At 38.0% G+C, this 234,354-nt stretch overlaps 19 protein-coding genes and 1 long non-coding RNA gene across 37 annotated transcripts in view; 10 read left to right on the forward strand and 10 right to left on the reverse strand.

Moving 5' to 3' along the window:
- Positions 1 to 726, forward strand: part of syt12 (synaptotagmin XII) — a 10,513-nt gene extending 9,787 nt beyond the window's left edge. The window contains exon 8 of the mRNA XM_079603513.1: positions 1 to 726. This exon is cut by the window's left edge and continues 1,168 nt beyond it. The gene's annotated coding sequence lies outside the window, so the exon portion shown is untranslated.
- Positions 727 to 1,364: 638 nt separating this feature from the next.
- On the forward strand, positions 1,365 to 8,295 carry cat (catalase). Its single transcript, XM_079603512.1, has 13 exons — positions 1,365 to 1,872; positions 3,098 to 3,269; positions 3,604 to 3,714; positions 3,992 to 4,122; positions 4,204 to 4,308; positions 4,394 to 4,519; positions 5,725 to 5,916; positions 6,080 to 6,232; positions 6,471 to 6,609; positions 6,836 to 6,966; positions 7,052 to 7,159; positions 7,283 to 7,366; positions 7,699 to 8,295. The coding sequence occupies exons 1-13, from the start codon at positions 1,810 to 1,812 to the stop codon at positions 7,759 to 7,761; spliced, it is 1,578 nt and encodes a 525-aa protein (XP_079459638.1). The 5' UTR covers positions 1,365 to 1,809; the 3' UTR covers positions 7,762 to 8,295.
- A 355-nt stretch (positions 8,296 to 8,650) lies between these two features.
- Positions 8,651 to 12,699, forward strand: ifitm5 (interferon induced transmembrane protein 5). Its single transcript, XM_079604287.1, has 2 exons — positions 8,651 to 9,523; positions 10,042 to 12,699. The coding sequence occupies exons 1-2, from the start codon at positions 9,317 to 9,319 to the stop codon at positions 10,261 to 10,263; spliced, it is 429 nt and encodes a 142-aa protein (XP_079460413.1). The 5' UTR covers positions 8,651 to 9,316; the 3' UTR covers positions 10,264 to 12,699.
- A 5,620-nt stretch (positions 12,700 to 18,319) lies between these two features.
- cdkn1cb (cyclin dependent kinase inhibitor 1Cb) lies at positions 18,320 to 19,545 on the reverse strand. The gene is made up of 2 exons (XM_079603469.1): positions 18,912 to 19,545; positions 18,320 to 18,805 (listed from the first exon to the last, which is right to left on the reverse strand). The coding sequence occupies exons 1-2, from the start codon at positions 19,399 to 19,401 to the stop codon at positions 18,744 to 18,746; spliced, it is 552 nt and encodes a 183-aa protein (XP_079459595.1). The 5' UTR covers positions 19,402 to 19,545; the 3' UTR covers positions 18,320 to 18,743.
- A 2,285-nt stretch (positions 19,546 to 21,830) lies between these two features.
- ptdss2 (phosphatidylserine synthase 2) lies at positions 21,831 to 33,061 on the forward strand. Its single transcript, XM_079603770.1, has 12 exons — positions 21,831 to 22,753; positions 24,273 to 24,374; positions 25,746 to 25,828; positions 27,650 to 27,717; positions 27,817 to 27,951; positions 28,672 to 28,722; positions 28,855 to 28,968; positions 29,056 to 29,174; positions 29,259 to 29,373; positions 29,454 to 29,599; positions 30,130 to 30,315; positions 31,708 to 33,061. The coding sequence occupies exons 1-12, from the start codon at positions 22,653 to 22,655 to the stop codon at positions 31,868 to 31,870; spliced, it is 1,383 nt and encodes a 460-aa protein (XP_079459896.1). The 5' UTR covers positions 21,831 to 22,652; the 3' UTR covers positions 31,871 to 33,061.
- A 1,493-nt stretch (positions 33,062 to 34,554) lies between these two features.
- fcsk (fucose kinase) lies at positions 34,555 to 47,377 on the forward strand. 2 transcript variants are annotated; one of them, XM_079604189.1, is made up of 23 exons: positions 34,555 to 34,800; positions 37,390 to 37,541; positions 38,776 to 38,826; positions 38,901 to 39,023; positions 39,153 to 39,225; positions 39,422 to 39,519; positions 39,615 to 39,695; positions 40,501 to 40,620; positions 40,693 to 40,864; positions 41,247 to 41,353; positions 41,438 to 41,539; positions 41,733 to 41,906; positions 42,073 to 42,146; positions 42,441 to 42,799; positions 42,875 to 43,091; positions 43,371 to 43,537; positions 44,314 to 44,541; positions 44,624 to 44,767; positions 45,431 to 45,550; positions 45,704 to 45,891; positions 46,010 to 46,109; positions 46,211 to 46,434; positions 46,675 to 47,377. In XM_079604189.1, the coding sequence occupies exons 1-23, from the start codon at positions 34,716 to 34,718 to the stop codon at positions 46,774 to 46,776; spliced, it is 3,261 nt and encodes a 1,086-aa protein (XP_079460315.1). In that variant the 5' UTR covers positions 34,555 to 34,715; the 3' UTR covers positions 46,777 to 47,377. The 2 variants fall into 2 exon arrangements, with proteins under 2 accessions (XP_079460315.1, XP_079460316.1); XM_079604190.1 differs by having other exon boundaries at positions 34,588 to 34,800; positions 40,527 to 40,620.
- A 1,298-nt stretch (positions 47,378 to 48,675) lies between these two features.
- Positions 48,676 to 55,072, forward strand: LOC306993615 (GTPase IMAP family member 9-like). Its single transcript, XM_079603514.1, has 4 exons — positions 48,676 to 49,007; positions 49,707 to 50,408; positions 50,958 to 51,116; positions 53,588 to 55,072. Exons 1-4 carry the CDS (start codon positions 48,986 to 48,988, stop codon positions 53,671 to 53,673), a joined length of 969 nt encoding a protein of 322 aa, XP_079459640.1. The 5' UTR covers positions 48,676 to 48,985; the 3' UTR covers positions 53,674 to 55,072.
- Positions 55,073 to 55,904: 832 nt separating this feature from the next.
- On the reverse strand, positions 55,905 to 60,165 carry LOC306993617 (uncharacterized protein). The gene is made up of 5 exons (XM_079603516.1): positions 60,122 to 60,165; positions 57,156 to 57,387; positions 56,911 to 57,069; positions 56,721 to 56,813; positions 55,905 to 56,212 (listed from the first exon to the last, which is right to left on the reverse strand). The coding sequence occupies exons 1-5, from the start codon at positions 60,157 to 60,159 to the stop codon at positions 56,150 to 56,152; spliced, it is 585 nt and encodes a 194-aa protein (XP_079459642.1). The 5' UTR covers positions 60,160 to 60,165; the 3' UTR covers positions 55,905 to 56,149.
- A 7,558-nt stretch (positions 60,166 to 67,723) lies between these two features.
- LOC306993618 lies at positions 67,724 to 68,826 on the forward strand. Its single transcript, XR_013796487.1, has 3 exons — positions 67,724 to 67,954; positions 68,537 to 68,633; positions 68,716 to 68,826. It is a non-coding gene; the product is annotated as an uncharacterized lncRNA (long non-coding RNA).
- A 1,590-nt stretch (positions 68,827 to 70,416) lies between these two features.
- On the reverse strand, positions 70,417 to 72,837 carry LOC306993616 (uncharacterized protein). The gene is made up of 5 exons (XM_079603515.1): positions 72,810 to 72,837; positions 71,858 to 72,011; positions 70,964 to 71,746; positions 70,672 to 70,865; positions 70,417 to 70,599 (listed from the first exon to the last, which is right to left on the reverse strand). The coding sequence occupies exons 3-5, from the start codon at positions 71,450 to 71,452 to the stop codon at positions 70,464 to 70,466; spliced, it is 819 nt and encodes a 272-aa protein (XP_079459641.1). The 5' UTR covers positions 71,453 to 71,746; positions 71,858 to 72,011; positions 72,810 to 72,837; the 3' UTR covers positions 70,417 to 70,463.
- Positions 72,838 to 79,297: 6,460 nt separating this feature from the next.
- On the forward strand, positions 79,298 to 110,111 carry LOC306993612 (GTPase IMAP family member 8-like). Of its 2 annotated transcripts, none has more exons than XM_079603510.1 (6): positions 79,298 to 79,495; positions 89,889 to 90,593; positions 102,075 to 102,779; positions 105,068 to 105,724; positions 106,110 to 106,265; positions 107,969 to 110,111. In XM_079603510.1, exons 1-6 carry the CDS (start codon positions 79,486 to 79,488, stop codon positions 108,211 to 108,213), a joined length of 2,478 nt encoding a protein of 825 aa, XP_079459636.1. In that variant the 5' UTR covers positions 79,298 to 79,485; the 3' UTR covers positions 108,214 to 110,111. The 2 variants fall into 2 exon arrangements, with proteins under 2 accessions (XP_079459636.1, XP_079459637.1); XM_079603511.1 differs by having other exon boundaries at positions 106,162 to 106,265.
- Positions 110,112 to 110,788: 677 nt separating this feature from the next.
- myo5ab (myosin VAb) lies at positions 110,789 to 130,043 on the reverse strand. Its single transcript, XM_079604314.1, has 40 exons — positions 129,858 to 130,043; positions 129,237 to 129,347; positions 127,359 to 127,530; positions 126,741 to 126,885; positions 126,488 to 126,644; positions 126,231 to 126,374; positions 124,725 to 124,806; positions 124,422 to 124,529; positions 123,499 to 123,605; positions 123,086 to 123,351; positions 122,931 to 123,012; positions 122,691 to 122,831; positions 122,476 to 122,601; positions 122,310 to 122,393; positions 121,820 to 121,954; positions 120,753 to 120,850; positions 120,589 to 120,675; positions 119,900 to 120,008; positions 119,456 to 119,667; positions 119,149 to 119,305; positions 118,379 to 118,618; positions 118,089 to 118,283; positions 117,238 to 117,331; positions 116,834 to 116,982; positions 116,602 to 116,712; positions 116,384 to 116,521; positions 116,225 to 116,281; positions 115,913 to 116,137; positions 115,712 to 115,749; positions 115,526 to 115,606; positions 115,032 to 115,230; positions 114,839 to 114,932; positions 114,462 to 114,608; positions 114,110 to 114,264; positions 113,875 to 113,961; positions 112,783 to 112,933; positions 112,416 to 112,698; positions 111,682 to 111,856; positions 111,503 to 111,583; positions 110,789 to 111,406 (listed from the first exon to the last, which is right to left on the reverse strand). Exons 1-40 carry the CDS (start codon positions 129,882 to 129,884, stop codon positions 111,254 to 111,256), a joined length of 5,403 nt encoding a protein of 1,800 aa, XP_079460440.1. The 5' UTR covers positions 129,885 to 130,043; the 3' UTR covers positions 110,789 to 111,253.
- A 1,253-nt stretch (positions 130,044 to 131,296) lies between these two features.
- Positions 131,297 to 133,332, reverse strand: arpp19b (cAMP-regulated phosphoprotein 19b). 3 transcript variants are annotated; one of them, XM_079604443.1, is made up of 3 exons: positions 133,229 to 133,332; positions 132,608 to 132,730; positions 131,297 to 132,105 (listed from the first exon to the last, which is right to left on the reverse strand). In XM_079604443.1, exons 2-3 carry the CDS (start codon positions 132,725 to 132,727, stop codon positions 131,935 to 131,937), a joined length of 291 nt encoding a protein of 96 aa, XP_079460569.1. In that variant the 5' UTR covers positions 132,728 to 132,730; positions 133,229 to 133,332; the 3' UTR covers positions 131,297 to 131,934. The 3 variants fall into 3 exon arrangements, with proteins under 3 accessions (XP_079460569.1, XP_079460567.1, XP_079460568.1); XM_079604441.1 differs by having other exon boundaries at positions 133,081 to 133,332; XM_079604442.1 differs by having other exon boundaries at positions 133,013 to 133,270.
- A 1,358-nt stretch (positions 133,333 to 134,690) lies between these two features.
- bet1l (Bet1 golgi vesicular membrane trafficking protein-like) lies at positions 134,691 to 136,051 on the reverse strand. Its single transcript, XM_079604541.1, has 4 exons — positions 135,821 to 136,051; positions 135,498 to 135,583; positions 135,352 to 135,408; positions 134,691 to 135,261 (listed from the first exon to the last, which is right to left on the reverse strand). The coding sequence occupies exons 1-4, from the start codon at positions 135,840 to 135,842 to the stop codon at positions 135,094 to 135,096; spliced, it is 333 nt and encodes a 110-aa protein (XP_079460667.1). The 5' UTR covers positions 135,843 to 136,051; the 3' UTR covers positions 134,691 to 135,093.
- A 57-nt stretch (positions 136,052 to 136,108) lies between these two features.
- On the forward strand, positions 136,109 to 141,217 carry kcnj11l (potassium inwardly rectifying channel subfamily J member 11, like). Its single transcript, XM_079604540.1, has 6 exons — positions 136,109 to 136,243; positions 137,589 to 137,779; positions 137,875 to 138,111; positions 138,216 to 138,485; positions 138,735 to 138,942; positions 139,917 to 141,217. The coding sequence occupies exons 2-6, from the start codon at positions 137,621 to 137,623 to the stop codon at positions 140,342 to 140,344; spliced, it is 1,302 nt and encodes a 433-aa protein (XP_079460666.1). The 5' UTR covers positions 136,109 to 136,243; positions 137,589 to 137,620; the 3' UTR covers positions 140,345 to 141,217.
- A 651-nt stretch (positions 141,218 to 141,868) lies between these two features.
- cd59b (CD59 molecule (CD59 blood group) b) lies at positions 141,869 to 145,626 on the reverse strand. 2 transcript variants are annotated; one of them, XM_079602822.1, is made up of 4 exons: positions 145,514 to 145,626; positions 145,297 to 145,371; positions 145,070 to 145,174; positions 141,869 to 142,358 (listed from the first exon to the last, which is right to left on the reverse strand). In XM_079602822.1, exons 2-4 carry the CDS (start codon positions 145,352 to 145,354, stop codon positions 142,159 to 142,161), a joined length of 363 nt encoding a protein of 120 aa, XP_079458948.1. In that variant the 5' UTR covers positions 145,355 to 145,371; positions 145,514 to 145,626; the 3' UTR covers positions 141,869 to 142,158. The 2 variants fall into 2 exon arrangements, with proteins under 2 accessions (XP_079458948.1, XP_079458949.1); XM_079602823.1 differs by having other exon boundaries at positions 145,297 to 145,387; positions 145,514 to 145,571.
- Positions 145,627 to 147,367: 1,741 nt separating this feature from the next.
- prdm11 (PR domain containing 11) lies at positions 147,368 to 157,157 on the reverse strand. Of its 5 annotated transcripts, none has more exons than XM_079602817.1 (8): positions 156,915 to 157,138; positions 156,046 to 156,168; positions 155,867 to 155,943; positions 155,084 to 155,343; positions 154,910 to 154,977; positions 154,569 to 154,756; positions 153,326 to 153,859; positions 147,368 to 152,821 (listed from the first exon to the last, which is right to left on the reverse strand). In XM_079602817.1, exons 2-8 carry the CDS (start codon positions 156,108 to 156,110, stop codon positions 150,666 to 150,668), a joined length of 3,348 nt encoding a protein of 1,115 aa, XP_079458943.1. In that variant the 5' UTR covers positions 156,111 to 156,168; positions 156,915 to 157,138; the 3' UTR covers positions 147,368 to 150,665. The 5 variants fall into 5 exon arrangements, with proteins under 5 accessions (XP_079458943.1, XP_079458944.1, XP_079458942.1 ...); XM_079602818.1 differs by having other exon boundaries at positions 156,046 to 156,163; positions 156,915 to 157,133; XM_079602816.1 differs by lacking the exon at positions 156,915 to 157,138 and adding an exon at positions 156,430 to 156,559.
- A 5,930-nt stretch (positions 157,158 to 163,087) lies between these two features.
- Positions 163,088 to 187,205, reverse strand: phf21ab (PHD finger protein 21Ab). Of its 5 annotated transcripts, none has more exons than XM_079603182.1 (18): positions 186,935 to 187,205; positions 181,579 to 181,621; positions 180,874 to 180,976; positions 179,137 to 179,169; positions 178,839 to 178,904; positions 173,667 to 173,834; positions 171,477 to 171,731; positions 171,050 to 171,142; positions 168,119 to 168,406; positions 167,884 to 167,994; positions 167,756 to 167,807; positions 167,569 to 167,648; positions 167,403 to 167,463; positions 166,016 to 166,203; positions 165,268 to 165,423; positions 164,764 to 164,839; positions 164,515 to 164,618; positions 163,088 to 163,947 (listed from the first exon to the last, which is right to left on the reverse strand). In XM_079603182.1, the coding sequence occupies exons 3-18, from the start codon at positions 180,928 to 180,930 to the stop codon at positions 163,252 to 163,254; spliced, it is 2,484 nt and encodes an 827-aa protein (XP_079459308.1). In that variant the 5' UTR covers positions 180,931 to 180,976; positions 181,579 to 181,621; positions 186,935 to 187,205; the 3' UTR covers positions 163,088 to 163,251. The 5 variants fall into 5 exon arrangements, with proteins under 5 accessions (XP_079459308.1, XP_079459307.1, XP_079459306.1 ...); XM_079603181.1 differs by having other exon boundaries at positions 171,477 to 171,728; positions 186,935 to 187,187; XM_079603180.1 differs by lacking the exon at positions 186,935 to 187,205 and adding an exon at positions 186,449 to 186,478.
- Positions 187,206 to 195,787: 8,582 nt separating this feature from the next.
- Positions 195,788 to 198,786, reverse strand: LOC306994014 (uncharacterized protein). The gene is made up of 9 exons (XM_079604288.1): positions 198,549 to 198,786; positions 198,203 to 198,321; positions 197,669 to 197,791; positions 197,216 to 197,281; positions 197,031 to 197,119; positions 196,767 to 196,872; positions 196,322 to 196,427; positions 196,094 to 196,158; positions 195,788 to 195,935 (listed from the first exon to the last, which is right to left on the reverse strand). Exons 3-9 carry the CDS (start codon positions 197,786 to 197,788, stop codon positions 195,840 to 195,842), a joined length of 648 nt encoding a protein of 215 aa, XP_079460414.1. The 5' UTR covers positions 197,789 to 197,791; positions 198,203 to 198,321; positions 198,549 to 198,786; the 3' UTR covers positions 195,788 to 195,839.
- A 10,885-nt stretch (positions 198,787 to 209,671) lies between these two features.
- Positions 209,672 to 232,753, forward strand: dgkzb (diacylglycerol kinase, zeta b). 5 transcript variants are annotated; one of them, XM_079604043.1, is made up of 27 exons: positions 218,243 to 218,286; positions 218,414 to 218,462; positions 220,142 to 221,124; positions 223,384 to 223,489; positions 223,660 to 223,755; positions 223,939 to 224,016; positions 224,104 to 224,160; positions 224,236 to 224,304; positions 224,385 to 224,456; positions 224,812 to 224,928; positions 225,567 to 225,626; positions 225,711 to 225,809; positions 225,890 to 225,972; positions 226,052 to 226,112; positions 226,606 to 226,719; positions 228,044 to 228,184; positions 228,299 to 228,377; positions 228,490 to 228,545; positions 228,649 to 228,711; positions 228,921 to 228,994; positions 229,338 to 229,449; positions 229,518 to 229,717; positions 230,878 to 230,978; positions 231,127 to 231,206; positions 231,894 to 231,963; positions 232,158 to 232,198; positions 232,288 to 232,753. In XM_079604043.1, the coding sequence occupies exons 3-27, from the start codon at positions 220,187 to 220,189 to the stop codon at positions 232,480 to 232,482; spliced, it is 3,162 nt and encodes a 1,053-aa protein (XP_079460169.1). In that variant the 5' UTR covers positions 218,243 to 218,286; positions 218,414 to 218,462; positions 220,142 to 220,186; the 3' UTR covers positions 232,483 to 232,753. The 5 variants fall into 5 exon arrangements, with proteins under 5 accessions (XP_079460171.1, XP_079460172.1, XP_079460168.1 ...); XM_079604042.1 differs by having other exon boundaries at positions 218,198 to 218,462; XM_079604044.1 differs by having other exon boundaries at positions 218,198 to 218,462; positions 225,714 to 225,809.
- Positions 232,754 to 234,354: the final 1,601 nt, after the last annotated feature.

Consider the following 234,354-nt stretch of genomic DNA (forward strand, 5'->3'; position numbering starts at 1 on the left):
TAGCCTTAGTACATTCAAATAGCCTAATATATGTAGCGCAAGTAACTACGAAACAGTAACTGTTACGGGGTCACTGAAAAATAAATAGTATTCTTTACGTTATTTCATCACAGGAACATGTACTTTGTAGTTTTGTACTTTGTATTGCATCACCCCAACACTGCATAAAGTACATACATTCATATCAAACTGGAATATGTATAAACTAATATCCTTTCACGTTCTCATGAGTTTTCTTCGGCACGAAAGAAAATCTAAAGGTGTTTTAACTGCCGCAATAATTAAAACTTTTGATGACAGAATGTAAAAACTTCATACCAAAATCTGTAAATCACTTCCTACATCGTAAACACCTCAAATGTTTTGTAGAATGAATAACAGATTTGAGCTTCTTGCAGTGAAGTCTTTTGATTTGATGAAGTTCTGCAAATGCTGTGATTCATTTTTACTACTAACAATATTTTAAGCTTATTAAACTTCATTCTGTGCCAAATTCACCCTAATATAAGCAATATTCTCATTTGCAGTGTAGGCTACATCTGATGTTGGTGAACTTCAAAAGATTTAAAGAATGATAAAACATAACTTTACAATGCATGCACATGTAATGTAGAACATACTGCAATCAACTGAATTGTTTAAATAAAAATGCTGTATGTGGTTTGTTTCATATGAAGTCAGTTGTTTTGTATGAGATGTGAGAGAAGTAGGCCAATTTGTTTAACTTCTAACCCCCCCCCCCCCCCCCCCCCCAGCCATTTTTGGCTATTTAGCTTTAATATTTTGTTTTCATTCAGACTAGTGGAAAGAAAAATACTAAATACACATTTAAGTGTTAATTACACTATCTATTTGCATTTGTAGATTTCAATTGCAATCATATAGATCGGTGATCATATCTTTAAAGAAGAATTTTGATCCTGTCCAATGTTCAGATTTATGTTCTGGAAATGTATGTAAATGAGTGCATATTTTCTTAAAAGTTTGCAGTGGCTTCATAAAAAAAAAAACATTAAAAAAAAAAGCACACTTATGCAAATCTTTGTTCTTCATTTTCTAGAACTAGAGTTTAAGAGCCTCGCTGTATTTTTGTGTGGCCTAATTAATTAAGAGAAAGTACTCCGCCATCTTACTCCGACGAAAGTGACACGCACCGACCGTCGTAAACACGACTTCCCATATTGTGCGTACGAACTTCCCAGGAGAACTTGAACGTCGCGCTAGGTGGGCGTGGTTTCAGATAGCCAGGCTCCTCAGCTCCGCCTCTTTGCCCATATTCTGTTATCCGGGAGCGACTAGTGGTGACGCGAGGCCAAGATGGCCGGCTCCGCCCACTTTAAGCTTCAAAAATGTATGTCAAAAATGCTCTTCATCAGAAACCTACGGGTGACTTTACGGACACTACGTCCATGGTATTTCCATAGACAGTATATAAAGGGTATTTCCCATGACCACTTTGTTTGCTTGCTTCAGCTTCGGTCTAGGGAATATTTTTCATCTGAATATTAACACCGATAATATTTAATAAACATTGACCTCAAATAAACACTGGAGAGTTAATTAATATGTGTTAGAAAAGTAAAATGTAGACCCATCCTGCAACTTTCGGACAACATAGCCCCGCCCATTTAGGTGCTACGTTTCAATGGGTGGAGACTAATACGGTCACATAAGGGTCCAATTTCAAGTACAAAGAGCAGATTATTACCAGCCTTAATAAATACCAACCGTTTAGACAGATCCCGAAGTCGGTGTTTGGATCCACAAAAATTTTGTATCGCGTTTTGTGTGCCATTCAAGACCTGAACAATGGGAGACAGAGAAAAGGCAACGGATCAGATGAAACTGTGGAAGGAGGGCCGCGGGTCTCAGGTCTGCTGCAGAATTTATTTATTGAATATTGTGTTATGTTAAAAAATAAGTTCAGATTTGTGCGTTTAATTGGGTTTTTAGCGTTTCTTTTAATGTGTTATTGTGCATTGCGAAATTGTGCCAAAGGTCGCAAGGCTGTAATGAATAAACACGAAAGGGATTTGATTATATCTTCGTGTTTTGATGTGCAAAACGTCTCTATAAAACACTGAAGTGTTGCGTTGCTTTAAAATCGACTTTACTCTAAAACTATTTTGTACTTAAATCTGAAAGACTTGTCATGACTGCAGTGACACAATAATGCATAGTGTCACTGCAAGCTAACATGTGACTATCAGGGCGTTTTTAATCATGAATTTAAGATATGTCACTTGTCACGCATGAATGCAGTAAGTTAGATAGCCTAGGCTACTGTCTTATATTTTATATATATAATTGCATAAAACACTCGTCAGATGCCGAAAATAACATCCCCTGCGGTCTTATTGCATGGTATGTTGTTTGCACAAAATTACCCACTAAAAGATAAGGTTTATTACATAATTTCAGGTTAAATGTTTTCGTAGTTGAAGTGGGTCAACAACATACATTAACGGAAGAGGTTCAAGCCCCCGCCCCATCCCACTCCACTCTAACGCGATTGGTCAATAACATGAATGACACCTTGCTCAACGAATCGCATTTGAGAACGCCTGTTGTATATTTGAAGGCCAACAACTTTAATGTTATGTAGTTTTAATTATTTATATTTTATTTAATTGTTATTTATTATATGCATGTACATACGTATACTTTATGTAAAGCCTTAAAGGGACTTTGATATATGCCCCTAGGCCCTTTCCTTTTTATTTATTTAACGAGGACATACTCTACTTCTGCGACAGTTGAACTTTAACCAGATAAGTAGATAAATATCTGTTATGGTTATTTAATCACCATTTTAGTAGGCCAAATGCCTATAAAATACTATTTTATTTATTTTGCCAGTGTAGTTTTATAAAACTCGTTTACTTCAGTGACATCTCAAATGTATGCATAGTATAAAAATAGATTAATATCTAAATATGACGAATATTGATTTGAACGCATTGACTGTTAAATAATCAGAAAATTCATGTTATTTGAGTTTTTTTTATATAAATACAATTATTTGGTTTGTTTAGATGTTATTTTAATTAGATCCAGTTTTGCTATTCTGTCTCATTTTGTTTTGTTATTTTCTCAGCGGCCAGATGTCCTGACCACTGGAGCCGGAGTCCCGGTTGGGGACAAGTTAAACTCCATGACGGCGGGTCCGCGTGGGCCACTGCTGGTCCAGGACGTGGTGTTTGCTGATGAAATGGCCCACTTTGACCGAGAGAGGATACCAGAGAGAGTTGTGCACGCTAAAGGAGCAGGTGAGTGTGAAGTGAACAGAAACATAAAGAGATTTTACGTTTCTGTGCAGTAAATGTACAGTAAAATGTCATTTATTCCTGTGATGAAAAGCTGCATTTTCAGGATAATTACTCCAGTCTTCAGTGTAAGTATTAATTTAAGAAATAAATCTTGCTGACCCCAAACTTTTGAACCGTAGTATAAGAGGCTGAAATGACATGACTGTCCTGAAATTTGATTGGCTCATAAGAGCTGTGCTCTGGTTGGATGGGCAATACCAGGACGCTTTAGCGCTTGTATGTTATCGCAAACAATATGAACTTAAAACTAAATAGTTTCTCTGTCTCTTTGCAGGAGCGTTTGGCTACTTCGAAGTGACCCATGACATCACACGCTATTGTAAAGCCAAAGTGTTCGAGCATGTGGGAAAGACGACACCCATCGCTGTTCGCTTTTCCACTGTGGGTACGTTTCTGCGTGGATATTTTAATGGATCTAGTGTCGCCTGGACTCTGTATGTATCGATTGTTATGTTGGGATTAGGAATGCTAGGAAACGGTGTCGTAACAGAAGTCGTGACACTCGGGTCTCTGAAATGGAGCCAAATGGTTTTGTAAGAGGGTAAAGAGCACATGCAGAAACGATGTGATAAAAACATAAGGCACACTCTCGCTCTCTTGCCTACTCAAAGTAAAAAGCACTACCTTTGTCCTTTGATAAATGTGTATTTGTATCTTTGTAGCTGGTGAGTCTGGGTCGGCAGATACCGTCCGAGATCCTCGAGGATTTGCAGTGAAGTTCTACACCGATGAGGGCAACTGGGATCTTACTGGAAACAACACCCCGATCTTCTTTATCAGGGATGCGCTTCTGGTGAGAGACCCGATCCACACACAGTCCATTAAGTGCCTTTTCCCAATATTAACCGAATACGTGTGTTCACTGTGCTTGTAGTTTCCGTCCTTCATCCACTCTCAGAAACGAAATCCGCAGACTCACGTGAAGGATCCGGATATGGTCTGGGATTTCTGGGGTTTGCGTCCTGAATCGTTGCACCAGGTACGGCAGCAGAAGCAGGTCACTTTGTGTTCTCTTCTCAGTAATGCAGAAAGTCTCACTCATCCTGATTTACGTGTATGTGCAGGTGTCTTTCCTCTTCAGCGATCGGGGAATTCCGGATGGCAACCGTCACATGAACGGATACGGATCGCACACTTTCAAACTGGTCAACGCTCAGGGGCAGCCGGTCTACTGCAAGTTCCACTATAAGGTACTTAATGTTTGTTTGTGTAAAATATGCAGCTTGAAGTGACAAAATCACAGCCAATAAGTGCAAATTTTATGTTTAATTAGGGCTAGGTGATAATGGTCAAAAATAATATCACAATATTTTCTCCATATCATTTGATATTGATATTTATCACTATTTATTTCATACCATTAATGGGGAGGAAATGCATTCAATATGTTTGTTAGACCTTGGGAATGAATTTAACATGTTGGGCCACATTAGTCTCAGTTGGTTGAACGTCACACAAAATGGGAAACACTTCGGCAGTTTCGAAGTCGTCATCTGATTGGTTGAAATCCACAGGATTTCTGGAAGATGTGTATGTCGCGTCCTCTAACAGTCCCCCTGTAAACAAAGCCAAACCCCCCCCATGGAAAAAGAAAGCTGTCGTGTTTACAACTGTGCCTTTTCAACTAAACGCTAGATTTTCAAACGTATGTGAAGTTCGCGCCGCCATTGCTGCAATAACTTGCATGCTTTTGAATGAATAATTTAGTAGATGCATGCGTGTCTGTTAACGTGGGGACATCAACATTTTCACGCCCCTAAAATGAACTGTGATGTCTGAATGTCTGGTTACATGAGAATATGAATTCTGTTTTACGATTTAATACAAATTTACCCTAAAAAATGGTGCCTAATCAAAATTATTAATTAAACAGTGTAATCCATTATTTAAAATGAAATCAAATTAAATGATAACAATTAATTCCCCAAAAAAATGCACATAAAAGCGCTGCACAACAGAATTTGTTTACTGTATGAATTAAAACACGGATGAAAATTTTTTGAGTTGTTTCATATTGCTAAATATTAGCCAATGTCATGTTCTAATGTATATATCTGGGTTGTTTGATATATTTGATATATCCCTTATTAATAATATTATTCAATGTCCTGTTTGAATACATTTTATTATGATAAACAATTTTATTATTATTATCATTAGTTGTAATGAATACAGCCCATGTGCATGTACAACAGCCAGGGTGAGTTAGATGCACAGCAGAAAAAAACGTCATGTGTCATACTGGGTTTGGTTTTGGGTAAGAGAGGGTATTAGTCTCTTAAAAGTGACTCAAACTCAGAAAAACCACACAGCAGATTTTGTATACTGTATGAATTAAAACACGGATGAAAAATATTTGAGTTAAGAAACCCTGTCTCTTGTTCTTGTCTTTCAGACTGATCAGGGCATTAAGAATTTGACTGTCGAAGAGGCGGATCGTCTTGCATCCACCGACCCAGATTACTCCATTAGAGATCTGTACAACGCCATCTCCAACGGCAACTTCCCATCCTGGACCTTCTACATCCAGGTCATGAGCTTTGAGCAGGCGGAGAACTGGAAGTGGAATCCCTTTGATTTGACTAAGGTACTCTCATCCCAGAATGCACCAGTGGGTCTCAACCTTTCTGACTCCAAGGCCCCCCTTTGCCCAAGACAATATTCAAAGGCCGTCCTATTTAGAGTGCATTATTTTAGCCTCATTTTGATACTAATGCGTCCATCCTGATGTCTGGATCTTTCTCTCTCAGGTCTGGTCCCATAAGGAATTCCCTCTGATTCCTGTGGGACGCCTTGTGTTGAACCGAAACCCTTTGAACTATTTTGCTGAGGTTGAGCAGTTGGCGTTCGATCCCAGTAACATGCCGCCCGGCATCGAGGCCAGCCCAGACAAGATGCTACAGGTACATTTTTACTATTATGTCACAAGCAACATACCTAGACGCATTTCACAGGTTTGTTTGCACAGGCTTATGATGCACAAAAATATGCTTATTCATTGTTTTGTTCTTGAGCAAGGCACTTAAGCTCAGGATCCTCGTAATAAGCATCCTGTAGATTACTTTGGATTAATGCGTCACTGACTAATCACTAATTACAAGAATCACTAAATGCTGTAATTACTCAATTTTTTCGCCACAGGGGCGTCTTTTCTCCTACCCAGACACACATCGGCATCGGCTCGGAGCGAATTACCTCCAATTGCCCGTCAACTGCCCCTACCGCACCCGTGTGGCAAACTACCAGAGAGACGGCCCCATGTGCATGTACGACAACCAGGGTGAGTTACATTCACAGCAGAAAAAAAACGTCACGTCATACTGGGTTTGGTTTTTGGGTAAGAGATGGTATTAGTCTCTTAAAAGTGACTCGGATTAACAACGCAACATCTGTCTGGAATGATGGATCAGGGCATGTGACCCAAATGCTGTGAAGCTTTTATGAACTTGTTGTGGCTCAATGAAATCTGTAATGAAATGTTAAGCAGTTCCTGTCCGGTCCTGTAGGGGGCGCTCCGAACTACTTCCCCAACAGCTTCAGTGCTCCTGATACCCAGCCGTGCTTCATTGAGTCGAAGTGTCAAGTGTCTCCCGACGTGGGCCGATACAACAGCGCAGACGATGACAATGTGACCCAGGTGTGTCAGCAACCGTGTCTATCCATGTAAGGATAATCCAGCCATCCGCGAGCTCTAATATTTCCCGCTCTGATCCGTTCCGCAGGTGCGCACGTTCTTCACCGAGGTGCTGAACGAAGCCGAGCGAGAGCGTCTGTGTCAGAATATGGCCGGCCATATGAAAGGAGCTCAACTGTTTATTCAGAAACGCGTGGTATGATTTTAATCTCATGCAAATTATATAAACGTCTCATTAGCATCTATTGGGTAACATGGTGAGAGAAAAAAACATGATTCCAGATAATTCTGATGTTTTTTTTGTTTGTGATTTTTGCAGGTGCAAAACCTGATGTCCGTTCACCCCGATTATGGGACTCGTGTTCAGGCTCTCCTGGATAAACACAACGCTGAAGGGAAGAAGGTAGAAAACATTTGATCAGTCTCACACACATTCATCTGTGTTCTTTTAGAATGTATCCGGGTGTATACCTAAAACCATTAAAAAAAAATATTTGGAATAAAATAAATGCTAACTACAATGAAATGTAAAAAAACTAGCTTGATGTACTAAAATAACTGAAACGAAAACTGAAATAAAAATTAATAAACTATATAGACATCTAAAAAAATTACTAAAAATTTAACTATTACATTGAAAACAAACAGATTTCAAATAAAAACTATAATAGTATCTCAACAATATTTAAATAACGCTGGTGTTTATATCATTATTTTCTGTCTTTGTCTCTCCAGAACACTATTCATGTCTATAGTCGCGGTGGAGCGTCTGCTGTGGCTGCTGCCTCTAAGATGTGATTTAAAAGTGCCGCCCCTCTATACACACACACACACACACACACACACACACACATTCATTCATATTCATTCTCTTATAGAGTGTGATATACAGTCATGATGCTTAACTCATTCCTTGTGTGCTATAAAAATACAGACATCATATCTAACATGGCCAAGTTACAACACAAGTGGTATTTGCAAATACAACACTGATTTCATAATCATGATTTATGCCATTAAACCAAATGTGGGCCTTTGATGCATACGCAAGAGCATTGAGCTAATCCAAACTTAATCAGCCTCTTTCAGTGTATTTCTGCATTTTGATTGTCTGTGAAGTGTAGAATAGCCAAAAATAATCTGAGAATTAACACAAATGTTTTAATAAAGACTGATGCTTTAGATTTTTTTTTTCTGTCTGTATCTTGGCTACTGATGCAGTTTAAAGCTGAATAGGATTTTCCGTCCCTTTTGCCTTAACTGAATATAATTCAGTTGTGTTAACACGAATGTAACTTTTTGTAATTAATAAATAAGAATATTTGATCTCTATGAATGAGTCGTGGATTTATTTGAAATCTTGGTTGTGCGTTTTCTTTTCACTACATACTAATTGTCCAAACCCTGATTCTTTGTCATTCCTTTAAAATTGTATTCTCGCAAGCGTGAGATTTGGAGGGCAAAATGTAATTCATGTATAAGTGTATACAATTCAGCTTGTTTATCCCACAAAAATATTGTCTGTATGGCTTTGGAAGACTCAAATATTGCATGATTCATATTCTGATTCCTTACATTTTTATTTGGAATTTTGGAACTTCACAATATTTCATGAACATTTTTTTTTTTTTAAGGTTTCAGACTTTCTGTATTTACTGAATTACTGCATTTTTGAGTGAACTTCACATTTTAAATGCCTTGCTCTTTCCAGTAGGAGGCGTCACTTCCTTACACAGGATCCCCAGATCCTGGAAGTTTGTAACAGTGTGGTGAACAAAATAAACATCACTTGAATGATGCTAAAAAATTTTTTAGCTTGCAGCACACATGCTTCCTAAATATAAGCGCTTTGGTGTTCCAATGACAATGCTTGCGTCCTATCCCCCAAAAACCCGACTCTGTAGGCTTCTTTTTTTTTTTTATTAAATGAATGAAAGGCTCTTAAATACCCCTGAAAAACGGGAATGATTCAGAAATCTGGTAAGTTAACATTTTTAAAATACTTAAAATAACAGTCTATTTATTTTAAAAAGTCTATTTTTATGCATTTTAAATTAATTTAATTTATTTAAATGCATATTTAGATTCAGTTTGTAAATGTATAATTATAGTTTTAATTGTGCGTTTTTTGACAAACCTAGAGATTTTTCTCGAAATGGATACATGTATAGAAGCAGCACCCTGCCCTGTTCTCTCTAGCAACAACCACATAATGAATGACCACTCTCTCACTCTCTCTCTCTCTCTCTCTGACTCCTCCCATATGCAGTGCTGTATAAGTAGTGTCCTGATCTTTCTCCTCAGTAATTCCTCTTCAGATTCTTCCAGGATTTTTGACCCCTGACCTCCGAGGATGGATAACGCCACATACAGCTACGTGAACGACTGCACTCCGCTCACTAACTGTAAGTCCGGCCGTAAGGCTGGCGGCTCCACGGTGGTCAACATGAGCCAAGCGGGCAAGAAGCCACCAAACGACTACCTGGTCTGGTCACTCTGTAACACTCTTTACGTCAACTTCTGCTGCCTGGGATTCATGGCTCTGATCTACTCCATCAAGGTGAGCTCCAACACCAAATGTCTTTGTGTGGCTTTAACTTCTTCAGAAATATTCCTGGATGTCACATGATGGACCATCAAAGTTAATAATTGGATTCAAAAATGATTTTACAGCCTAATGCTATATAATAACCTCTAGTTTAGAAAAAGATTATCTACTGGTGCTTTAAACCAAAGCGCCAATCTGAAGAACCGATAATGCAAAATCCAGAACTTCTTAATCTCCAAAGAACCATAAAGTGATGCCATAGAAAACTATTTTGGGTTCCTCAAAGAACCTTTCAGTGAACAGTTTTTAAAGGTAAACATTTTTCTTAGTGTGAAGAACATATTAATTTAATTTTACCTTTTCCAAAAATACATTTTTGTGAACTGTAAAGTTCCCAACAACCATTGATGCCAATATTTTTAAGAGTGCTGAGAATGACTTAATGCAAGGAACCATTTAAGAACCTTGATTTGAGTTCATGTGCTAAAACACGACTGTCCGAGACTCATTTCCGTTCTTTGTGTTTTCAGGCTCGAGATCAGAAGACCTTGGGCGACTTGCGTGCAGCACAGGAATGCTCAGACAAGGCGAAGTGGTACAACATTCTGGCGTCGGGCTGGAATCTCTTGATTCCGCTGCTGTTGGTGGGTCTGCTGGTCCTGCTCCTGGTTCATCTGGGAAGCTCAGAGGGAGCGTTTGATTTCTTCGGTGAAGATGGATTTCAGAGTTTCATGAAGCTCTTCAGCAGGTAGACCGAGCGACTCAAGCAATCCCTCCACCAAAAGCTCCTGCAAACCTTCTGGACAGTTCAAGCTCTCTTCACTTTATCAGCATGATATTTTCTTTGGCTGTGTGATAAATTTATTAGAATTTTGATTTGTTTTTCATAAATAATGTCAATGTACTGTATATCTATCCAACGATTCTATTTTATGAAGTTAATTTGGATCAACTGTATTTAATAAAATATTTAATGTCCTCAGTAGCCTATTTTTCCACATGCGTCTCCTTGAACAGATTTCTATCAACAGTGGGATTAAATAAGTAGGCCTACATGTTTCGACGACAAAAAGGTCCATTGCAATCGTGTAGGGATAGTACGCACCGCTCATTCAGAAGTCGCTTTCAAACCAAGCAGCGCGTCATATTCGCGTTACTGGATTTTGCCCGCGAAATTTCGCCAAACGACGCGATATTTCAGCGAAGTTTCGACGGCAAAAAAGATCGAATTTCAGTAGTGTAGCGAATAAGTAATAAACACCTCGCACAAAAGACCAAGCAACGCGACGAATTCGCGTCACCATTGAAATTTCGTCTAGCGCTGTTAATGTGGCTGCTGCACCTTCAGTGATTTTTGATTCACAAACAAATAATTATTTTGATCCGGTTCTATTTAATAATTCACATGTAGGCCTATATTGTGCTAAATATCATGTTAAGTAATAAAACTACGATGAGGTCGGTGACAGCCAAATAGTGCAAAATCTGTGTAGGCCTAGTTTAAGTAAAAAGATAATCATAAACAACAAAATAATACCAAAAAAGACTCCCACTAAGCTGATTTGCTGGTCTGGTCAGGCTTGTCTTTTTCTGGTTTTAGAGGGGTTTTGGTCACTTTTCAGTTGAGACGCCATCTTAAACCAACTGAGACCAGCTTATGAAGATCATGTTAGGCTGGTTTTAAGCGTTTTTCTTTTCATCAGGGAAGTTAATTGGTTATGAAGAGCATGTTAACATGCATTCTTTGGAGTTTGTGTTTCAGGGAGACTGAAGGGGTGCTGTGGTTTAGTTCTCATGCGTCTCTGTAATGTTGGACCGTGCCGCCTGTGCTCAGCGGTGACCCCTCCCAGCTCTACTGGTATTTTTATCATTTAAATGACAGAGCTGTTTGCCAAACTTCACTCCCCTTCTATTTCAGTCGGTATACAGAGTGGACACAGATGTGCAGGGACTCGATTAAAGAGCAGTTAACACACACCCTCATGTCTGCCTATTTCTCATCTGTGGATTCTTGCTGATATCTCGGTTTAAATATTATAGTATAGGCCACACAGCCCATATGGGAAACTTTAATGTTTGCATATATGCTATTCTGTTTATCTTATCTCAGCAACACACTGAAAAACACGGTAAAGAAAACATTCAATCACTGAATGGTGCAACTAATCAAACTGCTCAATTTTGTTTACATGTAGACTATTGTACACTTTCTTGATAAATGAGATCAATTGTTGTTGTTGTTTTTAAATAGACTGGCAACATGCCACAATTAAGATGTCATTAGGATTGATAATTAATTGTGGCAAACAAACAGGATTGGTTAAACCCTGGGAAAGAACCCAGATTACACACTTATTGGATAATGGATAATAACAGAAATGGAAGAAAAAAATAAGAGATTTTGATTTTGTCTCAGCTTTGTTGTTTTATCCAATAAAGTCTAATCTTTTTGGCACCTGGAACGTCTTTCGAGAGATTGTTTCCAAAAGACACAATTAAATCTCAGAGGTCTTTGGTGTTCAGATGCAAATTTAAGATAACATCTGTAAAATATAGCATCATCATCATGCTGTAATTGTTTTAATAAACAGAGATGTTAGGGTGAATCTCACAAAACATGTCAAGAACATATTGTTTTATAAAAGGTACATCATTGTTTGATTAAACATTGTTTAAGCCAGGAAAACTGAGGCCACAGGCCAACATAACCATGGTTATGAAGGGAGAGGAAAAAAAAGAAAAAAGTAAACCAGACGTGAGAACTTCTAATTGTGGCGAAATAGTGGGGAGGAGCACTAATTGGACACCGAGAGATAAGAAAAATGTATAAGACCTGAAAACTGACCAGTGTAGAATTCAGATGCCTTGCTAACATCTCCCTTTATTGAACTGCTCAATAAAGTTGACTCTTCTGAGACCTGAAACTTCGACTCTGCAAGAATGTCTTTGAAACCTGAATCAGACTTTGAAGACTTAGAATTTTCCACAACACATGCTGGTGTGATGATAAAAGAATTGGTATAAGAATGAGATTTTGCATTGAGGAAGTCAGATGATCAACTGAACTGACATCTCAGCTTTGTTTAATAAAGTCTAATCTTTTGGGATTTTGGATCTCTGACTCTGAGAGATTTCTTGTTGAGAAGTGAAAAAGATGTTTCCCACAACAGGCATTGCATGCCAAATGCAAAAGAAATAAAGAAAACATTAAATATGACAATTGTCCTCTCAATTTTGTTTACCATAATGCAGTAAATGTCTGTCAGTGTAAAACACGCACATGCACAAAATTGAACAAATAAATAAAAAATACGCACAATTGTAGTGTATATGAAGCTGAACTGTCTTAAAAAAACAATATTTAAGTAAAAGAAAGATTTATACGGAATGTGTATACTAACATTTTATAATATTATCAATTATTATTATTTTTTTTGGGGGGTGGGGGGTGGGTGTTGTCATTACAGTAAAAAGCTAAATATATTTAATTAATTATATTTTAATAAAAAACTGTATGCCTACTGTATTTTTTTGCGTGTATAATTGACAATTTGTTTCAGCATTTCAACGTTTTGTGAAACAACGTGCATGCTAATATGTCCAAATCCAGAAAGGAATGATTTGATACTTGCGAGTAGTCATTTAGCAGCACATAAGCAGTCATTTAGACACATTCATCCGAGGCTATTTACAGTGCGCTTATTACAGGGACACGAACCTCGAGAGCACAGCAGTGATAGCCTCGGTCTGTGGGATGATGAAGCCCCGCCGCGTGTGTTCTTCTGAAACTGAGTTTCTCAGATTGAGTTGTAGCTTCTGTTTTCTTGCTGTCTGTTTTGTCTTCATTAGAGTTGCAGTGGGATTCATCTGCTTTCAGCAGGAGGGTTTTTAGCTTTTAGCTTTTAGCTGCCGTGGTTTGAGCTCAACCACATTAGGGAGGATCACACACATAAACACCCACAAACTGAAATTACCCTCTGGAGAGAGCAGACGTCTATATGCAGCTGATCTGAGAGGACTGAGGGATAATCTTGCCCTTCCGCCTGGTTTCAGGCTCTATAATGAAGCTCGGTAGTTTCTGGGTGGCTTTCAGCTCCCACCCAGTTTTAATAACAGGTAAGACAGCGGACTTGGTATATTTGTTATCAGTTTTTGGACAGACCCAGGTCTAAAAAGTTTATGTTACTAGGCACGTAGCCTATCTCTTAAAAAAAAAAAAAGTTATGGGGTACCGTCGCACTAAATTATTTAATATTGTACACACACATATATAGTCCTGCTAATAAAATATACACCTTTAATCAAATTTCCGAATAACGATAAATAAAGAGTCAATAAATGCACGTGAGCCTACATCTGTTTGTGTGTCGCCCTCTAGCGGCTAACCAAGCCTGCGAATAAATCTCCATTTACAAAAAGTACGTCCCCCCACCCTATGTAGGCTACCTGCGGATTACCTTATGGTATTCTAAATTACAATATAAATACCATGGTACATTTCAAAGGACCATGCATCTATGTGGTAGAGCCTTAGTATTCTGTAAGTACCAGCAGATGGCGCTGTATGGTAGTGATTTTTTCACTTTAGAGAGCATAAGAAGCAAATGTGATGTCATTTTTGACAAAAGATAATTTATTCATATGCTATGTCCACTGTGGACACCAGGACTCAGTTGTTTAAAAGTTAAAAATACATAAAATGACATGAATAGGCAAAAACAATGGGATTTTTTTTTTCATTCACCAATCAATTTTTAGGTTTCAGGATATATTTTTTTTTACCAAACTTTGTAAAAAATATGTTATGAAAGATATAACGGAATGAACTGATATAGCTACCCTTTTACTTTATACAATCATGTATGTCATGTATGAAATGCCCTGTTTTGTAACAGAAAATCATATTTTGATTAGAAACCCCATAACAGTTTCCTGAGATGTTGATTTGTGACAAACAATTAGAAAATTGGTCCGATTTAAAAGATAATTACAAAATATTCTCATATTTCCTTAAGAGTGCTAAATTTGACCACTACGTTTATGTCAGTCATTTTTAAAGACCAAAGAGAAGTTACTATCATGGTGAAACCAACAAACATTTGGTATCTCTGAAAAGCCCTGAATGTGCTCTTTACAGGACATCCAGACTTAAAACTGTGAGAAATTCACTAAAATATAATGTCTAAAGTCTGTTCCTGGGTCCCAGGAGGATATAGCTAACAGATAATCTATTTTTTTGTGAGTGTGTGTTTTTTAACAGTTACACTAAGAAAAGCATTAATGTTGTTCGAACAACATTATGTAGGCTAATCATCTCTTCATCTTTATTTTCCCACACAGGTCACCCGAGAGCAAATTGTTAATTACACGGACACAAGAGATTCATTCGGTCAGCTGGTGAGTTACTAATTCATAAATGCTGTTTCATGACGTGTGTCAACATGCTGACATCACAGACGTGCTTGAGCGAGTGTGTCAGCTGGTGGTCCACACACTCGCTGGCCCCTCCCCCTGCTGGATGTGGTTGGCCAGCTGGTGTCCATGGAGACGCAGCTGTGGAGTGGCTGAGAAACACTGGAGACCCTGACACTCATGAGGGACGACATCTGCCCTGTCATTTCACAACGTCCACAGATCCAGATATGCTCATATAGCACTTACACAAGCACTTTTCACCAATATCATACATTTTAGTGTCCTATGATTTTGTTTTGTTTTTAATATTTTAATGCTCAATTCATGTCAGACTATTATGTAACATAAAATTAACCTAGAGTGAAAAGTTGTTACTGTTAAACACATTAAGTCTGTATGCCAATTTAACTTTAACTTTCTCAACTTTCTCATAAGATGTCAACATTTTGAAATAATCTGTAAAATGAATTTTCGGTACATTGTCGTTACAATCTGGGTTACACTTTATTTTAAGGTTTCTGTGCTACAGTGTAATTATTTATTTAAGTACTGGGTTATTATAATAAACTACATGTACTTACTATAGAGTTATGGCCCATAGCAACGCGTTATAGCAACAACACCTCAGGCTGACAGAAACGTAAAAATAAACGTGAATTTATGCTACTTTAGTTTTGTACACATTGTCATGTTAATTATAAGCAAATGCATTTTGTTTTATTGACCACAATATTATCATTGATATATGTTTGAGAAGGGCACTTTTGATTAATTTTGAAATAGGGCAGGGGCTCGAGCACCCAAGGTTATGGGTTAGGTTTCGGGTTTAGTTTCATGTAATTATGCACAATTTATAACTACTATAGTAATTAATACTATACTATTAATAAATAATGTAAGGACACTGTAAAATAAAGTGTTACCAAATTCTGTTTTCAATTATTACCTTCTTGTAACTATGCTTTCTTTTGACATTATCCGTGTTGACTATTCAATTCATTCTATTTTAATCAATAAATATGTTTAATTACTCCCAGAAATAAAAGAAAAGTATTAGTTAATATGCAACCCTGTTACTGCACAATTTTGTTACATAAAATGTAACAATTCTTAATAGTGTGACACCCAAGAAATACTATTATTTGGACTCTTTCTACTGCAAGGCGGGGATCTGGGAAACAAATAATTCCATTAAATTTTCTCAATTTTTATAAATATTTGTAATTTTTCATGCACAAGCATTCATGTTATTCAAATAAAACTATTTTTTTTTATGGCCAAATAGGTTTATTATCAATATCAATTTCTAAAAAGCAACATTTTAACCCCTACTACTGAATAATAGTTTTATTTAGGCTAAATGTGCAAATCTGTAACTTGCAATATTGTCATCCATTCTCTATATTTTTATTTCATTTTAGTTTGTAAATTGCATTTAATCTAGTTAAAATACTCTGACGTTTACATGATGTTTGATTGATGTGCATTTCCCCCACCCCCATATTCTTAACAGTGCATGATTGATGTGGACTTTTCAACGGTTTCGTCTCAATCTGTTACATTTGGCCCCCCCTCATTACATGTGCCTATAGAAAACCACATCAGTTAAAAGTAATTGGACTCAGATGGTCATTCCTGGTCATTAAACATTAAAGTCATAGTTGGTTCTTTTATGTTGTGGTTCTTTTATCTTGTTTATACAGGTAAGTCTTTTGTAGTTTAAGTACTTTGTCAATTTGAAGAGAGCTTTGAAATTTGAAGTTAAGCAAATACAATCGGAAACTTTGGTCTCGGATTAGGAACTTTGAAAAACAACTGAGATTTGAAGACAACAAATAATAATGTTTGCTGTCTGACAGTGAAGGATGGGCTCTCTGTCATACAGATGTTAAACACGCATGAATATTAAGCAGATCACCGGCGAGTGTCTTGTGTTTGCATGCAGACACGCGCCATTCCTACGCGCGCGCTCCAGCAGGTGTTTTCGCGGGGAGTTGTGGGAGGAGCGCGCGGTCACAGAGATTTAATTCGGCCTAATTTGCAGGTCAAAGCGAGGCGGCACGCTCTTCATCTTTTCTTTTCATCTCTCCCGCTCTCCTTCATCTCTCCCGCTCGTTTTCGCCCCGCTTTTCTTCTGCCTATGTGGTCTTGAAAACATCCAACCCCCTCCCCTCCCCCACTGCGCTTTCTTTCTTTCTTTCTTTTAGGTGTGCTTGCAAAGGCAAATTGAACAAACCCTTAATCCGAGTATTAGGCTAAATATTGACTGGCTGCAGACATTAATGATACCTTTAATCGTGAGGCTTGTGCTATATGTTAGAGAGGATGTTTTTAGAATTTTAACATGAAAAATAGGCAAACTATTATTAATTATTCCAATTAATATTACAGTTTCAATTGTTTTTAAATAATTGTATTTTTTATTAATAGAAATGTTTCGATATATATTTTTTTATAAATGTTTGATAATTTTTTTAATCGAAACATGTTCCCTCATAAACATTGTTTAAATTGATAATAGTCACCTCAATTTCACTCTCCATCATTTTAGACTTATAAAAAAGAAAAAAAGCCAGTTCATCAATGACATCATCTTTGAGGAAGTGACATCATTTTGGTGGGGGAAACCCCACACAATCATAAGAAAATATGTGTTTCCGTATGCTTATGTAAACCTTTCCACACACGTCACTTAAACATATTCGATCATATTATGTAAAAATGACAGAAATCAACATATCACCATTTAAAAGACCTTCAAATTGGGGGCTGTTATTTAAGGTATGAACTTAGCAATGACTGACTTTAGGGTAACAATTTACAATAAGGTTTCATCTGTTAAACTAACAATGAGCAATACATTTTTTACTGTTGTTAATGTTAGTTAATAAAAAGTAATTCATTGTTTGTTCACAGTGCATCAACTAATGTTATCAAGTAAAACTTTTGGTTTTAATTATGTACTAGTAAATGTTTACATTAAAATGAACTAAGATTAATACATTTTAGAAGAATAGTTAATTCTTATTTCATGTTAACCAATCTAGTTAGCTTAATGTTAACTAATGGAGCCTTATTGTAAAGTGTTACTGACTTTAGCTTTATTTCCGTTTAATTTTCTGTTCCTATAAGCTTTAACCTGATAAAATCATTAATTTATTAATTACAAAGCTGTAATGGTACATCATTAAAATGACCCAAATAATAATGTTATCCTCAATATGTGTTCCTTAAGTTACTAGATGTTTTGTAAGACTAATTGTGATCATCTAGACCCCATTCAACAGTGTATTGAGTGTATTTGCTTCTGTAAAGGTTTAGATCACAGTAGCCTGTTATTTGACTTATTACAACTTTAACATACACATTTAAGAAATAATTCACAAACTGGATGGGACGCAACATACATTTATATATACACATTTATCAAAAGCAACATCTTTACAATAGTGACATATGGCTCAGGATCAAGAAGAAAAGATACATTTTTCAACCACATAAGTATAATCTTCTTGAAATGTAAAATAAAATAAATAAATAACTTAAGCAGTTACAAAAAATATATATACACTGATATATATTAGTCAACAATAAATAGGCTTACTTGTCCTGACTTTAATTTAAAGTTACTTATCAGTTGTGTAAAGAGCAACCAGCACTGCTCCTATTATTTAACCGAACATAAATCCGTACATAAATAAGATTCCAAAATCACATTATCACGTAATAACGTGGGTCAGACTCTGATACGTCATTACTTCCGGCCTTTTCCCGCCACCACGGACTGCTGCGTTTTTTTCCTTCAGAGGATGCGTTTTCACTTCATGTTCCTGCTTTCCTTGTGGACGCTGTCCGTTTTCTTTCGCTTTCCATAAAAATCTACAAGAAAACAAATTCACAAGATTAAAACCGTGAACAACTTTACATGACTGTTATTAATGTTGTTACAGTAATATAGTAGTAATAACAGTCCCGTATTGTTTACCTGTAATGCGCAGGTCTGTGAGTCTCTTCGTCTGGACGCGAGCGACTGTTTTGCGAGATACTTTTCTTCGGTTACACATGGCTGTCTTTTTCAAAACTTTCATTGAACGACTTCCACATTTTGAGGTATGGGCGATTCTTTCTGTCGTGGGGAAGTCCACACATGGTCTCTTTGACACGGCCGTCTTTTCTCTGTAAAATTCCGGACAGTCCTCAGCTGGACTTTCCTCCCACTTCAACCCCCCGTTCAGCGGCTGTCCTTCACTGAAATTGAAGTTCCATCTCAGCTGATCTCGTCGAGATATTTCACGAAGTTTGGATGTCAGCTCTCGCTTCAGCTCGTCGTGATCCACGGGTCCGAACAGATTTCGGCATGTTCCCGTGTGCTTCCGTTGAGGGAGAGTCTCTGTATTCCTCTGAGGGACAGTTTCCCTTGAAGAGGCCAGTCTTTCCCCGGCGATGGAGGAGAGGCTGAGCAGGGTGGTAGACATCGTTGATAGTGCCCAGATCCAGAATAAAACGGGCCAAATGGCTGTGAAAATCCCTGAGAGCAAGAAAAATCAGTGTGAATTACACCACACGTCGTTATGACCGTGAAACTCTAGATCTGGCCGTGATTTAATCTCGTCAGATTTAAAGTACTGCGCCTTAGCAGTGTAAAACCACATGCTCCGCTCCCATTGGTCAGAATCCGCTACCCCCTTGTTGTTAGACCCGCCTCTATCCGGCTGTGATTGGTTAGACCCGCCTCTACTTGGCTGTGATTGGTTAGACCTGCATACATTCACATGTAATTGGTTGTACCCTGGTTGTACCCACCCCGTTGCCTTCCCCCCGCTCACATTGCACCACCAGTAAAATGAGTCGAATGAATGACAACAGTCTAATTAAAAAGTAATTATAATGCATGTTGGATGCATCCCGTTAATACAGCTATTAAAAGGTAAGTTCACTCAAACAAAATAAAAAATTATATCAATGGGTAAATCCCATTGTTTTTGCCTATACTGTACATGTAATTTAATTTTGTTTTTTTAAACAACTGAGTCCTGGCGTCCACTACTGAGGATATAGTACATGATTAAAATATAAATTGTCAAAAAATTTATTGTTTTTTTTAACCATTTGTTTATTGTGCTCTAAACAATTAGATAACATGAAAAATTTCAAAAAACGTTTCTTTCCTGGGTCTCAGGGGATATTCAAAATGATCCTGGCTCTTCCAAGCTTTATAATGGGAGTCAATAGTGACTGAGATTTTGAAGCCCAAAACAAGGACATTCATGCATCATAAAAGTAATCCATACGACCCCAGTGGGTTAAAGACCTTCTGATGTGAAGCGATGGGTTTTTGTATGGAAAATATCCATATTTATAACTTTATAAACTATCATCACTGGCTTACGGCAACGGCCGAATGCGAGTCTAGTTCACCTTATTTTTAAGTAATAGCTTATTTTTTAAAGAATATGGTATTTATTGCAGCCTATCCATTTTATTCATAATTTAAGCATTTGATTGGAAATTACATAGAATAAAACTATTATGTTCAAATTATATTTTCCTCGATTTTTAAGATTTTTCTTATAAAATTTGCCTTAAATTTAATTTACTGACACTGATCTTATTCTTATAATGTATTTGTCCAAAAATGTTTATGGAGATATGTGTGTTAATGTGATGTGTGTCACCTGTGCAAAACAAATTTCCTAAGGGATGAATAAAACTGAACTGATGGCAAACAAGTATTTAAATTATTATTATATTCATATAAATCATTTTTAAATGATTTTTAAGACATAACAATTCGTATTTTTAAGATTAGTTTTTAAATTGTAATACAAAAAAAAAAAACAGGCTACAAAGAATTCAAAAGTAGCAACAATAAATCAGTATTTTATATACATTATTATATATTATTATATAATTATAAACTTTTTATAATGATGGTATTGTATAAAAGTATAAACATTTCAACTCCGTGTTAATGTGACCTTCACATAACAAAAAGAAAAGGATCTGTTAAAAATCAACCGAGAAATTGTTTCTGTTCTGTAGTTTACTTTGTGAATAGTACAACAGCGCCCCCTTCCGATCACAATATAGTATTACGTCAAATAAACTTCGAGGTGAATCTTAATAAGATCAGATATGTTTATGACCTTGTTAATCGCTGGCTTCAGTCATCATATTTATATTCTGTAAACTGTAACCTATGTCTTATTGGACATATGCCTCCGAATTGGCGTTTAACAAATGCACACAAGTATCCTGAATTCTCAATCCAATCTTAGCTACTCTACAACAAGCACGTTTGACCCGCTATATGAGCTGGAGCCAGTTGCAGCAAGCCCTTAATAATAATACAATTAATCTCATACAACTCTAAATGAGAGAACCGAGCTTTTCTGAGAACCACTGACATGTTTAGACTGGCTCAGTTCTGTATTTGTGCTGACTCTGCTTTCTGTGAAGGCTTTCAGAGTTGTATGCTAAAGCAGGGCATAATGTGTTGGACATAAACAGACTGCTTACATAATGTATGACAATTATCCCAGTGAGTGTTGTCTATTGCTTTTAAAGTTACTGGTTTAATGTACTACTTATACTGTGGATGATGCAGGTGTGACAGTGTTTCCTCAATCATGTGACAGACTTTCCGTATGCTTATGTAAACCTTTCCACCTGTCATCATCCTACGTGTAAACCTGGAACAGTTTGTTTATTTGAAAGATTGTTTATGCTCTCATGTTTATATAAAGCCTAAATAAACAGATAGTATTTAATATTATAACTATCACATTGCAGCTTAACAATGCATTAAATGCATTATACATAAACAATAAATAATAAACACACACAATAGTGTGTTTATAACGGATTGTGGCTGCATCACAGAGTGCCCTTCATATTTGTGCACATGGTTTGATGACCAAAAACACAAAATTGTGACGCCGCCTATGGCATGAGCGGAAATGACGCCATGCCGCGCGACCTTATGATGATGGTTATATTTTTCTGAAGTGCATGTCACTAGAGGTGCGCGTGCGTCTGCTGCAGTCTGTAATATCGTTGGCTGATGCGCCTCCGTAGCGTTCATATTTATAAAGCTTGAAGACGTTATTTTCCTTCTGGTTCTTAAAGCTTCGCATCTACGAACGACTGTTGATCCGGTTAATGCGCTCGCGCTCCGTTACCGGCCAGTGGCGGGACGCGCGCGAGCTCCTGTGACTAACTGTGATTTTAGTTATTTTATTTCTTATTTCAGCCCGGTTTAAATCTCCGCACAAATGTGCTGGTTTAGGTAACGTTAGGTCAGGTGAATATTTGTTTGTTTGGGTTAGTTGTTGAGTTGTTGTGATTTATATAGGTTGAGTTAGTTCAGGAATAAATCTCAGCGGTAGTGTAACTTAACTTATAGGTTTTGGGTTAGTAAGGACTGAGTTGTTCTTGTTTTTAATATCAGGTGTGCTATTCAAGGTTATTTTGGTTGTAAATCACAGCATGGGTAGGTTGGGTTAGGGATCAGTCCAGTTTTAATTGACAGGTCTGTTGGGTTACAGTTAGTTCAGGTGTCAACTAGGTTAGCCTATTGCTTTAAGTTCAGGTTGTAATTATTGATGTGTTGTGTTGGGGTAAGTTTGGTTCATGTGTGTTGGGTTTAGTTGCAATTGAAATCAAAGTTGGGTTTGGTTTGGTTTAGTCCAGGTTTAGTTGAAACTACAGGTGTATCTGTGCCGTTATGGCTAAAGGTGAGTGGAAGAGGTCAGGCACAGATGATCTCCAGTTAACCGGCCGCTCTGAGTGTGAAGTCTTCGATGATGGAACCAACACATTCTTCTGGTGAGTTAACATCTCTTAACATGTTATGATAGTTGATGATTGTTTATTTGCTGATTATGCTCTTTGATTTCAGTGTCTTTCTGTGGTTTCCCCCTGTGTGAGTGTTATATATTGTATGTTGTGTGTCCAGAGGCTGTTCAGTAGTATTACAGCTTTGCTCGGCTTTTCTTTATTCTGCAATCTCAGCAGAATGACATCTCCATCCATTAAAGGCTTTGAGATGGACAGATGCTGTGGAAGACACTATTTCTCACTTATAGTTTTGCATTTATTTTTTTGTTTCATAGGTAACATATTTTCAGTACTAGGAATGCACCGAAATTATAATTCTGGGCCGAAACCTAAAATTCAGGATGCACTTGGATGAAAATAGGTCTACAGAAAACCAAAAAGAGTAACCAAATCCAGTTTGTTGGTGAAATATAAACATTTAAACAACAACTGTAATAACTTGTTTTCATGACAGATTTATTCAAACATGCATCAAATAATGAAGACAACACTAACAGGTTAAGTTCAAATGTAATGAATATGTAACACAGTGCATATTTTTAGCCAAATTCTCTTCTCTAGAGTTATTTTTTCTAGCTAGTCAAAATGTGCTACCGGAGAAACGCTAATTTAACGTCTTTTTCAGTCGCTGATTTCGGCCCTCAAAACCATTTCGGCTGTTTCAGCTGAACATTTTCAGTAGCCGAAATTTCGGTGCATCCCTATTCAGAACCGATTCTTGTTTTATTCCTGATTTTTAACGCAACAACTAAATCAGACTACAACTATAAAAACATTATTATTATTGTTGTTGTTAATATAAATAATTATATTAATAACAGCAATAATACAAATCCAATGTTTTCATTAATTGTTTGTCTTTCTTTTGGGATGTTATAACCAATATTCAGAAACTTTAAAAAAAAAAATTCTGCAACAACTATATTGCTACAACTATAAAAGAAAATAGTAATACAGTAATATTAATTCTAATAAAGTTGCTTGCGTTCATTGTTTTCTTTGTTTTAGGTTGTCTATTTTTAAAGCTCAACAGCATAGTTCACCCAAAAATAAATTATTTGACCATTAATAAATGACTAGATAAATAAATAATTTACAGTGTTGGTTTGGACCCCATTGACTTCATTTTTTTGGATGAACTGTCTTTTGAAATGCTAAATTTTTCTCATTTCAAAGGCTTTTTCTCATTTACCGATAAAAATGATATCGGTAATTATTTTCTGATAATTTTTTTATATGATTTTGTAGGTTCACAGCCATAATTGTTCTGATGAAAAACTTATTTTGACCTCATAAAGGTCAAAATGCTCCTTGAAAATCAGTTTCGAGAACTAAAGTTGCTGTAATAAACTGTTACTGATCTCTCCTTTCTACCCCTTGCGTATGTATGTTGAGGCGTGGTTGTGTTTTTGATCAACCGGTTTACCAGCCCAGCAGGTTTTGGCTGAGAAAAAAACTAAACTAACTTTTGAATACAAGCTCTCTTGTTTCGTCTTTCTATCTGCAGGAGGGCACATACCCTGACTGTGCTGTTCATCCTGACATGTGCTCTGGTTTATGTGACGCTATTGGAGGAGACGCCACATGACACTGCGTACAACACTAAAAGGTATGGCTGACATGCAGTCGGTGTGTACTTTAGCTTCAGCACTGGAACCAGAACACCGTTCAGAGCACCAGAGAATGAGACACCACCAGGAGATAAAGTTAAAGTGGTCTGATGTGGCCAGAATGTCACATGGCTGTAGCTGGGAGGGGCTTGGCAAGTCTCTGGCATTCTATTGGCTAACAGGATTATGTGTGACATCTGCTGCTGATCACAAAGTCCAGGTCACAGACTGACCCGCTGTGCTTAAGAGCACATGACCTTTATCAGAAGAAAGAGAAGCTATTATTTCTGTATGAATGTCATGTGTGCTATTATTATTAGATGTGCTAGCAAGATTTAAATGGGCCTCTAAATATTGAACTTTGTATGAAAACCATTTTAAAAAACACTATAAATTAAATAGCAACCTACAAATCAAACACTTAGTAAAGAGTGCAACAGTCGGGTTCCGGTTTTCCATAGAGGAAATTTTAAACATTAACTCGGGTGAGCTACAAGATTGTTAATGGATGGAATATACTTTTGTGGACGCCATCAACACACATAATTATCTCATTTTATTTTTTAACAGCAGAATTCCTGTGGAAAAACTCGTGATTCTGCAAAGAATCTCCACCAATCAGAAACAAATCGGCCCAAAAGTACTCATGAAGCACTTTGAATGAAGTAGAACCAGTTTCCCCAAGCTCTCAAACTACTTAAATATTTGCATGCATGATATGCATATTTTTGCAATACACATAAAATATATTGTTTTGTTTTATTGTGTATATTTATTTACAGTACCTTTCTGAAGTTGGACATTTTTAATGTTTTCTTTAATGTTTTTGAAAGAAGTCTCTTCAAGCCTGCATTTATTTGACCAAAAATAAAATTTATTTTTTTAATTTAGTGAAATATTAATACAATATAAATGGTTTTCAGTTTTAATATATTTTTTAATTAAATGTATTTATGTAATGCAAAGCTGAATTTTCATCAGCCATTACTCCAGTCTTCAGTGTCACATGTCAGGATTCATTGATAAATAAGAAGTAAAAAAAAAAAAAAAACAGCATTTATTCAACTTTGCATCATATAAATACATTTTATTTTAAGACATATTAAAATATAAAAACATTATTTTAAATTTGAATAATATTTCACAAAATTAATTAAAAAAAAAAAAATTCTCTGTATGTTTCCAAACTTTTAACCGGTACTGAATATATTTAGTATTTACCTAGCAATGCCCCAGAACACCTTAATATCATGGCAGAGAATTTTGCACAGAAAAATCCTCACATTTTATTTAAGAAATTAAGTTGTGTAGTTACAGTTCCCTTAATCAGTGTTTGTTTTTAATGTGTATTTTTTGTGTGTGTTTTTCAGAGGAATTGTCGCCAGTATTCTGGTGTTCCTTTGTTTTGGAGTAACACAAGCTAAAGATGGACCCTTCACGCGCCCTCACCCAGGTCAGACCAGCAACCTTCATTTAAACATAATCTAACCCTAACTGAAGCTAGAGCGGTAAACCGCTATATTCAAAGATGATTTAACATTAACAGAGGTTTCACATCACCTTCATGTCAACTTCGACTTCTGTTTGTGGTTAACAGTGAGGATGAGATGCTATAATTGTGAGATCCCAGGTCCCATTGGGCTGGAGAAACTAAAAGTAGTGATTTAACCACATGTTCCAGTTACAGTTGAGAATAGGTTACCTTTTCCAGTAACATGCTTTCCAACAACCAGCAATGTAGCGTGACTAAACAAATACATCATTGTTTTTCACATTGCATTACAAGCGACTGAGCTGATGCAATAACCAGACAGGCAACCTTGCAAGTAGTGTTGGAAAGACTTTATCTCAATGAACTAGTTCATAAAAAAAAAATCAGTCATTTGAGTCATCACTCAATAGTGTTCCCAGAAGTACATGACAGCGATGTAAAAACTTAATCGTTTTTCTTTGTGTTTTTGAGAATTGTTTGTGTCAAAACGATCCTCGTTCTCACGGATCAGCGAAAAAGACTAAAAACGCTGCGTTCTGCTGCCTGGCAAGTAGTTGGCGATGTCACAGGCACACAAACAATGCAGATTTGGAGTACAACTATCAAAACTGAACACAAATTTATAGTAGGGATTCACAATTTTGGAAAAACATTTAATTGTCATTTTTCTGAATGATCACAATGATTAAGCTTAAAATGTCATTAAAAAAAAAAACTCTAGGTTTGCTGTGCTTGTTTGTAGGGCTACGCAATTTGTCCAAAAAGTGTGTCAATATGACTATAAAATAATAATAATAATTATAATTCATATTTTTATGATTATTATTTCTAAAAATTCTTGCACAATAAGAACTAACTAATCAAAGGGGTAGCTTCAGCACGACTGTAGTTTAACTTTTTTTAAATTATAAGTAGATAGGATATGGTTAGAGACCCAGAGACTTTCACAGACCCAGCTTAAAACAGTGTTTCAACACAATGAAAATGTGAGAATACTGTTGTAGCAACTGTAACTCGCTTCCTCGTTCAACACATACTTTCTGTGGTGCTATGAGGGCCGACTTGCTTTGCTGGATGAGCTGGTCCTGGGGTTTTCAACACAGCACTCCTCCGGTCAGCAGAGAAGGAAGCATTCAGGCCTCTCAAGATAACTGACAAATTATAAGTTTGGTTTCCTGTCATAGTGAAAACGGTGTTGAATTTCAATCCCAGTGAAGTATGCTAGGCTGTTTTAGAGGAGAAGAGCGTCTGGCGTCTCCAACATAGAGACAGACTCTAGAGACATGGATGCAAACAAATGGTTGTAGCGATGAAGTCAAAAATGACTTAACTAACTTCCATTTCTATCCATAATTTAAGCATTTTAAAGTGCCCCTATTATGCTTTTTCGAATATAAGCGTTCATGCTGTGTGTAATATAGCGGCTTGTGAATGAAAAAAAATCAAAGTGTACAACAAATAAAGTTAATGTCTCCTAAAAGAAAGAAAGAAACCAATTCTGAACTGCTTGAAACAAGTCGTCACCAATTTCAGTCTCACGTGTGTAATTGCAAATATTTTTTTCATTCTTGAGACAGAAACAAACCTCAATAACCAGAAGGCAGATAAACTATATCGCCTAGTAGTTTAAGCTCAGAAAGTTCAGATGTGATACAGACAACAAACAACACAAACCCCCAATATTCTCCTGTACAAGATTTTTAATTGTAGTTATGAGTCTTTTACTGCATTAGTATTTTTTGTGTTTATGTAATAGTTTATGGTATGCATTTGTCTCTGCAGCTTACTGGCGTTTCTGGCTGTGTGTTTCTGTTGTGTATGAACTCTTCCTCATCTTCATCCTGTTCCAGGTTCGTGATCAGCCTCAACAGCACAACCTTACATACAGTATTTTATTGATTTTGTATCATATTTAAATGCGACATTTCTGATTTTTTTTTCTTTTTCAGACAGTGCATGATGGCAGGCAGTTTATGAAGTACATTGACCCAAAGCTGGGCGTCCCTCTTCCTGAAAGAGATTATGGAGGAAACTGTCTCATTTATGACCCTGGACACCCTACCGACCCCTTCCACAATATCTGGGTATGCATTACAACCAACATAATAAAAACAATATCGACACAGATAATAAAGATCTCTTGCAGAGGGTCAGGCTTGAGCCTGGTCACTTATAGGGTATTAAATATACATCTAATCCTAGAGATAATGTACAATCATTTGTACATTACAGAATAAACTCTAATGACTGGTTGGCTGTACATTATCCTGCTCTTACAAGGTTAAATGGACATGAAATATTGATGTATTTTAATATGAGTAGAGGCTGTAGTGTGATATGAGTGACATAAAACTAGTACATATGTGTAGGAACATCATGAAACGGCATTAATCTTCTGTAATGTGATGCATCACCAACCAACTGAATATTATATACTTTTTTATATTATTTTTTATTTTAAATCACAGTTCCCACAGGTCCTTAGTTCAGTTGTAACAACTGTAAGACAATAAATAGTCTTAAGTATCTTAAATGGCACAAGCAAAGTCTTAATTATCATTTCAAGAGGTCCTAAATTTGGAGACAGCTAAACAGGAATCACAATATAAGTCTCGGTTTTTTAGTGAATATAAATATAGTAAAAATAATTTTGACATGCCTTTGCTTAATTTTTTTTTAAGTCTGAAATGTGAGGTGTATCATTTTAGATTCATATTTGTCAAAACCTGAATAATTTGAACTTGTTAAGTTGATTTTGCATCCGAAAACAATTATTTAATTTTTTATGATTATTTTCTCAACAGGACAAAATGGATGGATTTGTTCCTGCCCATTTTCTCGGCTGGTACATTAAGGTTGGTGTCGTATCTATCTCAAGAGCATGTTGGCAAATGAACACGTTAACACATGTTTGAAATCTGCAGGCAGTATCAAATTTTTTTTATTAGAAACCTTTATTCATGTGTTTGTTTTTGTGTGTGTGTCAGACACTGATGATCAGGGACTGGTGGATGTGTATGATCATCAGCGTGATGTTTGAGTTCCTGGAGTACAGCCTCGAACACCAGCTGCCCAACTTCTCAGAGTGCTGGTGGGACCATGTGAGTAAAACACACCAGATACACCCTGTGAATCATACATCGCTCTGTTTTAAAGAGGTCAGATGAAATGAATCTCTCCTGCTGCAGTGGATCATGGATGTGTTGCTGTGTAACGGGTTGGGCATTTACTGCGGCATGAAGACGCTCGGTTGGCTCTCCATGAAGCCGTATCAGTGGCAGGGATTGTGGCACATCCCAACATACAAGTAAAAACGCATTAAACCTCTAAAAGGATCGGTCAGCTGGTAAAACACTGAACTGTAATGACATCCTGCAATTTTGTGTTAAAGGGGGAAAATTAAGAGAATCGCCTTCCAGTTTACCCCGTACAGTTGGGTGAATTTCGAATGGCGTCCGGCGTCTAACCTGCGAAGATGGCTGGCGGTGTTGGGTATTATTTTCATGGTGAGTCACATGACTAGTGCATACAATCACCGCACAGTGATTTTGAGATAAAAATGACCCTTTTTCCTCCTTATTTGTAGTTCTTGTTGGCAGAGTTGAATACGTTTTATTTGAAGTTCGTGCTGTGGATGCCTCCGGAGCATTATCTGGTGCTTTTGAGGCTCGTCTTCTTTGTGAACGTGGGCGGAGTGGCCATGCGGGAGATCTACGACTTCATGGATGATCCGTAAGTACAATCTAGAGCTGTTCCAAATGAGTTCCCTCACTAACGGTTGTCTATGTAGGCTGCTACCTTCGAAGGTGACATCCTGGCGTCACCTGACACAAGCAGCAATTTCTTTGAAGTCGGCATGAAACGGAAGTTGCGATAGTCTTTTATGTATAACATACCCTAACAATAAAAAAAGCATAGATTTGATTTTATCCATCTGGAATTGATCAGATGGTTGTGGTTTGCTATTGGTTGATCTCGTGTGAGTGGCAGGTTGTCCTCTCGCCAGTAAACATGTAAGCAGAGAAAGAAAATTCTCAGTTTCTCAGTTCTCCCTTCCATTTTTGAAGTGTGTTGCCATGTATTCAGTGATTGTCTTATTTGCAAATAATACATGCTGTGCTATGAAGATTTTGTTGTTTGGAGTGGCGTTTCTGGGACATGGTTATAAGGCATAAAGATATGACCTAGTTAGGCAGCTCACTAGGAACAGGGTGTTTTTCTTTTGTGCTTGCAGTAAGTCTAATGTATCATTTGCATTTTAGGAAATTCCATAAAAAGTTGGGCCAGCAAGCGTGGATTGTGGCGACCATCACTGTTACAGAGTTTCTGATCGTGGTCAAATACGATCCCAATACCATCATGCTGCCAATCCCCTTCTTCGTCACTCAATGCTGGATACTCGGAATCGTTCTCATCCTAATTTGGACCTTGTGGCGGTTTTTCATCCGGTAATGACCATACATATCAGTTCTTTAATTACAGTTACTGATAGCAGTATAAATGCAGATATAGATTTAATCAATTATTACCGTAATAATAACATTTGTTAATTTCTTACATAATATAATTTTTTACCTTTTACCAGAAGACAAATAAACCAAATATTTCAAAAGAATCTAACCATATTTGCAATCAAGGTTCTGTTCAGAATCAAACCCTAGCATACCATTTACTTTATCTATCTATCTATCTATCTATCTATCTATCTATCTATCTATCTATCTATCTATCTATCTATCTATCTATCTATCTATCTATCTATCTATCTATCTATCTATCTATCTATCTATCTATCTATCTATCTATCTATCTATCTATCTATCTGTCTGTCTGTCTGTCTGTCTATTAGGGCTGTCAAGTGATTACACTTTTAATCTAATTAATCACATCCCAGAAATCAACCAATCACAGAAATTACCTCCAAAAGATAATTTGAAGTCATTATTGTGTTAAATGACAAAAGCATCTAATAAGAAATTGCAAAAAGTAGCTTTATAAATAAATATTTGATTTGATTCAACATAATTGATTACACAAACTTTTAGGCTACAACAGTTTATTTCAGATCAGAGGTGGCATGAATGCATTTACACACTGCTATTACAATTTCATAAGTAATGCAATGAGTTTAAAGGGATAGTTCACTTTAAAATGAAAATTCTGTCATCATATACTCACCCTCAAGTTGTTTCAAACCTGTATGAATGTCTTTCCTCTGCTGAACACAAAGGAAGATATTTTGAAAAATGTCAGTAACAAAACAGTTACCAGGTCCCATTGACTTTTTTTTCCCTACTATGGAAGTCAATGGGACCTTGTAACTGTTTTGTTACTGACATTTTTCAAAATATCTTCCTTTGTGTTCAGCAGAGGAAAGAAATTAATACAGGTTTGAAACAACTTGAGGGTGAGTATATGATGACAGAATTTTCATTTTAAAGTGAACTATCCCTTTAATGGGGTTTAAATGAGTATTAAAGTGATAGTTCACCCCAAAATAAAAATTCTGTCATCATTTACTATCCCTGTTGTTTCAAATCTTTTTTTCTTTTTTTTTTTGGAACAAATAATTTGAGAAATATCTCAGTATGTTTTTTGTTCATACAATGGAAATTCACTGGTAGCCAAAACGGTGCCCCAAAATAATTAAGATTCATACAGGTCTGAACCGACATGAGGGTGAGTAAATGGTGACAGAATTTAAAACATTTTAAGAGAAAAATGTAAATCTGATAATACTGCAGGTAGGATGTTATTATGCTATTCATTTAGTAAAGCATTAGAAACTGACCCAGAGATCTGACTAAGATGTCAACTGACCAAGTGTTCTGCATCGACAGTGACATCACACTCCGATACAAAGAAACACGGCGGCGTAGACAGGAAGGGTCTTCGGAGCGGGACAGAGTCCCCGGACATGCCGACGGCGGCAGCAACATGGCATTGTCTGGCCGTAGCAAGCTGAACGGCAGTATGGACTCAGTCCGACAAAGGAAGTCATGAATCCATCCTTCCACACACAAACAGCCATGCGCTGCACATCACAACTGGACACACGTTTGTGTTTGTAATCCTGTTCAGATCATACCAACGCTCAATGTGTCTGTCGAGCTGCTTCCAGACAAGTGATGCCATCATTTTCTCTCCTCACGGAGAGGGTTGTTGTATATTTAGGAAAACATGTCTTTGTAGCTGTTACATAGGTGAGGCGTTTAGGGTTCGGGGTCCACTGTCCCTCTGGTTTGGGGTTTATTGATCGGTGCTATGCAGGAAGACACATTTCGATGCAGAACACTATGCAGTGAGCTGAGGGCAGAGGAAGTGCACATATAGCCATTTATGAATAAAACAATCCTTTTAAACTTGCGTTCAGTGGGTAGCTACACGGGAAACTGCTACTAAACATCTCGCATAAGCTACAAAACTATATTTAAAAAGCTTTGAGAATGTAATTATTTAATCGGCTGTATACTTCTATGTTTAGGATACTAAAGGAGGTTAGCGTGCCTGTTACACAAGCAACTCACACATGGACAATCCTTCTGACCATTTTAACATGGGTCAGTGCCATGATTGGACCAAAATTGAAGAACTTTGTTGTTCAAACCTTTCGTTTGCATGTGTGAATGTGTGCGCAAGACCATAACAGCCAAAACACTCATCTTGCTGATGCCGTTTTCATTTCTGCAGGGAAACCATAGACAGAACCTTTGGGCGTTTTGGAAATAAAAATAAATTTAAAAAAGTCATCCCAAAGCTCATGCTGTCTATGTTTAGGATCTGGTCACAGTGAGTAAGTTGCGTGCTGTTGTGTTGTGATGGTGCGTCTGTATTCTGATAATGTGCAAGTCCAAAACGGCCTGATCAATCGCCATTATAATCTTACTGTGAATGTAAACGTCTAGCACTAGTTTGACTTAAGCGCCAATGCCTGAGCTGTTACTGTGTAGTATCATGTTACTGAAGGTGTTTAGGGTTCATTTTGATTTCACTGAGGGGAAAGTTAAAATCACAGTGTATGTTCTCGTCCAAATGATCAGAATTATCTCTCTCTGAAATCTGTGTGGGACCATTTGATGATCTGTCTGCCTCTGCTTCTAGTGGTTCATGTAGACATGTTACAGCTGGGAGTTCATATTTTATAATGTTTTCAATAAATAAAAAGGGAGTTCTTACTCTTTAACTTTTTTTTAATCTATGCAGTGCATGTTTCATTCATACCGGCTCAGGGTTTCTGCGGGTCTTACATTTTTAATTTTCCCTTACACATAGAGCAGAATGTCTTTTAATGTAATTTAATGTCTCATGACATTTAATATTGCATCCATACAAAAATTATATATAAAAATATCTCCCTCAGTGTTTTTGACCTGTTTTAAATCAAGATACATTTACTTGAGATGCAATGTAAAATGAAGTAAAAAAAAAAAAAAGTAAGTTTATGCTTAAAATAAGAACAAATATCTGTCAATGAGTTATGAAAACTTGATTTTTCTGAGCCTATTGGCAGATATTTGTTCTTGTTTTAATCAAGTCACTTCATTTTGATGATCAATTTCTTTGACATCATGTTTTATCATTTTTGCATCTCAAGAAAATGCATCTTGATTTAAGAATCTTTAGACAATAGAAAAAAAGGCAAAAATACTGAGGAAGAACAGTACTTTTTTGCAGTGATCAGAAGGTACAGTAAACGTTTTATTCTAGTGGTTGGGAGCAGAGGCATTCAAGCTACTTTTTTTTGTAAAATAAATGAAAAAGTAATTAATATCTGTTCAAACTCTGAAGTGTTGCGTTTATAACTCGTGTTTCTTTCAATATATAAATATTACTTGCATTTTCTTTACTTGTTGGTCATAAAAAAGGTCTTAAATTGACCGTTATAAAACCTGCAGAAACCGTACTGGCTGTTTCTGAGAGAATTAATGTGGTAAGCTGAAGTATATGGAAAGTAATTGAACTTGTTTGATTCAAAGCACTTGCAGATTTAATTTCAGGTCAGCATTATTATCATCATCATTATTTTAGTTTTTGTTAGTTTCAAACCACATCTCCTAGTAAAATATTATTCAGTTAAGAAATTGAATATACCCGATTTAATCCATTTCCATGTCTCTTCCTTACATCATGGCTATCAGCAAGTGAGTGTTATAATATTTAGTTCTATTTTTAAAAAAGACTAGTCAATTTATATTGTTTTCAAACTACAGTTCTCAAGAAAAAGTTTCAGTTACAAAATTGAATCTACTCTTTTCTGAAGTTCCTGGTTTCAAACTATATTTCCTAGCAAAAAGCTGGGTTTATATAGAAACTGCTAGTTCATGGTTTCTTCCTAAAATAGCTTTATCCAATGGATATTGTATGTACTTAAATACTTGAAATTTATTTAGTTTTAGGTTCCCAAAAAGCATAAAATAAGTCATTATTATTATTATACTTTTTTGATCGTTTCAAACTACATTTCCCAGCAAAATGCTGGATTTATTATTTATTATAACTATTCAAGTTCCACTTCCAAGCTAAAATCTTTAATTGCATTTCCCTGTGCAATGAAAGATATTTAATTTATATAATTATTCATAGATTTTATTCGTTACTACCCCATAATCATCCATATTATTAACCTAGCACTTTTATTTAGTGTAAAACTTTTACTAGTGTAAAAACGATCAGATTGTAGTTCAGAAGTTGGTTTGTAGTCCGGAAGTGCTGCATTCGCTGTTTTGTTGTGGTAGAACGACTTTTGGCATACTAATCCAATGACAGTTGGTGAATGAATCGGACCCGATCGCTTCTGGTCTTTGCACGAGCTTAATTGTTATTCACATGAGGAGAAATAATTCACGTCATGATGGCAGATGAAGGATTGCTGAAGTGGACCGTTATTGTGCTCACATGTCAACATAAAGACAGTGTTTATGCCTTCCAGAGAGGTGAGTTCACACATCGTATGCCTCTGCATATTCATTTTAAAAAGCCTTAATCTACGTTTAAGTAATAATGCGAAAAAACATGTAGACGATAACAAAAGGTACTATGGTATTACTCTGGGTTGTTTTGGGGGATCCTTTTCACATTTCCGGGGTTCCCAGAATGCGGAAGTCGTCATAGTTGAGACGACAGCATACATTTGCAAACGAAAAACAAAACAAAAAACAATAGAGTTTCAAACGAAAAAAACAAACAATAGAGTTTCAAAGACTTTCCAAAAGAGCGAAAAATATTTCGAGACTTTATATTACGGAAGTCAGAAGAGAGACCTTAGCCGTTGTAATAGAAATTAGTGTAGTTTCGTTTTTACTTAATTTACTCCCAATGTAATAAAACGCAAAAGTATACCGTTATAAGTATCAAAATAATAATAATAAAATAAAATATGAAACCTTACTAGATTTGCGATGTTGATAACTGGAAACGTGTCATTATGGTATGCAGTTTTAGTCTAAAAAACTTTTTCCAAAACTTGTTTGTACTGTCTTTATATACCAATACATAATTAAAATGTAAGTACTCTGAAAAGGAGAGTATAAAAATCGAGTGTCTGTAGTCCTCTCAGGGCTGCAATAAACACTTTGAACTCAATTACTAGAAATAAGAAATGCATAAAAACATCTCTTTTGTTGAAAAAAATAATTTGTAAAATGTAATGCTTTACTCTGTAGTGTATAAGGTAAGATCTGTCATACGTTTTCCCCAATCTCTGTTTGTTTTATGTTTGATGTTAAATGTCATTGTAAACTTTCAAAGTAAAAAAAAAAAAACACAGCTACTTATTTATTACCATTAGTGACGAATGAAATGATTGGCTGGGCAACTGTCACTCTCCCTCGCTACCATGGCTACCACCCCTGCCGCTACAGGATCTGCCCATATGCGCGCACCCGTTTGAGGAGGGGTAGAGGCACGGAAGCTAGGAATAATCACAATGATGGCAGAGAAAGAGCAGTCATAATTCCCAGTACCTGCATATACAGTCAGCGAAGGCAAACAAGGCAAAAAAAGGAAGACAGTATTCGAAAAGGCTATGACCAAAAAGTCTTTGGATAAATCAAGAAGTCAGACGAGAGTCAATATCACGAGAGTGTAGTCCTCATCAGAGCCAACAGTTCATCGTGGAAGCTCTTACATGCAAAAAAAACGTATACGTTATGAATCTTACAACGAAATTCAACTTCATCACAGTGTAACTGATGGTAATGTGAAAACCTGTAACAATGCAACCTGTTTTTAGCTTTGCCTTATGTTACTAGCTCGTTACCGAATCAAACTCAATATATTTTAAACTTTACCAGTATCGATATGCTAGCTTGATAGTGAGTACTAACAGCCATGTTAGTTGTTTATATTCATAATGATAAAGTTAGGTATTTTATTATTACATGTGATTCTGACATGATGTCACTACATGCACTGCGCTCCTCTCTCCACTCGGCGCTGGTAAGCGCGTCCTCCAGCTGAGCGGTCGCGCGTTCATGTGTTTTGGGGGCGTGGCTTTGGAAGGAGCCCAGAAGGGAGGGGGTGGAAATAAGTAGCTGTGTTTATAGAGCTGGTAAGTCCCGCCCCCTCCGTAAAACCCCGCTGGACCTCAAAGTGGAAAAACCGTCAATGCAAGTGAATGGGAGAAAATAATTATTTTCTGGTCCCGTTTGAATTGTGCCATGAATGTGAACATATGTTGTCTGTGAATTTTTTATATAATCTTTCATGTTACAAGTTTGACAGTATATGGTATGATTCGTCGGCTAGCAGTTGTGGAAAAGACATAACGAGAAAGACTACATGTCGCCTATGTGACGTCACCGCATAAAGTTGACTTACCCGTGATTTTCGCCAACCTCAACGATTTTGTCCTCTCCCTGAAAGAAGGCGGTGAAGTGCACCAAAGACACAGCCATGTCTAGCGGGATCCGTGAGCTAGAGCCGTGAGCTAGTGGTGTTGACGTTTCAAACGCGCCGAAAGCAGCGAAGAGTTGTAGTCCACAAAGTGCTCTCACACAAAGTCTACCCGTATCAAACTTCTACCCGCTAAATTGTAGCATTCTTCACACGAAAGATTATATAAAAAATTCACAGACAACATATGTTCACATTCATGACACAATTCAAACGGGACCAGAAAATAATTATTTTCTCCCATTCACTTGCATTGACGGTTTTTCCACTTTGAGGTCCAGCGGGGTTTTACAGAGGGGCGGGACTTACCAGCTCTATTGCAGCCCTGAGAGGACTACAGACACTCGATCAGATTGTAGTCCAGAAGGCTCTTTTTAATAATTTACTCTCCTTTTCAGAGTACTTACATTTGAATTATGTATTGGTATATAAAGACATTTTAAACAAATTTTGGAAAAAGTTTTTTAGACTACCCTACCTTTAATGCCTGTGAAAATGGCCCATGTAAGATATATTTGCAATGATAATGTACTTTGTTGTATGTGGGTCTACCACACATTAACAGATCTCCACCACACCAGGTTCAGGTGGATCTCATGGAGAGGTGTGTGTGTGTGTGTGTGTTTCAGAGCTGGAGGTGCGTCAGAAGCGTGGTGTTCTTCCAGCCGATGCCCTGCTGCTGACGGTTCCTGACCCAAACGCCCGGCTGGGCAGTGGCGGGGCCACACTGAACGCCCTGCTGGTGGCTGCAGAACACCTGAGCGCTAGAGCTGGATACAGCGTGAGCTTCACATGACTCTAGACAGGGCTCTCTCTTTCTGTGTGTGTGTGTGTGTGTGTGTGTGTGTGTGTGTGTGTGTGTGTGTGTGTGTGTGTGTGTGTGTGTGTGTGTGTGTGTTCAGATGGCTGGAGGTTTGGGGAGAAATCCTGCAGGATTGCCAAAGGAATTTCTAGAACCTAAAGGATACAAGTGGGATGAAATAGATCCTTAAAGATTTAAATATGACCCTATTACATCGTATACGATAGATTTATCATTATTAGTTTGTTTAATTTTTAAAACAAGATCCTCAAAAAAATTATTAGCAATACTGTAGACACCACTGGCCACAAGTTTGGAGATTTTTTTTTAATGTCTCGTCTGCAAACCAAGACTGCATTTACTTGTTCAAAAGTACAGTGAAATGGTAATATTATTAAATATTACAATTCAATTTTTTTTTCTAATTTAATATATATTATAAAATGTAAAAAAATCCTGATACAAAGCTGAATTTTCAGCACCATTACTCCAGTCTTCAGTGTCACATGATCCTTCCGTAATCATTCTAATATGATTTAGTGCTCAATTATTATTGGTTCTCATTTGTTAATGAGTATTATTATTATTTTGTTTCTGCTGTGGAAACCATGATAATTTTTTTACAGGATTCTTTGATAAATAGAAAGTTCATTGAACTGCATTTATTTTGAAATATAAATCTTTTTTTCAACATATAATAATGTTTTACTGTCACTTTTGATCAATTTAATGCATCCTTACTAAATAAAAAATAATTTATTTATTGTTTTATTATTATTATTGTAACATATATATGTAGTTACCCTACATTTCTGATGAGAGTGTCTCATTGTCTTCACAAAAATATGAAGCAGCACAACTGTTTTCAACATTGATATTAATAAGACATGTTTCTTGAGCAGTAAATCATCATATTAGAATGATTTCTGAAGAATCGTGTGACAATGAAAACGTTTAAAATATATTAAAATGAAAACAAATAGTTATTTTAAATGGTAGGTTACACCAGCCTTGGTGAGCATAATAGTCTTTTTTTTCAAAAGCATTACAAAAAATAGAATTATTGGTTGTATGCATTCTTTAGTATTTTATAGTGAATTAATTTAGAATTTCTTTTGCTTATCCAGCACTATAATATTTCGATGTTCTGATAAATTATTAGAATACAGTTTTAAACATACTTCAACACCCTTAAATGTGTGCTTGTGTTTAGGTGGTGAACGCAGATGTTCTGGATGAAGCTCGTATTCTCATCCTTCACACGGTCTGTAATAAAAACAAAGCATTTTAGGTGAAGATGACTCTCAGACGTGTGCTATAATGGGTCTCTGTTTTTAGGGCAGAGATTTCCCGTGGGACGGCTGCAGCAGGGCTTTCTGCTGGATGCCCGTACAGAGGTCAGATGCTGTAGAAGGAGCCGTTTGCTGTTTAGACCTGCTTTTAGATTGTCTGTCCACAAAGGTGAGTGTAAAAAAAACAGTTATGCACACACAGATGTACATGAATGCATACACCACTCTCTCTATGTAATGCAATGAGGTGAGTGCATTATGATGCAAATGCACATTTAGTGAAACCCTGTTGTTCCAGATTTGCGCGGGATCTCCGCCAGGCGTTTGGGTGTGCGGCACTGATATGATCCTGAATATTCCAACACGACAGCGTGAGCTAACATTTATACAATCACACATCTAATGCACAAACAAAGCATTAGATTTTTTCTGATTGTGATATATAGTCACAATTACCTTTTTATTTTTTACACACAGACACATCAGCAGTGTACACCTTCAGAAAAACTTCAGCATGGAGTTTTTACTGTTGAATTCGATCAATATCTTCACCCCTTTTCTTTACAGTGTTTTCATGGGACGGGTTCTCTGGGGTTCAGGTTGTGGCGTTGCCAGGTGACGCTGGTTTTGCTCTTAATCATGGCGTATATCTCACAGATGCAGAGGTGCGTTATTCAAAATTAGGGTTCATTTGTTTTTTCAGTTGTGTATTTGTTTAATTTTCTGAGAATTTAAAAAAAACAAATGATTGCTTTTACAGAACAGAGTATGTAACATTATCTATAAGGGCTCAAAGGAGAAGATCAGCCTCGCCGCTCTCCCTGATGGGAAAGTACCCCTGGTATGAATTTGAATTTGATTGGTGCCTATATTTGTCACTTAAAACATGATTTTGACTCACAGCTTATAGTCATACTTTTGTTTTACATGACTGTTTTCCAGCATTTCTTTTTTAATGAGAATTAAACAGATTAGTTTTGGTACTGTACCTTTAAGACATTTATATAAAAATTAATTTGGTTATGATCAGCCAACTGGTAAAAATAGTTTTATATGTATTAAAAAAAGTATCTTATGCTTACCAAGGCTGCATTTATTTGATCAAAATACTGTAAAAAAAAAAAAAAAAAAAGTACCATTGTGAAATAATAGTAATACAATTCAAAATAACTGTTTTCTATTTGAATATGTTTTAAAATGTAATTTTTTCCTGTGATCAAAGCTGAATTTTACTCCAGTCTTCAGTGTCACATGATCCTTCAGAAATCATTCTAATATGCTGATTTTCTGTTTAACAAACATTTATGATTATTATCAATGCTGAAAACAGTTGTGCTTAATATTTTGTGGAAACTGTGATACATTTTTTAAGATTCTTTAATGAAAAGAGAGTTCAACGAACAGAATTTATTTGAAATAGAAATCATTTGTAACATTATAAATGTCTTCACTGTTACTTTTGGTCAATTTGATCTGTCCTTGGTGAATAAAAAAATATGGTATGCCCTTTAAATGCACATATTTGTCTACAATATATATATATATATATATATATATTTGCCTACCATTTGTCACTGTCTAAATGAAAAACAAATTCTACAAATAATTTTAAAAAGTCTTCCTAAAAGTATCCGTGTGGTGTTCAGGTGTCTGGGCCGGTGTTTTTCTCCAGGGCTGTTGCAGAGAAACTCCTGCAGACTCATGTCACGTCACCGCTGGACGGCTGTACGTATCTTGGCATGGATTCAGGAGCTCCACCGCTTGAGGTAATCGCACACAACATAGTTTACATTCTCAGATTCTCAGATCCCACTCTCACTTTTCTTGCTCTCTTGCAGATATCTCTCTTTCTGGATATTCTGGTGTGCCTTTGCTCTGACCTGACAGAGCATGAATTCATCAACGGAGAGAGAGCGGGCTGCAGCTCGTCCTCCGGGCCTCAGGGGGCAGCAGTGAGGAGCGGCCGCGCTGTGCTGTGGAGGATGCTTAGAGGAGCCAACATCTCGATGTGTACTTTTGCTCTTTTCTACTCTAATGTCACTAAATTAGAATTTAACATCAGTTTGCATGGATGTGTTAAGAATGGAATACTTGCATATTGCATAGTGTATACTGTGCAGAGTGCGTATGCATTATGCAATGACAAATGTTTCAAACATGTTTTTATACATTCAAATGACCTCATTACATAAATTCAACTCGCCATGCACCCTCATTGTGCTTTTGTCTCAAATGTAAATATAAATGTAAATAAAAATTGTATTTCGCATTTTAATCCAATTTTCTAAAATGTGTTTTGACATACAGTCAAATAATGTGTCAAGAAAATATGTTTACAGTAACTGCTATTTACATTTAAATTGTTTATTTAGTAACATTTGTTCGTTGCCAGTGTACATTCCAGAGGGCCGCTATGATTATTTGACTCAGTCGGGCCGAGAACATGTCGTTCGTCTGACAGAATCTGGATCAGAGACGATGATTCAGTCTCATATTCAGGTGGGAAATGTTGAGAACATAATCTCTGAGATGTTTATTAATAAAGTCAGTTATCATAAATGTTGTGCTCTTTCTGTTTTAAAGGATGTGAAGTCTGTGTCAGAAGGCTGCAGGGTGATTAATAGCGTGTTGGAAGGAGATGTTCGTGTATCAGCAGGAGCTGTAGTGCAGCACTGCCACCTACAGGTCTGGAGGATTTTGACAAATATTTAGGAAATGAAAACCAACTTGACCCTTCTGTTTTTCTTACAGATTATCCTGTTTCACTTTAAAATATGCCACATTATGGAAGTGAAATTGCTTATGAATGTTTCATGTTGAATAAGCAAATCTTGCGAGTAATAATACAATTATCAAAATGTGTCAATATCAATTATAGGGTCCAGTCCAGGTGCATTCTGGGTGCCTGTTGTCAGGGCTTGATTTGACCTCATCATCCTGCGTCCAGCGTCTACCTCTATCCAGCGACATCATCGTTCAGGGTCATCGAGTGATGCTTGGAGAGTTAAAGTTAACCGTGTACACAGCTTTTGGAGCTCATGATCATTTAGAGGTGAGTTTAGAGTTTAGAGCCTGTTTTTACCCATTTATTTAACAGCTGCTTTTATCCAAAGACACTTACAAATTAGTACATTCTGTATATTTGTTCTGAAGAACAAAAAATTAAATAATGTATGCTAGTTTTGTGCTTTATTATATGGTATTGTAATTACACACAGGCTCATGCTGATGATGTTACGGCTTCATTCCTTAATCAAAAATGGAGTGAGTTTTACAGTCGGACTGGAATACAGTAAGAAACTTCTACATTCATACCTCACTCAGACTTTAGACTAAAGGTTTGGTCTATTTTTCTATTCTTGGCCAGGGCCTGTGATTATTATTTTTGGAAAAAATTTGATCAGAAAAATTACACTAACATTGTTTCCCATAATCTGTAATGCAGTTTTATGGCTAGTAAAAAAAAAATCTGGTTCGTTAATTTTTTCGTCACCTGCCATTGGCAGTTTTGCCCAAAAAGTGTTTGGCCCTAGTCACAGCATCATATAGTGTCTATAATGTGTGTGTCTGTGTGTGTGTGTTAAAGGCCTCTGGACCTTTGGGGACCTGAGAGGACAGAGTCATGCTGTCTGCTGGACGCCCGATTGTTCCCAGTGTTCATGCCCCGTTCAGGACCGGTTGGACTGGAGGGTGTTTGTTGGCTTCTGGGTGGCGCTGGTGTGCGGGACAGCTGGAAGGAAGCCTGGAGACTCTCGCTCAGGGATATTGTGATCCTGACGGACCAGCAGACGGAGCTGCGCTGGAGAGAGGAGCTGTTCTTCAGTGTGGGTCGGCGAAGAGCCGTTGACGCTCTGCAAGGCCACACGGATCTCAATCTACTGCCGTTCTTCAGAGCAGCAGCGCTGGCCGGCCAGCAGGAGGCGCTACTACAGGCGCTAGATTCGGGTGAGGAGCAAAAGATGTGAAATGGTTCACATCTGTTGACTTTTGAGGGCACTAATATTTAGTCTCTTTGCTCAGTTGCTGCAAGCAGCAGTGGTGATCTGGGAGTCGCGGCTCGTTGTCTGGCCTGTATCGCGGATGTTCTTGGCTGTCTGGCGGGCGAAGGTAAAGGCGGTTTACGCAGCGGACCAGCGGCCAATCCATCATGGGCTCCTGCTTTTAAACTCCTAGAGGACGGAAACTTACCTGCTGGTGTCCAAGAACTGGCTAATCAAAGAAAGCACTGGTTCAGCAGGTCAGAACTAATAGATTTAATTTTTTTATTAAAGTGTAAAATTTAGCAAAAATGTGATAAAAAATGTAAGACTTAAAGCAAAAAGTGTATTTTGTTATTGAATGGAAAGCGCACAGCACATATTCATCTGAACGCCGCTCTCAGTTACTAACATTATATCACTGGTCCCATATTTCAACCTTCTTTTTACTCCTAAGCAAAGAACGAATAGAACTTTGCCATGAGTGTATCAGAGCCTTTAAAGTGCGATGCTTTCAGATTTGTCATTGCTCTCTAAAGGCCAGATTTGTTGGTGCGAGCCGCCAGGCATTATGAGGGGGCGGGACAGATCCTGCTGCGGAAGGCAGTGATGTCAGCGCGTCAGTTTGTGTTCATTGGTCGAGGAGAGATGCCGCCCATGGGCGAATGGCAGGAAGTGGAGTGTCCCGCTCGATTGGATCTGTCAGGTGAGAACAGCTTCAGTTCAACTGTACAGCAGGAAATCTGATCAGAGTTTATGTTTGACGGTGCTGTGTGTGACACCATGTGAAGTTTTGAAAAACTTCTGAATTTTGAACTATAGATAGAACTATATATAGATACACTAATGTTCAAAAGTTTGGGGCAGCAGTTTATTTGAAAAAAATTATACTTTTTAATGTCAAATAAATGCTGTTGTTTTGAACTTTCTATTCAGAATCCTTAAAAAATATAGCATGGTTTCCACAAAAATATTAAGCAGATCAACTACTTTTCAACTGATAATAATAAGAAATATTTCTTGAGAAGCAAATCAGCATATTAGAATGATTTCTGAAGGATCATGTGACACTGAAGACTGGAGTAATGATGCTGAAAATTCACCTTTGATCACAGGAATAAATTACATTTTAAAATGCATTAAAATATTTTACAGTATTACTTTTTACTGTGGTTTTAATCAAATAAATTTAGACTTGGTAATATTTATGTTTTTGAAAAAGTCTCCTTCTCTCACCAACCCCAAACTTTTGAAAAGTAGTGATGTATTTAGTTTATATATTTCATTGTATTTAATTAGAAAAATCATTGTGTGCTAGAATACTTCATTTTCCAGAATGCATTACCTGTGTTAAATTTCTTTGAAATGCAATTCAGTAAATTCTTCCTGTCATAAACGTATCAAAACAAACTCAAAGCAATTCAGATTTCATAGTGTCTTTTACACTGTGTGCTGAAAGTGTGTGTTTGAAAACATCACTAGGCGGCTGGAGTGACACTCCTCCTATTGCGTTTGAACACGGTGGACTGGTGGTCAATGTGGCCGTCAAGGTGGATGGAAAACGTCCGATTGGAGCTCGAGTTCAACGCGTTCCAAAGCCTCATCTGCTATTGGTCAGCGCCAGCGGTGACCCGTCCTGCAGCTTCTCCACAGAAACACTCTGTGAGGATCTTACAGACCTGGAGGACTATTGCCAACCTCACGCTCCAGGTCAGAGAACATGTGTTATCATATACTGTATTTATACCTCATATACTATACAATATTACTGAGAATGTTTTATGTATTTTAGGTGCCCTGCTGAAAGCCGTGTGTGTGTGCAGTGAGCTGGTGTGTGTGTCGTCTCCTGTCTCTCTGAAAGAGCAGTTGTTGCAGCGCTGGGGAGGCGGACTGGAGATCCACAGCTGGTCTTCACTGCCACATGGTTCTGGTCTCGGTGAGTGGGAATTACTTTTGATTGAACACCGTTTAAATTTGCAGTAATGGTTGTTTTGGAATAAACACATAAACCGTCCTTTGTACAAATGGGAAAAAAATGTGCGTAAGAAAGATCAGAAGTAATAATAGATAATTTATTAATAATTACATATATTTACATAGTAGCAAAAATAATATTAATATCAAATAAAAAACTATTATATATATATATATATATATATTTATTTTATAATAAGAAGAATATTAATAATTTTTCTCATGTGAATTATTTTATAATAAATGTATAATCTTCCACTTTATTATATATATATATATATATATATATATATATATTAGATAGTAATATTTTTTAATTTTTATTATTTTGTAAATATATGAATTTGTATAGCAAATGTATATAATCCATTTCACTATATTGTATTTTATTACATTTATTTTATTATAATAATAACTATTGAACAATTTATTTGTATAACAATTGTATATCCATTTTGCTTTATTATATATTCATATTTTAGTTTTAATAGATGAAGTTTTAAATGATAATTAAAGTGTGTGTTTGTGTGTGTGTGTGTGTGTGTGTGTGTGTGTGTGTGTGTGTGTGTGTGTGTGTGTGTGTGTGTGTGTGCGTGTGTGTGTGTGTGTGTGTGTGTGTGTGCAGGCACCAGCAGTATTCTGGCAGGTGCCGCTCTTGCAGCAGTTTACAGATGTACGGGACGAAGCTTCGACACAAACTCTCTCATTCATGATGTTCTTTACCTGGAGCAGATCCTCACCACCGGTACGAGAGAAACTTTAATTCTCATAACGGGATGCATCTTCTTTTCTAGAGTAAAATAGGATTTTACTGAGCTGTGAAGCTCAACCAGGCAGGAGTTTATATTTTTTAACAAACTGAATTTGAAGGCATTTAGTATATTTGCTGCTGTTTTAGGTGGTGGATGGCAGGATCAGGTTGGCGGGCTGTTCGGAGGAGTGAAGCTGGCTCGATCTGCAGCTCAGTTACCGCTGAGAGTGGAAGTAGAACAGATCTCTCTTCCTCAACACTTCCAGTCTGTCCTGCAGCAGCATCTTCTTCTGGTTTACACTGGAAAGACACGTTTAGCACGAAACCTGCTGCAGGTACGAGCGGCTGATGGTGACGGTCAGACTTCATGAACACTGTTGTGTGTCACTGGATCACTGTGTGTGTGTGTGTGTGTGTGTGTGTGTGTGTGTGTGTGTGTGTGTGTGTGTGTAGGACGTGGTGCGGAGCTGGTATGCGCGTTTACCCTCCATCGTACAGAACGCAGAGCAGCTGGTGACCAATGCAGAGGAGTGTGGTGAAGCCTGCAGAGAGGGTGAGACACACACACACACACACACACACACACACACACACACACACACGCCAGATTCAGATTGACTCTTTGATCTCTCTCTCTCTCTCTCTCTCTCTCAGGATCTCTCCTCAGGTTGGGAGTGTGTATGGACACATACTGGCAGCAGAAGAAGCTGATGGCTCCAGGCTGTGAGCCGGCGGCAGTGAGATCCATGATGAATGCTCTTCGGCCGCTGAGTTTAGGACAGAGTCTGGCAGGAGCAGGAGGAGGAGGATTCCTGTTCTTACTCACCCGTGAGCCTCGGCAGAAGGAACCAGTGACAAACATTCTCACAAACATACAGGTGAGAGTCAGAGAAACTGGTTCAACCGCTACAGAATGAGAACATGTGAAGCAGAACGGTTGTTTTAACCCTTTCTAAACTGATATATGTAGAAGCACTTCTCTCAGAATGATTCAATATACATGCAATTTAAACTGGTTGCTGAAAGACCTGTGTGTTTTAGTGTCCTAGTAACAGAAGAACATGAATGGTGAACTATGTATTTTCTGAATAGTGTTGGTCCTGCTGTTGTTTTGACAGGGCATTGGTTCCTTCAGTGTTCATTCGGTGGAGCTGGATATGGACGGGATCTCAGTCATTCAGAAGAGCTCTGAACATCATGAACAACAGCAGACGACTTAAATCTGACTGCCTTATAAATAACAGTTAAACTGATATTATATCTGTAAATATAACATTTGTATAACATTTGTTTCATATAGATTTCATCCATGTTTTAATATTTGTTAATCCTGATGGAGAAGAATGAATGATTTTTTTTAACAAATATGGAATGTATCAAAAACATTAAACTATTACATTAAGACTTATTTTCTTATTTACATTTACTAAATGTGAAAGAAAATGTTTTAACGCCATGTTGATGGTTGCATATTTTACTTGCTTTTTATTGTACTGTATATCAAAAGTAGCCTACTCACATTAAGATTTTAATGTTAATTTAAGAACCTTAAGAATAATTTTCTTATGTGTTGTGCTCAGACTGTTGCAACTCTTACAAGTTTTTTGTTGTTGTTTTTTTGACAGTTTAAAAAAAGTACTCCGATGAAGATTAAATAATTTCTGCCCACTTCCTGCTGTGAATTGTTCTTTTTCATCTTTTTCTTGATAAAATACCCCGAAACTTAAGAATGAAAGTGATGTTGTAATGAGGCGGGGCACATTGTAACATGACAGTTTAAAATGTTATCTGATCTAATAAAAAAATTATCCAAGACAAACTAAAATATTTTGTCAATAAAAAAATACAATTATTAACTTTTTCATATAAATTAATGACATTTTTTTTAAATAATTAAAAAACAAATAATTTTTGAGTTTGACAACAAACGCACCGCAAAAAGCAGCCATAGCTAGGCCTACAGCATAGTTCAAAACAAAATAATAATTTCTGAACACTGACTCTCGGTCTTTATTCACCTTTTTCTCATGATTTCTCAATAGAATTCATAAAATTGTTATTAGCAGTTAAATATTAGCAGCAGTGAAGAAGTGAGCCAGACAGCTATGCAGCAACATCAACATGCCACCAGTGATGATGAGGGACAGAAAGATGAGCTGGTTCCAGAGGTAGATCCAGAGCAAGTAAGTATGGAACATGAGAGGAGAAAGAGAGTAACTTGCTAGGGATGATGTTAGGAAGTGATATTCAGGTTGCTACGTTTTTAATGATTACAGTTAAAACAGCTAAACTTCAACATTTTAGCTGTAAAATGCCACATGCAGTAGCTAATATTAAGAAACTTGTGCTTTTACTTTTAAAAATGTTGGTAACGTTACAGTTAATGCTTACAAACTTTGAAGATTTTGAATACAGAAGTTACATTTGTAATGGTGTATTTTCATTTAGATGTGGTATTATAATTTGTGCAGTAAGATTAATTACTGCATAAATTAAGATTATTAAGTAATAAATTAATTTTAAGACAGCATGGAATAGATAGGCTATAATATGCTGTTATAACAGCATATTATATAATCTATTCCATACTATCTTGGAATAAAACCTGTTTGTTTTTTTAAATCCATTCCATCATTTGTTTATTCAAGTTGAGCTTAGACCAAGAGCAGAGAAAGACACCCACTCCAGCTCAACTTTAAATTACTTTAAGCGCCCCAAGTCAGACAGTCAAAGCCTAGAGGTTTTTTACACAGGACTGCAGTGTGTTGAGACCTCCATTTATATGTAGTATTCAAGTTAATCTAGAATAATATGCTTTTTAACACATCTAGTCAACATTAGTGCTATTGCTATAATTTGGATGGTATAGTATCATCAATGGTTAGATCAGCATTAAAGAACTATCTCAACTGTTAAATAGATAGCCTATAAGATTAAAATAATATAAGATTTGTCTCATTTTAAATAAACACAAAAAACAGAGATTAAAATGAACATATAGTAAGAAATTTACTTTTGCAATGGTTAAATAAATGTTTAGTGATATCTTCCAAAGATTTCAGAATTTTTACGCAATTTTTTCTCTATAGTGTTATGGCAACTAAATACACTTTCGTCATACTGACACTGGCATGTGGAAGCATTTAAAACAAGTGTGTAACTAGCCCCGCGTTAGGTTGTGCCCGCTCGCCCTTACCTATGTAAACAAGACATTTTTAACTAGGCTATTACTTTATTGCAGTTATGTTATCAATAAACGTTATGTTCAGTGTTTAAACCAAAACTATGCCCTTAACACGCCTCATGTTGGTCGCTGTTCTGAAGCTCCAGGAAGTCAAAAACACCGTGAAAGTATTTTGTGAGTAAAAACTACTAGACTGCTGGTGGAACTATATTTCATTTGGAGCTCCAATAAGGCAAAATTTAAATATGTCAAGTAAAATGGACATTGGTAAGTATTTCACTCGTGATCGGGGCTATTTTTATAAAAGAAAAAATATAAACTTTGTTTACTGTTCGTGTGAGACACTTTTACTGCTTTCACTTTCATATTGGTCTACACGATTTTGGATCTGTTTATGCCTCTTTAGGCTCGGCTTAGTCTTTTATAATTATAAGCAGTCACAAATGGTCTTTTTTGGCTTTCTTTCCATCTAGTAAATAAATTAATGTAAATGTAATACAGTCATTTATTTGCTGGTGCTAATATCCACCATTGCATTGATAACGCTTTCCCAGGTGTAAACACACAAGAGAGAGATTTATTCATTGGTTTAGAGGCCAGTTTAATTATTTTTAAATATACTTTCTGAAAAACATTATTCTGAAGCTATTTGGTATTTAGTCTTGCTTACTTTGTGTGTTCTTTGATCTCTTATGTTTTGTGTGCAGATCATTGAAATTAAGCTATTTTCTTTTCTCCATAATTCATAATTATTGTCCATCAATAACTTTTGTGTAACTCTGATTTAAGAGTTTAATTAATGTGAGATACACTTGTGTAGGCTAATTTTTAATCAATGATGTGTAACACTCATACAGTAAACTTTATTTCAGTAACCCGTTTTTTCACACAGATAGAGAGATTACTTAAGAAGATTTAAAATGTCATCCACCTTAAGAAGTGTGTTTTGTTCTCTATTTGTAACAGATGATGCTCAACATCTCTCAGATCTGAGGATTGTGTTGATGGGGTATACAGGAGCTGGTAAGAGTTCATCAGGAAACACCATCCTGGGCAGAGAGGAGTTTGACTTGAAGAGTTCTGCTCAGTGTGTGAGGAGACATGGAGAAGTAGCAGACAGACACATCACTGTCATTGAAGCTCCAGGATGGTGGAAGGATTACACTGTAGACGACAGTCCTGAGAGACTGAAACAGGAGATTGTGCTCAGTGTGTCTCTGTGTCCTCCAGGACCACACGCTGTACTACTGATCATAGATGTGAGCTATAGTTTTAAAGAGACTCAGAGAAAAGCAATGCAGGGTTTTCTGGATCTTCTCGGTGAGAGAGTCTGGAGTCACACTATAGTGCTGTTCACTAATGGAGACTCTCTGTCAGACACATCTATAGAGCAACACATTGAGAGTGAAGGACGGGATCTCCAGTGGCTGCTGGACAAATGTGGGAACAGGTTTCATGTTCTCAACAATCACAACACGAGTGACGACACTCAGAACAAGCTGCTGGAGAAGATTGAGGAGACAGTGGCAGAAAACAACGGCTGCCATTTTGAAATAGACAGAAAGATTTTACAGGAGGTGAAAGAGAGAAGAAGAGCACAGGAAGAGAGAGCAGAAGAACGAATGAAGGGGATGCAAACCCGGAGAGAAAACATCACATCACAGATGAGTGAGTCCACATACTTTATAGTGCAGAACAGATATTCACACTGAGTATATTAAGTAAACCATGAAAATGTAACAGTCACAGCAATAATAACTAGAATTTTTTTGTTATTAACTGCAATTTGTAGAGGCATTTACAATAGATGTGTTCAAAGCAGCTCACAGTGATGGCCAATAAAACCCTTGACTAAAGGAAATAAGCACTTTTATTTCTTAAACAATCCCGTTCTTCACAGGGTGTGATTTTGAAAATGGAAATTCCTTTACCTAATCCATAGAAAACAGTACAATATATAATGTTATTTGAACATTTTTGTTTTTGAATGTTCTAAATTCATTGTCTTAAGTAAATGAACATCATCGTGTCATCTCTCCTCTTTTATACGCTGGACTGGTGACACTGAAATTATTGAAATGTTTTTTTATCTTGTATTTGAGTGGACCAGATCAGGATGATACCCATACCCATTCTTTTATTTTTTTACTATGATGGTCAAAACCCATGAATCACCAAGCATACATTATGTTACACTGTTCTTATAAAATATTTCAGTGAGAGGAGTTGAGAAGTCAGACACGTGGTCTGTGGGAAGTTCTGCTTACAGTTCACTTGGACCAGGAGCAGAAAGCGGGTCAGATTCACCCTTCAACTATGAGGACGGCTCATATCTCCAGAAAAGATGTAATAGCATTGAATTACCATCACCATATAGTGAGTATATTTATATATATTTTTTAATGTTTCAATTTATTATTAAAATATATATTTTAAATGATTAAATTCACTTTTAGTTTAATATTTTCTAAACTAAAGTGGGAGCTTGTTTTAATTTATTCTCTCGGGCTGCTCAACACTATGGATTTGATTTGTGTAATATCCATTCTGGTACTGCAGCACACAATTTATTTAAATTTTTTGGTATTATTATGACTGTGCAAAATTATGTTATTAGTACTAGATTTGATTTAATATTAACATTGAAATGCTACCTATATTGCAATACAGTCATATTCAAGCAATGTTCTTTACATATTTTGCTCTTCTACCTGCACTCATTTCCCTTGTTGAAGTAGCAGAGGGCGGTGATAGATGAGAAATGTACAGTTCTCTTACGAGAGTTCTCTCGTACTGCGTCGAGGACGCTACGGGAAAGGTTCTTTCTCGAGATATTGAAGCCTAAAAATGAATCCTTAATTTTGTATTAATGTAAAACGCTTTTTAGCAGCATACAATTACAGCCTTAGGCGGAACAGCTTGCGCGCCTATTGGCTGCCCTGCGGAAAAAGCAGCAGCCTATGCGAGGCCTCCAGTGACGCTTGACCCAATGAGAGCGCTTCGCGCCCCCTGCGTCACGTCCCGCCAGAACGTAATTGGCCTGACTATAGATAGATAGAAAGGTTTGCTTGTTTGCTTTCCTCTACTGTACACATTTCCTTCAGCCGGAGGATTATAATTTCACTTTTGCTATGAAAGGGTCTTTACATTTAGCCTGGCACCGCCCTCCTACGTACTTCCGCTCGATTTCATTTCTCTTCAGTACTTAGTCTGGTCTCGCTGTATATTCTAAGGTTTCCAGAAGTTGTTTTTTGTTCGGGCCAATCAACGAACAGAGGGAGTGGCTGAGAACGATGACGTTGATGTAGAGCGCCAGTTTGAGTCGTAGTTCAGTAATGGCTGCGGAGATAGATGCGAGCGAAGCCATTAGGTCTGTTGTTGCAACACTGCAGAATATCCAGAAGTTAAAACCGGAGCAAGAACAGTGTTTGCTGAGTTTTGTTGGTGGCCATGATGTTGTGGCCCTCCTCCCCACGGGGTTCGGGAAAAGTTTGATTTTCCAGCTCACTCCGCTAGTGGTGAATGAGTTGGCTAATGGTGCGTTCACACCGGACGCGAATAGCGCGTCCGGCGCGAGTGATTTCAATGTTAAGTCAATGCAAAGACGCGTCACGCGCGTAAAAGAGGACCAAGTGAAAGAGGCAGAAAAGTAAGGAGTTCGTGCTGCTCAGCTCGGCGTTCACGATGACCGTGACATTTTGGACGGAAACTTTAGCCTGGTGTTCGGAAGCCCCGAGTCCTGGCTGCTAAACAACAAATGGCTTTGATTTCCTTGTGTACTTTTGTAGGAACCTGGTTGTTCTGTCAGTTTTACATGTTGTAAATGTTTAAAAATTGTGTTTTAATAAACTATAAATGTCAAATAAAACTGTGCAAACTCCTTTTTATAAATAAGAAATAAGACGTAATAAGAAAAAGTGCCGTTTATTATACACCTGCACACAGAGTAAGATTATTGATTGCTAATTATAATCGATAAAGTAACATTATATACAGGGACACTTAGTGTATAGACATTGTTTAAATATTTACTCTTTGTACATAAATAATTAAATATGTACATCAACGTTCAAAGTTACAAAATATGCAAGGAAGTAGTTAAAGTGCTACAGCTCTCCAGTCTTTCAGCCGGGCACGCATCCATTGCCATAAGTCCTTAAAGTTGACCTTGGACAGAATGTTTCTGTTGAGAACTTCGTTCTTGTTTCCGGCCAGTTCCGTCGCATGCCATACGTCACGACCACACGCTAGCGATTGGTTGTGACAGATCCAGAGTGACTCAGGGCAGATCCAATAGTTTTGAACTTCAAAAGAGTACCCGCCTACCAGGAAGTTAACGTTTCTCTCTTGAGAGAGGCCAGACTAAGTACTGAAGAGAAATGAAATCGAGCGGAAGTACGTAGGAGGGCGGTGCCAGGCTACTTTACATTTGCCCAAAAGTAGAATGTTTGTGTTATAAAAAAACAAGCTCAGCCCAGGTGGGGAAAAAAGTAACGCAAAAGTAACATAACGCATTACTTTTATAAAGAAGTAACTAAGTAATTCAATTAGTTACTTTTTAAGGGAGTAACGCAATATTGTAATGCATTACTTTTAAAAGTAACTTTCCCCAACACTGCATGCCAGTGTGTTGATTTCTGTCTAGTACCTTCAACTAACTTTTTTATTTATTATAATAGTATATTATTATTATTATTATTATTATGTTATAACTTATTCGATTTTTTTGCTATTGTCTATTAAATGTGCTATTAAATGTCAGAATTGTCACACTGTGTTGTTCTAATACAAAAAAAAGAAAATAACTTTCTGCTGGTTTTGTTTGTTTGTTTGTTTGTATTTTGCAGTGAGCGAAGATGAGCGGTCTACAATGTCTATGAGAAGCTCTGCTTGCAGTTCATGTATATCAGAAGCAGAAGAAGAAAGCAGTTAAAGACCCCATGAAGCTGCCCGACAAACCCAATTTTCTTTCCTTTGTTGACATATTGCTTATTGTAACAGCTTTGTCATTTAAAACCCTAGTTAACGTGGATGAGCCGTGTACAACATTTTTTAACTATTTTATACAAATTGTGAGTGAAAGTCACATGATCAATTTCAGATTAATAATCTGCACTGTACAAATACACAAATTATCTTTTTTATAGTAATAGTGGCATCATAATTCAAATGACTGGTAAACCTTTGCACAGAAAAATAGCAAGGGAAACGCAGTGTTTCCTTTTGAAATGTAAATATATGAATCATTACAAGACCAAATGCTTCAGCACAACATGATTCAGTTGAACACTCAATTGCATAGACAGCATACAGCATGCTATTTATAGAGTACAGTAAATTGTGGCTGAATTTTTTTTTGTTCAGTATTTTAAGAAAAAGCTCAAATGCTGGTGGTTTTAGCTTTACATTGCACATATAGAGAGTAAACTTCTATCGCCATAAAAGTGCCATAGCCATGTCAGATGCCTTAATGTTCAGAAATCAGGGAACTTGGTGTAACTGTATGAAGTAAAGTCTCAGAATATTTTTTTTAGATACATTTTATTTAATAAGTTAGATCTCTCTGTTAATATCTCCATCAAAACTTGTAAATATGTTTGACTCATATTTGTGTGGGAACATTTTTGAGGAGTTATTAATTGTTATTGTGTGAAGGATTACAAATTTATTAAATGTTTAATTTAGTTTTTCCACTGCAATAGTATATAAACTGATAAAGTTTAGTAGACTGATTTCAGATGATTATTGAGATTCCTGGAATGCCAGCAAAAGAGATTCCTGCCAGACCTGTTTTCTCCATTGTAAGTTAAATGAACAGAATCACTGAGACTTTCACCTTTTGTCTTTAATGGCTCTTGGGATGGGCCTTGGAACCGGAGTTCCTGGCCATTTTCAGCATATGAATAGTTATGCTGATTCCTAGCTCAGACGTTGAAGCATCAAGATGATTGGATTAGCTATACAATAGAGTGTTCGGTTTCTCTGGAGCAATCCAGATGCAATACAGGTTTTTCACTGGATAGAATCAACTCCTCCTTACTTTCCAGTCCCAGAAGTCCCTCCCCCTTAAAATGTATAAATTTCAATGTAAACTGCTTTACAGTTAGACTGATTTTGGACGAACCCGCAGCCGTGTTACAATAAATAACAACTTCTGAACGCGATCCCAACTGTCTCACTGGTCCTTGCTTCGATGAAAGAAAAACTTTACAACATGTGTAACAAATAAAACTAAAGAGATGTCATTTACGATTTCTCACCAAATATATCCAAAAATACAGATTACAAATGCTCTTTTTGTAATTGTGAAAGATCTATTTTGCATTTATTTTTTGAATGTCCCTGCACTGTAAATTCGAATAAGTTCAGTTTACTTAAAAAAAGTTTGGAAACCGATTGCCTTATTTTTGCAAAGCAAACTTAAAGGAAAAACTGAAATTAAGTTAATAATCAGCTAAAAGTAAAGAAAGCAAACTCTTCCCAAGTAAACTAAGTAGTAAATATCAATTTAGTTTAATATCAATTCTAGTTAACATACTCTATCATATTTACTAATCTTACTTACGGTTTAATAGTAAGATTACTTGAGTAATTCCATTTAACTAACAGTGTTATAATGCGTTCTGCAAACATCTTAAATACTATTATTCTCAACATGGTTTTAATCTGCCTTTTTAAGTTATGGAGACTCAAAAAAATATGTGCAATCGGTTTCCACATTTTCTTCAAGTAAAGTGAACGTATTTTTAGTAGTTCAACTAGCATGGAATGCACTTAACACAAGTGTGAAATTCTCAACTGTTTAATTTCTCAACAGTAAATTTAAGACCATCACAATACAAATATGCTTTAAAACATCAGTTTTCTTTTTAAACACTCTTTACCCTCTTGGCTAGCAGCATTCTGATATCATGACATTTTCAAAACATGGACTGTGTGCAAACAAAACAGCATAAAATAGGCCTTACAACCCTGAAATACAGACCTTTTCTGAATAGGCTTTTACAAAATTTAAATACAAACATTTTCTACCTTGACACAGCATGTGGCTTTGGAAAGCTTTAAAAAACACAGTAGCCACTTGAAATTAGTGCAAATGAATATGCCAATATGCTAACTTAAACACGGCAGCAGACATCCAAAGCAGTAAGGAGATACTTACAAGCTGATTTTTAAGGGTTTGGATTTTGGGTTTGAGATTCTTACCTCCCAAAGACATAAATACCCGTTGAATGAAATCAAATGTGTTCCTCATTGTCTTTGGGTAGTTTAGAGCATATATCAAAGCAAAAAGGAAAAATACAGCATGTGGCAAATTTGGGACATCATCCACAACAATTGTTCCCTCCAGAACGATTGCCCTTAGTGCGTCCACGTTGAGGGTATTTGGACGTTTGGCAGGCATACCTTCAGGTTAAAATTGTGAGCAGGCCAACATCTACTTCACTGAAATCTGCATCTACATCCACATCCTAAGTAGAGAAGAACAAATTAGAATTGTTTCACAAGAGACATAGTATCTAATGCAAAACTACAAAAACCCAGGATTCATATTTTTCCTAACATGAGCTATACTCTCATGGAATAAAACAAAATGGCAATTTAAAGGGATGGTCCGGAGTAAAATCAACCTAGATTCACCCTTTACACCATGACATAGAGCCAAACCCCCCCCCCCGAAGCCTTTTTCCCCTTGGTTGAACATTATTAAAATTATAGCTTATTTAGTGATATCAGTCGTATGGCTTAGAGCAGGCGCTAATGGCTTTATGTATCTCGTAAATTACCCCACTAATAATGCCCAGAACCACCCTTCTACAACAGTACTAATAGGTTCTGTTCTGGAATTGTAAAGTTTGTAAGTACATCAGGAGTTTATTCAAATGTGTTTGGCTTGATGTCATGGTGCAAATTACCCTAGGTTGATCTAACTCTGAACCATCCCTTTAAGAAAGCAGAAACATCAATAACATTACTTACAAAGCACGTCCTGAAAAATTCCTCTGGGTCATCCCCCAAGAGGACTGGAAGTCCCTGAAGTACTGCAGTGCGAACAAATGTTACATCAGATGGCTATGAAAAAGTAGAGACAGGTAGACACGTTATCGGCCGAGGGTAACAAACAATCATATGCAGATTATGATTCAAAGATAGCATCATAAAATAATACCTTTGAATTAAATTGTTGCAAAATTTCATCAAGTATTCTTCCCTGGTTTCCTCCTTTTTTCCGGAAAATTTCAAACAAACATGTAGAATGTGTGTCCAACGCAGCGTAGAACTGAGATCTCAGATTTTTCCCAGATATGCGATTGAATTCTGCTAAGATCTAAGCACAAACATAGAGTGGTTGTTCACATTCAAACACACAATTCATAAAAAACACAGTTTTTTGAAGAGGAAAAGAAAACAAACCTGGCTTTCCATTAAAAGTGCTGGCCACTTCTTCAAAATCTCACAGACAGGAGGTTCAGAGTGGATGATTTCTTTCCATCTCAAAGCAAATGTGCTGTCCATCTTCTTGCCAATCAGGCTCATGTTTGGGGGCCTCTTTTTCATTTCTTCTACAAATTCTATTCTTGTGCATTCTTGACTTTCTTCATCTTCCCCATTCGGAAAGTTTGGCAAGAAATTTAATTCAAATTGCCTGGGTTGGACACATGCAAAGCAGTTGGTCAATGAGTTAAATGGAAACATCACATGCATTAGTTATTATTTGAAAACTAAGACTGTTAAAGGAACACTCCGACTTTTTGGGACTTTAGCCTATTCAACTTATCCCCCAGAGTTGGATAAGTCCATACATACCTTTTTCATCTCCGTGCGTGCTATAAGTCTGTTTGACGCACCCACCGCTAGCCTAGCTTAGCACAAAGACTGGATGTAAATGGTTGCAGCTAGCATACTAATCCAAATAAGTGACAAAATAACGCAAACATTTTCCTATTTACATGTTGTGATTTGTATAGTCACAGAGTGTACAAAAAACAAAGTCACATGAGACACAGACATATTTTAACTGTATAAATACTGGGAACTATATTCCCTCATTTCCCTGAAGGCGAAGCACTGCTACTTGGGCGAAGCACTGCTACTTGGGCGGAGTGATAACCGCAGCACCTGAGACGCGCCGTGGTGAGGAGCAGAGAGTTCGTTCAGAGCGCGTCTCAGGTGCTGCGGTTATCACTCCGCCCAAGTAGCAGTGCTTCGCCTTCAGAGAATATAGTTCCCAGTATTTATACAGTTAAAATATGTCTGTGTCTCATGTGACTTTGTTTTTTGTACACTCTGTGACTATACAAATCACAACATGTAAATAGGAAAATGTTTGTGTTATTTTGTCACTTATTTGGATTAGTATGCTAGCTGCAACCATTTACATCCAGTCTTTGTGCTAAGCTAGGCTAGCGGTGGGTGCGTCAAACAGACTTATAGCACGCACGGAGATGAAAAAGGTATGTATGGACTTATCTAACTCTGGGGGATAAGTTGAATAGGCTAAAGTCCCAAAAAGTCGGAGTGTTCCTTTAAAGTTTTCATGGTGACAGTGCATCATCCCTGTCAAATTGAAAAATAAAATGCAATTGGCGCTTTCACGTTTCATTTTCACTACAATCTCGAGGCAAGACTGCCAAAATTAAAATGAAAAAGAAAAGTTTTTTTACAAAGCTTTTTATTAATGCTAACAAAATAAGTGAGTTACAAAAGTTACAAAAAGCTTTGTAAAAACGATTTGCAGTTTCTTTTTCACGTTGCCTTTTCATTTTAATATTGGCTGTCTTGCCTGAGATTGTAGAGAAAATAAAATGTGATATCACCAATTGCATTTTATTTTGCATGATGATGCATTGTCACTGTGAAAATTAAATAACTGTATTTCATTCTTAATTTTGGCAAATATTTTGCGTAAAGCTTTTTGTAATGAAATGGTTAATCTGGTTTTAGTTTTCATTTTTATTATTTAATTTTGGCAGAAAATTAATTCCATAGGTTAAGGCAGGGGTGGGCAATTAATTTTCCCAAGGGCCACATAAAAAACTTGTGCGGTTGTAGAGGGCCAGACCAATACACTTAACTCGGTTCTTCCCAATATATTTCTTTTTATAATAAAAAAATAATAAATAATAAAAAAATAAAACAGGAAATGAATTAAATGTGGAGTACGCAATTATATCTAATTCTATCTAATATATTAATGCACATTCACAAAAGCAGTTTTGAAAATGTGCATTGTTTCAAAACTAGCATCACATTAACTATTCAAAAAAGCAATAAATGCCCCCAGTGTTGGCATTTATGTAGAAAAATTAGTTGCCTTGACTTTGAAAGCAGCAGTCCATAACTTTTGGCACTCTAGCGGGTAATAAACAGAACTGCATGCATCTTGCGGAAGAACATTGCAGCCGGAACTACTTCTCTCATGTCTATGACGAGCCACTGGGCTACTCTGCAGCGGTTAACCCGACTGGCCTAAAATAGTCCGAATATAAACACTGATTATAGGTGCACTATAGTGATTCATGATAAGACAAAAACACGGTTTGGGAAATGTATTCATGATGTACTCGCTCAATATATAATTTCTGTAAAATACTCGCTAACAAACTCGATTGAAAAACACCTCACAATTTCCCTCTTATTTTGCCATAGTGATCATAATAAGCAGGCATAAGGTTTTCGAATTAACCGGCTTGACTGGAGTTCGTCATTTATCGTTAGGTTTTTAACGTGCCCAGTCAAGTTAAAAATATGTCTTTTAAAGATTTAAAATAACTGATCTAAAGATGTAACGTTAGCGGTCTTTTCCATCCATTTGTACTTTGTTTGTATTGCGCGCTCTCTAGAGTGAATGCAGCCGTGTCTCTGAGCTGCCTATTCAAAATTGGCGCGTCCAGCTAACATTATCATAGTAACTTACGTTATGCTGAGCGTCAACGAAAATCATGCCATAACAAACACAACATTCAAACCGAGGTGACCCATTTGACACGATTTGTAGAATTGTCACTAAATTTTGATTTCTGTAACGTTAACTGTTAAACATTCGCGTCTGCATCAAGGCCAATCATTAACGTTAGTTCAAATTACTCGCTAACCCTGCCCATCACTACAACAAATTAACGAATTAATAATAATTAATAGGCAACCAGGCAGCTGGATTAAAGATATAAAGCAGCAAATAACGTTAAGTTGTTTGAAGGGAAATTGCTTTAGCAGAGTGCTCAAACCGTGTTTGTGAAAGTTCTTAACATGGGCTAACGTTAATATATTCAACAAAACAAGAACGCAACTAACAAAGTAGGCTACAGACATTTGAACAATTATTAAGACTAGCAAACAAACAAAAATCTGAAAATGAGGTTTAAATTAAAAGAGTTTACCTTGAACTTGATGCTCCTCTCTGCAAAAGCTGCTGCATATGCTTCTGTGCTGAGTGGGGGAGGGGAAATTGTGGACCAGTACGCATGCGTAACAGCCCGTCTTAGACATTTTGAGTAATTTTACTTAAATTACGCTAGTTATGGGAGCTATATTTTCGAATATTTCAGCAACAATAGAAAATTTTTAGTAAACTCAACATTTTGGCTAAAATCAAGTAAACTTACTAGTATTCTTATAGTAAGGAATACTATTTGATTTTACAGTGTGTTGATCTTTCTTTTGGTATGAGATGTCACAATTTAAAGTGTTAAAATGAAATCAACATATCTTAAATATATCAACAGTTTTACTTCATTCAAATAAATATGACTTTTCCAAAAGAAAATATATAGCCTATATTGATTTGTTTTTGTTATTAAGAAAAGTTTGTTCATGGGGCTAATGGAGTCACTCGAAACCCAATTTTGCTCATTTTCTAACAGCCTTTGAAATGAATTTAGAATCTATAAAGTTTTTTTTAAATAAATGAATAAAAAGTCCAAAGAACTGTGTGTGTGTTGAATGAATGTAAAAATATGTTTGTGATGCCCTTTTATTTTATTTATCCCTTGTGTTATGTTGGATTTCTGTGTACACCCCTTATGGTTCGGGTCAAATTGACCCTAATTGGATTCAATACAATTCCTCAAAAATGACACTATGAAAAACAACAAAGATTCAGGTACAAATTGTAAACTTTTAATATAAACATTTGTCAAACATTACAACAACAAAAAATATATGAACATGATTTATGAAAATGTTTTTTAACCATTTTTTAAAACTGTTTTGTTTTGACAAAATGTTATTATTATTGATTGACAGTATACAGTTTTTTTACGTTTTCATTTTTTTTTTTTTTTTTACATTGTATGCTTAGAACATCATAACTGATCAATTAAATTTAGCTGTATAATGAAAATAATGTTTACTTTTCCTAAGTTGGCTCAACTTTTGTTTTGTAGACTCATTTCATAAAGTCAAGAAGTTACTTCTGACATGATGAGCACACAGCAAGTGTGTGTTTTCATATGAATTTCTTGCACTTCACACACGCTGCTGGTTTTGCTCTCACACTTGGATGGGCACACCTCACATCACAAGTGCCCTGCCATACATAAAAAAAATGTTTTTATTTTGTGTCTGTACAGTTTCTTTTGAATAGCTGTCTATGAGGGTCAAATTGACACTATTAGTAATAATATGAACGTATAGTAATTTTGTTTGTATATGTCAAAACACATCAGCATGTTGAAACGTTGCATGCATGTTCATGATGATAAATGAGAAAAAGTCACAAAATATCAAGAAAAAAAACAAAGGTTTAATTTTATTTCAGGTAGCTTGAAAAAATAAATGATAGCTAATTTTTACAATCTGGCTGACAAAATATTTTTCTGTATTGAAATAAATATGGACAAGCAAATTTTTTAGCTTCATAAGGTAGCAAAAAGCCACAATAACAAAATATAACCAATAAATGTTATTATTATGGGGCGGCAGTGGCTCAGTGGTTCATGTAGCTTGTCTGCACGTCCTGATTCTGCCGAGTTAGACGTGTTCCTGGGACAACAAGGGAGGTGCTTAAGGTAAAATTGATCAACCAATCAGATTCATCAAATTGATCAACCAATCATATTCATCACGTGACATCATCCAGATTGAGCGCCACATTTTGAGTTTGGCAGCCTTGAACCTTCAACGTCTCTACTTTTATCGAGGTAAGTGCAATTTCTTTAACATTTATAATTTCAAATGTGTCCATATATGCTACTCAATACTCTCCTCAGTATAATGTGCTAATTTCAATTTCACGATTAATTAATTAATTAAATTAATCTAAGCTGCTCATATAAGGTGCAAATCGACCAAACCCCCGCGCCCCCTCATATGGTGTGGTGTTTCCCCCGGGCCGTGATCGTTTAGCCGGATACTTTCTCCCGTTGATTTATTACTTTTTCCCGTGCATTCGTTTAGCCGACCCTTATACTAATCCACTTTCGCGGATGGGACCAAATACCAATAATGCGGGTTATTCAATCGCTGTAGCCTATTTAAATAATAATTATAATATAATATTTAAATATATATATATATACAAGAAACACTGTAATTTACCAATGTAATAATAATGAAATATATTGTGTTGTTGACCCAGGGACATCATTCCTTAGAACTTATATAATATAAGACAAACAGTAATATAATACTGTAGGCTATTTAAATTATAATAATAATAATATAATATTTATTATAAGACAAACTGGAATCCACTACTATGTAATAATAATTAAATATATTGTGTTGTTGACCCAGGGACATCATTCCTTATAACTTATATAATATGAGACAAACAGTAATATAATACTGTATTTAAATAATAATAATAATAATAATACAATATCTTATATAAGGAAAACTGGAATCTACCACTTTGTAATAATAATGAAATATATTGTGTTGTTGACCCAGGGACATCATTCCTTATAACTCATATAATATAAGACAAAAAGTAATATATCACTGTATTTAAATAATAATAATAATACAATATCTAAAATAAGACAAACTGTAATCTACTACTATATGTAATTATAATGAAATATATTGTGTTGTTGACCCAGGGACATCATATTTTTAATGTTGACCCAGGGACAGCATTCATTATAACTTATATAATATAAGACAAACAGTAATCTATCACTGTATTTAAATTATAATAATAATAATAATACAATATTTAATATAAGACAAACTGGAATCCACTACTATGTAATAATAATTAAATATATTGTGTTGTTGACCCAGGGACAGCATTCCTTATAACTTATATAATATAAGACAAACAGTAATCTATCACTGTATTTAAATTATAATAATAATAATAATACAATATTTAATATAAGACAAACTGGAATCCACTACTATGTAATAATAATTAAATATATTGTGTTGTTGACCCAGGGACATCATTCATTATAACTCATATAATATAAGACAAACAGTAATCTATCACTGTATTTAAATTATTATAATAATAATAATACAATATTTAATTTAAGACAAACTGGAATCTACTACTCTATGTAATAACAATTAAATATATTGTGTTGACCCAGGGACATCATATTTTTATGTTGACCCAGGGACAGCATTCATTATAACTCATATAATATAAGACAAACAGTAATCTATCACTGTATTTAAATTATAATAATAATAATAATACAATATTTAATATAAGACAAACTGGAATCCACTACTATGTAATAATAATTAAATATATTGTGTTGTTGACCCAGGGACATCATTCCTTATAACTTATATAATATAAGACAAAAAGTAATCTATCACTGTATTTAAATAATAATAATAATAATACAATATCTTATATAAGGAAAACTGGAATCTACCACTTTGTAATAATAATGAAATATATTGTGTTGTTGACCCAGGGACATCATTCCTTATAACTCATATAATATAAGACAAAAAGTATCACTGTATTTAAATAATAATAATAATAATAATAATACAATATCTAAAATAAGACAAACTGTAATCTACTACTATATGTAATTATAATGAAATATATTGTGTTGTTGACCCAGGGACATCATATTTTTATGTTGACCCAGGGACAGCATTCATTATAACTTATATAATATAAGACAAACAGTAATCTATCACTGTATTTAAATTATAATAATAATAATAATACAATATTTAATATAAGACAAACTGTAATCTACTACTATGTAATAATAATTAAATATATTGTGTTGTTGACCCAGGGACAGCATTCCTTATAACTCATATAATATAAGACAAACAGTAATCTATCACTGCATTTAAATAATAATAATAATAATAAAACAATATTTAATTTAAGACAAACTGGAATCTACTACTATATGTAATAATAATGAAATATATTGTGTTGACCCAGGGACATCATTCCTTATAACTTATATAATATAAGACAAACAGTAATATAATACTGTATTTAAATAATAATAATAATACAATATCTTATATAAGGAAAACTGGAATCTACCACTTTGTAATAATAATGAAATATATTGTGTTGTTGACCCAGGGACATCATATTTTTATGTTGACCCAGGGACAGCATTCATTATAACTTATATAATATAAGACAAACAGTAATCTATCACTGTATTTAAATTATAATAATAATAATAATACAATATTTAATATAAGACAAACTGGAATCCACTACTATGTAATAATAATTAAATATATTGTGTTGTTGACCCAGGGACATCATTCATTATAACTCATATAATATAAGACAAACAGTAATCTATCACTGTATTTAAATAATAATAATAATAATACAATATTTGATATAAGACAAACTGGAATCCACTACTATGTAATAATAATGAAATATATTGTGTTGTTGACCCAGGGACATCATTCCTTATAACTCATATAATATAAGACAAAAAGTATCACTGTATTTAAATAATAATAATAATAATACAATATCTAAAATAAGACAAACTGTAATCTACTACTATATGTAATTATAATGAAATATATTGTGTTGTTGACCCAGGGACATCATATTTTTATGTTGACCCAGGGACAGCATTCATTATAACTTATATAATATAAGACAAACAGTAATCTATCACTGTATTTAAATTATAATAATAATAATAATACAATATTTAATATAAGACAAACTGTAATCTACTACTATGTAATAATAATTAAATATATTGTGTTGTTGACCCAGGGACAGCATTCCTTATAACTCATATAATATAAGACAAACAGTAATCTATCACTGCATTTAAATAATAATAATAATAATAAAACAATATTTAATTTAAGACAAACTGGAATCTACTACTATATGTAATAATAATGAAATATATTGTGTTGACCCAGGGACATCATATTTTTATGTTGACCCAGGGACATCATATTTTTATGTTGACCCAGGGACAGCATTCATTATAACTCATATAATATAAGACAAAAAGTATCACTGTATTTAAATAATAATAATAATAATAATAATACAATATCTAAAATAAGACAAACTGTAATCTACTACTATATGTAATTATAATGAAATATATTGTGTTGTTGACCCAGGGACATCATATTTTTATGTTGACCCAGGGACAGCATTCATTATAACTTATATAATATAAGACAAACAGTAATCTATCACTGTATTTAAATAATAATAATAATAATAATACAATATTTAATATAAGACAAACTGGAATCCACTACTATGTAATAATAATTAAATATATTGTGTTGTTGACCCAGGGACATCATTCCTTATAACTTATATAATATAAGACAAACAGTAATATAATACTGTATTTAAATAATAATAATAATACAATATCTTATATAAGGAAAACTGGAATCTACCACTTTGTAATAATAATGAAATATATTGTGTTGTTGACCCAGGGACATCATATTTTTATGTTGACCCAGGGACAGCATTCATTATAACTTATATAATATAAGACAAACAGTAATCTATCACTGTATTTAAATTATAATAATAATAATAATACAATATTTAATATAAGACAAACTGGAATCCACTACTATGTAATAATAATTAAATATATTGTGTTGTTGACCCAGGGACATCATTCATTATAACTCATATAATATAAGACAAACAGTAATCTATCACTGTATTTAAATAATAATAATAATAATAATAATACAATATTTGATATAAGACAAACTGGAATCCACTACTATGTAATAATAATTAAATATATTGTGTTGTTGACCCAGGGACATCATTCCTTATAACTTATATAATATAAGACAAACAGTAATATAATACTGTATTTAAATAATAATAATAATACAATATCTTATATAAGGAAAACTGGAATCTACCACTTTGTAATAATAATGAAATATATTGTGTTGTTGACCCAGGGACATCGTATTTTTATGTTGACCCAGGGACATCATTCCTTATAACTCATATAATATAAGACAAAAAGTAATATATCACTGTATTTAAATAATAATAATAATACAATATCTAAAATAAGACAAACTGTAATCTACTACTATATGTAATAATAATTAAATATATTTTTATGTTGACCCAGGGACAGCATTCCTTATAACTCATATAATATAAGACAAACAGTAATATATCACTGCATTTAAATAATAATAATAATACAATATTTAATATAAGACAAACAGCAATCTAACACTATGTCACAATAATAATAATAGTAATAATAATTATTATAACTCATTATCTTGTGCTGACCCAGGGTGTTATGAATGAAATTCAAATATTATGTAGAGCATTTGCAGTGTTGGCCTGGGAACATCATTGAGTTATATTTACTCTAATAATAATAGAGGTTACACTATCTTAAGAATATATGGTAACACTTTACAATGAGGTTCATTTATTAAACATTAGTTTTAATTTATTAACTAACATGAACTAACAATGAGGAATACATTTGTTACAGTATTTATTAATCTTTGTTAATGTTAGTTAATATGAATAAAGCTGTTCATTGTTAGTTCATGTTAGTTCACAGTGCATTAACTCATGTTAACAAGATTTTAATAAAGTATTAGTAAATGTTGAAATTAACATTAACAAAGATGAATAAATGCTGTATAAGTGCAGTTCATTATTTGTTAATGTTAACTAATGTAGTAAACTAATGAACCTTATTGTAAAGTGTTACCGAATATATTTATTGGTGATAGTTTCTTCATCTTCTTCTTCATCTTCTTCTTATTATTATTATTATTATTATTTGTTACTAAGAGCTTCATCCTGAGACAACAACCCTAGAGTTAATAAATATTTTTCTCCCCAGATTGTAAAGAGAAATGGAGGATTTCATTATGAAAACAGTGTTGCGTGAAGAGAGACAACGAGGAAAAAACAGAAATATTACAGTTGATGTGCATGTCCTGAAAAAAGAAGAAAACCATGAGATGTTCATTCAAGAACAACTTAAAATCTTGACAAATTTTAGAAACACAAATTCTGCAAGTAAAAAGGACAAGGATAAAGGGTACTACATTTTCTACTGTATCCGGTCAGGGAACCCTGTTGATGGAAGTTACAAGAGCTCAGGATGTATAGCTTACACATCATTTAGGGTTAAAAGTGATTGGCTGAGCCACAAAATCATTGTACAACGCACCAGCAAAGAGCACAATGGGCACAACGCAACTTGTGAACAAGAAGGACACTTTCAAACAGTGTGTCAAGATTTGGTCAAACAAATTGAAGAATGGATCTCATTGGGTGTCAAGCCAGATATCATTCTACTGGAAGCTCACAAATGGTCCAGATCTCAAGGACACACAGACTTGAACAACCGTCAGTACTTTGTCACTCCAAAGGACATTGAGAATATACGTACATGCTTGGTACGCCGAAGCCACTTGCATAAAGATGATGCTGTTAGTTCAGCCAAGTTATTGACCAGTACCTTTAAGGACAATGTTGTTTTTTTTCAGCCTTTTTCCAATGAAAAGGATCTCATAATTATCCTTCAGACTCCCAACATGAGAGAGAATCTACACAGACATGGAAAGAACGTTATATTTTTGGATGCTACTCATTGCGTCAACCAGTATAAGTTTCCACTTTATACCCTGGCTATAAGAGATGACTATGGCCATGGAGTTCCAGTCGCTTTTATAGTAACAGACAATGAGAAAGAGGCAACACTAGAGATAGCTTTGCAGCAGTTAAGGAGAGTGTGTCCTGCTGCACCAAGGTATGTATATTTTAGTTTTTAGTTTGTTTAAATGTAGTAGAAGCATTGGTCTGGCCCGAGATATCACTGCCTTGCCAAAAATGTACTCGGTAACACTTTATTTTACAGTGTCCTTGTTACATATGTTACATGTACTTACCATGGTATTGTACATCTGTACATGGTTATGAACTTTTTTTATGTCTTCTTTTAGTTTCTGTCATGTCTAGTTCAGTTAATTTTCCCTCATTGTGTCTCCCTATTACTTAACCATTCGCACCTGCTTCTGTTCCCCCTTATTAGTCCCCTTATAAAGTCTCCCTGTTCTGTTCAGCACCTGGTCAGTGATTGTATATGTTACCCTTTGTGTGCGTGTACTCTTCATCTTCCTGGATTAAATAGCAATTGTTTGGATTATCTTCGTCTTTGTGAACTATTGAATTGACTACACCACATTGGTCATGCATTAATGTGACAACATCCACAAGAAAAACACTGCATAAGATTTAAAAGAATTGTTTTCAGAGAATGTATATATATATATATTAGTTAACATGGCTATTGTTTCTTCATCCTTCTTGTATGCTATTTTATTTCCTCTAGGTGCTTTATGGTGGATAAGGATATGTGTGAGATTAATGCCTTGAAGAAAGTCTTCCCAGAGTCAGATATCTTGCTTTGCTGGTATCATGTTATGCAAGTATGTATGCATACAGATTTATGTATTCTTTATATTTGGAAAATGTACCAATACCAAAGTTATTTATTGTCTCTGTTTTCAGGCTGTTGTGCGCTGGCTTTCAAAGACAGACTCTGGAGTCAGTGGGCCATCAAATACTGATGTTAGAACAGAAATAATCTCCTTCGTCAGAAAGATGAAGCTTTGTGCAACAGTGTGTAAAATCAACAATTCAATTTTGTACTATTACTATTTATATAACTATTTTAAAGTAAACATTAAATCACCTATTTTTATTTTATTTTTTGTTAAAATAGCATCAAGATTTTAAGTCAACTGCTGAGCAATTCCTCAAGAGGTTTGAAGATTTCCCAGCTCTTTGCTCATACTTCAAGCATCACTGGCTGGAAATAGGACACACATGGTCTGACTATGGACGGTGCTACAACCATGCTGACTCCGATACAAACAATCTTGTTGAAAGGTAATATTTGAAATGAAACTTGATGTTGAACTAATGCAAATTAATGTAATAGAATCACAAGCATTTGGAATGTAGTTATATCAAAAGAAAAAACGAACATAATCAAATTAAAACGTATTGTTTTTCTTTGCTTGTCCAATTAGATTTTTCCATCGCCTAAAATATCAGTTTTTGGGTGGCATTAGGAACCGTAGACTGGATGATCTTATCAGCATTCTCATCAAGAAGACAGATGGATACTTCCAGGTCATTCACGATTTGCAGGCAGTTGGAAGAATGAAAAATGCCTCTTTGAAGTCAGAAGAAATACTTAAGTCTGCCTCTAGATTGGTGGAAAAAGGTTGGCAAGATAGCATTAAACTTATATCCAATGACACATACCTTTATGAAGTTCCATCAGAACAAACCCCTGGTCTATCCTACAAAGTTTGTCCATCTGAAAGTTTTTGTAGCTGCCCAATAGGAATCAGAGGACATCGCTGTAAACACCTGGTAGTTACTGATTTACTGAGTAAATATGACTCTCAAAAATTTCCTTCTTTGGATCATCAAATAAATGCACATGCTAGTGTACTTAAGCAAAATAAGCTCTACTCCATTCTGTGCTTTGACACAAAAGAGGTAGATGTACAAAGTGTATGTCTTGAGAGAATTTACCACACTTCTGCGATGACATTTCAATGCACCTGTTGTACATTCTCATACAATGAGAAATGTGCTTGCCTTCTACTGGCATGTGAATTATTTGATGTCATCTTAACAAGAGCTGTACCTACTTTGTGGCAAGAAGACACGTCAATGCAGTTAAATGTGAACACAGCAGCAAACCACTCTAAAACTGAAGTGCAGAAGCTAAATGAAATACTGGAGAGTGTGCAGAAATGGCAGACAATTCCTCAGCACATTAGCCAGCAAATTAAAAACCTGCATGACAGTGTCACAAATGCCAGCATGACTAGAACGGCAGCAGCATTTCCAGCAGTAACTACAGACTTGACGAGAAAGATAAGACCATTGTTTCCACACAGAGCAAAAAACATGAAACGAAAGTATGGAAAGAATTTCAAGAGACGACAAACTAAATTCTAAAAATGAATGTAGATATGAAAAAACAACCCAAGGCACTGTGACAATGTAAAATATACATTTAAAATGAACTTGCTACATGCAAGTGTGCATATGAGAAATTAAGTGAAGGAGGCTGCTGTTTTTTGGTTTTGTTTATTTTACTGTATATATTTTTACATGCACTGTTGTAAAACATCTGAAATCTGAAAATTGTATTTCAAAAAAAAAAAAGCTAAATAAACCATGACTGTTTTATATTACTCAGCTGTCTGAATGTGTTCTGAATGGCTCAGTGAAACCTACTTTAACTGACTGATTAAAAATGAGATGACAATATCTAGCACTTGTGGTCCAAGTGTATGGGTCAGCAGACTAAAAGGTGATTCCTCTCCCAGTTTTTCCCTTAGCAAGCGCTGGAGGGTGCAGAGTGTATTCCTGTAAATATCAATGGACAGATATGTAAGAAGGATGCAAGTTAAAAAATTCTAGATGTGGAAAGCAACTTACTTGGCAACGTCTGCCTCAGCACTGGGAACACTTGCCATCATGTCTATGTTTACATGTCGCCCAAGCATGGCTCCCAGCTCCTGGGCCAAATCTGTGGCCTCCCCTTCACTGAGAGCAGAGAAGATGCTGATCTTTGTCTTTGCTTTAATTGGGCGTTGTTCTCTGAGCTCCTCAGGGAGATCCTCTTTACGGACCTATAGGTAAAACCAATATGTTACTGTTTTATAAATGTTTTGCTCTAAATTAAAAGTATAGCTAATAGCTATACGGTTTATATAGAGCATATACAAACCCTAATCAAGCTTCTTAACATATTATTAGACATGTTTTCTGCCGTGATTCTTCTTTTCAGTTCATCTTGGGTTACAGTGTACTTTCTTTTGGTGCCTGGCACTGACAGCCTTCCCAGAACAGTATAGTTTCCTCCCTGAGTTGTTTTGTCCTCTTCTTTTTCCTCAGGTATGTTTTCTTCCTCTGTATCTTCTATCTTTCTTTTCTTTTCTTTGTTTTGCTCTTGCCCACTTTCAGCAACTGTTAGCTCCTCTTCACTTTCTCTTTCTTCTGCTTTGTTTTCCAGAACAGTATAGTTTCCTCCCTGAGTTGTTTTGTCCTCTTCTTTTTCCTCAGGTATGTTTTCTTCCTCTGTATCTTCTATTTTTCTTTTCTTTGCTTTGTTTTGCTCTTGCCCACTCTCAGCAACTGTTAGCTCCTCTTCACTTTCTCTTTCTTCTGCTTTGTTTTCCTCTGCTTCTCTTCCCTGTGCTGTATAAGCAAAACTCATTGTCAATCACCAGTATTACACGATTATTGTAGCACAGGTAAAGTACATATCATCTGCCATATCAAAACAACAGAAAGTTATGCTTGTGCACCCTATGCTGTATTTAAAATATCTTCCTAAAATTTAAGAAAATAGTGGGGCATGATTTTAGGTTGTAATATTCATTAAATAATAAACAAATACACATTCTATACTTCGCATTTTGTCCCTGATCTGTGCACGCCTTGAAAATGCATCAGCCAGTGTAAACCAGGATGTACAGTCAAGCTCATCGATTAGTTCTTTGGGAGGATCCTAGAGGAAGGAATTGAAACAAATAATTTGTTTTCTTTTAGTGCCATACACAGTGCCATGATAGAAAAAAAAGTGCTATATAGCCAACATCTACCAAACCATTTTACTCACCTTCAGAAATTTCTCTGCATAGAGTAACACAAATATGCCGCATTCAGAGGTGTTTCCGTGCTGTCCGGGTACCCGCACTTTCAGGGCTGGCATAGAATCTGCAGAAAATGTACGGGGCTTTGTTCTTGTGTTTTTCCACATTTCTGTTAAGTAACTGAAAGACAAAAACAACATTATTAAATGTTTATCTCTATGACATGCAGACACATCTTTTGTTTTGCAACATTACTCTTACTTATATCTTAAAGCGATAGGTCACGCAAAAAAGAAAAATCTATTAATCTATCAATCATTTAATCACCCTTGTACTTCAAATGACTACCTTATGCCGAACAGAACATGAGAAGATTGTCAACTTTGAGGATTGACCTTCTCATTCAGTTTACAGTCAATGACAATTGTTATTATAAAACTTAATTATTTCAAACTTTATAAATAGAGAATGAACAGTCCTGAAATTACATCTATCTCTGTGACAGCCCTATACTGTAATGAAAGTGTCTGTGGACCACAGTCTAATTATTTGTTTTGCCAAACAGAAGACTTTAAGGCACTGTTTATCCCTTTATTAACAGGACAGCTAGAAACTAAGATTATTGTTTGATGACCATTATCCACTTTTCAAGTTTGCTGATATCAAATTTAATTTTAATTTTACTTTCTTATTGTTACAAACTTAGAGTATGGTTTAAGAAGCCTTGGAATATAATAAATGTGTAATGACTACTACTTTGCAGCTAACCCTGTGGTCCTTTTTCATGCTATATGGAGTTCAAAAGCTAAAAACTACTTATAATTGTCACTGTATGGTAATGATAAATCCTCAAAGTCCTCTTTTATGTTCCATAGAATAAAGTCATACATGTTTAAAACAAAATGAGGATGAGTAAAAAAACAAATATTTTGTGTTGTATTTACATAAAAATGTGGGCCAAAATACAACAGAACCAACCTTCGAATGTTTTGGAACACGTCCATGCTGTCGCTCACTTGCTCAGTCTGGGAGTCTAGCATTAAAATGCAAGGCCTAATTGTACAACACAACTGATTAAACACAGAGAAATCTAACAATAGAAATGTTTGGTATAGGACTAAATGTAGCATTATTATTTCATTGTAGGGGTAACAGCACCAAATTGAATTACCCAAACACAAAATACATATTTACCTCCTTTTTTGCACCAATTTTCGCCCCCTTCGCATGTGTTCCACTTCTTCGTTTCCAGGGAAGCACACAATCACGAGTCTCCAGTGATTTCTGAAAAACATTAATATACACAATAAAAAACACAATATACAGTAAATCAAATAAGTTGTGATAATTGCATGGCATAATGTGCATAATGGCATTATGTGCCATTCACGGTGCTACTATAAGGAGCACACTCACTTCCCTTAATTATACATGTTTAAATGAACATCTAATATGTAACATGAAAACATTAGACTGGTTATTGCCTAATAAACCCCAATATGTGTTGTTACTGAGAATCAACAGACTGTTGGAAAGTGCGACTGTCATATTTGAGTTTTCCACAGAGCTGTCTAATAAGTAATAACAACCAGTAAATAAATAAAGTTCTCACCTAAGAACATTCTGGACTATCAAAAGATAGTCCTTTTTGAAAATGTCCTCCTGTTTTGTCCAGTTGATGACACCAGAACATCCACTAAAATTGCATAGATGACATAATAAATCATGTGGTTACAATAATTCTTCAATATTAGGATTCAATATATAAAAAAGACACTACATGGCTTCTTAAAAGGCCATGGAAGGCTAGACACTGTAGCATAAACATCCTCAAATACAGGTGCTGGTCATATGATTAGAATATCATCAAGTAGTTGATTTATTTCACTAATTCCATTCAAAAAGTGAAACTTGTATATTATATTCATTCATTACACACAGACTGATATATTTCAAATGTTTATTTCTTTTAATTTTGATGATTATAACTAACAACTAAGGAAAATCCCAAATTCATTATCTCAGAAAATTAGAATATTACTTAATGGGATAGTTCACCCAAAAATGATAATAATGTCAGTAATTACTCACCCTCAAGTTGTTCCAACCCCGTAAGACCTTCGTTGATCTTCGGAACACAATTTAGGATATTTTTGATGAAAAGTATTGTCGTCGCTTGATAAATTTAAGATTGAGCCACTGTAGTCACTTGGACTATATTAACGATCTCTTTAATAACTTTTCTGACCCAGCAAGTTACAGTGTCTCTGAAAGCCTATGGAGGAGTGAGACAGCTCTCAGATTTCATCAAAAATATCCTAAATTGTGTTCCGAAGATCAACGAAGTTCTTACGGGGTTGTAACAACATGAGGTTGAGTAATTACTGACATTATTTAAATTTTTGGGTGAACTATACCAATACAAAGAAAGGATTTTTAGAAATATTGGCCACCTGAAAAGTGTGAGCATGTATAGCACTCAATACTTAGTTGGGGCTCCTTTTGCCTGAATTACTGCAGCAATGCGGCGTGGCATGAGTCGGTCAGTCTGTGGCACTGCTCAGGTGTTATGAGAGCCCAGGTTGCTCTGATAGTGGCCTTCAGCTCTTCTGCATTGTTGGATCTGGCATATCACATCTTCCTCTTCACAATACCCCATAGATTTTCTATAGGGTTAAGGTCAGGCGAGTTTGCTGGTCAATTAAGAACATGGGATACCATGGTCCTTAACCCAGGTACTGGTAACTTTGGCACTGTGTGCAGGTGCCAAGTCCTGTTGGAGAATGAAATCTGCATCTCCATAAAGTTGGTCAGCAGCAGGACGCATGAAGTGCTCTATAACTTCCTGGTAGACGGCTGCGTTGACCTTGGACCTCAGAAAACACAGTGGACCAACACCAGCAGATGACATGGCTCCCCAAACCATCACTGACTGTGGAAACTTTACACTGGACTTCAAGCATCGTGGATTGTGTGCCTCTCCTCTCTTCCTCCAGACTCTGGGACCCTGATTTCCAAAGGAAATGCTAAATTTACTTTCATCAGAGAACATAACTTTGGACCACTCAGCAGCAGTCCAGTCCTTCTTGTCTTTAGCCCAGGCAAACGCTTCTGACGCTCTCTGTTGTTCAAGAGTGGCTTGACACAAGAAATGCAACAACTGAAACCCATGTCTTGCATACGTCTGTGCGTAGTGGTTCTTGAAGCACTGACTCCAACTGCAGTCCACTCTTTGTGAATCTCCCCCACATTTTTGAATGGGTTTTGTTTCACAATCCTCTCCAGGGTGCGGTTATCCCTATTGCTTGTACAATTTTTCTACCACATCTTTTCCTTCCCTTCGCCTCTCTATTAATGTGCTTGGACACAGAGCTCTGTGAACAGCCAGCCTCTTTTGCAATGAACTTTTGTGTCTTGCCCTCCTTGTGCACGGTGTCAATGGTCGTCTTTTGGACAACTGTCGAGTCAGCAGTCTTCCCCATGATTGTGTAGCCTACAGAACTAGACTGAGAGACCATTTAAAGGCCTTTGCAGGTATTTTGAGTTAATTATCAGATTAGAGTGTGGCACCAGGTGTCTTCAATATTGAACCTTTTCACAATAGGCCTATACTGAGATACTGAATTTGGGATTTTCCTTAGTTGTTAGTTATAATCATCAAAATTAAAAGAAATAAACATGTGAAATTCATCAGTCTGTGTGTAATGAATGAATATAATATACAAGTTTCAATTTTTTAATGGAATTAGTGAAATAAATCAACTACTTGATGATATTCTAATCATATGAAACTGGCTGTTTAATTCAAATGAATTTATCTTTCTTAACATATCAGTAACTATACCTGGTTGTTAATTTGGTGTAAAAATGCACTGGATAGATCAAGGATTTCCGCCTTATATGGCGTCCTGATTCTTCATGAACAGACCTAAAAAGATTTAGTAGAAAATTATTACTAAGAATATTATGATTAGCAGTGTTATGATGCTTCAAAAGAATTACCTCAATACAATATCCATTACAATGTCATTCAGCCACATTCCATCATCTAGTGATGCAAGTGACTCTTTTGTCAATAAGGGCGCACGGAAGGACCTCAAATGAAAAAGTACAAAAACACATTTTTGTAAAAATATTAATATAAGTCAAACTTCTGGTTTATATACAGATAGACAATATTTTAATGAATATTTACCCTTTATCGTTCTCCATGGATGAGCGCTATCTGTACAAAGAAGAAAATTAATGTTAACATTAAGAAATTTAAATTATATATTTAAATACAGTGATAGATTACTGTTTGTCTTATATTAGATGAGTCATAAGGAATGCTGTCCCTGGGTCAACATAAAAATACGATGTCCCTGAGTCAACACAATGTATTTAATTATTATTACATATAGTAGTAGATTACAGTTTGTCTTAAATTAAATATTGTTTTATTATTATTATTATTTAAATGCAGTGATATATTACTGTTTGTCTTATATTATATGAGTTATAAGGAATGATGTCCCTGGGTCAACAACACAATATATTTAATTATTATTACATAGTAGTGGATTCCAGTTTGTCTTATATCAAATATTGTATTATTATTATTATTATTATTTAAATACAGTGATAGATTACTGTTTGTCTTATATTATATGAGTTATAAGGAATGATGTCCCTGGGTCAACATAAAAATATGATGTCCCTGGGTCAACACAATATATTTCATTATTATTACAAAGTGGTAGATTCCAGTTTTCCTTATATAAGATATTGTATTATTATTATTATTATTTAAATACAGTATTATATTACTGTTTGTCTTATATTATATAAGTTATAAGGAATGATGTCCCTGGGTCAACAACACAATATATTTCATTATTATTACATAGTAGTGGATTCCAGTTTGTCTTATATTAAATATTGTATTATTATTATTATTATAATTTAAATACAGTGATAGATTACTGTTTGTCTTATATTATATAAATTATAATGAATGCTGTCCCTGGGTCAACATAAAAATATGATGTCCCTGGGTCAACAACACAATATATTTCATTATTATTACATATAGTAGTAGATTTCAGTTTGTCTTATATTAAATATTGTATTATTATTATTATTATTATTTAAATACAGTATTATATTACTGTTTGTCTTATATTATATAAGTTATAAGGAATGATGTCCCTGGGTCAACAACACAATATATTTAATTATTATTACATAGTAGTGGATTCCAGTTTGTCTTATATCAAATATTGTATTATTATTATTATTATAATTTAAATACAGTGATAGATTACTGTTTGTCTTATATTATATAAGTTATAATGAATGCTGTCCCTGGGTCAACATAAAAATATGATGTCCCTGGGTCAACAACACAATATATTTCATTATAATTACATATAGTAGTAGATTACAGTTTGTCTTATTTTAGATATTGTATTATTATTATTATTTAAATACAGTGATATATTACTTTTTGTCTTATATTATATGAGTTATAATGAATGATGTCCCTGGGTCAACAACACAATATATTTAATTATTATTACATAGTAGTGGATTCCAGTTTGTCTTATATTAAATATTGTATTATTATTATTATTATAATTTAAATACAGTGATAGATTACTGTTTGTCTTATATTATATAAGTTATAATGAATGCTGTCCCTGGGTCAACAACACAATATATTTAATTATTATTACATAGTAGTGGATTCCAGTTTGTCTTATATTAAATATTGTATTATTATTATTATTATAATTTAAATACAGTGATAGATTACTGTTTGTCTTATATTATATGAGTTATAATGAATGATGTCCCTGGGTCAACAACACAATATATTTAATTATTATTACATAGTAGTGGATTCCAGTTTGTCTTATATTAAATATTGTATTATTATTATTATTATAATTTAAATACAGTGATAGATTACTGTTTGTCTTATATTATATAAGTTATAATGAATGCTGTCCCTGGGTCAACATAAAAATATGATGTCCCTGGGTCAACAACACAATATATTTCATTATAATTACATATAGTAGTAGATTACAGTTTGTCTTATTTTAGATATTGTATTATTATTATTATTTAAATACAGTGATATATTACTTTTTGTCTTATATTATATGAGTTATAATGAATGCTGTCCCTGGGTCAACATAAAAAACGATGTCCCTGGGTCAACAACACAATATATTTCATTATTATTACAAAGTGGTAGATTCCAGTTTTCCTTATATAAGATATTGTATTATTATTATTATTTAAATACAGTATTATATTACTGTTTGTCTCATATTATATAAGTTATAAGGAATGATGTCCCTGGGTCAACAACACAATATATTTAATTATTATTACATAGTAGTGGATTCCAGTTTGTCTTATATTAAATATTATATTATTATTATTATAATTTAAATAGCCTACAGTATTATATTACTGTTTGTCTTATATTATATAAGTTCTAAGGAATGATGTCCCTGGGTCAACAACACAATATATTTCATTATTATTACATTGGTAAATTACAGTGTTTCTTGTATATAAGAAATGAACTTTGCATGCATGTTCATGATGATAAATGAGAAAAAGTCACAAAATATCAAGAAAAAAAACATAGGTTAACCAGTATTTCCAACAACTAGAAAATCGAAACGGGTCAAATTGACCCGCAACATAACACAAGGGTTAATGCTGTTTTAATTTGTACATGTGAAATAAAAAGGAGCAGGCAGCTCAAATCATACCTAACTGTTCCCCACTGCACTACTTCAGTCAAATGTAAGAATGGACAGGTTTGACAAATGAAGGTGTGTGTGTTTTAATGTATATTGTAAGCCTTTAAAAGCTATCTCTCTCTCTCTCTCTCTCTCACACACACACACACACACCTTCATTTGTCAAACCTGTCCATTCTTACATTTGACTGAAGTAGTGCAGTGGGGAACAGTTAGGTGTGTGTGTGTGAGAGAGAGAGCTTTTAAAGGCTTACAATATACATTAAAATATTGTACCATATTCAAGTCTATAGGCTACTGTACTTCTTGGAACTGTTCAAATACGTGGCTTAAAAAAGAACCCCCCCCCCCCCCCCCCCCTCCAAAAAAAAGAAAGAAAAGAAAACCGAAACGATATTACAGAGAGAATATAGATAAAATCTCTGGTGCATCATCATCATCACAACGACGACGACTGAACAATCAAGGTCAGATATTTAAATATTCAAACGGAGGTAAGAGCCAACATCATTTTTACTCTCTTAGGCCTATAGGCCTATAGTAGGCTAATAAAAAAAAAATAAGTAGTGATATCTATTTATTGTGGGATAAAGGCTATTTATGTTTAAGTTTGCAAAGTGAAGTCCCTTTTTGAAGTGTGTCTGAATTTAAAGATATTATCACTTTTTAAACATTTGTTAACATCTTATTTTTTGTGTATAGGCCTATGTGTAAAATAACTTCGAAGATCTTTGCACACTTCCGTACACCTGTGCTGTGTAGACCCGCCCATGCGCGTGACTGTTCTGAAGCACCTGTAAAACCAGTCAAACTACATTCAAAGATAAACACTAGACTGCTGGTAAACCTACATTTACTCCGGAACTCCGAGTGAGACCGTGTGAAGTAAAATGGACTTAAGTAAGCATTTATTATTTTAAAAACTAATCTTATTTTCTTTGTTAATTCATAGTAAAAATTACTTTTAATCAAACTCGACGTGTTTGCTGTTTCTGTGAGACATTGTTTCTGCTTTCACTTTCATATTGGTCGATTCAGCTAAGAATTTTTCATAAGACACTTATTGCTTGCTTTTTGTTCTCCATAAAGTCGCGTATAGCCTACTTATAAATATGGCTCGTCATTTATTGTGTTTTAGGTTGATTTAAAGAATGCTGTCATGTTTTTTTTTTTAAGTGCGTGGTGCAACTATTCCTGTGTGCCAGTTGTGTGCGCGCGCAAGAGAAGACACTACAGGCAAAAACAGTTTTTTATGTAGGCCTATCTGTCAATTTTGTCAAAGTGTTCTTTCAGATTAGTGGAAAGAAAACATCCAAAATACACTTACAAAGTATATCTTTTGTTTTATAGCACTTTATCTATTTCTGTTTGTATATTTCTGTTACAGTACATGTCTTTAAAGGTCGTTTTCTCAAAATCAGTTTTTTATTCTTATCTATTTTCTGAAGGTTTTGACAGAGGTGTTTGCTCATATAAAATTTGCCTGAATCAAAAAAAATATATTTTTTTTTTCTTGCTACTAATTTAAAGGCACACCGTGGAACTTTTGGCCACTAGGGGCGCTAGACCTGTAACTTTCAAATCTAGTGCCCCTAGAGGCCACAAGCGCCGCAGCACTGTCGCAAAAGTAAAGAAGACATCCACTTAATAAATGAATTGCACAAAAGTGAACAGAAAATAACTGGTCAGGTAAGTCGCATAGACCAGGGGTGCCCAACCCTGCTCCTGTCTGTCCTGCAGAGTTCATCTCTAACTCTAATCAAACACACCTGAAGCTGCTTCAGGTGTGTTTGATTAGGGTTGGAGATAAACTGTGCAGGACAGTCGATCGGCAGGAGCAGGATATAGACGTTTTGTACCTAAAACTAAGTTGTTATTGTGTTGGTTTTGGAGTCATCTTATCTTTAGATCGGACTTACGTCATCTTATTTGTGTTTTTCCTGTAGTAAACTATGTATTATTAGAGGCTTATATGATTTTAGATTCAAATTCATAGACATTTGTATCTAAAATCATATAAGCCACGAATAATACACACATATATGAATTTGTAAAAGGACAAACAAACTGAAGCCTACAAATAACGGCAGTAGGTTTTGACATATCAGTTTTGTTACACGAATTCCCGACTTCGCAGTAAATATTACATTATATATCCACTTTTATTCCGATGTTTATGTTTTATTTTCAATAAATAAATGGGAATAGGAGCGGGCTTCACTCAGTGATTAAACGTAAACTTTAAGAGTGATGAATAATGAATAATTAGAATACTTAGAACAGGAGAGAGGCCGCACTAAGGCACGCGCCGAAACGCGTTTGTGCAAATAAAAAGACTATTTATGCATAGTGCGGCCTCTCTCCTGTTCTAAATGTTTTATTTTCAGTCATCATTTTCTTCGCCCCTTGAATAATCTTCAGAGTCCCCTCCCGAAACAGGAGGAGCACGATGTTTTTCCGCGAGCACGATCCCTCTCGCGTTTTCTCTTTCTTGCCTCCTCAGGAGCAGTTCTCTTACGTAGAGTTCTCTCGTACTGCGTCGAAGAACGCTACGGGAAAGATATTTCTTTGTCGAGATTGAAGCCTAAAATTAATCCTTAATTTTGTAATATTGTAAAACGCTTTTCTGAAGCATACAACCTAGGCGGAGCAATACAGCTCACCCATTGGCTGCTCTGCCAGAAAAGCACAGCCTATGCGAGGCCAGGGACGCTGACCAATGAGGACGCTTCGCGCCCTTCTGCGTCACCTCCCGCCCAAACAGGCGTGGCCTAGGCCTATAAATACGAGCATAGCTGTCTAACACGCCGATTTTCTTAAATTCAACGAAGCTGCACGCATCGCTGGATTGATTCGAGCCGCCACAGCCGTTTGGATACAAGCACCTCAGCAGGACGAGCCCTTACCTGAAGCCGCTGGTCATCGCCGCCTTCAGCCGCCGTTCCCTGCTGCGCTTCTCCGGCGTGGATATATCCTTTCAGTTTTGTGTGTGTTTTGTGTGTGTGTTCGCCTACCGCGTCACACACTTTTTCCTCACAAAAGAGCAACGAGTGTCTTTTTAAAGATGTCTCGCTTTTCCTGCGGCTCCTGCCGAGCCGCGCTCATCGACGGGGACCACCACGAATTATGTGTTTCCTGCTTGGGCGAGGAACATGCAGCTATCGCTCTCGGTGATGGCGGCTGCCATCACTGCGACATGATGCCAATCGCGACTCTGCGGACTCGCCTTGCATCTTTCGCCGAAGCTGCTCAACCGCCCCCTGTAGCGCCGCGCCGTAAAAAGCGCCGTGCTCAGCGGGCCCCGGAACCTCCCTCCACGAGGAGCTCGCCGCCGCCGCCGCTAGCTCCTCTCAACGTTTCGCTTGAGTCGCTCACCGACGGACAACAGCCGCAGCACGCCGCTTTGTCCGTTATGGAAGACGACCAGCAAGCTGTATCAGAGGGAGATGATGATTGCTGTTCGCTTCTCGCTTCGGAGAGCGAGGGTTGGGCGAGCTCCGTGGACCTCCCCTCCCCCGCTGTTCGGGAGCGCAGAGGAGGGAAGATCAGCATCGAGGCGGAACTGATGCGTCTGCTCACACAGGCCGTGTCGAGCCTCGGCCTCGATTGGTCGACGCCCGAGCAACCTGCACTCAACCGGCTGGATGGCCGCTTCCTCTCTGGAGACCGCGCTGCGCCCCCCTCCAGACACGCACCGTTTCTTCCTGAGCTTCATGAAGAGGTAGCGAAATCGTGGAAGGCGCCATTTTCAGCCAGAGTACGTACTTCTGCCTCGCCAGCATTCTCCGTAGTGGACGGTGCTCGAGACAGAGGCTACCACGCTCTCCCTCCGGTCGAGGAGGCTGTAGCGACTCACCTTTGCCCACCCTCTGCTGGACGGCGGGCTAAGGGAGTCCTACCATCCAAAGCTTGCCGCACATCGTCAGCTCTGAACGGTCGCGTGTATTCCGCCGCCGGACAAGCTGCATCGGCGCTGCACACCATGGCGGTGCTTCAAATCCACCAGGCCAACCTCCTCTGCAAGCTAGACGAGGAAGGCCCGGGCGCGATCAGTGTTCCGGACTTACGTAGCGCCACAGACCTAGCTCTTCGCGCTACAAAGTCCGCCGCACACGCCATCGGCAGGATTATGGCCACAGCTACTGTTTCCGAGAGACATTTATGGCTGACTCTCTCTGAAATGGCGGAGTCCGAGCGCTCTGCGTTCCTCGACGCCCCCATTTCACCGGCTGGCCTCTTCGGATCCTCCGTGAAGGACTTCGCGGACCGATTCGCCGAGGTACAGAAAACTTCGCAGGCCATGAGACATTTCCTGCCAAAGCGCTCCAGTTCCGCAACAGGCCGCCCTAAACAGCCGCCTGCCCGAACTCAGCAGCGCCCCGCGCCCGCCGCACCGGCCCAGCAGCAACAGGCCCGAGAGAGACCACGGTCTCGCTCCGCCGGACGCCGCCCGCCACCGCGTGGCCCTCGGCCCAAGATTTCAATCAAGCCCGAGGCCTCGGCGCCATCCTAGCCCTGCTAGGAAAAAGACGGTGTTCGGGTCCCGCTGCGGCCGGACTTCCACCAAAGATTCCCGCTTGTACAGCCCTAAGTTCCGCGTTTGTACCAGTGTACTCAGCAGCCAACAAACCAGCCGTAAAGCCCGTTTGCCTGCACACAAACGCCGTTTTCACGGCGACCCAGATAAATCTAAAAAAGAGTTTAATTTCTGGTGTTCCGGCCAAGGCCGATGGTGTAATGTGTGTAACTGCAATGCCCACCCAGTGCCCATTCATTCACACAAGCACAGCCCCGTTCAACACAGGGTTTGCACACATAAAATCGGCTCACACCGATTGTGCTTTACGTGTAGTGAGCGTGCCCACTGTCCAGTGCCCACAACCACTACACACTGCACGTTCCGCGGTTTCTGTAAAAACGAAACTAACGAACGGTCAGTCAGTACACAAAGACAGTGTCCCCGGTGTTATAAATGTGCCCGCTACCAAGCGCCCACGTTTATTCACAAACATAACGAGCCCCGTAGGGCTCGCCCCGCGTGCTCTCTCTCAACTCAGAGAGTCGAGCGCGCGCGGGACGCATACTGTGTTAAACATGTCCCCCGCCTCAGACGCCACGGCGTCCATGTCACAGCACATGGTTGCTCTCGTGTCGCCGCCATTTCGCGACCAGAGCCCAGATTACATTCAACCCCTAGTCACACGTGCAGATCCATGGGAAGGACTACCCGGGGTCTCAGAATGGGTGCTAGAGACTATAAAAAGAGGCTATTCGCTACAGTTTTATCGACGCCCTCCCCGTTTCACGGGAAAAGTCGAAACCACGGTAAAAACAGAAGTAGCACATCTACTTCGAGCCGAAATAGCGAAGCTATTGAGCAAAGGGGCCATAGAGCCTTTATCTCAAGCTCAGAGCGAAGGGGGCCTGTACAGCAGATATTTCCTGGTACCGAAGAAAGACGGGGGTCTCAGACCCATTTTAGATCTAAGGCGTCTGAACAAAACGCTAACAAAGCGGAAGTTCAGAATGCTCACGACCAGAAGTATCCTCGCGCAAATTCGCCGAGGAGACTGGTTTATGGCAATAGATCTGAAAGACGCGTATTTTCACATACAAATTGCGTCACGTCACAGGCGATTTTTGAGATTCGCCTTCGAGGGCCGGGCATATCAGTACACAGTCCTGCCATTCGGCCTGTCTCTAGCACCTCGTACATTTACAGTGTGCATGGACGCGGCGCTGGCACCCCTGAGACTCCGGGGCGTTCGAATTCTGAACTATTTGGACGATTGGCTAATTCTGGCTCAATCGCCTTCAGAACTCGCTCACCACAAGACACTAATACTCGATCACCTCGAGTGCTTAGGTCTGAGAGTCAATTGGGAGAAAAGTTCACTGTTTCCCAGTCAAAGGATCTCCTTTTTAGGACTGGATCTGAACTCACTGTCTATGACAGCACAGCTGTCATCACAGCGCAGGCGAAATACCCTGCAAATGGCGAAATCCTTCCTCAGCGGCCACATAGTGCCACTCAGGAGATTTCAGAAAATGCTGGGCCTCATGGCCTCAGCCTCAACAGTGCTGCAGTTGGGCCTGCTGCGCATGCGCCCACTACAGTTCTGGTTGAGAGCGCGCGTACCGCGCCGAGCATGGTTACACGGTCGTTATCGCCTCAAGGTCACTCAGGAATGCATTTCAGCCCTGACACCATGGAGAGCGTCAGACTGGTACCGGTCAGGTGTAAGCCTGGGGACTTCCTCGAGCCTGAAGGTGGTGTCCACGGACGCGTCCACCTCAGGCTGGGGAGCACTGCTCGACGGCAGTCCGCTCTTTGGCCAGTGGGCAGAGCGAGCCAAACTACCGCACATAAACTGCCTGGAAATGATGGCAGTGGACTTTGCGCTGAGGCGCTTCTGTCCCCGGATAAAAGGACACCACGTCCTGGTCCGCTCGGACAACATGTCGGTAGTAGCCTACATAAACCGCCAGGGTGGCGTGAGATCCCGGAACCTATTCAGGTTAGCGGAACGCGTACTGGTGTGGGCCCAGCACAACCTGCGCTCGTTAAGAGCAATGCACGTGCCAGGCCACTTGAACGTAGGCCCGGACAGACTCTCACGGAACAACGTTCCTACGGGAGAGTGGTCCCTACACACACAGACAGTGCGTCTGCTGTGGAAAACGTTCGGCAGAGCGGAAATAGACCTGTTTGCAAACCAGGAAAACGCTCATTGCCCAGAATTCTTTTCGAAGAGCGCGAACGCGCTGGCCAGAGTCTGGCCCCGCCGCCCGCTCTATGCTTTTCCTCCTGTCTCACTCCTGCCTCAAGTGCTGGAGCGTATCAAGGAGAGCGGATGCTCAGTACTGCTAGTTGCTCCATTCTGGACGAATCAGACCTGGTTCCCAGCTTTGATGCGACTGAAAAGTACTGCCCCGTGGCCGATTCCAGTGAGGAGAGACCTCCTCTCACAGGCCAAGGGCTCGATTCTGCATCCTCACCCCGAGCTTTGGTCCCTACACGTATGGGCCATAAACGGGTACCCGCTAACCTCCCAAGAGGAGTGTTAGACACGATCGAACAAGCTAGGGCTCCGTCTACTAGACGGCTCTACGCTTCCAAATGGTCGGTGTTCTCTGGATGGTGTTCAGATCAAGGTCTGTCACCACTTCAGTGTGGAGAACCGGAGATTCTCTCCTTCTTGCAAGAGCTATTGGATAAGGGAAGAACCCCATCCACGCTCAAAGTCTATGTGGCTGCCATATCAGCGTTCGTTAATCCAACGCTTGGCCGTTCACTAGGCAGGAACGACCTGGTGGTCCGCTTCCTGAGAGGCGCCAGGAGGTTAAACCCTCCAAGGCCTCCTTCAGTCCCCGTTTGGGACCTTTCTACAGTGTTGAACGCTATGAAAGGGGCCCCTTTCGAGCCTATTCACTCAGTTGACATGAAACACCTGTCTCTCAAGACCGTGTTTCTTTTGGCTCTCGCCTTAGTGAAGCGTGTGGGAGACTTGCAAGCGCTCTCAGTGAGAGCTTCTTGTATGGAGTTCGGGCCAAACGACTCTATAGTCGTATTGAAACCGAAGCATGGGTACGTGCCTAAGTCCCTCAACACACCGTTCAGGGCTCAGGTCATCTCCCTGTCGGCCCTGCCGGCCTCAGAGGACGGAAATAGCTCCCTTTGCCCGGTCAGGGCATTAAGAGCTTACGTGTCCCGCTCCGCTGTTTTTCGACAGACGGAGCAGCTCTTTGTTTCGTTCAGCGGGCGCTCCAAGGGACGAGCCGCAACGAAACAGAGTCTGTCTCGATGGGTAGTGGACGCCATTGCGCTAGCCTACGCATCTAGAGGCTTGGAATGCCCTTTGGGCATCAGAGCACATTCCACGAGAGGCATGGCCTCTTCATGGGCTTGGTATAGCGGAATCTCGTTACAAGATATCTGTATGGCGGCAGGCTGGGCCTCCCCGTCTACATTTATTAGGTTCTATAACCTAGAGGTTCCTGCGTTGCAGGCTAAACTGCTCTCGGTCTAGAAGACTATGTATAAGTGTTCCTGCCCCGCGCTGCGGCCCAGGTCACTTCAATGGTAATATGTACAAGTGCTCCTGCCCCGCGCTGCGGCCCAGGTCACTTCAATGTCTAATATGTATAAGTGTTCCTGCCCCGCGCTGCGGCCCAGGTCACTTCAATGTTTAAGCATCACTCACTGACAATGTGTCCCATGAGCATGCTATTACCCCTCATATATATCTATATTTACATATATATGCTATTATGCCTTAAGAGGCACTACTATAAGGGATGATGCTATTTTAGCCGCTCTCCCTATACTTCTTGGGGTAGGCGCTTGTATACCAGGGCGCGCGCGCCAATAGGTGTCTGTGTCGATCCAAGAACACGCACGGCGGTTTGCATAGGGTTCCCGTAGCGTCCTTCGACGCAGTACGAGAGAACTCTACGTAAGAGAACGTACTCGGTTACTAACGTAACCTCGGTTCTCTCTAGGAGAGGGAACGAGTACTGCGTCTCATGCCGTGCGTGTCCACGCTGCGTCGCTTCATTGACGAAAATCGGCGTGTTAGACAGCTATGCTCATATTTATAGGCCTAGGCCACGCCTGTTTGGGCGGGAGGTGACGCAGAAGGGCGCGAAGCGTCCTCATTGGTCAGCGTCCCTGGCCTCGCATAGGCTGTGCTTTTCTGGCAGAGCAGCCAATGGGTGAGCTGTATTGCTCCGCCTAGGTTGTATGCTTCAGAAAAGCGTTTTACAATATTACAAAATTAAGGATTAATTTTAGGCTTCAATCTCGACAAAGAAATATCTTTCCCGTAGCGTTCTTCGACGCAGTACTCGTTCCCTCTCCTAGAGAGAACCGAGGTTACGTTAGTAACCGAGTACGTTTTAAACTTTTCCTTGCCTCAGCCATGGCCAGGAGTCGAGCAGGCGGAAAAATAGTAGCAAAAGCGTTAGCTCCTTGAGCATATCAGAACTTGTGGTCACGTGACGGTCGTAAAGTGATTCGTTCTCCAGGTCACATGACCTGTCCGTCTCCTCCAAACTTACATGGGCGGTATTTCAAGAGGGCAGCCCCGCTCCGAGCATTGATAGTGTCATGTCAAACACTGTATATTGGCCTGAGGAATAATTTAAAACAACTCATATGCTTCAACTCTTTAGGTCAAAAGTTCCACGGTGTGCCTTTAAGTAGTGATAAAAAAAATAAAAAATCCTCTCTGTAAAAACCTTTGACTGTAAAAAATTAAACAAAATGTTTCAACCGAATGAAAAGAACCTACATCCAATGATCCACATTTTTTCTAGAAATGTATGCAAATTATTGCATAGGCCTATTTAAACATAACATTTCAGTGACCTTGTAATACCAATTCTTAATGTAATCAATCAATTGGGGAAGTATGGTGATATCTATTAGTTATATGTTTACTCTATTCACCTGGAGAGTCTTGCCTTCATTTAGTTCGACGGTTTTACATGTTGCATATTTTTAAAGGATATATTATCACTGAAAACATGTTATTTTTGCATCAAATTGCAATTTAGCCCTGAGTTTTGTAATCTGTGTTTTTGTTTTCTCCTGATTGAGATAATTAAACGATTCTTATTTCATCATAGTTTAGTTAACCATGGGTGATGATTAACTTACAGTCGTGCTCAGAATTAATGGCACCCCTGGTAAATATGATCAAAACTGCCTATAAAAAATAAATCTGCATTGTTTATCCTTTTGATCTTTCATTCAAAAAATTGCCAAAAATCGAACCTTTCATTGAAGTAAAAGAATTGAAAGTGGGGGGAAATCACATTATGAAATAAATGTTGTTCTCCAAAACACGTTGGCCACAATTATTGGCACCCTTTTATTAAATACTTTTAGCGCTCTCTTTTTGTCAAGATATGCAACGCTGAGTCTTCTCCTATAATGCCTGATGAGTTTGGAGAACAACTGACCAGAGATCAGAGACCATTCCTCCGTACAGAATCTCTCCAGATCCTTCAGATTCCCAGATCCATGTTGCTGCTTCTTCTCTTCAGTTCACTCCGCTCATCAGGTCAGGGAACTGGGACGGTCATGGCAGAAGCTTCATGTTGTGCTCCGTAACACATTTTTGTGTTGATTTTGATGTTTGTTTTGGATCGTTGTCCTGATGGAAGATCCAACCACGGCCCACGGTCAGGTTTGGATTTTTTATCTGTTGATATTTGATAGAATCCACGATGCCATGTATCTGAACAAGAAGTCCAGGACCTCCAGCAGAAAAATATGCCCACAACATTAAAGATCCAACGGTATATTAAATTGTACACATGGGGCACTTTCTATCCTTGTGTGCACCAAACCCATCTGGCGTGTTTGCTGCCAAAAAGCTATTTTTCATCTGACCACAGAACCCTGTCGTGTGAAGTTCCAGTAGTGTCTGACAACTGAATTTGCTGGAATTTTATTTTTTGGATGAGTGAGGAGGATTTTTCTTGAAACTCTACCTAACAACATGTGGTGATGTAGGGGTGGTTTGATTTTTTTTATAGGCTTTCTGACCCCAAGACTCCACTAATCTCTGCAATTCTCCGTCTGTGATCCTTGAAGAGTCTTTGGCCACTCACACTTTCATCCTCACCATCCATTGAGGCAATATAGACACACATCCTCTTCCTGGCAGATTCGTAACATCTTTAGTTGATTGGAACTTTTTAATTATTGCCCTGATGGTCAAAATGGGGATTTTCAATTCTTTAGCTATTTTCTTACAGCCACTTTCAATTTTGTGATGCTCAACAATGATGCACATCTGAACTATATTCTTTGGTTTTACTCATTGTGATGGATGATTAAGGGAATTTAGCCTTTGTGTTCTCTCATATTTAAACTCCTGTGAAATGTCATTGCTGGACAATTTCATGGTCACCCTGGTGTGATAAAAAAGGTAAATATTAATGGGAATAATATTTTACTCGTAAAAAATTCTAGGGGTACCAATAATTGTGGCCATCGTGATTTGGAGAAAAACATTTATTTCATAATGTGATTTCCCCCCCACTTTCAATTATTTTACTTCAATGAAAGGTTCGAATTTTGGCAATTTTTTGAAGGAATTTTTTTTATAGCCAGTTTTGATCATATTTACCAGGGGTGCCATTCATTCTGAGCACAACTGTAAGTCCATTAATGTGGCATTTGTATTGTTATGATTAGCATATTTTTAGTACAGCTTTCTTGTTAACTGTTCTGAAAGCACAAACAACAGGATAAGTGTGTTTTGTTCTCTGTATGTTGCAGGTGATGCTCAACATCTCTCAGAGCTGAGGATTGTGTTGATGGGTAATAGAGCTGCTGGTAAGAGTTCATCAGGAAACACCATCCTGGGCAGAGAGGAGTTTGACTTGAAGAGTTCTGCTCAGTGTGTGAGGAGACATGGAGAAGTAGCAGACAGACACATCACTGTCATTGAAGCTCCAGGATGGTGGATGAATTACACTGTAAAGAAGAGTCCTGAGTTACTGAAACAGGAGATTGTGCTCAGTGTGTCTCTATGTCCTCCAGGACCACATGCTGTACTACTGATCATACGTGTGGACACTAGATTTAAAGAAGAAAAGAGAAAATCATTGCAGGGTCATCTGGATCTTCTCGGTGAGAGAGTCTGGAGTCACACTATAGTGCTGTTCACTCATGGAGATTCCCTGTTAGACACATCTATAGAGCAGTACATTGAGAGTGAAGGACAGGATCTACAGCGGCTACTGGACAAATGTGGGAACAGGTATCATGTTCTCAACAATCACAACAGGAGTGACGACACTCAGATCAAGGAGCTGCTGGAGAAGATTGAGGAGACAGTGGCAGAAAACAACGGCCGCCATTTTGAAATAGACAGAAAGATTTTACAGAAGATGAAAGAGAGAAGAAGAGCAGAGGAAGTGGGAGCAGAAGAACGAATGAAGAGAATGAAAAAAAGGCGAAAAAACATCAGATCACAGATGAGTGAGTCCCCATACTTTATAGTACAGATATGCACACTGGGTATATTAAGTTTATCATGTAAATGTAACAGTCACGGCAATAATAACATGAAACTTCTTGTCATTAACCGCTTGTAGAGGCATTCACAATAGATGTGTTCAAAGCATTTCACAGTGACGACGGCCCATAAAAGTTGTTATTGAAGCAATTGCTATATAAGCAATTGTATTTCTTAAACAATCCTGTTCTTCACAAGGTGTGCTTTTGAAGACAGAAATCCCTTTACTTAGTCAATAGAAAACAATACAAAAAACAACATTAAACAACTGCAAACATTAAACAACTGTATTTAACATAACCTTAAACTTCAGCTTTACACCTATAGAAACGTCTCTGGTTACTCACGTAACCTATGTTCTCTGAATAGGGAACGAGACGCTGCGTAGCTTTAAGACGCAGTGGGACGCCCTCTGGGTGTACCGGTTGTCTGAAGCCCTTATAGAATCACGGCAATTCATTGGCTGATGGCGCGGGCGCCGCCCCGACGCTCTTATGTCGTAACATTATATACGCTTGCGCACCATCTGCTCCTCAGATTTCTCTGCCGAAAAAGAAAACTTGTCGGCAGCGCAAGGAGCTTGGCAGCGAACGCAGCATCTCGTTCCCTATTCAGAGAACATAGGTTATGTGAGTAACCAGAGACGTTCTCTTTCATAGGTTCACTCAACGCTGCGTAGCTTTAAGACGCAGTGGGAACGAAATACCAAACTCGCCAAGCTAAAGCGCTGCCATAGTCGATACAAGACCAGATAACAACCATGACCACAACAACCTCCTAGGCAACCATGGTTCAAACAGATAGAACCTGGGAACCTGGAGTCATGTCAAGATTCAAATTATAGAATCTTACAAAAGTGTGCGGAGAGGACCAGCCTGCCGCCACACAAATATCTTCCAAGAGGGCCCCTCTAAAAAGAGCTTGAGAGGAAGCCACACTTCTAGTGGAATGTGCTCTGATGCTAAGAGGTGAAGGCCGGCCACGCACCACATAAGCCAGTGAAATAGCTTCCGTAACCCAGTGGGAAATCCTCTGCTTTGATGCGGCAAGCCCACTGCGGCCAGCACCAAAACATACCAAGAGCTGGTTTGATTTCCTCCAACCACCCGAGCAATCCACATAGAACTTCAAAGCTCAGACCGGGCAGAGCAAGTTAAGTTTCCTATCCTCCTCAGAGGCAAAATGAGAAGGATGGAAAGCGTTAAGGTTAATAACCTGAGAGCGGAACGATGTGGACAGAACCTTGGGTACATACCCTGGTCTCGGTCTTAAGGTGACCTTGACCAGACCAGGAGCGAAGTCCAAGCATGACTCACTAATAGAGAGAGCCTGTAAATCCCCTATCCGCTTCAACGAAGTTAAAGCTAACAAAAGAGCAACCTTAAGAGTCAGAATCCGCTCAGGGGCTGACTCCAAGGGCTCGAAGGGAGCCTCCGTCAAGCCCTCCAGGTCGACTGACAGGTCCCACAAGGGAACTCCAGGGGAGCGTGCCGGTTTCAGGTGCTTAACCCCACGCATAAAGGCCGAAACTAACCTAAGTTTACCCAGGGGAATCTCGTCCGACTCTCTATGAGCGGCAATAGCCGCGACGTATACTCTGAGAGTGGGAGCGGCCGCTCCAGAAGCAAACTTTTCTTTCTCAGGGAGAACCAGAGCGGGCATTGGGATGACTCCCGTGATGCAAAGAGGTCCACTTCTGCTTCCCCCAACACCTCCCAGATCAGGGCCACTGTCTGGCGATTCAACATCCATTCCCCTTACCTGAGCTTCTGCCTCGACAGGAAGTCTGCTGCGAGGTTCAGAATCCCTGGAAAATGAACTGCTCTCAGAGAGAGGAACTTGTCCTGGGACCACAGGAGGAGGTGACGCGCATGCCTGTCCAGGGTGTGCGACCGTGAACCCCCTTGCCAGTTTACATGGGACACTACCGCCATATTGTCTGTTCTGACAATGACATGGTGTCCTTTGAGAAAAGGGAGAAAGTGATGCAGAGCCAGGAAGACAGCTCTCAGCTCCAAGCTGTTTATGTGCCAAGAGAGGGTCTCGCCAGTACAGATTCCACATGCTGGTCTGCCTTCGAAAACCACTCCCCAGCCGGTCAGAGAGGCATCCGTCGTAATCATCTGGCGACGGAATACCGCACCCATGCTGACCCCTTTCCGAAGGAAAAGAGAGTCCCGTCAAATTGACAGGGCGCGGAAACAACTGCGCGACACCTTCAACTGGCGAAGGGCTGGACCCGTGGGCCGAGCCCCTGAGAGCTTCATCCACCACAGAAAAGGTCTCATGTGGAGCAGACCTAGGGGTAGCACAGGGGAGGCTGCAGCCATGAGGCCCAGAAGTCTGTGGCAAGTGCCCACAGAAACATGATGACCTAGCGTGAAGCGGGCCAAACATGTCATCAAACTGGAAATCCGCGCAGGAGCCAAGCGGGCCTGCATAAGAACGGAATCCATGTGTATCCCCAAGAAAACTGTGTGTTGAGCTGGGGTAAGAACGCTCTTCTCCGTATTTAATCTCAAACCGAGAGACTGAATATGACGAAGAACAATATCCTTGTGGTTAGTCACCAACTCCCTGGAGTGAGCTAAAAGGAGCCAATCATCCAGGTGATTGAGAATACGGATGCCCTGGAGCCACAACGGGGCCAGAGCAGCATCCATACACTTCGTGAACGTCCTCGGTGCTAGAGCGAGGCCAAAGGGGAGGACCCTGTACTGGTACGCTCTTTCTCCAATGGCAAACCTGAGGAACCTCCTGTGTCGCCGTACGACCTGGATGTGAAAATATGCATCCTTGAGGTCTACTGTCACGAACCAATCTCCCAACCGAATTTGAGATATGATAGCTTTCAGCGTCAACATCTTGAACGCTGATTCCGTGGAACTCAGGAGACCAAAGCGTGGTTGGCCATGGAGGAGGGCACCTGGCGTCCTGACACGTGATGGGAGGTACCACTGCCTGGATCAGAGTGACTGGGTCTGCCTGCTCCTGAGGAAAACGAAATGCGCCTCCAAGGATGCGATCGGCAGGTATAAAATGCGTTGGGGGTGAGGGGAGAGAGCAAAATGCGTCTCCTTCCTCCCGCGTCGGACTGAGTGAAAAGGGTAAAATAGGGACTGCACATCGAAACACGCTGGGTGGCGAATGTAATGGGTATGAAAAGGAGAGCGGGTTAGAGGCGGGCAGAAACGCTTGCGCGGTCTGTCCCAACCCTGTAAATGAAGTGGAGCTCAACTTTTTCTGACCAGAGGGTCAGGAACGGCTCGAAGAAGCTGGAGTGGCCGGTTTGTTGGACCGCTTCAGCTGAAGACGTCTGTGAGGTCGCTGGCGGGGAAGCGGGCGACCGCGGGTTCCCCAAACCGTGGTTGGTGGGAGATCAGCCGGGTCACTCCTCCTAGTAGGGAACTCCGCTCTATGAGAGGGGCGTTCTCTGGGTTGAGGAGGGGAGGGGTTGGAATATTCCCTAACCCTCCTAGGCATAAAATGCTTAAATGCAGCCGACTGAGACTTAGCAGCTCGGAATTTCTCAACCACCGTGTTGACCGCCTCCCCAAACAGACCAGACTGTGAAATAGGGGCGTCTCCTTGTCGGGAATCTCCGTAAGATTAAGCCAAAGATGGCGCTCCGCAGCAACCGCACCCGCCATAGAACGGCCTACAGCACGTGCGGTATGCTTGGTGGCTCTTAGGGCCAGATCCATGGCTTTACGAAGCTCTTTGACAGCTTCAGGAGTCACTCCATTTCCCTCGTCCATTTCCATCAGGACGTCCGCCTGGTAGGCCTGAAGAACGGCCATAGTGTGTGGGGCCATGCCTGCCTGACCAGCTGCCATGTAGGATTTCCCGATAAGGGAGGAAGTAGTCCTACACGCTTTAGAAGGAAGGAGGGGACGTGACTTCCATGACGGTGCAGACGATGGAGCGTGGTGATTAGCCAACGTGTCCTCCACCGCTGGAATGGCAGAATAACCCTGCTCCACAGAACCCACGAGGTTGGTGAAGTCAGCGGCTGCCTCATTAGACAGACGAGCGGAGAAAGGCTGCTTCCAGGATCTGGAAATCTCGTGATGCAGATCACTGAAAAAGGGCAGCTTTCTTCGCTCTGGCCTAGAATTAGGGACACTAAGAAATCTCTCGTTGAGTTTAGACGACTGTGACTCGCGGGGCTTGTCAGGCCAGTCGATAGCGAGCTTCTCCGTAGCGCGCGAAAGCACGTCCATAAGCTCCGTGTAAGCTGCAGTAAAAAAAACGAAAGCTGCAGAAGACAACGAAAGCAGTTGTAAATCCGAAATTTCGGGCTCAGAATATATTCAATTCAATTCAATTCAAGTTTATTTGTATAGCGCTTTTCACAATACACATTGTTTCAAAGCAGCTTTACAGAAAATGCATTTCAAAAAATATACATACAAAAATACAATTAGTTAATCATGAAATTTAGGGCATAACATATCGCCGGCGTTGGGTCGTCTCTTCACAGGCGTCGAGTCGTCTCATCACAGGCGTTGGGGCATCTGAAGTCTCCATGAGAGGCTGGATACTAACTGGAGCTGACAAACTCTATTTGAGTTATCTCGGGACAGGCGTCCCGAGATAACAACAAAAAAGGCAGATGGGAAATAATTAGCGTAGCTGCTGTTCTTAATATGAATGCATTTGATCTGATTTAACTGTAGTATAAAAGGTATGAGATGCATCATGTGAATGCTTGGCTAAAGAGATGTGTCTTTAATCTAGTTTTAAACTGGGAGAGCGAGTCTGAGCCTCGGACAGTATCAGGAAGGCTATTCCAGAGTTTAGGAGCTAGATGTGAAAACGCCCTCCCTCCTTTAGTGGACTTAGATATCCTAGGTACGACCAGAAGCCTCGAATTTAGCGATCTTAAAGAGCGCGATGGATTATATGGCGATAGAAGATCTCTTAAATACACAGGAGCTAAACCATTTAGGGCTTTATAGGTCAGTAACAATACTTTGTAATTGATACGGAACTTAATAGGTAACCAGTGTAGAGATGATAAAATTGGTGTTATATGATCATATTTTCTTGATCTAGTAAGAACTCTAGCGGCTGCATTTTGGACTAACTGTAGCTTGTTTACGGAGGATGCAGGACAACCAGCTAATAGAGCATTACAGTAATCTAGTCTCGAGGTCATGAATGCATGAACTAACTTTTCTGCATCAGAAACTGATAGCATATTACGTAGCTTAGCAATGTTTCTAAGGTGGAAAAAGGCTGTTCTTGTGACATTTGAAATATGATTTTCAAAAGACAAGTTGCGGTCTAGTATAACACCCAGGTCTTTTACTGTAGAGGATAAAGTAACAGGACGTCCATCTAGATTAAGGTTGTATTGTAAGAGGTTTTGTGGGCAGTTTTTTGGACCAATCAGTAATACCTCCGTTTTATCTGAATTTAATAGAAGAAAATTACACGTCATCCAATATTTTATATCTTTAACACACTCTGTCATTTTAGATAATTTAGTGTTATCATCTGGTCTAGATGAAATATATAATTGAGTGTCATCAGCATAACAGTGGAAACTTATTCCATGTTTTCTTATAATATTACCAAGTGGCAGCATATAAATTGAGAATAGCAGGGGGCCTAATACAGATCCCTGCGGCACTCCATAATTTACTGACGTTATCTTTGATTTTTCCCCATTTAAATGGACAAAATGGTAACGGTCTGATAGGTACGATCTAAACCAGTTTAATGCCTGTCCCTGAACACCAGTGTAATTTTGAAGTCGATCTAAGAGTATTTTATGATCTATAGTGTCAAACGCAGCACTAAGATCGAGTAAAACTAGTATTGAGATACAGCCTTGGTCAGAAGCTAAAAGTAAATCATTTGTAATTTTAACGAGTGCAGTTTCTGTGCTATGATGTGGCCTGAATCCTGACTGAAACTTTTCATAGATATCGTTTTCTTGCAAGAAAGAGCACAATTGAGCGGACACAACTTTTTCTAGTATTTTAGACATAAATGGAAGATTTGAAATGGGTCTGTAATTTGCTAGGTTATTTGGATCTAATTGTGGTTTCTTAATAAGAGGTTTTATAACTGCCAGCTTGAATGTTTTTGGAACATGTCCTAAAGATAGAGACGAGTTAATAATATTGAGAAGAGGCTCTTCCACTACAGGTAACACTTCTTTCAGTAGTTTAGTGGGTATTGGATCTAATAAACATGTTGTTGGTTTAGATGCAGTGATAAGTTTATTTAGCTCTTCCTGTCCTATAGTTGTAAAGCGCTGTAGTTGTTCTTGAGGGGCGATAATTGAGGCTGAATCAGAAGACGCTGTCAAAGATTGTACATTTACAATTGTGTTTCTGATGCTTTCTATTTTCTCAGTGAAGAAATTCATGAAATCATTACTATTAAAATGTAACGGAATATTTTGTTCAGGTGATGTCTGTTTATTTGTTAATCTAGCCACGGTGTTAAATAAAAACCTTGGATTGTTTTGGTTATTTTCTATTAGTTTGCGTAGATGCTCAGACCTGGCTGCTTTTAGAGCCTTTTTATAACGTGACATACTGTCTTTCCACGCGATTCTAAAGACCTCTAAATTAGTTTGTTTCCATTTGCGCTCTAAGTTACGAGTTTCTCTCTTGATAACATGCGTAGCACTGTTGTACCATGGTGCTTTAGTTTTCTCTCTAACCTTTTTTAATCTAATTGGTGCAACAGTTTCTAATGTACTAGAGAAAATGGTGCTCATACTGCTAGTCATTTCCTCTAGCTCATCTGTTTGTTTGGGTTCACTGAGGAGCTGAGATAGATCAGGTAAGCTATTCAAGAATCTATCTATAGTGGTTGGAAGGATTGTTCTGCCTGGTCGATAACGTGGCGCAACATGACACATTTCAGCCGTACGTAGTATGCAAGTTACCATGTAATGATCAGTGACATCATCACTTTGCGGTATAATATCTATATCGGTTGGATCGGTTCCATATGATATAATTAAATCTAGAGTATGATTAAGACGATGAGTGGGACCACTAACGTTTTGCTTGACCCCAAAGGAGTTTAATAAATCTGTAAACGCAGCTCCTAACGCATCATTTGTGTTATCAACGTGTATGTTGAAATCTCCAACAATTATTGCCTTATCGGCATTGACCAATAGATCTGAGAGAAAATCTGCAAACTCTTTTAGGAAATCAGCGTAAGGCCCTGGCGGTCTATATACGGTAGCCAAGGCTAGAGATAATAGGGATTTCTTTCTTACATCTAGGAGCGTAACATTTAGAACAAGTACTTCAAACGAATTAAACCTGTGGCCTGTTTTCTGAGTAACATTAAGAATATCTCTATAGATTGTTGCAACACCGCCGCCACGACCAATCAGACGGGGCTCATGCTTATAACCGTATCCTGGTGGAGTGGACTCATTAAGACCGAAATAATCATTTGGTTTAAGCCAGGTTTCAGTAAGGCAGAGTACATCAAAGCTATTATCAGTGACCATTTCATTTACAATAACCGCCTTAGGTGTAAGCGATCTAATGTTTAGAAGACCTAGCTTTAGAAATTGTTTTTGTTCACTAATATTGAGATTTTCTGGTTTAATCACAATTAGATTTTTCTTAGATCCTGCAGTAGATTTATTGTTTGGCCTCACTAAACGAGGAATAGACACAGTTTCTATATAGTGTTCTACACTGGTACTTATATCAATTAATTTGGGACAGCAAAGAATGTGATTTGGACTTTGACTTACTAGTCATATGGTGTGTAACGTCTTGGAGATGTTGTCCGACAGAACAGCCGCTCCGATTCTGCTGGGGTGCAGGCCATCAGCACGGTAGAGCCTAGGTCGCTCCCAAAACAGATTCCAATTATTTACAAAGAGCAGTCTCTGTTCATTACACCATGACATCAACCATTCATTTAGTGCAAACAATCTACTGAACCTTTCTTGTCCTTGTCGGTACGTGGGAAGCGGTCCAGACACGACGATCTTTGCTTCAGGCGATGTTCTGCGTACCGTCTCGATCAGGCTCCTGTAGTCCCTCTTCAGAACCTCCGTCTGCCGCAGCCTGATGTCGTTCACCCCCGCGTGCAGCACGACAGCTCCGACGCGCTCGTCACCGTTCAGGATCTCGGGGACCTGCGCAGCGACATCGAGAACACGAGCACCAGGAAAGCAGTGAGTGCGCACCATACCTTTACCTGAGGTAGCGCGGACATGCCGGACCATGGAACTGCCGATGATCACAGCGTCGTCGCGTTCCGTCTCGCGAAGAGGGGAGAAGCGGTTCCGGGTGGAGATCTCGAAGACCGGGAGGGGCGGAGAGGTCCTTGCTCTGGTCCTGGCTCGTGTCTTCCGCTGTGGCATCATCCAGGGTCCATGGTGCTGTGTCGGTGTCGGGGTAAACGAAACCAGGGGTGCTCGGGTCCTGTGCAGAGAAATACACGGAGTAGAGGAGGCCGGAGTCGAAAAGTTACTAACCACTGACTTGTGAGCATCGGCGCGTGATGCTTCAAGCGCTGATCGTCGGTCTCGCAGCTCGGCCTGCCTCCCCAGCAGATCACGGATCTGCTTCTCCACGGACTCCAGCTCCAACCGCACCGAATGCAGCTCAAACGTGTCCTCACCTGCACTCAGAGGTAGACACACATCCGATATATTCGCCATTATGACAGATGAACAATAAATTAGCAGTGATGCTACCAATATCACTACTAATTTAGGACTGAAATCATGGATAGAACCCGTATCCTTCCAGTGATTCGAGTGTAAATAAGACGGTCGATAGGCGAGACCACGCGTGCAAATGCTAGCGGGCTAACTTAACGTTAGAGATAGTAACGGAAGTTCGGAAAGTTGGATATAACCAGCGATATCAAAGCAATCCGATTGTTTTTTATAGAGAGTAACGTTAGTATCGGAGATATGTTCACATGCTCACAAACTAACAGTTAAACGATTCGAAACACAAACTCCAAACACAACCAAAGCGGTTCGAACACAGACACAAACTTCAAACACAAACAAGCGATTCGAAGCACAAGCACAAACTTCAAACACAAACAGAGCGATTTCAGTGATTCGAGTGTAAATAATACGGTCGATAGGCGAGGCCACGCGTGCAATGCTAGCGGGCTATTGTTAGAGATAGTAACGGAAGTTCGGAAAGTTGGATATAACTAGCGATATCAAAGCAATCCGATTGTTTTTTATAGAGAGTAGTATCGGAGATATGTTCACACGCTCACAAACTAACGTTAACAGTTAAGCGATTCGAACACAAACTCCAAACACAACCAAAGCGGTTCGACCACAAACACAAACTCCAAACACAACAAGCGATTCGAAGCACAAGCACAAACACAAACTTCAAACACAACAAGCGATTCGAAGCACAAGCACAAACACAAACTTCAAACACAACAAGCGATTCGAAGCACAAGCACAAACACAAACTTCAAACACAACAAGCGATTCGAAGCACAAGCACAAACACAAACTTCAAACACAACAAGCGATTCGAAGCACAAGCACAAACACAAACTTCAAACACAACAAGCGATTCGAAGCACAAACACAAACTCCAACACAAACAGAGCGATTTCAGTGATTCGAGTGTAAATAAGACGGTCGATAGGCGAGGCCACGCGAGCAATGCTAGCGGGCTATCGTTAGAGATAGTAACGGAAGTTCGGAAAGTTGGATATAACTAGCGATATCAAAGCAATCCGATTGTTTTTTTATAGAGAGTAGTATCGGAGATATGTTCACACGCTGGAAAAATAGAAAATGCTCGTTTCTAAATTAGTGTAAAGAACAAAATCAACGATTTATGAATCAAGTCGACGGAGCTTCAAACACAAACACAGCGCTCCTTTCAGAATATACTGAAAGCGAAGGGCATGAAATGGCTTCGTGAAGGCAGAGAAATCTGAGGAGCAGATGGTGCGCGCGTATATAATGTTACGACGTAAGAGCGTCGAGGCGGCGCCCGCGCCATCAGTCAATGAATTGGCGTAATTCTATAAGGGCTTCAGACAACCGGCACAGCCAGAGGGCGTCCCACTGCGTCTTAAAGCTACGCAGCGTTGAGTGAACCTATGAAAGAGAACGCCTCATGTGTGTCGCTGTTCTGAAGCTCCAGGAAATGAGTCCCGTCAAACACGTTGAAAGTACATCACAAGTAAAAAAAACACTAGACTGCTGGGGGAACTATATTGGACATCGGTCAGATTTAAACTCGTGATAGAAGCTATTTTTATGAAAGAATAAGTGTCAGCATGTTTACAGTTTTTGCGAGACACTTTTTGTCAGGAAGCATACAATGGATCCAGTAGCGAGTCGTGATGAAGGTTTATTGTAAACAGTCAAATAGAACAATCAAAATTGCTGGAAAATAACGGGCACCAAGCAGGTCCTTGGAGACACGAGAACTGCAGAGTAGAATCCAAGCAGGGCAGACGAGAAATGCAATGCGCCGTGATAATCCTCAAACACTGGCAGACCAGCTCAGGCAGAAACGAAACCAGGAGATCTGTGCAAACCGAGAGCAGGACCAGAACTGTACAGAACAGAGATCAGAACAGGAACCAGCAAACCAAACGATCTGACACTGAACATGGCTAACACAGCCCTACATATAGGACTAATAAACAAGACACACCTGCGACTGATCTGATCACTCGTCAGCGCAGCTGGCGCTGATAGGCAATCAGATCAGCCCAGTAGCCTACACACAGAATGAGTACCAAACCCGCAAACCTTGACATTACCCCACCCCCTAGGAGCGTCACCTGACGCTCTCAGAGGGTCCTACCTGGCGATTGTAAGCATCGATAAGGGAATGATCCAATATGTCCCGGGCAGGAACCCAACTCCTCTCCTCCGGACCGTAACCCTCCCAGTCCACCAAGTACTGGAATCCACCTCCCCTCCGCCTTGAGTCCAGAATAGGCTGAATTAACCGAATAGGCTGACTCCCCATCTACGATTCGCAGCAGTGGGGGAACTGGGACAGGCGGATTAAAAATAGTGTAAGGTAAACCATATATACACATAACGTCCATATTGAGGCTCAAAGCACTGGAGTGGGTACTAAGATCCTTTCGCTTTTAAGTCTTCCAGGGTAATGTTTTCATTTTCCCCTACGAGGCGAGACTTAGGCTACAGTCCCGTTACATATAATTACTGAAGACGTGTTATTTTTGCAACAAATTGCAATTTAGCCCTGAGTTTTATGTAATCTGTGTTTTTGTTTTCTCCTGATTGAGAAAATTAAACGATTCTCATTTCATCATAATTTAGTTAACCATGGGTGACGATTAACTTAAGTCCATTAATGTGGCATTTGTATTATTATGATTAGCATATTTTTAGTACAGCTTTCTTGTTAACTGTTCTGAAAGCACAAACAACAGGATAAGTGTGTTTTGTTCTCTGTATGTTGCAGGTGATGCTCAACATCTCTCAGAGCTGAGGATTGTGTTGATGGGTAATAGAGCTGCTGGTAAGAGTTCATCAGGAAACACCATCCTGGGCAGAGAGGAGTTTGACTTGAAGAGTTCTGCTCAGTGTGTGAGGAGACATGGAGAAGTAGCAGACAGACACATCATTGTCATTGAAGCTCCAGGATGGTGGATGAATTTCACTGTAGAGAAGAGTCCTGAGTTACTGAAACAGGAGATTGTGCTCAGTGTGTCTCTGTGTCCTCCAGGACCACATGCTGTACTACTGATCATACGTGTGGACACTAGATTTAAAGACTATATGAGAAAAGTATTGCAGGATCATCTGGATCTTCTCGGTGAGAGAGTCTGGAGTCACACTATAGTGCTGTTCACTAATGGAGACTCTCTGTCAGACATATCTATAGAGCAGTACATTGAGAGTGAAGGACAGGATCTACAGCGGCTACTGGACAAATGTGGGAACAGGTTTCATGTTCTCAACAATCACAACAGGAGTGACGACACTCAGATCAAGGAGCTGCTGGAGAAGATTGAGGAGACAGTGGCACTAAACAACGGCCGCCATTTTGAAATAGACAGAAAGATTTTACAGGAGGTGGAAGAGAGAAGAAGAGCACAGGAAGAGAGAGCAGAAGAACGAATGAAGAGAATAAAAAAAAAGAGAGAAAACATCAGATCACAGATGAGTGAGTGAAAAAATACTTATGAAACTGGAATCATATTTTCTTTTTCAACACTGTTCTTACTTTCATATTGGTCTATACATGTAGGAAAGGCTTATTGATCTGATTTTTTTATTTTTTTTATTTTATAATAGTGTTAGATATTCCCTTGTGAAAAAGATGTTCACTTCATTATTGCATTGGGCCTATAGTCCACACGTACACGGGCATTTTTATAAACAGAGTTTTTCCTCCGTCGTTTAAAAGAAAAAAGAAATCCACACAAGCACGGTTTTAAAAAAATCTCTGTCCACATGAAAAAAACAAAAAAACAACAACAACAAAAAAACAAGGGGTGCACAAAAATGAATAAAAGCATATTATGAAAGAATATTAAACATGGCACCAATTCAAGATGTTTTTATAGCTTTCTTATTTTTTAAAGACATTGAAATTGTATTTAAATACATATTCAATTCTTGTTTGAAGATGTCAAAGCGGGGGTTTACTTTGTGTATATTTACACTTATGGATGTACAACTTTCCAATAAATAAAAAGAGGTCTAAATAAAAAATGCTTTGATTAGATTCTTGCCATTAATATAAAACCCCAAAAGAATGTGTCTGTAAGATAAGGAAAAATCAGCGAACACGTTTTGGACAATCAAGGCATTAACATTACTCCAGAAAGAGCAAATGGACACTCCCAAACAAATGTCCTAGTTTCAGAAGAATCGAGAAATTATGCTTTATAAGAGGCTTATTAATAGAATGATTTTCTAGTGAGTTTTCTAGTGAATTCTTCCAAAATTTAAGCAACATTACATCAGTTAACTTGCAAGTAGACTTATCCACAAATAAGGACTGAGCAGGACAATCTGGAGATCTCTTCTGCTTTAGTAAGCAGAGTTCTTCCTTTCAGAGATAAATATCGTAATAACCAAAGATTGCATTTTTTCTGTCTTCTCGACAATTGGGTTAAAATTCACCTGACATCTTATTTTAGTATCTTTTTTCATCTTAATTCCTAAATATGTGACCTTCTCTTAAACAGTAATATTACAGAAAGAGGATATCACAATTTTTTTTATCGGGAATAACTAGCATTTATTAAAATTAAGCACAAGGCCAGAAGCGTTTGAAAAAGATAGAAGGGAGGTTAAAGCAATTGGGATCTGAGAGGCATCTTTTAAAAACAACGCTGTATCATCTGCCAGTTGGCTAATAATTAATTCCGTACCATCTATAGTAAATCCCTTCACAGGGAACTTAATATAATAATCACTCTCTTTAATATGTAGATTCAAAAATTGTGTCACTATGGGGAGATGGGGCAACCTTGTATGACATGATATTTAAAACATATCATAGTTTATGACAAATTTCTAAAGGGCGAACAGGTAATTCGTCCGATCTCAGCAAATTTGTTAAAGATCATGATCATGTTTTTTCTGACAACTTAGTCGAAAGATTTTGAGGAAAAATAGCATTTCTTCAAATCTCTCGACCTGTTTGTGGCGCTGCAACCAAATCTGGCGTGTAGATCAGATCAGCCTGTCATCCAATTTTGTGTCAACATCATTGACTTTGCATTATCATCTCTTTTAAATGGAGGCAGATATACAAATACTGTTTAGTCATTACTGTGAGTTTTGGTATTAACTGGAAACTTTCTGAAGGAGCAGCATTGATAACGGTACATTTCAGAATGGCGACTACTGTAATGAGTCTAATGAAAGACAGGGACAATCCATTTGATCTGCGAGAGAAGTATAATCAGATGAACTAAGAATTTAGTTTTCTAGGACAGTGTTTAAAATGTATAATAAAAAGAAAAGTGAATTTTTGAGCTGGTGGTGGTGCTGTGGATGGAGGAGGTCCTACAGACCTCAAAGTGTGACAGAAAGCACGTCAAATGGCAGAGAGATCATTCAAAGGACTACAATGTGAATCTCAAAATGAAAAGAAACACATTAGGTTATATATATTCACACACTGACTAAACAAACACCAGCCTCCAGTGACTTGGGTTTTGTTGGATCAGTGTGTTAAAACTCTTACTGTTTGTTGGACAAGAATGCTTAAAATCTACACTTATTTCATGTACATCATTTATAAATAATACAAACCTATAGGTTTAGCATCATATTAGTGTCCAGATCACTCTGACAGGTTTATTTTATGATAATGACTGTACATTATAATTTACTTACTTTATTACGATTTTATTAAATGTATATAGAACAAATATTTACAGATTCTCAGTACAATATAATTTTGAATATGTGTGTTTTGTTCTCTGTATGTTGCAGGTGATGCTCAACATCTCTCAGAGCTGAGGATTGTGTTGATGGGTAATAGAGCTGCTGGTAAGAGTTCATCAGGAAACACCATCCTGGGCAGAGAGGAGTTTGACTTGAAGAGTTCTGCTCAGTGTGTGAGGAGACATGGAGAAGTAGCAGACAGACACATCACTGTCATTGAAGCTCCAGGATGGTGGAGTAATAACACTGTAGAGAAGAGTCCTGAGAGACTGAAACAGGAGATTGTGCTCAGTGTGTCTCTGTGTCCTCCAGGACCACACGCTGTACTACTGATCATAGATGTGAGCTATAGTTTTAAAGAGACTCAGAGAAAAGCAATGCAGGGTTTTCTGGATCTTCTCGGTGAGAGAGTCTGGAGTCACACTATAGTGCTGTTCACTAATGGAGACTCTCTGTCAGACACATCTATAGAGCAGTACATTGAGAGTGAAGGACAGGATCTACAGCGGCTACTGGACAAATGTGGGAACAGGTTTCATGTTCTCAACTATCACAACAGGAGTGACGACACTCAGATCAAGGAGCTGCTGGAGAAGATTGAGGAGACAGTGGCACTAAACAACAGCCGCCATTTTGAAATGGATGGTAGAAAGGAAGCAGAAGAACAATTGGACAAATGGAGAGGAGACATGAGATTACAGACTAGTGAGTGAAATCAAAATTGTATTAATATTATCTACATACAGACTCCTCTATGTTCTACAGCTCTTTAGATGTAGTTTTCAATTGTTTATAGTGTTCAGGACCAACGCTAACATTCAATAACATAATTCAATAACACCTCTAATGAAAAAAGTCAAATTTTCTCTCATGTCCCACCCTGATACTGACTAGGTTCAACCCTGTTTATCTTCATTAGGAAACCAGGGTCTGTCAAATGCATTAATGTAAAGATCTGGGCAGGGTTTCCCAAAAGCATCGTAAGCTTAAGTTGATCGTAGAACAATTGCCACCAATGGTCTCTACGATCAACTTAGGCTTACGATGCTTTTAGGAAACCCAGCCCTGATCTCTGCTTTCATTACTATAGTGAGTGGAGCTGAAGGGTCTGATTCATCGTCTCTTGAAAGTTCTGCTTATAGTTCATTCAGATTCAGTTCATCACGTTCCAGATATTTATCCCACACAAGTTACGAGACAGGGGCCATACAACAATATAACAGCATGGAAATTATACCACCATTAAGTGAGTGTCTTTTGTTTATTTCTTCTTGTTGTTTTTTCACTTTTGTCTTCTGTGACCTTTTTTATTTTTAATTCATTAGAGCAAGAGATCTGGGGCCGTATTCACAAAGAATTTTATCTTACCACTAGGAGTACTCCTAAATCGCACTAAAAGATTTTAGCTAGGAGTGTTCTCTTAAAAGTTATTCACAACGCCTTTCAGACCTACTCTTAGTAAGGAAAAATGACAACTCCTAAACTAAGAGTGAGTCTTCGTTGCTATGGATGACGTCAATTCTCATGCACGAGCTTCCTCGCAATGATCACGGTGATTGGTTGTTAGATGACAGGGCCATCATGCGGAACATTACGACATCTAAATATGTCTGTGTCCTACACAAAATAATAATAATAATGTCATTGAAATGCATATATAATGACATGTTTGTGCAGGCCCCAGTGAAGTGTAATTCTAAAAAGGCAGAGAGAGAGAGAAAAGTTGTGAATTAAATTAAATTAAATCGAGGTAGCCTAACACCCTAATGAAAACCGCCACTTGCCTAATAATGAAAAACGACACTTGCATTAACACTTGCTTGGTTAATTTACATCATATTAGCCTAAATAGACTACTTAAAGCAAGGAAATGTTGCTCCTATTGAAGTAATGTAATAGTTGAATGACGGTGGATAGCCCAACTGGACACAGGATCAGTTACTGCTGCTGGCCCAGTTGGTGCTGAAAAAAAAGAAACATAATAAAAGGGAAATTCGGCATTGATTGGGTTGTTGAGATTAGTTGGCGCTGTTATTGCATCCCTCACAAGATCCACAACAATCAGTATTCCATCATGGTTAAGGCGGTATCATTGTAATAACTCCGTGTCATTGAGTGTCTCCAACACACTGCGTCGCGCGGACATTTTAAGACCCGTTGTGAATAGGTCTTAGTGAGTTAGGAGTCCTCTCGACTTCTTTTAAGCTGTCCCAGACTTAGGTGCTACTTTAGGGCTAATGCTTCGTGAATTACTCTTAGTGAAAAAAAATAGGAGTCCTAAAGTTAGGAGTGACACGCCCATTATTTTTAGGAGTTGCTCCTAAATTCGCCAGTTAGGAGCTACTTTTAGCCTTAAAATTCTTTGTGAATACGGTCCCTGTTTTGTTGAAAAAATATTGATATTTAGCCTGGATTATTTTTTACCACATGTGGTCATTTTTTACCACGTTTTCCTCTTTTGAACCCTTTACCTTTTTCTGAATGTTTTGTGAATATTGTGACGGATAAATTTGCAGCAGTTTTCCCTTATCGTGTTCTTGTTGTTGCTGTTTTTAAATTTACTTGTAAAAACGTTTGGTAAAAGGTTTTAATTTATTGATATGAAATAAACAGGAAAAAAACAGTATTCAGCTTGACCTCCTGAGTTTGATGATCATCATTTTTTAAGGTTAAGACCTGTTTTTACTGCTTATTTTTTCTTCAAATATAAATCGATATGGTCACTTTAAATAAGTGCAATATATGGTGATCAGCTTTGTAATAAATATATTTCATTGATAAAACCGCAACACAACTTTGAAATCCCATCTGATTAATGAAGAATTGTTCTAATATTTTAAAGGGCACCTGATAATGATTACCAATAGGCTATATTATTTTTAGGAACATTGAAAGTGTTAAATGTCACTGAAATTTAAACCTTTTACTGATTTCATTGTATTTCCCCAGTGAGTGGAGATGATCGATCGGACACAAGGTCTGTGGGAAGTTCTGCTTACAGTTCAATGAGATCACTGTCAGAAGCAGGCAGGGATTCATCTTATAGCTCGTCACATTCTATAGTCTCATCTCACAGCTCAGGATTCGGGTCTTTGAGATCCATCCCGGAGTCTGTGGAAGATCCAGGAACCAGACAAACATGTTCCTTTGCCCAAGATCCCAACACTTTTCCCAAGAAGATTAAAGAAGCATGAAGAAGATACTAAGAATACATGAATACGATTTAATTAATGAAAGATAAATTGTGTCTTTATATTATAATGTGGACATTTATGACATTGGCATCATAATATTTACTTATAAATATTAATAAAACTATAAGGAATGTGCAGTTGTTTTAACCTTAAAGGGGTCATGAACTCAGAAAATAAAAATTTCCTTGAGGTTTTGACATATAAGAGATCATCATATTATAAGAAAATCCTGAAAGTTTCAGAACAAGTTTCCACGTCCTGGAATGTGCGTCTTTATGACGTAATAAGGAAGTGAAAGACCGTGATTTTGGTAACCCAGATAGCAGACCGATGTCGATTCAACGTTGATTTTTAGTTGTAAAGGTTAGTATCAATCATCAATCAAATTTCAACGTTGAATCAACTTCAGAACGTTATTACACCGAAAATAAAACATCGATTCAACATTGAAATGCGGTTGAATGGCGTGTCTGACGTTGATTCAACGTTAATTCGATGAGCAAAACGATGTTGTTTCAATGTCACGAGAAACGTTGTTTCCACATTGATTCGATGTCAGTTTGCTATCTGGGAAATCAGTCCGCAAACTTGGCGCAGGCTTTTATATGGACTCGACAGTAATGCCACATGTACTCTAAGTAACCCTGTTCATTCTAATGCCTGATCTGAGACCAGTTATTATTTCTGCTGTAATGATTCATGTAGCCTACTACAGTCAGATGTTCTTTGTCCTGTCAGTAGGCTATATCAAAGCAGTGACTAAATGGTCAACTTCACATTGTTTCTCTTAGTAGGGTGTTAATAATCTGTAATTTATATTATAACTGATTAAATTATATATAGTAAGGATCAAAGAACTCTCTGTTTACAACAGCTGAAGCTGTCAATCAAACAACGCGTGTTTATCAGTGACTGAGTTCTGGACTCGCGCCACAACTCCTGAAATGATCAACGAAATCGAGTTGCAACAAAATGCGCTCAACGTGATCGTCTACAATGCTCATCACTGCAACCTTTCATGCCACGATCTAAATATAATGCCATTGATCTAATTGTAATGCTATTACTTTTCCCGAGTACTAGTTAACATTGAGAGCTGTAATAGTAAAAACGTGCTAAAAGTTTTCGAGAGAGTTCCACATGTAGGCTACTAGCTATTTCTTATAAAAAGCTGTCAGCCAATCACAGCAGTGATTTAGTCTCAAACAGAGTTCAAAATCAGAGGCTAAAATTAGGCTAGGAAAAATGCCTTTCATTTCTAAATTGAATTTTTTTTTTAAAGTAAAAATCATACTAACATTATAAGTGCACCCCAGGAAACATTATGAAAAATAAACCAATGTAGTTCATGAACCCTTTAAGTGATGTCTAGCTTAATTGTATCTATACATTTAAATAGGTTATATAATCAGCATACTGGTAAGAGAAATAGTGCATCTAAATGTTTGTTGTTGTTTTTGGACAATTTTGTATAGAAAGCAGCTGCTTATGCATTGTATGTCACCTGAGCTTCTAATGCAACATCTAGAATTGCTCCTCAAGAGATCATAAGACTTGGGTAATTCTTACAATTAATTCCAATAGAGTTGGAACTATTTACTCCCTCTAATAAAGCACAAAAATACATGAACACAAATATTGAGTGATATAGTGATCAGACGAATCTATATTTAAAATCAATAGCCTATTTCATAATGCATTCTGGAATTAGACATGTGAATGATGCATGCTTCACTGTCTCAGAATTGGATAAAACTAGAAATTAGAATGCTGTCAAAAATGAGAAAACTTACATGACAGCATATTTTTGTGTTGACTGTCGGGAGAATGAATCATGTTGGTGATGCTGCGTTCACACCATGTCGTAATTACCATAAATAAAGATCTGTGTGCTTTTGAAATAGAATCGCTCTCGCGGTACTTTGATGTCATACAGCGATCGGTCTGCACAGCGCTGCTTCAAGTCGAACACACCTTAAATCTGCAGTGGTCAGGTGGTTCAAGTCATAGCTCTCAGAAAATTACGAGTTTACACATTGTAATTACAAGTTCTACAAGCATGTGAAGGCTTTTTACAGTTCAGAATCGTTACAGTAATTACTAGATCTAGATGGCATAAACAGATTATATTCTGCATGTAATTGGATTGGGCGTTGATGCCTAAACTATTAAAGATTCTTGTAATACTATGTTACATAGGTATTAACATATAATATACACAATAATTTAGACCAGTGGTGTGCACAGACCTCCTCAGGGACAGGGGCGGAGGGATCAAAAAGGGCACTACATTTTTTTTTCTCCACAAAATGCTTCCGCCAAAAACTTTTTTTATATAATATTTGTTTGTATTATTATTGTTAGTGGCAGTGGTGTGTAAATGTATTATTATTTATTATACTATTTATAATAATAACAATTATTATTTACAATTATCAGAAAGGGGCACAATACATTTTGAGACAAAAGGGGCAGGGGCTTGAGCCCCCCCCGGCTTAAAAATATTAAAACTCATCAAAACTTAATTGAAAACTTCAATCATAAAATGGCAAATCAGTACTGTACACTGTATAAATATATGAAAGCTTGTTTTTATAACATTGAATATATTTCAAATGACAATACTGATTACCAGTTTTTACATCCAACTACTGCATATAAAATATTTAAGATAGTCCTAAAGATCAAGAAAAGTGTTTGTGGAAAAATATTTTCAAACATACAAGAAGCCTTATTAATATGCTTTACAGCAATATTTCATTCAAACACCGTCAAGATAGCAGACACATTTGAGATATATAACAACTGATGTCCTAAACATTACAAACCCACTTTAGCCCCAAAACACATTGTAATAAACATGCAAATACAGTGAAATGAGTTTAAAATTCATCTCTTAAGTGAAATCCTTTACAGTGATACAAGAAGTGTAAACAATCATCCCAGAAAACGTGACCAAATAAATATAATCCAAGGCTTTATTTCGAAATTGATTCTCCAGTATCTGTCCCGGATCCGTGATGACATCACTGGTGTGTTTTTACACCTGTGTCAGGAAGCTCAGGTTGAGGCTGCTGGGGAGCTGGATGGTCTCGAGGGCCACAGATGAAGGGTTGAAGGGGAAAGTGACTGAGAAAATGATCTTAGCGTCCATCAGTAACTGAGAAGACTCCTTACGATCCTTTAATAAATTCTGTGGAGTGGAGGGAGACGTGTTTAACCATGAAAAAAGAAAATACAACAATATCTGCTTTAAAATACATTTAAAAACATTGAAAAAAGGACTCACCTGTACAGACTTTATGAACGATATAGACACTCTCTCCTCAAACTCATTCACTGGTGTGTACAAGCTGAGGATTTTCACAATCTGTCCCGGAGAGACACAGACAGCACATCAGAACTCAACTCACGGTTTCATTTGAAAGGCTCCATTCACCTCACTCACTCACTCACACACACACACACCTGTTGGGTGGTGAGAGCTGTGCACATGGTGCAGATGGCGTCTGCGTCGTCCTGGCTCTTCTTCTTGATCTGCAGAAGCTGAGCCGCCTGAATCAGAGGCTCCAGAGACTCACGGGCTCCACTGCCATGAAGATCTTTATCCAGCAACCACTCCTCCAGCTGACACACATTATACCTGATGGGAGGGGGGAAATAATACATCAAAAATGTTAAATGTTTGACATATTAAATAAATACACCAGAGAAATGCGGTTGTATTTTTCATATTTCATATATACTTTTACAATAAAATTACAATATACACAATAAAAATTATAAACAATGAGTAAAATGAAGAAATGCAAAATGAATAGGAAAACTACTAAATTACATTACAGCATTTCAGAATAACTGTAAACATTTTTAAAGTCAATGGAAAACAAACCTTCTCATTTTGTTATGCCAGCATGATCTAATAATGGTTTGTTAAATCTTAATAATTTCAAAATAAAAGTTATATACACAAACTAAATTATACAGACATATACATATTCTACACTGTGGTATAAATCTGATTTTTTAAAATTATTATGACAATTTTTCAAAACTTGACTGAACAAGTTCTAGTGGCCTCTAGTGGTCAATATAATTGACCCCATTTGATACATTTACTTTAGGTCAAAATAGGGTCGGCAAAATAAGAATACAAGATTGCTGTTATTGTTACACTCTAAATGTAGGCTATTCTCATGTACCTGATCTGCAGGCCTTTACTCCAGGAGCACATGTCCTTGCGGAGCAGCAAGTTGTTTAGTGTGACGCAGCAGATGAGGTAGAACTGCTGTTTGATGACCCGTCGGACCAGCTCGGTGTCGTTGCCATGCTGGAGCAGCGTATAATAGAAAACATCCAGCTGTTTCAAAATGGACTCCAGCGAGTGGCCCCTGTCCTCGGGGAAACTGGACGTGCGCTTCCTCATTCCTGTGGGCTTCACACCCATCACTCCCTGAATGGTCTCCTGCTCCAACATGGCTGGTGCTGGGACGAGGAAAAGAGGGAATGATCAAGTAGAGAACGTATAATAAACATTAAAATCTTTATGATCAGAGCATGTAGAGTTACCAATCATGGGGTGAATAATGTTTTCTATGACCCTGATGAGCTGCTGGTAGATCTGGATGCCTAGATCGCTCAGAACCTGGCAGTACTCAGACAGGTCAAAGTTTGACAGACAGTGTTCGTTTTGCCGAGGGGTGTTGTGCTTTGTGTAGCCCTAAAAAAAGTCAGGAAGCAATTAAATATTAGGTCAGAATTCATATAGCAGTGAATAATTAAATGTATTAAAAAGAGAGAGAACAAAAATCACATGTATGTGAACGCACGGTTCCAAACCTTTACAACTAGCTTCAACAGAGGGCTAAATGTTTTTACAAAACTTTTAGCTTTATCTATTTATATATTGTTTGCATTTGAAGCTGTATCCTAAAAGCGAAAAACTAAAGTAAAATGTACAAGAAACAACATTGTGCCACACAAAAGTTACAGCTATAGTTAATTCCAATAGAGTCTGATGTTAGCATGTTGCTACGCTAATAACTCTAATAAAGCACAAACAAACACAAATAGCTATTAGACTTCTCAGAATAGAGTTAAAGACAGAACTAGTGTCCCAGCTAACATTCTGGCAAGGTTCTCTTAAAGATGAACAAACATTATTTCAGTAACATTAACTGAACATATGTTCAAAGTTATCTGGCCTTTAATAATGTTCTCAAAATGTTAACATAATGGAAAACATTCATGGAAAAACATTTCTAAAAGTTTTTTTTATTTTTTATGTTACTACTCGTTACAGTCAAAAGTCAAATTCCCATAATGTCTGCCAAATTATAAAATGGAAAGTTCCCTTATTTTTTTTGCTGCACATTTTGAACGAAATAAAGAAATAAAGTTTTTATTTAAACTTAATGGGAACGTTGGTAAAACGTTCATAGAATACAGGATATTTTTGTTTGCTAGGGTTATACCTAAATAACAGAAAAAAACAACAAAAAAACAGACTAATTAACAGACTACATTTCTTCTGAAGGTAAAAAAAAAAAAAAAGATATTAATGCTGCTACTGACTTTTTTAAACAATCTTCAAGCCTAAAATGCTTTTTTTTAGTTAGACAGCACAGTCGGATATGAAACACAGCCAGACATCATGCCTACCTCTTCTCCGCTGTACTGCTTCAGACAATGTAAGAAGCGACAGGTGTTTGCCAACCAGAAGGAAATTGTCTCAAATTCTCCCCGTTTCTGTAAAAACAGTCAGTTATTATTAAGTTTCACAGTATCATTTTTCAGATGTTTTCTTCAATCTGGACAATGTTTTTTCATGTAAATATGTTTCACGCTCATCTCCATGGATTAATATTCCTGCATTTTCTGTCTGTGAGAGTCTCACCTTCAGTACGCTCTTGATGGCGTTGATGGAGGAGTTCAGGAGGCTGGAGACCCGCTGGTCATCGTTGGCGTAGTCGGCGTGTCGCAGACACATGAAGAGAATGTAAGCAGGCAGGCCTGGGATCAGATTCACCGCCACACCTCGGGGTTTGAGCTCTGGTAGACAAACAGCATAAATCAAAAGACTGAAAATTACTCTTTCCAATGGAATAGAAAAAAACAGTCAAAGGCAAATCAATTTGGAGTCCATTTGTTCTTCCTTCCTTTTATCTTTGCATTGATAAAGCAAAAGAAAAAAAATGTTTTTTTTTAGTGTCTGTTGATATTCTACATGTTTATGATGTTCATATCACCTGTGATGAGTATCTTGAACAGTTTGTTCTCGTCTTCTTTCCTGTACTCCAGCATGCCTTGGAAATCCCTCTCTTTCCGCACGATACTGACCTGGCGACCGCTCTCGCCGACCACATTCTCTGGAGAGGACTGCTCGATATGAACACCTAATGCCACCAGAAAGAAAAAGAAGTGAATTACGGTTGGAGCAGCATTCCAGGATGATTTTATTGTGCAAAATATATATGTAGGCACAATCTGTCAACAGTAATTCATTTGTAGGCTCAATCTGTCTACAAAACTAATAGAATTTTTTAAGATGATAAAAAAACATCCTAATCAGTCCAATCTTTACAGATAGTATTGATATTATGCATTCAAAATGAACAATCTTTACCCTCAGGGTCCCCAAACTTTTTCATATATATTTTCAGGTGTTTCTTTAGTTTGCGGATCATTTTGTCCTGTTTTCCCGTCTGCTCCAAGATTTCCTATAATTGACAGAAATCATTTTAATACAGAAGAATATTTATTATGATCATCAATTGTTGTCAGTACATGTATATGTGTCAGTGTGAGTGTGTGCGCACCATGTTTTGTTGCGTGAGGCGACTGATCTCGTGCTGCAGGTTTGCTTGTATTCGAGCGTCGTGCGGAAGCTCCAAGCTGTCTGACATCATCTGCTGCTGCTGGCCAAGCTCCGCCTTTATCCGCTGAAGCTCCGCCCTCAAACCCTCCACCTCCTTCTCGTGGGACTGTCCCTGTGTCTGCAACTGTGATGCCAGAATCCTGCAGTGAAAGATGTATTTAAATATTACTCGAAAGATATACACTAAAAAAAACCCCACTAAAACAGTTCCTTTTACACAAATTATGTGTTTCCATCAATATCTAACAAAAATAATTGTTTTTAATTGTCATGCAGAGTTTATACAACTTTCCTTAATGGAGGTATTTAGCCCCTTTGTTTCTTCAATATGAAAAGCAATATAAAAATTTAAAAAAAGACTTTCTTGATGGTGTGCAGCATGTAGTGTGTTTGAGAAAGATTAAGTGTTTGTATATTAAATCTATTTTATTTCACCTGTTAGTTTCCTTCAGGCTCTCATAAGCCATCCAGAGCTCTCCATCCTCATTGAGCTCACGAAGGTCCAAAGTCGGGGACCTGAGAGAGAAAGAGTCATGAGTGACTTCCATTATAAGGAATCCTGCATGTTACAGTGTGAACATGGGGATAAATACAAATTTATGAAATATAAAGCGGATTTACCTGCTTGAGTCACCCGAATCTCCTTCACTTCCTGTTTCCTGAAAAGAAAGTATTTACTAACCAGATTTATCTGTCTTACATTTCGATATACGAGAGATGGCAAAAAAAAAAAAAAAAATTTAATAATGTAATATGCAATTTATTATTTTAATAATCTCACATATTATCTCTTAGATTTTCACATATGGAATGTCACCCTACCTTATGTTTAAATGCCTCCTGATTGACCAGCTGAGATCGCAGAATAAGCACCTCCTCCTTTCGCACCTCCAGCTCTTCATTGGTGGAGTTGAGCTGCTCGAGGACCACGTTATACGCCTGACCTCCAGGGGACGCCACCTTTGACCCCTTCCCCTTACTGAGAGACTGACGGAGATCCTGCAGATCTTTCTTGAGCTTCTTATTGTCAGAGTCCAGCTCCTGACGCTGAGAAGACCAGAACACACACTTGTATATGAAAGAGAAACCAAGAGTTTATTTGAGGAGCCAAAGTGTGGTAAAAAGATTTTGTACCTTCAAAGCCTCATAGTCTCTCTCAGCCCCTAATACTCTCTGACAATCTTCCAGTTCCTTAAAATGCAGAGAAAGAGCATGCATAACTTACAGTACATGATGACAGAATTTAATTTTTGAGATGAATTGGGCCATTCTGAAATATATAACACTAATTACTTTAGTTCGCTCCAGTTGTAGCTGCTCTTCTTTGGTGTCCATCTCACTCTGCAGGTCCATGTTCTCCTTCTCCAGTTCAGTGACTCTCCTCTGCAGCTTCATCAGGAGAGACACATCAGATGCCGTCTGCACAGCGTCCTAGACACAAACACATCCATTATATTCTATCCTGAGTCCTGACAGAAGAAAACTAGAGGAAACAGCCGTTCGAAACTGACCTCTCTTTCCAGAGAGCTGACCTCTGACCCTGTGAGCACAGAGCTGTGGATGCTCTCTGATTGGCTGCTGCTGTAGTCAGAGTCGAATCTGTTATGAGATCTGTTATGATCCTGTTTTAAAAGATTGGGAACACAAAAATGGTTTATAATATTGAAAATGTTACCAACTATATCATTATTTAATTTCACAATTGTGATCTCATGTTTGTATAAGTAGAATGAAATATCTTACCAAAGCCGCCTCTCTTTCTGATCTCAGATCAGCGTAGCGCTCCTCCAGTTTCAGGTGTTCGGTCAGGAGGTTCTGGTAACGGAATCGCTCCTCGTTCAGATGTGCTTGCAGGTGCTCAGTGGACTCCTGTTGGGTCGACTCTGGAATTTCTGTTCAAGATAAAAGCAGAAGGAATGAAAAACTATTTGTTTATTAAACCCCCTTCCTGACTCCACCTATTGTGCTTTGTGAACCGTGACTAGTGCATCTGCTAACCTATTCTGTAGAGTAACTGCCATTGAGATGAATATGAATGCTAATGATTCATTTTCTCTTTTTCATATTACAGACAATATTATAGTCATTAAAATACAAAAATAAGAGTTGGAGCTTTCCCCCATCAAGCCAAAACAACATGACCTCACCTCTTATCTGCTGCTCCTGGTCCTGGATCAGTCTGTTCATCTCATCTTTCTCACTCTTCAGCAGTGTGTTCTTCTCATTGAGATCAGCGACCATCTGCAGATATCATATATGGCTAAGTATGCATACTTTTTATACAAAATATAACGTCCTTTTCTGACCTTTACAAGTGGTGTTCAAAATTCAGCTTTCATTATGTACCATGGTAATATTGTATTACAATATTTGTGTACATGCATCATAGTGTATTCAATAGTGTATGAACATGATAATCATTCAATAACATGGTAGATCAGAGTCTCATGGTATTACCATCTGATACAATCACTGTAATACCACAACATTACATGTTACATACTGTATATACATTAATGTTCAAAAGTTTAGGGTCAGTTAGATTTTTGAATAGTATTTGAAATATTATTACAATTCAAAATAAGTGTTTTCAATTGTAATATAATTTAAAGTGTAATGTATTGCTGTGATCATTATTCCTCCAGTCTTCAGTGTCACATGATCCTTCATGATTTGCTCAGGAAACATTTATGTTGAAAACAGTTGTGCTGCTGAATATTTTTGTGGAAACCATGACACATAAAACATTATTTATTTGAACTAGAATTAATTTGTAACATTATAAATGTGTTTATTGTTAAATGTGATCAATTAAATGTGTCCTTGCTGAATAAATTTTTTTAACTGTGACCCCAAACTTTTGAACAGTAGTGTATATTATATTATATTATATTATATGTCATGGTTGATAAATTACAATATTAAAAATCTACTATTAAAATACTATTTTGTCTAAATAAATAATAATTTTGAGAACAAATAAACATCTCCTTTTTACCTCTTTGCTCTTCTCCAGCTCCTGACGGACCAATGCCAGCTCCTCCTGTAACGATGTCACCAGGTCTCCACGGTGACGGGCCTCCTCTTCCACCTCCTGAAGAGTTTTGAGCTGCATGTGTAACTTCTCTATATCAGCAGCACTGTGGCTCTCTAGTCCACTCATTCGCTCAGAAAGCTCTCGGTTCTCCTTATGCTGAAGACACATGAGAAAACATTATTAATCAAACATGGATTCGTCCTTTGACATCAGTGCAACTGTCCTGAGAATAAAACAACGATGAAGGACACCTGCTCATCCAGTTTCCTCTGCAGCTGCATGATCTTGTTCTCCATGCCGACATTGAGCGTCTTGAAGTGCTCGACCGATCTGGCCTCAATCTTGAGTTTCTTGAGCTCTCGACGGGCCAGCATCCTGCGCACGCAACACTGCAGATACACCACGGCCCGCTTGATGCGACGGAAACGCCAGCGGGCCAGGAAGCCACGCACCCAGCGCTGGATCAGCAAAGCCTTGCGCTCAAACACCAACTGTGCAAGAAAACAAGATTACAAGGTTTCATCCCCAATCCAACATGAAACGGCATTCACAACCCGTTCTACTTCCGTAATGCAACATATTCCTGATTTAAACAGCAGAAAATGTAGGATGAACTTAATTGAGAGACTAAAATGGTGCTGGTTATAAATAAGGTCAACGGACTCCATGCCGACTTTTGTAAAGTAAAAAAGACATTAAATCAACAGAAAACAAATGATTTCTTGCCTGGAAATCGAATTCACTATTGCCATTTTCACATCAATTCAATTAGTGTTGAAGGAAATCTGGTAGATAATAAATTAAAAACTATACTATTATTTATTCTGAAATAGAATAATGGTGTATGACATCATATCCTGTTGCATATGTGTTGTGTGAAAATATTTTGAGTGTGACCGCACCTTTCAATGAATGAGAATAAGCAACTCTGTACTAAGAAATAACTGTTACTCATTCCTGAAAGCAGTTTTCTTTTTCCTCTGCTATACTACACCTCAATAAAACGTTACTGGCCTCGTACCCGTTTGTACTCCAGTCTGGCGGTATATCCGCGCAGTAACCTCTGAATGAGAACCGCTGCTGTTCTCTGTCGCAGATACTGCCGTCTCGCCGCCCACATGCGTGTGTTTTTCTGAAAGATCACTGCGGCCCGTGTCCTTCTCAGGTTATTGCACAGGCTAATCGAGGGCAGATCAAACACACACTGTTGGTTTAGTCTCCAGCCAGCAACTGATAGACATTAAGTCTTCAGTAATAAATATAAACAGTCTTCCTTTACACGACTCATTTCACAAAGTAAATCTACAAAATTTGCAAGCGTCCCCCACCATCGAGCCTGGTGTCCTCTCGTGTATCTCTGCAAGGTAATGGTCGCCTGGCGAATACGCAGGTATTTCTTGCGGGCCAGCCAGCAGCGGATGGTTTTTTGGATGTGGATGCAAGCCGTACGGAGTTTGTCCGCCCTCAGCTTTTCCAGGTAAGCCACCTGTCCGGCCCGGAAGAAAATCTTTGTTTTTCCGAACTGGTATTTATCTTTGTTCTGTAGAGAGGGAATGGAGTAACATTAGACTGTTTAAAAATAAACATCTTAAACCAACCTAAGCTGGTTTGTAGATGTCCGAGCAGGGTCAGAATGGGCTTTTCCCTGGTTTGAGATGGGTTTTGGGCACTTTTTGGGTGGGAGATCAGCTTAAACCAGCTTAGACCATGTGCTCTTTGTATAGAGAAAGAACTAAGAATGCTACTTATTTTTACAAAGACAAGTGTAATACCTGCACAAGCCGTTCTAGGACATTCTGGCAGGTCAACTTCCTGTCTGAGAGGATATCTTTCTTCCTCATTAGAACACGATAGCGACTGAAGAACTCTTGATAAGTCCACCTGACCAGAGGGAGTTAAAGCAGTATTAAAACACAAACACAGATCAGTTAAGGCATCCGAATATTTAAAGCTGGGTTAGTAGAATTACAGTTTATGTAAATCTAAAGCAGTTTTAAACTTAGACACAATAAGTTTTACTGATTTCCAAATTTGCTATTAGTTCACCATTTCAAAAACTTTCAAGATTGGTGCTTCTAAATTAGTCACATCTGATTGGTTCCCTTGAGTTAATCACAACCAATCAGATTCCAAGCAGAACGGACACTAGTAAGAAGTGTCCAATTAAAACATGCTCCTGAAATTAACACATGTTTTGTTGATCCTGGAACAACATTCCTGTCTGAAAATTAAGCACTAACCCTATCCCTAAACCTAAGCCAAACCATAACTTCTCCCTAAAATCAGAGAGAAACCTAACCCTGGTTGTAAGCCTAAACTTGACATAGACTGTAATCTGATTGGTTGATTGGAATGTTGTTCCTGGATCCACATCTTCATTGATCCTGGAACAACATTCATTCGTTGTACTCGGTGAAATCACGTTCACCCTAGTAAGACATGTCAGTCACTGGATTAGCACCTGGAAGGGAAGCCTTTGGCTGAGATCCGAATGGTCTCGAGGACTCCACACGCTCTGAGCTGCTGAACGGCTCGATGAGGGTCCATTCTAGAGACAGAAAGAGAAGAAACTCGAATGACCCGTATTACATAATGGTGGATTATCTCTGAACTCAGCTTACTGACATGAAGGGGGCTTTAAGGTCATTTGGCTTGATGCAGCGCACGTAGTGTGGGGTGGTGGCGTTCAGCGTGTCCATGAGCAGGTGCAGAGAGTTCCGGAACTGAAAACATCAAACAAATGACACTTGTTTTCTATATGGGTGGATAAGATTTGTTCCAATAGAGCATAAGTGCTTTTTCTGGAAGTAATTTTCCAATACATGTGACTTTGTCCTTTTCACCATTCATAAAGAACAAGACATCTTTTATAAGACAATGAACTACAACAATACTTTTAATACCAAACAATACTTTCAAAGGTTATGGGCCTTTACTATTTTTATGTTTTTGAAAGAAGTCACTTATGCTCCCCAAAGCTGTATTTATTTGATCAAGAATAAAGTAAAACGAGTATAATATTGTGAAATGTTTCTATTTGAATGTATTTTAAAGTGTAATTTATTCCTGTGAAACAAAGCTGAATTTTCAGCATCATTACTCCAGTCTTCAGTGTCACTTCAGAAATCATTTTAATCATTATTTTTGTGGAAACCATGATTAATTTTTTAGGACTCTTTGATGAATAAAAAGTTTAAAAGAACAGCATGTGTGAACAAAAGTTTTTACTGTCACTTTTGATTGATTTAAAGGGATAGTTCACCCAAAAATGTACATTGTCATCATTTACTCACCCTGAAATTGTTCCAAACCTGTATACATTTCTTTGTTTTTCTGAATACAAAAGAAGATATTTTAAAGAATGTTTGTAACCAAACAGTTGGTCCCCATTAACTTCCATAGTGGTTTTTTTTTTACTATGGAAGTCAATAGTGCCCATCAACTCTTTGGATACCAACATTCTTCAAAATATCTTCCTTTGTGTTCAGCAGAACAAAGAAATGTATACATATTACATACATTTTCATTTTTTGGTGAACTATCCCTTTAATGAAACCTTGCTAAATAAAAATATTAACTAAAAAAAATAATCATACTGACCCCAAACTTTTGAAGGGTAATATACTGTATATCTAAGTGAATTAATATGAATGATAACAGTGATAGATTGTGGCTTTTTTTTATCAACTAACCTGCAGTCCAACCGATTTCTTGTGCTCCCTAAAAGACTGAGTGGACCGCCCAATCTTTGCTCGACCAGATGGTGCTGTGGTGCTCTGGGCTGCAGGTGTTTCCTCATCCTGGAAGAGCTCGACCAGCAAGGCGAACTGTGAGGAAACCAGAGAGCCTTTATAACAAAGATCGATATGCAGAACACTTTACTTGTGACGATTACACTCTAGATTAGTGGTTCTCAATGGCTTATTTGCATTTAACACTCTTAAATCACCCATGTTCGGTTGCAACCCTCCAGTTGAGAACCACAGATCTAGGAATCCAAAAGCATGATGTTTATGAACCGAACAGCAGGTGGCGATACTTCTCCAAAGCCATGTTGAATCATAACTCTATTTTAAGTCACTGAGTAACATTTCGCAAGCAGAAACATGTTCCTGTGGAGCACTAGAAGCTGAATTTCTCTGCCAGAAAATTGCTTCGTGAGCTATGTGAAGGTAAACACACCTTGCTAGCCTTCAGCACATTAATTTGTTCTTCATTGACTGTGTCTTTATTTTTCTCCAGAAATCCATCACACTGGTATTCAACCTAAAAGAGATATAGAGAGATAAAAATGGGATTGGGAATTCCTATATGAACACATAATAGCTACAGATTTTTCTTCATGTACCTTGTCTGCAAAGTGCAGTATGATGAAAGCTGTGTTAGACATGCGCGGCTTCTCAAAGTGAGAGCTTTTCTTTAGGTGAGTGTTGTACAGCTTTTGCGCCCACGATTCATCTGAACCTTTTGGCATCTGGATGCATCAAATTAAGTCATTTAAGAAGTTAATCACAAAAAAAGATGATAATTCTCTAACAATTATGCTTTAATAGTGTTCTTTACAGTGCATTCTTCGTCTAGAAGATCTAGCAAGCCCATCTTGGCCTCGATCAGGTTGATGCAGGGCTGGTTGTCGTAGAAATCGATGAGCGTCCATGGTATCTGCTCCTTCATGTACTCCTCCTGCTCCAGTTTGAACACGTGCTGGAGGGGAAATGCTTTCTGTGAGTCGTGATGTGCTTGGACATGACTGATTATTTCGTGAATGCTGGAGCAGCTGACGCATGTTTAATAAACGCTGACCATGTTAAACTGCTGCTGGAGCTTCTCATTGGCGTAATTGATGCAGAACTGCTCGAAGCTGTTCACCTCGAACGTCTCAAACCTGGGCACAACACGACGTCATTTTCCTGGAACTGTATTTTTATCAATAAAGTATGAAGAAGCAGCTCACCCACCCATAGATGTCTAGGACACCGATGAACGAGTGCGGTTTGGAGGAAGTGCTCAGAGATTTGTTGACCTGGACGACGATCCAGGAGAAGAGCTTGGCATAAATGTGTTTCGAGAGAGCGTCGCGGCCGTTCACGGCCTCCAAACGGGTAACGGGCTTGTTTAGGGTTTCTGTGGCAGTCTTGAGTTTTTTATGGCACAACCAGTGAGCCATGGACTCGTACGAAACCTCAGTGAGGTCACAAAACACTGCCAGGTGGCCGTTTTCATCCTGGACACAATGCAAACAATATAATGTGGAATCGACATGGGAAAATGCATTTGCATTTAGTCATTAGGCAGATGCTTTTGTCCAGAGCAACTCTGCAAAATGTGAATTTAAGCAATCATTTATTCTTGCATTCTCACGGCGACTCACAGAGATGGCGCAGCTAGAAGATCCTCTCTCCTTCACTTCTACATTTCCCAGATGAAGAATGGCTGACAGGATTTGGAACAGACCCATTTGGTGTGCCTCAGTAATTCCTGGAATCAGCAGATACTGGCACGTTTGTGGTTGAATGACTAAACTAAGAGTATGTGAAGAACCATTAAACAGGCTCACATCATGATGAATCTAATTATCCTTGATCTTTTCAGGTAAAAGAGCTTCATGAACATACTGTAATTTAAAGGAACACTCCACTTTTTTTGGAAATAGGACTCTTTTTTAGACTCTTCTGTAGTTACATCCTGTACTAAGACCGACAGAAAATATCATTGCGCTGATGGTACGGCAGCACAGTTCCTTGATTATTACGCAGGATTGAGAGTATAGTTCTTAGTCATATTGGCCTAGAAAATCGCAACTATTCATTTTCTGTCTGTCTTAGTACACGAAGTAACTACAGAAGAGTCAAGTTTTAAATAGGAAAAATATCGAAACTCTTTGGTCATTTTTTTAAGAGAGATGCTAACGGTCTAATCAGATTCAATGATCTATGCTAAGCTATGCTAAAAGTGCTACCGCCAGACCCGGAGATCGGCTGAATGGATTCGAAAATGGTAAAACCAATGGAGCCAACTGTTTAACTCTAGGGGAGTTGGAAAATGAGCCTATTTCCAAAAAAAGTGGAGTGTTTCTTTAAAATTAAAAAAGGATAAACTCAAATAACTAAAAACAAATGTACATTAAAATGGAAAAATAACTAAATCAAATTACATAAATTATGTAAAACATTTAAATAAAAGATGTGATCCTTTTTACCAATCTAATAATAAGTCAAAACTATAAAAGTGAGACATATGGGATCCTGGTGTATAAAACACCATATGGCACATGGAAAGGTAAAACATTCATACCCAGCAGTGAAAAGGCTTTCCTTGTGGCCTGCATCTCCTTCAGGTCATTCACTCCCTCGATGACGGGACTTCTGCCTTGGTTAGTGTAGGGAAAGTCATCAGCGCTACCTTAAGAGAAAGACTGGTTACTGAAGAAAAGAAGTCCACCCTGAGGGGAAGTGATGAACAGATGAAAAGATTCACTTTCTAACTACCAAATATCAGCTGTCGGTTGACTTAAAGGCTATACAGCCCAGTCATATGAAGATACTATGCTTTACTTGACTGTTATCTATAAACAAGCCAGAATGGGTATCACATTACCTAACTTCAGAGGTTCAAACTCAGGTAAATGAGCGCAGGCACAGAGCTGATAGAAGATGTGATAGTTTCTCTCCTCACTCGCCTAAAACAGGAAACAAAGACTGATCCCTTTAGTCAAATGACATTCCCACATAAATACATTAAACATATGTTTATTGGGTATATATGATATTCATTTGATATTAAAGTGGTTCTATTATGCCATTCTAAGGGTTTCTAATTGTGATTTGGATTCTCCTGCAAAAGGTTTACATGCATCCAAGGTAAAAAAAAAAATATATATATATATACATTTTCTCATTATCTACAGTGTCTGAAAGCGTTAAATCAAGGATTCAGTCTCTCTAAACCCCTCCATTCCCAGAGTCTACTCTCTGATTGGTTAGATGGCCCAGACCGTTGTGATTGGACAACAGCTTACAATGCGTGTCAGAAACTAAACGGCCATAAGCATATCTGAACTTCAGCTCCGGATCTTCCTCAGAACTTGTAGACAGTTGAGACACTTGCTTGCTATGATACAGAATATCCGCAAAAGTGTTACTAGTATCTCATTTCACACATATTTTGTTTCTGTGTTGATATTCTATATTAAAAAGCCGACACAATGTAACATATTTTCTCTGGCTCTTATTTTAAATAATTTTGTTCCGTTATTATGCTTGTTGTTATCTGTTGCCGTTGTCCAAGCTAAATGTGATGGTTGGTCAGTGTGGTATTAGTCCCGCCCCTCCTCCACTGTGATTGGACGGCTGGGTAAAAAGTGACAGTGATGAGTGCTGCGTTTTACCCAAAGTTGAACATTCTTCAACTCTCGGTGACCTGTACAAAATGGCGAGCGCTCAGCGCTTCAGCGTGAAAAAAGAAACGCTCATGGCATTTTAAAAATGCAGCACTCCTATTGAAAACATTTGAAAAAATATGCCAGCCGCGTGAAAAAACGCTTTGACATGGCCTAATGATGCCGCCAGTTTTATCGTATCAATTCAAACTTGAGTCCTCGTCCTTTGGAAGTGCAGCAAAGTGGATTCGCAGCGCAGAAAACAGCATCTTCTCATCTTCTTGACATGTCGACAACACGAACCAAACTCTTCAAGGCCTCAGCCACAACTACAGTGTTTGAGGGCGGAGCGAAGTAGACGTTGTTCACAGGCAGCCAATGAAGACCATAGGCTAGCATTATGCAAATTTGTTATGAACCTACGTAGGTTCTTGCAGGAAGTAAGACTGGAATTACAGACATCTCATTTCAGGCAATTCAGAATAGCTTCTTTCTTTTGGGAGACAATAACTCCATTCATCTGCACTTTGATATTGAATCTTTGCAGAGCTTTTACATTCACAAACATCTTTATTACACACTACATGAAAGATGAAATTAAAAAAAACATAATAATGGCACTTTAAAGCTACCAAGTTTTATATTACTGAAATTACTGATGACTTATGGGTCATTCAAACTCTTTAAATCAGTATATTGTAGAGACGAATGAATATAAAACTAACCTGGAACACCACTCTAGACTTTTCCAGAAGGTACGTCCTCATGTTGGCTCCTATGATGTTGTGTTTCCTGTCAAATCCAATCTCAATGTACTTCCCGAAGCGACTACTGTTGTCGTTTCTCGTCGTCTTGGCATTTCCTATAGCCTACACACAGATGAAAACCTCAATATGACAGTTTCTTGGAATAGATCTGTTTGATGTCTAGGGAGTTTTTACAGACTAGCTAGTAAAAGTTAGGTATCTAACCGCAGTCATACCTCCATGATAGGACTGGACGCCAGCACTTTTTTCTCCACGCTGGACTCATCAGAGGATCCACTGACTGTAGCAAAGTAACGCATGGCATATTTGGCAGACACGGTCTTCCCCGCACCAGATTCTCCACTCACGATGATGGACTGATTCTTCTCGTCTCTTACAGGAGGACGTGGAGGAGAGATAGCATTGTCACTGCCTATCGACATATTCTTAGACATGCTATTTCTATTGCGATGAGGTGTGTGCACATACCTGGCCATCTGTTTATAGGCCTCTTCTGATACAGCGAAGATGTGAGGGTCCATATCACCCATGTTCTGCCCACTGTAGGCATTGATGATGTCGGATCCATAGATCGGAAGACTTTCATATGGATTGATGGCAACCAGGATGATCCCTGTTATAATTTTAAAAACAAATAACTTGATTTGTCAAACTTTTTTAGTTCTGGGTCAAAGATCAGACTGAATTGTAATGCTTTTTTGTGCAATTTTTTGCATTTTTATTTTTTTTACTTTGCATACTGTATGCAAAACAGTCTAATCTAAGAACAGGAGTCCATAACTCAAAGTCTAATGAGCTGTGCAGTGCATATGACAAGCTCTGCTAGGTCATGTTTTATGGTTCATATTCACTAGTAATATCTGCTGCTCATGGAAGTTCCAAAGTCTACAGGGTTTTTTATTTAATTACATAAAAATACAAAGAAAATCTAAAATATTTTTTTTTATGTGAAACTATCAGACTATATTGAACAGACCATCCTGAGACATACATATTTCAAAAAGACATTCAATTAAATGGGAAAGTCTGAGTTTATTTTATCTAGAAAGCAATGTCATGGCCAGGTGAGGTGTCATTTTTCATTACCGCAGTAGGTGTAGATAAGCTTGGAGTCTGTGAATCGGACCCGCAGGTTGAGCAACACGGCCGGTTCATGGAGGTAACTGAGAGCCGTGAGGTCGTTCTCGCCCACCAGGATGTCCGGGTTACGAAGATGAGGCAAAACGCCAGTCTTCGGGTCCAGCTTGTACTCGCACTCCTATGAAAAGACACTACAGTTCAGCTGAAGCTCATCAGGAGAACTATAAATGCTCTTAAAAGGAAATCTATTGCCTTTCAGAGGTGCAAAGAGTACCTGAAAACCATAGTTGAGTAAAAGTACAGATACATTACAGCAAAAATGACAAGTTACAAGTCACCAATTCCAATACCACTCGAGTAAAAGTCTTCGATGATCTGATTTTAACAGCACTTAAGTATTTTACTCGTACTGAATGCTCAAAGATGCACCAGTCCTCAACACATGCCAGTGAAAACATTGAGTTGTGAGGAGAGCAATCACGTGTTTATTTTCTAAAGTCAAGGTTAAACTGAACACCTCAATATTGCAGTAAATCAAGGTCGATAAACCGCCTCTTAGACGTCTACAAACACTCAAGTCTCAGTTACGCTCAAGTGCACTAAAAGGGCTTAAGTAAACCAATATCCTTCAAATGGTCTCTTCAGTACACTGGATAAGTAAAATAATGTTAAGTAAAATGAAATAGTTAAAGCCTACTTGCACTGGACTGGTTTCAACTGTAGCCATGTCCTCTTATCATAAATGAAACACTTGCAATTCAACAACTAACCTCCAAATGCACTCACATTCGCATAAAGTAATTGTTGACTAGTTTGGATGTGTAAAGGCAAAATGCCAAAAATGTAGTACCTTCAATGCCCTGTAGATGGCGATATCACTTTTGTAGCAGAAATAAACAGCTGCAGAAAAAGTTAGTTGCCATGCAAATTTTAACAAGTAATTACATTACTCATCACAAATGTATTGGGTTAAAGAGTAGAGTACATATACTTGTTCAAAAATATAGTCAAGTAGAGAGTAAAAGTTGCTCATATCTTTGATAGTCAAAAAGATATTTAGGTACTGTAACTAATTACATTTACTTCCACTGTACATCCACTGTGAATGCAATTTTTGTTTGTTTTCGTCATAATCCACGGCATGTTGTCAGTAGAGCTGAGTCTTTTATTAAACTGATGTTCATCAGGTCATCTTGTACACACATGCAGCTTAAACGGCAGGATAAAACATGCAAACGCTTTTGCTATCAGTGACACACTTGCGGACAGGAGATATATTTACCTCAGGAAAACCACAAGCTAAGCCTAACAGATCATTTTCTTTGCCCTAGTGACATTACACAAATGATAACGTTACTAGTTGCCACCAGTGAAATAAATTGTGGGAACAGCAATGGGTGTAGTTACTGAAATATGCTGGTATTGGAACTCCACACCCATTATTTTTCCACACAACGTCCTGTTCACCACCAGTCTGACTCAACTTTGCCTCACACTTGACTCAATGCTGACTCAAGCAGCCCTAAACGCTGTAAACCACCTGATCTGGTCTAATTTGTATACTTTCCCTTCATAATACCCATGTTGGATGGGTAAACTAAATCAAAACATGGTTTCTCTACCATCAGATGAAGCATGTGGAAAACTTTTTAAAGACCAAGGCCTGGTTTCACAGACAAGGCTTAGATTAAACCATAATTAAGCCTTAGTTAACAAGGACATTTAAGTTGCTTTTATAAACGCGCCTTTAAAAAAAAAACAATGGCACTCACATATTTTAGGTTATGTTAACTTTCAGTTAAAACAGCTCAAACATGCATTTTAGTCTGGGAATAGACTTAAGCCTTGTCTGTGAAAGCAGGGGTTAGTGTTTGATGCTCTCACCGTCTCATCCTCCAGCTGCAGATGCAGGACGGTGTCTCCGGGCCTGTAGTCTCTGGTCAGCGCTGCTGATCTCCACACCTCTGTGGTGTCCGGGATCCAGACTCGAGCAAACTGCAGGAGGGGAACACCCAGTTAGTTTGAATAACAGTATTTATTTAATGCAATTTAAAGCAGATGCATCTTTTCTTCTAACTTCAATCAAGCATATAATTGTTTTATCAATGCATTCATATTTAAAACAAGAAATGCAATTTTAAATGTTGTAAAATGGACTGATTTACCTACAATTAGAGTGGCAACTCAGATTCATATATTATTTTTATTTACTACTATTATTATTATTATTATTTGCTTTTCTTTCAACTGTAATTAACCAAACCATGAGATTGTTTTATGAATGCATTGCTATTTAAAACAATAAAATATAATTAATATGTTCCGTTGTTCAGAGTTTGTTTTGGATACAATCTAATTCATGTTTTACAATAAAAAATATATTTAAAAAAAACTTAAATTCCAGTAAGCCCCAAACCAGGAAAAGTGCTCTATGATTAACTGTCTGGATGATATATTTCTCAGATGTTTCCATTACTCATATGTGAAATTAGTTTGAACTCATACCTTCGAGTAAAGCTCCGGCGCTGCCATTGAGCTCCGCCTGAAGTCCCGTTACTCCAGAAACATCACAACTCACTGCGTCTGCTACGATTTAGAAAACAGACATTGAGAAACGCCAAAGTTTCTGCAATCTCTTGGCTGGCGGTGTGGAAGAAGTGTGACAGCCGCCGGGGAAATACATTGAGTGGCACAGTTTAATAACTAACAGCTGTTCTTATGTGTCATGGAGAGTTATTCCACCAGGGGGCGCTTGGCGGCTCAAAACGGGGATTCATCCATTGAGCTGCATTCAAATCTCAGGGGGTTTGTCTCATTGGAAATGTGTGTACACAAAATAATGTAATCTTTTTATTATATTAATTATGAATATACAAATATCTGGGATACAAATGGAAAATTGAATTAAATTAATAATAAAAACAAATCACCTTATAATCAATCCTGACACCGCTGAGAAAAGTAACAGATACCACTTGACAACGCCATGAGTTGCTTTATCAGAATAAAGACGCTGAAAAACTTCGATAACCAATGAAATCTAAATAGATTGTAAAAAAATTGCAACTTATTCATAGCGCAAGAACTTCCGGTGAGCCAAACCACGCCCATTTCATATTCAACATGTTCTTCGGTTCTTCCCGCTTGTTACATTTCTGTGTGACAATCAACCTTGCCCGTTTCTTTTAAGCATGCCGGATATATGAACGAGCCATTCTTTTTTCTTTGTTATTTCCAATACTTTTGTACAATATACTTCCCTTTTCTGTTTTATTTTACACGTTGTTACCATAGTTGTGTGACCCGTAGTAAAAAAAAAAAAAAAAAAAAAAGTCGCCGTGGCAATGACCGCCGTGAGAACAGTGCCGCCTTGTGGCGATTGTGAGTTACTGCACTCCCGCTCAGGAATAGGTATTAAAGCAATGCATACTCCAAACGAGAGATGATTATTAGTATATCCATGTCTTCTCTGATGCTACCAGAAGCTCTTTGTTCGTCATCTTGGTTTTGTCGATATAATCGCTCGAACAAAAAAAATATATTAAAAAAGTCTTGTAAGAACAGTGCCGCCTTGCGGCGATTATGAGTTACTGCACTCCGCCCAGGCAGGCAGAAAAAACAGCATAATTCAAATGTATTTCTTGAAAATTCTGTCAGAAACCAGATCAAGCTTAATAAAGCATTTGCTAACTATAAGTTAACTTAACATAGGGGTCAAATTAAAAAGGAAAGGCCAAAGTGAATTCGTTTTAATAATCATCAAGGTTTGTCTAGACCCTAGTACAAGCCACTTTACCAAGAGTGCACTTCATGAAAATGTTATTGCTAAATGACAGTGCTTGTGGCTAAGTATTTAAAATTATTTTATTTTTAAACATCAATTCTGCTACCTTTAAAGACAAGAAATACTCACAGAGCTCAAAAACAATACTTGGTCACAAATCACACGTCCAAAACAATTTTATTTACAAAACAAATGGCACAGTTGTGACAGTAAACTTTTGTACAGCTCAGATAAATCATTACAGTTGTTCCGGCAACACATCCTAGACGTGACAGTTAAGAGGTCAACACACTCTTCAATGTGGGCGAATGACCGTTTTAAGGCCATTTTCATCATCAACAAGTAGGATGCAAACCGCAAATCTCAACGAACGAACTTTAAGAGCGTTTCGATTTGTTTGTTTTTTCAGCTCAACTATCTAACGTCTACGAGGCCTTTTCTTTCTTCAAACAGGCACAGTTTCGGCAGAAGAGGTGGATGTGATTATTTCAAGTCAGGTCCATATCTGTTCACACAGGTCTTTTTTCAAGACATGCACAAAAATAGTGGTTGAAAAAGTGTAAAACCCTAAAACAATGCCGATCCGACTCAATCGGTCAGATTACCATGTTTAAACCGTGGCATTGAAGCGATACATTTAACTGTACGGTTAAATCCATGTGCATTGGAAGCAGCAATCTACAGATTTCCTTGTCAAAATATTAAATTGAGAGCGTTTCTACAGCCAAAGACAAAAAGAGTAAGAAAAGAGCAAAAGAAAGACAAAACAATGAACACGACCGATGGAAAGAGCAGGCGTCAGACGGCGAGTTTGCTGGCCACCAGAGACTGCTTCCGCTGGGGAAGGTCCTGAGGAGTGAGAATGTGGTCTCCGGTGACCTCGGCCTTCTCCGCCGCGGCAGTCGGGAGCTGTTTGTTCTTCATCTTGGCTTTGGCCATGTTGTAGTCACCCGAGTCAAAGTATTTTTGCTGAAAGGAAAAATCAAGTCCGTTATTGTTCTCTTGTTTACTCGCCCTCATGTCACTCTAAACACGCAAGACTCGTTCATCTTCAGAACACAAATGAAGATCTTTTTAATGAAATCTGAGAGATTTCGGTCCCTCCATTGACAGCTACACACTTTGATGCTTCAAAAAGTTCATAAAAAGATGGTAAAACTAATCCATATGAATTAAGCAGTTTAGTCCAAATTTTCTGAAGAAAATGTACAAACCGATCAAGTCACTTCAGAAATTCCACTCAATTACTGTACAGTTAAGTTATGATCTCTATGAACTTTTTGAAGCATCAAAGTGTGTAGTTGTCAATGGAGGGACAGAAATCTCTCAGATTCCATAAAAAAAAAAATCATTTGTATTCTGAAGATGGACAAAAGTCTTATGGGTTTGTAACGAGATGAAGGCTAGTCATTGATGAAAGAATTTCCGTTTTTGGGTGAACTATCCATTAAAATCCGTTTCGACACCGTACCCCCTTTTGTAGTCTTTTTCGCAACATATCCGACCCGCCAGGCCTAGTCCCAAGATGAGGGTATCGGGCCTTCAGTTTGACCTCCTCAGCTTTTTCTGGACTTACAACAGTGTCCTGCATCTCCTACATTAGATGTGAGAACAAAAACACTTCATACTAAATTTCATAAACCACAGGAAACACATTACTGATAAAAGCTGCATTGAACAGCAGCATAAACAGAAAAACAGCAATGGTTAGTTAATTTGACAACTTATTTGCTTCACTAAAAAGTCAAGTTTTACACTTATGTATATATATATAAATAAATTGACAATTCTAAATATTAAAACGGTTCTACACACACTAGTAAAAAGACTAGTAAAAAAAATACTAGTATAATTTCAACAACGAGGCTTTCATTACTGAATGAGCGCGATCACACTGTCAGATGCGCTACGGCCTCTTCCAAAAACGTGTTTGAATGAGCGAACCTGCTGCTCCTCTGTGCTCGCCTCCACTTCACCGGACATCTCGACAAATTAAATGCAAAAAAACACAAAAGAAAACAAAACACAAAAAACCGGCACACTTGGCTTTGCTTCGCCCTCGGAGAGCCGTCAGGAGATGTTGTTAACTGACCGTCCGCTGCTGCTGCTGTCTTGAAAATCCTAAATGTTCTTCTTCGCGAGAAACGGAGAGCGACTCGCACAGTCACTATGCGCTGCGGCGCCGCCTCGCGGACTGGAGGAGACCAGCGGCATTTGTGTTTTGTATAATTTCTTGAAATATTAGATTACTCACAATATAAAAGTTATTCGTAGGTTTACTTAATGAATGAATTAATTAAATATTTCACAGCACAAAGACACATGTACCGTATCCTGAAGGTGGAAAGTTTTAGAATTATGCTAAAAGGCCTTTTACTTTGCTAGAAAATTATGAACTATCAATCACTTTGCAGAAGGTATGTAGTCAGAGGTAGACAGTAACAAAGAACATTTACTTGAGTACTGTACTTAAGTACACATTTTGAGTATCTGTACTTTACTTGAGTATTATTTTTTTCTGGAAACTTTTTACTTTAACTTCACTACATTTAAAAAACAATGGTGATGGGTGGATGATTTTGGTTGCAGGGGTTGCATTTTGGTTGTAAAGGAAAGTCGGGTTGATGTCAGAACCCGACTGATGTTGGTTTCTGACGTCAACCCGATTTTCATTTTCAACCACAATACAACGTCTGTCCAACGTTGGTGATTAACGTCAATCTGAAGTTGGATTCTGATATCAACCTGATTTTCATTTTCAAGTATAGGTTTGGTCTTTTAAATGCGATTTTGTTATTGTTTTGGAGCACACTAGATTATAGATAACAGTCGGTAAGGCTAACATCTTCATAGTAAAAGCCAAAACACTTTAAATAGGGCACTATTTGTGGGAACAGCCATTTGGGTGTCCGAAACCATTGTGGACGTTATTGAGTGCACTTATTCAATCTCACGTTCAACCCCACAACTGTGTTCAGGAAATAAATTTGATATTGATATATGAGGATAGGTAAATTGTTGAAAATGTAGGGGCCTTAAAAATTCATGTATTAAATAAGATATATATCTATATATTTTTGAGTCACTTCGGTGTATTATGATGAAAAAAAAAGAAAGAAAAAAAAAACCTGTTGTGGATATTTTGGGAAAAAACATCAAGCTTTGGGGTATTGGGGAGGAGCAAGTCACAAAAGGTTTTCCTCCACCAGAATCACAGTGATCCGGCCACTGTTCTGGAAGAGGAATGAATCAAAACCCCTCTGACCTCTGTGAAGGACTTGTGTCTGCCTTTCCCAAGTAAAATTGATGATGTATTGGCCGCAAAAAAAGGCCCTACACCATACTAATTATTTATTGTGGTCTAAAACCAGGTGTTTCAGTTTCATTGTCCAACCCCTGAAGATTCTTTAAATATTTGCAGATTTCAACAAATAAATGTTATGTCATAACTGATCTTGAGGGTCAGATATACCCAGTAGTTTTAAGCAGACATCATGCAAGGACTTTATCTACCGGTAACCTGGATAAAAAAGCTCAAGAAAAAAAACACAATGTAGGCATTAAAACTCATTTTAATTTCCATAATTTTAGAAAACAACTGTTAGTTAAATGTTCTTACATATTCTACAATGATAAAAATATAAATCATGGAATTTGAAAAAATATGTTTTTAATTAATTTGAAGTGAAACAACAAATATTGGTCCGTGGCATGTTTCTTTCGATCATGAATAAAAATATACACTGAATAGACCACTTTTAAGAGTGTAAACAAAGGGTTTGCTTAGAGTTAAATGTGATAAATCACCCTCAAACTGCAGTCATTCTTTTTAATATTAATGGAAAGACATCCGCTGTACAGTTCACTGAAATCTCCTCATAATAGGATCAGACAGAGAATCCCAAAAAATTCTCATAGAACTGAGAAAACTGTCCTAAAACATTAGCAAATGACCCATTAGTTCTGGATCCGTGTCACGAGATAGTACAGCAGGAAGAAGACCACAACCAGGCCGATTGACACGTAACACAGGATTTTTCGGTTGTCTCGGCCGGATCGTACCATTGTGGAAAACCTCTTTACGCTTCCAGTCAACAGGCCAGTTGCACTGAGAAAATTGGAGTCCTGAGTAAACAAGGATGTAAAACATGATAAGTTACACCCATATGCCAACATTGCAAATACAACATTAACACTGATAACACACACACACACCATGCCATCCAAGTAGGAATTCTGTTCCTCAGCCTCTTTGTCAATGTCGTATGCCAGCTGTGGATGAAACCAAAAGACATTTAAATGCAACAACATGACAGCTTATTTTAAGATCATATACAGTGTTTATATGAAAGCTAACTTACAGACTTGAGTCTAGAGACTTTACTGGCCAGATTGTCTGCCATCAGCTTGTTTTCAGCGTCCAGCATGTCATCAACAGCACCATGTCCTGTCAGTTCAACAAAATGAGCTGTTATTAAAACTTAACATAACTTGACACCAATATGACTTTATATCTGATCACTTTCAGATTCAAGTTTACCTATACTGACAACAGCAACAATAAATGTTGGTTTTCGACCAGAGAAGCATCATAAAATTAAAATATTTTGTGTATATACTAATAAAATAGTCGAAATGAAAATATAACTATTTTCAAAGAAAACTGCTGCTACGTGTCACTTACCTCGATTCCACGGATCAGCCATTTTTAAAGAGCTAATAAGCTAACAACCCCCAAAAAACACTCTAAAACACGCCGGACACTAACAAAAACTGTTCGTTTTAACTGTAAATGACGTCTAAAACAAATACCAAGAAATATGAGTTGAGTAAAATTGTTGACAACTGTAAAACAGCGCACAGTTATCACAAAGCGAACCGCTGAGCAGCACAGCTGAGCGTTCACTGTAGCGCAGCAGCCGCGAGAGCATTGTGGGATATGTTTGTCCGCCAGTCATTCATTTTTCTATCATAAGGACTCTGTCTGATTGCATAAGCTTCCTAGCCAGCCATCTGCTTAACGTTCGCTCTTTAAACATTTTGTTTGGGTAATTTTTTTTTAAACGACATCGATATGAAATAAACAGCGCGTGTCACTGGTGTGCTGGTAAGCATCTTTATGTTATAATAACCTTGATTATCCTATCAAAACGACGAATCGCAAAATGCAAAAACAAGGATTGCATAATTAAATCCGATAATATTTGCATCTACAACGGCTCGTGTGGGTTTTGTAACGAAGATGCATTCAATTAAATAGCCTATATAATAACGTTACATATCTATTGAAGACGATGTATTTCCAGATACACAACATAAAGCGGGAAAAAAATTGACATTTCTAAATATAATTAACTGTTGGTTTTAACAGAAGTGAGATGTGTGATATTTCAGTGATTGTGTTGAATGATCACACACCACTGTCCTCTGAATCCTCTTAATGTACGATAAATATATTTCATATATCAACAGAATACAACGCACTACATACATAGCTTTAATATGCATTTAAATTAGGGAAATATGCGAAGTTTAGTTGCAATTATTCCAGAATCACAAACCTTTTTAAAAATGCAAGTAAGGTTTCTGTTAAACTCACTTAAATGCTATTATTATAAAATAACTTCTTAAAATATATATTTGAATAACATATAATATAATTTGTAGTGAAGTTACATGACAGAGATTTTTGTATTGAATTATAGTAGAATTTATACAAAAACAATGTATAGTAGAACCATTTTCACTAGTGTAATCTCTTTCATGTAATCTTTACACACACATACTCACACACACACACACACACACACACACACACACACACACACACACACACACACACACACACACACACACACACACACACACACACACACACACACACACAATAAATAAACAAATATATATTATAATAATATTAATTAGAAAATAATTATGCCATAGCGTATTAAGTATTTGTATGTATTAGATTTTAATTGATCATACTTTCTAAGTGTATTTATTTAAATTGATAATAATCAGCATAAATCTATTAAGTGTTAATCTAAGTGAAAAATAAATGTAAAAGTATGAACATGGTTTAAAAAATGGCTAGCTGTGGAACAAGCAAGATTCAGTTAGTATGAGATATGGTTTACATATAATAAATTGGATTTATTGATGATATACATAGAAACCTGATTATTGCGCATTAAAAACATATTCGCTGACATTTGTACTATTACATAACTCTCCTTGTTTCATTTATGCATGACTGACAATTATACATCATGTTAAATTTATAAGCCTAGTTCATTGAAACTGAAATTCAAATGGATGAAAATGTTTATGCAATTAAATGACATTCACCTTAAATATAGGCCTAAATATTTTTTTAATTGTGTTAAATAGTCAAACTCTTATTGCCAATGTATATTTAAATGTATATATCCGTTTGATTGTTCTTTTTGTAGTGTGGAGCACCAATCAGCCACAGATTATCATAATGTTGGCCCGTAAAGGCCTTATGCCTGATGGGTTCCTGTTGACACGACTCGCTGAAGACGCCGCACAACCCAGTCGCACCCGGCCAAAGTCACAGAGAGCGCGTTTCATCACCAAGAGCGGCTCGTGTAATGTTGCCCACAAGAATATACGAGAACAGGTGCAGATCAACTCTGGTCCAAGCAAAATGTTCAAATATTGTTGTATAACATGTTATTAGACAACAGATGAAATGATGACGTTATTGCTTCTCAGGGCCGGTTTCTCCAAGATGTGTTCACCACAATGGTGGACCTCAAATGGCAGCATTCCCTCCTCATCTTCACTTCAGCATTCCTCTGCTCTTGGATGCTCTTTGCTATGGTTTGGTGGCTCTTGGCGTTCGCTCACGGTGATCTGGAGCCTCGAGATCCCAACGAGCCCGGGCCGGTGCCGTGTGTCACTTCCATTCACTCCTTCACATCTGCTTTTCTCTTTTCCATTGAGGTTCAGGTAACTGACCAATAGTTGACCTTATCTAGAACAGTATCAGCTGAGCTTAGTGCACCTAAATTGGGTTGTAAGATAACGCAATCAATATGTGTCTGTAATATCAGGTCACTATTGGTTTTGGAGGACGAATGGTGACGGAGGAATGTCCGCTGGCCATCATAGTCCTCATCATCCAGAACATTCTAGGCCTGATCATCAACGCCATCATGCTGGGCTGCGTGTTCATGAAGACGGCCCAAGCCAACCGGCGAGCAGAAACCCTCATCTTCTCGCGAAACGCTGTCATTGCCCCGCGGAACGGCAGACCGACGCTTATGTTCCGCGTCGGGGATCTGAGGAAGAGCATGATCATCTCGGCCACCATTCAGCTGCAGGTGACAAACATCTTCTACTCTTTTAGAAATAAAGGTTCTTTATTGGTTTCCATGAAAAACTTTTAACATCTATGAAACATTTCCATTGGACAGAAGGTTCTTTATAGAGGAAAATAGTACTTTAGGTGATTAAAATGTTATTTTAAGAGCACTGAAAAGTTCTTTGGGGAACCCAAAATGGTTATTCTATGCTATGGCATCACTTCTGTCCAGAACTTCTTGAGTTGAATTTCACCTTTTGTCCCTCAGGTGATTCGGCGGACAGTGACAGCGGAGGGTGAGGTGATTCCTGTTTGTCAGCTCGATATCCAGGTGGAAAACCCTCTCAGGAGCAACGGCATATTCCTCGTCTCTCCGCTTATAATCAGTCACACTATTGACAGAGGAAGTCCGCTGTACGAGGTCTCGGCGCAGTCGCTGGCTACCGAAGACCTGGAGATCATTGTCATTTTGGAAGGTGAATGGAGTGCATTTCTCTTGATTGTAATCTTTTTGATACACAACCTATTGAGGTAACCATTTTGTGGGATGATAGAAGCTAAAGTTATTTCTAAAGGAACCCCTGTTCCAAACTCTTTGCCTTGCATTGAGTTTGATGAAAAATAAACATGCTGGATGAAGCAAAGACGCTGAAGAAAGCTTATTTTTGCATTCAATACTAGAAAGTATTGATACAAATATTTTAATATAATTACATTTGGACAGTTTTACCCCATATTTAACCCATTATTTATAAAATAGCTAAAAAAATACATTAAATATTGCCACAAATACATTTTAGTAGTAGTGTTTGATATATGGTATATTATAAAACTTGAAACCTTTACAATCAACCTGAATTAATTATGAAAAAGCAAGTATAGATATCAAAACACTAGACTGTGCTGAGACATTTTCAAATGATAGTTAGCCCATTAACTTTGGCAGCCCTAAAATACTAAAGCTAAAATAAAACCTAAATAAACTGAAACTGGAAAATGCAGAAAAAACTAAAATGAGCCATAAAAGAGAGGAAACTAACACTAATCTGAAACTACACCCAATTGAAAAGACAAACAATATTTGAATATAATAAAAAATTGGCAGTTTTACCCATATTTATTACGTTTTTTTAAAGCTTTTTAGCGTATTGCACCATTAGCTTAGCAACATGCTAATGTCAAATCAATTTCCAGGTAGTCGTTAATGAAATGAAAACTGAATGAAAACATTTTCATGATCAACATTAACTTTGGCGGCCCTAAAATGCTAAAACTAAAATAAAAAACTAGATAAACTGAAACTAGAAAACTGGAAGAAAGCAAACTAAAATGAGCAATGAAAGAGTGAAAACGAACACTAAATTTAAAAGATAAACTGAAAATCTTATAAGGTTGCTGCCTATATAGCTCTCTAGTTTTTGAAACCGAGCCAATGTGTCTGTTCTTCCAGGTGTTGTGGAGACCACCGGCATCACAATGCAGGCCCGCACATCCTACACACCGGAGGAGATCTTGTGGGGTCGGCGTTTCGTCTCCATTATGACGGAGGAGGATGGCCGCTACTCGGTCGACTACTCCAAATTTGGGAACACTGTTCCCGTCCGGATGCCGGCCCTCAGTGCCAAGGAGCTGGACCAGACCAGGGGTGTTCAGGACAGCGGACCCCATGAGGGTAAACCTCAGGGCTGGGGGCTGGTGAGGGCGGGACGGGGCGGGTACAGGAGGGGGGGCGGCAGGGCCTGCGATGAGGCGGCAGCCAAGCCGTGGTACGTGACGGCGGAGAAAGAGGACGAGAAGAAGGGTCAAAAGAAAACGGTGAAACTTGAGGAGATAGGCAGAGAGATCGAAGAAGAGACAATTGAGGACTTGAGCGATTAGAGAACAACAAAAACCTTTTTGGTTTTGTTTTTAGATATGGAAGTAGAAGTGATCTAGCGGTTAATAGTCAAACATATTATAAATAACAAATAGGTCTCAAATAGGTTTTATACTACACATGTTTTGAAAACTGTCAAAACATGGACAACTGAGAATGTCTTGTAGATTTTGTCCTGTACTGCCAGCAATATAATGCATTTTTAGGATTGTTTTGACAAAAAAATGTAATAGTCAAGGCATGGAGCCTGGTTAGGGTAGACGCCATACATAGTTTGAAGAGAATAAAAATGGCTGTGGGGCATAGAAGTACAGAAGTACACAACTGCACTCAAATGCATCCGTCTAGCGCATGTTTGCATAGAAAAACAATGGAAAAGCAGCGCAGTTTTGTGGCTCAAATGGATCGACAGACTTGTTCTACACTCCACAGCTTTCTTTTCATTCATGTCAAATTAAATATGGCATCGACCCTGACTAAAAAATATTGCTGCTGCTGTTGAAGCAAACATGAGGCAGCTGTATATGTTTGTAAGTTGGGTTTTGATACCATTAACCCTTTTTAAAAAAATATTCCAGTTCAGTCCTTTGCCTTTTTGTGTTCTCATCTTGTTTTATGAGATGTGATCGTGTTTATGTGACTTTTCTGTTTTTACCGTGACTGTAAATGTCGACATATTGTGTGTTTACATCGTGTGGCCTTGTGCAATTGTGTGTGAACTAGAGGACCTGATTGAACACATCATGTTAGTGTCCCCCTAAGCTATTTAAATGACCACTAGAGAATACATTCCGTGTTGATTTCACTGTTTACATATCAGCGGGTTCTTTTATTTGATGTATTTCATGTAATTAATAAAGCAAATGACGTTTTTTATATCTGACTGAAGGAGTTTTCTTTATTTTTTGGAGAAAACGTGTGTGTTATATCACAGGATTAGAGATCAACAGCTGGGCAGAGTTTACTTTTAGAGACTTTGCAGCGATTGGTATTCAGAGGGCAGCGGGTTCATCTGCGTTCTAATGGTGGAGATTTTAAAATCAGCTGTTTCAAATCCAGCAGTCTAGTACTGAATACATATATTCCTCTTTTTACTCAGTGTTAAGGTGCGTTCACACCATGTCGTTATTACCGTGACGATTCTGAACTGTAATTCTCTGAGAGCAAGGACTTGTACCACGTGGCCGTTGTACCACCTGACCACTGCAGATTTAAGGTGTGTTCGACTTGAAGCAGCGCTGTGCTGACCGATCAGTGTATGACGTAAAAGTACAGCGAGAGCGATTGGAAAGCATACAAAGCTTTATTTACAGTAATTACGACACGGTGTGAACGCAGCTTTAGGTGCTGAATTAGAATGGCTAGTTAGTGGAGCTGTCCGCGGTGCTGAATGGACACTTGAACTGTTGCAGGTCATTTGAAACTGAACATTTAAGTTGGTAGAGTAAGGCAACGCAAACACCCAAACATCAGTATTTCTTTAAAAATGTTTAGAACGTAGAAAATCAGAAAATCACGTTTTTTTTCTAAATTATTATTTTACTGATGTAAAGGTACCACATACAAAGGTCATACATGAAAAGATCAAACATTTTACAGCATTATTTTTTAAATATCAGCCAAAATAAAATAAAATGTGTTTAAATAAAAAATGGTATTAGAATACAAATAATTTACAACAAACAGTGCTTTGTGATTTATAAGTGGTTAGTAAAAAAACGAGCAATCGCTAAATAATGGTACATAGTAAATATATAGATATCCATAAGAGGTATGGCAACCAAAAAAACACTTCTGAAGAAGCTCTATTGTGAAATCATGCAGTGATGCTGCAGGACCAGAGGCCGCTGAGCACCGCTAATAAGAGCGACGTGCTTGCAGCGGTCACTGGCCCGCTGTTACACAGGTCAGTGTTGCAACATCTGTAAGTGTATTCTGATATCGACGGGAACTGCTGGGACAGACGAGAGTTATCGCAGTCAGTGTATCGAATGCACCGGCGAATGGTCTTCCCACCTGGAAAACGAGAAATGTCTTAATTAGTGAATAGAATAGAATAGAATAGACTCTTAAAAATAAAGGTTGTCTATGGTTCCATGAAGAACCTTAACATCCATGGAAACTTTTAGTTGCACAAAAGGTTCTTTATATTGGAAAAAGGTTCTTTAGATTTTTTAAATGTTCTTCAAAACTAGAGGAAAAAAAATATTTTAAGAAATGATCATTAAAGCTGTTCTTTAGGGAACACAAAATGATTCTTCTATGGCATCACTGTGAAAAGGTTGGAGGTTATCCTAACTTTAAGAGGTTATTTGCAATGATTTTAAAGAAGATTCTTGTCGTAAGTACGAGAAAAACACAAAGGACAAACTTTTCCATTATTAGCACATTGTTGTTGTGTAAACATAACCTTAAAGGCTGTTTTATGGACAATTCTATTTCTAAAGGGGCGTTTACACAACACCGTATTCAAGTAATAATGCGTTTTTGGGGCGTTAATGTACACGACGGCAGCGTTTTGTGGCCTGGAAACGCAAACTTTTGAAAATGGGTTTCAAACATAGACAGTATATAAACTGGACACAGCGACCCCATAGGTTTCAACGGAGAGCAGTGAAGTCAATTAGAAGCACTCACTTCCTGATCGCAAGGCGAACTGCGCAGGCTCAAACTGAGCTTGACGACGTAGATGTGACGTGAGCAACCTGTAGGTCTTCTAGTAGCTGTGCCGAGAGAAATCTGAATCATTCCCTTCCGAATCTCGCAGAGACGGAGAGCGTGAGCATTAGCTGTCCATGAGCTAGTAACGGGAGCAACTTTATCACTCTCCATGGGCTTCTCCCTTGACTTTATGCCTCCACGTCCTCCCGATTGCTTGCGAGCTTCTCTGCCTGTCCATACGGTAATTTTTCGACTTGTGCGACAGAGTCGCGCGGGTATGACGCAATCGTTAGCCTGTTTTTACAAAAACTGCTTCTACGGGGCCATAACGTAAGATACAAGGTAATGGAGCTTTTTATACATTTTCGTGTTTCTTTAGAAATAAACAATGGACAAACGGTGTCTTTAAACGCCTCAGATGTAAAGTTATTCGCTGTCAAAGTGACGCCAAAATGAATGGGAGTCAATGGAATGCTAACAGCAGGTGGGGGTCCGCTAGCCAATGGCGGCGCCCAGGTCGGCTTCAATATCTTTCGGAACACTGCCCCCCTGGTTTCAAAGTGTACATTTTTGAAAACGTTTTCCAAAAACTGGAATTTGTGGAAATGGTGAATTCATGCGCATGAGTATTACATGTTCAGTCTATAGGTGCGTAGTGTTTCTTTACTAAGTGACATCGCCATCTACTGGCCTGGCATGAATACAGCGGTTTTAGTCGTTTTCGCAGATCTGTGTGAACGGAAAATACTTTTCCATTTTTAGTACATCGTTGTCGTGTAAATGTACCCTTGAACTCTAAAACTAAACTTTTTTACTGTTTATTCAACTTAAGTGACTTAATTTAAGAGAGTTATCCGATCTTATTCAATTTACTGGAAGGAAAAAAAAATTTTTGATGGTGTTATGATTTTTTTAAATTATTCATAACTAACATTTATTTTTTTTGCAGGATTAACATTTATATGCTTTTGAAAACTAAATGTCCCCAACATTTGGGCCAAACTGTGTCTGGCTCCTGTCTGAATATAAAAAAGGGGAAACAAAAACCGTTGTCAAAATATATAAACTCATGACTTGGTGAAGCAATCAAGAAATCCAGATTTGCTTTTACCAAGTAAAAGAAGGGTTGGATGAATTATATATATGAAGAACCACTCATTTTGTTGAAAAATTATGTAATGAATCATGTCACCTTTGCAATGCTCCCATTCTATACAAATTGTTGTACTCTCTCTGGCCGTGATTAAAGCATATTCAAAGGCACTGTCTGCAATCTGTCTGGATACGGCAGGTTAGTGGAACACTAGAGACCTTATTCCCAAGTGATAGTGTTCATAAGGGGCGAGACATCGTTGGACTTATCTGATATCGATTAGGAGATGTGCTAGAGGATAAATTGGTCAGTAGACGCTTTGGACGTCGCCAGTAGACGTCCCAGATGAACTTAAGTCAGGTGTGTACGGGAATTTCTACCACAATGGCCATTTAATTGACTAATTAAGTAATATTAAGTAAGTGATTATATTTTTAGAGTAATTAATAAAGTACAGTTTTAAAAAGTAATTAATTACTTCTTTAGAGTAACTTACCCAACACTGCTCAACATCATTTGGTTAGAACTTATTGCAAGAGTAGTTCAGAAAAGTGAAGTTAGTTCTTATTACAATGGACACTTACAAAATGGAAAGGTTAATAGCATTTGTTAACAGTGAACTGGAACAATTTACATTGCAATGGGAAAAATTGGTTAATTACGTAACACCCTATTGGCCTGCTTTTATTTCCAAAATTTGGTAAATGTTAAATCAAATGTTGAAAAAGAAAAAAGAAGAAAATATCTTATGTCACTTGTTTGTAGATTGTTTGATATTTTATATGTAATGCAAAGATATTAAAGTTTTTGGATAATATAATATAATATATAATATAAACCAAAAAGAATGAAACAATAATAATTGCAAATAAAATGCATACACTACACTATAAAATAACTAAAAATATAAAATGGCAAACCTTTTTTGATCTCAGGAGGAAATGTACTACATACTAAATCTTTATCCACCAACCTTTCTCATGAAGATATAAACATGCGTCCTCGTAAGAACAAACTTGCTGCACTGAGCAATGGCCCCCAGCGTAATCCTCACACTTGTAGCATTGAAGAGACGAGCCTGCAGAGGAGAATCGCATTCCATAATGCTTAACGCCTGTTTCGAATAAAAAGCATTGAGGTCATGACCAAAGCCACGCGAAACCATCCCGACAATAAGTGTACCATATGCATTTAACTTACCGAAGCTGAGAGACACACAACAGACCAGCAGAAAAAGTCCAAGAGAGCACTTCATCATGAGAAAACCTTCCCGACCTATAGACGGATAAAACTGAAATGAAACAGAACCAAAACTGGTGGAAATGAAAAGGCAAATCAGCTTTTTGTGTGCATTTACTTGTATGCAAGCTATATGAAAAACATCAGCAGCATCAGAATTGTATTTAATATCACTTACCCTGCTCAAAAGTATTCAGATGTTACAAACGTCCAAGCTTGTGCTTTTCAGCGAACCAAAAGAATTCCTCGTGCCACCTCTTCCCTGCTCGAGCTCGAGCCCAACCTCACCCTTGCCCTACATGAATGATGTCATTGATGGAGTTTCTCCTAGATGCCAAATCAGATTAAACGGACCCTAAAAAATGTGACTTTATTTTTAACGATCATTATTGATATAATGTCAGTGGTGTTCCTTTGAAAGCACGTTTGTTCTCATTTTACACATTTTCTATGTAGTCGGTGAGTTTTTCCTGCTAAAAAAGCTCAAATTCAACATTCAATTGTTTAGAGGTCAGAAATGTGTTCATATCTTAACGCATCTCAAAAAACATTTGCATTTCGCTTATCTTATCTTGCACAGCCAGAAGAGGGTTATATCTTGACCTAAAATGGAGCACAATCAGAATTTGCCTTCACAAAGATATACAGAATCTTAAAACAAAAGATCTTTCTCGATGTTAGTTGAATCTAATGGTCTCTCGATCTGTACAGCGTAACCACTGACAACGAGAATTAAAACCCAATCCTTTCTGCTACGTTTCCCAACGCTGCAGCTGGTGGTGACAATAAGGCCTGTGTCACATTTCCCAGAGCCTTTCTGCAGTCATGGAAGCACTCAATTCAAATGTCATCTCAATGGCACCCTTATTTTAGTCTGAATCTGAAAAGGCACAAAATACAACTGTGAATCTGTATCTGGCGACAGCAGAACAATCGGTGTTCATGGATTTGTTGGTATTTAAACACAGTGAAGTGGCACCATTTGTGTGGCAGCCCACACAAAAACTCATGTTGTTGCTTTTTTTTCCTACGTTACCGAAGGGAACAGAAAAGTGTCAGAATGCTAAAATCCAGAAGGCGTGATGATTGGCTTTTTCCACAATGCCGGAATGGGACTGTGTTTAAAGGACCAAAATCTAGGCGCAGATGAACAATGAAGCTGTGGTCAGACAAGCAACAAAGAGCACTTGATCTTTGTTTGTGCTGTGGCGTTCAGTGCAGCATTTATGATGTGTGTGTCTGGCTAATCCAGCTCAAAAATGGAAAAAGAGTCAATTTCGGCAAGTGCTTTTAGGTTCAGTTTCCAGATTTTGTTATCCTGTAAAGTTAATTGCACTACATTTCAAATATCTGATTTTTTTTTAGAAGGGGTCATTTTATTTTAATATGTTCCTTGAAGTTCACTTATAATGTTAATAAAGTTTTTTTTTTTTCACAGAAAACATTTATATGCAGAAAAACTATTATTTTCAACCCTCACTCTATCCGAAATTATCCGTTTTTAAAGGGCTGCTCCTTTAAGGCTGGTCACTAAACGGCCACTGTTATGATTGGCTAACATCATTGCATAGGAAACAGTATCAAAGTGTTTTGAAAACATTAACCATCTATCGTTTACTGATTGCAACACATTATGAAATCATTTACTTGTAATGCAGCTGTTGTCAGATCCAGTACAGCTGCTTCATCTTTCAACAAAAGTTTCATTGCGAACTCTCCATTACACTGTGCCTCGTTTACAAAACAAAATGCTCCGGACACACATATAATCCTCCGGCACAATCCGGGACGCCATTAAAACAAACCATCCACTTGTTTCCGACGCTGGGATCTCTCTAAAACCTTATCGACACACTCAAGTGTCAGAAACTGAGCGCACATCTGTATACTGTATTCAGTGTAGACAGCATCTGTGATTATAATGGGTTATGTTTGCTTCTGACACGACGCGACACTCACATTTGCAAATGTATTTGATTTCTCATGTTATGACTCCCTTTAAACCTTTAAAAAATGGCCATGACAATGAAAATAACATAGAAAACTTTATTAAACCATTATTTGTTGAATATAGATTCCATATGCTGTCATTTTAAGTGGGTTTCTATAATACATGTACACATTCTCTAGGTATACATTTCACATGTAGTTCATATTCTTGAGTTTCCAGTGTTATGTTTTCAGGAAGAAGGTGTGTATGATGTATAAATCCAAGCAACTTACATATTTATCTGCAAAAAGAAACTGAATGAGAATATAGAGCTACCATTCACTTATTTCATTTAATTCCGTTACAAAACAAACTTGAAATCAGAAGTAACTTTGTTCCTTAGGCCTTAAACCTAATGTCTCCCACATAAAAACAGATCATCAATAATTGTTTGAAAAACATTTCATAATATGGACATTATTGTGATTACATGATAAGTAAATCAAGAAGTACAAAATTATGAATCTAGACGTAACATTTACATTTGGTAAGCGTAGTATTGGATGAAAGGCAAATGAAAAACTTAACTAAACAAAATGAGGCTTGACTTTGGCTCATTTGATCAGAATTCACCATTGAAGACGAGCAAACGCTAGCTTCGACACAGCTACGGCGTAAAACTCCCAACACAATAAGAGACGATTCACTCGATGGCATACCTCACTGTGAGGTAACAGTCTAACATTCAAAAGCATTCACATACATGCATAAATGAAACAAAACGTTTCGATTTTTGGCAGCACACTTATTAATCCTTTACACAATCCTATTGCTATTCAAAATAAGTTCAGATGTGGGTATGCTTTGACATCAATTGCGCACTGGGACGAGAAATGCTAACGAAAATGCTAACTACTTTGAAACATAATAGTTATAAACATAATAATCTTTTGCGTAGCAGTTTTTAAAATGTACATTCATTAAAACGGAATAAAAAAAAACGGATTTATCAAAATGTTTTCCCTAAAATACAAGCTTTCTAACGCTTTAAACATGCTAATTTTTCAAACGTGCAAAAATCTGTTTTAAAATAAAGACAAGTTGTTTTAATTTTTCTAGAAAATTTGATCAATGTAAAACATTGCAGCACATGGAAGGTAGTCAAGTCTTAACTGTGCATGTGGATAGTTAAAGGTAAACGTAAATTTAGAGAACACTGCATTTAACTGCCCTATTTCGCACTATAAAGTGAGAATCAATCATACTATTTAATATAGGTACGTTCACACACCATGTCTTAATTACCTATTACGAGATTTCAACTTCACGTCCTCGTAAAGCTCGTAATTACAACTTGTAAGCTGGGAACTCCTACTTGTACCATGTGACCAATGTACTTTAGACATGGTAATTTAGACATGGCGTGAATGCAGCATATTATACTGCATGTATTTTTTTTTAGATTGATAGATGGAGATATACCGCAGATTACAATGTTTTCTTAATGGATAATAATGACGCTTTAACAGTTATATGAATAAAACTGACATGATAACTTATGTTTAATTTTAACAACAACATTGCAAATATGACTTTAAAAGCCTTAATTTTAATAATAGATCTCAACTGGTCACTTTTTTTCTTTTACCGTGAGAAATTACATTTAAAAATAGTTATGAATGAAAAATATGGAAATTTCTAGAACAAAATAAAAAGGGCAAATCCATAGGCATTTTATAAAACATGCTTGATCACATTGAAAACCTCTAAATTCCAGAGTTTTGCTTAAATGAACATTATAAGTAAGTTTTAAACTTGCTTGTATTTAAGAACATACAATTAAATTGTCAAATATATATTGCACAGGTATAATCGATGGAATTTAGTGGCAAGGCAAGGTACGGCAAAAATAACTAATTAAAAGGCAGTGAAAAAAAATATATGCTGCTGACCATAAGACATGCACACTGGTAAATTACATGAATGCACATAATAACAATCAAAAATACAAAAGATTTGTTCTTGTATGACATTAAATCAAAAAGAGATTCTTTCAGGTACTTAATGCCTAAAAAAATTTGCCAAAGGTAAATTGGTGTACAGTGTCGCCTACTAGTGGTGACGTCATGCACAAGCATTTGAATCAGATGAAAAGTATGGCTGATGAAGACAGAGTGTGATCATATTTGGGGCAATTATTACTGAAATATTCATCATATAAAATTTTCAGTAAACATTTGACTATTTAGGTTGCCTATATGCAGCATTAAAAAGTAAACATATGATATATGTGATGCTTTGATACAGCATCAGAGTAAAATCGAGTAAAACCGAAATGAAAATTTAACTATATTATAATTTGAACTGGCTTATAATACCTGAAGTGGCTGTCTGTAACTGTACATAAAACATGTACCAGAAATCAAACACTAGCACATGACATTTTTTTTCTATTGGTAAGGAATTCAAACCTTGCATATTTAGGCTATATACTTTAAATCAGATTGGGTGTAAACTGCACATTACAGGTGCCTGATTGCATAAAGTATTATGGCACATCAACATGTTTTCAAACCATTTTTAAATGTAATCTTAAGAGCAATGGTTAACTTAAAGCAGGGCTCCTCAAAACGGTCCTGCAGACTTTAGCTCAAACACACCTACCTGTAATCTTCTAATAAATCTGAAGACTTTGATAAGCTTGTGTGTGTGTTTGATTACGGCTGGAACTAAGCTCTGCAGGGCTGGACCGGATTTGAGGAACCCTGATTTAAAGAGTAGCTTTAAAATAAAAAATAAAAAAAGATACAAAAATGTTAGGAATATACTGCATGGCAAAATAGTGGCTATTTCCATTCCAATTAGCAATAACCAGCATAAAGAACATGCTAAAAAACTAAGCACTTTTTGTTAGATAATTTCCATACACACAAGTCTACATACGAATACAGAATGATTGCTCGAATTATATTGCAGACAGAATAATAAAACAGTTTTTCCAGAAAGTTTTCAGCTAAATCAGCTTTTGCAAGAAGGTGACATTTTCAGAGATTACAAAAGACTGTAAAGGAGGCTTCACTCACCAACGCCTGATGAAATGGTGCTCAGTCGAACATTCACTTAACGGCAACAATCCTCACGACTAGAAAATAGTTTCTCTTTGGAACAAAAACACATATCAACACATCACAACCATTTACATGAACATTTTAAAGTGTTTCATGTGCCTGCGACCTGCAAAGGCATTCATACCGACTCTTAGAGAAGACGCTGATCTAGGCCATTAGCAGCAGGGCCAGTGTCAAACTACTTGGCCAATCACATTATAGTCCCGATCAGCCCTTTTCCAATGAGATGGCTTTTTTGGAATCACGTTGGCTGAGGAATTGGCTCTGATCAGTCAAATATCAGGATAATACTCTGCATTTATATCCATATTGTGCAACACAGACTTTTGTTCGGCGGTGGACATTCTGCTCAGCACCTCTGCTGAGAGCGAATAGCTGTTCCCAGATTTCTCTTCAAACCAGCTGTCCAATGCTCGCTTTCCATCAAAGCTACCGATAGGCGGTCCGTTTATGGCCAAGGTGAGCAGATCATTGATCTGATCCAGAGTCAGTCTGGAACGGCTATTTCGGCGCACTTTTTGCAACGAACCTCTTCCTTTGTCGCAGCAGGTCGTTGAGGTTGGCAAGACCCTGACAACCTGCAGGATGTGATTGAGAAGAGGAAAACGTTGCTTGTATCTGAAGATGTGGCTGACTACTTCTTTAAAACCATTCACACTACAATAATCAGCTTTCAGATCCCTCCATTCAACCACAAGACTTCCTCTGGCATCTATTCTTTCTCGAGAGAGCTCGCGTCCGGATGAAGGAAGAGTCTCCAGGTGGTCAAAAATTACAAGGATCTCCTCCTCTCCATATGCACCAAGTACATCCCTGTTAAGAGGCCACGAGGCCAGGTCAAGCACCTGACAAGCCTGGACCACTGTGCGACTACGTTGATCGAAACGTTGGGCCAGGATGCCTTGACTTCGCTGACAGATCTTCTCTCGAATGGACTGAAACTTGGACTCTGCAACCCGCAAGTTCTTGAGGTCCACACCATTGAAACTCTCTCTAAAGTTGTCTTCAAACTCCTGTAGGTACTCCCCTGGGGAATCCACCAATTGACCAATCTCATGAATGGCATCCTCAATTTTTGCATCCACCTGTGACGCCAACAAATAGTCCCCCTGAAAGATGAAAGCAAGTCGTGAAAAGACAGCAATGATGTCCAACAGAAAATAGATCAGCTTCACGGACTGATAGTCCAACAGGAACTGTAGAAGAGACAGAGCGATGGCAGCAGCATCACCTCTCTGGGTTTGGCTGCTTATGCTCTTCAAGTGAGCAACCACCTCCAGATAGTCCTTAATTAGGGCATTGAGAACATTGGGTTCCCCTATGATCCAACGAACGGCCCTTATATCCCCAAGAAACTCGGCTTCCTCGGACAGAGTTGGTGCTGTTGACCTCAGCTCAGCCATCATACGAGGAGAATATCGGTAGAAACTAAGCAGTTGCTTCAAATTATTCTCCAAATCCTCCAAGCAAGACAGTTCCTTACCACTGATGGCATCCAGAACCTCTAAATGTGGGCGATGGATCATCACAGGCAGACACAACAACCAAGGGATTGTCTTTTGTATGGCTATGTAAAGATTTGCCCTCAGACTAGAGGAGATGTTTGAGCCATCTATTCCCAAGCCAACAACTAGCATGTCCTGGAGTCTTAGCCCGAGGACACCAAAGGCACGATCCACGGCCTGAAGGTAGCCTTCCACGTTGCCTCCGCAAAGCCTTTGCAGGGAGAGGAACTCGGTGGCAGGAAGACCATCAGTGGTGGTGAACTGGACGTAAACAGCAACAGTGTCAGCCAGGAGATCGTCATGCTGTCCATCCATGATGATGCTTAAAAAGGGTGAAAGGCGAATCTTCTCAGCCAGATCCTCTTTGAATGCTCGAGCGATGTGTTGGATGAGAATCTGACAGTCATTTTCGTTCATGTACTGATCCACCACTTTGAGGTCGCACTTCTTGAGGAGCTCTGCCAAGGGTCGCAGATCGGAAAATGGCCGTCCTTCCAAAGCCAGATGGTAGGCAGCGTTGAAGAGTGTTATCATATTACGACACATCTCCTCAGTTTTCTCTGGGTGCATGCGAAGTTTGTAAAGCTGCAAACACTTCTTGTGCAGATTGCTCTGGCTGTGCAGTTTAATGGTGTGGATCTTGAATTGCTTGGAGCCGATTATAAAAGCAGAGGTACGGGAGGACTGGACGGTGTATTGTCGGCACACGTGGCACCACATCTCATTCAGTGTCGGTGAATAGCGGAGAAACCAGAACTTCTTCAGCCACTCCTGTTTGAAGCGGCGAATCCGACGACCTGAGCCCACCGAGAGTTTTGAAGACTCATCCGCAGCCACCATGAGGTCAGCAGAAATGGATTCATCAGCAGAATCAACATCCTGGTCCTCCTCTTCAAGCGCCGCTGGGATTGGCGTCATGGAGTCTACAACAGATGAGCAAACAGAGCATAACATTAAACTGAACACAAATATAACGCAAAATTAAAATCAAGAAACAATTCTTCACTGATTAGATTCGAAGTGTATGAAGGTTTCAAAGTTATAGCTCACATTTATCTTAAGTTCTACATCAACCAATACAGTAAAAAAAATAAAATAAAAATAAACATTTTTGTTTCTGAAAAACAACAAACCAAACACAAGCAGTGAATTCAACTTTAGTGGCAGGTTTCAAAAGGTAAATACAATAATTGTATTAAAACTTTTAATTAAGAGTGCACTTCCATTTGAAACATTTTAACAAATACGCAATCACACAATCAATGGCAAAAAGGCAAAAAACAGCGAAAGAACGCAAACTTTAATTGATGGATTAAGAGACAAAATGGTCTATATAGACATATATTTAAAAAAAAAACATCAATGTTAAAATTTATTGCAGAAAGGGTCTCATCCATGGTAGCGTTTCATCCCAGCTGCAAACCTACCTCTGAGGTCCTCACTAGGATTGGGCTCAGATGGTGGTACAGGCTTAATTTCAACATGCCCCTGTCCTCTGAGACGGAGCAGTTCAGCCTCCAGCTCACGGATTCGTCGTTTTAGCCTCACACAGTTCGGGCAGAAAGATGTCGATGGTCCTTCGCCAGTCAGGGTCGCATCTTCTTCCGTGTCTTCCATTTTAATACATTTCGCATCAAAGCCACTCTCGTGGTGATCCATGGCAGCCAATCCAGAGGCAAAGACTGACACTTTACACTCACCATCAGGATGGCTGAAAACCTGGCAGACATTTGTTCTTGCTCTTGAAAAAGACAAGGTGCTGTTCAGGGGGTTGTTCTGACTTTGATTAGCCTCCAGAGATGCTTCCAGAACATCTTTAAAAATGAGGTCAATCTTCTTTTTCTTGGCCTGGGGCTGGTTTTCTGCCTCATCACTTCCATGCTTACTTAGGGTCCTTCGACCGTGCATTGCAGATCTCAACACTGGACCTTTGGGCTCATCGTGCTCTTCTAATTTCACTCCTGCAATACAATACCACAATGGTTGATAAGGGAAATGAACACTATCAGCATATTTAAAAACAAAACAAAAAAACTGTGTGGTAAAATATAAAACTGGAAAAAAGTATGATGGCTAAACCAGGATGAGTAAAAAGATTTTGTATGTAAAATATAATCCCATTTCACTTACCTGTTAAACCATTGCAGGCCCGGAACATCTCGTCTGGGTACTTTTTTTGTTGATCAAAAATGTTCAATATGAAATAAGTTATATTTTGGTCTGTTCCTCATACAAATCTATCAGAAGACTTGAAATATAGAGCACATTTACGATACTTTTATGATGCCTTTGGATCCCTTTTGAAGCTTGAAACCTCCAGCCCACATTAATTGTTATTGAAAAGTAAAGCACGACCAGTAGAATTATTTCTCCTTTGTGTATTTCAGAAAAGAATGTCATAAAGGAACAACATAAGAATGTGTATGTAGAACACATTTTTGGCTGAACTACAGTTAAAATCTTTGTGAAATCTTGTGAGTTTTCAGTCTTGTCACCTAAGTGTTCAACGACACACGTTTTATATTGAAAGAACCAAGTATTTTTTATTTATTTAACCTCCATTCAGCTCTGCACTGTATTAGCAGCCTCTTAAAAAGCATTTGGAGATTCCTTAACCTCCTTACTTACAATTCTTACTTTTTTCTCAAGCACCAGCAAGAGGTGTCTCACCTGTGTCTAGATTGCGGTCAATGCTGTCCCGAGACACACTCTGCAGTCGCCTCATATACTCGCTGCTGTACCACACACAAAGTTTCTCGCCCACCGTCAGTCTCTGACACACTCGGAAGTAGATTTGATTGCCATGTTGAAATGCACTTAAGTTCTTTTCACTCTCTTCTGAAGAAATCTGAATAAACCTGAGAGGAGTAAACAAAATTAGCACTGAGAACAATCATATGAATACAAACAAAGTGATTAAAAGAACAGCATTTTGAACACTTGGTTACTACAATAAATACATCTTCTTAAAAATGAGAAAGAAAAGAGGATTTAAAGTGCCATAATATTACCTCATCCAGTTAGCTGTAGTTTCATCACTCCCATCAATGAATTTATATTTGTTGTCCTTATCAACAATCTGTAATAAATACATTTGACATTAAAATTGTTTTTACCTGCATTAAAAATGAATACAAATACATACAACTATGTTAATTGGTGATTAAACATACAACATAACCTACCATCCAAGAGTATGGCCCTGAAGGTTTATCTGAGGTCATTATTTGGCCTTGATAAGGACCAAACAGCACCCCCTTTGGTATATTTCCATCCATGCAGCACACATCCACCTTATCACGATCTCGGCGGACCTCGATGCCTGAGGGTACGGTGAGTGCTGCCCGATTGGGCACCCCTGATGCCACAGGAGTGTCCGGCACAAAGACAGGCGGCCCATGGGTAGGGCACTCCTCCAAGAAATACTTCTTGCACTCTTCACAGACTGTATAATGAGCAATATGTAAAAACAGCATAATTACATAAAATTCTCGCAAAACTTCTATATAAGTTTAATGGAATAGTTTACTTAAAAATGTAAATTATCCCATAATTTACTCCCCCCTCAAGCCATCCTAGGTGTACGGGACTTTCTTCTTTCAGCCAAACACAATCGGAGTTATATTAAATAATATCCTGGCTCTTCTCAGCTTTGTAATGCTATTGAATAGTGCCTGAGTTTTGAAGCCCAAAAAGCACATCCACTCCAGTGGGTTGATAAATGGCAATAAAAACATGGATATTTTTCTTACAAAAACCAATCGGTTCGTTTCAGAAGGCATTGATTAACCCACTGCAGTCAAAAACTCTGGCTCTATTCAATGCCATCACAAAGCTGGGAAGAACCATAATATTATTTAATACAACTCCGATTGTGTTTGGCTGAAAGAAGACAGACATATACACATAGGAAGGCTTAAGGGTGAGTAAATTATGGTTAAATATTTATTACAGTAATTTATACTTACAATAAAAACTGGTACAGTGCTCATGGTCAACTTTTAGTTTTTTGTTTGGCTCTTCAGTTGACTTCTCATTTGAGGCACTAGGGTAAATGTGTAGAAAATTATTTCTACAGATTTTCTACTTTTTTGCACAGGAATTGCTCATTAAATGTTTCCTATTGTTCACAGTTTGTAAGACTGACCTGGTGCTGCATTCGGCCTCTGCCTCCATGGGAGAATGGTCTGGAACAGCACAGGAATCTGCCATCTGGGCAGGAAGGAGAAAATCCTGTGTGCCCCGTTTCACTTCGACATGTTCTTCTGTTCTGAAATTCATCAGTTCAACTTTTAACTCACATTTGTATTCTGATAATATAATTTGTAATATATATAGGCTATATATATATATATATATATATATATATATATATACACATTTTTACTAGCCACTAATCTCAAACTTTGCCAATTGTATATAATTTGTGATCTAAAATCCTGATACTGTGGGAGTAAAAAAAAAAGAAGAAGTTTATGCCAATGTTATTACCCAAATACAGTTGGGCACCGTGACGTCATGCAGGCTTTACCTTGTCATCTCATTTGCATTTGTTGGTTATACATGTTAACTTTAAGTTGCTTTCATGAAAACATGTATAACGCGAATACGCGATAACCACAACGCACGCGGAGTAAACTCGAAAAGTGACCGCAAGAAAACCTCACTGCGTTCTGCTGACGTTTCCTTTCCAAAATATTTCAGTAAGAGAGCAGCGCTCTGATTGGCTAAACCGGCCATCACTCATAAACTACAAGAGCTGTGTGAGAGACGAGTGCAGGAAAACAAATAGGCAACAATACTCTCTTGAATGACAAAACTGCAATAAAGTTGTGTTGTTCTACACATTGTGAGGTAAACGTTGCACACACGATCAAGAGCGAGTGATGACAATGACGCTACGCAACGCTTCTGGACGCTCGGTCTCCTTTTAGCGTCTGCAAGGCAACTGGCAATTTGCCTAACGCTTTCGGAAGCCATTTTCATTGGCCACATTGGCTAGTGAGTGTAACTCACCGTCTAGAGAATATACGCAGTGCGTCGTGGGGTCTTTGGTGGTCTTCCTCAGCCGTGGCGCGTCTCGTCTGTGGCCGCTAAGAGAAACGCGGCGGTGACGCAACAGTACGGGGGGATTTCACTAGTCCCGGGCGATGCAAAGTTTATCATCTCCAAATATTTGTACCACAGTCAGCTGCTTCTCTCTGCTATGACCACCATCTTTTTATTACAGGAAATGACATGGAAAACGGAAGAAAGACCGGGCACGAAATTTCAGGAAAGGGAAAGTTAGATTGTGCGTGAAGTTGAATGAGGCAGCGGTTCACGCGCGTTCGTTTTCTGAACGCGCCTCCCAAAACAATACGCAACGGTTGCTTGCCAAGTTTTCACCTTTAAAAAAAAATTATCTTTCCCTTTTTATTTTAATTATTCACCGCACAGGTCTCTGCAATTCATTCAGTTAAAAATGGCACACACACACAAAATTAATATTGCAATAGGAGAAACTACCCATCTTCATTTTACTACTGAGTTGCAACTGTTTTGGTTGATATGAGGTCGCAGCAATGAAGTGGAAGAACTAGAGCAATTTTCATACAATATTTTTAGCGATTTAGTCTAGTATATAATTTGTCATGAATTGCTAAAGGAATATCCATCGAGGTCTAGAGCAAGACATACGTTTTTACTTTAAGAAGCAAATGGCTTCAGTTACTTCAAACTGTGAAGCTGGTGTCTTAAAACAGGTTACTTATAACAAATTGTGCATTTGGAGGACATCCTTGTGGTAGTTGTATTCCTTAAAAGGGTTCACCCAAAAATGAAGATTCTGTCAAAAAGTACTTACCCACATGTCGTTCCAAACCCGTAAGACTTTCGTTCATCTTTGGCACAAAAATGATCTTTTTGATAAAAATCTGAGAGCTTTCTGTCCCTCCATTGACATCCGCGCAACTACCACTTTGAAGCTTCAAAAAGTTCATAAAGAAATACTTAAACTAATCCATATGAATCGAGTGGCTTAGTCCAAGAGACACGATCACTTTATATGATGAACAGATTTAATTTAGGCTTTTATTCACATATTTACATGTTCGCTTGACATGCAAAAACCAATAAGGTTTATGTTTGTAACGCATATCACGTTTGAGCTTCCAAAAGAACCAATGAGGTTTGTTCTCACGTGTCAAGCAAGTTCAGTTGAGCTTCTGTTTGTGTTCACTGATCAATGTTTATATGTGCAGAAAAGCCTAAATTAAATCTGTTCATCATAAAGCGATCGAGTCTCTTCAGAAAATTGACCAAACTGCTCAATTCATATGAATTAGTTTTATGAAACTTTTGGAAGCGTCAAAGTGGTAGTTGCAAAGCTGTCAATGGAGGGACAGAAAGCTCTCAAGATTTCATTAAAAAAAAATCTTCATTTGTGTTCCAAGGGTTGGAGGCCCTTAACAGTCCATAATTCACCTGCACTTGAGCTCAACCGCCACCCTGAGTCTGACACTGAAATCTCTTCTCTGCAAAGGCCAAATTTAATTCAAGACAAACGGAAGGCAAATATTCTTTGTCAATTTATTAACAAAATGATAAAATAAATAAATACAAATTGATCAAATGCTCCTAATATCAATTTCTTCCCATGTTCCCTACAGTATTTTCAAAACACTGCATACAAAGGACTCATCACAGGCTCAATACAGGAGAGGTAAAAACCAACTGACTCACTCACAATGTCAGGCGAACAAACGAGGAGAAAAAAGACCAGAGAGAGAGAGAGAGAGAGAAAGAGAGAGCTCTGTAACAGAAAAAAGTCAAAAAATAAACACACTCCTTTTTAAAATCATCATGAAAAAATACAAACAATTTTACAAATATTCATATTGTGTAAAACCATTTACACTTAGTTCAGCACACCAGGTGAACTTTTTTTTTTAAATAACTCATGTCGCTACAATGTATCCTGTTTTGTGTTTCATCAAGTGGAAGATTTTTTTTTCGTTTTCTTTTTTTGCACGCGTAAACAAATGTTTTCCAATTTGACAGTTGACTGTAGATGAGGTATCGCTCACACACACACACACACACACACACACAGACCTGCTCAAACACGCTCGCTCACACACACACACTGCACAACATCAGGGAAGTCACGACAATAGAAATGAAATGCATCAACAGTACAAGGCCACAATCATGACGTAGTATGAAAAGTGAACAGAAACTACATTGAAACTACAATGACTTCTTTGTCACTGTGGAATTATCACGCACCATAAAAATATGGATGATCTACAAACTATTAAGATCAAGGTGACAGGATGAACAGCTGAAATGGGTCTAAAATGTAACGATTTTATGCATAAAATGTACACCGCAACTTTTCGCCTTTTAAAAGTTCTAAAACCAAAATTGCAAAGCCATACAGACAACTCAGAAAGCTGGCGGAAAGCTTGCACGCGTCGGAGCCATAAGCTAAAGCAGAAATCAACCGTGATGAAAAAAAAAAAAAAAAACTCTCAATGATATGTATCTCGAATGCATATAAAAAGGCTTCCTAATAGCAAAATGCATGTTTGCAGTCTCTTTGGGTATACAGAACTTGAATGCTTTGAATGCGTGGCTTTCTGAAGTTCCCTCCCCTTTCTTTCTAAATACCCCACCCACAACAGATTACATGCACTCTGCAATATAAGCCATGTAAGACCATAAATATCTTCTCACAACCACTGGAACCCCCCCAAACCCCACCCACCCACCCACCCAGCGCCCCAAGATAACAATAACATTCAGCATGGTGTGCTAGCAAAGGCAGACTTGAATGAAAGTACCGGTCCATGAGATTCATACACAGCTGAAATTCCACATTTCCATGTTCCAAAGAGCCCAGAATTGTGGCCAGCAAATAATCCCCATCTGTAACTGTACATGAATGAACTATTTTCTACAGATGCCATTGTGAAAGTGTATATCGTTCATAATTTAAACAACAACAACAAAAAAATGCATGTGTATTTAAGAGATGTACATATGTATACTGTTTCGTTTTGGCATCATCTTCGCCAGACATGTAAAAAGGAAAGTGACACAAAGTTCACATAAAAATCTTTACAAAATAAACTCAGAACTAAATGCATATTAAAAAAGTCTGACAAAACTTATATAAAAAAGTTGCATAAGAAGGCATGCTTTTTGTTGAACTGATTGGACAGGTGGTGTTCTGGGCGTTTGAGTCTATCCAATCAGACTGCAGGTTTTCTTTGATCCGTTCAGCCTTGCTAATAGTCAAGGCTGAAATCTAAATACCTGATTCAGGTACAAGTCCAGTATTCTAACTCAGTGACTGAAGGAGAGATGAAGAGAATAAGAAAGGGTGCACATCATGTTATGTATGACATTAAGTTGTAGTCACTGGCCTGAACAGTCCTGTTTTGTGATACAAGAAAAAAGAAATCTTAAAAAATGTTTTACACTAAAAGAGTACTTAAAATGAGCAGACAATTATGTATTTTGGAAAACAAAACATAGTAATACTTAGGAGATTCCTATAAAAAGTGCATAAAGACAGGAAACAATGACTTCCTAAACTTCTTTTCCAATGAATGTCAATCTAAAAATGCCTTTTTCGCCACAACTTTCACACACTTAATATTTCGGTGGCACAGAGCGCTCCGATAAACCAATGAATTATTTTAAAACATTATATGGAACTTTTTTTTTGACCAATTTTGTGCATCACTAAGATATACTTTTGTTCAGAGTGTTAAAAAACTCAAGGCAACTCCTTAAAATATTGCCTACACTAGAGGGGCTCTTTAACTTCACAGCAGATAAGTAGGTTTAGTAAACAGACAGACAGGACCAGACCAACACAAGCACATCACTACAACCAGTTCACTTTAACCAATGAAATTACAACAAATATGCTTCTAATAGAGGTTAAATGAGTGACATTTTGCAGAGAGAGGGAAATATGACCAGTTTCATTCGATATTTTTAGGGAAAGACATGTAGGTGAGCTAGGAGATTAAATTCTGTATGTAAAAGGTTGAAGGCACTCTGGGCACCTGTACAGGAAGGAGTTATCTTTAAATATTCTCTAGACTGACAATGGTGACTTCTGGAAGGCCTTAAATATTCATGTCGTATGCCATAATAATGGTTGCCATGATATGAATGTTTATCCATCATTACCCAATCCTGGCTTAAAGGGTAAGAGGGCATTATGGGAATGTATTAAGGATAAGTATGTGAATTTTCACAGTAGATTGTGAGAAATTGCAGCACATTGTCGATATAACCAAGACCCCATCCACTAAGAACCACAAATTGGGGTTTAAAGCCATGAAATCCTGACTACACAAGACAAATCCATCATTTAAAAACAGACAAAACCGTAAACGTCATCCCAAGCACATAATCCATATCGTGTAAGTTATCTCTCATGGTAAAACAGTCAGAATTAGCAATGCGTCGTCCTTTTGAAATCCCAAAATAAATAAGCACTGTATACATGGTATAGTGAAAATTAGCACTAACAACGAATAAGAGGAATTTGATATGCTTAAATTGTTCAATCCTAGCCTGAGTGGCTGTCATCACAAAGGTAAAAGGGATATGCTGTTTTGGAATGGCCTGACATAAACATAAAAAAAGGTGCATCACTGTTAAGACTTAACATTTCCTGGGACAGGTTAAGATACTACCGGTACACAACACAAAGAAAAGCCAGCAGAAGACTGTCCTAAACAGTGCTTCCCACTTTGAACGTCATCAACTGACCACTGTTTTCCATCTTACAGGACGTTACGTTGGCAAACATTTTAAAAATCCAACAGAAAAGTTAAGCGCTTTTGAAAATTTTGCTCGGAAAGTCTCTTAAGAGGTTATTAGTGCGTTTGCTTTAGTTATCTGCAATAAAGCTTGTGCTTTAAATAAGGGTTTTCTGTCGTTTCCTTATTACTCAATTTGGCTCATACATCAAACCCTCAAGTTTAAGACAGCAAATTGTGACTAAGTCATTATTGTTTTTCCAAGAAAAAAATAATAATATTAAAATTTGGAAAAATGGGGATGGGACTAGTCCATTAGCCTATATTCTAGACTAAACACACAGTAAGAGGATATTTCCATTATTTTGGAATAAAAAAAAAAAAACTAAAGCATTTGGCAGTTCAGAATTCAAAAACAGACACTCATTATGCAATGTGCCTCTCTGAGATTGAGAAAGCTGCTTGCATAATTCATGCCATTTTTAAACACCATTGATAACAAACTGTTTCATGAAACAGAAAAGCACTTATTTTCATTTTTATAGACTAGGAAGACCTGAATATATTTTCTTAAACAAAAAAACAACAAAAAAATTCACATACAGCATCGAGTACACACACACACACACACACTGACTTTAGAACACGACTCATTCAATACACAGAACCACCATTGCTCTTCAGACTGATCTACCACACATGATTTGTTGCAGTTTCTGAGATGTGACTTCTGGCGTAGCTTTCTCTTCCAGCCCTTTGTCAAAGATCTTCAGAGGCTTTGCAGAGCACTCTACCGCTAATTAGCCTGAGATGACTTGGAGATGGGACACTTTTTTTTACTGCTAACTGGGAAATACGGACAAGAAGTTGTCGGGTGGCGGAGAGAAATTAGAGGGGTTGCTATAGGCAGTCCTGGCCGATTCCTGATTTAGTCTAACCTACGCCAGCAACAGGATTCTATGCCTCTGCCTCGTCACTGGCGAATACTGATGCGTTGATTTTTGTCATGTTTGGAAAGAGAAGCATTTGGTTTTGCCAGTCCACTCAGGCCTGGCTGGAGGTGCACAGGGTGTGGGCATATTCATGCAGTCTTTGGACATGTCTGCCCTGCCTTTCTCCTCCCGGAGAGAAGACAACTAAGACAACCTATGAAACAAACCCCATGTTGGAGGCACACACTGGTCTGATCTGATAAATCATCATCTTTATCACCATCACCCTCATCCTACATCAACATCCTTATTCTTATTATTAAACTACTGTTTTTTTTTTATCTAATAATTGGCATGACACTCTTTCTTAAGTCACCCTTTCTCCCACAAGTTTGGGCTCTATTGGTCTACAAGAACCAAGATTAGTTCTCATTGGATGTAGAAGTACTGTTGACACAGCATATGCATTAAAAAAAGAAAAGAAAGAAAATAAAAAAACGACATTTATTTGGATATAGATAATATATATATGTATAATATATATATATATATATATACGTATAGATTGGCAACTTTGTGCACCAGTCCAAGGTGCAATAGGAAATCTGTTTAAATGTTTTGGTGATGCAAGTGTGTTTAGGGTGAGGCTGAGAACTATTTGGGGTTGTCCACGCTGCTTAGAGGGGCTGGCAAAGCCTGCTGAGAAGGTTCTGAGGTTTTGCCGTTGTTGGTGTTCACGCCATGACTTCCATCTGCCTGCAGCTCCACTTCCATCTTCCCAGCATCCTCTGCACAACTACTGTCAATGGGAGGGATGTTCTCGGAGTCGATCGAATCTGCTGCATCGACAGTACCCTCCTCTTCTTCCGGGTTCAAGCCGGTACAATCACAGTCTGTTCCTCCATTAGTCTTTACGTCCCTGACCTGAGGCAATTCCTCCACTGTTTTCGCCGTATCCATCATATCGTCACCAACTGTGGTTTTGGGCACTTCCGGAACACAAACTCCCGATTCACCTGACGCAGCTTCAGGTGTGACTGCGGCCACTGGCTCTGCCATTTCACCCACCTCTGGTTCTGCCTTCACTTCAGGGACTGCTACGGCAACTGGTACTTGCACGCTAGGCTCTGTGGGACTCTCCTGCACACACACTTGCGTAGCATCCTTTGAGTCTTTTTTAATGTTCCCTGACTCTGTGCAGTCCTGTTTTGAATCCTGTAGGATGTCTATCTCCATGGGCTGAGTCAAGTTAAAGCTCTGGATTAGGCGGACCAGATGTTTCACCTTCTCCAGAGAGGACTGCATCTCCTTCTGACGGGCAAGTATGCTGTTCTTAGTCTCCATGCATTTCTGTTAAAGAACAGGAATTCAGCATTACATATCGCACACAGCATATTATAAAATTACATTTAACGAATAGTGAAAATTCTGCCATCATTTACTCACCCTCAAGTTGTTTCAAACCTGTATGAATTTATCCCTTCTGCTGAACATAAAAGAAGACATTTCGAAGAATGTCAGTAACCAAACAGTTGATGGGCCATATTACTTTTTTTCTATACTATGGAAGTCAATGTGTCCCATCAACTGTTTGGTAACCGATATTATTCAAAATATTTTTTGTGTTCAGCAGAAGGAAGAAACTTGGTTTGGAACAACTTGAGGGTGAGTAAATGATGACAGAATTAAAAATTTTGGGTAAACTAGCCCTTTAACATCAGGAATACAACTAACAATCATTAAATAAAACGTCAAAATAACTACAGTATAGTTTGTGACAAGCCAGAAAATAAAGCTGAATGTTTGCCTTAAATTAGTTTTTCTGAGGCAAACATTCCTTCAAAGAGATTTAGTACAGCAGTATAATTAATCTTGAATCTCGAAAAGCTGAAAGAGGAAAATAATTAAATAACTCACTGTTATAGAATTGCTGAGCTGTTTCACTCTCTGTTCTAGTTGCTCTCGTTCCAGCTTTAGTTCGGCACTCCATTTCATTAACTTCTGCTTCTCTTCTTCTTTTGCTGTTGGACAGGGACAAAACCACCATAAATGTAATGGCCTCCAACATAGATTTATACATGACAATCATTTTTTCCAAAATTGTTAGAAATATATTAGATGTTACCACTTACATATTTCTACACTCGAAAACCTAAATATCAATACCTTCTTTGTAAGCAATGTAGGAATGGACAATTGCCAGGGTTCCTGGCCATGGAATGGCCTCTTCTTTCTTCAGAATCTGTAAAAGAAATTCTCTCAATAACAGACCAGTGCTATGCACACTTGACCTTTGGAAAGCCATGAGAGAAACTGAGATCAATTGTATATGGCAACAATGATGAACAACAGAACTTCAATGGGAGTGCTGGATGCTGTCTTACACTTACATGATGGGTGGAAAAAAGGCACAATCAATACCGAACCATGTGAAGAGCTTACAAAGGACGAAACAGCCTTAACGCCTGAAGAAACTCAATTTGTGTAAGGAGGGGAAATGTACACTTTATTTTGGCAGGGAAAGGGGAGTTTGACCTCTCAGTCGATCTCCCATTTCTAATTATATAAAATTGTATGTGCTTTAAAGGACCGAATTCGAGTTAAAAGAAGACATCACTGACTAGCCTGGGAGAGGAGAGACCAAGGGCTCATTGTGCTGCTATTATTTACCTGGTCTTGACATTTAGGACAGATCCACATGCCTTTGGGAATGTTTTTGAGGGGTGGGTCCAAGCAGTCGAGGTGGTAGACGCGCGAACATGTGTCACACATGAGCAACTGTCCACTGCGTCTGCACACAGTGCAGAAATCCTCATGGATGTCTCCCTGTCGGGAAGAACGGCAGGTGTCAGTACCACCGCCCCCCTTCTGGTCTGGACCAATCAGATGATAGCGGGAAGGGTGGGGAGGAGAGAAACTGACTGCTGTTTGGATTTATTTGTCTAGTGGCTTACTGGTGACTGGATTGTTCACTTAGTCAGGGCACTGGATATTTAGCTAGTATTTTATTACTATTATTATTATTGGGACCTATGTTAATCACTATTAAATGCATCATGTATTTATCAGTATTTTGGCTTTTAAAAATTGTATACTATAATAAATTACTTCAGGCCTGATATTTGTGTGGAAAGTAGAGAAAGACTGTTCACTTTGTAAGACTGCTGGCTCCATTTCAACAAATACAACAAATAAACACATGAATGACAGTGCTGGTAGGTCAGTCTTTCTCTTTCCAGGGTGGATGCTGGACTCTAACAAACAGGAGTTACCTTGCTCCGGTACACATTGAGGTGTACAGGAGGAATGCAGTGGAGGGTTTGGGGGGGTAGGGGCAGTAGATAACTCTACTAGAACAATAATAAAAGTGGGGGCTGTCAACAACATGGTCGCCCAGACTTGGCAGGTGGCTACTTACATCCCCGGAGCTGGGGCTGGGCTGGGGGACAGAATGAGGGTGGACAGAGAGGGGAAAGCCCCCCTTGTCAGGCCGCTCAGGGGCTGGGGAGGCGGGAAGGCTGCTGGTGGGGGAGAGCAGGGGGTTGCAGCCCAGCTCCGGCACCGCCGTGCTGCTGGTGATGGTGGTGCTGTATTTGGGAGGGCGACCTGAGTGAAATGAGACAGACAAGAAAAGAAAAACAAACAAAAAAAACAAAAACAAAAAGGAACAGAAAAATGGAGGAGGAAAAAGGGAAAAGAAAGGAAAAAAAAAAACACAAAGATGAAATAAAATAATGGCATTTTCTAGTTGCAACATACCTTAGAAAGGGGATCCTCATTGGCTAGCATGGAAACAGGAAAGGAGGGAGAGAGCGAAGGAGAAATGGAAGGGAGGGTCACAAAAAGCAGTTAGTGCAACAGACGACCACAGCAGCATGCAGGGAATTTGAAAAGCAAAGAGTGAAAGAAAGAGTAAAAGGAGGGATAGAGTAAAAAGAGAGAGTGTGAAAGAGTCTAAGCCTAAGCCACAAACAGATAGACATCTAATCTCAATTTATTTCTCTGCAGATGTTGCCTAGAGGAACAAGTAACACGTTTTTCACAAACTCAATAAGATGTCGTAGATCAGGATAGGATCAACAACATTGTCTATGGATTCACCACAGAAGAATATCTGCCCCCCTTTGAAAATTGTATTTAATATTAGAAGTTTTCTGGTCTATACTTATTATTGGAAACAGACATGTTTATAAAGTACTTAAGGTAGTGTCCTAGATCAAGCCTTTGAGGTGAAGTCTTGCAAGACCAAGCTGGTCCAAGGGGAAAGTCAATGTTCAAGTATTTGGTGTGAAGACCAAGTCAAGTCTTTCAAGGCCAAATCCAGCTAAATCAATCATGTTGAAACACCGCTCTGAAATTCAAGAGCAAATAACAGGGTATTTTCAAAGAAAAAAAGTGTGCAAAGAGCACACAAGAGACTCAAGTCTAAAGTAGAGCAAGACTGGGAGGACATATTTCTCCCTGTACTGACTCTCCTGACATTGTACAAATGTCTCTGATTTTGGAGTCTTAAATCAAATGTTAACAAGTCCAAGACAAACCAAAAGTCTCCATCTCTGGAAACTACACAAAACTGAGGGAGCAGTTCCTCAACCACCAACTTTATCCTATAAAACATCATACATGTCATCTTAGGTCAACTGGACAGCTGTAGGACTGCAGAGAGATCAAGCTCTAGCAAAGACAACAAAGCAGAATTGCAGAAGAAAGCAGATAGGCGTCTATTAGGTGTCTGTTAGGCGGTACATATAAGCAGCAGGGCTACAATACATCAACTTAAGCAACTAAGACAGTCAAGTACAGACCTCTCTTCCTGGTGCCTTGATGCAGTGGAGTGTTCAAGTAAGTGACAGCACTCTTTTTCCTCTGAGACATTCGAGAGAAGTCAGAATATTAGATGAGGTGGAAGTACATTCTAAGTTCTCAAAATCAGACCAGATGGAGGAGCGAACTACAGAAAAATGTTTGTACCTCGGGTTCAAACACTGCTCCACTGTACACTGGGTTGGCTGTTGTTCTCCTCTTACGTTCCTGTCTTCTGCTCTGAATCTCTGGAGAGAAAGGACATTCCATGCACATCTGGTTACAAAACATCCTGTCCTAGTCATTTTAATTTAGTGGAAACCCACAGTATATCATTGATACCAATGGGACTTACCTTCAAGATGGTCATGTGTGACCAACCCAAGAGACACCATAAAGGCAAGTTTCTGAAGGAGGAAAATATATACCTTTTATTTCGGCTTGAGACAGAATGGTTTTGTTAACGGTGAAGGTGCACAGTACCTGTGGGCTTTCCTCTCGTTTGACCTTAGCTGGAGGAGGAGGAAGAGGAGGAGAGGAAGAGGGTGGTGTTTTTGTGACCACCCGTTCAAGTCCTCCCTGTGGTTTCACAGTCTGAAGTAGAAAACAAGACACAAGGAATGCACTCCATTCAGTTGAATGTTTGATTCTTAGAGCAAGAACAATAGATAAAAAGTTATCCTTTAAACAAGCAGGCTAATTAAAAATGTGCTCTTACCTTCAAGTCTGAGTTAAGGTTGCTGATCTGAAGTGCCTGGGCAGGACTGATGACAATGCCTGTGACATGTGTGGTGCCGCCCGTGACTGCGGTCGTGGTCTTGTCAATGCTGGCGCATTGCTGTCCGTTCACAATGCGCACCTGGTGGATGGGCCCAGTGGAGGCAGGCAGAGATGACGTCAGCTTTGTAGTGAGCATCAGGGGCCGCTGGATTAGAGGAGCTGCCACCATTGGAGGAGGAGCGGGAGCGATGGGCACATTGATGGGCATGGGGGGTTTTGGTCGAACCTATGTAATGGAGAAAAGGGTGCTGGGTTATTAAGCAGATACAGTCTTGCCAAACCAATCGATTATGACAGCCACTCCATTGCCATGCCCTTAATATGCATGCTGTTTTGGGTTAAGAGACCAAGTAATGCCAACACTGAGCTCTGGTTCACTCACAGTGACTAGCTTTAAAGTGGATGAAAACGTCCCATTGTGTGCAGAGCACAATTTTGAAACACCAAAACAATCCCTTTAAGTAGAGGTGGGCAACTCTGGTCCTCGAAGTCCACTTTCCTGCAGAGTTTATCTCCAACCCTAATCAAACTCGCCTGCCTGTAACTTTCTAGTAATCCTGAAGACATTGATTAGCTTGCTCAGGTATTTTTGATTAGGGTTGGATCAGAACTCTGCAAGACAGTGGACTTTGAGGGCCCCTGAAGGGATTGTTCACTCTCCAAACTCTGCCATCAGTAGGGGCTTTCGCACCGGTAGTTATAGGAACCGGTAGTTATAGGAACCCTTTCCCTAGGGCCATTTTCCTGGTTGCATTCGTACCACCAGTAGGAACTCTGAAGCTTTGATTAAGCCTAAAAAGGCTAATTAAGCCGCACTTGTTGTTGTGACGTTTATTTCGACGGCACTGAGAACGCCAGAGCCTGAGCATGCAGCGCTCACATTCTCTGTTTTCATTAGTTTACGATCTGTTTAACAGTCCTGTCTAATAGTTTATCAGATAGAAATGTTATACAAAGAAAGTAAACAGTATATGACAAAGTATTAGCGTTTGCCGTGTGGTTGATGCCCAATGTCGCTTGCTGAGCAGAAATACATAATCATGTTTTGATTGGTCCCCTCAAAGTCACATTGGATTTTTTCCTTAGCATAATGGTTGAAAGGTCCATCTATCCCTGTTTTCCATGTTCGTGTAGTAAATTTATAGGCTATAATCTGTGTACACACTGCTTTAAAAAAAATGCTGCCTGATGTTTCGCGTGCATTCGGCCAGTCATCATACACCTACGTCACTGGTAGTTCCTATTGTGCTGGGTTAGACTGAAGTAGGAGGTAATTTAGTTCCCTCAAAAGGGACAAACTAAATTTGTTCCCAGTTCCTGCGGTGTGAACGCGGCAAAAAGCGATTACTTCCGCCATTAGTTCTAGAAACTACAAGTTTCATCTGGTGCGAAAGCCCCATTTACTCACACTCATGTCATTCTAAACCTGTACTGACTTTCTTCTATGGAACACAAAGAAAGACATTTTAAACATTTTGAAACATTGCACCACTGACATTTTTTTCCCCTTCTTCAAAATATCCTCTTTTGTGTTCCACAGAAGAAAGTATGGCATACAAGCAGGGGTCACCAAACTCGGTCCAGGAGGGCCACTGTCCTGCAGAGTTTAGCTCCAACCCCAAGTGTAGCTCACACCTGAACCAGCTAATCAAGGTCTCACTAGGCATACTAGAAACTTTCAGGCAGGTGTGTTGGACCTGGTTGGAGCTAAACTCTGCAGGACAGCGGCCCTCCAGGACCGAGTTTGGTGACCCCTGGTATACAGGTTTGGAACAACTTGTGGGTGAATAAATGATGGGTTCAAGTGGATTCATCTGTGCTCACTTCAGCATTACATAGCTTTTTGAGCTATAAGGTTATATACGGTCACTCTTTAAGGGGGTGGGCTTAGTGATAGGGTCAGCCAAAGCAATATTAAAAGAACAAAAGCAGAAAAACTGAAGCAACAACATTATTATAAAGGAACAAACAGCAAAACACTGTCTCACTCTTAAACACTGTCTACACCGGACGTGATCAGCAACTTGCATACAGCAAGTACATTTTCATACATTACCAACAGATCTCTGTTGAAAAGTTATTCAATTAAATGTTAATATAAATGTTGTTGAAGATGCTGTGTAGCCTGGACACTTTCAGTGTCGTAAGAATCAAGCTGTAGTTGCACTTCTGGGTCACGTCCAGTGTAGACACGATGCTAAGGAAGCTTACACACTTGAGAAAGCTCTGGCGGAGTGTTTGACAAACAGGAATGCATTTAGAGCGTGTGGAAAGAAGCAGGTCAGCAAAAATACAGTGGACTTAATTTAATTTTCATTGGTCAACAGATGCTTAGGTCAGAGTGCAGTGAACAGATGCTTAGGTCAAAGTGTAGTGCAGTTATATGTCGCATGACAGAGTGTCACTTTTTCGAACCTTTTTTTTCTTCTTATATTTTGCAACACAAAACTCCATTGAAATCAACAGATTTGTAGCAATCTATGACAGCATAAACCCTAGTGTGTAAGCATCCTAAAGCAAAGAAAGAAAAAAGACTTGAGCAGACAGTATCACAGCAACAGCCAGTGCTAGGAAGGAGAAGGTGAGAGTCAGTTTTATTGTGAGGAAAAAAGCTGAATTTGAGTCTCTAAGTGTGGAACAGTAATTCTTTAGAATTCATCTTTAGAAGTTTGGGTGACAGTGTTCGAGCGATTTCAGTTCCCATCTTAAAAACTCTGTTTCAAGATGAGAAGTTTACTTTAACTGAATTGTCTCCGTAAACAAAGGCTTTACAGACACAGAGCCTTTACTAGATTGTGTGTCCCTCTGGTGGCGTCAATGTGGAACTGCATGTACATTAGGGGAGGGGGCAGGTCTAACAGAGACGCACCTGTGGCTGAAAGGTGGGTCGAGGCGTCAATCTAGGAGGAGGGACAAACTGGGGAACTTTGATAGGCTGGGCAGAGGTGGTGGTGGCCTGTACCTGTGACAAAACCAGCCGTTCATTGGGCACTCAGCAATTGAAATGAGAGAAATTCATAACATTGTCTGTTTTTAGAGGAAATTAGCCTCTTTCTGGTTGCAGTCACCATACACCCCTGCCAAGCACATCAGTCAGAAAGGCAGTCATTTTCAAATATTCATACTAACTGGAGACATACACATTGTTCTAAACACATCAGAGCAAATTGGGTCTGACTAGTACTAGTCTACAGCAAACTATGCAAAAACAGATCCTTAATTAAAAAATTTTATATTTAAGTTATATGGAAACACTATGTGAAGAGGAAGAAACCTTAGCAGCGATTCACACTCACGACAATAACATTCTTGGACACAATCCGTGTGCCGGCATCTATGTCCTGATTGGGTAGCTTGCTGGCCACCTGAAGGTTGATTGGTGTGCTCTGGGAGTCGGAATTGGCGCCGGGTCTCGGGGGGTTGCTGATGGCAGTGACCATGGCGACTGTGGGGCGTTGTGTTGCCATGGAAGCAGGCATGGTGGAGGTGGCAGCTTTCAGCACGAGAGGTAGAGTCTTTGCAGTTATGACCGGCGTCATGGTGAGAGTCTTCTAGTTGAGGAGGTGGGGGGTAGGTTTTGATTGAGGGAAGCAATGAATGAGAAAGAGGAAACACAAAAGATGGCATTAAAGTCAGCATGAAATAAAAACGTATGCTATAGACATTCTTAGACTTCTCTGCAGTTATTGTGTACAAATTATCATTTTTTTGTCTTTGCCTTTAATCAAAATGTAACAACTTTTGGTAACAACAACAACAACAACAACTTCTTTTGGTTTATTTTAGTGTTACATGTAGTTAATATAATAGTAATTACTATAAATTGTGCATAATTACATGCAACTATCCATAAACCAAACCCTAATCCTAACACTATAGTAAGTACTAGGGGTTGAACGACCTCGGATTATTTTAAGTCGACTCTTATGTGATTAACGTCGAGTCAATGATGATTAATAAAAACAGAAGACATGGGAATGCTCTGCAACATGGCACAATTTGCAACTAGAGGCTAAAATTTGTGATGTTTTTTTTTTGAGAAGCCTGAACCTTGAGCCGAGACTCAAACTTGGATTGCATTTCAAAGAACGCTGCCCACAAGGCTATTGCTCCTACATAACAGCTCATTTTTATCAATTATTTTGTCTATGGGTCATTATCTATATATGATTTAGAATGAGCAGAAAACTGTAAGAAATATAAAGTAGCACAGTAAGATTACATTTATTTGAAAGCATTTGTGAAAGAGCGATTGAGTGTGTGAATTGTCTGTGCAGCGTTTCTCTACTAATAGTGAATCTGTGGGTTCTAGTTACTTTAAAAACGGAAAGAAATATATGCTAGCACTTTTCTGTTTATAAGCGGTTTTATTGATAAAACAAGCGCTGACAGCAATCTTCTGCACTACTGAATGTTCTGCACTGCGTGCATGCTATTGTCGTGTGCATGTTACAATGTAGCAGCACTTTATTTCAGAAAAGCGATTAACCTGTACAATAAACAGTTTAAAACATGAATTCACCTGATAAAGTTTGAGTATGCAGATGGTATAAACAAACATAACTTGTGGGAAAATATTTATTTATATGTATGCATTTGTAAAATTCGTAAAAGTGAACTTCAAAGATTTCTTATCCTGTGGCCTCCTCTTTAGGACAGCATTAGTATTACAGCCAATGTAAATCTATTTTTTGAGTTTTGATCACAAATAAGAAAACCTTAAGTCCTATCAATTAGAGAATATATAGCACATTAAGAACAGAACAGTTTGTAGGTCTTCTGCAAGGCAACTATATAGTTTGTGTAAAAAATTGTGACGTAATTAGCGACTAGTCGAGTAAAGTCTTTTGGTCTGTGCAACCCCAAGCAAGTACATTACTACTCAGTACTTAAATGTATAATTGCACTAACACGGAACCCAACTTTTCAATAGTGCCACTTTTTTCATGTTAAATATTAATTTAGAAACATCCTACAATACTTAAGTTAAAAAAATATGAATAAAATGTTTGTAAATGCCATTTCATGTGGATTTTAAAGATAGAAAAAGTTCAATATTTTAAAATGTTAAAAAGCAGTCACAGTACATGGTATTCTAACCTCAGTACAGGAAAAAAAACAATACAAAAGAAGTTTGAGGTCATTCATTATTTATTAACTATATAAAATCAATACCAATCCTTTAAGCTTCTAAGGTCACTCTACCCTTATTTTTTACAAACTCAAAGCTAATTTCAGGGACAATGGTTAGTGAGTCTGCAGAGTGCACCTTTAGAACAGAGCAGCACAGATGACTCAGGACAATCGTTTTTCAATAAACCTTTTGGGTAAACTAGCTAATCGGCTAATTTTGTGCTGCGCTAGAGGAACTGAATTCACGTCTCACCGGTAGTGGGTAAATATTCCACGGCAAATGACCTACGAGTGTAGAGTCGTTCTGCACATTTGTCTAGAAACTGTGTGGGGTTTTGATTGTAAAGCGGTACCTGTGGCGCCCCCTGGTTGTGTGGAGGCCCTGTGGGTGGCTGTGAAGGGGGGCAGACGGGCGTCAGCAGCACGGTTTTACCGTCTGCGATTGCTGGGAACATCTGTGGCTTCAGTTCGGGCTCCTGTTTGACAAGCAACTCCTTCCGCAACTGCTCCACCACTTTTTTCTGAGAGAGAGAGAAATTACTGGGAAATTATACAGCCATTCGCATTCACATTTTGATTGTGTGTTAGAGGAAATGGTGATTACAGAGAAACAACCAGAACATGTCAAATTGTTCTGAAACACACATACGCACTTTTTCTTGGAAATAAAAATTAAAAGACCCCCCCCACCCCCACCCCGTCTTTTCAATGTTCTGTTTATATCTAGCCGCAATGGTTTCTAATAATAGATTGTTAGTCACAAAATTCCCTGGTTTTCTTTGTTCTGGGTGTGAAGCTAAGCTGTGCCTTAAAAGACCCTTCAGGTGCGAGACCATCATAACAACACTGGAAATGCTTTTATAAAGGCCCACTGAGCCCTATACACACACACAGGGAAAAACGTGATTGAAATTCATCTCACACACTCTGCTGCCTCAGAGTCCTCTGGAGCCAAAGCGCACCTCTGAGAGTGGAAACACACACACATACACACACATTCCTCAACAAAGCCCCTGCGCTAAGCACAACATCAAATGAAAGTCTCTTCCTCAAAATGAATTTTGACAAAACTATTTTTCTTTTTAAGCGGACGATCAATCACATGGTAGCAGCCTTAGACTCACAAGCAGAAAGTTTACATACGTAACAGACCGCCGTGTCAGCTGCGCGCCTCACATATCGAGCCTAAAATCGCATAAATAAAAATTCATGATGCGGAAAGAGTTTAGAATTGATATGAATGGAACTGAGATTTAAAGGCAGAAAAATTGTATTCACAGCCGACAGAATTGAAAAAGAGTCTGAGGAAGCATCAACCTTTCGACCTGACACAATGCACACGCACCTTACGGATAAAGTAGATGAATCTTACGAGAACCTGCGCAGGTCATTTCACTCCAAATTCAAACTGAATTCTCAGTTCAAACTGAAAATACCCTATTGTAATATACCGTAAACTTTTTAATCAGCAAAATCTAAATACATTACCGTATGTATAAATATTTTTATTGAAATACAATCTGGGTCAAAGTCTGAGACTGAACTATATCTCTCTCTCTGTGTGTGTGTGTGTGTGTGTGTGTGAGAGTTAAAGGGGTGGTAAAATGCCCTTTTCACAAGATGTAAAATAAATCCAAATGTCCCCAGAGAGTGTGTGTGTGTGTGTGTGTGTGTGTGTGTGTGGTTTTAGCTCAAAATACTATACTCACAGATATTTTTATATAGCATGTTAAAGCTAGGGTAGGTAATCCTGTTCAGAAAAAAAATGTTTTATACTGGGTGAAATGGTCCTTCCATTCTGATAGTAGTCAATACATTATGTGTTCAGAAAAAAGAATGAAAAAAATCTGACCTCTGTAGCAGCTGTAGGACAGTAAAAACTCTGACCAATCACTGCCATTCGGTGCGAATGTAAAGAACCAATCAGATGCCTTCATGTCTCGTGCCCGAGCACCACTGCGTGCACAGCAGTGATGCGCGGGTCAAAGCATAAACAACCCGCACCCGACCAACGTTTTCAACTAACCCGCCCGCAACTCGGACCGCAAAAAAAAGAAAGAAAATATTGTACCCGACCCGCATTTGTTTAAAAGTAGCTAGTAAATGCTCATCGCGTCATGGGCCATAGACGGAGGAACTAGGGGTGCGCATTTTTCTGAATGCTGTATGATATAGCCTAGTGTTTTGTAATAAAGGCTTGATTTATTCATTTATTTTGTTTCATTTTCTTAACAATTAAGATGCTGCATGTGTTTATCCAGTCTAATCGAAGTGTGCGTCTCTCCCCCGACTTTCCCAACAAAAATCCCCCCCGCCCCCTCTCAGCAAATACATAAAACTGACATTACTGAGCTATATGCGTTTAAAAGTAGCCTATTAAAATGGCACAATGGCATTGCTCAGTTCAACGCGTTGGGAAATCGAGCATTTTGTCCCGCGTCAGCTTTTATTCAAAAGTTAATAACGCGCTCAACATTCAGGTAAATAAGGATTTCCCACTGTCATCTCTGCAGACTGAGCTCGTGCGTCATCCTCGCGCAGTTATTCAGCCAATAAAGTGTAGACCTATGTATTTCATAGAACATTGTGTGTAGTACTATATAAATTACAAAGGTTTAATTGGCATCTTTATTTCAAACGACCCGACCGAATATCATTACGAATATCATTACAAATATTTTTAGATGACTCGTAACCGCGGGTAACCGCAGGCACCCGCTCATTTTGGATCAACCCGCGCATCACTGGTAGGTACATGCAGCTGACACCAAATGTGGATGCGTGTTCATGTTTGTGGGGGGGCGTAGCTTTGGACGGAGCACTGACAGGAGGGGGCGGAGCTTAGAAGAGGTGCCACTTTCAAATCTGGCTAGCTCTCCAACATTACCTACCCTAGCTTTAAAGCTTTTTGAGGGTTAGCAAAAACGCACCGTTTTGTGCATGGCGCTTTAAATGCAAATGAGCTGCTGCTTCCAAAACAGAGGGCGGAGTTTCAAGAGCTCGTGTGTGTTAGCAGCTGCGATTACCTCACGCAGACACACTAAAATTACAGAAACGGTTCTGCCTTTAATGTTAAAACGGAGTCAGACAAAGATGGAGAGACTCAAGAAGAAGCGACAACATGTAGACTGCAACAGGACGTCTCTGAATGGTTAGTTGATGAATTTATGTAGAATATGCTAATTGAATTTATGCTATCTTCAATTACCATATTCTGACATGATAATCTATAAATCACTCGTATAGGTGTGACTTTCTATTGCATGTGAAAAGACAGATGCTAAAGTTTGAGCTGACTCACAAATGTGCTTGACTACAATTCTCCCTCTTCTCAACATGGACTGCGTGTTCCCGGGTCCGGGATTTATGTAAATTTTAGGGTTGGTGATGTCACTAACCCATGAGGAATGTCGTATAGTTCCTACCAGCCGTTTCTTGTAGTCCTTTAAAAACTATTTCAAAAAGCAAATATCTCCCTTTACTTTGAGCATTGTAACTTTGCAGATGTTGTTTATGCTCAAACAGCAACATTACACACTAAAGTTAGAAAAGTGAAATCATACTCAACTACCCCTTTACAGTTGCAGTATGTAATATTGACAGCAAGTGGTTGAAATGGGTACTGCAGTCCAAATTCAAAATATTGGAGAGAGTTGTTTATCCCGCCCCCTCCTCCTCAGACTCGACGCTCACGCCGGTTGCCAGATTGAGGACACTCAACAGTAACGAGCACAGTTGATTTATGCCTTCGTTCATAGAGTTTTTTAGATGGATGCAGAGGCTTTTTAGGTTGGGTAGAATCCGCAATCTCTGATCTAGTTTGTTTGCTGGCTTCCATGGCTACAATACTCAGTGTTTTTCACCAACTGGCAACCTGGAGTGCTGAAATACTATTGGGTAAATTGTCAGTCGGCGGGATCACAGAGACCAAAACAAAAAATGACATTCAGACACGGAAAGCACATTTCAAAGTAGAATAACTAGCTGTAGCAGTGTTTTTCTGAGAACTTACCATTTTCTCTAAATATCTGCAAACATATGGTATTTTAATGCTTTAGTACAGTCAAAATGCTTTAGTACCTTTAATATAATATACATTTAATATAATTTGTTTCGATTTTGAGATGAAATGTGAACTAGACAGGTCCTTGACAGGATTCGTGAGAGAACTGAATTACCATTCACTGGACCGTTTCATCATCTCGTTCTATAATCCTCATCTGGCTTGACTAAAGCTATACGCATACAATATTTGCCCTCCACATTTGAGTACAGAGTTAAAAAAATAACAAATCATGTGTACTTATACTGATCTATTCTTTCTCTCTATCTCTTTCGAAGGATAAAAGCTAAAAGCTAAGCCAACGATCAGTAAACTGGGACGATTCTTTGATGAAACTAACTGGAGAATTTCAAGAGTAGGAGGAGAAGAAGGAGAAAGAGAGAGAGAGAGAGAGAGAGAGAGAGAGAGAGAGAGAGAGAGAGAGAGAGAGAGAGAGAGAGAGAGAGAGAGAGAGAGAGAGAGAGAGAGAGAGAGAGAGAGAGAGAGAGAGAGAGTGAAACATAGCCCCAAAACTACTGTGCTGACTTGTTGTGCAGACTTTAAGCGACCGAATAAGTGAAATCTCAAACAATTTTGGAGTGTTTTTTACCAGCAGGAGACAAGACGAGCACGCACGCAAGCACACACACACACACACACACACACACACACACACACACACACAAACACACACACGCTCTTCTGTCACAGTTCTTAAACACGCAGACGCAGGCCTCTCCTGCTGGCTGCTCTTTTCTCTACCACAAAAAACAATTCTATATATATATATATTATTTAAAAAAATTCCTATCTTATTTTATCATTATAAACTAAAATTCCCAAAAGGTCTAACTGACACTTCAGGAAATCAACAAAACAACTTTCAAATAAACAAATCAAATCCACTGGGTCACACAGATCTGCTGAAACACACTGGTGTTCTTGTGATGTTGCTTGAAAAGTAAAAGTAAACCCTGCTTTAACCTGGGCTATTATCACCAGTGCAGGATAGATTACTTAAAAATTGTAGTTAGTAATTTAAATCTATTACGGTACATTACACATTTTAGGTAATATAATCAAACTACTTTTGACTTAATTTTTCTTTCCCTCTTTGTATTTCTATCTATCTATCTATCTATCTATCTATCTATCTATCTATCTATCTATCTATCTATCTATCTATCTATCTATCTTTTTTAAACTAAAGTGTAGAAGCACAACATTTAAAAAACTATAAAAATAATATCAGTGCATATCCTTAGCACTGCATTAGTTCATGTGTTCAAGTAAATGTAAAAGAGATAAAGCCTAATGTAGTCACCCATTTTAGTTTTTTTTTACATTTACAACCAAACATCACATTATCAATAACATTTTGCTCATTGACACAGACAATAAAGCATTTGAATCATGTTTCACTGTTCAAAAACATTTTCCTTGCAGCAGTGAATGACGTCACACACATTGTGAAAGTTCTTACCTGTTTCTCACTCAGAGCCGTGATCTTCGCTTGCAGCTCGTGAAGTTGTTTCTTCAGATCTGCGTTCTATTAAAAACACCAAAGACAAGAGTAAGATTCACTTAATTTGAACAACAATGACATATTCAATAATAATAATAATTCAGAATTGCTGAACCTTTGTTTAATAAAACACTTAAACAACATAAACAACACCAAGCTATCTTATTAAAATGCAAAATATAAATGCGCAGCTGTCAATCATGTTAAAGCTCTCAAACAAACCTTTCTGAAGAGCAACGTCATAAAGAATATTTACCTGTGGATCCTGCTTCATTTGGGCGACAAGTTTCTATGGCAACAGAAGAGAAGACAAGAATTTGCAGTCAAAACTTATGCCAACAGTTTTGGAGGGAGTTGCAGACATGGTGTGGCATCTACAGGCCACATGTGGAACTACAGCCTCACATTCAAACAAAAGCAGAGCAGCAGGCAGCCTGCCAACAGTCCTCCAGTCAACAACGGTTAGTGGAGACACCGTTTACTGTGTTCACTCAGAACACACATTTTACATTTGCAATGAACAAATTGAATTTATACAAAAATGGTTAGTTGATCCAGTTGGGGTGAAATCAATCTTTGACTGACAGCTAAAGGGACGGTTCACCCAAAAATTTAAATTGTCATTTAGAAGTTATGTCTTCTGCTGAACACAAAAGAAGATATTTTGAAGAATGTTGGTAACCAAACAGTTTCTGGTCCCCCATTAACTTCCATAGTATTCTTCCTTTATGTTATGTTAAACAGAAGATTACTTCATGGAGGTTTAGAGCAACTTGAAGCTGAGTAAATGGCAAAATCTTAATTTTTTTGGTGAACTACGCCTTTAAAAAGGTGAAAAAGATAGGGGAGAGTGGGGTAAGCGGTGCCAATTTATACTCAAAGTTGTCCTCTAGACAAGGAGAAATGAGATGTTAAATCTGTCCCCTAGTTATATTTCAGGACGACTGCTATCAACTGAAACTGGAACCCATTGAAATAGCCTCTTAAACATTCAATTCACATTTTCATAAACCAGTTGTAAAATGCAGTGAAACAATTTCAGAAGTAAAGCTTAAGGCCTAAAGACCACTTTTATTACTTAATAACAATTAAATATATAATTTATTAATTCATGATTAATCATTAGCATGTTCTTTCTTTAGCTTAAATTATTTTTTAGCTTGATTTTATACATTGGCAACATAACACATGTTGTAAAATAAATATATTGTTTTTAAAATCAAGCTAATTTTACTAAACTTAAAAAAAAAAAATCATAATGTTTCTTATGTACATTTCACAAGACATCATACATCATGGGCTCTTTCGAAATATATGGAGAAATCATGACGCATCTTGTCCCACTTTAATATAAAAAACCCAAGAGTGATTTTACGTTTCTTCAAAGTTTTCGCAGTCCACCAGTAGGCAACAGTGAGTCATGCGAGACCACAAAACAACCCGGATGAGGCAACAAATCCCTCTTCCACCTGCCTGTCAAATATTCCAAGCGATATGAAGACAAAACCAGACGGCAGCGCACAAAAACAAAAAAACTCCAGTATGTAAAAGAACACCTGCTTAAGATGATTCATGCAATTAAAGTAATGGCTAACGCTATATCAGCCCAGTATGACCCCGATTCTCCTCTTTCTTTCTTTCTCTCCGTCCCTCCCTCCTGTCTTTTTTCTTTCTCTCACCCCAGTCAGACAGCTCGACTAATTTTCTGCCTGCTGGGACACGCCGTCTCTGACTGCGAGGGACAAGGAGAGAAACATATCTTCATTTAACACTAATGCTCAAGTGCAACGGTGGACCTGAAGACCTGTTCTCCCGGACTCCGAAATCATTTGAATCATCCGAAAAGCATCCGCTCTCTGTCCTTATAGCAATGGAGGAGCTTCTCGGCATTGGCTTGCGACTTTAACTCTTGTAATGAGAGTAGAGTGACGCTTCAGAATTGTTTTCCCCACACGATTTAACTGATTAGAAGCCCATTTGCGAGATCTCCTACCTGATGGACTTGTATTTCCACTTTCAGGGCCTCCTGTAATGTTTGCAATTCCATCATTGATCCAGTTCGCCAGAAAGAGAGTCCCAGGAAACTTTCAGGCTGTCTAGAGAAATCACACAAAGACATTTCAGAGACTTATTGGATTTTTTTTCTTTTCTTTTATGTTATATATTTAACCTTTATTTTGCGAGATGCTCGGAGGTTGACTTAATCCAACAGCGCCACAAGGGGGAACACAAGTCGGTATCTAATGCGATTTGAGGGAAAAACGCACTTCTCTAAATCGAGGCATGATTCATGATGTCTCAGGTGGTGGTAAACAGACACGCTTTATTCAGGTCGTATTCCCAGAGCGATTCCGCAACGCCACCGCACTGCAAGAACCTCTTGTTTAAGTTCAAAAAGTATCTTGGGCAAACGGGACTAAAAGGAGGAAAAAAAACTCAATAGAGTTTCTTGTTGGAAAGCAGTTTTCTGGGAGAGGAAAACTGCGGTTGGTGGAGGATTAAAAACTTGTGACAATCGAGAAGATGGGTAGGACCGTTTTGCCCGTCGGATAAAACGGAACAACCTCGACGCAAAGACTTTAGAGTAACAGTGGGTGGATCGGAGGCAGTGTTACAGACATTCATTCACTCTCATTGATTTTGGTGTGCGGCCCTGTGCCAAGAGGACAATTATAACAGAGGCTATTAGAGGACTTACCAGCTGGCACTGAGACTGGTGTTCACGCGCTCTCTCCAACTCCCTGCACAAGATGAAACACACACACACACACAGAGCCTATTAGATTGGGGAGAGACACTCCAATTCCCTCCCTCTCTCTTATACAGTCTGTGAAAAAAGGGGCAACATTGCAAGCGCAGCATTCAGCAGGCTTCTAATTGCTCATCCCGTCTATGAACCCCACGACAAAAAGTCCTGCATCCCTGTGCATCTCCCGGCATCTTCCCGGACCTAAAAATATCTTCCCCAAAACTCAAGCATTAGATTTATTCTTTGTGCAGTCCTGCCAAATGGAGTTCTGTGATATTAAAAGGTTAGTTCCCCCAAAAATGTACATTCGGATTCGGTCATTAATTACTCACTCTTTTGACTTTGATTCATCTTTGAAACACAAATGAAGATCTTTGTGATGAAATCTGAGAGCTTGCTGTCCCTCCATTGACAGCTATGCAACTACCACTTTGATGCTTCATGAAGTTCATAAAGAGATCGTAAAACTAATCGATAAACATTCATCAACGAACACATCAGTTGTGGTAAACGTAAGCTCAAACTTGTTTGCTTGACGTATGAGAACCAATGAGGTTCATTCTCGTGTTACGCATCACTTTTGAACTTCAGTGAGAACCAATGAGGTTCATTCTCGTGTTACGCATCACTTTTGAACTTCAGTGAGAACCAATGAGGTTCATTCTCGTGTTACGCATCACTTTTGAACTTCAGTGAGAACCAATGAGGTTCATTCTAGTGTTACGCATCACTTTTGAACTTCAGTGAGAACCAATGAGGTTCACTCTAGTGTTACGCATCACTTTTGAACTTCAGTGAGAACCAATGAGGTTCATTCTAGTGTTACGCATCACTTTTGAGCTTCAGTGAGAACCAATGAGGTTCATTTCAGTGTTACGCATCACTTTTGAGCTTCAGTGAGAACCAATGAGGTTCATTCTAGTGTTACGCATTACTTTTGAACTTCAGCGAGAACCAATAAGGTTAATTCTAGTGTTACGTATCACTTTTGAGCTTCAGCGAGAACCAATGAGGTTCATTCTAGTGTTACGCATCACTTTTGAGCTTCAGTGAGAACCAATGAGGTTCATTCTCTTGTTACGCATCACTTTTGAGCTTCAGCGAGAACCAATGAGGTTCACTCTCGTGTTACGCATCACTTTTGAGCTTCAGCGAGAACCAATGAGGTTCATTCTCGTGTTACGCATCACTTTTGAGCTTCAGCGAGAACCAATGAGGTTCATTCTAGTGTTACGCATCACTTTTGAGCTTCAGTGAGAACCAATGAGGTTCATTTCAGTGTTACGCATCACTTTTGAGCTTCAGTGAGAACCAATGAGGTTCATTCTAGTGTTACGCATCACTTTTGAACTTCAGCGAGAACCAATAAGGTTAATTCTAGTGTTACGCATCACTTTTGAGCTTCAGCGAGAACCAATGAGGTTCACTCTCGTTACGCATCACTTTTGAGCTTCAGCGTGAACCAATGAGGTTCATTCTAGTGTTACGCATCACTTTTGAGCTTCAGTGAGAACCAATGAGGTTCATTTCAGTGTTACGCATCACTTTTGAGCTTCAGCGAGAACCAATGAGGTTCACTCTCGTGTTACGCATCACTTTTGAGCTTCAGCAAGAACCAATGAGGTTCATTCTAGTGTGACACATCACTTTTGAGCTTCAGCAAGAACCAATGAGGTTCATTCTCGTGTTATGTATCACTGTTCACAGATCAATGTTAATATGTGAATAAAATACAAAATTCATCATTTAAAGTGATCGAGTTTTTTCAGAAAATTTGGACTAGACCGCTCAATTCATATGGATTTTTTACAATCTCTTTATTAACTTTTTGAAGCATAAAAGTGGTAGTTGCGTAGCTGTCAATGGAGGGACAGCAAGCTCTCAGATTTCATCACAAAGATCTTCATTTGTGTTCCAAAGATTTTGGAACGACACGAGGGAGAGTAAATGATGACAGATTTTTTGTTGTTGTTGAGGGAACTAACCCTTTAAGCAAAGCCTATAGTCGCCAGCGATGACATCTGTCATGACCACACGGATGTCGGGTATCACAGGACCTTCAGCCTACAATGCACAGGAAACGACAAGCTCTCAAATCGACAAGTCCATGAGTCACTCTCTGATAAAAAATAAGTCTATATCAACAGACACAAGTAAATATTACAATCACTTAATCTTTAAAAAGGAAACCATGTCAACTTGGGTGCTCACAAAAATTGGAAGCGATTATGAAAACTGAAGTTGAAATTAGGTTCCCTTTTCCAGGAAGTTTTCATTCTAAAATCTATTTTAAAAGAACACTTTCCATATATTTATATTATAATAAATAAAAACAATAACAGCCTGACCCAGCACCAATATTCTTGAAAACGAATACTAACAAGCAGAAAGATATAAGCTGGGTTGCGGTTATCATCTCTGCTGCTAACTACCAGGAAACAAGACTATGTAAACATCCAAAACCCAAACTAAAGGCCTGTTAACGACAACTAAAGATAACACTATAACAATAACTATTAGCATACACACCAGCGCACGATATCGTTTTTTATTCTAAGAATGCACAGCAGTTTTGTCGTCTACTGGTCTCTTTTGTGTGCTTTCACTCTTTAAAGTCAGGTGGCTACTGATTGGCTGTCAGTGATTTTATTGTTCATCAGCTGAAGAAAAAAAAAAGTTCTAAAAAGTGATTCCAATGATAACGTTTCTCTGTGCCAATGTCGTTATAGTTGTGTTGTGGACTATGCTATTCATTTATATTCAGAATGATTTTTAGAACTATATCTTTATCGCCCTTTTTGTGAATGGACCTGAAAACTTGCAAGTCACCTTATTATTATTAAATAGTAAACATTTGTTATAGTAATAATAAGACTAGACATAGTAATAATAATACTGATAACAACAACAACAACAGTAATAATATAATAATATATAATCATGAAACTTTGGTTAGTTAGAGGTAAATCCCTCTGAACTAGACTGAAAAAATGTATCTTGTCGATGCAATATAAGATATTTATGTTGAATCATAATACTGACTGGCTTTTAATAAGCACCAGCTAACGTCTTAAAATATTAAAAATAAAATGAGCAGAAAAAATTTGCATCAGTAATGAAACATATTTACATTTGAGTTTGCAATTCAAACTAGGTTCTGATTAGCAATATGAAAGTTATATAGTACAGTAACAGACTCAACATATAGTAAATATAGTAAACATATTAAAGTTTTCAGTGACCTGTTGAAATGTTCTATGTAAAACTATACAACCAACCCAGGTCAAATCTTAACTCCTAAATCTAGAAGAATAAACTTTTGCTTGAGCTTTGGCAAATATATAACCATACATATTTATAGAAATATAACTACATATTTCAAAAAGTAAAACACAGCAACCTGAATTACATAAAAGTGAGAATAAGTCAGAACAACATATTCTGGTAATTCATTTTAATAAATATTAGTACTCTACTGAAAAATAGCTGTTATTTTACACAAATACCTATACATGTAACAAATGGCAATCTTGTTTTAATTGACCTACAAACAACTGATTCGTTTGAGTGCTGAAATTAAACTTTACTTAAGCAAACTGATAGAAGATGGCTAAAAATAGGCATAATACGGGTAATGTGAATTATTGTCCTTTATAAATAGTATCCAGGCTTGGATAAGGTAACACAATATCACAACTACACCTGACAAGACACAAACTATAGGACCAAAATACTTCCAGTGTCGTGTTACATAAGCCAGCAACGTTTTGTTTTGCATAATTGCTTGATATTCAAGAATGGCATGAACAACAACACTACTGTGCAAATGTGTGAGTATTAAAAGCATTACATACATCGCTACATGGAATCATGGAGGCCTAAAAGATTTGATTCACAGTATAAAAACATTCAAAGTGAAACTAACGTTACATGGATAAGGAAAGCAAAACCTAAAGAAAGAGCTGAACATGTCAGGTGAGGGTGGAAACAGTGTAAAGTTTTACAAACATGTCAAATATCAACAATCAGTTCAAAACATAAGCATGATGAAAGCCAAACATGAGCAGAAAAACGAAGTAGATAACAACAGTTAAACAATAACAAAAAGGTAAACACGTTACTAGAGTTTTACAAACATCACCAACCCGTTGTAAACTAGTAAACTGCCACTAAACCTGTGCTAAAAAGTACTTCAAGTTTTCACAATATTATCCAACAAAGACTGAATACGAAATATTCATACATAACAGATATCCTACATAAGCTTTAATATGCCACCTGCAAAACTACAATAATGTGCAAAACAGTCTGACAGGCAGTTAGGGTACAGTTTGATCCAAAATGATCCCGATCTATACATAAAACCCGGCTTTAGTTCAGTCCATCTGATCAGGGAAGTACAAATGACAGGAAAAGTTGAGCAGCACTTTGATTAGGCCACTATTATAAACCTCAGGGAAACACGGAAGATGATACACAGTGTTTACCCACAGCACACTTCAACAAATATTCATACAGGAGGTGGTTATGCATGTTTCATCCACTACAATAAGCGTTTTGCGTTTCTTTTTCTCTCTCTAAAATAATCTGGCTGTAGTTGGCGCAAGCTAAAACACATCAGCTCCAATAACTCAGCCTCCACCATCCAACCAAAAAAAAAAAAAAAAAAAAAAAAGCAACATAAAAGAAAATCACTTTCTAAACAAGCAAAAAACCCGAAACGTTATAAAAAGCATCACTTTACCATTCACCCACGAAAAGTCCAGGTACTAAAAGCGGTGAAAACTACCAAAATAGGAGTAAAAAAAATTGTACAAACCTGCTGCTGGATATAAGGAGCTTTCATATTGTGCTACGGCTAACTCTGCTAAAGCTAACAGGCCAACAGCACAAATTACAGTTAGATGGACTCGACTGAGCCGCAACCACTAATTCAAGCCATACATGAGCAAAAGATCTTCATTCTTCCCCCTTTCATCCCCACGCTGCCATCGGATACATTGTTTCCACTGAGCTGGAAACAACCGTTGCGGCAACAATGTATCCAGCGAAGTTTAAAATGTTACAAAATAACAAAACGCGCGGAACGTTCGATTCACGCGCTGCACTTAGAAATACACCACTCAACTCCTAGAAATAAGCGGCAATTTTGCTCCAAAATCATCGGGATCCTGACTTCTCTACCTACCCGATCGAGACGGGGTTTGGATTTGGAAAAGCGGCGAAGAGTCTACGAACGATTAAAGTCCAAAAACGAGGCGCATAAAAGTTGCAATAATAAAAAAAGATCCCAAGGTGCACTTACCCTCCTCTACTCACTTGAGCAGTAGTGCCTCTCTCTCTCCCCACAAATTATTTAAATAAATATTTACAAAACAATCCGAGCTCTCAGTCCGATCCGATCGCTCACATAGCTGTCGTGGTCATCTGGGCTGAATTTAGCTAGGTTAACGACCTTATTTTTTGTTTGTTTAATTTTAATTTGTGTGTGTAAAAAAGAGAGAAACTGAGATACAAAACAAGAACTCTTCTTCAATCTCATTCACCACAGCCGCAGCACCCGAAGATTCATCCGCGCAGGAAGAGGGAGACGAAGGGGGCAGGAAAAGTAGCCGTCAAAAAGCACAAATACTTTAAACATCTATTCAAACGATTCAGAGACATCGCGATTACTGTAAAAGTGCACGTGCTTGGTGTAAAAGTGGACGTGAAGTTTCCTCGAAACGTGTTTGTGAAGAGGACTACTTTTTGTGACGGTGCGGCGAATTTATTTCACTTTGCCTAAGGAACAGCGGTAGTGCGTCTCCCATTGCCTAGGGAAAAACCCGGATGTAAACTCGGCGAAACTCATCTGGACAAGAGAAGTGGCAGTCAACTCACTCGAACTCGTGCATATACTCTCAAAGACAACACAATAAGTGTTTTATTAGTGTAATGTTTATAAATGCATATTACCATAAAGAAATACAGAGATAAATGTTGAATTCAAAATATAATAAATTTTACAAAGTATAGGCTAACTGGTTAAATTATGTAAACAATATGTCCAATTTAAAAAGTGCTAGACTTTAATAAAACAAAAAGGGAAAGATGCTGCTTTACTTGACTACAAACATTATGGGCTATTTAGGCTAATAACAACATGCTCTAACAGACTTTCTGCTTTAACGTTTATACACAGCACAATGCCTACGGTAGCTATTGTTGAAAGTCATAAAAAAATGGGGGGGAAACTAGATGGAGCTAGATAATTTAATTTTATGTATATATATACACACACAATATGCCAGATATGCATATGTGTTAATGATGTGACACACTGTCTTGTGATGTTATTTACACTTTGTGTAAAACTCTGTCTGCCAAATCAGTCACTGCAACCTATTTATCATTGACAATTATACAAAACAACATTGTTTGAAGGAATTTATAAATTGGATACATCATTTTATTTATTTATTTAATGAATAGAACTACCCCAAATATAGGCTACTAACAATTGTATGTTTTGCACATTGAAATAGTTTATTGTCACTTCGACCCAGTTCCAATTCTTCTTTATGAGCATTTATGTCAGTCCAAAACATATTTGCATACATGCAATGAACAGCCTATATAAATTTAAACTCGTTTAATTTTCATTACAACAGAAATCACAGGAGTAGCTAATCTATATTCAACTAAACGTTCCAGTACTACAGGTTTCACAGGATAAATAGTCAGCAAAAGAAGTGACTGCATCCCCCCATCCAGACCACCATGTCTGCCTGACACTTCACTCCCCCTACAGCCAAAGTAAATGCCTGTCATACACGGCTCAGTGTTTTACAGCGGTTCTTTGATCAAACCGAGCGCACGTGCACCGCCACCACGACGCTTTATGTCTGTTAAAGAGCGCAGAAATATATTTACACAATAATCTACGCAAACGAATTTCTCCTACCATGTTATAAAAGAGATGGCCGCTCCGTTAACCAATGAAATTGTCAGGAGTTAACAGTTTTTTTCTGGGCCGCCATGACATATTTTTGAGGCTGCTGCTCGGAATAGGCTTTTTTTGCTGATATTTTTTTTTGCTGAATCGACACACCGAGAATCAAAAGGATTTCGCTATGTGGCAGGTGTCTGTAAAATATATGAGCGGTAGAAATTGCTTCAAATGCTCAAATCGAGCTTTTATCTGAACTTAACTCTCAGTTTGAGGTTTTACACGCGTTTAAAACTATTGCACCCAAATCTCGCGAGAAATGAGCAAACATGTGTTGATTAGCTAAAGTGGATAAATCGAACGATGTTTTTTTTTTTTAAGTAAACAAGTTATAGAAGAGAACATCCCTACCTAAAATGTACTTTTAAATTAATTAAAACATTGACAATTAGGTTAAGAATATGTATCTAATTTTAAAAATTCATATAAAAAATATATATATATATTTTTAAAATCTTTCGAAAATATTTCTACTTATATTAATTAAAAACATTGAAAATTAGCTTAAGAATGTATTTATCATAACTGTATATACTTTTAAAAATAAATACAATTATACAAAATACAATACAAATAAATAAAAAATAATTTTTTAATAAGTTTAAATGTGTCGAAAAAACATGGTTTATATCTCTAAATTAAATAATCATACAAGAAAATAAATAATCATCCATACATTTTAAATTAAAAATAATAATAAAAATATCTAAAAACACTATGTTCAAAAACAATATGAAATAGGGAAAAAAATCGAACAAATTTGAAAGTCAGGTTGTTGCTTGGCCACAAAACTCTCCATCACTAATGATAAGAAAGATCAAATATTAAATAAAATAACCGGCTAATCGAATCATCATGGCCCTTTTATTCTCCAATCTGTTCTGTCATTTCTTGCTGCCACCTTTCACTAGTCTCAAGACACCCAATTTAATAATGTTCTTCTGCAAAGCTCTAAATGCCACCATGACTTTAACATCACATATAGACTCTAAAGCCTAAAATCAATCTTCAAAAGTATTTGGGAACTTCAGTCAACGGTAAGCAGCTTGACACATTTATAAATTCACCTCTATAAACTCCACAAAGAAAAAAAGTCAAGAATTCATTAGTATGCTCATGTAATGTTTTACACAAAACAGCAGTGTAGGCAATTGTGTTTTCATCCATCATGGCTTTTTTTCTTCTTCTTCTTTAAACCCTTCTGCTGAACTGCTTTGCTACATCATTATTCAGTCTGTCACGTTTCTGCAGTCATTTATACTCCACTTAAATATGGAGATGCTGTGAAATGAAGTCTACTTTACAGCCTGGCTTAAATGTTTTGGCACATTCATAATATGATGAATAGGATAGCTTGGCCTTTTCTGCCTGTGTGAAGCGTTTTGCCTGTTGTGAACAGTAGATGGAGCCATTGCACTGACTAACACTCCACACTAGCGAAAGCTAAAAAAACTGCACTGAGTATGAGGACAGGAGAGCCTAAACTTGATCTGATCTGATCAAAGTGTTTTCTTGCTCTTATTTTTTCCCAGACAGGGTGCTCCACTTGCACATTTGTGGCGCTTTTATACAGCCGGGAGAAACTGATGCTCTCGGAATGATGGGGGAAAAGTACAGGTGAGGTGACTATTGTAATGTACTCGATTATTTTTTTAAACAGCAGTGATATACATTGCTCTTTCACTTACACACTTTTTTCACTCGTATACTGTCGTAACCAGTGTCAAGGTTACGTGTAGGCTTCGTACACTGCAAAACGGTAGTGTAGGATGATAGTGCTGTGGGATTCTTACCGTAGATCTACCCAGTGACCAACGGGGGGCGCTATTGTGCAACATTCAATCTCCATGTGACAGATATTGAGAAGTGCAAGAAGTGCAGTATTCTGTATTATGCAGTATTTTTTCTCTAAATAAACAATTTTAAACCTTAATAAATTAATAGCATATATATATATGAATGTATATTTTAAGTGGAGAGAGAGAGAGAGTCGATAGCTCGCGGCCATGGAATCACGTGACCAGTTAAAAACTACTAAGCCACTAAAACTACTAAACAAAACCTGTAGGCGACCTTTAACTGTAGTCTAATAAAACACATTCAGCATCAGTATGGCGACTGTGATACTGTGTCATTATCTAAACTTTAGATTCTGAAGCGATGTACTCTTATGGAAATCTATAGTCATGTCTCTGCGAAAGCATTGATTTGTGACATTTCACGACTGTCAAAGGATGTCTTCATCATAATTGGGGCTTTTATAAAGATAACAGCTGCTTATAGTATTGGAAACCAGATATTTACTTTGTAGGCTTAGCCTACTTCAGAAAGGAAATTGTGGTAAAAATGTGCTCAAGCTGTCTTTACATAAAGTAGCTAACCTGACCTGCCTGAAACTTCACATTGATTTGTGCTGGTCCAGCAGTAGGCCTAAGCAACACTTAACATTTTCATCAAGTGTATGAAAGAAAATAATAATATAACGTATCGTAATACATTGCCAACCAGTTGTATTGTATCAAACGAGTCTGTATTTAAAGGCCTAAAACTAATCCGGCCTAAAACAGATTTGCAAACATTTGTTTCAGATCTAGCTTGGATGACCTGCTGATGTCTGTTTTGTGCCCATCTGTTGTTTCTCTGGTTTAATTGTAATGGACACACAATCAAACAGCTTTTCTCTTTCTCTTTCTCTCTCGCCTCTTGATGTTTTTGATGAATCTAAACAGGGCACAGTAATCAGCACACAATCAAAAGCATCAAAATGACATTAAACCAGCCTTTCAGGCTAAATGAGATCCCAGAGTTCCTGCTTTGTAGTATAATTTTGTTGTGTGACACAATAGCTTACATTGAGCAGAGCTCTGAGTCAGATAGATAGATTTCCACTTTCCATATGTCGTTTCGGAGCGGATGGCCTGCTTGTGTGTGTAGGGAGGATGTTTTGTCAGAACAAAGGGTTTTCCAGCAACACCTGTTCTGCTACATCAAAACCTGCGTCTCTAAATAACGTTGAATTCATCAGGCAGGATTGGGTTAGTGTCCTGGCTCAGCCAAACCTCAAAGCGGACTGACATAAAAGCTGAAGCATAAAAGGAAATGAGCTGTGGCTCATGGACTCAGCTTTGGTCTGTTGTGGACAGTAGTTAGTTCAAGTCATGATTAAACCTATACTGCTACTAGTGCTGGGTATCGATTCAAATTTCAAGAATCGATTCGATTCCGATTCTCAAGATCTTGAATCGATTATCATTATTCGATTCGATCCGATCTGATCCAATCTTATATTTTTAAAATCAAAAGTTTTAACTGTTCATGAACAATCAAGTGTTTGTATTAAATAACATTCACAAACATACATTAATGTTGTAAAAATGTATTGTTCACTCAATGTATTGATGTTAGATAAGGCATTAATGTTAATGAATGGTGTCTTAATGTAGTGTTACCAACTAAACAGGAGATAAAACGTGTTTTATTTGACTTAATTGACTGTCCTTTTATTTAATCCAAAACTGCGTTCATATTTAAAAGGCCTTTTAAACTAGATACAACGAACCGCACACGATACCACTTTAGGGGCCGTTCACATATCGCGTTTTATGCGCATGCAAATTCAGTGAGAAGCACTTCAATGCATCTCAACAGGTCATGTGACAAAAACCAGCGGCCTTTCCGTAACAACATGGAGAGCTCGGCCGAACAGCTGATCATAGCTGTACAGGGCGGCTTTTTATTTCTCATCTCAATTAATATATCTAGTAGTAAAGCTAATGCAAGGGCTAGAAATCAATTCATTATTTGATGATACTTCCTCGTCATCATGGAGAGCGCAGTTTGCACAAGTTTGCACCGCTTTCTCCTCTCAACAAGCGCGTGCTTTCCCTTTGCGTCTGCCGTTGCTATGCAACCATGAACAGAGGCGCGCCTGAAAAACGAATCTGCACGCACAAAAAACGCGCTATGTGAACGATTCATTCCTCCTTTCTTGTCAACAAGTGGATTCAGAGAAACCGCATTAGCAGCGCCACAGGTGTTGTGCCGAATTCTTACTCCCTGCCAGAATCTGACTCCCCTCTCGAGCACGCGCATGACGTCAATTTATGTCGCCTCGCCAGCTGCTAAATCAGAAACGCATCAGACAGCGTAAATGACATGATCAATGTGTGTGTTGATCTTTGATCATGTATTTCTTAGTTATGTGTCTTCGATCATGTATTTTATTATTTTTTGATTATGTATTATTATTATTTATTTTTCTTTGATCAAACTAGTATGACTGTCTAGCTGTGCTTTTTCGCTTGTATTGTGTTTTTAACAACAGTAGGGCCTATTATAAATCCGTTTTCTTAAAAAAAAAAAAACTAGTATTTTTTGTAGTAAAACAATAGTTTAGTTTCTGGTAAAGTTTCTACACCTTAACATAAACATTACTAAAGAGATTTGACTTTACTGCCTGCACATGAAAACAAAACAGTGTTGCCAAAATCATACTCCCCTATGTAAAATACTTATTATTGAACTTAAACACTTTTGCTTTTTTCTAGGTAGTCTTTAGGATGAGATGTGTCTCCAGAATGAGTTTTTTGGGTGTCTGACCCAATTAAAGTGATCTCAGGGTGGGGGGTGTGAATTCAGCAGTGCTGCCAAAATCATACTCCCCTATGTAAAATACTTATTATTGAATATAAACACTTGTGCTTTTTTCTAGGTAGTCTTTAGGATGAGATGTGTCTCCAGAATGAGTTTTTTGGGTGTCTGATCCAGTTAAAGTGATCTCAGGGTGGGGGGTGTGAATTCAGCAGTGCTGCCAAAATCATACTCCCCTATGTAAAATACTTATTATTGAATATAAACACTTGTGCTTTTTTCTAGGTAGTCTTTAGGATGAGATGTGTCTCCAGAATGAGTTTTTTGGGTGTCTGACCCAATTAAAGTGATCTCAGGGTGGGGGGTGTGAATTCGGCAGTGCTGCCAAAATCATACTCCCCTATGTAAAATACTTATTATTGAATATAAACACTTGTGCTTTTTTCTAGGTAGTCTTTAAGATGAGATGTGTCTCCAGAATGAGTTTTTTGGGTGTCTGACCCAATTAAAGTGATCTCAGGGTGGGGGGTGTGAATTCAGCAGTGCTGCCAAAATCATACTCCCCTATGTAAAATACTTATTATTGAATATAAACACTTGTGCTTTTTTCTAGGTAGTCTTTAGGATGAGATGTGTCTCCAGAATGAGTTTTTTGGGTGTCTGACCCAATTAAAGTGATCTCAGGGTGGGGGGGTGAATTCAGCAGTGCTGCCAAAATCATACTCCCCTATGTAAAATACTTATTATTGAATATAAACACTTGTGCTTTTTTCTAGGTAGTCTTTAGGATGAGATGTGTCTCCAGAATGAGTTTTTTGGGTGTCTGATCCAGTTAAAGTGATCTCAGGGTGGGGGGTGTGAATTCAGCAGTGCTGCCAAAATCATACTCCCCTATGTAAAATACTTATTATTGAATATAAACACTTGTGCTTTTTTCTAGGTAGTCTTTAGGATGAGATGTGTCTCCAGAATGAGTTTTTTGGGTGTCTGATCCAGTTAAAGTGATCTCAGGGTGGGGGGTGTGAATTCGGCAGTGCTGCCAAAATCATACTCCCCTATGTAAAATACTTATTATTGAATATAAACACTTGTGCTTTTTTCTAGGTAGTCTTTAGGATGAGATGTGTCTCCAGAATGAGTTTTTTGGGTGTCTGACCCAATTAAAGTGATCTCAGGGTGGGGGGTGTGAATTCGGCAGTGCTGCCAAAATCATACTCCCCTATGTAAAATACTTATTATTGAATATAAACACTTGTGCTTTTTTCTAGGTAGTCTTTAAGATGAGATGTGTCTCCAGAATGAGTTTTTTGGGTGTCTGACCCAATTAAAGTGATCTCAGGGTGGGGGGTGTGAATTCAGCAGTGCTGCCAAAATCATACTCCCCTATGTAAAATACTTATTATTGAATATAAACACTTGTGCTTTTTTCTAGGTAGTCTTTAGGATGAGATGTGTCTCCAGAATGAGTTTTTTGGGTGTCTGACCCAATTAAAGTGATCCCATGGTGGGGGGGTGAATTCAGCAGTGCTGCCAAAATCATACTCCCCTATGTAAAATACTTATTATTGAATATAAACACTTGTGCTTTTTTCTAGGTAGTCTTTAGGATGAGATGTGTCTCCAGAATGAGTTTTTTGGGTGTCTGACCCAATTAAAGTGATCTCAGGGTGGGGGGTGTGAATTCAGCAGTGCTGCTAAAATCATACTCCCCTATGTAAAATACTTATTATTGAATATAAACACTTGTGCTTTTTTCTAGGTAGTCTTTAGGATGAGATGTGTCTCCAGAATGAGTTTTTTGGGTGTCTGACCCAATTAAAGTGATCTCAGGGTGGGGGGTGTGAATTCAGCAGTGCTGCTAAAATCATACTCCCCTATGTAAAATACTTATTATTGAATATAAACACTTGTGCTTTTTTCTAGGTAGTCTTTAGGATGAGATGTGTCTCCAGAATGAGTTTTTTGGGTGTCTGACCCAATTAAAGTGATCTCAGGGTGGGGGGTGTGAATTCAGCAGTGCTGCTAAAATCATACTCCCCTATGTAAAATACTTATTATTGAATATAAACACTTGTGCTTTTTTCTAGGTAGTCTTTAGGATGAGATGTGTCTCCAGAATGAGTTTTTTGAGTCTCTGACCCATCTAAAATTTTAAAATAAAATAATCAAAATATACTACAGTTTCCTGATGACCCTGTGCCTTTAGGTCAATTTATATAATTTTGTAACTATTTATAACTGATTTCTGGCAAACACTATTTTCAATGCCACTAACAATATTACTGTCCCTTGCAGACCTCTTCAACCCCAAATCATGTCATGTTACTTATCAGCTGCCAGTTTTACTAATCAGTATACTTTTATTACTTTTATTTTATTTTATAAAATCACTGTTCAATTGTGAATAACATGTCATGGGAAAATCATTAAATCTTTTTATTTACATTCTACATTTGAAAATTTCTGATTTGGGTTTAATTAACTATTTACATACATTTAGGTAATTTAGAATAAAGATATTTAAATAAGCTAGCAAACAAATATATATTTAAAGTGAAATATATAAAAAAAAATAGATACTTTACATTAAATAAAAAGAATGGTCAACATAAATCACTATAAATATGAGGAGTCAAGGTTCGCAAACTGCGCAGATGAAGTGTTTGTTTTTCCTGGAGCGTTGCACGCAGTTGCAATGGAACCAGCGTGGGCACACATCACAGCCAATCTAAACATGTCGACAAACAAATTTTGAAGTCAAGCATAGGTATTTATTTAATCCATATCAAACAATACTTACATGAACATTATTATATCACCTTCAATTCATATGGCAAATTCAATAAAAGTTTGATAAAGGAAAACAATCTTTCTTCCAATGCTTACCCAGTTAGTTACTTTTTTCCCACTGTTCTTGTCCCCACACAGATGGCACAGGTCCTTAAGGTTGGCTAGTTGAGGATCATGCCAAGGCAGAAGAAACATTGTTGTCATAAAACAAGTTCTTAAAACATCAAAAATGTTCACAAGCACATGAATAATCACATATTTACCAACACTGTTAAATGGTTAATGTACCAAAGAATTAATGAATTTTGGAAATGTGAAACTTACCAGTGTTCTGTAAGACACAAGCCGCTATGGTCATCCTCAAGGCTTCCACACTTTTCTCAGATGTGGAAAAAAGTAGCGGCTCCTTATTTAGAAAACATTCTGCAAACTAAAAATGAAAAGTGATTATGTAATTGAGAAGGATATTTTATCTATTTATTTTTTTCTTGATGATTTAAGTCTACAAGACTGTCTTTAATAAAATAGAAGTAAGGGAATTGTAAATAATGACGTTATACTATAAAGATAACTACAAGGAAGTCCCCCTTATCTTCTATTGTCTTCCAAATATATCCTTGTGTTGTTTTTAAATGGAAGTCAACTTAATTTCAATATTTATCATTGATATTCATTTACCATCTAGGATGACCATCTCCATTAATATTTTCCTCTGGTGTTACAGTAAGGAAAGAAAGCCATATATGGCATAATGATCCATTTAACATACTTTCAAAACAAAGGGCCCACAGGAACTGCCATCTTGTTGGCGCGAATGGGGTAACGTGCCACATACCCATTTGGGCACGTTATAGCCCTTCTGTGTCATGAAGGACCTGTAATATGATTATGGGGTTAAAAACAAAATAAGAATTTCATTGTACATAGGTACACATGACAATACAAATCTTGAATTTGGAATTTAATACATTAAATAGAATACTAAGAAACACCTTTAGATTTTCAGAAGATCTTGTTTAAAATGTTGATTTACCTCGTTACATTCTGGCACCTCTTGATGTCCGTTGTGGACTCTCCAAGAGGATCAAAGAACAGAGCCCTGTTCTCTCGTGGGATCATTATCTAAATAATAAAGATATTGCAAATAATTACAACAACATATTTTATCCAACCACTTAAAAGATAATTAAGACTGCTTATAAAACATATAAAATGTACCGTCAGAGTCCAGTGATGGTTCTCATTAATGACCCCAAAAATGTACCTAAATTTCTTTGGATCCATCTGAAATTTCATTTAAAATAAAATCAAGTATTTTAAGATCTAGTGAGCAACAAACAAAAAAGCATTCCATGACTCATGTTTGATTGCTGGTAAAAGAAATCTGACACTTTCTCCAATGTGACATTGCCCGGCCCTGACATTGCCAGACTGGACTGTTTATTTAGAATAAAAAATTCATATATAATTATTTTTTGAATACAAATAATAATAATTCATTAATATATTCATCAGAAATAAGTTTTTTTCCTTATACCAAAACTCACATTACCTCTATTGTCTGTTGTATGATATAATACACAACTGATGTTTGTATGAAGATCACTACATGAGTTACATCTGTGTTTTATATCACATTTATATTGCAGTTTTCAAAAGTGTTGTACTTACCTTGACCTTTGCTTTTTTATGCTTCCAGATGTCGCTCATTTCAAACGAATCAATGCACACAGCCTTTCTTGGTGAATCCTTATTATATTTTTGTACCAAAAGGTACATATAAGCATTCATGACCTGACAGGAATAAATTAAGACATATTAGTTTCCTATTATAAAAATATATTCGCAGAGGTGATCTGTTTAAGGATGTTTAATGTTTACTTTTTCATTTTGAACTGTGGATAGTTTTCTTTGGACATTATGTGTTTGTAAAACATTATTTTAACAAAATAATGAATAAAATGTTCAAAAAGTTTAATATGAAGTGGCTTCATTCACAAACTGTTCGATTTTATTAACACAATTATATAAAAGATGTGTACATAACGTATACAAATATGTACACTGTGGAAACCAATAAGAAAACCATTTCAGAAACAAAAACATGTTGTACAAACACATTATTATAATGGCTAGTTAAAACTTTAGAACCTAGCAAGATAACAATTTCCAAGTGAGTTGGTGCTTCTAAAAGAATCAACTTACCTCACTTTCAAAATGTCGTGTGGGTGCAGTCTGCTGAATATCTGAGTAAAACAATTTGAAAGGCCCTATTTTGGAAATTAGCACATATAAGCTTTTTCCTTCCCAGGCTGCTTTGACACCTGTAAAAAAAACAAAAACAAAAAACAAAAAAAAACAATGTAAAGTCCTGAAAAGTTAGAAAATTAAACTCTGAGGAAAAATCCCAATTGAGGTTACATGTCTATCTTAAATTATGCAATGGTCTTACTCACAACTGGTGAATTAATGTGTAACTACTATGTGTATTTTGTATTATTATCACTAGTAGTAGTATTATAAATGTCTAAATCGTTGTTTAAGTACATACGTGATTCTATATCTGAAGACCCTAAAAAAATTAAAGCTCCTGAAGATGCTGTTTCATTGGCTAGAGGTGATGCTGGTGAGGAGGTGCCTGAAGAGACCACATGAACTGGTTGTGGAGATGCCGGGGAAGAGGGGCCAGGGAGTGGTGTTGGAGATCCCGGTGAGGAGGGGCCTGAAGAGACCACTAGAACTGGTCGTGGTGATGCCGGGGAGGAGGGGCCAGGAAGTAGTGGCGGAGACACCGGTGAGGACGGGCCAGAGAATGGTGGTGGTGGAGATTCCGGTGAGGAGGGGGCTGTAGAGACCACAGGGAGTGGTGGTGGTGGAGATGCCGGTGAGGAGGGGGCTGTAGAGACCACAGGGAGTGGTGGTGGTGGAGATGCCGGTGAGGAGGGGCCTGTAGAGACCACAGGGAGTGGTGGTGGTGGAGATTCCGGTGAGGAGGGGGCTGTAGAGACCACAGGGAGTGGTGGTGGTGGAGATGCCGGTGAGGAGGGGGCTGTAGAGACCACAGGGAGTGGTGGTGGTGGAGATGCCGGTGAGGAGGGGCCTGTAGAGACCACAGGGAGTGGTGGTGGTGGAGATGCCGGTGAGGAGGGGCCTGTATAGACCACAGGGAGTGGTGGTGGTGGAGATTCCGGTGAGGAGGGGGCTGTAGAGACCACAGGGAGTGGTGGTGGTGGAGATGCCGGTGAGGAGGGGGCTGTAGAGACCACAGGGAGTGGTGGTGGTGGAGATGCCGGTGAGGAGGGGCCTGTAGAGACCACAGGGAGTGGTGGTGGTGGAGATGCCGGTGAGGAGGGGCCTGTATAGACCACAGGGAGTGGTGGTGGTGGAGATGCCGGTGAGGAGGGGGCTGTAGAGACCACAGGGAGTGGTGGTGGTGGAGATGCCGGTGAGGAGGGGGCTGTAGAGACCACAGGGAGTGGTGGTGGTGGAGATGCCGGTGAGGAGGGGCCTGTAGAGACCACAGGGAGTGGTGGTGGTGGAGATGCCGGTGAGGAGGGGCCTGTAGAGACCACAGGGAGTGGTGGTGGTGGAGATGCCGGTGAGGAGGGGCCTGTAGAGACCACAGGGAGTGGTGGTGGTGGAGATGCCGGTGAGGAGGGGCCTGTAGAGACCACAGGGAGTGGTGGTGGTGGAGATGCCGGTGAGGAGGGGCCTGTAGAGACCACAGGGAGTGGTGGTGGTGGAGATGCCGGTGAGGAGGGGCCTGTAGAGACCACAGGGAGTGGTGGTGGTGGAGATGCCGGTGAGGAGGGGGCTGTAGAGACCACATGGAGTGGTGGTGGAGAAGACTTTAATTTATGTGGGATCCGGGGTTGTTCCTCAAGATGTAGCCTTAAGTGATCAACATTTATTCTTGGGAATTTCAACCCCCCCTCATCTTCTAGGTCTGCACTTTTCCCTTCCAATTTAGTGATCGTATAAGGGCCTAGAAAATTTGCCTCCAGTTTTCCACCCTTTCGCTGTTGGCTCCTAATATTTTGCCTCCACACTTTGTCCCCAACTTTGAATTCCTTCTTGGCTTTCTTCTGTTTGGATTGCTGCCTAACCCTTTCTTGGGAAGCTCTGGTGTTCGTATGAGCTTCATTTAAGACCTCACTCATAGCAATCGCAGATTCAGTCAGCTGTTCAACAGACATTGTATCCTCCACATTCTTGTTAATCTGACAAAAAGGGCAGGATAATAATGTTAAAAAAGTGCTACCTATTAATCATTAATTATATTTATATGAAAATTGTAACAATCTGCAGTTACCTGATAGTGCTCAGGAATTTCTGAAGGGTACCGGGCCTCCCTCCCAAACATTAAAAAGTACGGTGAGTACTTAGTTGTAACCTGACGCTTTGTCCTAAGCCCAAACATTACTGCATCCAGGTGTCTATCCCATTCATTGGGCTTGTCTCTTACAAGCTTGCAAAGGGATCTGGTAAAATAATAACATTATTTTCAGGTTCAAAGCAGTCAGGAAGGAACATTTACAATCATGCATCTGTCACACATTTTTATCACATTTCAATAATAGTGTATAAAGTGTACATATTCATTAAGTGCATTTGCTAGGAAATGAAACAATGAATTTAGCATTTCTATCATCATGATCTACTTAAATACATAAATGGCTAGTTATTTGCAAAATTGTTATCAGTGTGAAAATAATTAAATTAAAATATTGTTACCTCTGTATTGTCGCATTCATGCGTTCCACAAGGCCGTTTGTCTGTGGATGGTAGGGTGCGCACAAGGACCTTTTAATGTTTAAAATCTTGCAGATATTACTGTTCAGCTGCAATTTATAAAAGAAAACAGACTCTTAAATGTATCATGGAAAAGATGAAAGGTGTGTATATTGAAAAAAGTTTACATTTAATCATTGTTTATCAATGATTTAACAGTGAACATGTATGACTCACTTTGTTTACAAACTCTTTTCCCTGGTCGGTGAGGACTCTCTTCGGTGCCTCAAACTGATGCACAAATTTCAATAGGCAATCAGCAACCTCCCTGGCAGCCTTTGTCTTGAGGGGATAAGCCTGGGGCCACTTGGTCATGTAATCAATGATGACACAGATATATTGATTTCCATTTTCTGTTGGTGTTAATTTTCCAATTAGATCCATCCCCAAAAGTTCAAAAGGCTGTTTAACCTAGTGTTCATTAAATAGAAACAAGGTAATTAATTATATAACTTAATTGTAATTTCTAAATTAGTTAAAAAATATATACAATATAAGTGTGTGATGGAAAGGAATACCACAATTGGAATAATTTCACTTTCTTCCTTAACTGATGACCTGCTGGCCTGACATGGTACACACTGTGCCACCTGTGATCAAAACAGTATAATGTTGGAAATCATTTGCATTTTATAATATTGCAAAATGATTAACTCTGTACATGTTAATACCCAGGTGTCAATGTCCTGTGACATGCCAGGCCAGTAAAATCTTATAGATATTGCGTTTCGTGTTTTTTTTTGTCCTGTGTGAGCTCCGAGGCTGCTCGCATGGAACTCCTCAAATATTTTGTTTGCCTCTTCTGTCCCACACACAACTTTTGGTTTGATCTGCTGTTTTTTGCCTTTATTTCGAAGGTAATACAATTCACCATCTATGAAAAGAAAAATTAGACAAAAGAGACAAATTTATAAAAAATATACAAAGTGTATTTACTTTGCTGGTCAGAATGCTTTTCACCCTTGGTAAATACGATCAAAGATGGCTGTAATAAATTAATCAGCATGGTTAATCCTTTGTTATTTTAGCTAAATAATTAGCAAAATTCTAACCTTTCAATGAAGTAAAATTATTGAGGGTGTGTGGTAGTGGAGGGCATTAGGAAATAAATGTTTTTTTCCAAAACACGTTGGGAAAAATTATTTTCCTCTTGAGTCTTCTCCTATAATGCCTGATGAGTTTTGAGAACCCCTGACCAGAGATCAGATACCCATTACTCTGTACAGAATCTCTCCAGATCCCTCAGATTCCCAGATCCATGTTAGCGCTTCTTCTCTTCAGTTCAGCCCACTCATTTTCCATAGGGTTCAGGTCAGGGACGGGGTGGCCATCGCAGATGCTTGGTTTTGTGCTCAGTAACCATTTTATTTTTATGATTTTGATGTTTGTTTTTGGATCACTGTCCAGTTGGAAGGTTGGCTCGTTATAAGATTTCTAGCATAGGTTTTCAGGTTTAGATTTTTTATCTGTTAGTACTTGATTGAATCCACAATACCATGTGTATCTGAACAAAATGTCCAGGACCTCTGGCAGAAAATTAGGCCCACAGCATTAAAGATACAGCACAGTATTTCATTTTACACATGGGATACTTTTTTATCACTGTATGAACCAAACCCATATTAAGTGTTTGTTGCCAAAAAGCTCATTTTTTCATCGTACCACAGAACGTTTGAACTGACACCCCTTGAACTTCAAACAGGACGGGTTCCATGGTCGGATAGAAAAAAGGAGCTTTTTGTCAGCAAAAATACTCTGATTAAATATTATGCTGTATCTTTAATGCTGTGGGCCTAATTTTCTGACAGAGGTCCTGGACATTTTGTTCAGATACACAGGGCACCGTGGATTCAATCAAATACCAACAGATAAAAAAAAAAAACTGTTATAGAAATCTTATAATGGGCCATATTTGGATCTTACAACTGGATAGTGATCTAAAAACGAACATAAATGTTTTTTTTTTTTTTATAAAAATGGGTTACTACACACAAAACCAAGAATCTGTGATGGCCATCCCAGTCCCTGACCTGAACCCTTTAGAAAATAAGTGGGCTGAACTGGAGAGAAGCACTAAGATGGATCAGGGAATCTGAAGGATCTGGAGAGAATCTGTACGGAGTAATGGGTATCTGATCTCTGGTTAGGGATTCTAAAATTTCATCAGGCATTATAGGAGAAGACTCAAGAGCTGTTGTCTTAGGAAAAGGAGGTGGAAAAAATTATTTAAAAATATTTTTTCCCAACGTAGAGAAAAACATTTATTTAATAATGACCATTACCCCCCCACCCCCCTTCAATTATTTTACTTCAATGAAATGTTAGATTTTGGCTGAATTTAATAATGCAGATTTATTGTTTACAGTCATCTTTGATCATATTTACAGAGGGGGCAAATAGTTCTGACTTGCATTGTACACATACTGTATGCCCTGGACTAATTTATACTGCTAGCGAATATAAATGGCATACATGTAAAATTACAAAAGAGTGGGTAATAATTACAAAATTTCTAGCCCCTATTTAACTATTTATGCTAATTATATATATATATATTTATGCATTATATATATATAATTATATATATATTATTTAAGCTAATTATATATATATTGTACCTGATATATATATATATTTATATATATATATATATATATATATATATAAATAAATATATATATATCAGGTACAACGTATCAGCGAATTTGTATTGATGGCGATTCAACTTTGCAACGTTCATAATTTTGTTAACGTGTGCATTGTTTAATCATGAATATCGTCACGTTATATTGTATTCTGTATTTTTTTTTTTACCTGAAAGCTAAAAAGGATGGCTAGCTGCACGTGAACATGGCCTGGCCCATAGCATAGATAATTTGACAGTAAGCTGTAAGGCATGGCCTCACCTTGTCTTTAACATATGACATATACATTTTAGATCAAACTTCAAACCATTTTAACAAAGATAACTGATAACATAATTTAAAAAAGATATGAACTATGGTATGGCTTTCTTACCTTGGAGGTCAAAAGTGTTGGCCTTTTTTCTAAAATTAGATTTCTCCGTTTTGGAATACCCATCAGGGTATGAACCATTCTTTTTATAGTTTAATATTTGTTTGTATATGTCAGGATCCATGTTAATCGCCAAAAAACGAAATAACCGCAAAGAAACGTCTGCAAGCTGATGCGAGTGAGTGTCTGGGTCGGTGGGTTTACGTAGAGACAACAGGAAATAACTTTAAATTATTCAAAATAATTATACAATAAGAAAAATAATTTAAATTAGTGGGAGGCAATCCCTTGGTTCTGGGTAACTTTTTGTATAACCAACACAACAGACAGTTGGGAAAAAAAAATGTTTTATTAACAAAAGATACTACAATACAATGACACTGCAAAAGTGTACTTCAATGCAAAAGGATGGTAAATATAGAGTATTGAGTAGTAGGCTACTGAAAATACAAGTAAACTATGTATGGTAGAATGTTATCTGATATGTAATAGGGTGTAAAATATCTGATGCCTTAAAGGGATAGTTCACTTTGAAATAGATTGTTTTTAATATAATTCAAATCTGTCATCACATCACCCTCATTTTGTTTCAAACCTATAGAAATGTCTTTCTTCTGCTGAACAGAGAGGAAGATATTTAGAAGAATGTCAGAACCAGACAATTTCTGGTCCCATTGACTTCCATAGTATATAATTCTTTCCCTACTATGGTACCAGAAACTTACTGGTTACTGACATTTTTCTAAATATCTTCCTTTCTGTTAAGCATAATAAAGAAATGTATACAGGTTTAAAACAACATGAGGGTCAGTATATGATGACAGAATTTTCATTTTAAAGTGAACTATCCTTTAAATAACAACTGAATAATAATTTGCAAAAAGAAATCTGAAGAACAGATATTTTACATTTAAGCATTAGGCAGACGCTTTTATCCAGAGCAACTTACATTGCATTATCCTATACATTTATACATTGGTATGTGCAATCCCCTGGGATCTGCGTTGTTAACACAATGCTCTTACTACTGAGCTACAGAAAAGCACAAATGTTTATATTCAATAATAAGTATTTTACATAGGGGAGTATGATTTTGGCAGCACTGCCGAATTCACCCCCCCACCATGGGATCACTTTAATTGGGTCAGACACCCAAAAAACTCATTCTGGAGACACATCTCATCTTCTAGGCTACCTAGAAAAAAGCACAAGTGTTTATATTCAATAATAAGTATTTTACATAGGGGAGTATGATTTTGGCAACACTGCTGAATTCACACCCCCCACCCTGAGATCACTTTAATTGGGTCAGACACCCAAAAAACTCATTCTGGAGACACATCTCATCCTAAAGACTACCTAGAAAAAAGCACAAGTGTTTATATTCAATAATAAGTATTTTACATAGGGGAGTATGATTTTGGCAGCACTGCTGAATTCACACCCCCCACCCTGAGATCACTTTAGATGGGTCAGACACCCAAAAAACTCATTCTGGAGACACATCTCATCTTCTAGGCTACCTAGAAAAAAGCACAAGTGTTTATATTCAATAATAAGTATTTTACATAGGGGAGTATGATTTTGGCAGCACTGCCGAATTCACACCCCCCACCCTGAGATCACTTTAGATGGGTCAGACACCCAAAAAACTCATTCTGGAGACACATCTCATCCTAAAGACTACCTAGAAAAAAGCAAAAGTGTTTAAGTTCAATAATAAGTATTTTACATAGGGGAGTATGATTTTGGCAACACTGCTGAATTCACACCCCCCACCCTGAGATCACTTTAGATGGGTCAGACACCCAAAAAACTCATTCTGGAGACACATCTCATCCTAAAGACTACCTGCAAAAAAGCACAAGTGTTTATATTCAATAATAAGTATTTTACATAGGGGAGTATGATTTTGGCAACACTGTTTTGTTTTCATGTGCAGGCAGTAAAGTCAAATCTCTTTAGTAATGTTTATGTTAAGGTGTAGAAACTTTACCAGAAACTAAACTATTGTTTTACTACAAAAAATACTAGTTTTTTTTTTTAAGAAAACGGATTTATAATAGGCCCTACTGTTGTTAAAAACACAATACAAGCGAAAAAGCACAGCTAGACAGTCATACTAGTTTGATCAAAGAAAAATAAATAATAATAATACATAATCAAAAAATAATAAAATACATGATCGAAGACACATAACTAAGAAATACATGATCAAAGATCAACACACACATTGATCATGTCATTTACGCTGTCTGATGCGTTTCTGATTTAGCAGCTGGCGAGGCGACATAAATTGACGTCATGCGCGTGCTCGAGAGGGGAGTCAGATTCTGGCAGGGAGTAAGAATTCGGCACAACACCTGTCGCCGTGTCTCAGTGTGTTTATGGGGAAAATGTAGGCCTGTTATTAAATCGATCCTCTGAGTTACGGATCGATCTTTAGAAATTAATATGAAAATCGATTTAGAATTGGTGAATCGATTTTTTCAACACAGCACTAACTGCTACTATTACACACGCAAGCATAGATGAAGGTAACATACAGTACTAAGGTTGGGCGATCTATAGGTACTTTTAGAATCAATTCTGCACATCTCTCCACCTGCATGAAACAGCTTGTTGTGACCGACGAGAACATTTTGACCATAAATATATCATTGTCTCTAGCGCTGTAGCAGAAGCTGTATGAGTGTTCGATGGAAGGCAGTTTGGTCAAAATGACCCATGATTGATTTAAAACGCTTCTGAAAAACCCACTGAAGACTGGTGTTATGATGCTGAAAATTCATCTTTGCATCACAGGAATAAATTCCATTTCTAGATGTAATAAAATAGAAAACAGTTATTTTACACTGTAATAATATTCCACAATATTACTGTTTTGACTTGACCAAATAAATGCAGCCTTGGTGAGCATAAGATACTTATTTACACACGTTATACATTATATTACACATTATATTTTTTGTATCACCTTGGGGTATTTTATGTTACATACATTTTTACAATTATTTATAATAATGTGCTACCTAATATCTCTAATATTCATCTGCAGTGATTTTTGGTTTAAATGGTTTTAGGTTACCGTAGGTTTAATTTTAGGTTAGTTAGTTCCTTGTAATCACAAATACACATTAGAATGCATTGTGTCATGCATATCATGTGACTCGCCGTGCTTTGAGTCCCCTTTATGACGAACGATGCTCTAAAATTCCCTTGAGCTGTTTTAAATGTCATATTATGGAAGTATAACATATGTGTCACGATCTGTAACGTATAGCTTCCTGACATCAGTCATCCGTCATTGTTAGGTATCAATAGCAGTTTAAAAATAACACACTGACTAAACAACATCTTTGTTGATCCTGGAACAACATTCCAATCTACCAATCAGATTTGAGGGACAAGTTTACAGTTTATGTCAAGTTTAGGCTTACAACCAGGGTTAGGTGCTTCTACATCAGTGTTATTCATCTATAATTTCTCTCTGATTTTAGGGAGAAGTTATAGGTAGGGTTAGCTTTAGGGATAGGGATGGGGTTAGTGCTAAATTTCTGGACAGGAATGTTGTTCCAAGAACATTTCTAACATAACCCTGCCTCTGGTCTACATCTGCCTTGAGGTGTTCTCTGTTTTTGTTTTTCTGCACAGTTATTGCCTGGGCGTTATGGCTGGTTGCTAGGGTGTTGCCATGCAATTGCTTAGGTGTTCTAATTGTTTTTAGCACTATATTATATTATCAGAAATCAACATATTCCTGGAACAACATTCCTGTCTGGAAATTTAGTCCTAACTAACCATACCCCTAAACCCAACTCTACTCATAACTTGTCCCTAAAATCAGAGAAAAATGATCGATGAATAACACTGATGTAGAAGCACCTAACCCTAGTTGAAAGCCTAAACTTGACATAGTAAAGTAAACATAGTAAACTTGTCCCTCAAATCTGATTGGTTGATTGAAATGTTTGTTTTGCACTCGGTGAAATCACATTCACCAGTCGGGGGCCTCAGATTGCAAGAAAAAGTAGGATGAAGTTTCTGTACATTTATTATATAATGCATTTATATATTTTTATTTCCATTTTATCCTTCCTTTCTGAATTTTTTCTTTTTTGGTGTTCTTTCTTTCTTTCTTTCTTTCTTTCTTTCTTTCTTTCTTTCTTTCTTTCTTTCTTTCTTTCTTTCTTTCCTTCTTTCTTTCTTTCTTTCTTTCTTTCTTTCTTTCTTTCTTTCTTTCTTTCTTTCTTTCTTTCTTTCTTTCTTTCTTTCTTTCTTTCTCCTCCTGCTTTTTGTCTATTTTTCCCTACCTGTGCAGCCCAGTATGTTATCTAACTGAACCCAGTGTGTAGGAGGGGATTATATCCATGTGCTTATATGAATATCATCTCTGTGGATGGTGCATATAGCAGAAGAGCTCTTCTCTTGTCCTCTGCTGCCGGGGGAGATCGGGAACACGTGTGAAATGCGCTGAACTTTAACCTCACAGGAACTAGGACAAAGTTAACACTACTGTGTCCTCACTCAAAATTCTGTCAGCTCTACTTTCTTCAGTAAAAGTGAATCTGACAAAAAGAGTCATATTTCACCCTAGTAAAAAACTATTTATTTTATTTTATTTTGAGTTGGAATTCTCTTAAGATTCTAATTACTGTAATACAGTCTGTTTGGAAACAATAATTTTGGCATAAATTATAATTAAATGAAATAAAAAAAATATATATGTTAATTGAAGTAAAACAAATGTTTAAATACCTTAAAATTATAAATAATATATAATGGATAATGTTTTTTTTTTTGTAATTCTTATTATGGTCATTTTTATTTAATACATTTAAATACATATTTATTATTTTGTTATTTTATTTGGGAAGTGAAATATTACTGTTATTTTAGTATTATTTATATAGTATTTAATATTATTTTGAATTAGCTTTTATGAATGTATTCTCAGTTTCCATTTTAGTTTTAGTTCATTGTTTTATGTTCCATTTTATGTCATTTTCCATATTTACATATAGCTTTCATTTATTTTATTTCAGTTTTAGTTAGTCATTTTAGTACCTCAGTAGGCATTATTTCCAATTTTTTCATTTAATATTTATATTTATTTCAATTACGGATTTAATATATATATATATATATATAGTTTACAATAATGACACTAAAATAAAATCGTGATCATGTTTTTTTCTTGCAACAGGCTTGTTTATGTGCTTTTAATATTGTATTTTCTTGCACTTTCACTTTGCCACTCTTTTCCAGCATGTACATCATATTAGATCTTTCATATTTGTATCAAATTAGAATCTGCCAACAGATTTAGACATCACAGTTGAGGTTAGCATTGCTAAGACAAAAGAGCTGAGGTTGAAACAGAAATGCAGTTGCAGCTCAAGACGTTTGTGTGTGTGTGTGTGTGCGTGCGTGCATGTGTGTGTGTGTGTGTAACAAGCTCGTATATGAACCGATGCCTGGATGTAGTCCCTGCATCGCATAGTGAGCACGGCGTGGGCCTCGCTCCAAACGTCTTTATGTAAAGTCTGAGTGGGAGGGAGGCCTGATCCGCTCTTCTGTTCCAAAGTTAGAACAGTACTGCAGAAATACAGTGATGACTTAATCCGATGTGAACAAAACCACCCACTTTGACGATATAATGCAGAAAAACTCCTGTCCTACTCTTCTCCTTTAGATTTGAAGAAACGACCTTCTTCCCCTTAGTAGAAACTTATTATGTAATACCATCATGCAAAGTGTGATTTAAATGTGTGTGCTCTGCTTCCTGTGACGGTTTACCACTGAAGTTTTCACCAATTCTCTTGATCTACCAATAGATGGTGACACACTCCTGTCCTAACCTGGACCAGTGAAGGGAGAACGTGGTGCGGGGGAGGTGTTGGGAGAGAGAAGACCTGATAAAAGTGTGTGTTCGAACGTCAACGAGCCAGTCAGGCTGCACAGCGGGACACGGGCAGGTAGCCACACGTCTAAGAGTCCTACACCTGTTTGACACTTCCTGGATCGCGCACACATGCCTGGTTCAAGTGTAGGAACTGAAAGAGAGAGAGTTTGCTCAGAGGGAAGCTTCTTGCCAAACAAGCAGCTGAGTTGCAGTAGGTGAGCCGTGAAGGAGGAGGAGGAGGAGGAAGTCGACTGGCTGTTGCCCATGGACGACAAAAGAAGGGACGTTAACTGTCAAAACTGTACCCGCAATACAAGATCTACTTCCTGGTGCTGTGCCGCGCTGTTCTGCACGATTGCCTGACTAAGCCGCACTGTCAGTGGAGTTCACTTCCACCCACACCACCCCTGAACCTCGTCTTCGAAAGTTTCTCTCGCGTTTTTTTTTTCATCTGCTATGGAGACTTTGATGGACTGGGTTCCTGCGACCGTCACGTCTGAAGTTGTGACAGGACGAGTCAGGTTGCACATCTGAGATGGAGCAGTCAAACCCTCACACAGAGGGAGAGGTGGAGGGGCTGTCCCGACCCCTGGAGGCTCTCCTGGACGGTGAAGAGCCCGGAGGTCCCGATTCTGCCTCCTCGTCGTGTTCTGACCTGTCCATCACAACCCCTGCAGCTCAACCTTGTCCCAACAACACCAAGAGCTTCTCTGGACTGCGGATCTTTGGTAGAAGGTGGGTGAGGTGTTTGAGATCTTGAATAGACTCGCGACTTAAGTGTCGTTCAAAAGGAAATACTACGTTTTTCAGACTCGTCATTTCTTTATTTCCCTTTTTTTTTTTACTCCAGACGTTCGTGATTGGAACAGTGTGTCTGGAGTCTGTTTTAAATTCAACCTTTTTTTTTCTTTCTTCATTTCAATTTAATTATAAGCTATTTTATTTTATTTGTAGGCTATTTTATTTGATTGACTCTCAAGTTTGATGTAAATAAAAAATAAGGTCCTACTTTAGTTTAGGGTCAAATTCTCATTATTAACTATGACTTTTGCCTCAATAAACTCCTGGTTACTGCTTATTAATAGTCAATAAGGTAGTTGTTAAGTTTAGGTATTGGCAGGATTAAAGGATGTAGAATGTCATGTAGAATGAGGCATTAATATGTGCTTTATAAGTACTAATAAACAGCCAATATCCTAGTAATATGCTAATAAGCAACTTAATAGTGAGAATTGAACCCTAAACTAAAGTCTTACCAAAAATAATACTCTAAACGTCAATGTTGAATTTAACATAATAGGATTTTTTCCCCCAACTTTAAAGACACATATTATACGTATTTGAAACTTGCGGTGTCTCTTCCCTTTCTTTACATTGAACGTTCGTGACTGAAACAGCACGTTTGATGTCTATTTGCAATTTAAACTTGTGTTTTGCTTGGACCAGCCCTGTGGTAAAAGGCACCACCTGCTTCATCTTTCTAGGAAACACGTTGTAAAACACCCTTCCAAACCTCCAATGTAACTATTTCTACCTAAAAACGTTAACTAGTAACTCCCAAGACATCACCTCAGGTGATGTGCGCTTTGGAAATTTCATCATGCGTCTAAATTAATCCTCGGATCTCCTGTGGTTATCTGGAAATAGATGCCTTTAATGGATTGGAGAAGCAATTAATTACGCACTATAATTGTCCGACCTGTTGGGAGAACAGCGTATATACCTGTGCTCCTCGCTCCTGACCTCGTGCACCTCGAGTCGACTTAGATCTGTGTGATTTTAACCCGTTTTACCTTGTGTGTGTACCTGTGAGAAACTGAGACGAGGCATTAATAACATGAGGATGTGAGATAGCAGAGAAAACAGAAGTGTGTGTTTTTTTTTGTATCTTTTCCACTCACTACTATCTTGCCATGGTCGATGAGGATTCTGATGTGGTTTGCATTTTTGCACGGTTCAGAATTGCACCCTTAAAGGGTAAAAAGTAGGCTACATATTTTTGTAATCTAAAAAAACTGCAAAAGGTTTCTTTCAGGGTTCAAGTCAGCCTATAGTGGGGTTTGAACTGGCCAGTCAGTATATGGTCTGCATTGAAATGGACAGGTTTTGTTGTTGATGGTTGGATTCTGTTCTTCTTTCAAAGTCCTTGACCTAAATTAAGATTAGGTTAGTGCGGTTCATTTTGAAGTGTGAACTCTGCCTTCCGAATCCTGGTGCCAAAAATGGGACATGTCATAAGATGCGACCCTAAAAAGGACAGAATGCTCAAGCATACCTGTTTTTTCTCATCATAGTCGCGATGATGCCCATCGGTACAGGCATCAGAACCTCGTCTCCTCGCAGCAGATCTTAGTTTGTGTGTGACGGAGGGATTCCTGCCGCTGTTTTGACTCCTTTACACATTTTATAAGCTCCTCACGAGTTCTCAGCTGGTCAAAATACCATCATATGTAGGCTACGCACATACAACGAGTGGATTTAACCCAGAACACAGTATTGATTTGGATGTTCGGTCATGAAATATATGTAATAAAAGCCGACCAATCACGTTGGGAACATATCCCTATGTCTTTAGGTTCGGTATTTTTAGGTTTGTTGTTAAAAATGCCAATATGAATGCTATTCATTTTCTTCTTTTTTTGGTCTGGATCAGGCAAACCGAGCGAACTGAACTACAAGTGTGAACACACTCTTAAGAATTCTCCCATTTCACAACTTAATGCTGTTTAATACCTTCATCTTTTCACCCTTAAAAATAAAAGTGCGAAAAAGGGTTTTTGCAGTGATGCTATACAGGCATCATTTAGGGTTCCCCAATGCATCTTTCAGTAAATAGTTCTTAAAATAATTTTTTTTTTGTTAATGTTAAGACCATTTTAACAATTGAAAGAACATTTTTCCACTATAAAGTGTCTTTTGTGCAATGGAAAGGTTCCATGGATGTTAAAGGTTCTTTATGGAACCATAGCTGCCATTAAAGAACCTTAGAATTTTTCTCAGTTGGATTGATTGGCATGTGTAATTTTGTGTTGGCAGCAGAGAAAAGCTTTTTAAATGCACTACAGACAATTTAAGTTTTTTTATATGCTATTTGTATTTTATGGACTCTCTATTTCAGTGTTGAAAATAATAGCAGTCTAAATAAAGCTTTTGGCAGATCCTGCTTTCTGCTTTACATTGTGAAAAGTTGCACAAACAAAACTTGATTAGACAAGTATCCAATCAGACACATAATGCAATTGTGACTCTGGAATGTTTGTGCAGGTTTTGCAGTTGGCGTTCATTGCACTCCAGACAATGGAAGTTCTCTTGCTCCATTTTTAAGCATGAAAAACCAGTTTTTCCCAAGTGAGCTAGGCTATTCACCTAGTCTGGTTTCATGAGGGCTTCAGTCACTTCAGTTTTTTTATTCGCTTTTTCTTAAGTCAAGCATCACTAGATATTTCTCATACTACTGTATTGTTCATATTTGATGAACCCTTACCTTAACCTTAAAGGGACGGTTCAGACAGAAATTAAAGTTCTGTCATTATTTACTCGCTTGTATGTTGACTTTCTGCTCTCTTTTTTCTCATCCATTCAATGAAAGTCAATGGGGGCCAATGTTGTTTTGGACCCCATGCATTTACATTTATTGCATGGACAAAAACAGTATTATATGTACAAAAAGTCTTCTTTTGTGTTCCACACAACGAAGGTTTGGAACGACATGAGGGCGAGTAAATGATGACAGAACCTTAATTTCTGGATGAGCACTGCCTTTAAGTATTAAAATTTGGCAGATAACATTTTTGTTGTATGTTTGTGCTGCATAAATAAAAAAGACACTTGAATTGAACGAGGGACCCAGGCCATATCTTCAGTTGAAAATATCATTAAAGCTACACTGTGTAATTTTTTAAGTTGATTCCTAGCAAAAAACACTTTGTTCTTTCAAAATTATATGTGCTCATTAATGTACAATTACTTTTACAACAATTACAATTACCAACTAATCAAGTATTCGCTTAAGCGTAGAATCCGCCATTTATAATACATACGAGCGAGTCCCTCGAACGGCGGAAGCCATGTTGTGCCTCCATCTTGAAAATACATTAGGCAAAGAGGGACATACCTGGAAATTCAAGCTTCGCCTTTCGTGTTTTTACACTCAGTGGCACCGTGACGAATGTGAGCGGGAGATTACTCGCGACTGCCGGCAGATTTTAAATAATACGGCTACCATAGGCATTAACACACCCTCGGAATGGGAGGGGCTAGAAAGTAATATTCAGTTGGTAGTCATATACAATTTCACCGATAGATGGGAGAAAATCCTTCACAATGTAGCTTTAAGACTTGTTGGACTTTTTTTGGGTTGGTTTAATTAGCAATCACCTGAACCATCCTTGCAACTCCAACCATCCTAGCAACTAACGGATGTTACTATAACAGATACTAACATCCTAGCAACCACCTACAATCTCGGAGCACTGTGGATTAATTTTGCACAGGCAAGCATCAAATATTTTCTTCAAAAAATATAAAACTTATTTTTGTTTTTACTTGTAGTCAAATCATATTAATCCTGTTAGTGTTAGCCTAATTAATAATTATGTTATAGTAAATATTTTTTCACTAAATGACTACAATAGCTAGTTTTTAAAATATTAAGGTGTCAAACATGGAAATTGACTTTATTCAGTCAATATTTCAAAATAAATGACCATTCCTCCATCAGCCAGTCCTCCATCCATGGAAGTGTGTGTGTGTGTGCGTGTGTGTGCGTGTGTGTGTGTGTGTGTGTGTGTGTGTGTGTGTGTGTGTGTGTGTGTGTGTGTGTGTGTGTGTGTGTGTGTGTGTGTACTCCACCTGTTCTGTGTGCTGATGAGGCACCTGTTCGCGGCTGTGTTGATGTGTGTAATCTGATAATGCCATGCACAGCTAGGACACCTGAGGGACACAGGTTGTGTATCACTGCGGTACAGAGAGTTCTGACTGGATTCCTAGGGCCAGGAAGTTCTGTGCATCTAAACGGCCAGTTAAAAGTGCAGATTGCATCAAGCAACTGCTTTTTTTTTCAGGTCATAGGTAGACACAGGTTTCCTTGAACGCATTCACACCCAGCAGGCCGTCTCACACGACTTCATTTGCATGGCTGCGCTGTTCCGCCCCTTGGAGGAACAGGCCCATTTCTGCTGCTATCTTTAACGTTTCGTTTTATGCTGGAGCTAAGTATGGATCAGGGTCAGAGTCTCAAGATGGGTTTATGAAGATCTGTAGGCTTTTGTGGGTGACTGAATGTGTGTGGGAAAGTGAACATGTGTGTATTGCAAGTGCAATTGGAAATTGCCTACTTCCCACTTCTTAAGTCGTGATTACGAGGTCCTCGCATTCAAGTGCGTTGTTGAACAGGAACCATGGAGGAAACCAGGTTTATTCTTGCTTATTTGTTGGGGAAATCGTATTTAAAGCCATAATTATATTTAGTGTCTCATTCATTGACAGCCATATAAACATTCACCGCGATAAAAATAGACGTGATTATGATTTTTGCCATAATCAAGCATGAGAAACTGACAGGATATGACGTCGTACTCCTGGAATGAGTCTGGAATTTGAAATGGGCTCTAAAAATAACCACCATTATGTTGCTATGCCAAGAAACAGAAAAAAAACCCATTCAGCTCATAGAAAATGCTGTCTTGTTGCTCGTGAAGCGCTCTCTGGTGAGAGACATAAAAATGTTGTGTTGTGTCTGTGGCCTGGCCGTTGTGGTGGAGGAAGTGCAATCATAGGAACTGATCGATTTTGCAGAACAAAGATGAAGTTGAATAAGACTCTTGACAAAATCAGGGATTTTTGTCTGATCATCAGTGGCATGGCACGATTGTTGACATGTACATTTTGTGTGATGTAATACAAGTACTTCTAGTATGTCGCAAAAGCAGATGACGTGTATAAATACCATTTCTCATTCTTTTGTGCCATTGATACCTTTATTCACATACAGTACAACTGTGATTCCCATTCCCCCCGCAGAATCTTTAAGATGTTATCTTCTTTAACAAAAAAAATCATAAGATAAAATAATGACAAAATTTGCACTAATCAAAAATCACAGAATCCACAAACGGTCACTGCGCATGAGGTGGCGACACAAAATATTAGGAAACAAAGGGTGTGTAAACTTAAAAAACATGTCTTGTGAGATATGTATCAGGGCAGATAAATAAAAACAAAATGCAATTTCTATAATCTCTCTTTTTTATTCAGATTCTGCAAGGATTATATAGATAGATCTGAGAAGTGTTTATGTGGATGGAGCATCTTTTGTTTAAATGGTGGTCTCAGTGTTTCCTATCCAGCAGGTGGTAGCATTGCCATCCTTTTCCCCTCCAATCTAACATCCACCTTTCCTGCAACATCAGAGGATTGCTCAGAAACATGGGAAAAAGGAATAACATACACTGATAAATCAGACGCAATGAGACCGTGAATGTGCAAGTAAATGGGGTCAGTTTTGATTTCACGTTGACTAAAGTTGTTTTTTTTATTATATGCTAAATGTATCTCTAATAATAATCATAATAATAATAGAGGTGGTGGACTGTAGCGTAATTGTTACAGGCTTATAGATTTGAACTGGTAAATTCAAATCCTGTATGGATTGATCCATTAGTTATCTCCATTTTTCTCCAAGCAGGACAAATATGTATTTTATCCACTGGTCATTTCTTACTGCTAATAAATTAATAGTACTTTTGGAAAATAAGATGTACATTGCTGTAATATTTTTACATTGCTGTAATACATTGCTGTAATACTCTTATGCTCACCAAGGCTGCATTTAGTTGGATTAAGTTGCTCCCTAAATTTGTGAGTTCAATCAACGTCATTTCAGCTTAAATTACATTAGACTGATTTAAAAAAAATAATAATGAGTTGAATCTTGTATATAACATAAAAAAATTGCTTAACTTATTTTGATGAGTGAAAGCAATTTAAAAACATGTTGTCATAACTTATTAATCATATATATTTTTTAACCGTGTACAATGTAAAATAAGTGTTTTCTATTTGAATATAATTTAAGATGTAATTTATTCCTGTGATCAAAGCTGAATTTTCAGCATCATTACTCCAGTCTTCTTCAGTGTCACATGATCCTTCAGAAATCATTCTAATGTTTGATTTGCTGCGCAGGAAACATGTCTTATTATTATTTAATGAATAGAAAGTTCAAAATAAAATAACTTATTTGAAATTTAAATATTGTATGTCAATAAAATGTATTTACTGTCACTTCTGAACAATTTAATGCATCCTTGCTGAATGAAAGTGTTCATTTCTTTTTTTCTTTAAAAAAACAAAACAAATCTTACTGACCCCAAACATTTAAAAGGTAGCCTATACTAGAGGACATTGTGGCCTAGAATAAAAGATTACAAGGACAAACTTGATGTGATTGTCATTGATGCGCACTGATTATTTAAGACCATTAAAACGCATTAAGAAAGTGTTGTAAATGTGTTAAACTTTGATATCATGTTGACTTTAACCACAGGGTGTTCCCTATAATAATTTGTTTTGTAATAAAATGTCAATTAAGCTGGGGTGGGCTTCTATATCAAGTGAAGTTCACAGTGACTAAGGGACAGCTAAGCAGGTTCGGTTGCCATGATGTCCCACTCCATGGTAACAGCCAGCAGATCTCTCGCCTCCATCACTTAAAAGACAGTAATTACTTCCACACGGATTCGCCAGTGAGCATCCGTCACGCGCAGTGTGCACCCAAGACCAAGGAACACAATCAAGTGGCCCGTATTGACACTCAGTGTTTAAAGTAAGACCGATAGTAAACGAACCCCCTGCGTAACAAAACTGCGATGTTTGTTACATTGTCGAATTAATATTCAAGCGCATTCACCACTCACCGGTGTTCTCTTGCGCTGATCCATAATGCAACAGCACAAGGGCCTTGAAATGGAAATGACACTCATTGTGCTTTTTGGGATGGAGTGGCATCGCCGTTTCGTCCTATTAGAGGACCTGAATAGACACAAGGTGTCCTCACTAAAGCCATCATCTTTACTATTAGCTTTACAATGGTTTAAAAAAAACCGACATGCTGTTTAAACCTGATAGCGCTCTCGTGGGTTAAACCTCATAGATCATCTTCACAGCTGTGGGTGTTGCATGTCGCGAGTTGTTTTGCGCCAGAATTGGTGCTATGTCCTCTTTTTCTTAAGCAATATGCATAACGGTCTGTTTTAAAAGCGGAAGCGGCTTTGCAAAATGTTCACGAGGGAGATCATTTTCATAAAACCATTAATTGTTTCCCTGTAATGCACCTGGTGTCTGCCCCACATATGTGCCAGGAAGACTGTAAAACGTGATCTAGGAGTAAAGTGATAGCGGCAGTTTGTGCTCGTGTACGTCTTGCACAAACTCCCAGGGTTAAGCTGATAATTGGTCATTATTTTAAACCGGAGGCTTCGATGCACCCTGCATTCCCTCCTACCGGCTACCTCCTGCCTAGTCGATGGCTCTTTCCTATGTGATGTGTGCTGCTGCTTCCCAGTGAGCCGTGTTGTTTGTGGGTGGATGTTTCTCTTCCTGTAGGCTTGAGTTGTGTTGTTCATCTGTGTGTGTGTGTGTGTGTGTGTGTGTGTGTGTTGGGGGAGGCTGTCTCACCTGTTCATCTCTTGGACTTTCTCTGTCAGTTCACTGTGAGGAGACGGTCAGGGAAGGAGACAGGAGCAAAACTCTCAGGTCGTATAATATCTATTTTGGTGTTGTTGTTGTTGTTGTTGGATGTTGACTAATATCTGGAGAGAAATGTAGAGTTAAGCTTTAGAACTTAGTGTTTAGAGAGGTTTGTACTCTATGTGGACATTTAGCAGTGAGTTTGGACCAGTTGTTCTTATATTGAGTACTTTTTTTACATAGGCTTTGTGTATTACAAAATCAATATAAATGTAGTGTATAATAACAAATGATATGGACAGCTTAGTAGTGCAAATTCTTAATTAAAATGAGAAATATTATTATAATTTTACAAATTTAATATTTATTTTATTATTAATATTATTAAGAAGTAATATAAATATAGTAATTTAATTAAATATAATAAATATAGTAATAATATAGTAAATATATAATATAGTAATTTTATATTATTTTATATTGAATATAATATAATATTTAAAAAAAAAATATTATTATATGTATATATGATAATTGAACATTTTAAGAGATACCTCAGTTGTGTTAAAGTAATTTAAAATTATTATTAGAAATATTCAAAATAGTCTAAGGCTGTGCTTTTAATTAAATCTGTCACGATGTAAACAAACAGAACCACTAATCATTATGTAATCAGTGACAAACAATCGTGATATAATTATTGTAAATCTTTTTTTTAAGATTTAGATGGAGCTAATCAAATTTAGACTATGGGTTTAAGTGCATCTTTTGGTTCTAAAGAAAACCCACTTCATTAATTACATACCATTGCTAGACATGAGTCACATGACCCTTACAGTAATTAGTCTTGATTGAGTCTCACTTCCATACCCTGCGTGATGAGCAAGAACAGTTGTTTTTTCGATGGAAAAGTGTTTGGTGGACAATTTTCAGTGATTTTTCAATGTAATGTAATGTACTGTCACTCCTACTGTAGTGCAATACCATGTTTAGTGTAAATAATAGAGAGCCTATACAATACTTGAAAAAATCATCAAAAAGTATCATTCCTTACCCTGAGAGTTTTGTCTAGGTCATATCCGTCTCTTAATGAGATGAGACTAGTTATGTTACTATAATTAGTACAGGCAGTCACTACAGAAAGCCCTTATAATCTGCCCCGGACATCCCCGTGTGATAATCAGGACGTTAGCCGAGCAGAGCTTCATTTCCTTGAGTGCCTTTCACGTCACGATGGCATGATGTCATCACCTGTGGATTCACAATGCACCTTTGTAGGCAACTGGGTTTGCTAGTATTAACACGATTTGGAAGGCAAATTGTCCCGTCGTAAACCCCTGGAAAATCTGTGCTAGGACAGGCGGAGTTTGCTTCCTGCGTTCATAACAATGTTAATGACCAGTATGAACTCTCATGTCTAGTCTTTCCTTCTGAAAGTACCAGTATGTTGTGTTGTGGATGCTGGAGTCCCCATCAGAGTTTTTAACTGAGCTAACCAAAAACGACATTCTTGGTAGACCAGATTCACTAGCTGCTATTCATGCTAGTCTGTTGTTGACGAGGTGTTTTCGTAAAATAATTTCCTAAAGTTGATGATGTCTAGATGACGGTCTAGATTATCTCGATTTTAAGGATTAGCTTTAAATCTTGCTCAATGGAGGTCAGTGTGACAAGCTTTCAGTAGTTTCTGAACGTAGTGCTAAAATGCTAAATCTATGCTGACAGGCTAAATTTTCAATCAACAGCCTCAGGGGGAACATTAGAAAGGGAACTGTATCCTTCCAGCCACCATGGACACTTTTTTCAGACGACATTTTAAGAGGAAGGAGCCAGGAGAAGCCGTGCACGACGGCCATGTACCTGAACCCTGTCGACACAGGAGGCCGAGCATTGCGGTGCCAACCAGCCGTGCCCGGCGGCGCTCCAGCGTTGGCCTTCCGTCCACTGCATTGGCCCAGCGACGCCGATCCAGTGTCCAACTTCAGGCATTACCCCGAATCACTGGCAGTCAACCGGTACAGAGAAGCAGTGGAAGACGACGGTCCAGCACCACCACCCTAAAAGCCAATCCTCGCTTTGCCGTACGCCGGAAGAAGGTAGGCAAGCTCCGCAATATAGACACACACCTCCTGGGCCCTTCCATGCTGCTGGCCAGCCTGATTCAGATGACCGAAGAGGAGGAAGAGGACGAGGAGGGCCGTAGTCCATTGCCAGGGCAGGTGGAACTTAAGGGAAGCTGCCCGAAGTTCAGAAGTCACACGGATGTGCTGTTTTTAGAGGGCGAGAGTGACAGCGATGAGTCCAGCAGGCACTCGGATGAGAGTAGCCACTCAGGGCTGCGCAAGGGGCACCTGGAGGAGGCCAGTGTGTCGGACTGGGAGACCAAAGAGTCCTCTGGCTTATGCCCGCAGGACTGCCTTCCTCTGGGTGTGGTGGCAGAGCGTGTCCAGGCCCACCCGTTGATCAGAGTTCCCCGCTGCCTCAGGAGGAACTCGTCCCATTATGGCCACGCGGAGACGGGCCCGCACGTCCGCTTCTGCCGCGCCAGCCAGAGGAGGCGCCGTCGCCGGGTCTCCACCATCTCGAAAGCGGGAAGCCCCTGGCCAGGAAGAGGCATGCCGTTACCTAACCGAAGAAGCTCCACCTGCAACAGGGCTCAGGCGACTTTCAATCCTCTCCTGGGTGCTTATTACGATCCCAGTCTGGAGTCTTGGACTGGATTCTTGTCGTATGTAAAATCTTTTCTGTTGTTGGGTCTAATTGTCATTATATTATATCATGTTGTGCTCACAATTCATAGGATTTTGTATAGGAATTCATAAAATGTTCTTACAAGAACAAATAATTCATACATTTAACTTAAAATTACTGTGTAATCTCAATTTAAATATTTTAGTAGTGGAAATTTGGCTAGCTTTAACTAGGTAATTCAGCTTTGATATTATTAGCATAGTATACAGAATAGTTAATCTCAAACCAAACTCATGCTCCATTTATCACCACGATGATAACCCCCCAAAAACCCAACATAACAGAAACTCTTCTAAATTAGCAAAGCAAAACATTAAAAACAACAAAATCTCCCACTTAACATTAATATTTAATTATTAGCATTTACTCTCCTTGTCATGGCAAAGCATGTTGGGAAATAGAAATCCCAGTTTCAGTTTAATATAAGTTTGTCTAAATTTAAAGAAAGAAGTTTGTAAAACTCAAAACAATAATTTCAGATTACTTAAAATGCGTAAGTTTTGTGAACTCAAAATTCTTAATACTCATAAAAGTTAATTTGATTGAACTAATTTGTTTAATTTAAGTTTACCCAACTCAAACCAATTAATTATTTTGAGTATTAGGATTTACAGTGGTCAAAAACATACATTTACACAATCTGCCAAACACAACCTTTATATGCTATCTTTATTTTTTAGCTCAACTTTCATGGAATTGAAAGCACAATATAGTGAGATATCATCAATCAGATGAAGGTATCTCAGTAGACGGTGTGTGACATGATCATTGGATTCAAATGTGCCTTGTTGCCCTGTGGAGGCAGCATTTTTCAGCTTTTGACCATAGTAAGCTATTCACAGTTTACTAGAAAATGACAAGTGATCAAAGTTTAAGCTAAACTCTGCAGGACAGTGGCCCTCCATGCTGTTTTTGAGGAACCCAGGTGAATGCTTTGTTAAGGTCCATAATGAGAAGACTTAAAAAGGTTTCTGTTAAAAAGGTTGGTTTCTTTAGGCTTGTAACATTAAAGGTGCATTCACAATGACTGACTACATCGCTGAAGGTCAAGAAGTTGCTCGACAGTTTGAAATCTGCTCAACTTTCTTTTTGCACTGATATTAGAGACGAATGACATCAGGCCAGTTAGCCACAGCAAATTGCTATCAGTGTGAATGCACCTAGTAAATGAGAGAATACCAAGTAAATGTAACACAATGCACAGGCTTGTTGATTAGATACATCTGAATCTCCACTTACTTTCAAGGCAATATCTTTAGTAATTTCTCAAGCATTCAAACATTTAGCTCGAATGCATGCAAGAGCAGGTAGTTCCAATGCAGCTTTTCATTGCGTTGACCTTCTCATTCTCTGTCCCGTGGATACGAGCTCCATGGTGCTCGCTCATTAGCACAGCTACTACCATAGCGAGGTAATGTGACTCATCATCACTACTGATCACCCAGTGGGCTTCTAATCAACAGGTTGCTAAGCTTCCCTGAATCGCTCTGTAGGGATTAGGACACAAAGGTCAGGGCAAGCAAGGTTTTGATTACAAAAGGATTACAAAAAAACTTGGAAATGCCCCACCTAAAGCTAAATATTTGCCTTCATAAATGCATTTCCTGTTTCCTTTGCATAAACGTTCTTGAAAACCTTCTTATGTAGCCATACTTCTTGCATCAGAGTTCCTGTACGAGGAGAGGCAACATCTGTTCTGCTATTGTCTAGTGTGTTAGCATTTAGCATGAACGTTGATGTTTCTGCTCTTTTCTATCGTGTTAGCATTTAGCATAAACGTTGATGCATTGATAGCATGCTCAGATTCTATATAGATGTGTATAAAACAGTTACATTGAGTTTTATAAGTATAAAATTGCGTGCTGCATCTTGCAAATTTGGTGAGCTAAATAATGCAGGCTAAGCATTATGTATCCACAGTGTAATGTGGTCGTACAGAAAAGAGATTGCAGGCAGAAACACATATAGCTTTCCAAGCCATGCTCCATAATGCTCTTTGTGGGTGGCTGGTGAAAATAGTCAATTATTGATTGATACAGAATTAAACTGATGCAATTTAAAGAGACCCCCAAGGCTTTATGGGTGGAACGCTGCATAAAATAAGATGGCAGCTTTTCAGGGTAAATGCTTCTGATTTTATTGTTTTTGATCAGTGCTCTTATTGACTTGGTTAGGATGTGATGGACACAGGCGGTGTGTTTAGTCTTTAATGTCACTATCATGGTGTTTTTCTCAGGAAAGCCATCGCCAAGGCTGGTGTGCAGGATAACGCAGCCCAATCCGGCTCCATACCTGCCAAATGTGAGCCCAACAAAGAAATCTGCAACACCGTGGATTGGACCGTGAGTTACACATCTGTATTTGAACAAACAAGGTCCTGTAGAAGGCAATCCGTCAGCATTCTCATTCATCTGTGTGTGGCAGTTGGTAGTAAACTCCCATCTCCAACTCGTATCACAGTAATCTATCAATAATCGTATGTAACTTCTTACTGGTTAATTGTCTTCCACAGGAAAATGCCCAGTTTGGCCAACACGTGTGGTTTGAGACCAGTCCATCTGGAGATTTCTGTTACGTGGGGGAGACGTATTGTTTTGCAAAGTCCCTGGTAAATGACCCATCTTTTTATCCTTAAAACAATGTATAGTAGCGTGCCTCTATTTATATATTTTTTGCACAAGAGCTCTCTCTACTGGTCAGATGTTGTATGCACATATTCAGATGCATTACTAACCCCTGTTTCAATCTGGTTGCGTAAGCAGATGCCGATAATTTCGTTTTCTTTTCTCAGCAAAAATCTCATCCTCGCCATAAATGTGCATCCTGCAAAATTGCTGTTCACACTGTTTGCATGGATCAGCTGGAGAAGGTTAGACATTTAGGTTGACCTGGAAACTGAATATAAATTAGTATGTATTAAACCTTTTATCTCAACTAATGAAATTCTTTTTAACAGATTAACTTCAGGTGTAAGGCATCATTTAAAGATCCAGGGATGAAAAATGTCAGAGAGGTAAGACTTTTTGTCCCTTAAAAACAAGCTTTATCGTATGATTTTGTTAAACAACTGAGATTATTTGTGTTTCAGACTCCAAACATGAGACACCACTGGGTCCATAGGAGACGGCAAGAAGGAAAATGCCGGCAATGCGGAAAGGTCAGTGCAACACTCATAAAATATGAAACGTGTAATCATCCAGAAAGCATTTATGGCCTAATTCCACTCTCCTTCCTCAGGGTTTCACGCAGAAATTCTCCTTCCACAGTAAAGATATTGTGGCCATCAGCTGCTCCTGGTGTAAGCAGGCAGTAAGTGTTGCACATCTGATCTGAAATCAGTTTTCAACATTGATAATATTAAGAAAATGTTTCTTGAGCACCAAAATCAGCACATCAGAATTATTTTTGCAGGACCAGTTGCTGAAAATTCAGCTTTGCAACACAGGAATAAATTACATTTAAAAATATATTCAAATAGAAAAATGTATTTTAAATTATAATAATATTTCACAATCACAATATTACTTTTTCACCATATTTTTGATTGAATAAATGATCAAGTTCTTCCAAAACCAATAAAAAAATCTTACAACCCAAACTTCTGAATGGTAGTGTATAATAAAATATGTATATATATCAATGCACTTTGATATGTGTCTTATAGTATCACAACAAGGTGACCTGCTTCATGCTGCAGAAAATCGATGAGACGTGTTCCCTCGGCGCTCACGCGGCTGTCATCATCCCTCCGACCTGGATCATCAGAGTCCGCAGACAGCAGGTACCATCTGACCTGAAGAGAGCTGGCTTTATTTGACCCGTTCATAAGACACGTGACTCCATTTTGTTTGGAAGTGCTGTTTGTTATATGCTGGTCCTATTAGGACTGTCTACTTTTTTCAATATTTTAAATATTGAGTTTATTGTTACAATTGTTTTTCTGATATGTTAACATCATATGTTATGTTGTCAGAGGCAATAAAAAGTCCACGTAAACTACCATTCAAAAAGTTTAGTTTGAATTTAACGTTTTTTTTAGTAATGATGCTTAAAATTCAGCTTTGATCACAGGAATAAATTACATTTTAAAACTTATTCAAATGGAAAACAGTTATTCTAAATTTATAATAATATTTCACAGTATTACCGTTTTTACGGTATTTTGATACAGTAAGACTTTTAAAAAAAACGGTAAAAAATCTTACCAACCTCAAACTTTTGACTTTATATATGTATATCCTTCAAATAAAGATCGAAAGTACTAATAGTGATGTAAGATTATGATGCATCGACTGACAGTCTTTCAGACAGTGTTTTTAGCAAGGTGAAAAAGAGGTCATCTGCATCTCAAATGTAAACACATAAAATGAACATGTACGTATAAACCTGTATAATCTATCCGCATCACCCTGTTTACAGGCGTCATTAAAGAGCAGTAAAAGAAAGAAGAAAACTTCTCTCAAGGCCAAACCCAGCAAGGTAGCAAACACCATTGAACTACTTTGAATAAAAGTGACACGTATATGTCATATATATGATGCCATTTGAATATTGATCCCTCAGCAGGATGGCAAATGGAAGCACTTTGTCGTGAGACCGATTCCTTCTCAGCTCATGAAGCCTCTGCTGGTGTTTGTCAATCCGAAGAGTGGCGGGAACCAGGTCAGAACCGACGCAGAGTGTGTGTTGCATAGAAATGTTACTTTACAGCCACATAACAGCACTTTATCTTTTCTATGTAGGGAACCAAAATCATCCGCTCTTTCATGTGGTACCTGAACCCACGGCAAGTGTTTGACCTGACTCAGGGAGGTCCGAGAGAGGGGTAAGAGATAAAACATCATACTTTCTTTCTTTCTTCGCTCTGAGCTTGTCCTCTTACAGTTTCTCTTCTTCTTTTTAAGGTTAGAAATGTACAGCAAAGTTCCCAACCTGCGTATCCTTGTTTGTGGCGGAGATGGAACGGTTAGTCAAATATCTGTGCTCTTATCTAGGTAAAACTGGATTGTGGGTAAATTATTGCCGCTCATACTGTTTATGCAGTATGTGCGCAGTATGCAAATTCTCCAACAATGCAATGTTATCGACATGACGTTCATATTTCAGAACATTACAGCTTTTACATATCAAATAAATGCAGCCTTGACTTGACTCAAAGTCAAAGTAGTCAAAATTTCCCACAATGCAGTGCACTAAATAGTACCTTCAATGTCCAGCGTGACTAAGGAAGCAGACGTACTATCAGCCATGATTCATGAATAGTGCCTCTATTATGCTTTTTTGAATATTGCCTTTCAACAATGCAGAAATCAAGTAATTTAATTTCGCCTGCACTTTATCCAAGGCAATCCTTCAAATATTGCCTAGACTGACACATCTGTTGAATCACACTGACCCTGGTCAGGAAGCTCATGGGGTTCATCACACGTTGTGTTCTCTATATGCTCTGTTTGGACAGGTTGGCTGGATTCTGTCAGTGCTGGATGAACTGCAGTTGAACCCTCAACCCGCCGTGGCCGTGCTGCCCCTCGGGACGGGAAACGACCTGGCCAGGACTCTCAACTGGGGCGGGGTATGAACCTAAATCCTCTTGGTTGTAATGTTCTCAGAAATGTATAGGCATAGTTTGGACTTTTCCTCTTTTTTTTTCTTTTTTTTTGAGTATTCAAGATGCTATTTTAGCTTTTCCCCCTCTGTAAATTTATATTACAAAGTCCTCCTACATAATATATTATAACGACACATTTTTCAGCATAAGTTCACTTTTTCTATATAAAAGCAGGATTTGTGGTTTAATCCTCCTGTTGTGTTAGTGTCAACTCGACACCTATTCGATTTTATTCCGTTTGAAACACTGGTTAAACAAGTTTTTTTATTTTAAGATGTTGAGAGTATTTCTCATTTAGATTCATGAATGCGCATGCAAAGTTTCGACACAGATTTGTTTTGGAAAGGCTGGTCAAATTCTGTGACAACTTTTGTGTTGGGTTCACTTTGGTTTCCATGCAATCTGCCAAAAATCAACACTGTGAAAAACAGCAGAGTCAGGTAAAACAAAAAACATTTATTAAAGCTTGTCATACACTAAAATCTGAAAACAGGTGAAGCTCGAAAAATTCATTTATTTCAGTAATTCAACTTAAAAGGTGAAACTAATATATTATATAGACTCATTACATGCAAAATGAGAGATTGCGAGCCTTTATTTGTTATAATTTTGATGATTATGGCTTACAGCTTATGAAAACCTTTTCACAATATTTAGAATAGCTGTAATCATCAAAATTATAACAAAAAAGGGTTATAAATGAGTCTATATAATATATTAGTTTCACATTTTAAGCTGAATTACTGAAATAAATGAACTTTTGCACGATATTCAAATTTTTCGAGTTTCACCTGCACATGAGGATTTGCGAATTATTATCTTGAGCAAATCTCGAAGTTTACTAAAAATTGAAGACTTGTCTTCTGAATCATCTAAGTAAAATTCACTCTTTTTTATTATCTATTTGAGTTTTACAGTCAATAAATTTGACTAACGATGTTTTTGGTCATTTGTTTTTTGTGGATCTTAATTTCTAGACTGTTGCGGCACTGAAAATAAGTGTGAAAGAAGTACATTTTACTCAGAGAAGCAAACAATAAAAGGGAGAGGCTGTTTACACTAAGTGCAAATAGCAATAAATACTATTTACACAGTTCAAATAATGTTAGATACTATTTATAGTTACTCACAGTAATTTACACCTTAGTGTGCAAATAGTCAATGCAAGTAGTCATTACAAAGAAAGTTGACCTTTAACACAATAGAAATAGATGGGATTATTACATTTCTCACATATTTGATAGTTTCTCATTGTTTTCTGAAAATGTGTGTACTTGTTGACTTCCAGGGCTACACAGATGAACCGGTGACCAAGATCTTGTCCCACGTAGAAGATGGCAACATCGTCCAGCTGGACCGATGGAACCTCAGCGTGGAACCCAATTTAGAGGCCAGTGAGGAGGAGAGGGATGACCACCAGACCGACAAGGTCAGCTGACACCAGTAGAGGGCGCTAGGCTTCAGCAGAAGAACAGCATCCTTCCAGTTTTTGTGTTCAAATGAATGGTAAGGTAGAGCTAATGACTCCCCACGTCTATTCCAGCTTCCCATCGACGTCTTCAACAATTATTTCAGCCTCGGGTTTGATGCACACGTGACGTTGGAGTTTCACGAATCCCGAGGTGTGTCCACTCACTCGTGTAATTTGAATATGGTTTATAAAACGAAAGTTTGCATACATAAAATCAGTGGTTTGTGAAAGGATTCAAACAGACATCGTTTTGTTTTTCTCAGAGGCTAAACCAGAACGGTTCAACAGTCGTCTTCGCAATAAAATGTTTTATGCAGGGGTGAGTGTGTCTGTCCATTAAAGTCATGTCGATATTTCATTTTATTCTTTGTGTAATGTGTCAAATGTGACGTATTTGTTCAAATACACGCGCTCCTCTGCAGACAGCCTTCTCAGACTTCCTAATGGGCAGCTCTAAAGATCTGTCCAAACACATCAGGGTCGTGGTGAGTTGAGTTTATTTATAAATACACACTTTTTAGGTAATATGACCCAAGTGCTTGAAACTGACTCAATTGAATCTAATTTATATGTGTTAGGTACCAAGACCATTTGTCAAAACCTGTAACCGGACAAAACTTGTAATATAGACGTATACTCAAAATATGCAATGTTCCCTCATAGGCCTATGGTTTGTTTTTCATTTTCTGTCCAGTGTGATGGTACTGACCTAACCAGTAAAGTGCAGGATATGAAACTGCAGTGCCTCCTGTTCCTCAACATCCCCAGGTAAACGGACCTAAAACAGAACTGTGCAAATATATGATGTAACTATAAGAGAAAGTATGAACATCCTGGTATTAATGTATGTGCTATTTGATATAGATCCTCTTTATTTTGGTATGTTTGGTCTTGAAATTTAATCTAAGAAAAAAAAAATCATCCTAGTGACGTCAAATTTCATACCGTTGAGCCATTACAGGGAACTTGTCCTGAAAACCTCATTATAAAGGAGATTCCAAGTTCCAAATGATGTTTATTCCAGGATAAAATATAATCTAGACAAGAGAAACTAGACTAGAGTTCATTAAAATGAGATTATCCTGACTGAGCTCGGCATTATGTTCGGTAGATATTGTGCTGGGACGATGCCGTGGGGGAACCCGAGTGAGCACAATGACTTTGGGCCACAGAAACATGACGACGGGCTCATCGAGGTCATCGGCTTCACCATGACCTCTCTGGTGAGTTTCACTGCATTTGTCCCGCATGAATCCGCGAATCCATCTAAATGTTGCTGCTCTTTCTGTAGGCGACCCTGCAGGTCGGAGGACACGGCGAGAGGCTTCACCAGTGCCAGGAGGTGATCCTGACCACCTTTAAACCCATCCCTGTGCAGGTGGATGGAGAACCCTGCAGACTGGCTCCATCCGTCATACACATCACTCTCAGGAACCAGGCCAACATGCTGCAGAAGACCAAGAGAAGAATCTCCCTACCACAACTGTATGAGTCAGTACAACCCAGCCATCCATCTATCTATCTGTATATCTATCTATCTGTATATCTATCTATCTGTATATCTATCTATCTGTATATCTATCTATCTGTATATCTATCTATCTATCTATCTATCTATCTATCTATCTACCTATCTGTATATCTATCTATCTATCTATCTATCTATCTATCTATCTATCTATCTGTATATCTATCTATCTATCTATCTATCTGTATATCTATCGATCTATCTATCTATCTATCTATCTATCTATCTATCTATCTATCTATCTATCTATCTATCTATCTATCCAATAATTCTAATCCATCAATCCATCCAATAATTCTAATCTATCCATCCATCCATCCATCCAATAATTCTAAACTATCTATCCATCCATCCATCCAATAATTCTAAACTATCTATCCATCCATCCAATAATTCTAAACTATCTATCCATCCATCCATCCAATAATTCTAAACTATCTATCCATCCATCCAATAATTCTAAACTATCTATCCATCCATCCATCCATCCAATAATTCTAATATATCTATCCATCCAATAATTCTAATCCATCCATCCATCCATCCAATTATTCTAATATATCTATCCATCCAATAATTCTAATATATCTATCCATCCAATAATTCTAATCCATCCATCCATCCATCCATCCAATAATTCTAATCTATCTATCCATCCATCCATCTAATAATTATAATTTATCTATCCATCCATCCATCCATCCATCCATCCAATAATTCTAATCTATCTATCCATCCATCCATCCAATAATTCAAATCTATCTATCCATCCATCCATCTAATAATTATAATTTATCTATCCATCCATCCATCCATCCATCCATCCAATAATTCTAATCTATATATCTATCCATCCATCATCCAATAATTCTAATCTATCTATCTATCTATCTATCTATCTATCTATCTATCTATCTATCTATCTATCTATCTATCTATCTATCTATCTATCTACCTACCTACCTACCTACCTATCTATCTATTTCTTTCTTTCTTTCTTTCTTTCTTTCTTTCTTTCTTTCTTTCTTTCTTTCTTTCTTTCTTTCTTTCTTTCTTTCTTTCTTTCTTTCTTTCTTTCTGGCATTCAATCCTAGAGGAGATGTGACAGTTTTTCTCCTCATAGTCAGCAGCCCATGCCAGAGAAAGTGCAGATCCAGGTGAACCGCATCAGCATGTGTGATTATGAAGCTCTTCATTATGATAAGGAGCAGCTCAGGGAGGCCTGTGAGTATCTCTTCTTGTTGTCCTCTCTCTTTTTCACGGCTCTAAAAAGAACCTTCTCATGCACTCCTGAAAAAGCTTCTGCTCTCAAAATACGACTAAATTTAAATCAATCCTAACGTATCTTTCCTCTTTTCTTTCACCTTGTCAGCGATTCCTATGGGGATAATTACAGTTCCCGGGAACAGTGATTTGGAGACATGTCGGCTGCACATCGAGAAGCTGCACGAGGTGCTTTTCAGCTTGTTGAATGCTGGTTAGAAAATGTGCCAACAGGCAGATTTGGCAACAACCTCCTTCCTTATTTGCAGAAGTAAAGGGGAGGATCGGAAACTCTCAAAGTTTGGCGTCAAGTCAAAATGAAATCAAAACTGAGTCCATTTACTTTCAAATATAATAACTTGCTCCACCTCTAAAATGACTTTGCTGTTCCACTTTAGCATTCAACAGCCTTTATTTTCTTTCATGATTAAAAATCCTGTCCTCCAGCTTTTTTGTTCTTGAAAATGCTTCTTCATTTAGAAATGTAATAACTCAATAACTCGCATAAAATGGGTTGCAATGGCAACTTTAACATAGTAATACTTGGCTAAATCAGAACCCTTCTGTGTTGATGCCGCTCCTTGGAAAGAAAATGAATTTTTATTTAATTTCGCTTGAAAGCTGTTTCCTGTGGCGACATTGACACGTCTCAAATGATGTGTTTTATCTTTAAGAGTCGCTAGTTTCCAGTTTAATTACAGCCATTCAGGCCATGTGATATTGTGCATGTGAAACCCATTGCACGTTGACTTCCCTGTTCAATTACAGTCAGAAAAACACATTGTGACTAATTGAACTCACACAGTGAGGCCGTTTTGGACAGGAGCCATTTTTTCACTTGCACTTTCTGTGTTTTTCCTCTCTCCGTCTCTTTAGGAGGGGGATGGTATAAATACAGACACACTGCACATGCCAAAACTTTCACCAAAATGGTGCTTCCTTGACTGTAAGTAGTGCATTTCAAGCTTTTCGGGGAAAAAAAAACTGTATAGAATTCGTCTAGTGTGATAATGATATGTAACTTAGGCTTTCTATGTTAAATCATATTTGTGAGAATCACTGGTCTTGATGTTTCCGAAACTTTTGAGTGTGATTTTCGCATACCCCATAATCCCATTTTCCCCTCTGGTTTGATTACAGCCACGACTGCAGACCGTTTCTACAGAATAGACCGCGGTCAGGTACCTATGAAAGGAAACGTTGACGTTTTACATCTGTGTTACACGTCACACTGTGCCTTTTTACCCTGCAGCATTGCATATCTCTGCAGGAGCATCTAAACTATGTGACGGAGATCTCCCAGGATGAGCTTTTCATCCTGGACCCGGAGCTGGTCACCAAGGAGACGGTGGGCACGTCGCCCGGAATGCCGGGGGCGATGGAAACTGTTGGGGGATGTTCCAACAGCGCAGACCAGTTTGCTTTCCCTGCCTGCTCTCCCGGCCCTTCTCCTCTGTGCAGGTAGATTGGAACGAGACGCTTCGGATGACAAAATGTCTGGTTAAACTTGATCAACTCGTGTTGTTAGCTTTCGCACTGCCTCAAGATGCAGTTTTATGTCGCTTTTTACTTTGACAGATCATTTGAACACTGTAGTCTAGCACAGTACATGCGTGGGAAGGTTTCGCTTCGCCTGTGGGTATGAAATTTCTGAAAACGTCCCCAGAAGAACAGCAAAGGCTCAATAAACCCCTTGTGAAGACATGCTCGCAAAAGCAGATCTTCATTAAGGAACTAAAAAAAAGGTGTCTTGCTATGAATTTATTTTTAATTTTGCCAAAAAGTGGTGTAGATTTAGCATGATTCTATATAATTATCTTATATTATGAATAACAGATGTGAATGCACTTACAAAGAAGTACCAGAAAGTATGATGGTATTATTATTATGTTGTTGTTTTTTGTTTTTGGACCATGGAAATGGAAAAGCATGGTATATGAATATGCTAATTTTACAGTACCATGATATTACATCACTGTGGTTCTTCTATCACAATACTTGTATTTGTGAGTAAAGGAAGTACTCGACAACAATAATATACAGTAATAACATAGTGGGGTCTAAATATATGAGACCAATATAATATTTTGTATTAATTTGGCATTCTCTTATAATTTAATACATAATACATTTTAAATGTAATAAATTAATTATAATTAAACATTTATTTATTAGAAAATGTTTAATATTAATACAATAAGCAATACATAAATAAATTAACATAATAAAATATATATGTTAGTAAAAATAATAATTATAATAAAATATCTAAAAATATTAAACTATACTTTATTATATACACACACACACCTAAATATATATTAATGAAAAATATTGTTTATATAAATACAGTAAACCATTGTACAAAATATTTACAAATATAATCATTTATTTGTAATTCTTTACATATGAAAATATATTTTATTTGATCTATTTTATATGTAAAATATTTTTAGCATTACAATTTGAGTAAACCTTTGAACTGACATATTACAGAATATACTTGAATTACATTTGTATATTTGTAATAGTTTAGTGTGTGTGTATATATTTATATAAAATCATGTTAATACTAACATATAACATATACAGTAAACTATTATAAATATAAAAAAATATAATACATTATTTTCAATTATTTAAACTTTAACATAAATTTTATTATATTGTTTTATATTATATATTTTATATATAAAATAATATTAGTATAATAATTTAAGTAAACAGTTGAACTGACATTATATGATGGAATATATTTGATAATTATGTTTATGATCATTATATTTGTAATAGTTTATTGTATTAATAGTAAAACATTTTTTTTATTAATTTACTTGTATATTAACCTATACTCATATTATTACTAATATTATATTTTATTAATATAAAAAATATATAATTATAATAAATTATTAAAACATTAGAATATATTTTATTATATCTATTTTATTAGATTTTTAGCTGTATAAAAAAACATTACTATAACAATTTGAGTAATATGTTTAACTGACATGATATTCAGAATGTTAATATTTGATTGGTCCTGAATACATGCATATATAGAGAAGCACGAGTGTTTGCAGTAAATGTGTAACACTAGACTGAACCGAACGCGTTCCTTCCTGTTTGAAAACGAAAAATGACAGTTGCTCTTCAGCTCGAGTCTATTCCCTCAGGGGAAGTCTTTTTTGTCTGCGTATTTGCGTGCGCATCTGATGGCGAGACCGAGAGAGTGAGAGACAGTGACGTTCTTGTGCCAAAGTCTACTGTGAACACGCACAAATCTGTGTTACTAAAATGTGAGTCCATCCAGGACAGGACATCCCCCCCCATAAAG

Source organism: Phoxinus phoxinus, assembly GCF_949152265.1.
Source record: "Phoxinus phoxinus genome assembly, chromosome: 25".
Classification (NCBI taxonomy): Eukaryota; Metazoa; Chordata; class Actinopteri; order Cypriniformes; family Leuciscidae; genus Phoxinus; species Phoxinus phoxinus.

What these genes read in the sequence shown, in the direction of transcription:
- cat (XM_079603512.1), top strand. Translation starts at nt 1,810, where the DNA reads ATGGGAGACAGAGAAAAGGCAACGGATCAGATGAAACTGTGGAAGGAG. An exon ending in TGTTCGCTTTTCCACTGTGG is followed by an intron (nt 3,715 to 3,991) that starts GTACGTTTCTGC and finishes GTATCTTTGTAG; the next exon opens with CTGGTGAGTCTGGGTCGGCA. An exon ending in ATCCCTTTGATTTGACTAAG is followed by an intron (nt 5,917 to 6,079) that starts GTACTCTCATCC and finishes TTTCTCTCTCAG; the next exon opens with GTCTGGTCCCATAAGGAATT.
- ifitm5 (XM_079604287.1), top strand. Translation starts at nt 9,317, where the DNA reads ATGGATAACGCCACATACAGCTACGTGAACGACTGCACTCCGCTCACT. An exon ending in CTCTGATCTACTCCATCAAG is followed by an intron (nt 9,524 to 10,041) that starts GTGAGCTCCAAC and finishes TTGTGTTTTCAG; the next exon opens with GCTCGAGATCAGAAGACCTT.
- cdkn1cb (XM_079603469.1), bottom strand. Translation starts at nt 19,401, where the DNA reads ATGTCTACCACCCTGCTCAGCCTCTCCTCCATCGCCGGGGAAAGACTG. An exon ending in CACAGACCTGCGCATTACAG is followed by an intron (nt 18,806 to 18,911) that starts GTAAACAATACG and finishes GTTTTCTTGTAG; the next exon opens with ATTTTTATGGAAAGCGAAAG.
- ptdss2 (XM_079603770.1), top strand. Translation starts at nt 22,653, where the DNA reads ATGGCTAAAGGTGAGTGGAAGAGGTCAGGCACAGATGATCTCCAGTTA. An exon ending in ACTGCGTACAACACTAAAAG is followed by an intron (nt 24,375 to 25,745) that starts GTATGGCTGACA and finishes TGTGTTTTTCAG; the next exon opens with AGGAATTGTCGCCAGTATTC. An exon ending in TCATCTTCATCCTGTTCCAG is followed by an intron (nt 27,718 to 27,816) that starts GTTCGTGATCAG and finishes TTTCTTTTTCAG; the next exon opens with ACAGTGCATGATGGCAGGCA.
- fcsk (XM_079604189.1), top strand. Translation starts at nt 34,716, where the DNA reads ATGATGGCAGATGAAGGATTGCTGAAGTGGACCGTTATTGTGCTCACA. An exon ending in CTGATGGGAAAGTACCCCTG is followed by an intron (nt 39,696 to 40,500) that starts GTATGAATTTGA and finishes TGTGGTGTTCAG; the next exon opens with GTGTCTGGGCCGGTGTTTTT. An exon ending in ACATTCTCACAAACATACAG is followed by an intron (nt 46,435 to 46,674) that starts GTGAGAGTCAGA and finishes TTGTTTTGACAG; the next exon opens with GGCATTGGTTCCTTCAGTGT.
- LOC306993615 (XM_079603514.1), top strand. Translation starts at nt 48,986, where the DNA reads ATGTCAAGTAAAATGGACATTG. An exon ending in AAACATCACATCACAGATGA is followed by an intron (nt 50,409 to 50,957) that starts GTGAGTCCACAT and finishes AAAATATTTCAG; the next exon opens with TGAGAGGAGTTGAGAAGTCA. An exon ending in TGAATTACCATCACCATATA is followed by an intron (nt 51,117 to 53,587) that starts GTGAGTATATTT and finishes TGTATTTTGCAG; the next exon opens with TGAGCGAAGATGAGCGGTCT.
- LOC306993617 (XM_079603516.1), bottom strand. Translation starts at nt 60,159, where the DNA reads ATGCAGCAGCTTTTGCAGAGAGGAGCATCAAGTTCAAG. An exon ending in CACTTTTAATGGAAAGCCAG is followed by an intron (nt 57,070 to 57,155) that starts GTTTGTTTTCTT and finishes GTTTGTGCTTAG; the next exon opens with ATCTTAGCAGAATTCAATCG. An exon ending in TGCAACAATTTAATTCAAAG is followed by an intron (nt 56,814 to 56,910) that starts GTATTATTTTAT and finishes ACTTTTTCATAG; the next exon opens with CCATCTGATGTAACATTTGT.
- LOC306993616 (XM_079603515.1), bottom strand. Translation starts at nt 71,452, where the DNA reads ATGAGTTTTGCTTATACAGCACAGGGAAGAGAAGCAGAGGAAAACAAA. An exon ending in TGTTAAGAAGCTTGATTAGG is followed by an intron (nt 70,866 to 70,963) that starts GTTTGTATATGC and finishes TTTTACCTATAG; the next exon opens with GTCCGTAAAGAGGATCTCCC. An exon ending in GCTGAGGCAGACGTTGCCAA is followed by an intron (nt 70,600 to 70,671) that starts GTAAGTTGCTTT and finishes TGATATTTACAG; the next exon opens with GAATACACTCTGCACCCTCC.
- LOC306993612 (XM_079603510.1), top strand. An exon ending in AGACATGAGATTACAGACTA is followed by an intron (nt 105,725 to 106,109) that starts GTGAGTGAAATC and finishes TCATTACTATAG; the next exon opens with TGAGTGGAGCTGAAGGGTCT. An exon ending in GGAAATTATACCACCATTAA is followed by an intron (nt 106,266 to 107,968) that starts GTGAGTGTCTTT and finishes GTATTTCCCCAG; the next exon opens with TGAGTGGAGATGATCGATCG.
- myo5ab (XM_079604314.1), bottom strand. Translation starts at nt 129,884, where the DNA reads ATGGCAGCGCCGGAGCTTTACTCGAAG. An exon ending in TGCAGCTGGAGGATGAGACG is followed by an intron (nt 127,531 to 129,236) that starts GTGAGAGCATCA and finishes GTCTTTTCATAG; the next exon opens with GAGTGCGAGTACAAGCTGGA. An exon ending in AGAAATCGGTTGGACTGCAG is followed by an intron (nt 120,851 to 121,819) that starts GTTAGTTGATAA and finishes TGATGTTTTCAG; the next exon opens with TTCCGGAACTCTCTGCACCT.
- arpp19b (XM_079604441.1), bottom strand. Translation starts at nt 133,119, where the DNA reads ATGTCCGGTGAAGTGGAGGCGAGCACAGAGGAGCAGCAG. An exon ending in CGAGCACAGAGGAGCAGCAG is followed by an intron (nt 132,731 to 133,080) that starts GTTCGCTCATTC and finishes CATCTAATGTAG; the next exon opens with GAGATGCAGGACACTGTTGT. An exon ending in GAAAAAGACTACAAAAGGGG is followed by an intron (nt 132,106 to 132,607) that starts GTACGGTGTCGA and finishes TTTTCCTTTCAG; the next exon opens with CAAAAATACTTTGACTCGGG.
- bet1l (XM_079604541.1), bottom strand. Translation starts at nt 135,842, where the DNA reads ATGGCTGATCCGTGGAATCGAG. An exon ending in GGCTGATCCGTGGAATCGAG is followed by an intron (nt 135,584 to 135,820) that starts GTAAGTGACACG and finishes TTGAACTGACAG; the next exon opens with GACATGGTGCTGTTGATGAC. An exon ending in ATTCCTACTTGGATGGCATG is followed by an intron (nt 135,262 to 135,351) that starts GTGTGTGTGTGT and finishes TTGTTTACTCAG; the next exon opens with GACTCCAATTTTCTCAGTGC.
- kcnj11l (XM_079604540.1), top strand. Translation starts at nt 137,621, where the DNA reads ATGTTGGCCCGTAAAGGCCTTATGCCTGATGGGTTCCTGTTGACACGA. An exon ending in CGGCCACCATTCAGCTGCAG is followed by an intron (nt 138,486 to 138,734) that starts GTGACAAACATC and finishes TTTGTCCCTCAG; the next exon opens with GTGATTCGGCGGACAGTGAC. An exon ending in GATCATTGTCATTTTGGAAG is followed by an intron (nt 138,943 to 139,916) that starts GTGAATGGAGTG and finishes CTGTTCTTCCAG; the next exon opens with GTGTTGTGGAGACCACCGGC.
- cd59b (XM_079602822.1), bottom strand. Translation starts at nt 145,354, where the DNA reads ATGATGAAGTGCTCTCTTGGACTTTTTCTGCTGGTCTGTTGTGTGTCT. An exon ending in TTGTGTGTCTCTCAGCTTCG is followed by an intron (nt 145,175 to 145,296) that starts GTAAGTTAAATG and finishes TCTCCTCTGCAG; the next exon opens with GCTCGTCTCTTCAATGCTAC. An exon ending in TTTATATCTTCATGAGAAAG is followed by an intron (nt 142,359 to 145,069) that starts GTTGGTGGATAA and finishes CTCGTTTTCCAG; the next exon opens with GTGGGAAGACCATTCGCCGG.
- prdm11 (XM_079602816.1), bottom strand. An exon ending in GCACTGTACCAGTTTTTATT is followed by an intron (nt 155,344 to 155,866) that starts GTAAGTATAAAT and finishes CTCATTATACAG; the next exon opens with TCTGTGAAGAGTGCAAGAAG. An exon ending in ACTACAGCTAACTGGATGAG is followed by an intron (nt 154,757 to 154,909) that starts GTAATATTATGG and finishes TACTCCTCTCAG; the next exon opens with GTTTATTCAGATTTCTTCAG.
- phf21ab (XM_079603182.1), bottom strand. Translation starts at nt 180,930, where the DNA reads ATGATGGAATTGCAAACATTACAGGAGGCCCTGAAAGTGGAAATACAA. An exon ending in GAGCAGTGTTTGAACCCGAG is followed by an intron (nt 167,464 to 167,568) that starts GTACAAACATTT and finishes CGAATGTCTCAG; the next exon opens with AGGAAAAAGAGTGCTGTCAC. An exon ending in TCAAGGCACCAGGAAGAGAG is followed by an intron (nt 166,204 to 167,402) that starts GTCTGTACTTGA and finishes CATTTCACTCAG; the next exon opens with GTCGCCCTCCCAAATACAGC.
- LOC306994014 (XM_079604288.1), bottom strand. Translation starts at nt 197,788, where the DNA reads ATGAATGCTTATATGTACCTTTTGGTACAAAAATATAATAAGGATTCA. An exon ending in AGGTGCCAGAATGTAACGAG is followed by an intron (nt 196,873 to 197,030) that starts GTAAATCAACAT and finishes ATCATATTACAG; the next exon opens with GTCCTTCATGACACAGAAGG. An exon ending in TTGTGTCTTACAGAACACTG is followed by an intron (nt 196,159 to 196,321) that starts GTAAGTTTCACA and finishes ATCCTCAACTAG; the next exon opens with CCAACCTTAAGGACCTGTGC.
- dgkzb (XM_079604042.1), top strand. Translation starts at nt 220,187, where the DNA reads ATGGACACTTTTTTCAGACGACATTTTAAGAGGAAGGAGCCAGGAGAA. An exon ending in TCTTGGACTGGATTCTTGTC is followed by an intron (nt 221,125 to 223,383) that starts GTATGTAAAATC and finishes TGTTTTTCTCAG; the next exon opens with GAAAGCCATCGCCAAGGCTG. An exon ending in AATGCCGGCAATGCGGAAAG is followed by an intron (nt 224,305 to 224,384) that starts GTCAGTGCAACA and finishes CTCCTTCCTCAG; the next exon opens with GGTTTCACGCAGAAATTCTC.